Below are 288358 nucleotides of genomic sequence, written 5' to 3'. Positions count from 1 at the left end.
AAAAGTTAAATGTACTAGAAAATTTTATATGGGTTTTTTTGGTATTAGTTTCAGGTATGCAGCATAGTGATTCAGTATTTTTGCAGATTTTATTCCAGTATATGTTATTACAAGATATTAGGTATAATTCCCCATGTTATACAGTAAATCCTTACTGCTTATCTATTTTATATATTATAATTTGCATTTGCTCATTCCATATTTTCTTAAGATTGACAATAAGACCAGATCACCCACTATCACTACCCAAACCATCATAACTTCAGTGAAGTTTAAATTATAATTCCTGACAAATTATTTTTAGTAAATACTCAGCATACATACACAAGAGCATCTATTTAATAATAGTTCAATCATTTCAAAAAAAAAAAAAAGAACCTGGAAGACTTTTCCTACCCAATAAGATGTCATATTTTAAAGAAACAAAACAATGTAGTATAAACATCACAGTAAACAAATCAGCTTCTTGGAATAAAATGGAAATTTTTAAAATAGAAATAAAACACATATGAATGATCTATTCTGTGATAAAATTATCACAAAAATTGGACAAAATGCAGCTTGTTTAAAGGAAGGTATTGGAAAAACTGAATCATGGAGAATATTATAACTTTGGATCTCTACATATCAATATACACAAAGAACTATATGGGAATAGTAAAATTGTAAAGGTAATAGAATAAAACCAAGGAAACTATATTCACCATTGTGTTCAGTAAGGGATTTTAATAAAGCATTTGAAAACACATATACAAGGCCAAAAATTAAAAATTCTGGTTCAGTATTGGCAAATTTAATATTGTTGTTCAATCAAAGGCACAACTGAAAAATAAGCTGAGATAATAGAGATATGAAGGTATTTGCAGAATTAGTATCTGAAAAATATTTCACATCTACACTATACAAGTTTATATCAACATAATAAAAAACAGTAGAGACCAAATGCTAAGAGGAAAAAGCTCACTAATAAGCAAAGGAAAGAGGGGCCTCTGTACATGATATGTCCTTTAGTGTATATTTTCAAGATGTTTATTACAGCATTCTATGTGGAAGCAAACAATTGGAACCATCCTTGTTACTGATTACTAAAAATAACAATGTAAATGTAGGATATGTGTAATTCATACGATGCCATAATAGGTAGCAAAACAAATATGTATAAACTAGAGGCCCTCAGAGCATTTTGATGGATCTTAAAACATGAAGTTGAGCACAAACAAGAATAAAAATAAAATGTCATTGTATTATCATTTCTCAATCACATTTATGCATGTAAACAATGAAGATATGCAAGAAAAATACATTATACTTAAAAGCATACATATATATTCAACATATGTGTGTAGACACATATATTCAATTTTTCATGCCCAAAGCATTAGAATATCTCTGTTGGAGGAACTGGGGTTATTGAAAGCATGTATAAAGTAGAATGGGGAAATATGTACTTAATTCTTGTACTACAAGTCTGCAATAGTGAGAGGAAAAACAAAAATAGAGCTATTCTAACCTAATGGGTGAAACTTAAATCTTAACCTGTGATACACTGGTTTTATACTTTACCTCCTACAATCTCTTTTCACAATCAACCTATTATTTATATAATAAATAAACGTTAATATTCCTGGATGCTGATGCCCAATATCTTGGATGTGTTTTCCTATAATACAAGATAATAAAGAAACCTAATTCATGGTGTTGTTTTAAAGATTACATGATTTAATATGTGAAAATATTTAGAACAATGTTTGAGACATATTAAACGCTCAGCAAAATTGCCTTCTTGAAATATTTGATTGTTTATATATATATAAACAAAATTTTAAAATAAATGAAAATATATGTATGCTATAATATGTACAATTTTTAGAATAAATGACATTGCAATGTTATTTCTTCATTATTAAGTGATTAGAAATCTGAATTCAGTATTGTTTCACTTACTTCTAAGGCTTATTGGTAGTCTCAATTTTGAACTTGGTCTTTGAAAAATTTGAGTTTTATAATTAAATATAACTATATACATAATATATTTAATATATGAAATATTTGTAAATGTATATATACTCATTTAAATAAAAAGGTAACTGTTTAGATCACAGAGCAGAAAAGCTTAAAAGAGCCCTGGATTCTTTTGAATGTTAATTTCCACACTCACACATCCTCAGAAATTTTGCTTTATTTCTGTGTATTCTGTGATGTTTTGGGCATTTTTCTCCTTTGTGAGCCACTTTCACCATTAGGACAGCTTGTCTGATGAGTAAAATATATATAGGAGTTCCTAAAATCCCTATGCTACTCCAACCAGTCCAATATTCTGTTGTTCTCAAGGAGTTAGAAAAAGCTTCTTTCCTTACTGCCTTAGCTAAGTGTTCTCAATGTCACATGACCTGGATTAGGTCTTGTGGTCATCTCAGAAGTGAATTCTGTGGCTAGGAGAATAGGAGTCCTTCACGGAGCTTAAGATTAATCATTACCATCGAACTCAAGGAGAGAGTGGAATGGGAATGGCATTTCACAAAAGAAAAACTGAGTGCTCTAGTTAGAATTCTAGGGAGTGAGCCTTAAGCAAAGAACCAAAAAATAGAACCTTTAAAATGAATACACAATAGTTCCATGCATTCCCTCTAGAGTCTTTTTTTTTCTTATTATAAAGGATTATTCAAGATGTGTGTCTCCATTTAATTTGTTTTCCTCATGTTTTTAAAGACTTTCCCAATATATCTAAGTTCTTGGCTTCTCCTTATGACAACATTTCAGATATTGACAAATCCATTGGTTTCAATTGTTCATATTGTTTGTGGAGTATTTAGAGGCTCTGCTGTAAAAGGCAAAAAAAGAAGAAGCAGCACATATATTTTCCTGAAAAAAAAATTGTCCTACAAAGATATTCAATGTTGTATTTCTTTGTTATTCTTTAGCTTTAGACGAACAAAACCAAGTGCATATAGTTTGATGAAGTCTAACTGAAATTATCATGGTCAAGCTAAAGAATATAGGTTGGTTGCATCATCTAACTACATATTCAGTTTTCCCTACAGTGCAAGCATAAAATCACAGATGCTGACACTCTGAAAAGGCCCATCAACATGATGCTGAAGATGTGTCTGGTGAGGGAACCAGGATAATTTCAGAGGATGTATTATGCTTTTCTTTAGAGGCATGATATATATTTGAGAATGCTTTCAGAGAATATGTATAAAGAAAGAAATGGGTGTAGGGCTTTTCTCTCTCACCTATAGGTGTCAGATTGCAGAAAAAACACAAGCAAAAGACCTCACATTTGGGGGATTGAAAGATTGTTTAGATAAAATAAAACATAACAACATAAATAACCATAATAAATTTATCTCTGACCACTGAATGGCAAGGATTATATTTTATCCAAGAAACTTGGATTTTTTTTCATGATTAGTCTAAGCTGCAAGTGAATATTTTACTTGATGTTGCAACGTGTAGCATGAAAATCACTAATTCAGCTTGTTTTGCTCCTTTCACTAAGTATTTAATAAATAAAGAAGGTACAAAAATTAGAGGAGCATTTCTCAGTACTGAAAATTTTGCTGTTTGAAAATAAAAGTTAGAATATATTAAGGTACAGATTTTAAGCCTTAGGCCATAGTTTATAAAATTCAAGTGTTAGATACAAACCTTCTACATCCCAGAAACAATGTTGTAAGGCAATAAAGTCCATCAGGAAATTTTCTAGAGAATCAAGCACAACAGGCCAGTACATATTGTTAGATTTCAAATAACAGAAGACTCCAAAACAATTTGCATTTAACTGTATGTATATTGTTTGAATACAAGACATTTAGAGGCAGGACATCATGAAACTGTATTTGTTGACATGCAGTGACATCAACAAAGACCCAGTTCTTCTCATCTTTCTTCTCTGCCATCCTGAGGGTGTTTGATTTGTCCAGCCCTCAGATGAGGCTAATGGCTGATGAACAGGAAGGAAGTTGCTGCATACTGATGTAGCCAAGGTGGGTAAATTCATCCTGCTGTAAAAATTTCTTTTTCTGAAGACAAAGTCATTGAATGTATCTAGAACAAAGTCCACAAGCTGGGATTAATAGCCCAGTGGCCTGCATTATCAAAAACTCATGAAAATGATCCCATAGTGCCTTGCACAGCCAAATAAGCATATGAAAGACTGGGCTAGACTAACAATTTCAATGAGATTTGTGTCCTGAATGGATGTATTTTTTTTCTGCACCCAGCAGGGATTCCTACAGAAGTGAGAATTTTCTTAATAAATCTGAATAAGAATAATAAGCTTTCTCATCTAGTGTGATACTGGAGGCCAGGAATGTGGTCATTCTTTGATCCCTATTTGTTCAATTCTGCTTTACAGATTTTTTGCTTGGCAAATTTTTGAAGCTGGCTTTATTTGTTTTTGTCTGGGAATAATTTTTCAAATGTCAAATCTGTGAGTAAATTTTAATCTATTTTGCTGATAGAAAATTTTAATTATTTTATATGTCTTGATGATTTCATTAGAAATGTAGGAGACTAATCTTGTGGGGGGAAAAAATCCAAATTCAATTTGTTTTACTCTTTACATTATACCATGTGAGCGTTTCTATTTTATGCATATGGACATTAATACATTAAAAATATTTTGCATCAATATGAACATTTTGATCAGCTGTTTTATCTTAAATTACTTTATAGAAAAAAAGAACTGTCATTGATGGTAGTACTATAGGATATGTAATTACTGCTATTCATATAATTCATTAAGAGGAATCGATAACAAATTATTTTAATGAGTCTCCCAGACATAAATTTGTTTCAATCTACAAACTCACTTATGTTTTTGTGGTATATCCAAGTTAAATAGTCACTCTCTGATATTCTCAGAATTGTTCTTTCTTATAAAGTAATAAATATAGCACATAGATCAAAACAATTTCTTTACTCAAGTGTTATAGCACTTTCAGGAAATTATTAACACTTCAGGCAAGCCTTCTACTTATGATTTTAAAAAACAATATTATTAGTTTCCATTCAATATGGTAAACTCAGACATCACTTTATGATGATGTGCAGTAGAACCATGAAAAGCCACTTATCTAAAGAGTCTTATTTAAAATATTTCATAATTATTTTACCCAAACAATTGCAGCTATCACTACATAAATGTACAAATGTTTAAACTAGTAAACTCTAGAGTAAACTGCGTGGATTGGAATTCTGGCTCAGGTATGTTCTAGATAAAATCAAGTAACTTAAAGCCTTTATGTTTTAGTTTCCTTATCTGTAAAACTAAGGATTAAAATAGTACTTTCCAAGTGAGTGATAATGGCAATTGATATTACAATATAGGTAAAATGCTCATTTAAGGCATATTATTTTAATTATTAAATATATTTCCTTATCTTGAATATATGAATATATGTGAAACATAGGATATATATTTGGTCTTTGCTGCCAATTTCTGACACAGAGCTTCTAAGTCTCTTGTAACTTCCTGGATGATGAGAATATCTTTTGTTCTAATGGGTAAATTCTTGGTGGGCTTTTGGATAGCTTCAGCATCAGAGCTGGTCATGAGAAAGAACAAGCCATTATCAGAAGTTTGGAACTTTCTGCCTCATCCCCTGTTCTCCAGGGAGGAGAGATAGGCCAAAATTGAGTTAATAATCAGTCATTTCTACCTGTATCTCAGCAACTCCCTGTGTCTCAGGGCTGACAGCTTTTCCTTTTCTATGTGAAAAGAAGTGTTTCCTATGTTCTGTGCATTCTCTGAAAGGCAGAGAAGGGCTCCTTGTTTCCTTTTTTCTGGACCACTACATATTTTCTGCTTCTAAGCGAAGATCACTCATGCTATTTAAACTTGAAAAGATTCAGTGCCACTATCTTTAAGGTGTTAATAAGAAAGAAAAAAAAAGAGAAAAGACAAAGATGGAGAGGACAAAAGAGAAATAAGCAAAGAGAAAAAAAGGAAGGAAAGGAAAGGAAGGAAGGAAGAATGATATAGGGAAAATAATAGGCAACAAAAATAACACTTAACATTGTTTTGTTAGCTAAACTATAGAATATAGGATGCAACAGAAACATCAGAATTCTTTTATATGACCCTTTAACATCAGATGAGAAAACTGAAGAACTGCTGTGCTTGTATCCTTGAGTTCATTCATCAGTGTTTATTTAGTGCTAATGAAAGTCAGGCTTTGGTCTAGATGCTAGAACACAGCAGTAAATAAAAGAAAGTCCCTATTCTGGTGATCTTCTTAGCAGAATTAAAATTCTTGTTCTGATTTCCCAATTCCCAATTACTCTGCCTACCTCATTACACTCATGCCCTAGTGAAAGTGACCTCAATGATGCCATGAGCCTGGTGTGTATTTTTGGAAGAAGTGGCTACAGTTAGCATTTTAACATGCTAGGAATCTCTGGTCCTAAAAGTAATTATTAAAAACACCAAATTATTAATTAGAAAATTATTTCCATAACATGTATTCTACTGAATGTGTGCTGGCCTCACTAAAAAAAGAATAAATGACTTGTGGTTGGTAGATAAAAGCAGCAAAGGGATCATTCTTAGAAAGTTACATTATTCTTTGTTTATGTTTCCAGTCTTTTAGTGTGCCACTTATTCTGGCAAACAAACAAGCAGCCCTTAAATACTGTTACAACACAGAAAACTTGCTTAGGAAAAGATAAAGTCTATATTAGAGAGGATTTTAAAATACTTGGAAATATTGCATATGCAAAACAGATAGAGGAGTTGCAGAAAATGCTACATTTTTACTTGTCTTGATTGGCATAGGTAGGGGAATGTAAATTGCTTGGCGTCCATCAAAACATGGCAAGTGACTCAAAGATGCCCAATGTGACATTGTACAAGCTAGACAATTTGTGACTAGAAACCTCTCCATTTTTGAGTGTGTCTTTGTTTGGAATCATATTGTTGAATTATCACATTTTATAGTGCATTCAGTATGCATTTATGTAAAAAATAAACATTATTCTGCAAAAAATGTTTTCTGAGAAGAGATTAAAAAAATATTTAAGAGCTTTGTAGCAGGAAAGCATAAACTGAACGGTCCTATGTCAGGGAGGTCTACAACCTTCTCCTGGTTTTACCTTCTTTTCTTCTTATCAGAGTCTCTGCCTTTTCTTTTCATTATTTACCCCCATGGGGAAATGTCTGTCTCTTTATCAAGGTCAAATTTAAATGTCAGCACATTGTGAGGCTGGTCTCACCTCCAATTCTGTCTTTCTTTTATCAATCTCTTCCTTTTCTGCCATTCTGAATCCTTCATATTTACTTCGTTTATAGTAGTTTAGAAAGATCATTCCTGCAGTGTTGAAAGGATTAGAGTAATGAGATGAGGAGGCAGGAACACTAGTTAAGAGTCTGATTGCATGATCCAAGTAAGAATTGATGCTGACCTGATATAAAGTAATGTGGTGGAGATGAACAGAAAACAATAAGACAGGTATTAGGAAATATAAAATAAAAATATGAAATTAAACAAAGTAAAGCACAAAACCTAAAAACAAAATAAAGGCAAAAACAGAAAACCAGGTGAACTAAACTAACAAAAAACCCTTGATTCATCAGACTAAAGAAAAACAGTAGAATAATTTGGGTGAATATATAATATATCATCTGAATCAGGAAACAGTTTAGGGTGAAAAGGAACACTGTTGATAATTAAATCAAACAAGAAGCTTCTAACTAGAGCAGGCTTGTGAAAACCTGGGCATCTGGTCACCCTGAGGATAATGGCATCATTGCTGAATTATACATTGAAATGTATTTAAATCCTAATCTTAATTAATCACTAATTTTCTGGGAAAATTTTTGAAAATTAGCTAAATGATTTGAGGGTTAGTTTTATCTTGCCAAAATTGGTCTAGATGTACTGAAAATGGTGGGTGAAAAGGACTGAAATCTAAGCATCTAGCTATTTTTCTAAGATTGTATGAAAACAAAGAGGATAAAAGCTCTCCTTCCTCTCCCTTCCTTTCCCACCCATCCTCCAACTCCTGAACACAAATAAGCAAACCAGACCTCCTCTGAAGAAGCCAGGTGCTCACCATGATCACATTGTCAACCCATGGGAAGATGTTACTCCTTGCTAACCACACTCTTTAATCAAATGATTAAGTTCCAAAGCTTCAACACTGTGTTTTTACTGATGCTTTCAAAATATGTATCTCCAATCTCAATGTCTCCAACGAATGGAAGACAATATATTTTATGGGGTACTCACCTCAAATTTTTGAAAACTAGCATGTATTTTACACTTAAAAGATCCCAATTCAGATACTAGATTTTCATAAATTACTTGATCTGTATTTGAATTTTATAAAATTTGCAGTTCAGAAAGTACAGTCACAACGTAAGTTGATCCAAATACAAGGAAAATTTTTCAGTGAGTTGAGTAGCAGCTTTAAATTTAAGTTTAACTTCAGTAGATTAAATAAAATGTAAAATTTGGTCTCTGCTAAGTACCAGAGGCTACCACACAAAACAATGTAGGAAAAACAGGTGTCTCAAAGTTACAGATTCACAAATTGCATGTTTACCCTACCCTCAATTCTGCTTCTCTCCTAGGCTTCCCGACTACAGTACCTGGCACTGTCATTTGCCTGTGGGCTAAGGTCAAAAAACTTGAAGTCAGACTTAACTCTAGGCTATTTCCACCCCTCATATCCAGTGTCCAGGAAATTGTGATACAAATGTAAAAAAAAAAAAAAATACTGACCACCATTCACCACCTCTGCTGTTAAAGCTCAAATATTTATTGATTCTTCTTCTTTCACTTTTAGTGCCTATATGGTATTTCCCAGGCTAACTAATCCTTTTCATCTGAATGTGCTACTTAGTTGCTCAGAGTTCCTCAAAATATTTTCATTACTCATAAAAAAACATACTGCAATCAAAAGCCTGACATGATCTGGTCTTTTCTCGCTCTGTTGACTCATCCGCCATCTGCAGATCATCCAAGGTGTTTTCTTGATTATGCCCTGAACACAGGAAGCACTTCCCACAGTAAGGCTTTACCTTTGCAGACCCCTTTGAAGTTCTTTCTCATCTAGTTACTTGGCTAACTCCCTTATCTTCTCATTGAGGCTCTCCCATTTTTTTTTATTTTATTTCATTTTTTTAATTGAAGTATAGTCAGTTACAATGTATCAGTTTCTGGTGTAAAGCATCATGTCCCAGTCATGCATATATATATACCTATATTCATTTTCATATTCTTTTCCATTAAATGTTATTGCAAAATATTGAATATAGTTCCTTGTGCTATATAAAAGAAATATGTTTTAATCTATTTTTATATATAATTGTTAACATTTGCAAATCTCAAACTTCCAAATTTATCCCTTCCTAACCCATTTCCCCCAGTAATCATAAGATTGTTTACTATGTCTGAGAATCTGTTTCTATTTTGTAGATGAGTCCATTAGTGCCCTCTTTTTCCTTTTTCTTTTCTTTTTTCTTTTCTTTTCTTTTCTTTTTTTTTTTTTTTTTTAGATTCCTCATAAGAGTAATATCATATGGTATTTTTCTTTCTCTTTCTGGCTTACTTTACTTAGAATGACAATCTCCATATCCATCCATGTTGCTGCAAATGGTATTATTTTATTCTTTTTTTTTTTAATGACTGAGTAGCATTCAATTGTATAAATATACCACAACTTCTTTACCCAGTCATCTATCAATGGACATTTAGGTTGCTTCCATGTCTTGGCTGTTGTATATATTGCTGCTATGAACATTGGGGTGCATGCATCTACTTCCTTAAATAAAAACTCTATCACCTTTCACACATTAATTCTATTTTCTCTTAACAAGTTACACTCTAATTTGTTTTCAGAACTCTTCTTAAATGGAGAACTGTCATAGCATAGTGGTTAGGATTACAGACTTTTTGGAGCCATATTTTCTGGGTTTTACTTCTTAGTAGTTATGTGACCTTGAGCAATTTTACCTTACCACTCTGTGCTCTGGTTTCCATAACCCTAAAAATGAGGCTAATATTAGTGCCTTGATAGTGATAATGTTACTTTATCTAAGGGGCTTAAAACAGTGCCTGGCACATGGAAATTACCCAATGTTAGGTTATATATTTATTTGTTATTATTTATTTCACACATTAGAGTGAAAGATACATGAGAAGGGGCAATTTGTCAGTTTATTTACACAATCTTCCTAGATCCTAGAAAAAATGCCTGGCCTATACATGAATAGAAAGACCAGAGTTAAAAAATATACATACAGATGCAAGAAGATATCAACAAATAATTATAATTAAATAAGATAATGTCCAGAAGAAATTTTCAAACAGGGAATTGGGAGAAGAGAGGATTAAAAAGAAAATCTATCTGTACTCTTTTGAATTAAATTAAATTGTTCTTTTAGCCTCATTCTTTTGTTAGCTCATTTCTGCATCCATCCTTCATTTAATATTTTACATAGGTAAGGCTACCTTGCCTTGGCTTATCAACAGGGCAAATCATGTGACATCCAAGATGCTCCATTTGAAAGCATGCCATGTAATGCAATTAAGAGAGGACCATGTCAGTAAATAGGAACCTGGAATCATTTCTTGACAATACCACCACAAGGGATTGATACTGCTTTGTGTCTCTCATCTTAGTTTTCTTATTAATGGAACTGGATAAAGTAGTTACTATTAACCTTCTAGCTTTCTAATTTGTTGCACTTTTGTGGTATGCTCTGACTTTTTCCTGAATGTTTTCTATCTTTGTCCTCTTTCTGTCCTCAATTGGCACCAGTAGAAGGCATCAAAGTAATTTTAATATCATGGTAAACAGAGCATAATTGCAAAGATAAACATAAGGCACAAAATTATATGCTATACATGTGTACTCACTGATAGTTGAATGTTATGATATTTGGATTAGCATGGGTAATATTTCTTATCTTGCCCAACCAAATATGGTAATATGAATTGATGTTAATTGATAGGATAAAGCACATGAAAATGAAGCAGTAAAAGTAAGTGAAATAGAGAAAAGAAGGGTACCAGATAAAATTACAAGTGGACAAAATGAGGGCAAGCAGATACTATAGCCATCATAATTTATATATTTCCTATGGCTTCAAATTCTTTCTGGTTTCACAAATTAACCAAAACTGCTTCCTAGTGGAATAAGAGAATGGAGAAAATCAACAAATATGTGTAGTCCTGAATCTGATTTCCAAATGGGCATCTGATTCAGTGAGGATGTGTTGTCTTCAAGTTGCAGAAAATCTGAATAATTTTGGCTTCTACTGTAGGCACATGTATGCTTTCCTTTAATAGAGATTCTAGAAATAGAGAATCTCACAAAGGGTGCTCCAGTGATGGAATGATGGAATCCTTTTCAAGCATTCTGCTGAATATTCAGGCTATTCCTCCATTCATCAGATGGTGCTGGGGTTTCAGTATCACATCCTCAGTTAACAACATCTGAAAGCAGCAAGGAAGGAGTGTGTAGAGGAGATCTTTCTTACTACTCTCCCTTTTCATCAGGAAGAAATAATGTTCCCTGAAACACCAAGTATTTTCTATTATGTTCTCTTTGAAGACAATCCCTGGCAAACTAAGCCAATTGGGCTGAATATTGGTCATTTCCTGAGTTTAAGGTGTCATCTGAAAACACTGATAACCTTATTAAGTTTATTTGTGGTTTTTAACACAGAAGTGGGAAGGAAAGACAGGCTGTTGGGATCAAAGTGTGTTTGTGTATTTGTAGTTGTTCTTGCTTTTCACACGTCCTTTAGTAGGTAATAGTTCTAAAGAAGGTCTATATTATTTTTGGCCTTGTATAGATTGTGCTCCATTTCTTTACCTTTTATTTTAATATGATTTTCCCCTCAGGCTGAATATCCCCACCGCCTTCCCAGGAGCAGGAGGTGAAAAGATGGAGTCCTTCTTTGGAGTTTTGCTGTAGGTTTTTGTATAAGTAAAGCTGATAAACACACATGGGAACATTTCTGGACCTACTATGTGGTGGTGCACTTAATGCTTTTTAGATTTTTAAGTATCATAACTGCTGACTTCCATTGATATTCACAAAATGAAAAATAGAAATAAGTTGTGAACAAATCACTCATAAACTCTTTAGCCACAGTTGAATCAATCATTTCCTTGTGATGGCATTTTGGGAAAAGAGGGTTACCAATAAAGCAAAGTCCCTACTGGGAGAGTTTCAACCACCAAAACAACAAAACAAGTGTTAGATATGACACTGTCTTCTTAAGAAGGAGCCCTTAACATTGGCCAGTATAAGAATTTTTGTGTTAGTGTGTGAGTGTATGTGTGTCTGCATGTGTGTGTATGGAGTAAATTATTCAATATCAGGGCTGCTGTTAATTCTTAGAATTATTTGTATTATTAGGAATAAAGAAGTATTCCATAAGGGCAAAGCATTTGCCATAATTTTTTGTGTCCTTTATTATAGTATTTTAATAATTTGTCAGAAAACTATATACCTATATATTTTTATTAATTATATAATTTATTGTAACTTCATAAAGAGTAACTATATAATTTATTACAATAATATTTATCATAACTTATTAGAACATTTTAAGGTGCTCAAATGTTTTATTATTTTGATATATAACAGAAATATGTGAGAAATTAATATATTAAAAAATCAAATAAGGATAAAAATTAAAATAAATTCTTAAATGCTAATTAGTACACAAATTTCATGTTGTCATGGTAACCTAAATATCAGCTATCAACTGGAGCATCAGACAGAATGGCAGGCAGCTTTAATGCGTTTGTTTTAGAATTTTTGCCTCATGTAGTGATATTTTATGCATTTAACTACAATTTCATTCATGTATTATCATCTAATGAGTAGTATAAATGACTCTCAATGAACCAGATATGTTACTGTAGAAAATATATTTTTAAAAGTCATGAAATCAAAGTGAATATTGTACAAGTACCATAATTGCAGACTTCCTTCTCATCACACATTAATTAAAATATTATTATTAAAATTCTCTCAGTACAATGATTTTCAAACAGAATAACATATATTCAGCTCTTAAAATCATCTTTATATGAGTGTCCTGTTTTCCTGTGGAGTTTCAAGTTAAGTGACCATTTCTTCCACTTTTGCTGTCGTCAATCAGGCGCATATTCAAAACATAGAGCTTACACAGTCATTGTCAATTGAAGGGCCAATCCGAAGGAAAATAAAGAAAAATAATTATCATGGACATCCTTTGAAAGCAGAATCTACATAGCCAAAACTAATGCCAAGTAAATGCAAGGGTTTTTTTTTTTTTTTTTTTTTTCTCTCTCTCATTACTGCTGTGTTTCCTCTGAGAGTAAAATTCTTTTTAAAACTACTATATAATTTTAGTTTTATTGAAAAGTCTCCAATTGATTCTAAATACATGAGAATTTACATCAACCTATCTGAGACTGGCCTTTGGGGGTAGGAAAATGGATATTTCTGCCTCTTGAGGTCTTCAGGGTTTTTACGAGTGACAAGATGACAAATGCTAATGTCATTGTCCTGGATGAGCATATTAGTGATTTGATATATGACATTCTGTTTTGAACCACTTGTTTGGGATATTGAGATTGAATGCTATTGCATCTATGTGATTGAAATATTATTAAGCTTTATTCTCCACCCCCCATATTCACAATCAAATATCAGGGGAAATATTAAATCCGTGGTTATAGACTATTTCATTATGTTTCATTGATGGATTTCAGACAAACACATAATCCTTATACTTATCACAATTAAGTCTCGATAAATGCTCTATCCTTGGTCACACTTTGGGGAAAAAATACCAAAGTATTGTGAGAGAAGTCCTTAGTGTTTATGAATACTAGCTTTACAATTGGTAGCCTCCACTCCAGTGTTTGTGCTTTAGTGCCAGTCTAGCAGTTGTACATTCTTAAATAATGTCCTAGGATTTAAATATCCTAATGTCCAAAATTACTAATTTTTTGGCTTCAATCACCAAATATGTACTGATGCATCTCTCATCTTTATTTCCAGATTAAAGAATCTTTGCATTCATCTTAATTTAATGTTGTTAAAATAAATAGCAAGGTGAGTTTTTAGATTTACCAAATTCTCTGTAACTTACAGGTTAATATTTTAGTGGGTCATTTTAGGATAAAGAATAAGAGACTTTGTTCCATTCTAAAGAATGTGTAACTAACCCTTTAAAATAATAGAAAAATTTCAGTCTTTTCTCTTTAGAGCTTGAACTGAATGTAGGCATTAAGAAATAAAGAAATTGTGGTAACAATAGAAGTTACATATAGAAAAGTAAAGAAAATGATCACTTTTAATTCCTAATTTTAATGACTTTGATAATGATAATAACATAAAACTATAGTATAAAAGTCTAGATGTTCTAATAATTTAATGTATTATATCCTTTAAAGCCTCCCTGATAATTCCATGAGCTAGGTTTCATTATTAATCCAATTTTACAATCAAGAAAACAGATATTAAGAATTTAAGTTACTTGTCCAAGATCACACTACTTAGAAATGACAAACTTAGTATTAGAGCCAAAGGAGACCCAGCTTTTTACACTAGGTTGATACTTCTTTCTCTTAAATTTCAGACATCTTTGGTGTCCAAGCATCACAAATTTCTCCCTGCTTCTTCTTAGTCTATACATTGCTTTTATCCTGCTACCTTTTGAATATATATGAACCAGAGTTTAGTTCTAAGATTTTATATTCTCACCTTGTACCTAGTTAACTTGTTAATGTAACTAGAGTAATTTATTTCACAAGGCAGCAATCTTTTGGAGATTAAGACATTTTTACTCCATATTATTCAGTGGCTGCTGGAGGCATCTTGCCAATGATATTAAATCTTAAATGCGATTGAGCTCTGCAGTCATCACATAATGTAATACAGGCAGACTTCCAAGTTTTCATGCTGTTGGGTGTAAGCCTCCTGGGAACCATGTGATAGCTCTGCCCTGTTTGCCATCAGGTAGAATCTCATACAAATCAAACCCTTCTTGCATTTCATCCAAGAAAAATTGCAAAGACTTGTATACAAAAATTCTTCCCTTTAATGCATCAAGCTTGCAAATATCTTGTGAACATGTTTGATGGCAAGCTGTTTTCCAAGGCAGGGCAAACTTCTTCCATGAGGAAAATTCATTTTTCAAAAAAAAAAAAAAGCATAAAGCAATAAAAAAGATCAACTTATATCACCTTTAACAAACGGAACTAGGGGACTTAAAGTTTTTCCTGAATGTTTTTCCTTTGATGAATGTGGTTAAATTGTATGTCACATATCTAAGGACAAAATGATGAGTTTTCATTCTTTGATTTACAAAGGCCTCTCATCTACTTCTGCTCTTCAACACACATGCCACTTTCCCCTTCATAGGACAGTAGGGAAGAGATTTCTGGATTTAGAAATAAGAGATCATGGAGTAATAGTCCTATTTAAAAAAAAAGATCAACAATCGCTTAGGTTCCTACATATGGATATGTGTAATGCAGTCTTTCTTATACGCATAATGTGTTTTAAAAATAAGATACCACGTGCATAGTTCACACATAAAAAAGGAAGTCCTCTATTAGGTTTACAAATATATATAATGGATATTTTGTATGTTTGTTGTGGGTGTGTGGATGTGAAACTAAGTAAATGTATTCATATACACACATATATATATATATACACATACATATATATACACATATACATATATATATTTATATACACACATAAACATATATATGTTCAATGCTGTTCCAGAAGGTAGATTATTACCTACATTTTTCAGACATACTGGAGGCACAAATACACTAATAAACATTTTTCAAAGACATTAATCCATGCATAAAGTCTCTACCAGTTTAGCTATTTGCTTAGTTTCATCATTTATATTATAGTGGGCCTCAGGATGTTAGATATGAATGCAATATGGTCTATTATGTCAGGCCCCAGGTTGTTAAACACTCCCAGTGAGCTGGTAACCTTTTCAGAAAATTGCATTGTCATAATACTTGTCAACCGCAAGCAAATATTAAGAACTTACTTCTTCATTGTGCATTGCTAATTTCAGGATAATTAGTTGAAGGGTTTTGTGACTTACAGAAGCAAAGTCCGTGATCTCTCTGGTATCATAGACACAGTTACATAACAGCCTTAGGAAATAGAGATAGGAAATGTTAATTAAAAATGAATATTTGGATAAGTGCTAGAACAATATAAAACAGACATCCAGGAAGCTTTTCATATAGAAACACCAGAGAAGAATGCCATAGAGGTTTGAAAGATTTGGAAAAATTTGTAAAGTGAGCTGGAAATTTGACATATATTTTTAAAGAAGGAAGGGATATTGATTTGGAATTGGATCAAACATCTACCTTCTTCATGTGATTTAAAGGACTTTTCAAACATTTCTTCTTCAATGATTTGATGAACTTAACAACCACAAGACAAGTGTTCAGTAATTCCTGTTAATCCACTGAAGAACTTCATTCTAACTCAACTATCCACATATATATGAGTTTTATGTTGTTATTAGCTTGTACTAGCAACCATCACCCATAGCTGAATAAATAATTGTACAACTATTTCGATGTCACAATTTACAATATTCTCACTCTTACATTTGAACCTCAGTATAATGTGAGTTAAGGAGGACATGGTATATATTTTTTCAATTTTTCAGATGAGAAAAATGAGCATGGCATCTTGAATCAGATATACTTGATTTCAAATTCTGGCTTTATAACTTACCATCAATTTGCATTCCCATGCATTCTTCAGTATTTTTTAAATAAAATTGTTTTGAACAGTTAAATTAAATAGGGGAGGTAAAGCTGTTAGTACAGTCTAATAGATTAAGAAATGGTAGTTATTTTGTTTTAAATTTAAAGCGAACATTTTCTCACTCTGTCAAGTTGAATGCTAAATCTCAATCATTGAGGTATTTTAGAATTTTTGTATTCTAGACAGTGTATTCATAAATATTCATGCAATTTAACTTTTAAACCCTGAGCTGTATGTTTTGGCACATATTCTATTCCCTATGTAATGACAAAGACATGCGAGTCCCAGTCATTAAGTGGAGTTAGGTGAGGCAGAAAGGAGAAATGACACTGATAAATAATTCCAGGCCATTTCTGTGAACCACAGATGTTTACATCAAGCTTATTAATATTTTCATAATTCACAACAGATTAATTTATTGTGGGTTGCCATCTCCAGCTCTTTTATAAATCAAATTATTAAAATTGTATTTAATAAATCATTTTCATTTTCTAAAAATATGTAAAAAATTTAGCTGTCATATTAACATATATTGTGAGTCCACAAAGGAAGATTTTTTGAACTCTAACTCCCATAATACAGAAAGAGATTTCATATATTGAAATACAGACAGCCTTTGAAAACATTTGTACATCATTATTAGATAATAAGTTTAAGGCAGGTGTCATCTCTTCATCTTTATCAATCTGATCAAGTTTGTCCAAATATTGGTCAAAAGAAGAATCTGAGTCTATAATCTTATTCCTGTCTCCTGCCCTGACAAAGTTTTAGTTTAGTTTCTTTAGAGACCTCTGTTGGAGGTACATATTTCTTGTTAACAACCTTCTTTCATCTCTCTATATATTTTCTTCTCTCACATTTTATGATTATAGTTTTCATATTATCTTTAAAAATATGAGCAGATTATTCAGAATGATTTTGTAATCAAGTAAGTTAATTATTCATACTTGACCCTAACTAGAAGCAAATCTATAAACTATAAATGCTATTAAATAATTGATTTCCTGTCTTGTTTTAAGAGACCTGTTCAAACTGTGATTGTTAATTTTGCTGGAAATTTCAATTTAATCTCCTCTAAGATAGTATGCAGTTATTTTACTAGTTTCTTCTCTCCCCATCATAAGTTTTTAAAACAATTTTCTAAATGTATTATTGATGAACTTTACCTACCTATCTATCCACCTATCCCTTCCCTTCCTCAGGATTTAACTCATTTCTCATTTCCACCCTTCTGCTTATCTGTTGTGGACTGAATTGTGTCTTTCTAAAATTCATATGATGTCATATGATGTCCTAACCCCCAATGTGATTGTGGCCATACATAGGACACTTATGAGGTAATTAGTTATATTAAGTCATTAGGGTAGGGCCCTAATCCCACAGGAGATCTGTCTTTATCAAAAGAGGAAAAGATACCGGTTCTCTCTCCATGTACATACAGAAAAGGGGACATATGAAGACACAGAGAGCAGATCATCATCTACAAGGCAGAAAGAGAGGTCTCCCAGAGACCAACCTGTTGGCAAGTAGATATCAGACTGCCAGCCTCCAGAATGGTATGGAAAGAAGTGTGCCTGTTGTTTAATCCACCCAGTCTGTGATATCTTGTTATAGCAGCCTGAGCAGTCTCAACCTAAGCAACCAATTTCTAACACCCTTTCAGATTTCTGTGTAAATATCACCTTTTCCAAAGCCCTTTCTATCACATCCATTTTCATCAACACCACATTACTAGACTTGCTGAATTTTTATATGCTCTAGCTAATAATGTTTTGGATTTCTGTCACCTGTGACTGATTTAGAAGCTTCTTCAGTTTAGAGACCGTTTCCCACCAATTAAACATCCTTAAGACCTATCACAGTGAGTGGTGAATGTTAGGCTACAAGAAATATTTGTTGAAGTGCATTTTTGGAGACATATCAGTACCTGGAAGGCTAGCTATCATAAAGTTGTCAAACAATTGCACATGTTCAATTTAATTTGAACTGAAATTCTAAAGACCTTTTTTATGTGATAAAATCATGGGGTTCTTCTCTCCAGTGAAGTAAAATAGCTACCAATGAGAGTATTAATTATATTATGCTATATCAACTCAATATACATTTAAGTGGACTCTAAAAATAATGATTATGAACTCTGTGTAGCATTGTGGAAATATTATAATAAACTGTATGTGAATTGCATGTAACATAATAGAAACATTATAATAAAATGGAAAAAACAGGAGGTGAAATTGCTCATGAACTATGATTCCAAGGGTTAACAGATTGAAACATGAGAATATTTAGAGAATAATAGTTATAACATGTTGTCAATATGAATATTTTCTCCATTTTCCAAATTTCTGTGTTGTTTTCTATTTTCACCATTAAAATATTAAATTTACTTAAAAATGCAAGTAAACATGTGAGTAGCATAGATAATAAGTATTAGAAGAACATGTGTTAAAAAGGTGAAATAGCATGGCAGCTGGACTCGTGGGCATGGGCAAACTGGATGGAGTTAAATCTCATATTTAATGCTTACTAGCTTGATGATCTTGAAGAAGTGATTTGCATGCACTGAGACTTCATCTCCTTGTCCTTTCAATAAGAAATGATATTAACATAATGCCCGCCAAAGAACTAAGAATGCTGGAGTATCAGGAGTGCTCTTAAATGCCAGCTAATAATTTCCAATACAGTGTAAACTCTGTGAGGCTAGGGACCTGTGAATTCACTACTATAGATTAGTGCCTGGCATTTGGTAATTTTATAATACAACTTTACTTATAGATAAATGAATAAAAGGGTGAATGTAATGAAGCTAATAGAAAAGACTTCATAGAAAGTCTAGGAATTTTGAAGAAAAGAAGAGCAGGACTTTATATACATATACGTGCATATCTATCTATAATTTCATTATATGCCTGATGTCTAAGCAGATAACTAAATAAACAAACACTTTCTGCTTCCAGAAGAGAATTAATCCAATTTTCCTTTAAGTTGTTTCCTGAGTAAGATAGTTTTTTTCATAAACTGCTTTAACCCATAAATTGTGATAATTTACTGTGTCTCTGTTCAGAATGATTTCCTTGTGATAGGTTAACTCAGGTTCTAGTAGAATCAGCCATGGTTAATATGTAAAATAAAATTACTGTAAGAAAGATGAATAACATTGGTAAGGTCATTTAATATTTTTGGAAGAGAAAAAAAGGAGAAACTGCCTAAAACTTAGAATGCCTCTAGGAACAAGCTGCATTCCCTGCTTTCAAAATCCTTCTTGCTACTTCTGCTCAGTGATGGCACTGAAATTCACTGATGCCTCTGCACACAGTTTTCTTTTTTCAACTTCAGGTCATATCACAATTACAGTTTACTGTCTTAAAAACACATCTGGAATGCACCCAGTGTATTGATTATCTCTCATATTTAAATTGAAAAATATAATGGACTTGGAAGGGAATAAACCAAGTGGTGGGCAGCTTTCTCTATCACTTTTTCTGTGTGTAGCACAGCAGATATATCTAAACGTTTTCAGGATAAAAGGAGATTTGAGTGAGCCACTCAGTGATGTCATAATAAACTTCCTCCCCACGCACACATAGGAGTGTAACACTGACTTACATGTGTTCCAGGAGATAAACCACTCACCCATTCTTTAGGAAATAATTATGAATGGAGTAAGTCAAAGTGTGTCTCCCTGTCCCCTCTCCAGCCCTTAATAATATATTCATACATCTATTGATTCAAAAGGTTAGTCATTCAAATATATATACTATGTATTCATCACACATTTTCTCTATACTAAAGGGCTGTGGAATTTTTGCATTCCAAGAACTTACATTCTAACTGGGAGAGAGACACTGTAAATGAAAAAAATAAGTAAAATAATTTCAGAATGCAAAAAAAAAAATTAAAGAAGAAATAAGGGGCAGAGGTATAGAGTGAGGATGTTTTCATGGCTATTTTAGAGCTAGTGTTCTGAATGTCTTCTCTTAGGGAGTTACATTTCAAGCTGGGGTGTGACAAATGGACACTCAGCCACAACAGGATATTGGGAGAAGAGAATGTCAGGCTTAATTTCCAAAGAGGATAGTGGCTTGAGGTTTCCAAAGAATTGAAGAAAAAAGGGAAGGAAGGAAGAGGGAGAGAGAGAGAGAAAGAGAGAAAAAGATGAGAAAATGTTAGTGGGATTGAAGAAAACCATGGCAAGTTTTATGGGGTGGATGTGAAGGAATAATATGGGTTCAATTTGGCCATGAAAAAGTCTTAGGTATTCTTCTAATTTCAATTGATCTTCAGTGGAGCATTTTCTCTAAGGCAGTGATATTCTCTATTAGATAATTTCTTAAAAAATTACACACACACACACACACACACACACACACACACACACTACTCCATCATCTTTTGTCTTATGAAAAAGTTGTCTAGACACAGAGATAGGACACCATGTACTGAAAGATGTCCAAAGGAATAATGTGAGAACTGAATTGTGAAAGCTTTGAGTTCCAGTCCAGATGAACAAGAGGAAAAAAGCACTTTTTAAGTATTTAATTATTGGTGAATCAACTTTACACTAACATTTTTTAAACCCTTGATTTTGTCAAAAAACATAAATATCAGCAAGATGCAACTGAAATTTTTTGACATCCCTGAAGTTTTAAACAGTCTAGACGTGTTTGCTTAAAGGTTGAGCAAAGGTTGAGAGGTTGACTTCTCAAGTATCTGCATATATTTTATTTACTACAAATATGAAAATATCTTGTATAACAGAAACAGAATAGAAAGTGGTTCCTCAAAAATATGTTGGTGTATATTTGTAAAATGTCTACCATTTATTGGACTATTACACTGTTCTGCACATATTTTTATTTTTCAAGAATTCAAATTTGAGGAGGAGGGTAGAGTTCAGTGGTAGAGTGCATGCCTAGCATGCACGAGGTCCTACATTCAATCCCGGACCTCCATTATACAAACAAACAGACCAAATTACCTTGGTCCCCACTCACCTCAAAAAAAGATTGTGTTAAAAAAAATTCAAAATTTACATTGACACTAACAGGGAACTATTATCATGTTCAATTGCCTGTTGAAGAAAATGAGTTTCAGGGAGGCTTCCCCAGCTCATTTCAGATGGCAAATGTCAGGGTAGGACTAGATCTGAGCTCAGGTCCACCGAATTATTCTGCTGTCCCACACAGTTTAAACCATGGATTCTTTCAAAGCATGCTTGAGTATTCAGCAGTAGAATGTGGGTTTCTTTTACTGTGTGGCTTACTCTGAAAACAGTAAAAGCACATAAAATTATGAAAAAGAGGAAAGAAAATATATACATTGCTTTTTTGTAATTTTTTAAACTACTCTATATCATTCTTCTCCTCATCCTCTTTTCTATTGTCCTTTCTTACTTAATGGCTTCAAACTTTCTTATGTCCCTTCTTCATGTCCTTTTTCGTACTGTGCTTTGTTTCTTTGTGGCATAAGCCTTTATTCTTAGATCTACAGTCTTATAGTACATTTGTGAATATATCTTATCTTTTTAAGAGAAAAATATGTAATATATATATGATCATAGAATAGCAAAGTTTATACGACTCCTAAATCTATAATTTTATACAAATATTTTTGTCATTTTTAAGCTTATAAGCAAAATCTCCATGTGAATAGTATGTTTGCAAATACACAGACACCAAATATAAAATGATATAATTTAGAATTTTTATATATTAAAAGCTATGGAAATAAGCCAGAAGCAAAGTGCTTATAATTATTGTCATGGCAGAGAGAAAGTTATGCAGTTTACATAGCCTCAGAGCATCTGTTATCTGAATATGAACCAAAAACACTCTTTAAAAGATCCTGGGCACATTAATGGAATCATGATTTCCCCTAAAATTAAATAAACCTATAGATTAATATTACAGGAAACTGTGTAAGAGGATATAGTAAAATATTTATTCAATGTTATTTAAAAAAAAATACTACTTCTGTTCTACCACGTGAGGACATCCAAGTATCAAGAATTTGAGTGGAAAGAACAAAGGAAGAAAAAGAAATAAGTAGAAAAAAGGCTTGCAGTCAATTTTCCTAGAAGCAGTACCTTTTTCCTGGGCTTGGAACTTTATAAAATACAATTGTCTATGCCTGCTCTTCAAATAGGATCATTTATAAACATTGTGCAAAACTATATTATAAATTTCATAGCTCCTGCCAAAATTAAGGATATTTTCTTACTTTGAAAAACACCTCATTTAATTGTTTTAACTGCAAAATTAATGAAATTCAGAACATCTAAGAAAAATTACAAAACAAATGACTAACATATTTTATAGCACCTCCTATTCAAGAGATGGAATCTGCATCTCAGTTCTGTGAATCTGGGCTTGTCTATGACTTGCTTTGACCCAGAGAACCTGACAGAAGTAATGGTTATCTTTTTAAGTTGTTAAGTTTCCAGGTGTTTCTTTCATTCAACACAAAATAACTGATACAACACTGACCAACATGAATTGGACAAAATTATTTCAATAAATTTTCCCTGACAAATTAAATATCAAGTGATATCTAGATATTAAGTTCACTATTCATGCCCCCTGCCAGAATGTGGCTTTCTTCACCTGTCTAGAAATTCTAGAGACCCTGAGCTGCGGTTGCTTCTTTCTTAGAGAGGATGGATGAGAGTGGACTAGCCTGCTTATTGACCTTGTACTCTGTCAGCCACATCTGAAGGTAGCTGCTCATCTAAAGGTGGGATTCTGCACTGTTCCTATTTATTATTTTCTCCAGAGCAGAAAATGTGGACCTATGGTTACATGTGATCACAGTCCATGGAAGGACACATCACCATGGTCTTTTAAATAGATATAAAATGTCAACAGGCCTGGCTTATTAACACATTCAGGTCCTTAATAAAGGCTTAGGTAAAGATTGATCTTTGAGCTTCAAAAAAGAAACAAAGAGCTATTGGAGGTCATCAATGAGAGGATGTGACTTCAGCTGACTCATGAGCTGGACCCACCAATCAGAGCTCCTCAACCCCTCCACTGCCCTTTCCATGTACCTTCTGACCACCTTTCCCACAGCTGGAGCTGTTTTCAAGGACACAGCCTTGAGAGAGCATTGTATGATGGAGACCAACTGGAAAGTACATGTGACTGAATCCAGTAAAGGCCTCCAAATAAACTTTTAAGATTCTGCTGAGCAGGTTCAGAAGTCTATTTGTCTCACAGCCACCAAAGACAAACCTCATATGTAACTTCCCATGCTTATTAAACCTGCCACATACCAGTCTGGAGTGGTTTGCCTCTTTCTTCAGTCTCTCTTTGCACTCTATGTATGGGGTCCATTTTTGAACCAACAAGAGCATCTTCATTTCTCTAATGTGGCTATTGGCAGAAACCATAGATTGAATAAAGCACATCTGGTTACTACCTCCATCTACCTTAGAGGGTGGAGGAAGAGGGTAAAGGATAAAGGGCTCCTGAGTTGAGTCCATGATGTTTGTAGAGAGGAGATTGCTCACTGCTTGGTAGTGAGTTCTTGAGTGCAGTATCTCAGCTTTACTACTTCAGACAAAGGCAGTGATTTTCGTAGAGAATGGGTGACAGCTGCAGCACTGATTCCACCAGGTTTCCAAGGAAGAGAGGCTGAAGGATTATGCTTTTAAGTGGCTAGGTGGGTTGCTCAGAGTTTTTTATGTATTTATTTATTTTTTTAAGCAGTAGGTCTCCACGTGGAGTAATTCTTCCCTGGGACATTTGGTAAGATCTGGAAAGATTTTTGATTGTCATTCTAGGAGTGCATTGTTATTGCAATCTTGTCTAAGATGCTGCTAAAGGTCATAAAATGTACAAGTCAGCATCCCTCCTCACTCCCCCCCTACCACAGACACACACATAAGCACAATCCTGTCCAAAATGGCAATAATGCCAAAGTCCAGAAACCCTGGTCTGGAGGAGCCAGGCCTTCCTTCCCAGATCAGGAGCACGCAGGTAGTTTTTGCTCTCAGTCTTTCAAATTGTGTAATTAAATCCCAATGACACTACTATAATTGAAACAGAATGGTTGTGCTTAAATTTAACCTACTGTATTATAGCAAAATAATGTTATCCTATTTAAAATTTACAGGGAACAGATTTCAAATGATTTAGGGAAGAATCTGTTATTCAAAGGGAAACAATAGGCCCAGGTCCCCAGTGTGGGATTCCATGAAACAATTTACATAATACATTTACCATTTACTAAATGGTATTATTTATTATTATTATACAATTTTAGTTTTATAAAGAAGCTTTCATGTACCTTGTTATTAACAATAGCCCCAAATCACTGCTTAAAAAACTCACCTGTTACCCAAGTTGTAAATGAATCATTTCCTTGTGATGTCAGGGATCTTGGGGCCCATAAAAGGAATTTTTTTAGTGTCTATCAGAGTACACTACAAAACAAATATCATTAAGCATATGAAAAGCAATATAATGCACTTATTTTTTGAGAAGACTTAAAAGAAAACACTTATTTAATGAGATCCTCACACTGAACATCATACAAAGATATGTGCAGCTTAATTAGGATTAAATTTAAGCCTTTTTTAAGTTGTAATTTAAATTATGCTTTTATGTTAACTTTTTAAAAATCTATTTACATGTATTTCTGAAATTTATTTGGATGGACATTTAGTTATATCATATTTACTCCTCTCATTCTTTCTAAAATAGAATCTAAAATAGGTTGAAGGTTGTTTATCATCTGAAAGTTAAAACTCAAACTATAGATGATTTTTAGCTCCTTACGCTGTTCATTATTTCCTCCATTGTGAACTGGCCAAATGCTGTAGTTATTTAGAAGTCTTTTCCATTGTCTCCTGGAGAGAGTGAAAAGAAAAAGAAATGGGATAGGAGAAATTAGCCTAATGCATTGACTTTAAGAAGAAATAAATGTGAAATCTGTTATTGTACACTTTTGCAGTTGGATAACTATTGTATGAAGTGACAGAAAACCAATTTTTATAGTTTTATACCATTAAAAGTATACTCAATTTTTTTGAAATTCTTGTTTTTGCCTTTGTTACTTACAGATCAAAATTTAAAATGAGTGCTTTTTGTTATTTTTTCTTCTCCATGAAAGTCATTTTGATAATTAGTCCGTTTATTAATGTGTTCCTTGATTTTAAGTTATTTCTGCTTCTTCATTATCTTGATTACATTATCTTATACAGTGACCCAAAAAACTGCTGTTAACCCTTTTATTTACTGGTTGATAAGGCAGTGAATATAGTTAGCAGAAATTTTGTAAAAACTGTAGTGTCTCATGTATGTGGAAGAATTTAATTTTATTTTTCTTGAATCTATATCCTGACATTGATGTTGTCATTCAAAACTGCTTTAAGCATTACTTTCTAAATTCTTACATTTATTCAACAAATATTGAATACATATAACACATCAGAATATCCTTAGACATAGGGATATAATGATTAAAACAAAATATGCTTGCCTCCATGAAGCTTGCATTATAGCATCCTCTATCCTTCTGATTATGGTGTTTCTCTTGATTCTTTCTCAATCTATACATTCATCTTTTTAACAAATATTTATGGTGTTCTTATGTGCTTGGCTTTGTTCTACATGTTTGGTACATAATGGTGAGATGATTACTATCTTCGTGGTTTTTAAATTAGAATGGGGAAATGAATATTATATAATAAAGGCAGACATGAATACAAAATAATGAGAATTTAAGTACTAAGAAAGAGACAAATGCTCTGTAAGAAAACAATCTGGGTAGCAGATTCTTGTATAGAATATGCAGCCCAGTATTGTCCTTAAAGAAGTAAGTCAACATGAGAGCTGAGTGAAGAGAAGGAAATAGTCATGCCCAAGAATTCAAATTCATGCTTTTCTGATAGAATATCATCACATTTAAGTACTGAGATGGGTAAAAGTCACAGTCTTCAGTACACCAGAGTCCAGTGCAACTGAAATTCAGTGAATAAAAGGAAAGAAAGATATTAGAAGATGCTGGGTGGTGGCCATGATGCTGAAGATCAAGAAGGTGTATTTTGGAAATATAATTATCAGGAATTGGTGATATTTTTTATGTGAGGACTAAGGAATACAGAAGTATCAAGGATGACCCCTAAAATCTGAGCTTAAGCAGCAAAACAGGGGACATAGTTTATGGAAGGAGTGAGATGAGTTTGAAAAATGTGTTAGAGACACCTTTTCTGGCACTAAAGCAGAGATGTCAGGTGGAAAGCTGAGTATAGGTCAAACTTCAGAGGAGGTGATCAGATTGAAGTTAGAGGTACAATGAGAGGTGTCTTGGGCTGCAATTACAAGTCATAAAAACAGGTTCCCCAAAGAGTGTCTAGAGAAGATACTTCCAGTATAGATTCAATAGTAAGGTTTGAGTAGAGGAATAAAATCTTGGAGCATGCACTAGGAAATGGAGATACAGAAAAAATAGAACAAAGCTTTGACTTCTAGGGGATTAAGGTCAAGCTGAAGAGATATACATGTATCTGAATAGTTATATGATAAAGATATGTACTAGCTACTAATGGAGCACAATGGAGGAAACATTTAATTCTACTGAGGGTAGTTCTGAGGAGAGTTACAGAAGGATAATATGGAGCAATTCTGAAAAATCTTCAAAATAAATAACAAGCTAATAGGACACAGGGAAGAACATTCTGAGCAAAGGATTTGAGATTAAAAAATTCAAAGCATTTGAACAATTGTAAATAGTTCAGCTTAATTACACGGTTATAGCTTGTTTCACAATTCAAGATTTAGGTTAACCTTCACTGATGTACCTTTCCACCTTTATTTTACATTCCTGTAGTAATTAACAAATCATATTGCTTTTGCCCTCTCATTGTCTGCATTAACATTTTCTCTCCTGACTTGTCTTCAATCTGCACACTAAAAAGAGGAGCATAATTCCTTTTTATAAGCAAATGCTCATGCAGTTCTATGCAAAGAGCAGATGGTCTACAAATGTATCATTTTCTAAACAACTGTATTCTTGTCCCTTTGTCCTTGGTGGAGATGGAAGTAAAACTTTTGAATAGTGTGAAAACCAAAATAACAGTATCCAAAATATTACAACATATTCTATCCTATCTGTGATGCCCTGATGTAAGTAAAACAATTCAGTGATCTGAAATTAACCTGTAATTAAAGTGTTGAGAATCAATCAGTACAATTTAAGTTTCATTAAATTCAAACACACTCAAAATTGAATCAATTTATTAAGCTTACTTATTTCCCAGTCCCCAACAGACACAATAATACCAACATGTAACAAGTTCAGACATAAACAGCTTCACTGTTCCACTTACAGAAGTGAGACTACAACTTCCCAATTAGAATAAGGTACACTCTAAATACACATTAAAAGCAAGACAAGACACTCTAAATTGAAGATCTGCTTGCTGTTGGTGAGAATGCCTTGAAGTATTGTTCTTGATCTATATGCAAAAGTATAGGGGAACACACTTCTCAAAAGAGAATACAAAGTTCCATCTAACCAATCCATCTTGTGCAGATTTTCCCTTCATTCAGTGCAAGTTTAGAATGTATAAATTATTTTGATCAGAATTCAGCAATAAAATCTTAACTCAAAAACAAAAACAACAGAAGTGTCTTGTTCACACAATGCCTGTGTGTCTTTGAAAAAAGAAAACTACCTGGAAGCAGTCCTTTCTGTAGCTTTCTGTGAATTTTGATTAACAGATTCCCTCATCTTGACTTGGAGCAACTCTCTTAGAATCATAAATTGTGAAAATTAATTGCACATTAAAGGTTCTGGCACCCAAGAAACTTGAGTTTTCCAAATAATGTTTTTCAAGACATTTAACTAAATGCAACTATAGTGTAAGGAGAAGGTAGTTGTCAATATGAACACTTCAATAGAGTAGAAGTAGTCATGCTGAATTTTTTGCATTCAATTATTCATTCTATGTTATGTGATAACACATAATCTATCAATTATTTGTTAACTATCACAATTAAATTTGTCAGATTCTTTTGGTAAAACCACTACCAAAAATAGCAATGACTAAACATGCTTTTATATGGATCAAGCAACCAATGCAGTTTAACACATGATCCATTAGAACCTCACATTTCAAAGCCTGGAGTTCTTTGACAGGTGGAAAAAATGTACACACTGTATACATTACAGAAGAGATCTTACAAACTTCTATCAATAAATATCCACAAAACTATTGCATGTCACTTCTAAAATTCAATTTCACAATTCAGTTGAAAAAATTCCATTGGTTACATATCTCATTTAAGTGTTGGAACGAATACTCAGTGACTTCTAAGAAATGATGGACAATCTGAATTAAATAGCTAATTAAATTAAAATCAAAACTATAATAAGCTACATATTTGATAAAAGTAATCTATATGTGTGTTTATCACACTAATATAATGTAGAATAAGATGGCTATAATTGTGCATGACTAGATATACAGAGGTAGTAAAATGGTCCTGCTAGCTAGCAAATCTGATTATTAAAATCAGGACAGAATAAGAAGAAAGTAGGGAAGAGAGGGAGAGAGGAAGATGAGAGGGAGTGAAAGAGAAAAAGGAGGGAAGGAAGGAAGGATTTGTAGTCAAACTGTTACATGTCAGGCCCTAAAATAAATTATTTCCTTAATTCTCCAGCACTGGTTCTGTTATCCCCAGAATTTAGTTTAGCTTTTTTTTTTTTTTTCCCAAGGTGAAAACATCAAGGTTTAGGAAGATTAAATAAACTTTCTGTGAACACATAAATAATGAAGGAAGAAACAGGATTTTAAACTATTGACTTTTTATTAAATCTGGACAACACAATTTACTTAAACATAGACTGATTAAACAAATATTTACTACTATTTGTTTTTATCATTTATGTACTTTCCTATAACTGATAATCACCAGCAAAAACTTTGGATGTAATGTCTCTTTATTTCACCATTGTAACAGGAGAAATAGAAAACATATTTTCTATACAAAACATTTGATTTTAAGATTTTTTTACTCAGCATGCTGAAGATAAATTCAATTAATGGTAGTTAAAATTAATCAGCAAGTAACTGAATGGGACAAAGGGCCTAATTGTTCCTTAAAACATTTATTTCACAGTCTGTTCTAGATGTCATTTTTTATGACATCTTGTTGGGACATCTCTTAATAATAAAAATAGTTACTTTTTTGAGATACACTTTTGAAAGGTTGTGATAATATAATACAAATAGAATAATACTGTTTTACTAAACTTGTGTAAATGCAAATTCCAAAACACAAGCATAAGTTCAGCTTTGTTTCTCAGTACAAAATTAAACTATACTAAATTAAACTATGCTAAAGGGAAGTGCTTGGCTAAGGGAGTTTGGCCATCTCAGTAAATAACCATCATTTATGCAGTTTGCTCATTTCCCTGCAATTCTTTTGCATGTTAAATAAATATTGATATGAGTGAAAGGATATGAAATCTCTACTAACAAAGTATAAAGAAAAAATAACACACTAACTTAAAATATACTTCAGCTACCTGTCATGAGCAAATTTTAAAAAGCCTTTAATGAAAAGAAGTGCAGTACTTGGCAATATCAGTACTTGCTTCTATAGATGATTCAGCTTATTTGAGTCTTAAAAAGGACTCAGATATATTCGTGTCTTCATATCTGAATGCTATGTGGTTTTCCTGTGGGATAAGGTGAATTATTTCCTTTTAATAACTTTAGAAACAAAAGATAGGATATTTCCATATTAAATTTTAGATGTTGGTATTTAAAATAGCACCTTTGGCCATAGCTTGACCTCATATTTTGTTTCTCTTTATTTGATATTAATCTTGAGTCATCATTTGCAAAATTTTGTGCATCGTACTTCTTGTGAATAATTAAAATGGGTCAAACCAAGGAATTGTATTTGACTTCTTTAGGGCAGAAAACTGGGAGAAAAAAGTTAAGAAATTCTACCAATTTACCAGGGATTGCTCAGCAAGGCTGACTGCAGGAGACTTTCAACTGCTTACCCATGCAAGGGTTCATCAGTAAACTGGCAATTTCAACTGTCTGTATTTACAAGTTCCTGCTGTTCAACATCAATAAACTCACTGACTGAATTCATGCAATTCAGCCACACAGCCAAGCACTGAGTGCAACTGCAAGGAATGCCTTCGAAAAATTGAGATCAAAGATTGAATACTTGCACTTTTAAGTGTAGATCCATTCACATTCTTTATGACTCTTTAGGGAAGCACAGCAGTGGACAGTCATATAACTGCTATGCACTTACAGTTGGTGTTATTTGTTAAGAAAATGTATGGCAGTTTGAAGACCAGAAAAGGGATTGCCAAGATGACAGAGTAGAAGGACACATAGCTCACCCTGTCCCATGAACACACCAAAAATTATATACAAATACAGAACAATTCACACAGAATAACTCCTGAAATTTGACATAACTTCTCTTACTTTGGAAATACAAGGAAAGCCCCACAAAACCAGGTAGAGGAAAAAAAGAAAGAAAAAGGAAATTGGTGCATGATATGCTTCACAGAGAGAGAGCAGCATAGAAAGAAAAGTGCCCTCACCCTGGGAAGCTCCCTCTCCAGCAAAGAGATCCACAGGGACAGAACAGGAGCTTCAGAGGTTTAGAGGAGGCAGCAACAGCAGCTTAGCAGAAAGAACTAAGAGAAACCAGCAATGAGAGTATCTGTGAACCCTAGCCTAAGATGCATGCCAGTGGGGACAGGCTGGGCTGAACTGCTGGAACTCAGGCTTCCATGGATGAGCCTGGGGAGGGGACTGGGGTTGACTGCACACAGGCAGCCTCAGGAGCCTGGAGTGTGGTGTGGGCTGTGGCTAGAAGAGAGTGCAAATCAATCTGGGTCCCTCCATAGAAAGCACCATTGCATGTGGGATGAGGGGTGCATTGCAACCTTCATAGCTGCCATCTCCACTAGTGCACAGGGTATTGCTCTGCACCAATGTTGATGAGCATTCTTGTGAGAAGAGAGGTGGGGTTCAGTCACAGCCATCTTCTCAGCTTGCTCTGGAGGGGTACAACTGCTGGTGCTTGTCTTCTGGGCAAAGGAGGGGCTGAAACATGAACTGTTACCCAGGGGCCCTGCAACATCACAGGCAAGACTGTCATTCTGGTCCCAGGCAGAGGTGGTTGATTTGCTCTTCTGGTGCATTTGTGGACCTGTGCCTCTAAGACAAATGAGTGGAGATTTGGTGCACATTGGGGATGGGTTTGGCATCAACCGTGGGTCTGTGTACCCTGCTTTTGATTTGTGGTTACCCTGTTTTTTAATTATGTTAGCCCATTAGTATATCTATTTGCTTTAGAATGGTAGTCATATAGGCTTTAACACATCCTATGACGAATGCAAAGAAAATTTACATTTGGTTTCACTGGGGAATTCTACCAAACATACAGAGAAGAACACATATTGATCCTTCTCAAACTCTTCCAAAAGATTGAAGAGGAGGAAATACTACCAAACTCATTCTACAAAGTCACCATCACCCCAATATCAAAACCAGGTAAATATACTACCAAAAAAGAAAACTATAGGCCAATATCATTGATAAACATAGATGCAAAAATCCCTCACAAAATATTAGCAAACAGACTCCAACAACACATAAAAAAGATCATACACAATGATCAATTTGGATTCATCCCAGGGATGGTTCAATATACACAAATCAAACAATGTGATACACCACATCAACAAAAGAAAGGACAAAAATCACATGATCATCTCAATAGATGCAGACAAAGCATTTGATAAAATTCAAAACTCATTTATGATAAAAATTCTTACCTAAGTGGGCATAGAAGGAACATATCTCAACATAATGAAAGCTATTTATAACAAACCCACAGCCAGCATAATACTCAACAGTGAAAAGGTGAAAACCTTCCCTCTAAAATCTGGAACAAGACAAAGATGCCCATTCTCATCACTTCTATTCAACAGAGTAGTGGAAGTCCTGGCCACAGCAATCAGACAAAAAAAAGAAATAAAAGGAATCTAAATTCAAAGAGAAGAAGTAAAATTGTCACTAAATGTGGATTACATGATACTATATATTGAAAACCTTAAAGGCTCCACACAAAACTAATAAATCTGATAAAAAAAATTTGGCAAGATAGCAGGATACAAGATTAGCATTGACAATTCAGTTGCATTTCTTCACACTAACAATGAAATATCAGAAAAGGAAAATAAAGAAACAATCTCTTAAAATCTCATCCAATTAAAAAAAAATTCTTAGGAATAAATCTGACCAAGGAGGAGAAAGATTTGTATCAGGAGGACTACAAAACATTAATTAAGGAAATTAAAGATAACTCAAAGAAATAGAAAGATATCCCATGGTCTTGGATTGGAGACATTAATATTGTTAAAATGGCCATACTACCAAAAGCAATCATTAAAAAGTCCATGAATGATAAACGGAAGAGAGAGTGTGGAGAAAAGGGAGCCTTCACACACTGCTGGTGAGAATGTAGTTTGGTACAGCTATTATGGAAAACAATATGGAGATTCCTTAACAAAAACTAAAAATAAACTTACAATATTATCCAGCAATCCCACTCCTGGGCATATATCTGGAGATAACTCTAATTCAAAAAGATACATGCACCCCAATATTCATAGCAGCACTATATACAATAGCCAAGATATGGAAGCAGCCTAAGTGTCCATTGACAGATGGCTGGATAAAGAAACTGGAATATTTATACAATGGAATGCTACTCAGCCATAAAAAGAATAAAAGAATGTCATTTGCAGCAATATGGATGGACCTGGAGGTTATCATTCTAAGTGAAGTAAGCCAGAAAGAAAAAGAAAATTATATATGATATCACTCATATGTGGAATCTAAAACAAATTAAAAATAAAGACACAAATGAACTTCTTTACAAAGCAGAAATAGACTCACAGACATAGAAAAAACTTATGGTTACTAGGGTGAAAGGAGGTGGGAATGAATAAATTAGGAGTTTGTAGATATATGTACTATTATATATATAATATATAAGCAACAAGTTTCTTCTGTATAGCACAGGGAAGTATGTTCAGTATTTTGTAGTAATCTATAATGAAGAATAATATGAAAACAAATATATGTATGAATACATATATGACAGAAACATTATGCTGTGCACCAGAAATTGACACAACTTTGTAAACTGACTTTACTTCAATTGAAAGATAAGAAAGAAAGAAAGAAAGAAAGAAAGAAAGAAAGAAAGAAAGAAAGAAAGAAAGAAAGAAAGAAACTAAAAAATTTAAAAAAGAAAAAGATGGCCAACAAATATAATAAACAAAAAGAGGAAAATTGGATTGGATTGTTTCAAAGTACCCCTTTATCTTATTATTTATAATTTAGTCAGTCCTCTATTCAACCATATATCAGTTGGTTATTGCCCCTGACATTCACTGACCTACTTTCTGTCTCTATCATCCTACTTATTCTAAACATTTCATATAAATTGTATCCAATATGTGGCTTTTTGTGTATGACTCCTTTCACTTAGCATAATCAGAACTACATTCTTTTTATGGCCAAATAATATTGTATTCTATGGATGTACCATATTTTATTTACACAATTACTTGTTGATAGACTTTGGCTTGTTTCCATTTTGGGGCTATCATGAATACTGATGCTGTGAAAATTTGTGTACAAATTTTTGAATGTATTTTTAAAATTTTCTTGGGCATGACAGTGGAGTTGCTGGATCATATGATAATTCTTTCTTTAACTTTTTGAAGAACTAGCTGCCTTACAAATTGGCTTCACCATTTTACATCTCCCCCGACTCCAAGCAATGTATGAATTTTCCAATTTCTCCACATTCTTTTCTGTTATTGCCTGTCTTTTTTTTTTTTTTAATGATAGCCATCCTGGTAGGTGTGAAGTGGTACCTCAAATTGTATTAACTTTCTTAGCATTTACAAACTAAGTGATATATGTGTAGATATGAAAGTAGATTCATAGGGACATAATTAGATACATGATAGAAAGAGGTATACAGGCATATCTCAAAGATATTGCATGTTCAATTCCAGACAACTACGATAAAGCACATATCACAGTAAAATGAGCCACATAATGTTTTTGGTTTCCAAGTGCATATAAAATTTATGTTATACTACATTGTAGACTATTTAGCTTGCAATACTATTATATCTAAAAAAACAATACACATACCTCAATTAAAAATACTTTAAAAACTGTTAGCCATCATCTGAGCCTTCAGTGAGTCATAATTTTTTTACTTGTGAAGGGTCTTGCCTCGATGCTGACAGATCAGGCTAACAGTTGCTGAAAGTCGAGATGTCTGGCAATTTCTTAAAATAACAGTAAATAATAATTGATAGCAAAATATTGATTGATTCCTCTTTAACTTGAACACTTAGAGGCCATTGTAGGGTTATCAACTCATCTAATTTAAATATTATTGTGTCTCAGGGAATAGTGAGGCCCAAGGAAAGAAAGAGAGATGGGGGAACAGTCAAGTCAATGGAGCAGTCAGAACACACACAGCATCTGTGAATCTGGTTTTCATCTCATGTGAGTGGGGTTCATGGCACTCTGAAACAATTACAATATTAACATCAAAGATCACAGGTCACCATAACAAATATAATAATAATGAAAAAGTTTGAAATACTGGGAAAATTACCAAAGTGTGACAGAGAGATACAATGTGGAAAAATGGCAGTGATAGACTTGCCAGAGACCAGGTTGCCACAAACTTTCAATTTGTAAAGAAAAAACTCAGTATCTGCAAAGTACAGTTAAGTGAAGCACAATAAAATAAGATATACCTGCATATAGAAACTGCCAAACAAATTATGCAAATTCATGATTCTTTTTTTCTGAGAAAAAGCATACTCACAAGGTCAGATACACTTTTGTGAGAGGAATGACCCTTTTGAAGTCACTGGCATTGACTGGTTTTTGAAGGATGAACACTATTCACACAGAGTGAGAAGAGAGAGAAAACTCTTCAAATAGAATATTTAAAGTGACATTTTGGGAAGGCAAAATGTACAGGGTATCATTGTGAAACATTGGGTAGATCTACTTTGCTTGAGCACAGTTTTACAAGAGAAGAAAATAAACCTGGAAAAATATATAACCATCACAACTAAAATAAGGCAACATAAATAATTAGAGTAATTACATACATTCAATATTTTGAAACAATGCAAGATGATGATAAGTTTAAGTGGCATCATGAGTGAAACATCATAATTAACATGATGTGCACTGAAATTTTCATAAGAGTTTCAGAAAGGGATAGTATTTGAATGGACATCGACACATCCCAGGTTGGTCCAATAGCAGAAGGAACTATTGAGAATTAGATAAGAGATGGGCAAAGCTGTGCCTGCTATTCATTTCTCCCCACAAGCCTTGTGCTGTACCATGATATCCCACTGAATCTGGGCTTTCTGAGGACCCTAGAGCTAAGGTTGCTTCTGATCTCCATGTATTTCCATTCTTTTGAACCCAATTTGGCTACTAGTTACATTATGTTTATATAAACAAAGTGTTTTATGTGAGGGTATTAATTAGCTATGTCAGCACTGGACTGCACCCTGCAGGTCTACAAGCCCTGTACTTGCCCAGCTTCAAGACCTGAGAAAGATCCCAGAGTCAGCAACAGAGATAATCAATAGTTTAATGATTAGGGTGATCTTACACATCTGAAGCAAAGTCCTGGAGCAACATCCTGCCATGTGTGGGAGCTGGAGGGCAGGACATGATGGCAGTCTTTGCTCCTGGTGGGGAAGAAGTGGTTACCAGTCATAGGGGAGTTGATGTCAGGTTGGCTCATTGGTTACGAGGGTAATCAGCACAGGGTCATGCCTCTCACCACCCCTTGGATAAGCATAGTGGTGAGTTCTGATCTAAATTTAGAACAGTCATTAGCTGGGGCCTGGGGTGAATATGAAGGGAGATCAGTCTTATGAGTTGTGTGTAGGTGAAGCAGGCACCAGTCAAGCAGGAGATGTATAGAGAGAAGCCATTTTGAGTTGCCTGACCATACAGCCATCATCAGAGGTACATGTTATTTATTGACTGAAAATAAAGAATCACGGAGTAGTGACATCAGAATTCCCATACTCTCTTAAGGTTATAATTGCTTGTTCTCACTGTATGGGCAGAACCCTTGCCCCCAAGTTTCTGTTGAAAGTCAGGTTTCAGGGAAGTGTCTTCCAGAATAATGTTCCTTGTATACAGGAGGTGGAACTGGAAATTAAGAGAATGGTTAGGATATCAGAAAACTAGACAAAATGATGACAAAGGGATGGATATCCATTCAGAGGAGAACATGAGAAAAGAGAGGGGAGAATGGCAATCTGATAGGGGACACTTAAAATAACCAACGTCAGAAAACAACCTTTGGGAGGACATTTTACTTTTCAACAGGAGGAGATCACCAAAAAGTAAATCATAAAGTTGGCTTGGAATGTGTGCCATCATCCTAAATAGTCTTAAGATGTGTGATGTGATATGTCGAGTTCTCTGGTGAGTGGAGTGATTAAGCTGTAATGACAGCTCCACAGGGCACAATGTCAGGAACCAGTCCCATTGCTTTTCTGTTGAAGAGGGCAGTAGGGTGGAGGTGGTCTTCCATTTTCAAGTTCCTTCAATATGCTGGTCCTCAAGCCAGTGCATATGTATCTGGGGCAGCTGAAAAGAAGAAGGATGAAGAAGGGCATTGAAACCCTTTAAAATTGTACTCAAAGAACAAGTGACACTTACTTTTATATGTGACTGACTACAATTTATTCACTAAATCTAGCTACAAGTCATGCTGGGAAATGTTCCCAGATAAGTACAAGTATCATTTCTACCCAGGAAAGGAGCAGTGGACATTGAATGATAGATAACTGGCAGTCTGGCCCACATCTCCTTTAATAAAGAATCAGTGTAAATCCTCTTATAAACCTGTAGTTTTATGACTCTCAACCCTTGTCTCACAGAAAAGAAAAGTGAGTTTCAGAATCAAGATTAAGCATTTGTGTCCTGCCTTCCTCTGGTCTAACGTCACTTGCTCTCAGTAAGTCAGCTGCTCATTCAGAGGAGAAAATATTTCTCAGATGCCAAAAGCAAAATTGATCTATTGTGAAAGAGTTGAAGTGTGTTCTAAAGAAACTTTAGACACTGCTCAGTCCTCGACACTGAAGGCCTTCAGGATGTTTTGTGATTGTTATAATTATTTTTGGTTCCTTTAAGTTTGTGCTTAGAGCATGGGACAGGTAGCTTTATTTCATTTTAAATATATTTGGATGATGCTATTCATTGAGTAAATGTTGGTCGGACTTAATGCATATCAAGATCTGTGTTAGTCCTGATAATTCCTTTAGAAGAGAACAAAATATAGATCAAATTGTGATGTGTTACAGACCCCCAGACACTCATAGTATAATGAGAAGATGACAAGTATTTCAACAACCAGCATGAACAACTTTACCACACATACACATGCCACATATAGAATATGTTATGTTATACATGCTACAACATATATGCTACATATTATATTATACTATAGTGTACTATACTATACACTTTACTGTAGAGGTGAGTAATACATTCTTCCCATTTTCCAGGAGATAAATCCTTAGTAATTTGCATTCAAAGGGAAAGTAGAAGAAGAAATGTTTCCACTTGTTTTGGGAAAGAGACAAGGTGTAAATATACTCAATCAATAAGACAAATGATTTGAGGGTACTTCCTTTTTTTATGTGTTCCTCAATACATGTACTTTCTTGCAGAAGTGTACTTGAGCATTTTGATCACTAACATATACATATCATGAAGATGCTGGGTGAAGATAAGTGTTTCAATAGGAAACTCCATAGCATACTCAAATGGAGAATTCTGCCACTGGCTAGAATGACAGATTCAGTGTAAATGTCTAAGCACAGCACTAAGACGATTTAAGTTTCCCTTTTGTATGTGAAACACTGAGGTCATGCTTCTTACATGCAGCATGCTTGCGAGGTAATTGGAGTAGGTGATCAGGGTAATCACACTACCTGTGGATGGCTGGAGGGGATGGCACAGAATGCTCTGGAATATGACACGATAGATTACTACTCCTCTTACAATGTGTACCCCCCCAAAATAAGCTACTTTTTAGTATTATATATATAATAGTATTATAGATATATATAATATATCTCCTTAGGTATTTAGTTTAATTCAATTAAACTTTTGGACAAATTATGCAGTGTTATAGTCTGTCAGAAAACCTGATGTTACAGGTAAATAGAATACAAATTTAACACATTTTAATTCCCTGTGTAGAAAAAATAGAACACTTTAACATGAGAAAATTCACAATTTCAAAATTTTCATATCAATCTTTAAAGGCCACTATCTGCTTTTAGCTTGGGGAAGCAAACAATGAGGGCTTTTGTGATTGAAACAACGTTGTTTCCCATTTTCTCTATGACATATTGTCATTGTTCAAATCTAATTTAATCAATCCATCTTATTAGTGTTTTCTGATATTAAAAAGGATATAAAATTACATTTTATTGAATTATAAATGTGAGTAAAATAGCTATTAATATTTCCTGTGGGTTGATGTCCATGCACCAGAATGCAATTGTACTATTTTATTAAATTCAAAAATGTTTCTGTTTCTGCTGCCATTTGGTTTGCACATTCTGTGTCTTGAGTGATGTTCATAAAGTTTTCTTAAGATTTGTTTCTGCCATTGCCACAATACAACACATTTATATAGTAATACATTCCTTTCGTATTTTAAGACAAAAAGATGTAGTATTTTGGAAATATGGTTATGTTTCTAACAATCCTTCCTATGCTCTGGCAATCAGAGGAAGTCAAATTCTGCATTTTCTAAATGTTTATAAAAGCTTTATAGCTACCACAAATAATTTTAATATGAGGGAAAATAAGACAGAATAAAATGATGCTGACAATATAAAAAATAGTATACACATATAATATTTTGATAAAAAGTGCATTTAGACAACATAATAATATTTAATTTTCATAACATTCTGGTGCAGGAATGCTATTATCTACAATTGAAGAGAAGTGAGTCCGAGAGTTCAGTAAACATGTTCAAAGTTGCACATTTTAGATTTCAGATTCAGAACCACACAGTGAATCTTGTGACTCCAAATCTCTTACTCGTTCTGCTAGACCATGTTACTTCCAGAAATAGATCCAGGCAGCCCAGATCTATCTCCACAGTTTACTTTCTCAAAAGAAATTTCAGGTAGGCCAAATTAAATAAAAAATTGAACATCTATTTTTTTCTCATATTTAATTCAAGATCAAACTCCCTCTTCTAAATGTGTCTTTATATTTGACATTCACTAAAAATCCAAGTGCCTTTTTAAATGAGTTTAAATTTATTGTCTCTAGTTTATCTTTTAAACTAAGTAAATAATTTTCAACATCAGCCTCTACTACCAATTGAAACTGGTTAGTAAAAATGACTTTCCTTGTGGTCATATTTTTTAAATTTTGTTTTGATGGGGAGGTATCTATCTATCTATCTATCTATCTATCTATCTATCTATCTATCTATCTATTTATTATTTGTTTGTTTGTTTGTTTATTTAAATGAAGATACTGGGGATTGAACCCAGGATCCTCTGTATACTAAGCATGCACTCTACCATTGATCTAGAATTTTGTTATAGAATGAACTGTGTCCCTGTATAATTTGTATGCTGAAGTCTAAAACTTGGCTGCCTCAGAATGTGACCTTATATGGAATAGAGCTGTTGAAGGTGTGATTAGTGAAGATGAAATCATGGTGGGCTAGTGTGGGTCTGTAACCTAATACGAACGGAGTCCCTGTGAAAAGGGAATATTAGAGCAAGGATACACATGGACACAGGGAGAATGCCACGTGGAAATGAAGGTAGAGATCAGGGCAATGCTTCTTCACACCAAGGAACGCTAAGGACTGCCAGAAAAGCACCAGAAACTAGGGGAGAAACCCTAGAAGGAATCAGCCCCACTAACACCTAGATCTCAGACTTTTAGCATCCTAATCAATAAATCGCTGCTTAAGCCATCTAGTTTGTGGTATTATACAGGCCTCATCGTTTAATACATAGCCTTTTCCTTTCTTTATCAAATCCAGTATTCTTGTCAGGCTCTTTCATCTTTATTATGTCTCTAAAAAATTTGGATTTACCATCCCCTATAATGCCTAAAATGCTGGTCTTCTTAAGGATCGTCCTTTATATACAGTTTTGGAATAATATCAAAAGCTGTGGTTTAAACTAGTACTCATTTATATACCAAAATTGCATATGTCTTCTAAAATCAGGCACAGACTACCCAACATATCTAAAACTGAATTCAGTACACTTGGTGCATTTCCCTATCTTCTTATCTCTTCCCCACTCTCTATTGCTGTAAGTCACTCCTTTGACTCAGTTACTCCAGCAAGAATCTTGAATGAAGGTCAATCTATATTTGCCAACTTCATGTCCTACTTTTAAATAGTACATAAGCCCATCAGTTCTATCTCCTTAATAATTCTTGAATAAATCCACCTTTTTATAACCCTTTACATTCTCTCCTGGTCAACTTCAGTACTTTCTTAGCTAGCCTTTCTGACTTCTGCCTTGTGTACTTCCCCCAACTCATTGCTGTTCTGTTTAAAGACCCATTCTGTTCTGTAAGATATAATACAGTGTATTGTGACTTTTTAATTTTATTTTTCATTTAACTCAGGAATAATTGACAAATAAATTGAAATTGTGATTCTTTTTTTTATTTATTTATTTTTTATTTTTACCAGTGTTCAGCACAATTTTTCAGTTATTCATGGACATATACACACTCATTGTCACATTTTTTTTCTCTGTGAGTTATCATAACATTTTGTGTATATTTCCCTGTGCTATACAGTGTTGTCTATTCTACAATTTTGAAATCCCAGTCTATCCCTTCCCACCCTCCACCCCCCTGGTAACCACAAGTCTGTATTCTCTGTCTGTGAGTCTATTTCTGTCCTTTACTTACGCTTTGTTTTTGTTTGTTTGTTTGTTGTTGTTTAAAGCATTACTGAAGAGAAAGAAAGAGGCTGGAGGAATAACTCTCCCAGACTTCAGACAATACTATAGAGCTACAGTCATCAAGACACATGGTATTGGTACCAAAACAGACATATAGACCAATGGAACAGAATAGAGAGCCCAGAAATGAACCCACAAACTTTTGGTCAACTCATCTTTGACAAAGGAGGCAAGAATATACATTGGAATAAAGACAGTCTCTTCAGCAAATGGTGTTGGGAAAACTGGACAGCAGCATGTAAAACAATGAAGCTAGAATACTCCCTTACACCATATACAAAAATCAACTCAAAATGGATTAAAGACTGAATCATGAGACAAGATACAATAAACCTCCTAGAGGAAAACATAGGCAAAATATTATCTGACATACATTTAAAAAATTTTCTCTTAGAAGAAATCAAAGCAAGAATAAACAAATGGGACCTAATGAAACTTACAAGCTTCTGCACAGCAAAGGAAACCAAAAATAAAACAAGAAGAAAACCTATGGAATGGGAGAAAATTTTTGCAAGTGAAACCGACAAAGGCTTGATCTCCAGGATATATAAGCAGCTCATATGACTCAATAAGAAAAAAAATAAACAACCCAATCCAAAAATGGGCAGAATACCTAGACAAGCAATTCTCGAAGGAAGACATACAAATGATCAATATGCACATGAAAAAATGCTCAATATCACTAATTATCAGAGAAATGCAAATCAAAACTACAATGAGGTATCACCTCACACCAGTCAGAATGGCCGTCATTCACAAATTGTGATTCTTAATACACATTAATGAGAATAACAGTTTTTAGATGCAGTTCATTTATGCAACACATCTTTCTATTTTTAGCATCTAGGTTTCTTTAACCTTAATGCATTTTGATTTCCATTCTTTGTAATGATGAAACATTGCAGATTTAAATAAATTTACATCAGTGTTTTTATTATCTGTTAAGTTTAAAACACCATAAACAAAGCCTCTTTTTTCCCTGTCTACTTCACCTTCAAACCTCCTGCCCCTCCCCAAAAACATGCATACACATACACACACACACACACACACACACACACACACACACACAGAGTCATCACTCTCTCTTTTTTTCTCAATTGTGTCAGCAACATGCCATGGATATAGCAAACATATTTCTTGGTTGGTCTTTTTGTGAGTCTGAATGAGGTTCTTATGCATCTGTAAGTGATTGATTAAAAAGAAATTTTTGATTTCATAGAAAAAGTGGTAAAATGCTTTGGAAAGTCTTTCAAAATAGCATTCCTAAACTTGAAGTGGAATTTTGACATTTTGGCATTTAACATTTTAAGTTTTATCCATTTATTAAGCAATTTAATGTGTTTTTGTCACCTGGCCTTTTCTGTCTTATTCATATATTTCTAGATGGTACAGATTTCTTCCCCAAAGAAAGTTCATAATGGCAAGAATCTTAGTTATATTCTTGACTTTGTGTTCTGTAAGTTTTTATTGAACCATACAATTCTAATAGCATCTTTTTTCTTTTTTGGTGGAAATGGGAGAATAAAAAATCATTTGTATCATTATAAGTCAAATACTACTTTCTTTCAATAATTAAATATTTTAAGTAAACTGACCTATTAACAGTTTAACTTTTTAATTTTTTCTTGTTCATTTCCCACCATGAAAATCCCTAATTTTTAGCACAGTAAGCAAAATTTCCTTGGGTGACTAGATCTTAGAAATTGGAAAATGCATTTGCTCAGGCAATAAGGGCTTTACTATATCAACATATTTCTGCCATGCTTATAAAATCATTAAGCTGACACCTTTGGGAAGATTTTAATTAATTACAAAATGTCAATTAATTGATGGAGTAAAATGAACAAAGGTAACATGGAACAGATTTAGCAGTATACGAAAGAGTTGGATATCTTCAGTCTATGCTTGATAGAAAGTTCTAATTTCCCTATCTTGAGAACAAAGGACACTGGACTTAGACATCTGTTTCCAATTTTGCTGTTAAGGAGATTTGGGCCCAGGTAGGTCACTTAACTGATGGACATCTCTTTTCTCATAAATGAAAGGACAGGATCAGAGTAGGTAATTTCTAAAATTATTTCCAGCTCTAATATTTTTTTTTGTCAAAATCTATCAGCCTCAGTGATACACGTTGTCAAAGACTAGAGATATAGAGAATGATGAAGATGATAATGATGATTTTGATAATGTCTAATATTATTGAGTGTTATATGCCTGCATTTGATTCCCTAATTGTTCTAATAGGGGAATATTACTGCCTTCCATTTTATTAATGAGAAAATTGAGGAAAAGATAATTTAACTAATATGACCAATATCATAAAGCCCTATGCCAAAGTCAATTATTTCAAATATTAAGCTTTATGGAAAGAATATTATCAGTGTTCATCAGTATCCTTTCTGTGCACCAGCAAGACTACATTATTTATCCACTTGAAGATCATTAAGGTCATGTGATTAGCTTTGTCCAATGGCCATGAGTCAAATTTACATGTATAAGTTTTGGCACAAAGCATGGAAAAACCAGCAATGTCTCTGCAGGTGCCTCTTTTTCTGAGATGCCCATCAGGAGGCAGTAAGCTCCATATGATGTTGCTTCAAGATGGTGGTACTTTCCTTTTATTCTGAATCACTGAGTTGCTGGTTTTGGGACAGTTCATCTTGCTTCTTATCTGGATACAGACTTTGCTAGAGTAAATTCTAAATCTTTGTTGTTTAATCCACTGAAATTTGGATTAAATCCACACACACACATATATGAGGACATTTAGCCTATATACAAAATCAGGACAGTTTCATCTTCAATGAAAGTTAAGGGCATGAAGCTTTGAAAGTTTTCCATGTTATCAATTATACCAGTATTTCCTGATATAACCAGCCACCTGGTAGTTAGCTATGGCTACCATGAAAATATTCTTAAGCATGAATCATTCTCTCCTGCTAGATTATCTCCTTTTTTCTCACTTCTATCTCTCTTAAAACCTCTTATTTCTTGCTCCCAACTTCTTTTTTCAGTAAATACATACCTTAACAACTCCTCTTTTTTTTTTTTTTTTTGGAAATACTCTTTCTTTCAAGATTGAGAAATAGTATGAAATATTTGATTTTCAATACTGATGTTTAATAGCAGTGTGATCTCATCGAAGTTATGTCTCAGTCAGATTCAATCTGAAAATGAAAACAAATATGAGTATTATGTGAAAAGGGGTTAGATATGTGATAGCACTTCCCCAAATTGTGTGTATTGCTGGGGTCATAAATTTCTAAAAGGGAGAATTGGAGGCTCATGGAAAAGACAATAACCAACCCTTTGAAGTAAAGCAGTTTGGGCTGCCCAAGTGGGTCTGCAAAGGAGACCTGGTGCAAAAGATTATGGAAAGCTGCTGTCTCCACATATCTGTTGGGTCTCAGTGGCTCTTGGTCAGCAAGATTTTCATTTGGGAAGATGATGTGGGTGTGGAGCCAAAGACAGCAAGAACTAGCTAGAATCCACATGTATCTCTTTGTTACTCGTACCTCTAAATTAACAGATTTCAGATGAGCTGCTTTATTTTCCCCTTCCAAAATTTGTAAAAAGAATTTCTTATTTGGGCCAGTTAACAAACTATCATACAGGATAGGGGATTCTTGTAAACTATTCTAGCTTAGCCAAGATGACAGTATAAAAAAATTGCTGCAAGTCAATTAATTTTCCTGTCCTTTAATTTCTTTATTTCTAAAATGTTTGATTTTGCTTCAGCAACTCAGTGTCATAGTTGTTGGAATCACATGTGAATATACACTGAAAATTACAATAATGATAAAAATTATTGTTGTTTCAAAGTAATTGTGACAACATATTTTAAAATGATTTGCTTAAACACATCAATCTGTGAAAATAAATATTTCATACATTTTAAAAATAGAAGCCTCTTGAAACAGTGTGGGCTTAACTTGTCTTGTGTATATCTGCTTGTTCTATAGTCTATGATTGTAGATTTCAAATTTTTACAGTGCAGTATGCACAATTTACATAAAAAATTCAATAATCATCTGTTAACTAAATCCTTACTTGTGACTTATAAGATAATACATTAATAATTTAATGTTCATGACACATACAGACAAAGAGGTGGATAGCTTACAAAATCTATTACATGGAATTCTGAAGTTCTTGTACTACCAAGAAAATTATAAATATAGATTTGAATTTTATGTAACTGCTGCTCTGATAAAATTAGTTGGGAGGAAATTCAGTGCTTTGAGTTTTTAATAGTTATGATTTTTAATACTTATTTACTTCAATTTTAGCTAATGAACAGTGGAGACCAACACACATTTAAGCTGGTAATTTCTACTTCTGGCCAGAAACACATAGGAACTGTGTATAAATAAATGCAAATGCCATTAATGTATAGATTTTTAAAGTTCTACTATATTTTTCTTGGAAATGAAGAGAACTTTCAAAATTATCTTTCTTAATCCTATCATTTGATAGATAAAAAAAGAAAATTACCCAGATAAAGTAAGAAAAATTATATAGATCATAAATAAACTTTTTGTATAAGTTACTAAACTTTTCATGTGCCTGCTTTATTTTATTATTGCTTTTTGTAATACAACTGACTACTTACACCAACCACCAATTGGTATATATTTTACCAATTGTGCACATATTTCTATGATTCAGTCATACAAATGTTGATTATGGTTTGTTCCAAATTCATTTGGATTTGCAAACCTAATCATAACTAAAACAACTGAGGAATTAGAAATTCATTTTAAACAAAAATCAAAGGAGACCTTGCAGGATACTATCCCAATCAAACCTATGGCCCTATTGCAGAAAACAGATTTTAACAAATCTGGGCTAGGCCTTGTTATGTACATGGTATATAGACTGAGGTTCAAACCACAGTGGCTGATGTTGGGAGTATGTGGTCTTATTAAGATAGTGAAAGACATGTAGTCAGTAGTTACAGAGCAGTGCAAGTATTTGACAATGACTGTTTCATAGGAGAGGCAGTGAAGAATTCATTTCTGTGTTTTCATCAGAGACATAGAGTTCAAAACAATGACTTTGGTCCTAAACTTAGGAGATTTTATACTACAATAAATAGTAGTAAGGAGGATGTGTGGATACATTGTGTTGTGCATGTGGGGGCACACACACACATGCCTGTTGTGGGCAAAGGTATGTGTTATTGGCAGGGTTAGCTCGTTTAGCCAATACTAAAAACAAGGGGTGGGACATAGATCCCAAGTGACTTTGTGATTTTTACTATTAATAATTCTAAAGAAAAACACTGGCAAAATAAGTAAAAATTACAGAGTTTTTCTAGTTTTTAAATCCAAAATCTGTTTATTTTTTCAAGCTACTGTTATTCTTAGTGAAGGGGAATGACAGTTCCTGCCTTTTACAGTGAAGGAATAAAGAGTATTCATGATGTGACTTTTCATTAAAATATGAAATTTTCCATCCTAAGGTCCTCAAAAATGAGTTATTCTACCCTGATCAGAAATGGTCCTCTGGGCATTGGCTCATATGGGATAATTTAATGGAATTTCACATTCTGTAATTGAGACTATATGTTCATCTAATGATGCCAAGCATATTTTAAAAACCCTTCAATGCTGAAGTTTCAGTCTCCTGCCATGATTGTTCATACCTCTCAGTTGATTAGTAATTCTAAGTGACAATGCAAATCAAAGTGAATTTTCATATTGTGTTTACACCATTAGTGAAAATCTAATTAAATATCTAATAATTAATGCAACTCCTTCCAGGAGAGTTAATACATTAGAGAATGTCAATGGGGAATATCCAGTGGGAATATTACCTTCATTGTTGTGTTTCATATTGTGAATTGAGTGAATTATAGTGTATATTATATTTTATATGCATATTTTTTAAAAACTGTGTGGGCAAGACAATCTAGTTCTTGGTACAGTAATGTAATTTTCTTTTAGTTTGACATTATTATATTGATGTCTTACACCAGGTCACCCAGTCAGCTTAGCCAGTAAACATTTAGAGAGTGCCTAATATGTGACCAGCACTGTGTTAAATGTTAGTGATATAGAAAGTGTTAATATAGAGACCTTTTTCTCAAAAGGCTCTTTTCTTAAATTACTAACCATTATAATTAACTTAAGCTTCTAATTTTCAGTGGGGAATTTTTGAGTGGAATTCAGAGAAGGTTATGGTGTGTATTAGAATATCCTTTGGCATTCTATTTCCACATGAGGAGTATTTATCTTCTCCTACTTTTGGGCTTGAACTTGTAACTTGCTTTGGCCCGTAGGCTATCAGCAGATATGATGTGATGCAAGCCAAGGCTTGAAATGTGCTTATGCACTGGGCTTTATATCTTGTACTCTACCTCTACCATGAGGACATGCTGAGTAGACTGATTGGCCTCAAACAATTCAAAGGCACTTAAGATTAAACCTGAACTGAACCCATGTCCTGGAACTAAACCTAAGTGAGGGCATCAGAGTTCTCAGCAGAGCTGGCCCAGTGGGTCAGCAGTTTGAGGTAGAACCCCAGATGAACAATTAGTCAGTGCATAAGAATACTTAGCTTTATAAGCCTCTAAGCTTTGGGATGTTTTGTTGCAGACCCGTAGCTGACAGACACAAATGAATCTGTGGTTTATAGTGATTGCAATAACAGATCTGTTTTTCTTTTTAGATCTTGTATTTAAAAATATTTACAAGAGTATAAATATGTGTTCTCTGTTTTAAGGAAACAGAGGCTTCATCATTATTTAACTACAATTTAAGAACCAAGCAACAAAGGCAGAAACAGTGAAAACATCAATGGTATAAATGTAATAATATGAATGATTCTATTCTGCCAAATGTATCCATGACAATTTCTTAAGTGATCATCAAAGTATGGGCAAATTATTCTCCTCAGAAGGCCCTGTAAGCTCCCTGTGTAGTTAACCAGCTTACATAAACATGGAAGACAGTGATGGAGTTGCTTCTTGATTTAAAAAAAAAGTTCTGTCAGCGTGTTTAGGTAATTTTTTAGAGTTGTGTTTGTGTTTCATCTGAGTTGGCTCAAAAAATGACAAATAGGCAACATAAATATAAAAATTCAAGGACACTAAGAGAAAGAAATATGTGCTAGACTTAAAGCCATTAATATGCAATTGTTAACTCCTTAAAATAAAGCACACTCTTATTTTATATTATACACCTCTAGTCCTTAGAGCTATGTCTTTCATGATGTTGGTATATCATGTATGAGCAATAAATAGTATTATGTGACTCAATGATCACACATAAATATATTACTAATGAAAAGTTAAATGTTTAGGGACCTTTGTATTGTTAGTCCTTGTATAAGTTACTAAATTTACTAAAACAACCTTTTCATGTACATATGTACATTAATAATAGAAAGTCATCTGGCATAAATTAACTGTATTTTCAGTGATTATAGTCACACCTCAAATCTCTGGAAGCAGTTATTTGGTACACTTTGACATGGACCTTTTAAAAACTAGATTAAATTATTATTAGCTGTAAAATCTCTGACAAGAAAATGCTTCTTTCAGCACATTATATATAAATATAAAATTGAAAGAAGGACGTACCCTCCTGTGAGAAAAGCAAATGTAAACATCCAGTTGTGTGGATTAGGTGAAGCAAGGCCCTAGCGTTCACTCTACATACTTTTATAGTGGGCGTTTTTTCACCGTGACTCTTTCACCTCAGGTTGACTAAATGTGACTTGTTCACAACTCAAAATTTAAATAGTTTGAGCTCATGTACGCCTTATGAAAAAAGCGAGATTCAGCATTGCATATTTAACTCTTAAAGTGTAAACTGTCTCATATTTACTATCACACAAAATAACAGAACAAAAATAGGTAAATACAGTAGAAAAATATAAATCTGTAGGCAAAATTGACCTGTAAAAATAAATGGGATTATTCCAACAATGCAAATTAGTTTGCCTGTATACAATAAATTAATGTAGTATGGCACATTAATAGATTACAAAACTACAAGGGGAAAAGCAATTGATCATTTCAGAAGATGCAGAGAAAATACGTGATTAAAGTCCAATACTGGTCCTAATAAAAAGCTCTTAGAAAACAAGAAATGAAAGAACTTCTTTATTCTGACAAAGAATACCTGAAAAAAAAAAAAACAACAAAGTAAACTATTGTGATGAATACAAAAAAGGTAAAAATATTAACTGCAAAATTAGAAACAAGTTAACAATAACCTCTATGACCTCTTCCATTCATCATTGTAAGGGAGGTACTTAAGACCTTAGTAAGAAATAGAATCAAGTGTATTATTTACTAGAATCTGAATGAAGTAATCTAAACTGTTTATGTTAAAAAAACCAAAAAGATAGGTATAAAAAGAGTAGTTTTCAGAGACTAAGTATCAGGTGTATTTCTATGCCTAGAAACAAAATGTTAGAAATGCAATAAACACATACAATTTTAAACACAGAAAAATATGAAGAAAAGAAATTCACCAAATAAAAGTCTTGCATGCCATCCGAAAAAAAAAATATGACTGTGTGGAAATGCATTAAAGATACAAAAGTAACTGGATAAATATAGCTTCTTCATGAATATGGAAAGCCAATATCTTAACCATATAAAATCTTACCAAAGTGATTCAGATTTAATCTCTATGATTAAATTCTGGCAGAGGTTTGAATGGTACTCAACAAACTTACTCTAAAATTTATATGGAAAAAGACACAGCCAATAATAGTCAAGTTATTCTTGAAGAAAATTAGGTGAGTGTAAATTCCAGCCATAAATATTAGCCAGTAACACAGCAGAAAAGATAGAAAAACACACAAATGTGAAACTTTAAGTTTAAACTTTAAACTTTAAGTACAAGTGATGTGGTGTTGGGGCAAGGAATAGCGACTTTATTTGGAAAGCTGGCAGACCGAGAGGATGGCTGACTAATGTCTTGGAGAACCATCCAGATCCAGTCACAATACAGGCTTCTTTTATACAAAACAAAAACAAAAACAAAAAACAAACAACAAAAACAAGGGAGGGTGTATGGTTGGTTGTTGCAAACTTCTTGCTGTAGAAATTCTTTGTTCTTACAGCTGTCCATGTGGGTCAGTTCATGGTGTCCCTGTAAACCTCCAACAAACAAGTGTTATTCTCTATTCTGCAGCTTCTTATCTTTATGTGAGTGCAGAGCTAGCAAGACTAAGCCTAGGAAACAGGGCACAGTGGTCAAAACTAAAGGAACAGATCTAATAAAGAGTCAGATTTGTTCTCCTCTATTACATTAACTTCAGAAAATTATAATATCCTTATAAACTAAAGGTGTACACACACGAACTCCAGCAATTTTTTTCCTAAGTTACCTTCAACCTTCTGCATGTGTTCTGTGTTCACCAAGATAAATATACAAGTATGTTCATAACATCATTGCTTATAGTAATCAAACATTGTAAATAACTCAAATATCCACTTTTTGGAAAATGGATTAATGGAGTAATTTCTAAGTTGCATTCTAAAAATTTCAGTTTTATAAAAACTAATAATTCTAAATATAAAAATTGTAGTAAAGTGAATGTTTCGGGGGAAATTGAACAAAAATATAACATTTAATAAATATAAATGGCAACTTAAACTAAATGATATCATTTTATTGATATATATGTGTGTTCAAGAAATTATAAAGAAAAGCAGGAGAATGCATTTTAAAATCTCAGGATACCTCCATAGTGAAGAAAGAGAGGTAAATAGGATAAAAATAAAAGCACATTAGGGGCTTTAATAATAAAGTACATGCTTTAGTTAATTTCAAAAAGAAGGTTCATAAATTTCAGTTAGCCAGACAATTATCCACTTTTGTTGTTTAAATTTTATCTTACTTATTTTTGTGAAAATAGTACAACTTTAGCCTTAGGAAATTTGTGGACACTTCCTTTCTGACTTACTACATAGTTACTTTTTGTCATTTTTATATGTACCTTTAAAAATATATATTCTGTGAGGTGTACAAATTGTTAGACAAAAGTTGGAAACTCTATAAGAAAATCCTCTCTATACTTTTTTTTGTCTAATTAATCTAGAAAGTTTCAAGGGATTTGTTTGTTTTTATTACTGTAAATCCTCTCACTTTAATTTTGAGTTTCTCAATATCCCGACATCCTTTTTTTTCAGTCTACCCTATATCTACATATATGAGAGGACCAAGACCCTGATGCCACAATCATTCTTCCCAGAGGAAGCCAATGTCCTGGGATCTATAGGACCCAGCAGCATATATAAATATATATTTATCTACACTGGCACATTATAATCACTCATAATTACCTTTGGACTCACTTTTGGTTTTGAATACTCTATATGTCTGGACAAGTGTACAATGGTATTTATCCATTATTACAGTACCACACACAATTGTTTCACTGCCCTAAAAATCCTCTGTGCTTTACCTAATCAATCTTCCCTTTCTCATAACACTTAGCAATTTTTCATCTTTTTATTATCTCCATAGTATTGTTTTTTCCAGAATATCATGAGGTTGGAACCATATAATACATAGCCTTTGTAGATTGGCTTCTTTCACTTATCATTATACATTTAAGGATCTATATTATCTTTCTATGGCTTAATAGCTCATTTCTTTTCAGCACTGAATAATAATCCATTGTCTGATTGTACTATGGTTTATCCATTCTCCTACTGAAGGATATTTTTGTTGCTTCCATGTTTTGATAATTACAAACAAACCTGATGTAAATATCCTTGTGTAGGTTTTCATGTGGACATAGTTTTCAGCTCCTTTATGTAAACTGCAAAGAGTTGACTTGAAGGATTTTATGGTAAGAGCACATTTAGTTCTGTAAGAAACTGCCAAACTATCTTCCAAACTGTTTTAATCATTTTGTATTTCCATCAGCAATAAATAAGAGTTCCTGTTGCTCTACATCTTGGCAGGATGTTTGGTGTTGTCAGTGTTCTAGATTTGGTTAGTCTAATAGGTATGTAGTAGTAACTTCTTGTTTTAATTTGTAGTTTCCTAATGACATATAATGCTGAACATATTTTCATATGTTTGCTTGCTATCTGTTATCTTCTTTGGTGAGGTGTCTGCTCAAGTAAATTGCTCATTTTTTAAATCAGGTTGTTTAATGTTCTATTGTTGAGCTTTTTAGAATTCTTTGTATATTTTGGCTAATAGTCTTTTATCAGATATATTTTTTGCAAATACATCCTCCCAATCTGTTTCATGTCTTATCATCCTTTTGACAATGTCTTTTGCAAAGAAAACAAATTGTGATTTTTTTAAAAGTTCAGCTTTGAAATTATTCCTTTCGTTGATCATGCCTTTGGTGCTTTATCAAAAAGAAAAGTGAACAAAGTCAAAATATGGACTAGATAATCCTTTAAATAACAGAACCAAATTTCCAAAGATGGAGCAAAATACCATAATGTACCTATAATATAAAAACCAGTTAAAATGACTAGTTTCTTGATATAAAGTAGAAAATATATAAAAATATATAATCAGAAAAAATTTAACTACAGAATAATAACTATCAGGAAAAAACAACAAACAGGTTGTTTTTTATATAATATTGGCAAAACTGGATTAAAGAAGACAGCTTCTTGAAATTTATGTTTTGTAGAAAAGTCATCCTGAATTTTATATTCTAGAAATAGCCAAAATATTATACAAGTATGAAATAAATGAAGTTATCTTCAGTGATATAAAGAATGAGGGGTTTAATGCCTGAAAAACACATCTGAAGGAAAAACAAAAGAAAGTCACACAAAAAAATGAAAATAAATGAACAAAGTTTTATGAGGAAAACAAAATAGACAGTCATAAATAAATTAGTCAATAATACATATGGATAAGCCTAAATTGAGTCAATTTTCCTATTAAAAGACATTAAAATGCATAGATTCTCAGATATTTGGGGGGAATCTCTATGATATTTGGAAGAGGAACACTTAAACATGCTACAAAAATTATTGAAAATAAAATATGGAAAAAGAAACACCAGAAAGAAATACCTATTACTATAAAAAGTAGTTATATCAGTTTTAGATTTAAGCAACATAAAAGAGCAAGGGTAAATATATTGGAAATGTCGTGTTTTATTTCTCAGTTTGGGTGGTAGAGTAATGGATATATATTTTATAATCATAACCTGTATGTATCAAATGTTTCATAATTTAGAAATGCAAATAAAAAAATATAATCAAATCTTACTGTAATGTAACAAATAATTAAACATTTTTTTGCATGTAATTCCTGGGTATTAGTTATGTGTGTGTATGTTATATATATGAATGTTTTTGTCCTAGAATCAAATTATGCACACAATTTTGCTCTATGAACATTAGACATTCTATATTGAGAATCCCTTATGGTTTTAAAAGACTTTAAATATAATTAATAACAAAGTAAATTTTTATTTGTTAAAACCATAAGAAATATAATTACTCAGCTTTACTGATGCTGTTACATTGTTTTTAATGCTTCACACTGGCATTTTTCTATTAAAATAACCATTCTAATATCTCTTTATTTATGCATTTGAAACGACTTTAACTTTGTAATTAAATTCTCAAAAATCTTTAGTGAATAATATAGGTTATGAAATTTAGAGACAGAAAAAATATTACTCACAAGCCCATAATTAACTAAATTTAATCTTTGATATAGAGACTTCCAGAACGGAATCATTAAAAATGTACTCAATATTGTAATCATAAATTTTGCACAGAAATTTTAAAATGTTTTACATATCCAAGAAGTCATTAACTCTGTTTTCCTTTTCTTCTTTTTCCCCACTACTTATACCTGATATGGATCAGTCTTGAAGGGATCATCAAGAGGACATGACTGCTGGAATGTGTTTCACTTGCCTTCTCTGAAGAAGCCCCACCAAGTACTCAGCCTTGTGACAGTAATGTGCTTGTTGCCAAGACTACCTGGACAGTTTTTTAAGGCTTTTATATAAACTTTTAAGATTCTGGTGGGGTTGCGAGGAGACTCTTGTGGCTGCTCAAGACAAGTCTCATAAGTAAGTTATCTTGCTGAAAAGACCTGCCACCCACTAAACTGCAGTGCTCTGCTTCTTCCTATGGTCTCTCCTTCCTCTCTGTGTTGGACCAGTTCGTGGATCATCAAGCAGACTGGGCTGAAGTACATCCTCCAGCAATTCTCTCTGTGAAGATGTCTGGGTGTAAATTTTTTGGCATCCTTTTTATTTCTAGAAGTATATTTGGTTATCACTCTCACAACTGCTAATTTGTCCAGATGCATAGTTTTAAGCTTAGAGTGATTTATCTTCCATTCATCATGATGAAAATGTCTCTCCTTACACAGATTCATTATCACGGTGGCCCAGTTTTTTTTTTTTTATTTCAATTCGAAATTATATAGGCAGAGGTATCTTTTCATCAATTGTGACATCAATGTTTTGGACAATTTTAATATACATGCTGTTTACTGAAATAAAATTGTATAACGTAAGAGTTGTGGGTTAAGTTTTATTTGGGGCTAAATGAGGACTATAATCTAGGAGACAGCACCTCAGGTGGCTCTGAGGAACTTTTCTGAAGAGGCAGGGGGAAACTCAGTATTATATATGTAATTTTAGTGAAGGGGAGTATGTGCAGTCAAACACACATTGAGTTCTTTTGCCAGTTATGAGGAGCAGACATCACTGTTAATGAATTTAGTGCTCTTCTAGATATAAGGAGATGCAAGAATTGGGGCTCATAAAATTTTCTCCTGAAAACATCTATCTGAATCTCTATTTTGTCAGTTTTCCCACAGCACAAAGTGCCCCATTCCTAATCTCCACCGTGAACTTTCAGGGAGTGTTGGAGGTCAGCGGCTACAGTGGCTCGTGATTGGTTACAGTACCAAGCAGAGGTAGATGGCAAATGGTATAAATGATTATTCTCCTTAACATTTTTATTTGAATTATTTTTGATTACTTTTTTCTCCATTATAATTTTATATTTTACTTGAAAATATAAAGACTTATGATTGATAAAAATTCACTGTTAAATCTTTTATTTGTAAATATTAGAAAAGAAAGTTATTTTTGCTATCTCAAGTTTTTTATACATTTTCTTTTAATTGTATCTGTGTTATGAACCATAAAATAATCAATAATGCAAATTGATATAAAGTAACATGCATTTACAAAATCAAACAAGTTAGACTGAAATATCATTTTAAGAATTATTTTTATTTATTGGCATTTATTTTGAAATATTTTCAAAATAGACGTGATCCTCACTTTGTCTACCTGTAGATTCAATACCCTTTAACATAGCATTTATATAATCTTGTCTTACTTCTTACATTTTAAAAAATGTATCCTTTTCTTAGTACTTACTATTATTTTTTTAGGATAAATATATAGTTACCATTCCTTCTGATTCTTTGAATGTCTTAGTATTACTTTGGCTTAACTACAAACATAACAACCTTAGTGGTAACACAATTATAGAATTATAATATTTTCCTCAAAGCTTTATAGCTATTTCCATAATATATTGTGGCTAGTCAGTCTTTAATAGAAGAACACAAGGCTATTCTTTGTTTTCTCTAGAGAAGTAATTTTGTTTATATTTTTTTGTGGTCCACTTTTAAATTTAACATTTTGAAATAGATATAGATAAATATCTATTTTGCATTATAATTAAGCTTTAAACGTGGTATATTCTTTTACTTATGTTGATATGCCTATTTCCCTGCCCTGGGAACAGATCTGGGTATCCAACAGTTTGGCACATTTTCTTGGTTGTTCTCTGATTGCTAAGAGTCAGGTCATACCCATACTTTAGCAACTGCACTGGATGACTGAATTTCTAATGTTATTTCCTTCTTTTGAGCTGCAGTTTCATTAAATTTATGTATTATTTATTGTAGAAGCAAATAAAAGCTTATATTTATAGGTAAATGGCATAAGTTTTAGTGGAATGTGGAGGTCACAATACACATGTTTAGTTGATATAGATCTTTACTCTAAATAATGATGAAATTTTTTGATGTTAAATTGCCTTCCTGCTTTCCTTCCCTCTTCTTTTCTTTCTTTTTGATTGGTACTTTTTGCTCTAAAGTTTATTTTTTTGGCAAAATCTTATTTGAATTGATACAGAGATGAAGGATACACACACACACATAAATGTCTATATAAACTCTACTAAATAAATAATCATAAAATCCCTGTTTCTCAAATCAATTCAAAATATTTTAAGAATGCTGCTTTCCTTGAATTAAACTTAATTCTTCTCCTCACTTATTTATTAAGCAGCATTCCTTTGTCATGCAGTGACTATAGCCTTGTTCTTCCTGTAAGTAATTGTGTTTTATAAATTTGTAAGCAACCAGAGTGATTTCAGAATTTGTTAAAGATTTACAAAAAATTGACATGATCTTAACCACATGCTGCTATTGCCAATGTGCCCTTTAGAGTGATGTTTTTACTAAAAGCAATGTCTGACTCCTTCACATTCCTACAATAATGGCCTTATTATTATACTACAAAAGATGACATCTTCAAACAAAAAATGTCTAACTCTATAACAATATTCCATGAATTCACTTATTACACAATATTAACAAACTGCTTAAAGAATGAATCAAAACCATATAAGATATTATTTCTCATGTATTGGAAAAAAATTATACGATGAAGTAAATTAAATCTAGTAGTGTGAAAACATTCTAAGCCTTTCTAATGATAAAAACTTTAAACATAAAATATTCTACTTCAAAAATGCTTTCAGAGATGTTATAAATGGTGAGAGGATGTATATATCATATATAGTTTTCTGTTTATGAATTTGATTATATTATAGCAATGGAACAGTGTAATATTAAATTTTAAAAAATGCATATCAATTGAAGATATAAATTAACCTCAAATTTGGGTTGTAAATAATTTTATATTTAGCTTTCAGTTTTCTTTATGTGTTTTTATATAATTTCAGGAAAATAATTATCATATATAAATGTACACATCTGAGTCTGTATCTAATATGTCTCAATCTCAAGAGTTCTAAAACCCCTCAATTTCCTTCTTTCCTTCCTTCCTCTTTCCTTCTTTCCTTTCTTTTTTTCTCCCTTCTTTCCTATTCCTTTATTGGTAATTTGGGGTATAAAAGTTAATTGTTGGCAATATTTTATCAGAATTTTTAATGTGAATGAAGGATGAGAGATATATACATATATACACACACACATATAGTGATGATCCAACTTGGAATAAATATTCCCATATTTCTATGAAAAATTATGAATGCATTTAACTATAGTATGTTATTCCTTAACATTTTTCATAATATACAGTATATGTACTTACAACTTTATACTGTGAACTTAATTGTTTAATATCTACCTTCATGCATGGAAGAGTTTTTATGTTATTATAACGTATACTTTAATAATGTGATAAAGGAGAATGACATGGTGTTAAGAAATTATGTTAATGTAATGGGCTTTATGAATTCACAAATTAGCTGAGCACTGAGAGAGATTGGAATTAGATAGGCAAATCTCTTGAGGGGAGTAGGGCATTGATGTGTAAAAGATTATTTCTGAGAGTGAGAATAGCATGTGTATGGCCCTGTAGCATGAGGGAACATAGTAAGTACGAGGATTGTAAGACGTATATCTATGGTAATGATCATGAAGGTGAACAAGGAGTGATTTGAGGCAACTAACAAGGGTAAGGCCAAATATATAACAGTCAGCATATTACAGCAGGCTGTCCGGCGAGCCGGCCCTCCGCCCGCGCCGCGGGGTGGGCTAGCGCCCCGCGGGGGTCTCGGGCTCCCAGCCCACTGCCCCGCCTCCCCGCCACCCGCTAGGCGTCGTCCGGGGACGCCCCTTGCCGAGAGAGACCCTCAATCACAAGTCACCCCGCCCTCCCCACCCTCCTCGCCGTGCCACGCAACCCCGCCCCCGAACCGCCCTCCCGATCTCCGTGCAGTACCCCTCGCCCCTCGCCGGGAAGAAGTGACTCCAGCAGCCGTGGCGGCTCTTTGGGCCCAAGGGGCGGGCGCGGCAGCCATTGGCGGAGGCCGCTGCCTCCGGCTGTCAATCCCGCGGCCCGGCCCCGCCCCACCGGCGGAGCGTGGCAGGACGCAGGGCCGCGGGGGCTGTCGGGATGGCTCCAAGATGGCCGCGCGCTTGGGGTCCGCACCTGCTGGCGGCCTCGAGCCCCGTTAACTGCCACCGCTGCTGACCGGAGCCGCCAGTCGGCCTGGCGACTCCGTGGGCTGTCCCCGCGGGGCGGGAGGCCGCCATGGCGACCCTGGAAAAGCTGGCGAAGGCCTTCGAGTCCCTCAAGTCCTTCCAGCGGCCACCGCCTCAGCCCCCTCAGCCGGCACCGCAGCCGCCGCCGCCTCACCCGGTACCGCCGCCGCCTCAGGCCCCTCAGCCGGTACCGCCGCCGCCTCAGCCCCGTCAGCCAGCACCACAGCCGCCGTCGCCTCAGCCGGCACCGCAGCCGCCGCCCCCTCAGCCGGTACCGCCGCCGCCGCAGCCTCAGCCCCCTCAGCCGGCACCGCAGCTGCCGCCGCCTCAGCCCCCTCAGCCGGTACCGCCGCCGCCGCCGCCTCAGCCGGCAACGCAGCCTCCACCGCCGCCGCCGCCGCCTCAGCCCCCTCAGCCGGCACCGCAGCCGCCGCCGCTTCAGCCGGTACCGCCGCCGCCTCAGCCCCCTCAGCCGGTACCGCCGCCGCCTCAGCCCCCTCAGCCGGCACCGCAGCCTCAACCACCGCCGCCGCCGCCGCTCAGCCCACTCAGCCGGCACCGCAGCCTCAACCGCCACCGCCGCCCGTCCACCGTGGGTCAGGAGCCGCTGCACAGACGGTGAGTCCCTGCTGGCCCCTCCCCAGCCCTGCGCGGGTCTCCGTCCCTCCCTCGGCCTCCCCCGAAGGCCCCGAGGCGGTCCGGGCCCCAGGCCTCTGCTTTCCCGGCTGCGAAACTCGGGAAGGAACGGGGCTGTGTTGTGATCCGAGGCCGCGCGTCCCGTTCGGCTTCCTCTGGGCCACTCCCCACCCCTCTCCTTCTCCGGGCCAGGTGTAACATTTTGTCTTCCCTTTTCAACTGAGGGTTTAAAACAGTGTTTCAGATAACTGTCAAAACGCTATGCATGCAAAGCCCTAGGTTAACTTAAGGGAAGGAGTAGGAGAGAAGAGGGGAAGGAGCGAAGTTCACTGGTCACTTCTGTGGGGGTGGGTTAGATGGTCACAGTGGTGAACGCTTAACTGCTACATGGCCCCGTGCGCTTACCAGCATAGTCGTTACTGTTACTAACCCCGGACAGCACTGGTGTTAAGGAGGCATGACCACGGACCGTGTGCTCATTGAGCTTAATTTTACACAAACTAAGATTTCCACAGAATCAAGACAGGCAGTAAACGACAGCTGCAGAGGACAGCTTGTGCAGGTTTGGGGAACAGCATGGCATGATCAGAACTTTAGTTTGACTGGCTTGAAATGTAGAGGGAAAGGGAAACTTCACACTGATGAATCAGAGAGGAGATAGCTGTTTTTATTAAACTAAAATGGTTAAATGAGCCTTGTTGGTTAATGATTTGCCTTAGCAATGTGAATTTGGATTCTGCAAGTATTGTATAAGTTCTGTAAGAAGCTTGTTTTAAAATTTCAAAACTCTTAAGATATTAGAAGTTCAGTTTTATTTTATAAGAATTTTTTAAAAAGTGTTTATTTAACTCAATTAGAACTGAGTTCCTTTAACATAGACTTTATTATCTCATGTATTAATACCCTCTAGAGGTACAGAATGAAAAATGTGATTTATAAACAGACACATACAGACACAAGGAAAACAGAGTATGTAGCTTCAGTAACAGTTTAAGAGAAAAGTCAGAAACAGAAATTTTCCCTGGTCAAAATATCAAAAAAAGCATCTGGGGCTTATATCCTTTAATTGATTTGAGCTCTAAATGGACAAATACACAATTTTTTTTTTTAATTGCTAAGAACAAGATTCTTTTTCACGTTGAATAATGATTTTGGAGTTTAAATAAATACCAACAATAGAGCTATGAGGGAGGAAAAATATAAAATACTGATTTTTTTTTTTAATCTCACCGTAAGGTGCATTCTTAAATACATAGGAGAGAACTGTCATGATTTGCACAACTCGCTTGCAAATAGTTCAACAGTATTAACAATGATTGAATTTAGATGGTGGGCATATGGGAATTTATCATCCTATTAAACAGTTTTCTGTACTTCTGAGACTTAGAATAAAACATTGGAAGGAACCTGTTAGACATAATGCTCTATGTGAAGTAATTTGTTCCCTTTGTGAAATTCTAGGAAGGTTAAATTGCATGTTCATAACATCAAGAAAATCACAAGCATTTACGATGTAATCAGAACTACCTGAGGATCTGTGAAACTTGGTGAGTTGGTGGATTTTTTAAAATGTCTTAAAACATTTTGTTTTTACAAAGATTACAGGAGTAAGAGAAGATAAATTTTAATCAACTCTTAATATTTTTTTCCTGGTTGATGTGATATAATTAAATGTGGGGAAAAAAAGGTAAATTCTAAAAGGAGACACTACCTTGATGGTTTTCTATGGAGGAAACTCAAGCAGGAGGAAGTTTAATTTAAAAACATAAATTACTGCTCTTTATAATACATTCTAAGTTGTCATTCTTTTGAATGCCTTCCTTTCCAAACAGGTGTGTTATTCTGGGAGATCATCAGGACTTCTGGGTATTTGGAGGTACTGACCTAACCAGTGGAACTGCTGATTTATAAGAAGTTGTCCAGAATTTTGGAAAACTGATTAGTAGAGGTAAATAATATTTCCTTGGCAAGTGATGACAGAAAGTGACTTGAGTGAATTTTCCTTTGTTTTTAGGCAGATGTACCTAACCATGTATGTTAACAATGATTACAGGCTGGAGACCGAGAAGAACTACCATTTTTGCCAGCTGGGATGCAGAAAAATTTGGACTTCTGGGTTCCACAAATGGGCTGAGGTAACTAAGACAGAAAACGTATCTTCTTGGTCAACATGTATCTCAGGGTAATCACAGATGTGTTCCATTACCTGATATTGTTTTAATTTGGATAAATACTCAAGAAAATTTAAGAAATAGAGTTTGCTTTTGCTTTTACATCAGTTTGGTAAAACAGAACAACCTCTTAATTACTAAGTACAAACCAAGTTTTTCATTATTTTTAAAATATTTTAGTTTCTATTTGTATTTGTTTTGTGATAAGTAAGTAAAATCTGTAAGCTCAGAAAATAGTCAAACCTAGGAAGCTGCTTCTGACAAGTGAATTAGCTTATTGAAAATCTGATATAGATCCTTGGCATTAATTTTCAAGTTTTTACAGTTTCCTTGGATTTCTTCTATCTAGGAAAACAACATGCTCTTTTAAGATGACTATACTCTGATTATAGTCTCTCCTTTATGGATTCCGTACTAAATTGTAACCATAGGTATATTTTACCATTTACAAAAGTGCCTGATTGGGAAGTATAATACAATCATTTTGTAAATTGAATTACTCTAAAATTTCAAGGATTTATTTTTAATTCAATTATGATTAATTTTCATTTGTCACTGGCTCTTAATGCTTTATTTTAAAGTGTCTTTCATAGGCCCCCTTCTTTCATCTTCTTCCCTTAGGCTCTCTGTCCAGTAACTCTAAGTTCTTACATGTTCATGGTAGGCTTGTGTGTTTTTTTTTAAAGGCAGGTGCACCAAAAAGCACTTTCCTGTGACTATCCTCTGTTTTGTTCATCATTTATGAGTCCAAATTTTATAGAATTGATTTGAAGGATGTCATATCTTTCTTATCATTGTGTCTGGTTTTTAAAATGCTTTCCTTCTGACTCATTTCTGCATACTTTAAAATAATAATATGAATCAAATAAGTATGGGAATAAAATCACAGTTACTTGTATCACATTTGATTCCATTTATATTGCAAAGTCTTATTATTATGTTGGTGTTATGAACATGCATTTCATAATACACTTATTTAGATGAATCAGATCTTATTCATTAAGGTCATTTACTTTTAGAAATATGTAATTTCTTGTGAATACATGTATATAGAAATACATGTGTCTTTCTATAATTTAAGCAGCTTAGAATACAGATAAAATAAATCCAAGATACAAGATAATATGCCTTGCATTAATTTAAATTCATGTGAGTTAAAAGACAATTTGAATATTGTTTCCCATTTTCTACTAGCTTCTTGATCATATTCAGCAGCACATTTACCTTTACATATATTTAAGGAATCTTTTTTATTTCTACTGTAGCTCTGTCATAATGGAAACTCTGCAGCAGAATCAGCTGTCATCTATCCCGTGTGGCCAAGTGCAGAGGTGAGAATTCTCATTTGTGGGATGACCACTCACAGCTTTAAATGTTTTTACTGTAACTGCTCTTATAAGGTAGCAAGCTAGAGAGAGAGAGAGAGAGAAACAGAGAGAAGAAAAGAGTTCTCTCTGCATATTCCCATGTGTGTGATGGCATTAGTCTTCTTCTGCTGTATTTTTCTAGAATGTGTGTGCGTGTGTGCATGTATGTGTGAGAGAGAAATGTCTTGTCTTTGTCCTAATAGCCACTCTTCTCTCCCTCTAGTTTTTTCTCTATCCTCCCCTCCTTTCTTTTTCTTTTTCATCAATACCTTCTCTTTCAAAAAATTCTTGATAAATCAAATTTCCAACTTCCTCACTTTTAATATGGTAAAGTTACTTGGATCCCCAATGTCAAGGGATCTCATACTTTAATGTCTGTAAGGATTGCCAGGGACACCTTTTAAAAGTACAGATTTCCAGGCCTTACTTTGAGCAGTTCTCTTCCAGTAGATCCAGGGTGAGGCTGAGCATCTCCGAGCCTTCTCCCTTCATATTATGGTGCAGGGGATCAGGGGCAGTTTTCCTCTGGGTCTCCGTGCTGTTGCTATGAAAAGTGGCTACAGCATCACTAATATTTTTCTTTCTTGTTTTAATTGCATTAATATTATCAAGCAGTTAATAGCATTTTCTTAAAATTATGGTCAAAGGCATAGGCGTTTGATTTATAATGGTATCTGCAAACCACTCTTTTACTGAATTAATTTGTTTGTTTTGCTTGTATTTCCACAATTGTAAATGCTGTGAGTTAAGTGACTGCTTTGCTTCAACTACAGGAAAATGTGAAAACACTCCAGGAGAGAGAGGTTGCATATATCAATGCAGACTCATACACAGAAGGTAAATTTTATTTCAGATTGTCATTAAATAGTATACCAGTATTTAAGTCTATCAACTCCAACTCATAAACTAGGATTATCCTCTTTCTATGAGATGCCTCAATAATACCTCCATTTCTCCATTTTACCAGAGAGAACATTATTATGATTCAAATGAATCAATATGATTCATAACTAAGCTATTGATCCTAATTTCTTTAGAATATTTACCATTTGCCTATCTTGGATTACTACTTAAAACTTTAGTACTTTTGACATTCTTCCTGTGGAGCTATTTTTAAAAGTTGGGGTAAAATATTTCATACAGAAATAGTTCCTGTATGTATTGGACCAACTCTGAAATAAGCACCCACTACAGACTTCCTTTTGACCCTGACATGTGGCATGTGCATCTGTAGGCTTTCATCATATTATGGTTATTTCTAGGTAAGTGTCACAGGACACATGTTAGTTACTGACATGCTCTAGTCTAAAGTCTTGATATTGAATTGAATGAATGAATAAAAACATGAACATTATGGCCTTACCACTTCCTTTGCCAAAGACCCCTAGGTACTGCTGCCGTAATGAGCAATGGCCCTTACTGTTACTGCAGGAGCTGCGGCCTTAGCAGCAGAGTCCGCCTCTGCAGTCTCCTATCCCGAGTGTGTGCTGCAGCCTCTCTGGCTCCTGAAGAGTTATTTCCACCTTGTGTTTTAGTTTTAGCCAGACGGTTTGTCTGTCTGTCTATTTATCTACCTACCTATCTATCTATTCTAAAATCTTATTTATTTGTTTTTACTGAAGTACATTTGATTTATAATATTAGTTTCAGGTGTACAGCAAAGTTACACAGTTATATACATATACATATACATATACATATACATTTTTAGATTCTTTTCCATTATAGGTTATAATAAGATACTGAATATAATTCCCTGTGCTATACAGTAGGTCCTTGTTGTTTATCTGTTTCATATATAATAGTGTATATCTGTTAATCCTGAACTCCTAACATCTCTCTTCCCTTCCCCCTTTCTCCTTGGGTAACCATAGTTTCTTTTCTATGTCGTGAATCTATTTCTGGTTTGTAAATAAGTTCATTTGTATCATTTTTTTGTTTGTTTACATTCCACATATAAGTGATATAATTTGATATTTGCCTTTCTCTGTCTGACATACTTCACTGAATATGATAATCTGTAGGGTCCACCCTATTTTTAATTCTCCAGGAATGATGCCTTCAATTTGAAATCTGTTATATCTTGTTTATAATTAGAAAATAAAGTTAGAATTAAATACAGGTTTGAAGTCCATTTGGAGGTATTAAAATACTCTCTTATTTATTTTGCAGGCAATTTTACCCTCAGAGTTGACTGTACACCTCTTCTTTTCCAGTTGGTATATAAACTGACAAAAGAGGTATGTAAATAGATCTGTCTTAATGTTTTCTGATGAGTAGATAAGTCAATAACTTTTGTTTTCTAAATTACTAATATTTAAAATGGTGACAGACATAGCTGATTTGTATAAATAACAAATCAGAACGAGCTTTAATACACTTCTTATGTGACATAACTATGAGAACAGTAGTGCTAGTCTCTGTTCTAATAATAGTTCCTAATAATTGTATACATTTGTTAAAATGTGCAGGGTCTGTTGTTTCATGGGGCAGAGTCCCTTTGATGTAACAGAAAGAATACTGAGCTGGGATGGGGAAGCCTTGGCTGTGAAGATTGCCTTGGCTATTCATTCATTCATTCATTCAGCAAGTATTTATTGTGTGGTTACTATGTATCAGGTCCTATGAAATGAATTCTAGCAGCAACAGTGATAAAAGGACAAGGTTACTGAATCCAAATACTTTGTAATCTAGAGAGGCCACAGACCTGTAAATGAGGACTCATACTTCACTTGAATATTGGATACTATATACAGTGGAGGACAATTGCGGAAGAGAGAAGCTAAGACCCTGGGGTAGCTGGTGAGGTTGGAAAGCATTAGAAGGTGTTTACAGAAGGATTAGTGGTTAGGCTGTAAAATGGAAGGATGTGAAAGTGGGGAGAAGGTTTCTCCTCAGAGGACACAAGAGCTAATAAAGACATGGATTTGTGAAAGAACATTTCCTGACCTCTGGGTAATGCAATATAACCTAAATATAAGGTGTTGGTGAAAAAGCTGGTAAGAAACGGGGCCTGACACATAGGCCTAAATGTTCATAAATCTGGTGATGGAGAAATTAAAGAATCTTTAACAAGTTTGTACATTATCATTTTTATTCATTAGAAAAATTACTCTGTATCAGTGCAGTGAATAGGTTAAGCTGTAGTAAGTCTAAAAGCAAAATGGAAATAATTCCACATACTTATTTAGCGCACAGGAATTTATAAATACTAGTTATTGATGTAAAAAGTACTCTGAAAATGCTAATGCACTCTGAATCTCTAAAGGTTGTGTGATCTACTCTTTGAGAATATGTGTGCTTCATTTAAATAACCCCCCATTATAGAATTTAATTGTAGAAATATTTCTTTCAAGTAGGTATCACTTAGATGACAGTGGGAAGTATCTGTCACATTTCTGTGGTCCTGTTTCCCAATTGCCCTTCATCTTGCCCTGTCCTTTTCACTGTTAGTGTCTTTAACATCTCATCCCAAGTGAGCATCCTCCCATGCCCATCACAACTCCCACCATAATGGGAAGCTTAGGTCCTTGATCCTTTTATTGAAATGTCCCATAAAAACATCTTATCTAAAAGCACGCTGTAAAGACAGCCCTTGTTGGGGAATCCTTCTCAGGAGATACATTTACACTCTGTCCTACAGAGGAGGCTCCTGCCTTTATAGGAGGGGTAGTAAGAATTTTAGGACCAAGAAGGAGAAGCTTAGGTCTATCCCCTTTGTACATTTATTTAATAAGTATTAAATGTGTAAGTGGTTACCATAATGACAGGATAAATCAAACAGAGATCCTGCTATTAGTGTGTTACCTGTGTAGCCAGGAGAGACTATGATCAAGAATTTTCAAATCCAAGATAGAGATTAAAATCACCAAAGTGAATACAGATAAAAGTGTGGGAAGCAAAAAATAAATATCTTAGTTTATTATTTTACATGTTGGAATTAAACAGCCTGCTTAATGGGAAATTGCAAATTTTTTTCCAATTTTAAAGCCTCTTTTATGTTAATTTGAATTTAATTTGCATGCCACTTGTATTAGATACAATATATTTGTCTTTCAGAGTTTTTGTTTTAGGTAGTTTTTTAACAGTTTAACTGGGAAATTAAAATGTATCTTTAGAAGTTACATTATCAGGATGAACTAATTAATTGTCCAGAAGAGAAGAGTGAGATTTTATAATCTTTTTTGATTTGATTGTCAGTGGAGGAATCAGACATCATTCATCTGGAGAAATGCTGTTGGTTGCTGAGGGCTCAATCCCGAACTGGATGATTTGACTTAGAGACATTTGGCCCATTGGCTTCACCACCAATTTGTCCATCTCTGAGTGAAGGTGGGAATCCTTCTATTTTCTACAAATGTTCTTTGGTAAACACGTGAGCCTTGTTCCACCTTTGGAGCCTTGTGTAAGTCGGTTTACCTTTCTGCACCTGAATATTCTCATATATAAAATCAGTTTGACCAAGACAATCATTATGAAACTGTGCTCCAGTGCGGTGCCTCAGCATCTGGTGCAAGGTCAGGGTGGTGGACACTGAATAGGCAAAGCTCTAGCTTCCACACGTGACCTCACCTCTTCCTCAGCTGAGTAGTGTCTATTGTATTTCTTTTATATAGAAGAAGGTTCCACTGCTGTATCCTTCCCCCACCCTTAAAAAATTAAGAAACCACTGGACTAGACCATCTCTAAGGTCCCCACTTAGCTCTAAACTTTTCACTACTATATATATATATATATATATATATATATATATTAAATGAGGTTTACAAGGAGTAGTTGTGGCTGATAATCACAAAAACTGTATTTGAAATCTGAAAGCTTGGGTTCTGCTTGTGATTCAGACCTTTTTAAAAAAATTTCTTACTTTTAGCAAGTCATTTAACTACTTCTTAGCTTCAATTTTCTGCTCTTTGAGGGCACAGAATTAGATTCTTGAAATAGACAGTCTGTATTCTCCAGGTTTCTAGTGTGTTTTAGTAATATTTGTTAGGGGAGCTAGAACAGACAGGGCTTCCACTACAGCAGTGCAGTTATGTTTTTACCTTTTTAGAATTAGAGATTGAGAAATCATTTCATTTGAAAACAAAATGGTTCTATTTATTTTTTATGAAAAGTTTAAAAACCACAAGATTAGATTATAAATTGCCCTTTATTTCTGAAATTTAATATATTTATTTATACAGATTAAGTGGTACAATGAAGACTGCAGTACAGAATTTCTTTCTCTTATAATATAGTGTGTTAGTTTTCTTTGCTTCATGAAGGAGTTGTATGAAGCTAGTTAATAACAACACAGTATATCTTTGATAGAGTTCAACTTTTCTTCTTCTTTTTTCTTTTTTCTTCTTAGTCTTTCCAAATTAGGATAATTGTGGTCTCTGACTTTTTTCCAGTTAAATTTTTAAAATATATTTTAATTTTTTACATTCTACAATCACTTTTGACTTTTGGAATTAATATAAGATAGAGACAGGTAGGCAGACAAAACCAAACACTAAATGATAGTATTTTCTTCTAGGAAGTTAAATTTTGGTTATAATTATTCCAGGGGGAAAAAAAAAACTTCCTAAGACAGTGGAAACTACTGATAACTTTTAAAAACTAAGTCAGTTTATGCGAGTCATGCCTCCTTTCATAAACATGTCATTATTAACAGGAAGTTTGTTGGCTGTGATTTATTCTGTGTTCCTATTTTACAGGTTTATTTAATGCTTTTGGTGAAAATCATGACAGCCACATAGATTTTAAGGAGATATCCTGTGGGTTATCAGCTTGTTGCAGAGGACCTCTGGCTGAAAGACAGAAATGTAAGTGTGTTAAACATCACAAAATTTGGAAGCTATACAGAGAAAAAAATTAGCATCCATTCATGTAAAAAATCATCTGATTAAGGCTTGAATTTTCATCCCTTTGGCAAATAGCAATCTCTTGCTGAGGTTTTACTGAGGTCAGCGTAAAGGTTCAATCATGTATTCTTTTTTACTGTGGAGTAATTTAAGATCTTTGTTATTAATAATGGTTGATTTTCCAGATGAATGTACAATTCATGATAAATGAACTACATCATTCATGATGTGTTTGAAAATGTTAAGCATATAGAAAATATTTTCTGGTAGTCTATATAGAAAATTTGTCTTGCTTAACTTGAATTCCAACTTATTTTCTAGCACTGTGTATATTGATATTAGCAAAATTAAATTTATGATAAAACAATTTTATTAAATACTAAATTTATCTTTTAAACCTAGCTAAAATATTATAGTGTAATTTATAAGCATATTACATTAATAAATCTTAACCATATTTGGTTAGGAAAATGCAGCAGTTTACATTTAATTGGAACCTAATTCTTATATATTCACTAGGGTCATTATCTCTGCATATTTCTAAAATACAGCTTCACAAATACTGCGTATTTTGGGTATGATACTTATTAGTTCAATATTCTTTAGTAATGTTGTACTGTGATGTACTCAGTTAATTTAATAGCATAATTAATACATAATTATTACACACACGGGTGTGTGAAGTAGATAATTATTTAATCTTAAAAATTTAGATTTCTTTTATCTTCCCTGATAGTATACCATTACTCTAACCTGGCTTTGTGATAGATTATTTGTTCACATTAAAGTTCTGGTATTAAAGAGGCTGAAGTCTTTGTTTCTCAATTGAGGTTAATTATTGTCTTAAATTTTTTTTTAATTTATTTTTTGCCAGTGGACTAGTGGAAGTTAACCAACTAGACTAACTAGCAATTTTGCTGATATTGATGTTAATTAGCAAAGTGTTGATATTTCGGATTTTTAGCTTGTATATAAACTTCATTGAAGATTTGAGATTGTTCTTAGGCAAAAATATTGGGTGCACATTAATTACACTGGAGAGGCAAAATCTTTATACAGTCATCTCTCATTATCTGCTGAGGATTGGTTCTGAGACCCCCTCAGATACCAAATCCATGGATGCTCAAGTCCTTACGTAAAATGGCATAGTGTTTGCATATAACCTATGCACATCCTCCTGTATACTTTCAATCATCTCTAGGTTACTTGTAATACCTAATACGATGTAATTATTTGTAAATAAAATGTAAATGATATGTAAATAGTTGTCAGTGAATAGCAAATTCAAGTTTTGCTTTTGAGAACTTTCTGGGAAAATTTATATATATATATTTATATAATTTCTGACCTATTGTTTATACCTGTGAATGCAGAACCAATGGATACAGGGGGCTGACTGTACCAGCTTTTTGTTGATTCTTAATGTAGATGGAATATTTTCAACATTGTAAGAATCAACTCTGAAGTGATCAGTTTTAAATATTAGAAATTAATTTAAAAGCTTGAATTACCTTCTCAAAATCTGTGAGATATTGTATAGTAACTTGGCTCTTCTTTTTCAGTTTGCAAGAAATTTAACTTTAGATTTAGGTGAAGGATAGAGTTCTCTAAGCTGGCTAATGATATAAGGAGAGAGACTTGTGAAGTGTACAGGAATTCCTACAAGTTCAAAGGACTTTAATGACACAATCTCCTCCAAATAAGAACTTAATCCAGAATGTAATTGTTTGAGGAACTAAGTAATTTTACTAGGGCGGCTTGTAATAAAATGTATTATACTTCAGAATATGAAAGTAATTTCCCTCCATAAGAGTTTCTTTTCTTTAGTTTGCTTCAAGGTATTTGATGTTGACGGTGATGGAGTTCTCTCTAGGGTTGAACTGAGAGACACGTGGTTGCACATTTAGAGGTCTGGAAGGACAACTGCACCGATGATACCCTGGTAAACTCTGATTGTATACATCTTCTTGAATGTAAACTTCCAACAGGAACATAGAGTGAAGAATTTTTTAAAACAGGTTGAGAAAAAGATTTCTTACTACTTCTAGGTTCTATATTATGCTACTCAAAATATTCATAGCCAAAGATGCAAAATTGGGAAGAGAATTTGCCTTAGAAAATTTAATAAGCTGAATGTATTATATTAAAAAAATGAAACCACTGGAAAATTGTCATAAATTTTTAAGGCAAACAAGCAATCTATTTCTGTAATTAAAAAAAGAAAAAAAAAGTTGACCGAAAATACTTTATACTTCAGCTACCGGCTAATAAAAATGATACCTTCTCTATCCTAACTACTGATTTGGGTTTCTGGTTTTAAAGGAATTACATGTTGATGTATCCAACATTGTAGAAGACACATAGAATGCACATGACACCACAAAGGTGAGTCTAGCAGAGACTAATTTATTCTTTTCTAAAAATACATTATATTCTGAATTGCTATACATACCTTACGTATACATACTTGAATCTCTTCTACATCATCCCTGCTAAATGCTTATTTGGACCTGTGGTTACAATACCTCCAAGTTGTCCCTAAGGAAAGCCCATTCCACCTTTAAACAACTCCATTAAGTGTTATTTACATAAAAACATTATATTTTATAAGCTAGGCATTTTATAAAAATTAAGTAGAGACAGCCCTTGACATCTGTAGTTTATAATCTTTACTTCTCCCATTTTAATACATTATGGCAAAACAAAGCTTATATTGAGCAAAAGAAGCCACAGAATAAAAGAACACATTGTACAATTCAATTTATATGAAGTTCTAGAACAGAGACAACTCATGTTAATAATTGTTACAATAGTGATTTTGGAGATGCGTCATTTAACTGGGAAGGACCATAGGATATCTGGGATGATGGAAATTATTTTTTATCTCAATCTGGGTGGTGTATATAGTTTTAAAATTTTTTTTTTCAATAATATTGGTGAGGGTCTGTTCTAAGTTTTTTAATAGCAGCCAGAATAAGTGTATAATAGCAGAAACAACCATGTACTTTACAAAGAATAAAGCCTTGAATTTTTTTTAGTTTCACAACATTTATTAAAGATATTATAATAGGTTTGCCTTAATGTCTATGTATCCCTGTGAAACTGAAGATAATCCATATATGTGAGACACATATGAGTTAATTTGACCCTTTGTATTCAAATGTTGACATGTACCAAGTAGCAGATGGTAGGATGTAGACCATAGTGGTCTTATACAGGCTTAGAAAAATAAGTAACTTTTTTTTTTCAATCACAAATCCAGAAGAAATCATCATAGTCTTATTAACTGACACTCAACAGAAATAAATAATAGAAATGAATTTTTCAGGGCTTGATCTTTGGCAACTCAGATAACCATCTTCATTTACTTTTCTGCCCAAAACTAAGGTAGCCATTTCTATTTGGTATATATGAAAACAGAAACATAGGAAAGTTTCTGTTAGGAAATACCTTATGTACAGATACAATTTCCATTGCCTTTTTTCTGGGTGTTTGATAAGTATGGAGGTTATCATCGCTGTCTATTTTTATGTAAGACCGTGTTTCTTCTTATGGCTGTACTTTTGAACATTAAAAAAAAAGATCATTTAGCTGCTCCATCTCCGTGTAACCATATAATGAAATGGTAAAAATTTAGAATAGAATTTGGACCTTTCAACCAAACCTATTACCCATATTCACTGGTGACTAGACTGTGACAGTATTACCCATTATTTTGTACCATTACATTGGTATTAATATACTTTTATGGAAGTTGCATCATGAAAGCCAATAATTACCATCATAGTGCTTTAAAATCTTTTCTTATAATACATGGTATTATATATTGAATGAATACATGAATATCATTAATAATAATTATTAAATATCATTAAATAATAAATCATTAGATAATAAAAATATAATTAAGTAATAAAAGCTAAGAACATTATTATTCATCTAGGATTGTTAAGGTGATTGTTCAAAACATGAAGTAAGAAGCATTTGGTTATATTTTTGCCTGCCAAGAAATATTGTCTACTGTATATAAATGTAATTTTTGGTACACTTTGACACCAAAAAAAAAAAAATACTGCTTTATTCAACTTGTGAAAGTAATGTTAAATTTTATTTTGAGGAAATGTTAATATAGATACTCATTTATTATATATATTTAGTTTTTTAAAATCTCTTAAGAAGTCTATTAATATTGCCAGATGTTTTAAAGAAGATCTTAGAAAATTGTTAGGGTCAAAGGGCATAATCCAGAGAGTTTGGAAAGATGCTTTCAAAGTTAGTAAATAGTCCTTTTTCTCTAACCAGAACCTTTTGTGGGTTCTGTTAGTAAACTTCACCTTGAACCAGAAGATACTGTGAGTTATTTCCCAGGTCTTACTGGAGGAAGAAGATTTTTGGTGATAAATTGCCCACGTTGTGACTGACTACTTCAGAGTTTGGTTACTTTTGAACTTATTCTTGCTGGCCTACTTTCAGATGAACACATAGCATCTACGTTAAATCATTAGTTTTCTTTCAGACAAATGACCATTGCAAGTTTAATAAAACAGATTTTATTCAAATAATATAAGAAGATGAAGATTTAAGATATTCTTAAATATTGTTTCTCTTTCAGAATGGCCATCTTAACTCTAGAGGAATATCATATCTGGAGTGTGAAAAATGTTCTTGCCAATGAGTTTTTGAATCTACTTTTCCAGGTATGTTTAAGGTAAATGACAGAGACCGAGGGCAGTGGTACCAGTAGTTCTACATCTTTTCCATTATGTAGTAGTTAGACAACTAGACTACAAAACCATATATTGTCAAAAGAACTGCATTAACCTGTACACCACCTGCAGATGGTAAGTTAGAGCGTGCATGCTTCTCAGAGTCACAATGTGCATGATAGGAAAGTAGAGTATAGCTGATAATGTTTATCTTAATAACTCATGATAGAGCAGATTGTAGACACATAGAAAATAATTTAAAATGTAAAAGCCATTATAATTTGCTATTTTTCTTTACCTTTTTTTTTTTTTTAAGACCCTTCCTAACAAGTAAGGCAGTGTGGACAGAGACATAGATCATAAGTCGGCAGCTGTAAATTTTTCACAAAGTATACAATCTTTCCAGTTAGGAGGTTATTTTAGATGCAAATCTGTTTCTTAATTTTCTTTTATTCTTTCTTTCTTTCTTTTTTTTTTCTTTTTTTTAATTTAATTCTTTAGAAGGTCCAAAAAAGATTGAAGGAGAAAGGAGGAAATAAAGCTGTCAGGGGTGAACATGAAATCATAAAACTTGCCAGATTTTAACTATTTTCCAGTTAAAGTAGTTCTCTTTGCTCCAATTTAAAGAAACAACTTATAGTTTCCCATTTTTCATAGTTCTTCATAAATATATGTTGATTTAATAGTATTTTACAGGGTGTGAGTAGGGACAGACTGGAAGTTCAAGATTTGTAAATACTGACAGGTATATATAGAATAGATAAACAAGTTTATACTGTATAGCACAGGGAATTATATTCAAAATTTTGTAGTAGCTCATGGGAAAAAATATGAAAACAAATATACGTATATTCGTATAGTACTGAAAAATTGTGCTGTACACCAGAAATTGACACAACATTGTAAACGGACTATAACTCAGTAAAAAAATAAAAATAAGATAAAACTGTTAGAACACTATAAAAAAAATAGTATTTTAGATTCTTCTTATTTTATTCTCCTTTTCTTATAAAAGCACCCCTATGAAGATCAATAAGACTTGATATCTTTATATCTATCATGATTCTCCATTGTAAATAGAGTAACCTGCCTGTGACACAGCTATGTTAGAAGAAATGAAAATTGGACTCTTCCTGACAGCTAATAATTAATGTATATTTAAAGCATATGAAATCTGATAAGTCTATGATACCCATTTAAATCAATCAGTTGCTCCACTGTCAGTTATCAGCCAGGATCTAAGTTGATGTCTTTATAAAATATAAATACATATAAAAATAATATAAACATACTATAAACAGAAATGACTTGCTTAGTAATATGAAAATTGAGCAGCTATTTTTATCTCATTTAAAATGATGTCCTCAATTACTTTGTTATCATTAATTATATAAACATTTTGACCACTTAAGTTTGTGTCTGAGTCACCTTGCAGTTCTTACATAGCAAAGCATTTTGAACTTTTATATTGCCTTTCCTATTTTCTCATGTTTATCAGGGACTTGCATAGGCACTATTTTTTCTAGGACTCTATAAACAGATGTATGCCTGAGATTTTCTTTTGTGTCTGTGTTTCTAGCATTATATTACTGACAGATTTTTTGTTGGTTATCAATCTAATTTTTTTCTTGGTATATATAGTCCTTTCAGCCCTTTCAAATATATATGTAGTCAGTTTACAATGTGTCAATTTCTGGTATACAGCACAATGCTTCAGTCATACATGAACATACATATATTAATTTTCATACTCTTTTTCACCATAAGTTACTACAAAACAGTATTGGATATAGTTCCTTGTGCTATACAGTATGAACTTGTTTATAAATTGGGAGTTTGAGATTTGCAGGTACTAAATATTAACATTACATTTTATGATGCTTAGTTTATCCCATATTCAGACATGCTTTTAAAACTTAATTTTCACTTAATATATAAGTAATCAGACTTACTCTAAATTGTTTTATTTTCTGTCTGTTTCTAAAATAGAATTAGCTAGTAAATTCAGTGATAAAAGCTTGAATTATACTTTTATTTTATTTGCCAAGATCCCACTCCTGGCTGACCATTTTGGGTATTTAAGTATAAAGTAAGTAAATGTCAGTAGAATTAGGAAACCATTCCTGTGGTAATATTATTTTCAGTCTTTTCAAATAAACTCAGTGCCCAATATTTTGCAGAGGAAGCATTCTAAACATGATCAGGATCTTCTATCTTGTATGTTTGTCAGAAAGCGTCAAATGTTAAACAGTTTGATAAACAGAATAGTGCACCACACTGACCCCTACCTATATCCATGCTCTAATCCTGAAATCTGTGAATATGTTATTTTACATGGCAAAGGGGATTTTGCAGATGTATCAGGTTAAGGACTCTGAGACAGGGAGATTAGCCTGGATTATCTACATGGGCCTAGTCTAACAACAGGAGTCCTTAATAATTGAAAATCTTTCCCAGCTGTGGTCAGAAAGATATGACTTTGGAAGAAGGATTAGAAAGCTGTAAAGCTGTTAGCTTTGAAGATAGAGGAAGGGCCATGGGTAAAGAAATGTGGGTGAACTCTAGAAGCTGGAAAAGATAAGGAAATATATTCTTCCTTTGACCTACAGAAGGGCATACAGCCCTGCTGACATCTTGATTTTTAGCCAAATGATACCTGTTCCTGACTTGACCTACAGAACCATAAAATAATAAGTTTGTGTTGCTTTAAGCTGCAAAATTTGTGATAATTTGTTACAGCAGTGATAAAAATAAATATAGGGGAGGTAATCCAACTTTATGGATTGGAGGGCTCAGCATTTTAAAGATGTCAGTTCCCCTTCAACTGATTCAAAGATTTATATGTGCACATCAAAATCCCCAACAGTTAATTGTTGTTACTGTTTTTTTGTAGAACTTGACAAGCTGATTCTAAATACATAGAGAAGCGTGAAGGGCCAACAATAGCCAAGATGATATTAAAGAACAATGTTAAAGGACTTATAAAACAATATTAAGTCTATGTGATAACTACCAAAAGTTAGACATATAGACCAATGGAACAGCATTGAATTAAACCCTGTACCATACATGAACAGTAACTTTAGATAGGTTATAAATCTAATATATTTGAAACATAAAGCAAAGCATCTGGGGGAGGGTAAAGCTCAGGTGGAATATGTGCTTAGCATGCATAAGGTCTTGGGTTCAACTCCCAGTACCTCCATTAAAATAAATAACCTAATCCCCCACCAAAATAAAGCATCTAGAAAATAGTGTAGGAGATATTTTAATGACTTTGAAGTGGCAAAGAGTTCTTAAACCGGACAAAGCATGAAACATAAAAGAAGAGTTTTAAGTTGGACTTCAGTAAAATTAAGAATTATTTTTATCAAGAGATACCATTAAGAAAGTGAAAAGCTAAGCCACACGGTGGGAAAATATATTTGCTATACCTATATCCAACAAAAGACTTGTATCTAGGGCATATAAAGAACAAAAACCAGTGGAGAAAAAGGCAGAACCTCAATATTAAAATATGCAAAATAATTGAACAGGTGCTTCACACACACACAAAAAATTCCACATAAGCTATGAAAAGGGGCTGGCCTCTTTAGTAATAATGGAAATACGTACTAAAACCACACTTGGAACACCATTAGACATCCACTAGAATAGTTAGTTGTTAAGTGATATGAAGCATTGGTGAGGGCAACAAGCAATGGGGACACTTACACATGGCCAGTGGGAATATAAATTCTTACAAATACTTTGGAAATAGGCTTTTTGAATGAAAGTTATATATGTGTGTGTGTGTGTGTGTGTGTATATGTACACACACACACATACACATACACACACACCCACACCCTATTACCAAGGGTAAGCCATGTGTGTACCCTTCAGAAACTTCTACATCTGAGCACCAAAGGACATCCAGAAAATTCTCATAATCACTATTTGTTATACCCCCAAATAGAAAATGACCCAAACACTTGTCAACAATAAATACATAACCATAAGTGGTGGCACATGCATACAAGTTGTATACTTTAAAGCAATAAAAAATATACTAGTTTACAGAAAACACTAGTGGATGAATCTTACATAATGTTGAGTGGAAAGTACGGGACCAAAAATTTCAAAAGCAAATAAACCAATCCATGGTGGCTGAATTTAGGATGGTGAGTCCATCAAAGGGGTGCCGTAGTAACTGGGAAGAAACCCAAAGTGGAACAGCAATGTCCTGTTTCTTGACTGGATGAAGGTTACATAGATGTGTTTACTTTGTGAAAAATCACTGAGCTGTATACTTAAGATGTGTTCACATTTAAGCATGTATACTATATTTGCATTTTTTAAAAAAAAGTTTGCTTGCAAAAAAAGATATCCAAAGCCCAAGTATTTATCAGTAGGAGAATGGATAAAACAAATGATAGTATATTCAAACAATGGAATACTACTCAACAATAAAAAAGAACCAACTACTGATAGAAGGATGAACCTCAAAAGGCTAATTTATACATTTCATTGTTAGGTAAATTTTAACTCAGAAGGTAAACAAAACTGTAAACAGGCATGTGCCCTGGGGGGAGGGGTGCTGTAGCCTGTGTCTCCTCAGACCTGTGCCATTACTGGCACATCTCGCAAGAAGAGAGGCAGGGCTCAGCCACAGCTACCATCTCCTCCTGTGCATAGTGCCTGGGCGGGGGCGGGCCTGAGGCCTGAATCTGCACGTGGGGGCTCCACAACCTCCTAGGCAGGACTGAGACTTGTTTATAGCCCGAGGCAGAGAGGATCTTTCTACCCTGAACACCTCAGAGAACTTGTGCTGCCAAGAGAAACAAGGAGCTCAGATTTGGCACAGAGCATAGGTGGGGCTGTTCCGCAGTCTTCCCCGAGCCCACCTACAGACCGCCTACCCGAGGCAGAGCAGGCAGCTGCACAGAGCAGCAGAGTGACCAGCACGAGGAGAGAGCAGGTGGGCAGCCACCCACCTTCCTGGCAGGAACACAGCACCTGACCACGGTGCTGGGACAGGGTGTGATCTGCCCACCTGCCTCCCCCTGATCACAGCATCTGACTGTGGCATCAGGAGGGGGAGTGACCTGCCCGCCCACCGGGTAAGAGCTCAGCTCCTGACCTAGTGTTAGGAGGGGACACAATCTGCTAGCCAACAGCCACTGAGAGCAGCACAGATGAGGGCGCCAACAGAAGGCCTATGAAACAGCAAGCTGAGTTCGCGAAGCAGGGTGAAGATACAAAGTCCTGTCGATCAAATCATTAAGGGCACACCATCTCCAGGTTAAGTAGGTAACTGATACTCCTTAAGCCACGGTGCCAGAGAGATATGAGCAATGTGAAGAAGCAGAGAAACCACTCCCAATTAAAAGATCATGAGAAATCCCCTGAAAGCATGATCAAGGAAATAGACATTGATGGCCTACTAGATCAAGGTTTCAAAAAAAGAGTGATCAAAGTACTGAAGGAACTAAAAAAAATAGTGTTTAGGGATATAAAATATGTCAAAAATGAAATAGAAACTATAGAGAAGAACCAAGTAGAATTAGTAAACTCATTGTCTGAGATGAGAGCTGACCTAAAGGCTGTGCAAAGCAGACTAGAAAATACAGAAGAACAAGTATGTGATCTAGAAGACAGGACAACAGGAAGCACCCAATCAGAACAGCTGAGAGAAAAACAAATAAAAAACAATGAAAACAATATACGGGACCTATGGGGTAATATAAAGTGTGCCAATCTATGCATAATAGGAGTTCCAGAAGGGGAAAAAGAACAAAGGGGATTGAAAAGGTATGGGAAGGACTCATGACTGAAAACTTCCCAAACCTAAAGAAGGAATCATATCCAAGCACAGGAGGCTCAGAGGGTCCCAAACAGGAAGAACCCAAACAGACCCACACCAAGGCACATCCTAATCAAGATAGCCAGGGTCAAAGATAAAGAAATGATCCTAAAGGAAGCAAGAGAAAAACAGAGTGAGTTACAAGGGAACCCCCATAAGGTTTTCAGCTGATTTCTCTACACTATTTACAACAGCTAAGACATGGAAACGACCTAAAATGTCCATCAACAGATGACTGGATAAAGATGTGGGATATTTATATGATGGGATACTATTCAGCCACGAAAACTGACAACATAACGCCATTTGCAGAGACATGGATGCTCCTGGAGAATGTTATTCTAGGTGGAGCAGAACAGAAAGAGAAAGAGGAATACCATATGAGATCACTCATGTGTGGAATCTTAAATATATGCAATGTCTTGTGGTAACTCACAGCAAAAAAAAAAGTGACAATGAATGTATGTACGTTCATGTATAAATGAAAAATTGTGCTCTACACTGGAATTTGTCATAACATTGTAAAATGACTATTACTCAATAAAAAATGTTTAAAAATAAGTAAAATAAAATATAACCTTTAAAATACTGTATAATGAGAGGTGTGATGTTCTAGTATCTGTTCTAAGAAGTACGTTAGACACACATAAGAATAACCAATGGTCAGAAAGATCACATGTTACCAGCTACCACCTCATGCAAATTAATGGCATTTAGGAGATATTCATATATGTGTGTACATATGTAAAATATGTATTAGTATATATGTAAATCAAATAAAATATAATCTAATGTAAAATCATATCAGCAAAAGCACTGTGCTGACATAAGTATCTTGGTGTAAATAGATTACAATTTTTTATTGAGTTGTCATAATGGGAATATTGTGAACCAAGTGGAAGTTGTAAAAAAAAAGTCATCCAAAAAAAAAAAAATCCTGACTACATGAAAAGATGCACAGTTACTATAAGGCCTCTCCCCTTATTTACTATCAATGTGAGAAAGTCTCTTGGAATAAGTTAGGAGAATTAAAAACTCTTAACAAGACACAAAAATGCACTCTCTGTTAAAGAAAATAAACCAAAAGAAAAAACAAATGAATGGACAATTAAGATCCTACAGATAAAAATACCTATTTTTATGGGAAATATAGCCTTAAAATAAAAAATGAGATTATATTCTAATTTCACCTTTTGAATAAAGATATACAAAATTTAGCTGAATACCTTCGTATTTTGCACTTACGAAGAAAAAATATATTTGCAATGAAAAAACAGCCATTATCCTGCCTTTTGAGTATTCTAAAGTTTTAGGTTTGAATATATTTCATCTTAAATGGTCTTAAGCACTATGCAGTGGTTGATGTTTTAAAAATACCACTGTGTGTGGAACTTCTAAAAGTGATTCAAAAATTTATATTTTTGTAATAATTTAGTAATGGCCCGGATATTATTTTTAACAAGACTACTCACCATGGAATGGTGCAAGATTTTTTCGATGAGTTTATATTCACACATGTTGAAGATTGTCACTATATTATGAGAAAATGTCAACCATGGCAGTATTTTGACTTGAAAACGAGATAAGCTGAGAAGCATATTTTAAGTATAAAATAAATGATTGCATGCCTTTAAAGACAAGAAAGTAAAAGCACGATAAAGTCTGACTTTGACACACTTAAAATATAAAAATGAACATAATGTGATTTACACACTTCTCTTTAACTCTTTCAGTACTTTCTCAGCCCCTTTCCCATTACACCTGCGTCCCCGATCCTGACCCGCGCGGTGTACACACCCCTGTTCACACGGGGGAGGGGGACCCGGGCGGTGAGGACCAGGGACGCGGACACTCACCTGCTCCCTGCGGGCGAGAATAGTCGAAGCGGGCCCGCCGGAGCACCCGTCCCCTCCTGCCCAGCCGGCCGGGGCCCCAGCTCGGTCAGGTCCACACACACCCCGGCAGGAAGCGGGCGCAGGCAGTGGGAAACCTGCGAAACTTCAGACAGCGGGCGGGGAGCGTCCTCCTCCCGCGGACACGCAGGCAGCGCTGTCCTGGAGCCTCCATGGCGCCGCCCGCTCAGTCCTGAGGAAAACAAGCTCCGCCCCCAGGGAAGACGCTGGCTGCTTACGCGATCTGCGCATGCGCACCGCCACCTAAGACACGCTGGCTTCGCGCGCCCCCTGCAGGTCCTCGAGGGCGGTGCAGGATACTCAGAACTCACTGTAGAACACATGACCCCTCCCAGCCAGGATGCTAAATCACTGGAAATCTCAGTGCCCTGGCCTCTTTGTTGATGGCACTGGCGATGCACTCATCCAGCCATGCCTGCTCTCTTGCCTGGCACATGCCTCAGTCTTTGGAATCCCGCCTGAATCAGATTCTGTTCTGGAGGAAGGACAGGTGCAGAAGAATCTCAAAATTCCAGACTTAGAAGATGATCAGGAACCCAAACTCAACTCTGTCAATTCCCTGGGGTCCCCTGAGGAGTGTGGTTTTCTCAGAACCATCTGCCCTTTGTCAGGAGCAGACCAAGCCTCAGGTAGCTTAGAGAAGCTATCATGCAGCACATGCTTTGGACGGTTCTCAGTTCTGACCTGCATGATCTTGAGACCCTTTTGTAACTCCTAACACTGTTTTCTCATACCTATAGTGATGGTTATTGACGACTGAGTTAATCCTCTTACAATGCTGAGGTGCTATTGTTCCTTGGAAAACAGAATATTTTGAAGGGATCAACTGTTTATCACTTCCCCCTAATTAAGTATGTTTTTAAAATTAGAAATGTTTCAGGGGGCACTCAGGTCCTCCTCTTGCACCAGTTCCTGGTGTTGGCAGTTTCTGCTCTGAGCTCCAGATCCTGATCCTGCCGGTGGTCTATGGTGATGCCAGTGTGTGCATGCTCTTCCTTGTGCACCGGTGTGGAAAGGAGGCAGCCCTTCCCCTACATGAGGCTGCAACATGCTGACACTCAAAGCAGGCACAATGAAGAATCAGCTAGAGCCCCCGGTACCAGCTGTCCCAGGTAGAAACATCACCTTCACCACAGTGTTCCTGTGCTCCTATCAGGCCTTCACTACTCCCAGCAGGCCATGCAGGAGCAGTGTGACAGGTGACTGCCTGTCCCAGCACAGCATGGTGGTGATGATCCCACCTTATCTGTTTGTCTTTGGAGTGTCCCCACACCTCTCTGAGCTTCACTTTGCTCTTCTCACAGGCAGGGTTGTACAGGCATGAACCTCACAGTGTTATGATAGGTAGTCATGGTAGCTGCTCACCCAGTGGCAGGCTCTGCCGAGAAGGCTGCTGGGAGTGCTGTGTGTCTTCACACTTGTCCTTCACTCTCCCCAATGAAAACACTCTTGGCCTTATCCTTCCCTGGCCTGTGGCCTTTCTGTGTTTGCAAAAGAACATGGAAACAATCTGTTTGCAAAGATGTTTTGAGGTTCTGTCCATCTGGTCCAGGAAATGCTGACTGCTAGATGTGCTGTTGGGTGGGCTCTCATGGGAGAGGCTTGGGCAGGACTTCCCTTGGCAATAAGCTGCCCCACCCAGGCCTTTCCATGATCCAGACTCCTGGGACCAGGGTGCAAATCCCCAGCTCCCCACTTGTCAACAATGTGACCTGGGCAACTTTCTCAAACCCAAGCTTTGTCCACCCAAGGTCATCAGAGATGGGGGATAACAGGATGTCCTGCACAGAGTGTCTGTGCAGATTAAGTGAGGTAGAACAGACAGAACAGTGGTGGGGCCTGGCCCATTGGTTGGCAGAAGGGAGCTCACCATGTGCAGCAATTTCCACGGGTCACCCAGCAATCTGCCCAGAGGTTTAGCCACTCCATCACTATCATGTGTCTGAAGTCCACTTAACCACATGGGAGAGAAACAAACACATATTCTGAGTGTAGCTGCCACAGGGAAAAGTGTATCTGAGCTGGGAGTAATACCAGAGGGTGATCAGGATGGTGGAAGATGCCCCCTGAGGTTGAGCAGACTGGAGCTGCCCTCCAGAGCCTGGGGTTAGTGAGGATGGGCTTGTAGAAATGCCTCTCTCCTTTAACCATCAATGCTAGGTCCTGTGGGTACTGAGTCCCACAATCGGTGTGCTGCTAGTGCCCTCAGCACAGAGAAAAACCCAGGGGTTCCCACAAGGCTTCGGCCATGTCCTCTGCTTCCTGAACTCCCATTCTGGTGACCCCACCTGGGATGCAGAGATGAGGTGAGGCAGGGGCTTGTGCTGTCAACACCACTGCTCTACCCTGGGAATCTGACACACAGTAGGTGCTCGGTAAGTCATTGTTGAATGAACAGCAATACTGGGCCAAGTTTCTGTGGGTGTCTGTGCCCCCAGATCAGGGACCCCTCAGGGCCCACCTCACAAGTGACATGAAAATAATAATGCCACCAGGAGCAATAACAGTTCCTCAGAATAAGTGGGCTTTTCCAAGCACTCTCCACCTTTTGCAAAGGCCTCCCAGCAGGGAAGTGGGCTGTCAGGGGCAACACTGCACTCTCCAGTGTAACAAGGAGAAAGCCAAGGGCCACAGAGAGGAGTGCCTTTCCAGTGTCACTGCTCACTTTCCCACCTTTTGGGAGACTGGGAGGCTTTTCTACTACATTCTGGCTCTGAAGCCCCAATACTGTTTGGACATGCCTCCCTCCCTGGAGCAGGGAACCACTAAGTGACCTGTCACTTGTCACCAAGCAGACAGTCTCATTTCAGCTCATTGTGCCACCTGCAGGTTGTACTAGTAGCAGGATCCTCTGGGAGACATCACACTATCCCAACCTGAAAACAGGTGAACAGCTCACAGGTTTCCTGGAGAGGATGGTCACATGGCCTTGATCTGGCCAATCAGCATTTTCCATCCTCCCTGGCCACTGTGATTGGCTCAGGGCTGGGCACCAGCCCAATCAGGCTCCACGGAGGTCAGGCCTAGTTACTGGAATCCTGGGAGCAGAGAAGTTCTATTTCAGTTGGGAGTTGAGGGGTGATGATATCAGCCTGTGGCAGTTGGTGACTATCTTGCTCTCATAAAGGCAGAGCCATGTGAAGATGACACCAGTGGCAGAGCCCAGAGGTGGGGAAGGATGACTTCTGCTGATGTCACTGAGCACCAGGTACAGCCCTGCCTGAAGCTATCTCCCTGTGGATGTCTCAGTTAGGTAAGTCATTCTCTCCTGCCCTGTTTGCTTCTTTAAGCCACTTTGGTTTTCTGTCACTGGTTTTAAGAAAAAGATTGACTATTCCTTCAAGCTGGCTAAATGGAGACCCTGGAACTGCAACAGTGTGGTGACAGGCAACAATGTGGCTAGTAGACTCCAGAGGCCTCTGTTCAAACAGGGGATTGTAAATGACAAGGGAGAGTACACATGGCCTCAGTGAACAGATTTGCTAGTGGTAGCTCGCAGTTCCTGGATATTAGAGTGCATGCACTCAGCCAAGTCTCAGCTCTGCTCTCACACCTGCTAACTCATACATCTCCTCTCCCACCTGCCCGGCCTAGGGGGGCTGGACACCCCCGGGCACCTGAAACAGCCCAGGGCTTTGTGTTTTAATTTACACAGGCTGCCCCCACTTCTGAGGGTGAGGGTGACTGTGTTCCAGTTTACAGAGAAAACAGACTAGACGGTCTCACTGGTGAGCTGTGGGGGTGGGACCCCAATCTACCATCTGACCTATGACTTCAGAGTGGACAGCCTCCCCACCCTCAGCCAGGATGCTTGCTAAGCCTAGGGGCTCAGGAGTCCTGCTCCCTCCAGCACCCCTCCTGGAGGTGAGAGTGGGGGGTGGCTCTTCCCTATACAACATTCACCCCTGCAGGGGCACACGTGTGACCTCACAGTCTGTCATCCCTTCCTTATGACCTGGACCTCCTTGGCAGGGCATGAGAGGTGCCTTGATGTGTGAGAACTGCAGTTCATGGGTGCATACGTGGGCAGGTGCACCATGACTGAGAGGACAGCACCCCAATTTAAGCCCCCTCCATGCTCAGATGATTACATCCTGGAATTGAGGGATTCCCAGGTGTCAGGTGGCCAATTCTGGCCTTAGGTGCAAATTCTTATCACCCAGGGGGCTAATTTTTAAATTAAATTACACATTTACAATTCAATAGTCAAGCCCCTTTCTCAGCAGCCTTGTAGCCTCTCAGCTTTTACCCCTCGCTGTGACCATGTTCTTAGCTTCAAATTGAGTGCCATTATGGACATGAATATGTCCCTGTCATGTGTCACCTTCAGAGTAAGGGGCCACCAAAAACTCCCCTCCCTTCCCCTTGTCGATACCTCCACACTGTGAGTAGGGTCCTTTCGATGCAGTTGTGCAAATGTGTGAGCTAAGGGTTTAGAATGACCAGGCTAGGAGTGGTCTGCCCCACATGGCAGGGCAGGTGGGCTGGCAGGGGGTGATGGTTCACTTGTAAAACTCAGCTGGTGTCAGGCAGCGACAACAGACTGGCAGCCAAGGGCTCAGCTGGTGCAGAGTAAGCGGATTAAATGTGTTCACCCAGACACCTCGGGGATGGCAGCCCTAGAGTAAGACTACAAATGAGGAAGGTGGAGGGTCCCCAGTGCCTGGACCTCCACCTTCTAAAAATCAGGACTGAGATGTGGCTTTGAAATCAGAACACTGGGGTTCAAAGCTTCCCCCACCACTTGGTCAATAATTCAAAGCAAATGAGCCTCAGTTTTCTCATGTGTAAAATCGGAACATTGAAGCCTCTCCCTCTGAGGGTGTGGAGGGAAGTAAATGCGGTGACAGCAGAGCACAGGAGTTGTCTGGGCTGAGCCTGCACACAGGCAGGCCGTTGTTGCTTCCATGACCACCATCTTCCAGGGCAGGGTCTGCACACTCTCCCTGTGAAGGTCCAGACAGTAAACATTCTAGGCTTTGAGGGACCTACAGTCCCTGTCACAACTACCACCCTCTGCTGTTGGAGGGCAAAGGCAGCTCCTGCAGTAGGTAATCCAGGCTCGCACCCCCACTTCCTGGGATAAGTATTCCTGAGATACAATTGTCACATAACTTTGTTGGCTTTAGGTGTGCAGCATAATGACTTGTTACATGTGCATATTGTGAAATGATCACTGCATTAAGTTTACTTGACGTCTGTCATCACCCATAGTCACACACTATTTTCCTTGTGATCAGAAATTTTAAGAGGTACTCTCTTAACAACTATCAAATGCACAGCGCAGTATTGTTAACTACAGTCACCTTGCAGTACATTATGTCCCCAGGACTTGTTTATCTTCTAACTGGAAGTTTGTACATTTTGATTATCTTCCCGAATTTCAATCACCCCCTGACTCACCTCTGGCAACCACCAACCTGATCTCTGTTTCTATGGGTTTTGGTTTATTTTGTAGATTCCACATATAAATGAGATCATAGGTATTTGTCTTTCTCTGTCTTATTTATTTCACTTAGCATAATACCCTGAAGGTCCATCCAAGTTGTCACAAATGGCAGGATTTCATTTTTTTAAAGTCTGAATAAGATTCCATTATATATACATATATATGCGTCACGTTTTCTGTATCCATTCATCTGTTGATGGACACTTAGGTTGTTTACATATCTTGGTTATTGTAAATAATGATACAGTGAACGTGAGGGTGCAGTTGTCTCATTGACATAGTGATTTCATTTCCTTTGGATATATTCCCAGCAGTGGACTTGCTGGATCATACAGAAGTTCTAATTTTAAATTTTGGGGGAGTCTTCTTACTCTTTTCCAGAGTGATGGCACCAATTTACATTCCCACCAACATTGCAGAAGTTTCCCTTTTCTTCACACCACCACCATCACTTGTTATCTCTTGTATTTTGATGACACCCACCCTGACAGGTGGGAGGGGATATCTCATTGTGGTTTTGATTTGCATTTCCCTGATGGTGAGTGATGTTGAGCACCTTTTCATGTACCTGTTAGACATCTGTGTGTCTTCTTTGGAAAAATGTCTATTCAGTTCCTCTGCCCACTTTTTAAATCAGATTGCTTGTTTTTTTGCTGTTGAATTGTAAGAGTTATTTATATGTTTTTGGTGTTAACCCCTTATCAGATACATAGTATGAAAGTACTTTCTCCCCTTCTGTCTGTTACCCTAACCTCTGCTTTCTGGATGACAGGGGTCCAGGCACTTGGGAATCTCTGCTTCTCACATGTTTCCAATGGTGGGTGGGTGAGGGCTGTGTTGTGATAAAACTGCACAACCGTGGGTCACTACCCCTTCTTTTAGAAGGTGGGCTCTGAAGAGTGCAGTGTGGGCAGGGATGTTTCCCTGAAGTCATCATTTGGATGGTCATGTGCCCTGGAACTCACATCTTCTAGCCCGGATGTGATGGGGGAATTTGCAAAGGGAGGACCTTGCAGCTAAGAGACTTACCAGGTGCTCTTGTGTCTTGTTGGAAGGACCTGGAAACAAAGTTGTGTGGAACAGGGACTCCTCCAGGTCACAAGGCTCAGTTCAGACTTCTGGGATGCAGAGACCTGCTCTGAGCCACTGTCACTGAGGAGGGAAGGGCCTCAGGCAGGAGGGAGGGGTTGCTGGATTTCACTTGCCCTGTTTGTCAAGTATCAGCTCTGGTGATGTGTGGCACATGGGCTTAGCTTTGGGCATGTAAGAGGAGAGGTTCCTGGGGAAGGGCTGGCTTTTTCCTCTGATTGAGGTCCTACTGTGTGCCAAGCACAGCAGTCCTCTTAGTCAGAGCTGGAAAGCCAGGCACAGAGAGGTCAGGGAGTTTCCAGGTCACACAACATTAGGGGCATCATTAGGGTCTGATGCAGACCTGACGCCCAGCCTACATTCTCTCTCCTTTCCCAGGACCATCATGATCCCACATGTCAGCATCACCCAGAGAGGCCCAGGTATGGGCACTGGGACCTTTCCTGCCTAACATGCCAGGAGCCTTAAGAGGGAGGACAAGACACTTCCTGAGTCCATGATGCCCAGAGGCTGCTCTCAGCGAGAGGCCCAGCACACACTCTTGGATGAATCCTAGCTCTGTCCTGAGTCACTCTGTCCTCCCTGCCTCAGTCCTTCTGCCCACATGGGGCTGGAAACAGCAGCCACTTCACAAAGGTCTAAGGAAACTCCAGGATCCTGGAAGCAGGCCCTCACACAGGAAGCACGGTGGGGTCAGCCTCCATTGTCTCCTTAACTTTTCCTCACCTCTTTGCTGGATGAGGAGTCCTAGAGGGGCCCTGGCTTGTCCCAATTCTCACCCCAGATCAGGGTCCAACAGGGGGTGGTGTCCAGTCTAGACTCTGTCCTCTGCCCCTTCTGGGCACCCTCATTCCCTACACCTTGGCTGCCTGGACACTGTCTTCCAGGGGCCACTCTGTGCCTCCCACACCTACCTAGCATCCACCCACCCTGGGTTACTCCATCGCCCTCTGGCCCTTGGACACACACCTACTCCGTGTTGAGTGGAAATGAGGTGACGGACATGCTGGGCCTCCTGGACAGTCTGGGGGAGCCTGATATCCCCATCCTGCCCACCGCCCCAAGAGCCCAAGTTGGGGAGAGGGTGTGCCTCCATTCATACTCTGATTTGCTCAGATTCTCAGCACCTACCTTGCTGGGTGGATATGGGGGCAGAGGGATGATGTAAAAGCAGGAGACCTGGACAGCAGAGCATGAGAAGGGGGCTAGCCCAGGCTGGTCTCATAACCCCCTTAGCCTTGGCTTTCTCATCTTTAAAGTGGGACAGACTATTGTGAGGTGAGCAGGATCCTGACCCATAGCCAGGCACTGTCCTACACGCATAAGAGAAGATCACTGACTCCTCATGAAAATCTGTGGGGCAGGGACAGGCGTTATCAACCATTTCTGCAGAAGAAGTAACTGAGGCACAGAGAGAACAGGGGAGGTGACCACCCCAGATTACAGAGCCCAGGCCATCTGGTTCCAGTGTCCAGGCTCATGGTCAGTGCCCACTCTGGGTTTCCTTCCTCCCTTCACCCTCCACTGGGACCCATGGCTGCAGCCTCATCTCAGTGTGATTGTTCAAGGGGATCAGGATGGGGGCACTGAGGGCCCGTTTCTCTGAGCACTGCTTTCCCAGAAGGCTCAAGGGGTTGACTGTATTCACTATTGGACAACCAGGCCTGGGCCCAGGCCAGCCACACAGCAAGGCCTGAATCAATGATTGTTGAGTGAATACCTGGACCTCTGCATGTACCTGCATGTTGCTCCCATTTCCTCATCTCCACAGCTGGCTACCCGGCCAACACCTTATGTCATCAGGCCTCTGCCAGGGACAGTCAAGGGGACCAGAGCTGCTCATCTGGGGACAGGGAGCCTCAGGGGCCCTGTGTCTGTCCCAAGCATCTCCTGGGCCAATTCACAGGGAAGCCCAGCCAGCTTCCAGGAACAGCAATCAGGTCCCAATCCCAGGGGTGTAGAGTAGGTCTTGAGGGGTGTTTCCTGAGACTGACTTTGTGTATGAAGGGGTCCTGGGGGTCAGGCTGCTTTCAACCTCCATTCCAGGCCCATACCCCTGCTGGCAGCATGGAGCTAGTCATAAAGGACACAGGCTGTGGGGCCAAGGCTATAGCAGGGCTCTGCTCCCTCTCTGTGGCTCAGTGTCCTCATTTGTAACAGAGAACTAGTAACAGGGCAATGGGAGGGCTTACTGAGACCCTCCTCTGTGGCTTTGTTTGGACACTGCCCTCTCTCTGCTCAGTGCCCTTCTCTGTAATAGAGAACTAGTAACATTTTTCTTAGCCCCTTTTGGCCCCATTTTTCTGAGTCTCTTTCCACATTGAGCCCAGGGCTTTCACAGAGATCACAGACTTGGGATGTAATCAGAGTGTGGTCTCAGCCCTAGTGGTCCCAACTGAGGCCAGAGGAACTTCAGGAGGGGTGGGAATCCAGAAGTGCTTCATGGAGGAAGTGAGATCTGAGCTGTGTCCCCAAGGATGAGCTGTCATCCAGCTGAGGCCTGGCACTGAGCAGGACCCATGTACATGGTGAATGAGGGTGTGAATGAATGAATGGGCACCCCTCTAACAGAGAGTGAGGGGGGAAGTCCCCCAGGCCAAAGCAGGAAACACAGGGAACCCTGGGGGAACAGAGGGCGGGGCTGCAGTGTGATGCCTGCCTCACCCTTTATGGGTGTCTTGCCCCCACTTTAGCCTGTGTTCTGGTGGATTGGGAGCCCTTGCCTCTCCTCTGCTTCAGGATCCTGCTCTTCATTCCCAGCAACACCCACCTGTGTCACCTCAGTGTCCCCAAGTGGACCTGGACCTGTCTTGTGGGAGATTGTGAAGAGGGATTTGGTGTGCAGCCCAAGACTGAAGTGGGAGGGAGAGGATAATAGGGACCTCCAGAGGGGATCATGGGCTGGGGGAAATTGGAGGGGTGGGGAAGGCAGAGACTCAGGGCTGAAGGATCCTGCTAGTGGTGGCTCCTTCTCAAGGGGCTTCACAGGGAGGAAGCATTCATGGGGTAAAGGCAGAGCTCAGTTTGGGGCTCGCTGACATGGAACAGCTCATCACAGAGACGTCCAGAGGAGCTGGATATAGGGAACAAAGGTGCCACTGATAGGGTCAGAGCCTGAGACCCAGATGAGGTGGGGCGGTGGTGCAGGGTAAGGGGCTTGAGGATGTCAAGATGTTAATTCATTGGGGTCCTCAGGGTGGGGACCTTCATGTTCATTTCACATGGTGCCTGACAGAGCTAGACTTAGGGAGCTCACTGAGTAGACACGTGCTGACAACCTAGAGTCTCCTGTTTCCACATAAAGTCACTGGTGTGAAACCAGCTGTCACTCTTTAGAGTCATACACCCTCACCCCTGGGCTCTCTGTGTGCCTAGAGCCCAGTGGCACCTTACCTCCCACTCCCCACTGCAGGACCCTTTGCACACCTGCATTTCCACAAGCTATAAAACATCTTCTCTTGCTGTGTGTTTACCCTATGAAAACTCATTGCCCTAGGAAGAGGCCTCACATCCTGCCCTTATTAAAGTGGTAAAGCCTGTTGTTCAGAGAAGCCCCTGTCAGATCTCACAACCAACCAGGTACCTGTGCAAGAATTGATCATGCAGCCCCCTCCTCCTTGTGTGCACAGCACCCCCCCAATAACAGACTCCACACACTCAATCTTGGCCCTCGTGTAGGCACCTCTTGCCTGTGTGGCCTGATGTTGCCTATAGCAGTGTCCCTATTAAACTTTCCTAAACCCTTCTCAGACGCTGGTAATTCTTTACCAACCCAAGTAACTAGCCCGCCATTGTGCCCACAACACCTGAAACAGAATTGGCTAAATTATGCAGATTTATGATGCAGGTTAATTTGCTATAAAGGTGAAATCAAGGTTTACAAATAAAAGCAACATACATACTCACGGCAGGACTAAGAACTCACACGGATAACTAAGACCCTCCATGCGCATCCCACTGTGGCCTCAGGGCCTTTGCGCTGGCTGCTCTTTCAGCCAGGATCTCTCTCTGCCTGCTTCTTAAACACCTCCAGGAATCTGCTCAAATGTCCTCCCTGACCTTATTTTTCTCCATGGAACATATCACCTCCGGACACTGTGCATATTTTACTTAATTTTCTCTGTGTCCCCCACCAGGCTGTCTGCTGCATGAGAATGGAGACCTGCCTGCTTCACTACCTGCTGTGCCCGGTATCTGGAACCCGCACAACACACAGTAGGACGTCAGCGAATGTGTGACGGGTGTGTGATCACTGTAAGCCACAGACAAAAGTCTTCCCAGCAGTGATGGTAAGAGTCATTCATTCTCTACTTACTGAGCCCTACTGTGCACTGGATACTGACCTGGGTGGGAGGCATGCAGTGGATGAGACACAGTGAGCACACACTGCATGTTAGGAGGGACACGTGCTCTGGAGAGCACACAGGGCTGGGGGAAGTCAGGAGTGCAGGAGTGGAGGAGAAGAGGGCCAGGTGGAGACAGTGGTGGCAGAAGAGACAGAGAGGTGGGGCCCAGGTCTTGCAGGGCTTGATGGCTCCTGTGAGGGCTTTTCCTCAGGGCAGCGGAACCATGGCTGGGCGTGGAGCAGGGGCCCGGGTCCTGAATGCTATGCAGGAAATGGAGAAGGTGTCTGCTGGGGAGATGTGCGTGGAGGAGGCTGTCCCTGTAGACTGTGCAGGCAGGGAAGGCTCCTCTGAGGGGGTGACATCTGAGCTGAGCCCTTGTATGGACCGTGTTTCCACCTTCTGTAGACTGGATGCTTTTGTCTGCCCTGCAGGCCTATGCAAGACACACCCTTTTCTCAGTCACCTGGACTTGGCCTCCTGCCTCCCTTGTGGGCCCTCCCACCCCAGAAGGAGTCCTTCTAGATCTAACGCACTACCTCCTCCACTGGACTTGGACTCACACTGAGCCACTGTCCACCTGCCCAACTCACCCAGAGTCAAGTCCAGACACTTGGGGGAGCCCCTCCACCCTAGAGCCCATGAACTTACTCAAATGGCCAGTCCTCAGCCTGCTCACATGCCTCACCCTCCCCTCCTGCAGAAACCCTGTGACAGATCCTGTCCACAGCACCCTGCTTCTCCAATCCTGACCCCAGGCTTTCCCATGGTGTGTGACCCTGCATGGGGTGCAGTCCCCTCCTCCAGTCTGGTGAGTAGAAACTACCTTTTTTTTTTCTTTTGTTAATATATTTATTTTTTAATGTTTATTTTATTGAGTTATAGTCAGTTTGCATTGTTGTGTCAATTTCCAGCATACAGCATAATTTTGTCAATTGTGTTCACTTTTTCAAGAAACCATCTCTTGGCTTGATTTTTTCAAATGTTTCTAATATCTCTATTTTATTTATTTCCTCCCTGATCTTTATTATTTCCTTCCTTCTGCTTACTTTTGTTATTTTTTGCTCTTCTTTTTCTAATTCTTTTAGGTGGTAAGTTTGATTGTTTATTGCAGTTTTTCCTCTTTTTTGAGGTAGACCTGATTCTCTCGCTATAAACTTCCCTCTAAGCACTGCCTTTTCTGGATCCCATAGGTTCTGTGTGGTTGTGTTTTCATCATCATTTGTCTCACTGTGTTTTTTTATTTCTTCTTTGATTTCATCATCCACCCATTTTTTTTTAAAGTAGTATGTTGTTTAATCTCCATGGTGTCATTTATTTCTCCTTTATTTTTCTGTAGTTAATTTCTAGTTTTATGGTATTGTGTTCAGAAAAAGTTGCTTCAAATATTTTCTATCTTCTTCAAATTGTTAATGCTTCTTTTGTGCCAAAGTATATGATCTATCCTAGAAAATGTGGTACGTGCGCTTGGGAAGAATGTATATTCTATTTTAGGGAAATATAATGTTCTGAAAATATTAACCAAGACAAATTGTTCTATTTTATCATTTAATTTCTATGTTGTCTTATTAATTTTATGTATGGAAGATCTGTCCAGTGATGTTAATGGATAGTTAAAGTCTTCTACCATGACTGTATTCCGATCAAATTTTCCCCTTTTATCTGTTATGTATTTAGGTGCTCCTATGTTGGGTTCATATATGTTAATGAGTGTAATATCTTCATCTATGACTCCTTTAATCATTATAAAATGTCCTTCTTAATCTTTCTTTATAATCTTTGTTTTAAAGTGTATTTTATTTGAAATCACTGTTGATATTCCTGCTTTCTTGTCATTTCCATTTTTGTGGAATATCTTTTTCAATCCTCTCACTTTCAATCTATGTGTGTCCTTCTCCCCAACGTGGGTCTCTTGTATACAGTGTATTGTAGATACTTGCTTTATTATCCACTCTACACTCTATATCCTTTGATTAAAGCATTTAGTCCATTGACATTTATAATAATTATTGATAGATATGTGTTTATTATATTTTGAACTTTGTTTCGCAGTTGATTTTGTATTTCCTCTTTGTTCCTTTCATTTTCTTTTTGTGGTTTGATAATTTTCCTTTTTATTATCTTGGTGTCTTCTTAGTTTTGTGACTCTATTGTAACTTTTTGGCTTGTGGTTACCCTACTTTGTACATATATTAACCCATTACTATATCTGTTTGTTTTAAACAGATAGTAATATAAGCTCAAACTCATCCTACCAAGAACAAAAGAGAGAGAGAGAGAGAGAAAGAAACCTGTACATTTTCTTGTTCGCCTCCCCCACCCTTAATGATTTAGATGTCCTCTTTTATGATTTCATGTTTATTCTGTTGTAATTCATTGTAGCAATCACCTTTCCAATCATGGTTTTCTCCTTTTTGTACCATCCTGCTTCTTTTCTGTTTAGAGTAGGTCTTTCAATATTTCCTTTAGCATAGGTTTAGTGTTGCTAAATTCTTTTAGTTTTTACTTGTCTGTGAAGTTCTTTATCTCTCCTTCTATTCTAAAGGATAGCCTTGCTTGATAAAGTATCGTAGGCTGCATCATTTTTTCATTCAGGACTTTGAATATTCCTTGCCCCTCCCTTCTGGCCTGTACTGTTTGTGTAGAGAAATCAGCTGAAAATCTTATGGGGGTTCCCTTGTATCTCATTCTTTGTTTTTCTCTTGCTGCCTTTAGAATCATTTCCTATTCTCAACCCTGGTCATCCTAAATGTAATATGTCTTGGTGTGGGTCTGTTTGGGACCTCCTTGTTTGGGACGCTCTGTGCTTCCTGTACTTGGATATCTGATTCCTTCTTTAGGTTTGGGAAGTTTTCAGTCATGATTTCTTCAAATACCTTTTCAATCCCCTTTGTTCTTTCTTCTCCTTCTGGGACCCCCATTATGAGTAGGTTGGCATGATTTATGTTATTCCATAGGTCCCTTATATTGCTTTCATTGGTTTTTATTTGTTTTCTCTCAGCTGTTCTGTTGTCCTGTCTTCTAAGTCACATATTCATTCCTCTCAATTATCTAGCCTACATTTTACAGCCTTTAGCTCAACTCTCATCTCAGCAAATGAGTTTTCCAATTTTCACTGGCTCCTCTTTAGAGTTTCAATTTCGTTTTTTGACATATTCTCTGTCTCTATAGACAATCTCTTTTAGTTTCTTCAGTACTTTGATCACTCCTTTCTTGAAATCATCTAGTAGACTATCAATGTCTATTTCATTGATTGTTCTTTCAGGGGATTTATCTTGTTCTTTTAATTGAGAGAGGTGGCTCTGCTTCTTCATCTTGCTTATATCTCTCTGGCACTATGGCTTATGGAGTATCAGTTATCTACTGTCGTCCTTTAGGAGTTTATTTATTTATATAAAGTGGATGCAGAAATAAAACTAAGCACAAAGAAATTAGTTTTAAAAGCAGTATAATCAATAACAGAAGAACATATTGAAACAAGATAACAATTGAGTTGGGATGAATTTTTAAAACATTAAAGGAAGAAAAATATTTGAGAACAGAGTATCATCATAACAGAAGAACAAAACAAAGATAAAAATGAAATTGGACAAATTGAAAGATAATAATATTAGTATTTTAAAAGAAAATTTTAAAAGGGATTAAAAATAGAAATATAAAAATTATTTAAGAAGTAACATTTAAAAAGTAAAAGAAAATGGAACAGAAAAAGAAGAGAGGATGTTCCCGTGGAGATTGTGTGCCCTTAATAATTTTATCAAGAGGTCTTTCTTAAATAAGTGTGGTTGCCAAGTCTTACTTCTGTGCCTTTTGTCTGTTACCCCTTTGGTTACGGATGTGGCCGTTAACCTGTTAACCAGAGCCTACCCTGGCTATTGAATGGGGACTCCTATTTGTTTTGTGGTTGTCACAGCTCCTGCCCCTGCCTTGTTTCATGAACTCAGCTCATTGGTTCCAGAGACCCTCTGGTCACACCCTTGGTCTGTGCTGCTCCCAGTGCCTGTAGGTAGACATGTCACATCTCCTCCCAATGCTGCATCTTGGTGCTGCTCTCCTGCATGGTAGGTGGGCAGGGTGTGCCCCTTCCCAATGCCGTGTCCAGGTGCAGCAGTCCTGCACAGTAGTTGGGTTGGTTGCTCCCCTGTTCAGTGCTACTCCCCACTCCACATCTGTTCCACACTCTGTAGGTGGGCTTGAGGCAAATGGCCACACCAGCCCTAGTCCCTGCTCTTTGCCAGAACTCTGCTCCTTGTTCATTTGTCTTAGAGGTGGGAGTTCATAGACGCACCAGGACAGAACCTTCCTATATGTCTGGGGATGTAAACAAGTCTCAGTCCCACCTATGAGGCTGCAGAACTGCCGGGTACATATTCAGGTTTCAACCCTGCCTCTGCCTGGGTGGGTATGATGGCTGTGGCTGAGCCTCATCTCTCTTCTTCTGAGAAATCACCAGTTATGTTGCTGTGGGTCAGCAGAGACAAAGGACAAATCTCCCCTTCCCTCAGGCAAGCCAGCAGTGTTGCTTTGCTTTATTTTTTTTCTTATTTTATGGGGGGCCCAGGCTGTTCTGATCTGTATACAATCCAAGCAGTTGTCCACAGCACACTGTAGTCCCCCAGGGTTACCTCTGTACAGTCAACCAGAGTCTGCCTGGATCCAGCAGCCTGTCCCTTCCCATCCCTGATTCACTTCTAGGTTTGGGGGTTGTTGACACACTTTGTGCCCATGTAACTTAATTCTGTCAGTCAAGGGCGGTTCTGTACACATCTGAGCCTCAGAGGTTCCCTGTCCATCCTGCTGACCTCTCCGTTGGAAAGGGGGAGACCCAGTCAACCAGCACTATCCCTCCTTTGCTGCTCCCTCTTCAAAGGACCAACCCCAAGCCATTTTGCATTTCTTCCTTCTTTTTTCCGTTTCTCCTACCAGATTGGTGGCACATTTTGTCTCTTGAAAATGGCAATGTTTTATCAAAGTTCAGCAGATGTTCTGAGTGGATGGGTGTGTCTGTGAATGTCAGTCTTGGTGTATTTATTGGAGAGGATAAGAAACAAGTATCCTTCTACTCCACTATCTTGGCCTTTCTCCAAGAATATGCACTCTTAATAATTTTGTCATAAGGTTGTTTTTAATTATGGGTGGTTGCCAAGTCTTCCTTCCATGCCTTTTGCCTGTTATCCCCTTTGTTGGTGGTGTGGCTGGTGTTCTGGTGGCCTGAGTCTGCCCTGGCTATTGAGCAGGAGCTTCTTTTTTTCCTGTGGTTGTCACATTCCTGCCCATATCCTGCTGTGAAAACTCCACTTGCTGGTTCCAGAGGCCCTCCAGTCGTGCTCCTGGTCTGTGTCCCAGCATCAGTTTGTGGGTGGTCTGCACCCCCACCAGATGCCTGGTCCCAGCACCACACTTGTGCAAGGTAGTTGGCAGGTAGCTCCCCTGCCGCATTAGGTCCATGCTTCATAGGTGGAAGCATGTTTCAGAGAAAACAGCTGCCCTAGCCCTCACCCCTGCTCTGTTCCAGAACACTGCTTCTTGTCCATTTGTCTTAGAAAAGCCAATTCAGAGAGGCATCGGTGTGTAATGGTCCCCTCTGCTTGGGACTGTAAACAAATCTCAGTCCCACCTATGAGGTTGTGGAGCCCCTAGGTAGGGATTCGGCTTTTGACCCCTCCTTCACCTGGGAACGATGAACCAGAAAATATGGTGGCTATGGCTGAGCCTTGACTCTCTTCTCCCAAGAAGTCTCCAATAATGGCACTGTGGGTCTGTGGACACAAAGGCTACGGATCCCCTTCCCCCCAGGGCACACTAGCAGTGTTGCTTTGCCTTTTTTTTTTTTTTTTTTTTTGGATTTTATGGGGGACCCAGGCTGTTCTAATCTGTATACTCTCCCAGCCATGGCACACAGAACATTGCAGTCCCCCAAGGTTTCCTCTGTACAGTCAGCCCGAATCCTCTGCTTGACTCAGACAGCCTGTCCCATCCCACCTCTGCTGGTTCACGTCTAGGTCTGGGGATCATTGGGACTCTTTGTGCCCAATTAACATAGTTCTGTCAGTCAAAGGCTATTCTGTACAGATCCGAGCCGCAGATGTTCCCTCTCCATCTTGCTGAACTCGCCATTGGAGTTGGGTAGACCCAGTGTATTAATGCTATTACTCCTTTGCAGCTCCCTCCTCATTGGAATGGTCCTGAACTATTTTCCTTTTTCTTCTTTTCTCCTTTTCTCCTACCATATTTGTGGAAAATTTTATCTTTTGAGGAAGGCAATATTCTGTCAAAGTTCAGCAGGTTTTCTTGGTGGTGGGTGTGTCTGTGGATGTCACTTTTGGTGAATTTGTGGGAGAGGGGTGAGCTCTGAGCATCTTTTTTACTCCACCATCTTTCCTCCTCCTTCACTTTTTCTTTTGATTGGAACACTTAGTCCATTGACATTTATAGTAGTTATTTTATAGATGTGGTTTTATTGCCATTTTGAAATTTGTTTTCCAGTTGATTTGGTATTTCTTATTTGTTTCTTTCTTTTATTTTTTTTTATTTTTGTCATTTGATAAATTTCTTTTCTATAAGCTTGGTTTCTTTTTGGGTTTTATGACTCTTTATATACTTCTGATTTGTGGTTATCTTGTCTTTCAAGTATGGTAACCCCTTACTTCATCTGTTTGGTTTTAGTTGATAGTCATGTAGGCCCAAGTGCATCCTAAAAAGAAAGAAGACAAAAAGAAAGAAGAAAAAAAAAAAAAAAAGAAAGGGAACAAAATCTATATTCTCTTGCTCTCCTCTTTCACCTTTTATGATTTTGCTATTCTCTCTTTCTCTCTTTCTTTCTTGCTTTCTTTATTGACTTACTGACTTATTTATATCTTCATGTTTTCCCTTGCAATTCACTGTATTTATTGCATTTCCAATTATGGTTTCCTAATTTCTATAGCTTCCTGTTTATGTTTTATTTAGATTAGAACTTTCAATTTTTTTTAGCATAGATTTAGTACTGCTGAATTCTTTTAGTTTTGCTTGTCTGTGAAATTCTTTCTCTCTCTTTCTGTTCTAAAGGAGAGTCTTTCTAGATAGAATATCCTAGTTTGCAGCCTTTTCTCATTCAGGACTTTGAATATATCTTTCCACTCCCTTCTGGCCAGAAGTTTTTATGTAGAGAAATCTGCTGAATGCTTATGGGGCTCCCTTGTAACTAACATTTTGTTTTTCTCTCACTGCCTTTAGAATATTTTCTTTATCTTTAACTTTAACCATTTCAATTATAATATGTCTTGGTGTAGGTCTGTTTGGTTTCTTCTTGTTTGGGACCCTCTGTGCCTCCTGTACTTGGATAATTCTTTCCTTCTTAAGGTTTGGAAAGTTTTCAGTCATGATTTCTTTAACTATATTTTCAATCCCCTTTTCTCTTTCTTCTCCTTCTGGGACCCACTATTATGCATAGGCTGGCGCACTTTATATTATCTTGCTTTAATTGGTTTTTATTGGCTTTTATGTCTGCTGTATTGCGTTATTTCTTTTATCTTGTCTCCTAAGTCATTTATTCATTCCTCTGCATTATCTAGTCTGTTTTTGATTGCCTGTAGTTGAATTTTCTATTTTTAACTAGCTCTTCTTTATAGTTTAAATTTTCTTTTCAAAGTTTTCTGTCTCTATTGATAGTCTCTTTTAGTTCTTTCAGTGTGTTGATCATTCCCTTTTTGAAGTCTAGTAGACTATCAGTCTATTTTACTGTTTGTTCTTTCAGGGGATTTCTCTTGTTCTTTTAATTGAAAGTGGTTCCTCGGCTTCTTTATTTACTCATATTTCTCTGGCTCTATGTATTTCTTCTAGACCCGTTTCTGAGCTGTGGTGTGTAGTAGGCAGGGTGGGAGCACTTCAGTTGTGAAGAAAAATAGGCAGGAGATTTCCACTGGGGAGTTCCCTCTGTGGTGTTGTCTGTCACTTGTTATGCAGACTTACAAAGTACTATTTGTTGATGTTGGCTTTATCCCTGCTTTAGCTTTGGGAATGTCAGCCACCTACTCTGGTGCCCCTCAGGTTCTGAGCCCCAGGAAACATCAGTGCAGATCCAGCAGTGTCAGTCCCTTGGACCTGCCTTAGCAAGTGTGTAGTCACACACATGAATTTGTGGTCCACTATAGGTTCAGCTCAAACCCCAATCCCGCATCCACATATGGAACCATACACCACCCCGTTGTAAATACCCTCACTGGCCACCCTTCTTTAGTCAGAACTCCACTCACTGCCTGTAAGTCCCAGAGGTGTGGATCCACAAAGTGACCAGAGAGAGCAAATCCACCCTCTCTGCCTGGGGCTGTAAACAAATCTCAGTCCCGCCTGTGAAGTTGCAATGGCACAGGATATGGATTCAACATTCAGCTCTGCCTTTGTGCAGCAGTGTTGGCTATGACCAAGCCCCATTTCTCTTCTCATGAGAACACACCAACAATGGAGCCAAGTGGAGAAAGTGACTTTGGCCCAGCCATGCGTCATTCCTCCCCCATTATACCAACATTGGTGCTTTTTTATGAGAGTTTCAGTCTGTTCTGTTCCACACACACACACACACAGCCAGAGCTCACACTGACCTCTAGTTTCCTGATGCTGCCTCTCTGCAGTGTGACCCAGCCCTCTGCCTGGGCTTTTCACTGACTCCAGTAGCCAGTCCTGGCTCATCCCTGCTAGTTCATGTCTAGGGCTGGTCATCACAGGGACCCTCTGTGTCAGTATTCCCCAGTTCTGCCTGCCATGCAGTTGCCACTGTCTCCTCCAAACCTTGGAAGCTCTGCTTCTTTCCTAGCTGATCTCCCAGCTAGAGAGGTTGTGTCCCAGTGTGAGGGTGCCTTTCTTCCTATGCTACTTTTTCCCTGCAGGATCAGTCCTGCACTGAATTTGTCTTTCTTCTTTTTATTCCTTACCATATTTTGTGAGAATCTTCCTGTATTTCAAAATGAGAGACACTGTGCCAGAGTTCAGGAGGTTTCTGTGCAATTCAATGTTTTTGTAGATGTAATTCTTTGTGTATTTGTGGGAGAGGTCAAGCTGTGAGTCTGTCTACTCTGTCACTTTGGCTCCTTCAAATTTTAAAATAGGGCTAGGTCTTTCTTAATTACTCTCAACAAGCTGTTGTAGTTTCCAGTGTACATGTCTTGTAATTTTTCCTTGCCTCTATTGGATGCTGATTCAGAACATACACAACCTTCTAGAGAAACCTGTCCCACCCTGCCATTTGCTGCCAACTAGCTGGCCTGTGTCTGAGTCACCAAAAGGTTTTGTTCTTTATCTGATTCTTCATTCTTTAGAATTTATCATTTTACTCTCATAAATGCTGATTGTACTTGTAACAAATACTTTAAAATAAAAATAATAAACTTTATGCTGTGGATTCAATATGAATGAATCTCAAGTAACATATGCTTTAAATACCTTAGAATTAGTAAAGCAATATAGATACATTATGAACACTTGAAATGTTGCCTAAAGGAAAAGTGCAGAGATTTGCAAATCCCACCCCCAGAAGTGACCGTCATGAATGGCTTGGTGAACATCTCTCAGTCTCTATCTCTCTTATTCTCTCTGCCTCTGTCTCTCACACACCACAAGATTCATTTACATCTATGATGATTTGACACATATGTGGTCATAGATGGCATCTGGGATGTAGATGATGGATTAACAAGCATCCAAACTGAGGGCTTCCTTGACATCAGGTAAAGACCTAGCACTCATTTTTCCAGCTGCCCACAATCATTCCTCCATGTGAACCAGAACTGATGAATCCCACCCCGTCTCCATGAACATTAGTGTTGCTTCCAGTCTCCTACTAGTTAAACCAGAACTGTGATCAACATCCTTGAAAAGACGTCTTTGAAAAATTGTGCAAGAATTTTAGTATGATCAACACTAAGCATCAGCACTACTCGGAAAGGGGTGAACTTGTGGAACTGTAATTCATCCTGCATACTGTTCTCCCAGAGAGGAGTGTCTGCTCACTCTTCCCTCCAGGGGATCTACTGTGGCCTCTGCCTCCTCATGTTGTCACTAGAGCTGGTTGTCACCAGGCTAAATTCCTGCCAGTGTGATGGTGACCAATGCTGTCTCCAAAGTGTGTACATCTGTGTGCATCCTCACTTGAGAGGTCAAGCACCTCTAATATACACTGGCCACCTGCATTGCCTCTTGTTGGAATTGCATGTGTTTGTTCTGTTTCTGTTTAGAACACAGTGTTTCAAGAAGTTTTTGGACCACAGGGATGTGAAACCTTTCTCTGACTTTAGGTTATGAAAAATGATTTTTCCAGGTTGTGGTTTGTCTTTCATGGCTTTTGAATATTATTATTTTTTATTTTGTAGGTTATGTTTTGCCACAGGAAGAGCTAAGCATCTCCCTTCTGGCTCTGGTTTCACATATAGAATAGCAGTTCCTATCTCGAGATTATGCACATAGTTACTAAAAATTTTCATTTTGTACATCTCATGTTTAATCCACCTGGGTTTCCATTTCAAATAACCAAAATGCTACTTCAAGTAAAAAAAAAAAAAAAACCAGTCCCTTGTTAAAATATGAGAGCAGACACAAACAGCCACCTTTTGTATGATTTCATTGATAGGGAACATCCAGGGTAGGGAAAGACACACAGAAAGAAATAGGATTAGGGCTTGTCAGGGGCTGGGGGAGGGAGAAAAGAGAATGTGTGCTTTGGATACAGGGTTTTATTATGAGGAAAGAAACAGTCTGAAACTACACAGTGATGATGGTTACACAGCATTGTGAATGCACTTAATGCTCCTGAATTGCACAATTTAAAATGGAAAAACATCTAAATTTTATTATTGTAAACTTAAAACATAAAAATAGATGATACTCTAAATGACATGAAAGAAAACAAGGAAATTACAGAAAAAACAAACAAAAATGATGCCAGGAGAAGGGAAGTAAAGTTTGGGTCTGGGAGTGGGTTGATTCTGAGAATTAGATGACAGTGTTGGTGTTTGCAGAGGCATCTCAGCCCGTAGGGGTGGTGATGCCTGAATTGGCTCTGGGTCTCATAGAAGTGTGTGTTTAGGTGCAGGAGGAGCTACAAGATCAGGCTCAGGGTCTCCCTGCAGGACTGGTAAAGTAACCTGTCTCTAGGTCTCCTGTAGGGCTAGTCTTACAGTCTCCCTGCAGAGCTGGTGGGATGTGACACGGTTCTGTGTTTTTTGCAGGTGCAGGTTCGGGTTCCCCTGCAGAGTTGGTAGAATGGGACCCAGTCCTGTGTCTCATGCAGGATCCAGCTCAGGATCTCATGCAAGACCAGGCTCAGGGTCTCCTTGTAAGACTTGTGGAATGAGACCCCATCCTTTTTCTCCTGCAGCAGCAGATTCATGGTGTCCCTGCAAGGTTTTGCAATTTCACCCTACTCTGTATCACCTGCAGGCACAGGCTCAGACTGTCCCTGCTGGGTTGATGGAATATGACAAATCTCTGATTCTCTTGCAGAAGCAGGCTCAGGGTCCCTCTACAGGGCTAGTCAATTTTGTTCCAGTCCTAGGTCCCTTGCAGGTGCAGGATTGGGGTCTTCTTTCAGGGCTGGTGAAATGTGACTCAGCTGTTGGTCTCCTGCAGAAACAGGCAGAGTTTCTCCCTGCAAGCCTTGTGGAATGAGACCCAGTGCTGGGTCTCCTACAGGAGCATGCTCGGGGTCTCTATGCAGGTCTAGTGGAATTGGACCTGGCTAATGGTCTCCCTGCAGTGCTGTTGGAATTGGTCCAATCCTTGGGTGTCTTGAAGGTGCAGGCTCTAAGTCTCCCTGCATTGCTGGTGAAATGTGAGCCAGTTGTGGTTCTCCTGAAGGAACAGTCTCAGGGTTTCCCTGCAGGGCTGGTGGATGGGACTTAGTCCTGGGTCTCCTGGAGGAGCAGGCTCTGGGTCATTTTAGAGCTGTTGCAATATGACCAATCTCAGGTTCTCCTGCAGGAGTAGGCTCGGGGCCTTCCTGCAGGGCTAGTGGAATTGGACACGGCTCATGGTCTCCCTGCAGTGCCATTGGAATTGGTCCAATTCTTGGGTCTTTTGAAGGTGTAGGTTCTAAGTCTCCCTGCATTGCTCATGGAATGTGACCTGGCTCTGGGTCTTCTGCAGGAGCAGGCTGATAAATTACCTGTAGGGCTGGTGGAATGTGACATGGCTCTTAGTCTCCTGCCAGAGCTGATTCAGTGTCTTTCCACAGGGCTGGTAGAATTGGCCCCAGGCCTGGGTCTCCTGCATGTGCAGGCTCAGGTATCCCTGCAGGGCTTGTGGAATGTGACTGGGTTTCTGTTTCCTTCAGTGGCAGGCTCAGACTCTCCTTGCAGTGTTGCTGGAATGGCACATGGCTCTGAGTTTCCTGTAACAGCAGTCTTATGTTCTTCCTAAAGGGCTAGTGGAATATGACTCAGACCTTGGTCACTTGCAGGAGCAGGCTAGTTTTCTCCCTGCTGGGATGGTGGAATCAGACCCTGTCCTGGGTCTTCTGCAGAAGCAGGCTCCAGGTCTTCCTGCAGGGCTGTTGGAACATGACCCCATCACTTGTTCTGCTTCAGGAATAGGCACAGGGTCTTCTTGCAAGGATAGTGTAATTGGACCCAGCTCAGAGGTCACTACAGTGCTGATGGAATGTGACCTGGCTCTGTGGTTCCTGCAAGTGTAGGTTCTGTGTCTCCCTTCAGGGTTGGTTTAATGGGACCCATTCCTTGGTCTCCTGTAGAAGTAGGCTCAGAGTCTCCCTGCAGGGCTGATGGAATGGGACCCATCTCTGGGTCACCTGCCAGAACAGATTTGGACTCTACCTTCAGGCTGGAGGAATTGGGCCTGTTCTTGCATTTCCTGCAGGAACAGGCCTTGGGTCTTCCTGGAAGAATACTGTAATATGACCCATCTCTGGTTCTCTTGCAGGAGAGGCTCATGGTCTCCCTAGAAGGTTAGCAGAATTTGTCCCATTCCTTGGTCCAAGGCTCAGGGTATCCCTGCAAGGTTGGTGGAATGGGACCTAGTCCTGTGTCTCCTGCAGCAGCAGGTTCTGTTCTCTTTGCAGGGCTGGTGGAATGTGACTCCACTCTGTAGTATTTTTTGCAGATGCAGGCTTAGGGACCCCACCAGAACTGATGGCTCTTAGTCTCCTATGGGAGCAGGTGAGGGATTCCCTGCAGAGCTGGTGGAATTCGTCCCAGTACTCAGTCTCTTGCAATTGCAGGCTCAGTGTCTCCCTGCAGGGTTTGTGGAATATGACTTGGCTGTGGGTATCCTGCAGGAGCAAGCTCAGTGTTTCCGTGCAGGGTTGGTGGAATGAGATCTAGTTCTGGCTCTTCTACAGGAGGAAGCTGGGGTTCTCCCTGGAAAGGCTGATGGAATTGGACTGGGATGTCTGTCTCCTGCAGGAGCAAGCCTAGGGATTACCTGCAGAGCTGGTAGAATGTCACACAACTCTTGTTCTTCTGCAGGAGCTGGCTCATGTTCTCTGTGAAGGGCTTGGTCTCCCCCAGGAGCAGGTTTGTAGTCTCACTACAGGGCTGGGGTTATGTGACCCGCTCTGTGTTTTCTGCAGATGCAGTCTCAGTGTTTGACTGCAGGTTTGGTGGAATGGGACGAAGTCCTGGGTTTCCTGGAGTAGCAGGCTCACAGTCTCCCTTCTGGGGTATTGGAATGTGACCCAGTCATGTGTTTCCTGCTGAAGTGGTCTCAGGATATCCCTGCAGGGCTGTTGGAATTGTACCTTGCTCTGTATCACCTGCAGGATCAGGTTTGTGCTCTCCCAGCAAGGCTGGTGGATTTGGACCTATTCCTGGGTCTCCTGCAGGAGCAGGTTTTCAGTCTTCCTGCAGGGCTTCTGGAATATGACATATCTCTAATTTTCCTGCAGGATCAGGCTTGTGGGTCACCCAGCAAGGCTAGTGGAATTGGACCCACTTCAAGGTCTTAGTGCATGGTTGATGGAATGGGACCCAGTCCGGGGTCTCCTGCAGGAATTGGCTCAGAGTCTCCCTGCAGGACTGGTGAAATTGGACCCATTCCTGAGTCTCCTGCAGGAGGAGGCCCTGCATCTTCCTGGAGGGATGGTGGAATATGACAGAGATCTGGTTCTCCTGCAGGAATAGGCTCAAGGTCTCCCTACAAGGCTAGTGGAATTGGACACATTCCTGGATCCATTGCAAGTGAAGGCTTGGGGGTCTTCCTACACAGCTGGTGGAATGTGATTTGGCTCTGAGTCTCCTGCAGGAATAGGCTCAGGGTCTCCTTGAAAGATTGGTGAAATGGGACACAGTGCTGTGTCTCTTGCAGTAGCAGGCTCAGGTTCTCCCTACAGTGTTGGTAAAATTGGACGTGGCTCTAATTCAACTGCAGTAGCAGACTGAGGGTATACCTGCATGGCTGGTTTAGTGTGAAGGAACAGCAAGTCTTAATACATTGGCCCACTACTGGGAAAAGTATAAACAGGGCTTGGTGCATGGTCTCTTGTATTGTCTGAAGAAGCCCCTTGAGATGTGTTGATTCTGATGACCTCTTCCAAGAACTTGAACACTTTTAGAATCTCTGCCATCTCATCTTGTTTAGACTGAAGGAATCTGCCTTTCATCAGTTCTTGGAATAGAGATCAACACAAAATGAAAGAGGGAAGAAAAAATTACCAATCTATCTATTGAGAAATCAGCTGAAGACATTAGAAAGTTCTCTTGCAATGCACTTGTTTCTATTTTGGTGCATTTAGAATCATTTCTTTATTATCAACTTTGGCCATTTAAATTAGAATATATATTGTTGTAGGCCTACTGGGGTTCATTATGCTTGGACCCTCTGTGCTTCCTGTGTTGAGATAGCTGGTTCTATCTTTGGTTTAAGAAAATTTCAGTCTGATTTCTTCAAATATCTTTTCAAACCATTTGTCTTTCTTCTTTTCCATGTGGGATCCCTATGAGTCATAGACTGGTATGTTTTCTCTTATCCCAGGTTTCAGTTGCATTGCTTACATTGGTTTTCACTTGCTTTTCTATGTCGTGTCCTGACTGAGTGATTGCGGTTATCCTGCTTTCGAAGTCACTTATTTGTTCCTCTGCATTATCTAGTCCGATTTGGACTGTCTTTAGCTTAGCTATTCTCACCGTTGAGTTTTCTGATTCTATTTGGCTCATCTAAAGTGTTTCTCTTTCCATTTATACTAGCCTGCATTTGTATTCATAGACTCAAGATTTCCTTCAGTGTTTTTATGTCCTCCCTTTTCAAGTCATGTTCTAGTAAATTTTGGTCTAATACATTGGATGTTCTTTCAGGAGACTCCTGTCTTTTGAAAATTTGCAATGGTTCTTTTAACTTTATTATATCTCTCTATCGCTATGGGTTAAGGATTATCAGTTATCTATTATAGACTTGAACAGCTTTTGTAAGTGAAATCATTTCTGTGCACATTTAGTATTAATGCTGTGAGGATTGTTTTTGGTATGTAATGATGCCATGCATTCCTTCTGTGTCTGTTGCCTGTTATATCTATGATTGATAGTGTGGTTTTTGTTGTGGTGAATACAACCTATTCTAGTAAAGTTAGCAGAGTGTCATTTTGGTTAAATGCTTATCATAGCTCTGACAGTGCTGGGACTAGTAATTTTTGCTGGAATAGAGGCTTCCAAATGGTTTCTGGGCTGCCGGCTGGATATGTGGATAGGGAATGGTTCCAATACACTCTCATGGAAGTGCATTCGTCCTTACTATTGTCACGGAAAAGTCAAAATTTTATAATGGTTCCCTCAGGTTCTCTGCAAACAAAAACAAAAGTGGAAACAAATCTAATGATGTCACACATTAGAACCTGTTGAAGCATGCAGTGCCACAGTTGGATCCTTAGTGTAGTACTGGGTCAGCACCACAACTATTGTTGCATTAGCATGTGGTAGTCAAGGCTGATGGAAAGGCTTCAAATTCACCTATTGTTCAGCAGATCTCTGCTCCAAGAACTCTTGCAATAAGGCATTGGAACTCAAAGGCAAGCATGAGGCATTTCAAAACCTCTGCTTTGGACAATAAGAAATTTCAATCCTGCCTATGAAAGTTGCAGATCCTTGGGCTATAGAATCTGATTTCAACAATAAATTGCCCTGGATTCTAGAAACTAGATGAAGATGGCTCTGAATGAGACCCATTTCTCCTTTATGGAGAAAATGAGCAATTATACCGTGGATGTGGAAAGACTGTGACTAAGGCCCTGGGTTACTAAGCTAATCCACAACACATATGCCAGCAGATTTAATATTAAGAGAGGACCCAGGCAGATATGTTCTCTAGATAGTACGAACCACAGCCCAAAACAATCTCCAAACCCCTGGGAATAAATTTGTGACATCAGCCACAGCCCTAACACACAGATTCCACAGGCAGTCCTAGCTCAAAATTAACAGGTGGAGCATTGGTCTGGGAATGAATTGCAGAGAAATTTTGTGATTATTGCTTTTAGATATGTCAACAAAACGTCCACTATGCACTCTTTTAACCCTCAGCACATTGTTTTCCATCTCAAATGGCCTGTCCACTTTAGAGTGTGCATTCCAGTAAAACACAGTTTCCCCTTTACTTTAGCAGATCCTAAAGCTTTTAATACTGATTTCAAACCCAAGGGCCACTGAATCCCTCAGACCAGATGCACGGCTTCTCTAGTTGAGCCCCACACGTGCTCTATTGGCAAAATGCAAAATTGATCCTGGGCCTGCAAGATGCAGTGAATGTGGCCATGGCACATATCGAAAAACTCAACCTCACACGCCAATGTGGTTGCTTTCTTACTGGGGTAACAGGTCGGATTGCTCGCTTGATAGAACCCACCACAACCCACAACGCACTCCAGATCCCTGAGACTCAGCGTGTGCCATTATATGTAGCTCTATAACTCATTTTCCGCTGCCTCGGTTAGCTCAAATTTGGCAGATCGGATCTTGGACTCAGAAGCTATTGTGGGGATATTTTGTGATGATTTCTATGAGTTATGTCAGCCAAGCATCTGCTGTGCACTCTTCTAACACTCAGCACATTACCTACAGTCCCATGTGTGCTGTCCGCTTGAGAGTGTGCGTCCAAGTAAAACAGAAATTCACCTTTGCTGCTCCATCAGCAGAGGTCAGATCCTGCACAGATTTCCATTTTCTACTTTGCCTTCTCCTGCTTCCAGGTTTCCTGAGGCCTCAGCCTGTCTTTGGAAGTAACAGACCACTCTTCAGAAAGTGTCCTGTGCCAAGGGCTGGGTGAGAGGAAGTATACAATGCTGTGTATATGGGAGGGAGTGAGCGCAGGTTGCACTGGTTCTCTGCCAACTGGGCATCGATAAATCAACACTTTCCAGTTGTAATTCACAGAAATGTGATGTTTGTATAGCTCTGTTTTCTAAAAAGCCATGGTTGGAGGGATTGTCCAAAGACTCCATTTTTGACATTGTGTTGATAACACAGTTGCAGTTTTTAAGAAGGTTAATAGAATTGATTTACATGTTTTGGGATTTATATGAAAATGAAGTTAGTGTTTGAAACGTACTAAATTTACCTAGAAGTCCGACTTGTCAATTTTTGTAACATTATGTCAGCTCTAAGAAAAATGTAGACAGATAGAAAGTAAAATCGCAGTCCAAATTGTTGAAGGGGACATGTCAACTCTTTACTGTTGAAGCCTCCAACACCAACAGGAACCATGAAGTACCTATTGAAACCATGAAATAACCGAGAACCTGGGTTTCCGTTGTGCATGTGGTGCCCTAAACTCCCAATGACAAATACTGGCCAATGTTGGCAATTCAAGGGGTAATATTCCTCTCTAGGAAAGTACAAGAAAAACCAAACAAAATATATACATTTAGGCTTGATTCCAATAGCACTTACAGGCATTTTAGCTATGAGAACCCTGCTGCAGGTATGCTAGGCTATTGAAAAGGAGGTGTTCTTCTATCAGTGATGAGAACGCTTAATCATCCGAACATTTTGGGTAAAGCAATTTAACACAACCAAGTCTGCACCCCCAATATATCGTGCACCCGGTGCTTGACTGAAGAGAAAGACGGTCCACAATACATGTGTCTTTAAATGCTTTCATGAATTTACAGTTCAGGTCACTATCTGACATAATATTTACCTATATATACTGTGTAGAAAAACTGAGGCCTAGTACATATTCAAGTTCAGTCAAAGATTCCTCTCACTTACCACACTCCCTTCACCCCAGACAAGACATAAACCCAGCATTTGCTGAATCTAGGGGAAGGTCATCATTTCTTGGTGTGAGCTAAGTATTCAATTCCCAACTAATTAAGGCGAGAGTATTTGACCTTTCAGGAGTTCACTGTTGTTCACAGAGTGTGAAGATGGAGGAACTCTGATTCTAGGAGGGGCTTGCTCTTCTCCTACTGGCTTCATTGCAGCTCAGGTTCTGTTCATTTAAAATGGATGCCTGAGTGGAAGGGAGGGAAGAGCATGTGCTTGATAGCAAGGACCAAACCTGGGAAAAGGCTTACCTGGGCTTGGTGCATTTTGGTCTGAATGGTTTGTAAATGCCCCTTGGGACCTGTGGATTCTCATGACCTCTCCAAGAACATGAGTGCTTTTATCATCTCTGCCATCTCTTCTCTTTTAGACGTCAGGAATCATGGAGCCGTTCTTGGAGCAGAGAATGGAGTAACTTTCTCAAGTGCACGTTGACACTCCGAATGTTTCTGCCAGTATCACAGAGGTTCAGTATGTCTCATGAATGTCTTTCGAGCCTGGTATTCCCTAGAGATGTCTCCATGCCGGTATTCTCCATTGTAGCGGAACAACTCTCATCAATATGTTCGCATCTCTCCTCAATCCGTGCAGCCAGCTTTTCTGCCAGCTTCTCTTCGTGTCTCCCATAAAGTCGACTTCAACAGAACTGGGCAAGTCTTAAAGTACCTCGGAGCCTCACCAGTAAGCTGATGACAGGCAGATCTTCCACTGTCTGCCCTCTCAGGTTCTGGAAACTTACCCGTGAACTTAGGTCTTTGGGCAGCAGCATTATCTCGAACTTACACAGCGTCCAGAACAAAAGACTTAAGCCAATCTCCACAAAGGGCGGCAGCCCCTCCATCACACTGATCCACCCACAGAATTCTGCCCAATTACCTTGGATCCACCAGCCACAACAAGCCTCGCAGTACACACCAATATTCCACCTAGAATCCAACCGGTAACTGCCATCCCCAATGGTTGCTGAATAGTGTCAGTGTTGGGGGATGGGCTGCATCAAACAAGAGGTTCCTAAGTTAAATGTGATTCTATCCACTAGCGTTCCATTGTCCTTTTGTCTTCCCTCTATCCTTTGGTTCAGATCTGTTTATACAGTACAAACGGTGGGAAGTGTGTCCATTTTTAGTTTATGGTTTCACACTTCTTGAAACTTTCTAACAGCTCACAGTACAGAGAGACCCCACTAAAGGAAACTCATGTTTGTGAAATATCCATTCACCCAGAATACATATCGGTCTGTTGCTTTCTGCTGAAACACCCATGCTCTCAGAAAATGGATCCACTTGTTTCATGGGGGCTGAAATTCCGAGAAATGAAACCAATCCCAATGTGCACTTTACTGTCTGTCTCGTTTGCTCTTTGTACAAATTTGCAGAGCTACTTGTCTTTGTTATAGGCTTATGCCGTTTCTTCTCTACTTAGAGTAGAATATGGCATTCATTCTTGCTGTTGGAAAAATTGTAAGTCTATATCACGGACTATGACCAAATCTTATTCAAAATCGGCATTTGGGTTAGGTCACGATATGCTCTTTTGAATCAATATTTATGAATATAAATGCAAGTGTCTGTGTTCTGAGTACAAGTGTTTTGATTACATTTAAGCTGCGATCCTGGGTCGATTCGTGCTGAATGATCCTTGACATCAATTTGAGTATTTTGTTTTGAACACTGATGGTTTCTTTGGTATATGTCAGCCAACCATACCCTTTAGGTTTCTCTCTGTTTGTTTGTTTGTTTGTTTGCTTGTTGTTGGATTTGCAGACACATTAGGCCATGCATCACTCCGTTTGCTTCAATCAGAGAGTCAAATATGTGAATCACTTAAGATAGTGCTTAAAATCACCTATGATTTCCTGCTACCCTCTCCCATCTTATGGCTTTGATGTCCTCCTTGCCTTCTTCTTGTTTCTTGTTTGTAACTCACGCTCTTCTTGCATTTCCAATAATGGTTTTTCTTATTTCCATTTCATCTTGCTACTTTACTATTCAGGGTAGAATTCTCAATCTTTCTTTTAGGATAAGTTTTGAACTGCTGAATTCTTTTAAGATTTGCTGGTCTGTGAATTTCCCTAGCTCTGCCGTTATTAGAAATGGCAGTCATGTGGCATAGGCTACCCATGATTACAGCTGTATCTCATTCAGGATATGGCCTATGTCCTTGCACTCCTGCCTGTTCTGCAATATTTCTGCCGAGATATGGGCTGAAACCCCCCTGGAGGTTCTGTTGTGACTAAATTGCTTTCCTCTAGATGCATTTTCAATCACTGGGGTTATCATGAACTTTGTTGATTTGAATTGTACAGCTGCAATTAGGTCTATTGGGATTCCACCTCTTTTGGACGCTGTGTAGTTCCTGAATTCGTATAGATGATTCTTTCTTGTCTTTCAGCAAGTTTCAGTCTGACTTTTCTACAATTATCTTTTCAGGCTTTTTTTGTTAATCTTGCTTTTCCATCTGGGACTCTTACGAATCATACTCTTTCATGATTTGTCTTACACCAGGCTTCAACAGCAATGTTTGCTTTGGTTTGCACTTCTTTTTCTATGTCTTCTTCTGATCGAGGGATTTCTGTTCCCCTGTCTTCACAGTCTTTCACGAGTCCATTTGTATTATTAAGTCTGCTTTGGACTGACTTTAGCCCTGGTATTGTCTCATCCTTGGGTTTTCTGATATTGTTTGTCTCTTTTTTAGAATTTCTTTTCCCCTTTCCTGGTATACTGCCTTTGTGATTCTGAGACACTGTTGTACTTCATGTTTTCCTCACCTCAGTTTTCAATACTTGCTCTGGTAGCGTTTTGCAGTCTAGATGTTTGAAAGCTTATTTTTTGGGGCTTCAAACTCTATGGAACTGAAAATTGTACTTCCTGTTTCTTTTTCTATACTTCTTTAACTCTTCTTGTTAAGTAATATCAGGTATCTAATATAGATTTATAGGGCTTGGTTAAGTGAAAATTTTAGACCATTGGGTGTAAAACGATCCATGATATTTCTGTGAGGACAATTTTCCCTAGGCATTGATGCCATGTCCTTTTCCTGTGTGTGTTGTCTTTTATATATCTAATTGCTGGTGTTGCCTTTGTTGTGATGAGCACATCATATTATTTCAATTAGTAAAACTTCGTTTTATTGCACTTACCTCACAATTCTGAAAGTGCAGAGTACACTTCCTCTTCTGGAAATGAAGCTTAAATGTTTTCAGCTTGGCATTCGTCTGTACGTCATATTGGAGTCTTTCCAAAACAGAAAACTGAGAGTGCGCTTGTGCTTTCTCTTGCCATGGGAATGTCCCAATGTTACCAGTACTTCCCAGAGCTTCTCTGTCTACAGAAACACCAGTGGAAACTTATGTATGGATGTCATACATCAGGGCCTGCTGGAATGATCCCGCAGACCGATCTTTGTGTCCTCTGGGCATTACCATGTCAGTGCCATCCAAAATGTAGCATCTGCATTTGCGAGACAATGCTGAAGGAAATTCTTCAACTTCTCACGTTGTGGACTTTGACCACTCTTCCTTGATCCCTCATCCTGGGGTCATGGGTGCACGAAAGCAACCACAGAGCTTTACTGAATTCTCTTCCTCAAACCAATCCGTAATCCCTGTCCAGGTTACGACTGTAGCAGATCCTGAAGTTTTTAATACTGATTTCAAACCCAAGGGACACTGAATCCCTGAGACCAGATGAACGACTTCTCTAGTTGAGCCCCACACGTGCTCTATTAGCAAAATGCCAAATTGATCCTGGGCCTGCAAGATGCAGTTAATGTGGCCATGGCACATATCGAAAAACTCAACCTCACACGCCAATGTGGTTGCTTTCTTACTGGTGAAACAGGTCGGTTTGCTCCCTTGATAGAACACACCACAAACCACAGCACACTCCAGATCCCTGAGACACAGCGTGTGCCATTATCTGTAGCTCTATACCTCATTTTCCGCTGCCTCTGCTAGCTCAAATTTGGCAGAACGGATATTGGTCTCAGAATCAATTGTGGGGATATTTTGTGCTGATTTCTAGGAGTTATGTCAGCCAAGCATCTGCTGTGCACTCTTCTAACACTCAGCGCATTACCTACAGTCCCATGTGTGCTGTCCGCTTGAGAGTGTGCGTCCAAGTAAAACAGAAATTCACCTTTGCTGCTCCATCAGCAGAGGTCAGATCCTGCACAGATTTCCATTTTCTACTTTGCCTTCTCCTGCTTCCAGGTTTCCTGAGGCCTCAGCCTGTCTTTGGAAGTAACAGACCACTCTTCAGAAAGTGTCCTGTGCCAAGGGCTGGGTGAGAGGAAGTTTACAATGCTGTGTATATGGGAGGGAGTGAGCGCAGGTTGCACTGGTTCTCTGCCAACTGGGCATCGATAAATCAACACTTTCCAGTTGTAATTCACAGAAATGTGATGTTTGTATAGCTCTGTTTTCTAAAAAGCCATGGTTGGAGGGATTGTCCAAAGACTCCATTTTTGACATTGTGTTGATAAAACAGTTGCAGTTTTTAAGAAGGTTAATAGAATTGATTTACATGTTTTGGGATTTATATGAAAATGAAGTTAGTGTTTGAAACGTACTAAATTTACCTAGAAGTCCGACTTGTCAATTTTTGTAACATTATGTCAGCTCTAAGAAAAATGTAGACAGATAGAAAGTAAAATCGCAGTCCAAATTGTTGAAGGGGACATGTCAACTCTTTACTGTTGAAGCCTCCAACACCAACAGGAACCATGAATTACCTATTGAAACCATGAAATAACCGAGAACCTGGGTTTCCGTTGTGCATGTGGTGCCCTAAACTCCCAATGACAAATACTGGCCAATGTTGGCATTTCAAGGGGTAATATTCCTCTCTAGGAAAGTACAAGAAAAACCAAACAAAATATATACATTTAGGCTTGATTCCAATAGCACATACAGGCATTTTAGCTATGAGAACCCTGCTGCAGGTATGCTAGGCTATTGAAAAGGAGGTGTTCTTCTATCAGTGATGAGAACGCTTAATCATCCGAACATTTTGGGTAAAGCAATTTAACACAACCAAGTCTGCACCCCCAATATATCGTGCACCCGGTGCTTGACTGAAGAGAAAGACGGTCCACAATACATGTGTCTTTAAATGCTTTCATGAATTTACAGTTCAGGTCACTATCTGACATAATATTTACCTATATATACTGTGTAGAAAAACTGAGGCCTAGTACATATTCAAGTTCAGTCAAAGTTTCCTCTCACTTACCACACTCCCTTCACCCCAGACAAGACATAAACCCAGCATTTGCTGAATCTAGGGGAAGGTCATCATTTCTTGGTGTGAGCTAAGTATTCAATTCCCAACTAATTAAGGCGAGAGTATTTGACCTTTCAGGAGTTCACTGTTGTTCACAGAGTGTGAAGATGGAGGAACTCTGATTCTAGGAGGGGCTTGCTCTTCTCCTACTGGCTTCATTGCAGCTCAGGTTCTGTTCATTTAAAATGGATGCCTGAGTGGAAGGGAGGGAAGAGCATGTGCTTGATAGCAAGGACCAAACCTGGGAAAAGGCTTACCTGGGCTTGGTGCATTTTGGTCTGAATGGTTTGTAAATGCCCCTTGGGACCTGTGGATTCTCATGACCTCTCCAAGAACATGAGCGCTTTTATCATCTCTGCCATCTCTTCTCTTTTAGACGTCAGGAATCATGGAGCCGTTCTTGGAGCAGAGAATGGAGTAACTTTCTCAAGTGCACGTTGACACTCCGAATGTTTCTGCCAGTATCACAGAGGTTCAGTATGTCTCATGAATGTCTTTCGAGCCTGGTATTCCCTAGAGATGTCTCCATGCCGGTATTCTCCATTGTAGCGGAACAACTCTCATCAATATGTTCGCATCTCTCCTCAATCCGTGCAGCCAGCTTTTCTGCCAGCTTCTCTTCGTGTCTCCCATAAAGTCGACTTCAACAGAACTGGGCAAGTCTGAAAGTACCTCGGAGCCTCACCAGTAAGCTGATGACAGGCAGATCTTCCACTGTCTGCCCTCTCAGGTTCTGGAAACTTACCCGTGAACTTAGGTCTTTGGGCAGCAGCATTATCTCGAACTTACACAGCGTCCAGAACAAAAGACTTAAGCCAATCTCCACAAAGGGCGGCAGCCCCTCCATCACACTGATCCACCCACAGAATTCTGCCCAATTACCTTGGATCCACCAGCCACAACAAGCCTCGCAGTACACACCAAGATTCCACCTAGAATCCAACCGGTAACTGCCATCCCCAATGGTTGCTGAATAGTGTCAGTGTTGGGGGATGGGCTGCATCAAACAAGAGGTTCCTAAGTTAAATGTGATTCTATCCACTAGCGTTCCATTGTCCTTTTGTCTTCCCTCTTTCCTTTGGTTCAGATCTGTTTATACAGTACAAACGGTGGGAAGTGTGTCCATTTTTAGTTTATGGTTTCACACGTCTTGAAACTTTCTAACAGCTCACAGTACAGAGAGACCCCACTAAAGGAAACTCATGTTTGTGAAATATCCATTCACCCAGAATACATATCGGTCTGTTGCTTTCTGCTGAAACACCCATGCTCTCAGAAAATGGATCCACTTGTTTCATGGGGGCTGAAATTCCGAGAAATGAAACCAATCCCAATGTGCACTTTACTGTCTGTCTCGTTTGCTCTTTGTACAAATTTGCAGAGCTACATGGCTTTGTTACAGGCTTATGCCGTTTCTTCTCTACTTAGAGTAGAATATGGCATTCATTCTTGCTGTTGGAAAAAATTGTAAGTCTATATCACGGACTATGACCAAATCTTATTCAAAATCGGCATTTGGGTTAGGTCACGATATGCTCTTTTGAATCAATATTTATGAATATAAATGCAAGTGTCTGTGTTCTGAGTACAAGTGTTTTGATTACATTTAAGCTGCGATCCTGGGTCGATTCGTGCTGAATGATCCTTGACATCAATTTGAGTATTTTGTTTTGAACACTGATGGTTTCTTTGGTATATGTCAGCCAACCATACCCTTTAGGTTTCTCTCTGTTTGTTTGTTTGTTTGTTTGCTTGTTGTTGGTTTTGCAGACACATTAGGCCATGCATCACTCCGTTTGCTTCAATCAGAGAGTCAAATATGTGAATCAATTAAGATAGTGCTTAAAATCACCTATGATTTCCTGCTACCCTCTCCCATCTTATGGCTTTGATGTCCTCCTTGCCTTCTTCTTGTTTCTTGTTTGTAACTCACGCTTTTCTTGCATTTCCAATAATGGTTTTTCTTATTTCCATTTCATCTTGCTACTTTACTATTCAGGGTAGAATTCTCAATCTTTCTTTTAGGATAAGTTTTGAACTGCTGAATTCTTTTAAGATTTGCTGGTCTGTGAATTTCCCTAGCTCTGCCGTTATTAGAAATGGCAGTCATGTGGCATAGGCTACCCATGATTACAGCTGTATCTCATTCAGGATATGGCCTATGTCCTTGCACTCCTGCCTGTTCTGCAATATTTCTGCCGAGATATGGGCTGAAACCCCCCTGGAGGTTCTGTTGTGACTAAATTGCTTTCCTCTAGATGCATTTTCAATCACTGGGGTTATCATGAACTTTGTTGATTTGAATTATACAGCTGCAATTAGGTCTATTGGGATTCCACCTCTTTTGGACGCTGTGTAGTTCCTGAATTCGTATAGATGATTCTTTCTTGTCTTTCAGCAAGTTTCAGTCTGACTTTTCTACAATTATCTTTTCAGGCTTTTTTTGTTAATCTTGCTTTTCCATCTGGGACTCTTACGAATCATACTCTTTCATGATTTGTCTTACACCAGGCTTCAACAGCAATGTTTGCATTGGTTTGCACTTCTTTTTCTATGTCTTCTTATGATCGAGGGATTTCTGTTCCCCTGTCTTCACAGTCTTTCACGAGTCCGTTTGTATTATTAAGTCTTCTTTGGACTGACTTTAGCCCTGGTATTGTCTCATCCTTGGGTTTTCTGATATTGTTTGTCTCTTTTTTAGAATTTCTTTTCCCCTTTCCTGGTATACTGCCTTTGTGACTCTGAGACACTGTTGTACTTCATGTTTTCCTCACCTCAGTTTTCAATACTTGCTCTGGTAGCGTTTTGCAGTGTAGATGTTTGAAAGCTTATTTTTTGGGGCTTCAAACTCTATGGAACTGAAAATTGTACTTCCTGTTTCTTTTTCTATACTTCTTTAACTCTTCTTGTTAAGTAATATCAGGTATCTAATATAGATTTATAGGGCTTTGTTAAGTGAAAATTTTAGACCATTGGGTGTAAAACGATCCATGATATTTCTGTGAGGACAATTTTCCCTAGGCATTGATGCCATGTCCTTTTCCTGTGTGTGTTGTCTGGTATATATCTAATTGCTGGTGTTGCCTTTGTTGTGATGAGCACATCATATTATTTCAATTAGTAAAACTTCGTTTTATTGCACTTACCTCACAATTCTGAAAGTGCAGAGTACACTTCCTCTTCTGGAAATGAAGCTTAAATGTTTTCAGCTTGGCATTCGTCTGTACGTCATATTGGAGTCTTTCCAAAACAGAAAACTGAGAGTGCGCTTGTGCTTTCTATTGCCAGGGGAATGTCCCAATGTTACCATTACTTCCCAGAGCTTCTCTGTCTACAGAAACACCAGTGGAAACTTATGTATGGATGTCATACATCAGGGCCTGCTGGAATGATCCCGCAGACCGATCTTTGTGTCCTCTGGGCAGTACCATGTCAGTGCCATCCAAAATGTAGCATCTGCATTTGCGAGACAATGCTGAAGGAAATTCTTCAACTTCTCACGTTGTGGACTTTGACCACTCTTCCTTGATCCCTCATCCTGGGGTCATGGGTGCACGAAAGCAACCACAGAGCTTTACTGAATTCTCTTCCTCAAACCAATCCGTAATCCCTGTCCAGGTTACGACTGTAGCAGATCCTGAAGTTTTTAATACTGATTTCAAACCCAAGGGACACTGAATCCCTGAGACCAGATGAACGACTTCTCTAGTTGAGCCCCACACGTGCTCTATTAGCAAAATGCCAAATTGATCCTGGGCCTGCAAGATGCAGTTAATGTGGCCATGGCACATATCGAAAAACTCAACCTCACACGCCAATGTGGTTGCTTTCTTACTGGTGAAACAGGTCGGTTTGCTCCCTTGATAGAACACACCACAAACCACAGCACACTCCAGATCCCTGAGACACAGCGTGTGCCATTATCTGTAGCTCTATACCTCATTTTCCGCTGCCTCTGCTAGCTCAAATTTGGCAGAACGGATATTGGTCTCAGAATCAATTGTGGGGATATTTTGTGCTGATTTCTAGGAGTTATGTCAGCCAAGCATCTGCTGTGCACTCTTCTAACACTCAGCGCATTACCTACAGTCCCATGTGTGCTGTCCGCTTGAGAGTGTGCGTCCAAGTAAAACAGAAATTCACCTTTGCTGCTCCATCAGCAGAGGTCAGATCCTGCACAGATTTCCATTTTCTACTTTGCCTTCTCCTGCTTCCAGGTTTCCTGAGGCCTCAGCCTGTCTTTGGAAGTAACAGACCACTCTTCAGAAAGTGTCCTGTGCCAAGGGCTGGGTGAGAGGAAGTTTACAATGCTGTGTATATGGGAGGGAGTGAGCGCAGGTTGCACTGGTTCTCTGCCAACTGGGCATCGATAAATCAACACTTTCCAGTTGTAATTCACAGAAATGTGATGTTTGTATAGCTCTGTTTTCTAAAAAGCCATGGTTGGAGGGATTGTCCAAAGACTCCATTTTTGACATTGTGTTGATAACACAGTTGCAGTTTTTAAGAAGGTTAATAGAATTGATTTACATGTTTTGGGATTTATATGAAAATGAAGTTAGTGTTTGAAACGTACTAAATTTACCTAGAAGTCCGACTTGTCAATTTTTGTAACAATATGTCAGCTCTAAGAAAAATGTAGACAGATAGAAAGTAAAATCGCAGTCCAAATTGTTGAAGGGGACATGTCAACTCTTTACTGTTGAAGCCTCCAACACCAACAGGAACCATGAAGTACCTATTGAAACCATGAAATAACCGAGAACCTGGGTTTCCGTTGTGCATGTGGTGCCCTAAACTCCCAATGACAAATACTGGCCAATGTTGGCATTTCAAGGGGTAATATTCCTCTCTAGGAAAGTACAAGAAAAACCAAACAAAATATATACATTTAGGCTTGATTCCAATAGCACATACAGGCATTTTAGCTATGAGAACCCTGCTGCAGGTATGCTAGGCTATTGAAAAGGAGGTGTTCTTCTATCAGTGATGAGAACGCTTAATCATCCGAACATTTTGGGTAAAGCAATTTAACACAACCAAGTCTGCACCCCCAATATATCGTGCACCCGGTGCTTGACTGAAGAGAAAGACGGTCCACAATACATGTGTCTTTAAATGCTTTCATGAATTTACAGTTCAGGTCACTATCTGACATAATATTTACCTATATATACTGTGTAGAAAAACTGAGGCCTAGTACATATTCAAGATCAGTCAAACATTCCTCTCACTTACCACACTCCCTTCACCCCAGACAAGATATAAACCCAGCATTTGCTGAATCTAGGGGAAGGTCATCATTTCTTGGTGTGAGCTAAGTATTCAATTCCCAACTAATTAAGGCGAGAGTATTTGACCTTTCAGGAGTTCACTGTTGTTCACAGAGTGTGAAGATGGAGGAACTCTGATTCTAGGAGGGGCTTGCCCTTCTCCTACTGGCTTCATTGCAGCTCAGGTTCTGTTCATTTAAAATGGATGCCTGAGTGGAAGGGAGGGAAGAGCATGTGCTTGATAGCAAGGACCAAACCTGGGAAAAGGCTTACCTGGGCTTGGTGCATTTTGGTCTGAATGGTTTGTAAATGCCCCTTGGGACCTGTGGATTCTCATGACCTCTCCAAGAACATGAGCGCTTTTATCATCTCTGCCATCTCTTCTCTTTTAGACGTCAGGGATCATGGAGCCGTTCTTGGAGCAGAGAATGGAGTAACTTTCTCAAGTGCACGTTGACACTCCGAATGTTTCTGCCAGTATCACAGAGGTTCAGTATGTCTCATGAATGTCTTTCGAGCCTGGTATTCCCTAGAGATGTCTCCATGCCGGTATTCTCCATTGTAGCGGAACAACTCTCATCAATATGTTCGCATCTCTCCTCAATCCGTGCAGCCAGCTTTTCTGCCAGCTTCTCTTCGTGTCTCCCATAAAGTCGACTTCAACAGAACTGGGCAAGTCTGAAAGTACCTCGGAGCCTCACCAGTAAGCTGATGACAGGCAGATCTTCCACTGTCTGCCCTCTCAGGTTCTGGAAACTTACCCGTGAACTTAGGTCTTTGGGCAGCAGCATTATCTCGAACTTACACAGCGTCCAGAACAAAAGACTTAAGCCAATCTCCACAAAGGGCGGCAGCCCCTCCATCACACTGATCCACCCACAGAATTCTGCCCAATTACATTGGATCCACCAGCCACAACAAGCCTCGCAGTACACACCAAGTTTCCACCTAGAATCCAACCGGTAACTGCCATCCCCAATGGTTGCTGAATAGTGTCAGTGTTGGGGGATGGGCTGCATCAAACAAGAGGTTCCTAAGTTAAATGTGATTCTATCCACTAGCGTTCCATTGTCCTTTTGTCTTCCCTCTTTCCTTTGGTTCAGATCTGTTTATACAGTACAAACGGTGGGAAGTGTGTCCATTTTTAGTTTATGGTTTTACACGTCTTGAAACTTTCTAACAGCTCACAGTACAGAGAGACCCCACTAAAGGAAACTCATGTTTGTGAAATATCCATTCACCCAGAATACATATCGGTCTGTTGCTTTCTGCTGAAACACCCACGCTCTCAGGAAATGGATCCAATTTTTTCATGGGGGCTGAAATTCCGAGAAATGAAACCAATCCCAATGTGCACTTTACTGTCTGTCTCGTTTGCTCTTTGTACAGTTTTGCAGAGCTAATTGTCTTTGTTATAGTCTTATGCCGTTTCTTCTCTACTTAGGGTAGAATATGGCATTCATTCTTGCTGTTGGAAAAATTGTAAGTCTATATCACGGACTATGACCAAATCTTATTCAAAATCGGCATTTGGGTTAGGTCACGATATGCTCTTTTGAATCAATATTTATGAATATAAATGCAAGTGTCTGTGTTCTGAGTACAAGTGTTTTGATTACATTTAAGCTGCGATCCTGGGTCGATTCGTGCTGAATGATCCTTGACATCAATTTGAGTATTTTGTTTTGAACAGTGATGGTTTCTTTGGTATATGTCAGCCAACAATACCCTTTAGGTTTCTCTCTGTTTGTTTGTTTGTTTGTTTGATTGTTGTTGGTTTTGCAGACACATTAGGCCATGCATCACTCCGTTTGCTTCAATCAGAGAGTCAAATATGTGAATCACTTAAGATAGTGCTTAAAATCACCTATGATTTCCTGCTACCCTCTCCCATCTTATGGCTTTGTTGTCCTCCTTACCTTCTTCTTGTTTCTTGTTTGTAACTCACGCTCTTCTTGCATTTCCAATAATGGTTTTTCTTATTTCCATTTCATCTAGCTACTTTACTATTCAGGGTAGAATTCTCAATCTTTCTTTTAGGATAAGTTTTGAACTGCTGAATTCTTTTAAGATTTGCTGGTCTGTGAATTTCCCTAGCTCTGCCGTTATTAGAAATGGCAGTCATGTGGCATAGGCTACCCATGATTACAGCTGTATCTCATTCAGGATATGGCCTATGTCCTTGCACTCCTGCCTGTTCTGCAATATTTCTGCCGAGATATGGGCTGAAACCCCCCTGGGGGTTCTTTTGTGACTAAATTGCTTTCCTCTAGATGCATTTTCAATCACTGGGGTTATCATGAACTTTGTTGATTTGAATTATACAGCTGCAATTAGGTCTATTGGGATTCCACCTCTTTTGGACGCTGTGTAGTTCCTGAATTCTTATAGATGATTCTTTCTTGTCTTTCAGCAAGTTTCAGTCTGACTTTTCTACAATTATCTTTTCAGGCTTTTTTTGTTAATCTTGCTTTTCCATCTGGGACTCTTACGAATCATACTCTTTCATGATTTGTCTTACCCCAGGCTTCAACAGCAATGTTTGCATTGGTTTGCACTTCTTTTTCTATGTCTTCTTCTGATCGAGGGATTTCTGTTCCCCTGTCTTCACAGTCTTTCACGAGTCCGTTTGTATTATTAAGTCTTCTTTGGACTGACTTTAGCCCTGGTATTGTCTCATCCTTGGGTTTTCTGATATTGTTTGTCTCGTTTTTAGTATTTCTTTTCCCCTTTCCTTGTATACTGCCTTTGTGATTCTGAGACACTGTTGTACTTCATGTTTTCCTCACCTCCGTTTTCAATACTTGCTCTGGTAGCGTTTTGCAGTCTAGATGTTTGAAAGCTTATTTTTTGGGGCTTCAAACTCTATGGAACTGAAAATTGTACTTCCTGTTTCTTTTTCTATACTTTTTTACCTCTTCTTGTCAAGTAATATCATGTATCTAATATAGATTTATAGGGCTTTGTTAAGTGAAAATTTTAGACCATTGGGTGTAAAAAGATCCATGATATTTCTGTGAGGACAAATTTTCCTAGGCATTGATGCCATGTCCTGTTACTGTGTGTGTTGTCTGAGATATTTCTAATTGCTGGTGTTGCCTTTGTTGTGATGAGCACATCATATTATTTCAATTAGTAAAACTTCGTTTTATTGCACTTACCTCACAATTCTGAAAGTGCATAGTACACTTCCTCTTCTGGAAATGAAGCTTAAATGTTTTCAGCTAGGCATTCTGCTGTACGTCATATTGGAGTCTTTCCAAAACAGCAAACTGAGAGTCCGCTTGTGCTTTCTATTGCCAGGGGAATGTCCCAATGTTACCAGATCTTCCCAGAGTTTCTCTGTCTACAGAAACACCTGTGGAAACATATGTATGGATGTCATATATCAGGGCCTGCTAGAATGATCCCGCAGACCGATCTTTGTTTCCTCTGGGCAGTACCATGTCAGTGCCATCCAAATTGTAGCATCTGCATTTGGGAGATAATTCTGAAGGAAATGCTTGAACTTCTCACGTTGTGGACTTTGACCACTCTTCCGTGATCCCTCATCCTTGGGTCATGGGTGCACGAATGCAACCCCAGAGCTGTACCGATTTCTCTTCCTCAAACCAATTCGTAATCCCTGTCCAGGTTACGACTGTAGCACATCCTGAATCTTTTAATACTGAATCAATCCAAAGGGCCACTGAATCCCTGAGACCAGATGCACGACTTCTCTAGTTGAGCCTCACACGTGCTCTATTGGCAAAATTCCAAATTGATCCTGGGCCTGCAAATTCAGTGAATGTGGCCATGGCACATATCGAAAATCTCAAACTCACACGCCAATGTGGTTGCTTTCTTACTGTGGTAACAAGTCTCTTTGCTCTCTTGATAAAACCCACCACAACACACAACGCACTCCAGATCCCTGAGACTCTGCGTGTGCCATTATCTGTAGCTCTATACCTCATTTTCCGCTGCCTCTGCTAGCTCAAATTTGGCAGAACGTATCTTGGTCTCAGAATCAATTGTGGGGAGAGTTTTTGCTGATTTCTATGAGTTATGTCAGCCAAGCATCTGCTGTGCACCCTTCTAACACTCAGCGCATTACCTACATTCCCATGTGTGCTGTTCGCTTCAGAGTGTGCGTCCAAGTAAAACAGAGTTTCACCTTAGTTTCTCCATCAGCAGAGGTCAGATCCTGCACAGATTTCCATTTCCTACTTTGCCTTCTCCTGCTTCCAGGTTTCCTGAGGCCTCAGCCTGTCTTTGGAAGTAACAGACCACTCTTCAGAAAGTGTCCTGTGCCAAGGGATTGGTGAGTGGAAGTTTACATTTCTGTGTACATGTGAAGGAGTGAGCGCAGGTTGAAATGGTTCTCTGCCAACTGGGCATCGATAAATCAACACTTTCCAGAAGTAATTCACAGAAATGTGATGATTGTTTAGCTCTGATTTCTATAAAGCCATGGTTGGAGGGATTGTCCGAAGACTCCAATTTTGACATTGTTTGATAACAGAGTTGCAGTTTTTAAGAATGTTAATAAAATTGATTTACATGTTTTGGGATTTATATGAAAATGAAGTTAGTGTTTGAAACTTACTAAATTTTCCTAGAAGTCTGACTTCTCAATTTTTCTAACATTATGTCAGCTCTAAGAAAAATGTAGACAGATAGAAAGTAAAATCGCTGTCCAAATTGTTGAAGGGGACATGTCAACTCTTTACTTTTGAAGCCTCCAACACCAACAGGAACCATGAAGTACCTATTGAAACCATGAAATAACCGAGAACCTGGATTTCCGTTGTGCATGTGGTGCGCTATACTCCCAATGACACATACTGGCCAATGTTGGCATTTCAAGGGGTAACATTCCTCTCTAGGAAAGTACAAGAAAAACCAAACAAAATATATACATTTAGGCTTGATTCCAAAAGCACATACAGGCATTTTAGCTATGAGAACCCTGCTGCAGGTATGCTAGGCTATTTAAAAGCAGGTGTTCTTCTATCAGTGATGAGAACGCTTAATCATCCGATCATGTTGTGTAAAGCAATTTAACACAACCAAATCTGCACCCCCAATATATCGTGCAACCGTTGCTTGACTGAAGACAAAGACGGTCCATAATACCTGTGTCTTTAAAGGCTTTCATGTCTTTTACAGTTCAGGTCACAATCTGATATAATATTTACCTATATATACTGTCTTGAAAAACTGAGGCCTAGTACATATTCAAGTTCAAAGTTTCCTCTCGCTAACCACACTTCCTTCACCCCAGACAAGACATAAACCCAGCATTTGCTGAATCTAGGGGAAGGTCATCATTTCTTGGTGTGAGATAAGTATTAAATCCCCAACTATTTTAAGCGAGAGTATATGACCTTTCAGGATTTCACAGTTGTTCACAGAGTGTGAAGATGGAGGAACTCTGATTCTAGGAGGGGCTTGCTCTTCTCCTACTGGCTTCATTGCAGCTCAGGTTCTGATCCTTTAAAATGGATGCCTGAGTGGTGGGGAGGGAAGAGCAAGTGCTTGATAGCAAGACCCAAACCTGGGAAAAGGCTTACCTGGGCTTGGTGCATTTTGGTATGAATGGATTGTAAATGCCCCTTGGGACCTGTGGATTCTCATGACCTCTTCCAAGAACATGAGCGCTTTTATCATCTCTGCCATCTCTTCTCTTTTAGACGTCAGGAATCTTGGAGCCATTCTTGGAGCAGAGAATTGAGTGACTTTCTCAAGTGCACGTTGACACTCCGAAAGTTTCTGCCAGTATCACAGAGGTTCAGTAAGTTTCATGAATGACTTTCGAGCCTGGTATTCTCTAGAGATGTCTCCATGCCGGTATTCTCCATTGTAGCGGAACAACTCTCATCAATATGTTCGCATCTCTCCTCAATCCGTGCAGCCAGCTTTTCTGCCAGCTTCTCTTCGTGTCTCCCATAAAGTCGACTTCAACAGGACTGGGCAAGTCTGAAAGTACCTCGGAGCCTCACCAGTAAGCTGATGACAGGCAGATCTTCCACTGTCTGCCCTCTCAGGTTCTGGAAACTTACCCGTGAACTTAGGTATTTGGGCAGCAGCATTATCTCGAACTTACACAGCGTCCCGTACAAAAGACCTAAGCCAATCTCCACAGAGGGCGGCAGCCCCTCCATCACACTGATCCACCCACAGAATTCTGCCCAGTTACCTTGGATCCACCAGCCACAACAAGCCTCGCGGTACACACCAAGATTCCTCCTAGAATCCAACCGGTAACTGCCATCCCCAATGGTTCCTTAATATTGTCATTGTTGGGGGAGGGGCTGCATTAAACGAGAGGTTCCTAGGTTAAATGTGATTCTATCCACTAGCGTGCCACTGTCCTTTTATCTTCCCTCTTTCCTTAGTTTCAGATCTGTGTATACAGTACAAACGGTGGGAAGTGTGTCAATTTTTAGTTTATGGTTTCACACGTCTTGAAACTTTCTAACAGCTCACATTACACAGAGACCCCACTAAAGGAAAGTCATGTTTTTGTAATATCCATTCACCCAGAAAACATATTCGTCTGTTGCTTTCTGCTGAAACACCCACGCTCTCAGAAAATGGATCCACTTGTTTCATGGGGGCTGAAATTCCGAGAAATGAAACCAATCCCAATGTGCACTTTACTGTCTGTCTCGTTTGCTCTTAGAACTGTTTTACAGATCTACTTGTATTTGTTATAGGCTTATGCCGTTTCTTCTCTACTTAGGGTAGAATATGGCATTCATTCTTGCTTTTGGAAGAATTGTAATTCTATATCACGGACTATGACCAAATGTTATTCATAATCGGCATTTGGGTTAGGTCACGATATGCTCTTTTGAATCAATATTTATGAATAATATTGCACGCGTCTGTGTTCTGAATACAAGTGTGTTGAGTACATTTAAGCTGCGATACTGTGTCGGTGCGTGCTGAATAATCTGTGACATCAATTTGAGTATTTTGTTTTGAATACTCATGGTTTCTTTGGTATATGTCAGCCAACCGTACCCTTTTGATGTCTCTCTGTTTGTTTGATTTTTTGTTTGTTTGCTTGTTGTTGGGTTTGCAAACACTTTAGGTCATGCATCACTCCGTTTGCTTCAATCAGAGAGTCATATAAGTGAATCACATAAGATAGTGCTTAAAATCACCTATGATTTCCTACTACCCTCTCCCATCTTATGGCTTTGATGTCCTCCTTGCCTTCTTCTTGTTTCTTGTTTGTAACTCACGCTCTTCTTGCATTTCCAATAATGGTTTTTCTTATTTCCATTTCATCTTGCTACTTTTCTATTCAGGGTAGAATTGTCAATCTTTCTTTTAGGATAAGTTTTGAACTGCTGAATTCTTTTAAGCTTTGCTGGTCTGTGAATTTCCCTAGCTCTGCCGTTATTAGAAATGGCAGTCATGTGGCATAGGCTACCCATGATTACAGCTTTTTCTCATTCAGGATATGGCCTATGTCCTTGCACTCCTCCCTTTTCTGCAATATTTCGGCTGTGATATGAGCTGAAACCCCTCTGGAGGTTCTGTTGTGACTAAATGCTTTCCTGTAGATGCATTTTAAATCACTGGGGTGATCATGAACTTTGTTGATTTGAATTATACAGCTGCAAGTAGGTCTATTGGGATTCCAACTCCTTTGGACGCTGTGTAGATACTGAATTCTTATAGATGTTACTTTCTTGTTTTTCAGAAAGTATCAGTCTGAATGTTATACAATTATCATTTCAGGCTTTTTTTTAATCTTGCTTTTCCATCTGGGACTCTTAAGAATCTTACTCTTTCATGCTTTGTCTTACCCCAGGCTTCAACAGCATTGTTTGCATAGGTTTGCAATTCATTTTCCTATATCTTTTCTGATCGAGGAATTTCTGTTCCCCTGTCTTCACAGACTTTCACGAGTCCATCTGCATTATCAAGTCTGCTTTGGACTGAATTTAGCCATGTTATTGTCTCATCCTTGGGTTTTCTGATGCTGTTTGGCTCATTTTTAGAGTTTCTCTTCCCTTTCCGGGTATACTGCCTTTTGTGATTCTGAGACACTGTTGTACTTCATGTTTTCCTCACCTCAGGTTTCAATACTTCCTCTGGTAGCGTTTTGCAGTCTAGATGTTTGAAAGCTTATTTTTCAGGCCTTCAAAATCTTTGGAACTGAAAATGGTACTTCCTGTTTCTTATACTATAGTTCATTATCTCTACTGGTCAAGTAATATCAGGTATCTAATATAGAATTATAGGGCTTTGATAAGTGAAAATTTTAGACAATTGGGTGTACAAAGTTCCATGATATTTCTGTGAGGACAATTTTCCCTAGGCATTGATGCCATGTCCTGTTCCTGTGTGTGTTGTCTGGTATATCTCTAATTGCTTGTGTTGCCTTTGTTGTGATGAGCACACCATATTATTTCAATTAGTAAAACTTCGTTTTATTGCACTTACCTCACAATTCTGAAAGTGCAGGGTACACTTCCTCTTCTGGAAATGAAGCTTAAAGGTTTTCAGCTCGTCGTTCTGCTTTACATAATATTGGAGTCTTTCCAGAACAGCAAACTGAGAGTGCGCTTGGGCTTTCTCTTGCCATGGGAATGTCCAAATGTTACCAGTTCTTCCCAGAGCTTCTCTGTCTACAGAAACAACAGTGGAAACATATGTATGGATGTCATATATCAGGGCCTGCTGGAATGATGCCGCAGACCGATCTTTGTGTCCTCTGGGCAGTACCATGCCAGTGCCATCCAAATTGTAGCATCTGCATTTGGGAGATAATGCTGAAGGTAATGCTTCAACTTCTCACGTTGTGGACTTTGACCACTCTTCCTTGATCCCTCATCTTTGGGTCATGGGTGCATGTATGCAACCACAGAGCTGTACCGAATTCTCTTCCTCAAACCAATCCGTAATCCCTGTCCAGATTACGACTGTAGCAAATCCTGAAGCTTTTAATACTGATTTCATACACAAGGGCCACTGAATCCTTCAGACCAGATTCACGGCTTCTCTATTTGAGAACCACACGTGCTCTATTGGCAAAATGCCAAATTGATCCAGGGCCGGAAAGATGCACTGGATGTGGCCATGGCACATATCGAAAACTCAACTTCACATGCCAATGTGGTTGTTTCTTACTGGGGTAACAGGTCAGTTTGCTCTCTTGATAGAACCCACCAGAACCCACAACACACTCCAGAGCCCTGAGACTCAGCGTGTGCCATTATCTGTAGATCTATATCTCATTTTCCGCTGCCTCTGCTAGCTAAACTTTGCAGGTCGGATCTTGGTCTCAGAATCATTTATGGGGATATTTTGTGCTGATTTCTATGAGTTATGTCAGCCAAGAATCTGCTGTGCACTCTTCTAACACTCAGCGCATTACCTACAGTCCCATGTGTTCTGTCCGCTTGAGAGTGTGCGTCCAAGTAAAACAGAGTTTCACCTTTGCAGCTACATCAGCAGAGGTCAGATCCTGCACAGATTTCCATTCTCTACTTTGCCTTCTCCTGATTCCAGGGTTCCTGAAGCCTCATCCTGTCATTGGAAGTAACAGGCCACTCTTCATATAGTGTCCTGTGACATGGGCTGGGTGAGTGGATGTTTACATTGCTGTGTACATGCGAGGGAGTGAGCGCAGGTTGCACTGGTTCTCTGCCAACTGGGCATCGATAAATCAACACTTTCCAGATGTAATTCACAGAAATGTGATATTTGTTTAGCTCTGTTTTCTATAAATCCATGGTTGGAGGGATTGTCCGAAGACTCCAATTTTGACATTGTGTTGATAACACAGTTGCAGTTTTTAAGAAGGTTAATAGAATTGATTTACATGTTTTGGGATTTATATGAAAATGAAGTTAGTGTTTAAAACGTACTAAATTTACCTAGAAGTCCGACTTGTCAATTTTTGTAACAATATTTCAGCTCTAAGAATAATGTAGACAGTTAGAAAGTAAGATCGCAGTCCAAAATGTTGAAGGGGACATGTCAACTCCTTACTGTTGAAGCCTCCAACACCAACAGGAAACATGAAGTACCTATTGAAACCATGAAATAACCGAGAACCTGGGTTTCCGTTGTGCATGTGGTGTCCTATACTCCCAATGACACATACTGGCCAATGTTGGCATTTCAAGGGGTAATATTCCTCTCTAGGAAAGTACATGAAAAACCAAACAAAATATATACATTTAGGCTTGATTCCAAAAGCACATACAGGCATTTTAGCTATGAGAACCCTGCTGCAGCTATGCTAGGCTATTGAAAACAGGTGTTCTTCTATCAGTGATGAGAACGCTTAATCATCCGGTCATGTTGTGTAAAGCAATTTAACACACCCGTGTGCACTTCCAAGATTTCGTGTACCCGGGGCTTGATTGAAAAGTTAGATGTTCCAAATAACATGAGTCTTTAATGTCTTTCACTACTTTTACAGTTGAGTTCACTATCTGACTTATAATATTTGATTATACTCTCTTGAAATACTGAGGCATAATACATATTCAAGTTCAGTAAAAGAGTTCCCTCACTTACAACACTCCCTTCACCCCAAAGAAGACATAAAAAAAGCATTTGCTCAGTCTAGGGAAAGGTCATCATTTCTTTGTGTGAGATGATTACTCAATTCCTATCTATCTTAGTCAAAAATATTTGACCTTTAAAGATTTCACTGTAGTTCACAGAGTGTGAAGATGGAGGAACTCTGATTCTAGGAGGGGCTTGCTCTTCTCCTACTGTCTTCATTGCAGCTCAGGATCTGATCCTTTAAAATGGATGCCTGAGTGGAGGGGAGGGAAGAGCAAGTGCTTGATAGCAAGGCCCAAACCTGGGAAAAGGCTTACCTGGGCTTGGTGCATTTTGGTCTGAATGGTTTTTAAATGCCCCTTGGGACCTGTGGATTCTCATGACCTCTTCCAAGAACATGAGCACTTTATCATGTCTGCCATCTCTTCTCTTTTAGACGTCAGGAATCTTGGAGCCGTTCTTGGAGCAGAGAATGGAGTGACATTCTCAAGTGCACGTTGACACTCCGAATGTTTCTGCCAGTATCACAGAAGTTCAGAAGGTCTCATGAATGTCTTTCGAGCCTGGTATTCTCTAGAGATGTCTCCATGCCGGTATTCTCCATTGTAGCGGAACAACTCTCATCAATATGTTCGCATCTCTCCTCAATCCATGCAGCCAGCTTTTCTGCCAGCTTCTCTTCGTGTCTCCCATAAAGGCGACTTCAACAGGACTGGGCAAGACTGAAAGTACCTCGGAGCCTCACCAGTAAGCTGATGAAAGGCAGTTCTTCCACTGTCTGCCCTTTCAGCTTCTGGAAACTTACCCGTGAACTTAGGTCTTTGGACAGCAGCATTATCTCGAACTTACACAGCTTCCTGATCAAAAGAATTAAGCCAATCTCCACAAAGGGCGGCAGCACCCCCATCACACTGATCCACCCACAGAATTCTGCCCAGTTACCTTGGATCCACCCGCCACAAGAAGCCTCCCTGTACACACCAAGATTCCACCTGGAATCCAACCGGTAACTGCCATCCCCAATGGTTGCTGAATAGTGTCAGTGTTGGGGGAGGGGCTGCATCAAACGAGAGGTTCCTAATTTAAATGTGATTCTATCCACTAGCGTGCCATTGTCCTTTTAACTTCCCTCTTTCCTTTGGTACATATCTGTATATACAGTACAAACGGAGGGAAGTGTGCCCATTTTTAGTTTATGGTTTAACACGTCTTGAAACTTTCTAACATTTCACAGTTCACAGACACCCCACTAAAGAAACTCATGTTTGTGTAATATCCATTCACCCAGAATACATATCCGTCTGTTGCTTTCTGCTGAAAAACCCACGCTCTCAGAAAATGGATCCATTTGTTTCATGGGGGCTGAAATTCCGAGAAAAGAAACCAGTCCCATTGTGCACTTTATTGTCTGTCTCGTTTGCTCTTAGTACAGTTTTGAAGAGCTATTTGCTTTGTTGTAGGCTTATGCCGTTTCTTCTCTACGTAGTGTAGAATATGGCATTCATTCTTGCTTTTGGAAGAATTGTAAGTCTATATCACGGACTATGACCAAATCTTATTCAAAATCGTCATTTGGGTTAGGTCACTATATGCTCTTTTGAATCAATATTTATGAATATTAATGCACACGTCTGTGTTCTGAATACAAGTGTGTTGAGTACATTTAAGCTGCGATACTGTGTCGGTGCGTGCTGAAAGATCCTTGACACCCTTTTTAGTATTTTGTTTTGAATACTCATGGTTTCTTTGGTATATGTCAGCCAACCGTACCCTTTTGGTGTCTCTCTGTTTGTTTGATTGTTTGTTTGTTTGCTTGTTGTTGGTTTTGCAAACACATTAGGCCATGCATCACTCCGTTTGCTTCAATCAGAGAGTCATATATGTGAATCACTTAAGATAGTTCTTAAAATCACCTATGATTTCCTGCTACCCTCTCCCATCTTACGGCTTTGATGTCCTCCTAGCCTTCTTCTTGTTTCTTGTTTGTAACTCACGCTCTTCTTGCATTTCCAATAATGGTTTTTCTTATTTCCATTTCATCTTGCTACTTTTCTATTCAGGGTAGAATTGTCAATCTTTCTTTTATGATATGTTTGGAACTGCTGAATTCTTTTAAGATTTGCTGGTCTGTGAATTTCCCTAGCTCTGCCGTTATTAGAAATGGCAGTCATGTGGCATAGGCTACCCATGATTACAGCTTTTTCTCATTCAGGATATGGCCTATGTCCTTGCACTCCTCCCTGTTCTGAAATATTTCGGCCGAAATATGAGCTGAAACCCCTCTGGAGGTTCTGTTTTGGCTAAATTACTTTCCTGTGGATGCATTTTAAATCACTGGGGTGATCATGAACTTTGTTGATTTGAATTATACAGCTGCAAATAGGTGTATTGGGATTCCAACTCCTTTGGACGCTGTGTAGTTCCTGAAATCGTATAGATGAACCTTTCTTGGCTTTCAGCATGTTTCATTGTGATTTTTCTTCAAATACCTTTTCAGAATTTTTTTTTTATCTCTTGCTTTTCCATTTATGACACTTGTGAATACTGTTCTTTCATTCTTTGTCTTACCCCAGGATTCAACCTCGATGTTTGCATTGGTTTGCACTTGCTTTTCTATGTCTTCTTCTGATGAGGGATTTCTGTTCCCCTGTCTTCACAGTCATTCACGAGTCCCTCTGCATTATCTAGTCTGCTTCGGACTGACTTTAGCCCAGTTATTATCTCATCCATTGAGTTTTCTTATATTATTTGGTTCTTCTTTAGAGTTTCCCTTCCCCTTTTCATGTATTCTGCCTTTTGTGATTCTGAGACACTGTTGTTCTTCAGTGTTTTCCTCACCTCCGTTTTCAATGCTTGCTCTGGTAGCATTTTTCCGTCTAGTTGCTTGAAACTTATTGTTTTGGCCTTCAAACTCTCTGGAACTGAAATGGTACTTCTGGTTTCTTTTCCTATACTTCTTTTTCTCTACATGTCAAGTACTATGTGTTAACTAATATACACTTACAAGGCTTGGTTAAGTGAAAACTTTAGACTTTGGTGTACGCAATTCCATGATATTTATGTGAAGACAATTTTCCCTAGACATTGATGCCATGTCCTGTTCCTGTGTGTGTTGTCTGTTATATCTCTAATAGCTGGTGATGCCTTTGTTGTGATGAACACAGTGTAATATTTCAATTAGTATATCCTCATTTGTATTATGCTAATCTCACATCTGAATGTGCACAGGGCACTTCCTCTATTGGAAATGAAACTTCTGGAGGGTTTCAGCTCTGCATTCTTCTGTATGTCATATTGGTGTGTTTCAAACCCAGCCAACAGACAGTGTGCTTGTAATTTTTATTTTCATGGGATTGTCCCAATGTTACCAGTTCTTCCCAGAGCTTCCCTGTCTTCAGAAAAACAAGTGGAAACATATGTATGGATGTCATACTTCAGGGCCTGCTGGAATGATCCCGCAGACTGACCTATGTGCCCTCTGTGCAGTACCATGTCAGTGCCATCCAAAATGTAGCTTCTTCATTTTTAGATAATGCTGAAGGATATGCTTCATCTTCTCACTCTGTGGAATTAGACCACTCTTCCTTGTTCTCTCATCCTTGTGTCATGGGTTCACGAAGGCAACCACAGAGCTTTTCCACATACTCTGCCTCAAACCAGACCATAATCCCAGTCCAGGTTACGAATGTAGCATATCCTAAATCTTTTAACAGTGATTTCAACCCCAACGCCTCTGTAAACCTCAGACTAGATGCATGATAATGCTGATTGAGCTGCACACGTTCTCTATTTGAAAAATGCCAAATTGGTCCCTTATACTGTGGATGCAGTGGATGAGGCTATAGGACATATTGATAAACTCAACCTCACACGCCAGTGTGGTTGATTTCTCACTGAGGTCACAGTTCTGTTTGCTGTCTTGATAGGACCCACCATAACCCACAACGCACTCTAGATCCCTGAGTTCTCCGTGTGAAGTCATCCATAGCCCTATCCCCCTTTTTCCGCTGCGTCTGCTAGCTCAAATTTGGCAGTTCGGATCTTGGTCTCAGATTCAATTGTGGGGATATATTGTGCTGATTGCTTTGAGTTCTGTCAGCCAAGCATCTGCTGTGCACTCTTCTAACACTCAGCGCATCACCTTCAATCCCATGTGTGCTGCCCGCTTGAGAGTGTGCGTCCAAGTAAAACAAAGTTTCACCACTGATGCTCCATTACCAGAGGTCAGATCCTGCACTGGTTTCCATTCTCTACATTGCCTTTTCCTGCTTCCAGGTTTTCTGAGGCTTCATCCTGTCTTTCGATATAACAGACCATCCTTCAGCAAGTTTCCTGTGCCAAGGGCTGGGTGAGTGGATGTTTACATTTCTGTGTACATGGGACGGAGTGAGCACAGGTTACACTTATTCTCTGCTAACTGAGCATTGATAAATCAACACATTCCTGATATAATTCAAAGAAATGTGATGTTTGATTAGCTCTGTTTTCTTTACAGCCATGGTGGGTGGGTTTGTTCGTAGACTTCAATTTTGACAAGTGTTGATAACTCAGTTGCTGTTTTTAAGAATGTTAATAGAATTGATTTACATGTTTTGGGATTTATAAGAAAATGAAGTTAGAATTTGAAACATACTAAATCCACCTAGATGCCAGACATGTCAATTTTGTAAGATTATGTCAACTCTAAGAAAAATATAGAAAGATATAAAGTAAAAATGCTGTCCAATATGTTGAAGGGGATATGTCAACTCTTTATGTTGAAGCCTCCAACACCAACCGGAACCATGAAGTGTCTATTGGAACCATGAAATAACCGAGAACCTGGGTTTCCCTTGTACATGTGGTTCCCTATACTCCCAATGACACATACTGGCCAATGTTGGAATTTCAAGGGTAACATTATTCTTTAGGGAAATACAACAAAAACCAAACAATATATATACATTTAGGCTTGATTCCAAAAGCACCTACAGGCATTTTAGCTATGAGAATCCTGATGCACCTATGCTAGGCAATTGAGAACCAGGTGTTCTTGTATCATTGATGAGAACGTTTAATCATCCCATCATATTGCGTACAACAATTTAACTAAACCAAGTGTGGACCCCCATGATATCGTGCACCCGCGTCTTGACAGAAGTCTAAGACGCTCTACAATAACTGTGTCTTTAATGTCTTTCAAAACTTTTACAATTCAGTTCACTATCTGTCTTATAATATTCCTCTATACTTTATAAAAACATGAGGCCGAATACATATTCAAGTTCAGTCAAAGTTTCCCCTCACTTACCACACTCCCTTCACCCCAAAGAATACATAACCCCAGCATTTGCTGAATCTAGGTGTAGGTCATCATTTCTTTGTGTGAGCTAAGTATTCAATTCCTATCTATTTAATCGAGAGTATTTGACCTTTAAGGAGTTCACCGTTGTTCAAAGAGTGTGAATTTGGAGGAACTCTGATTCTAGGAGGGGCTTGCTCTTCTCCTACTGGCTTCATTGCATCTCAGGTTCTGATCCTTTAAAATGGATGCCTGAGTGGAGGGGAGGGAAGAGCAAGTGCTTGATAGCAAGGCCCAAACCTGGGAAAAGGCTTACCTGGGCTTGGTGCATTTTGGTCTGAATGGTTTGTAAATGCCCCTTGGGACCTGTGGATTCTCATGACCTCTTCCAAGAACATGAGCGCTTTTATCAACTCTGCCATCTCTTCTCTTTTAACCTTCAGGAATCTTGGACCCGTTCTTGGAGCAGGGAATTGAATAAATTTCTCTAGTGCACGTTGACACTCCGTACATTTCTACCAGTATCACTGAGGTTCAGTAGGTCTCATGAAAGGCTTTTGAGCCTGTATTCTCTAGAGATGTCTCCATGCCGGTATTCTCCATTGTAGCAGAACAACTCTCATCAATATGTTCTCATCTCAGCTCAATCAGTCCAGCCAGCTTTTCTGCCAGGTTCTCTTCGTGTCTTCCATAAAGTTGACTTCAACAGGACTGGGAAGACTGAAAGTAACTCGGAGCCTCACCAGTAATCTGATGATAGGCAGATCTTTCACTGTCTGCAATTTCAGTTTCTGGAAACTTACCCTTGAACTCCGGTCTTAGGGCAGCAGCAGTAACTCGAACTAACACAGTTTCCTGAGAAAAAGACAAAAGCCAATCTCCACAGAGGGCAGCAACCCATTCATCACACTGATCCACCGACCGAATTCTGCCCAGTTACCTTGGATCCACCAGCCACAAAAAGCCTCGCTGTACACACCAACATTCCATCTGGAATTCCATCCGATAAATGCCTTCCCCAATGTTTGCTGCACATTTACAGTGATGGGGGAGGGGCTGCATTAAAATAGAGGTTCCTAAGTGATATGTGATTCAATCCACTAGCGTCCCATGGTCCTTTTTTCTTCCCTCTTTCCTTTTTCCCAATCTTTTTACTCTGTACAACCTGAAGGAATTGTGTTCATTTACAGTTTACGGTTTCACACATCTTGAAACATTCTAACAGTTCACAGTACAAAGAGACCCACTAAAGAAAACTCATGTTTGTGTAAAATCCATTCACTCAGAATACATATCCTTCTGTTGCTTTCTGCTGAAACACCCACACTCTCAGAACATGGATCCATTTTTTTCATGGGTGTGAAATTCCAAGAAGTGAAACCAATCCCAATGTGCACTTTACTGTCTGTCTCGTTTGCTCTTAGTACAGTTTTGCAGAGCTACTTGTCTTTGCTATACTCTTATGCCATTTCTTCTTTAAGTAGGGTAGAATATGGCCTTCGTTCATTCTGTTGGAAGACTTGTAAGCCTTTATCATGTTCTATGACCCAATATTATTCAAAACCGTCATTTGATTTGGGTCATGATGTGCACTTATGAATCAATATTTATGAATATTAATGCACGCATCTGTTTTTGAATACAAGTGTGTTGAGTACATGCTAGCCGCCATACTGGGTTGATGCATGCTGAATGATCCTTGACATCACTTTGAGTATTTTGTATTGAATATCTATGGTTATTTGGTATATGTCAGCAAACTTTAACCTTTTGGTGTTTGTTTGTTTGTTTGATTGTTTGTTTTGCAAACACATTAGGCCATGCCTCTCTCCTTTTGCTTCAGACAGTCATATAAGATGATTCACTTAAGATAGTGCTTAAAATCACCTATGATTTCCTGCTAAAATCTCCCATGTTTAGGATTGTGATGTCTTCTTTGCCTTCTTCCTGTATCTTCTTTGCAACTCATGCTCTTCTTGCGTTTCCAATAATGGTTTTCTTATTTCAATTTCATCTTGCTACTTTTTTTTTCAGGGAAGGATTCTCAACTTGTTTTTTAGGATCAGTTTCAAACTGCTGAATTCTTTTAAGGTTTGCCAGTCAGTGAAATTCCCTAGCTCTGCCGTTCTTAGTAATGGCGATCATTTGGCATTGGCTACCCTAGATTGCAGCTTTTTCTCATTCAGGATATGGCCTATGTCCTGGCACTCCTCCCTGTTTTGCAAAATTTCTGCCGAGATATGAGCTGAAATGCCTCTGGTGGTTCTGTTGTGACTAAGTTGCTTTCCTCAAGGTGCATTTTAGATCACTGGGATGATCATGAACTTTGTTTATTTGAATTCTACAGCTGATTGTTTGTCTATTGCTATTTCACCTACTTTGGATAATTTGTAATTCCTGAATTCGTATAGATGATCCTTTCTTGGCTTTCAGCATGTTTCATTGTGATTTTTGTACAAATACCTTTTCAGAATTTTTTATTTCATCTATTTCTTTTCCACTTGGGACTCTTATGAATCCTATTCTTCCATTCATTTTCTTACCCCAGGATTCAACAGCGATGTTAGCGTTGGTTTGCACTTGGTTTTCTATGCCTTCTTCTGATCGAAGGATTTCTTTTCCCCTGTCTTCACAGTCATTCACGAGTCCCTCTGCATTATCTAGTCTGCTTAGGACTGAATTTAGCCCAGTTATTATCTCATCCATTGAGTTTTCTGATATTATTTGGTTCTTCTTTAGAGTTTCCCTTCCCCTTTTCGTGTATTCTGCCTTTTGTGATTCTGAGACACAGTTTTTTCTACTGTGTTTTCCTCACCTCCATTTTCAATGCTTGATCTGGTAGCATTTTGCCATCCAGATGCTTGAAAGCTTATTGTTTGGGCCTTCAGTCTCTTTGGAACTGAAATTGTACTTCCTGTTTCTTTTACTATACTTCTATTTCTCTACTGGTCAAGTACTATCAGGTATCCAATATAGACTTAAAAGGCTTGGATAAGTGAAAACTTTAGACTCTTTGGTGTACACAATTCCATGATATTTCTGTGAGGACAATTTTCCCTAGATATTGATGCCATGTCCTATTCCTCTGTGTGTTGTCTGGTATATCTCTAATTCCTGGTGTTGCATTTGTTGTGATGAACACACCATACTATTTCAATTAGTATAACCTCAGTTTTATTATGCTAATCTCACAGTTCAGAAAGTGCACATGGCACTTCCTCTAGTGGAAATGAAGCTTCTAAAGAGTTTCAGCTCTGCATTCTTCTGTATGTCATATTGGTGTGTTTCCAACACAGCCAACAGATATTGCGCTTGTAAGTTTTATTTCCATGGGAATGTCCCAATGTTACCAGTTCTTCCCAGAGCTTCCCTGTCTTCAGAAACACCAGTGGAAACATATGTATGGATGTCATACTTCAGGACCTGCTGGAATGATCCCACAGACCGACCTATGTTTCCTCTGTGCAGTACCATGTCAGTGCCATCCAAAATGTAGCTTCTGCATTTGGGAGATAATGCTGAAGGAAATGCTTCATCTTCTCACTCTGTGGAATTTGAACACACTTCCTTGTTCTCTCATCCTTGTGTCTTGGGTTCTCAAAGGCAACCACGGAGCTGTTCAGCATCGTCTGCCTGAAACCAGAACGTAATCCCAGTCCACGTTACGAATGTAGCTTATCCTAAATTATTTAATACTGATTTCAGTCCCAACGCCCCCTGGAACACTCAGATCAGATGCATGATATCTCTGATTGATCCCCACATGTGCTCTATTTGCAAAATGCAAAATTGGTCCCTGGTCATGCAGATGCAGTGGATGAGGCAATAGGACATATTGATAAACTCAACCTCATACGCCAGTGTGGTTGATTTGTCACTGAGGTCATAGTTCTGTTTGCTCTTTTTATAGGACCCACCATAAACCACAGTGCACTCTAGATCCCTGAGTTCTGCGTGTGCCATCATCCGTAGCCCTATCCCTCTTTTTCTGCTGCCTCTGCTAGCTCAAATTTGGCAGCTCGAATCTTGGTCTCAGATTCAATTGTGGGGATATTTTGTGTTGATTTCTTTGAGTTCTGTCAGCCAAGCATCTGCTGTGCACGCTTCTAACACTCAGGGCATCACCTTCAATCCCAAGTTTGCTGCCGGCTTGAGAGTGTGCGTCCGAGTAATACTGAGTATCACCTTTTATGCTCCATTACCAGAGGTCAGATCCTGCACTGGTTTGCATTCTCTACTTTGCCGTCTCCTGCTTCAATGTTTTCTCAGGCCTCATCCTGTCTTTGGATGTAACAGACCAATCATCGGCAAGTTTCCTGTGCCAAGGGCTTGGTGAGTGGATGTTTACATTGCTGTGTACATGGGAGTGAGAGTGCACAGGTTACACTGGTACTCTGCCAAATGAGCATTGATAAATCAACACTTTCCTGATATAATTCACAGAAATGTGATGTTTGTTTAGCTCTGTTTTCTATACACCCATCATGGGAGGGTTTGTCCGTAGACCACAGTTTTGATATTGTGTTGATAACTCAGTTGCAGTTTTTAAGAAGGTTAATAGAATTGATTTACATGTTTTGGGATTTATAAGAAAATGAAGTTAGTTTTTGTAACATACTAAATCCACCTAGATTCCAGACTTGTCAATTTGTAATATTTTGTCAACTCTAAGAAAAATATAGACAGTTAGAAAGTAAAATCGCAGTCCAAAATGTTGAAGGGGAAATGTTAACTCTTTACTGTTGAAACCTCCAACACCAACAGGAACCATGAAGTTCCTATAGGAACCATGAAATAGCCGAGAACCTGTGTTTCCCTTGTGCATGTGGTTCCCTTTATTCCCAATGACACATACTGGCCAACGTTGGCATTTCAAGGGGTAACATACCTCTTTAGGAAAATACAAGTAAAACCAACAAAATATATACATTTAGGCTTGATTCCAAAAGCACATACAGGCATTTTAGCTATGAGAACCCTGATGCAGCTATGCTAGGCAATTGAGAACCAGGTGTTCTTCTATCATTGGTGAGAATGCTTAATCATCCGATCATATTGGGTAAAGCAATTTCACACAACCAAGTGTGCACCCCCATGATATCGTGCACCAGGGGATTGACAGAAGCATAAGACTCTCTATATAACCTGTGTCTTTAAAGTATTTCATGAATTTTACAGTTCAGTTCACTATCTGACTTATAATATTTGACTATACTGTCGTGAAAAACTGAAGGCCGAATACATATTCAAGTTCAGTCAAATATTCCCCTCACTTATCACACTCCCTTCACCCCAAACTAGAAATAACCCCAGCATTTGCTGAATCTAGGGGAAGGTCATCATTTCTTTGTGTGAGCTAAGTATTCAATTCCTATCTATTTTAGTCGAGAGTATTTGACTTTAAGGAGTTCTCCGTTGTTCACACAGTGTGAATTTGGAGGAACTCTGATTCTAGGAGGGGCTTGTTCTTCTCCTACTGGCTTCATTGCAGCTCAGGTTCTGATCCTTTAAAATGGATGCCTGAGTGGAGGGGAGGGAAGAGCAAGTGCTTGATAGCAAGGCCCAAACCTGGGAAAAGGCTTACCTGGGCTTGGTGCATTTTGGTCTGAATGGTTTGTAAATGCCCCTTGGGACCTGTGGATTCTCATGACCTCTTCCAAGAACATGAGCGCTTTTATCATCTCTGCCATCTCTTCTCTTTTAGACGTCAGGAATCTTGGAGCCGTTCTTGGAGCAGAGAATGGAGTGACTTTCTCAAGTGCACGTTGACACTCCGAATGTTTCTGCCAGTATCACAGAGGTTCAGTAGGTCTCATGAATGTCTTTCGAGCCTGGTATTATCTAGAGATGTCTCCATGCCGGTATTCTCCATTGTAGCGGAACAACTCTCATCAATATGTTCGCATCTCTCCTCAATCAGTGCAGCCAGCTTTTCTGCCAGCTTCTCTTCGTGTCTCCCATAAAGTCGACTTCAACAGGACTGGGCAAGTCTGAAAGTACCTCGGAGCCTCACCAGTAAGCTGATGACAGGCAGTTCTTCCACTGTCTGCCCTCTCAGATTCTGGAAATTTACCCGTGAACTTAGGTCTTTGGGCAGCAGCATTATCTCGAACTTACACAGCGTCCCGAACAAAAGACCTAAGCCAATCTCCACAAAGGGCGGCAGCCCCTCCATCACACTGATCCACCCACAGAATTCTGCCCAGTTACCTTGGATCCACCAGCCACAACAAGCCTCGTGGTACACACCAAGATTCCACCTAGAATCCATCCGGTAACTGCCATCCCCAATGGTTGCTGAATATTGTCAGTGTTGGGGGAGGGGCTGCATCAAATGAGAGGTTCCTAAGTTAAATGTGACTCTATCCACTAGCGTGCCATTGTCCTTTTATCTTCCCTCTTTCCTTTGGTTCAGATCTGTATATACAGTACAAACGGAGGGAAGTGTGTCCATTTTTAGTTTATGGTTTCACACGTCTTGAAACTTTCTAACAGCTCACAGTACACAGAGACCCCACTAAAGGAAACTCATGTTTGTGTAATATCCATTCACCCAGAATACATATCCGTCTGTTGCTTTCTGCTGAAACACCCACGCTCTCAGAAAATGGATCCATTTGTTTCATGGGGGCTGAAATTCCGAGAAATGAAACCAATCCCAATGTGCACTTTACTGTCTGTCTCGTTTGCTCTTAGTACAGTTTTGCAGAGCTACTTGTCTTTGTTGTAGGCTTATGCCGTTTCTTCTCTACTTAGGGTAGAATATGGCATTCATTCTTGCTTTTGGAAGAATTGTAATTCTATATCACGGACTATGACCAAATCTTATTCAAAATCGGCATTTGGGTTAGGTCACAATATGCTCTTTTGAATCAATATTTATGAAGATTAATGCACGCGTCTGTGTTCTGAATACAAGTGTGTTGAGTACATTTAAGCTGCGATACTGGGTCGATGCATGCTGAATGATACTTGACATCAATTTGAGTATTTTGTTTTGAATACTCATGGTTTCTTTGGTATATGTCAGGCAACCGTACCCTTTTGGTGTCTGTCTGTTTGTTTGATTGTTTGTTTGTTTGCTTGTTGTTGATTTTGCAAACACATTAGGCCATGCATCACTCCGTTTGCTTCAATCAGAGAGTCATATATGTGAATCACTTAAGATAGTGCTTAAAATCACCTATGATTTCCTGCTACCCTCTCCCATCTTATGGCTTTGATGTCCTCCTTGCCTTCTTCTTGTTTCTTGTTTGTAACACACGCTCTTCTTGCATTTCCAGTAATGGTTTTTCTTATTTCCATTTCATCTTGCTACTTTTCTATTCAGGGTAGAATTCTCAATCTTTCTTTTAGGATAAGTTTTGAACTGCTGAATTCTTTTAAGCTTTGCTGGTCTGTGAATTTCCCTAGCTCTGCCATTATTAGAAATGGCAGTCATGTGGCATAGGCTACCCATGATTACAGCTTTATCTCATTCAGGATATGGCCTATGTCCTTGCCCTCCTCCCTGTTCTGCAATATTTCGGCCGAGATACGAGCTGAAACCCCTCTGGAGGTTCTGTTGTGACTAAATTGCTTTCCTCTAGATGCATTTTAAATCACTGGGGTGATCATGAACTTTGTTGATTTGAATTATACAGCTGCAAGTAGGTCTATTGGGATTCCACCTCCTTTGGATGCTGTGTAGTTCCTGAATTCGTATAGATGATTCTTTCTTGTCTTTCAGCAAGTTTCAGTCTGACTTTTCTACAATTACATTTTCAGGCATTTTTTTTTTTGTTAATCTTGCTTTTCCATCTGGGGCTCTTACCAATCATACTCTTTCATGATTTGTCTTAGCCCAGGCTTCAACAGCAATGTTTGCATTGGTTTGCACTTCTTTTTCTATGTCTTCTTCTGATCGAGGGATTTCTGTTCCCCTGTCTTCACAGTCTTTCACGAGTCCGTCTGAATTTTCAAGACTGCTTTGGACTGACTTTAACCCTGGTATTGTCTCATCCTTGGGTTTTCTGATATTGTTTGGCTCGTTTTTAGAGTTTCTCTTCCCCTTTCCTGGTATACTGCCTTTTGTGATTCTGAGACACTGTTGTACTTCATGTTTTCCTCACCTCAGTTTTCAATACTTGCTCTGGTAGTGTTTTGCAGTCTAGATGTTTGAAAGCTTATTTTTTGGGCCTTCTAATTCTTTGGAACTGAAAATGGTACTTCCTGTTTCTTTTACTATACTTCTTTATCTCTACTGGTTAAGTAATATCAGGTATCTAATATAGATTTATAGGGCTTTGTTAAGTGAAAATTTTAGACCATTGGGTGTACAAAGTTCCATGATATTTCTGTGAGGACAATTTTCCCTAGGCATTGATGCCATGTCCTGTTCCTGTGTGTGTTGTCTGGTATATCTCTAATTGCTGGTGTTGCCTTTGTTGTGATGAGCACACCATATTATTTCAATTAGTAAAACTTCGTTTTATTGCACTTACCTCACCATTCTGAAAGTGCAGAGTACACTTCCTCTTCTGGAAATGAAGCTTAAAGGTTTTCAGCTCGGCATTCTGCTGTACGTCATATTGGAGTCTTTCCAAAGCAGAAAACTGAGAGTGCGCTTGTGCTTTCTATTGCCATGGGAATGTCCCAATGTTACCAGTTCTTCCCAGAGCTTCTCTGTCTACAGAAACACCAGTGGAAACATATGTATGGATGTCATACATCAGGGCCTGCTGGAATGATCCCGCAGACCGATCTTTGTTTCCTCTGGGCAGTACCATGTCAGTGCCATCCAAAATGTAGCATCTGCATTTGGGAGATAATGCTGAAGGGAATGCTTCAACTTCTCACGTCGTGGACTTTGACCACTCTTCCTTGATCCCTCATCCTTGGGTCATGGGTGCACGAATGCAACCACAGAGCTGTACCGAATTCTCTTCCTCAAACCAATCCGTAATCCCTGTCCAGGTTATGACTGTATCAGATCCTGAAGCTTTTAATACTGATTTCAAACCCAAGGGCCACTGAATCCCTCAGACCAGATGCACGGCTTCTGTAGTTGAGCCCCACACGTGCTCTATTGGCAAAATGCCAAATTGATCCTGGGCCTGCAAGATGCAGTGGATGTGGCCATGGCACATATCGAAAAACTCAACCTCACACGCCAATGTGGTTGCTTTCTTACTGGGGTAACAGGTCGGTTTGCTCTCTTGATAGAACCCACCACAACCCACAACACACTCCAGATCCCTGAGACTGAGCGTGTGCCATTATCTGTAGCTCTATACCTCATTTTCCGCTGCCTCTGCTAGCTCAAATTTGGCAGATCGGATCTTGGTCTCAGAATCAATTGTGGGGATATTTTGTGCTGATTTCTATGAGTTATGTCAGCCAAGCATCTGCTGTGCACTCTTCTAACACTCAGCGCATTACCTACAGTCCCATGTGTGCTGTCCGCTTGAGAGTGTGCGTCCAACTAAAACAGAGTTTCACCTTTGCTGCTCCATCAGCAGAGGTCAGATCCTGCACAGATTTCCATTCTCTACTTTGCCTTCTCCTGCTTCCAGGTTTCCTGAGGCCTCATCCTGTCTTTGGAAGTAACAGACCACTCTTCGGAAAGTGTCCTGTGCCAAGGGTTGGGTGAGTGGAAGTTTACATTGCTGTGTACATGGGAGGGAGTGAGCGCAATTTGCGCTGGTTCTCTGCCAACTGGGCATCGATAAATCAACACTTTCCAGATGTAATTCACAGAAATGTGATGTTTGTTTAGCTCTGTTTTCTATAAAGCCATGGTTGGAGGGATTGTCCGAAGACTCCAATTTTGACATTGTGTTGATAACACAGTTGCAGTTTTTAAGAAGGTTAATAGAATTGATTTACATGTTTTGGGATTTATATGAGAATGAAGTTAGTGTTTGAAACGTACTAAATTTACCTAGAAGTCAGACTTGTCAATTTTTGTAACATTATGTCAGCTCTAAGAAAAATGTAGACAGATAGAAAGTAAAATCGCAGTCCAAAATGTTGAAGGGGACATGTCAACTCTTTACTGTTGAAGCCTCCAACACCAACAGGAACCATGAAGTACCTATTGAAACCATGAAATAACCGAGAACCTGGGTTTCCGTTGTGCATGTGGTGCCCTATACTCCCAAAGACACATACTGGCCAATGTTGGCATTTCAAGGGGTAACATTCCTCTCTAGGAAAGTACAAGAAAAACCAAACAAAATATATACATTTAGGCTTGATTCCAAAAGCACATACAGGCATTTTAGCTATGAGAACCCTGCTGCAGCTATGCTAGGCTATTGAAAAGCAGGTGTTCTTCTATCAGTGATGAGAACGCTTAATCATCCGATCATGTTGGGTAAAGCAATTTAACACAACCAAGTCTGCACCCCCAATATATCGTGCACCCGGTGCTTGACTGAAGAGAAAGACGGTCCACCAAACCTGTGTCTTTAAAGCCTTTCACGACTTTTACAGTTCAGGTCACTATCTGACATAATATTTACCTATATATACTGTCTTGAAAAACTGAGGCCTAGTACATATTCAAGTTCAGTCAAAGATTCCTCTCACTTACCACACTCCCTTCACCCCAGACAAGACATAAACCCAGCATTTGCTGAATCTAGGGGAAGGTCATCATTTCTTTGTGTGAGCTAAGTATTCAATTCCTAACTATTTTAGGCGAGAGTATTTGACCTTTAAGGAGTTCACAGTTGTTCACAGAGTGTGAAGATGGAGGAACTCTGATTCTAGGAGGGGCTTGCTCTTCTCCTACTGGCTTCATTGCAGCTCAGGTTCTGATCATTTAAAATGGATGCCTGAGTGGAGGGGAGGGAAGAGCAAGTGCTTGATAGCAAGGCCCAAACCTGGGAAAAGGCTTACCTGGGCTTGGTGCATTTTGGTCTGAATGGTTTGTAAATGCCCCTTGGGACCTGTGGATTCTCATGACCTCTTCCAAGAACATGAGCGCTTTTATCATCTCTGCCATCTCTTCTCTTTTAGACGTCAGGAATCTTGGAGCCGTTCTTGGAGCAGAGAATGGAGTGACTTTCTCAAGTGCACGTTGACACTCCGAAAGTTTCTGCCAGTATCACAGAGGTTCAGTATGTCTCATGAATGTCTTTCGAGCCTGGTATTATCTAGAGATGTCTCCATGCCGGTATTCTCCATTGTAGCGGAACAACTCTCATCAATATGTTCGCATCTCTCCTCAATCAGTGCAGCCAGCTTTTCTGCCAGCTTCTCTTCATGTCTCCCATAAAGTCGACTTCAACAGGACTGGGCAAGTCTGAAAGTACCTCGGAGCCTCACCAGTAAGCTGATGACAGGCAGTTCTTCCACTGTCTGCCCTCTCAGATTCTGGAAATTTACCCGTGAACTTAGGTCTTTGGGCAGCAGCATTATCTCGAACTTACACAGCGTCCCGAACAAAAGACCTAAGCCAATCTCCACAAAGGGCGGCAGCCCCTCCATCACACTGATCCACCCACAGAATTCTGCCCAGTTACCTTGGATCCACCAGCCACAACAAGCCTCGTGGTACACACCAAGATTCCACCTAGAATCCAACCGGTAACTGCCATCCCCAATGGTTGCTGAATATTGTCAGTGTTGGGGGAGGGGCTGCATCAAATGAGAGGTTCCTAAGTTAAATGTGACTCTATCCACTAGCGTGCCATTGTCCTTTTATCTTCCCTCTTTCCTTTGGTTCAGATCTGTATATACAGTACAAACGGAGGGAAGTGTGTCCATTTTTAGTTTATGGTTTCACACGTCTTGAAACTTTCTAACAGCTCACAGTACACAGAGACCCCACTAAAGGAAACTCATGTTTGTGTAATATCCATTCACCCAGAATACATATCCGTCTGTTGCTTTCTGCTGAAACACCCACGCTCTCAGAAAATGGATCCATTTGTTTCATGGGGGCTGAAATTCCGAGAAATGAAACCAATCCCAATGTGCACTTTACTGTCTGTCTCGTTTGCTCTTAGTACAGTTTTGCAGAGCTACTTGTCTTTGTTGTAGGCTTATGCCGTTTCTTCTCTACTTAGGGTAGAATATGGCATTCATTCTTGCTTTTGGAAGAATTGTAATTCTATATCACGGACTATGACCAAATCTTATTCAAAATCGGCATTTGGGTTAGGTCACAATATGCTCTTTTGAATCAATATTTATGAAGATTAATGCACGCGTCTGTGTTCTGAATACAAGTGTGTTGAGTACATTTAAGCTGCGATACTGGGTCGATGCGTGCTGAATGATACTTGACATCAATTTGAGTATTTTGTTTTGAATACTCATGGTTTCTTTGGTATATGTCAGGCAACCGTACCCTTTTGGTGTCTGTCTGTTTGTTTGATTGTTTGTTTGCTTGTTGTTGGTTTTGCAAACACATTAGGCCATGCATCACTCCGTTTGCTTCAATCAGATAGTCATATATGTGAATCACTTAAGATAGTGCTTAAAATCACCTATGATTTCCTGCTACCCTCTCCCATCTTATGGCTTTGATGTCCTCCTTGCCTTCTTCTTGTTTCTTGTTTGTAACTCACGCTCTTCTTGCATTTCCAGTAATGGTTTTTCTTATTTCCATTTCATCTTGCTACTTTTCTATTCAGGGTAGAATTCTCAATCTTTCTTTTAGGATAAGTTTTGAACTGCTGAATTCTTTTAAGCTTTGCTGGTCTGTGAATTTCCCTAGCTCTGCCGTTATTAGAAATGGCAGTCATGTGGCATAGGCTACCCATGATTACAGCTTTATCTCATTCAGGATATGGCCTATGTCCTTGCACTCCTCCCTTTTCTGCAATATTTCGGCCGAGATACGAGCTGAAACCCCTCTGGAGGTTCTGTTGTGACTAAATTGCTTTCCTCTAGATGCATTTTAAATCACTGGGGTGATCATGAACTTTGTTGATTTGAATTATACAGCTGCAAGTAGGTCTATTGGGATTCCACCTCCTTTGGATGCTGTGTAGTTCCTGAATTCGTATAGATGATTCTTTCTTGTCTTTCAGCAAGTTTCAGTCTGACTTTTCTACAATTACATTTTCAGGCATTTTTTTTTTTGTTAATCTTGCTTTTCCATCTGGGGCTCTTACCAATCATACTCTTTCATGATTTGTCTTAGCCCAGGCTTCAACAGCAATGTTTGCATTGGTTTGCACTTCTTTTTCTATGTCTTCTTCTGATCGAGGGATTTCTGTTCCCCTGTCTTCACAGTCTTTCACGAGTCCGTCTGAATTTTCAAGTCTGCTTTGGACTGACTTTAACCCTGGTATTGTCTCATCCTTGGGTTTTCTGATATTGTTTGGCTGGTTTTTAGAGTTTCTCTTCCCCTTTCCTGGTATACTGCCTTTTGTGATTCTGAGACACTGTTGTACTTCATGTTTTCCTCACCTCAGTTTTCAATACTTGCTCTGGTAGTGTTTTGCAGTCTAGATGTTTGAAAGCTTATTTTTTGGGCCTTCTAATTCTTTGGAACTGAAAATGGTACTTCCTGTTTCTTTTACTATACTTCTTTATCTCTACTGGTTAAGTAATATCAGGTATCTAATATAGATTTATAGGGCTTTGTTAAGTGAAAATTTTTGACCATTGGGTGTACAAAGTTCCATGATATTTCTGTGAGGACAATTTTCCCTAGGCATTGATGCCATGTCCTGTTCCTGTGTGTGTTGTCTGGTATATCTCTAATTGCTGGTGTTGCCTTTGTTGTGATGAGCTCACCATATTATTTCAATTAGTAAAACTTCGTTTTATTGCACTTACCTCACCATTCTGAAAGTGCAGAGTACACTTCCTCTTCTGGAAATGAAGCTTAAAGGTTTTCAGCTCGGCATTCTGCTGTACGTCATATTGGAGTCTTTCCAAAACTGCAAACTGAGAGTGCGCTTATGCTTTCTATTGCCATGGGAATGTCCCAATGTTACCAGTTCTTCCCAGAGCTTCTCTGTCTACAGAAACACCAGTGGAAACATATGTATGGATGTCATACATCAGGGCCTGCTGGAATGATCCCGCAGACCGATCTTTGTTTCCTCTGGGCAGTACCATGTCAGTGCCATCCAAAATGTAGCATCTGCATTTGGGAGATAATGCTGAAGGGAATGCTTCAACTTCTCACGTCGTGGACTTTGACCACTCTTCCTTGATCCCTCATCCTTGGGTCATGGGTGCACGAATGCAACCACAGAGCTGTACCGAATTCTCTTCCTCAAACCAATCCGTAATCCCTGTCCAGGTTATGACTGTATCAGATCCTGAAGCTTTTAATACTGATTTCAAACCCAAGGGCCACTGAATCCCTCAGACCAGATGCACGGCTTCTGTAGTTGAGCCCCACACGTGCTCTATTGGCAAAATGCCAAATTGATCCTGGGCCTGCAAGATGCAGTGGATGTGGCCATGGCACATATCGAAAAACTCAACCTCACACGCCAATGTGGTTGCTTTCTTACTGGGGTAACAGGTCGGTTTGCTCTCTTGATAGAACCCACCACAACCCACAACACACTCCAGATCCCTGAGACTGAGCGTGTGCCATTATCTGTAGCTCTATACCTCATTTTCCGCTGCCTCTGCTAGCTCAAATTTGGCAGATCGGATCTTGGTCTCAGAATCAATTGTGGGGATATTTTGTGCTGATTTCTATGAGTTATGTCAGCCAAGCATCTGCTGTGCACTCTTCTAACACTCAGCGCATTACCTACAGTCCCATGTGTGCTGTCCGCTTGAGAGTGTGCGTCCAACTAAAACAGAGTTTCACCTTTGCTGCTCCATCAGCAGAGGTCAGATCCTGCACAGATTTCCATTCTCTACTTTGCCTTCTCCTGCTTCCAGGTTTCCTGAGGCCTCATCCTGTCTTTGGAAGTAACAGACCACTCTTCGGAAAGTGTCCTGTGCCAAGGGTTGGGTGAGTGGAAGTTTACATTGCTGTGTACATGGGAGGGAGTGAGCGCAATTTGCGCTGGTTCTCTGCCAACTGGGCATCGATAAATCAACACTTTCCAGATGTAATTCACAGAAATGTGATGTTTGTTTAGCTCTGTTTTCTATAAAGCCATGGTTGGAGGGATTGTCCGAAGACTCCAATTTTGACATTGTGTTGATAACACAGTTGCAGTTTTTAAGAAGGTTAATAGAATTGATTTACATGTTTTGGGATTTATATGAGAATGAAGTTAGTGTTTGAAACGTACTAAATTTACCTAGAAGTCAGACTTGTCAATTTTTGTAACATTATGTCAGCTCTAAGAAAAATGTAGACAGATAGAAAGTAAAATCGCAGTCCAAAATGTTGAAGGGGACATGTCAACTCTTTACTGTTGAAGCCTCCAACACCAACAGGAACCATGAAGTACCTATTGAAACCATGAAATAACCGAGAACCTGGGTTTCCGTTGTGCATGTGGTGCCCTATACTCCCAAAGACACATACTGGCCAATGTTGGCATTTCAAGGGGTAACATTCCTCTCTAGGAAAGTACAAGAAAAACCAAACAAAATATATACATTTAGGCTTGATTCCAAAAGCACATACAGGCATTTTAGCTATGAGAACCCTGCTGCAGCTATGCTAGGCTATTGAAAAGCAGGTGTTCTTCTATCAGTGATGAGAACGCTTAATCATCCGATCATGTTGGGTAAAGCAATTTAACACAACCAAGTCTGCACCCCCAATATATCGTGCACCCGGTGCTTGACTGAAGAGAAAGACGGTCCACCAAACCTGTGTCTTTAAAGCCTTTCACGACTTTTACAGTTCAGGTCACTATCTGACATAATATTTACCTATATATACTGTCTTGAAAAACTGAGGCCTAGTACATATTCAAGTTCAGTCAAAGATTCCTCTCACTTACCACACTCCCTTCACCCCAGACAAGACATAAACCCAGCATTTGCTGAATCTAGGGGAAGGTCATCATTTCTTTGTGTGAGCTAAGTATTCAATTCCTAACTATTTTAGGCGAGAGTATTTGACCTTTAAGGAGTTCACAGTTGTTCACAGAGTGTGAAGATGGAGGAACTCTGATTCTAGGAGGGGCTTGCTCTTCTCCTACTGGCTTCATTGCAGCTCAGGTTCTGATCATTTAAAATGGATGCCTGAGTGGAGGGGAGGGAAGAGCAAGTGCTTGATAGCAAGGCCCAAACCTGGGAAAAGGCTTACCTGGGCTTGGTGCATTTTGGTCTGAATGGTTTGTAAATGCCCCTTGGGACCTGTGGATTCTCATGACCTCTTCCAAGAACATGAGCGCTTTTATCATCTCTGCCATCTCTTCTCTTTTAGACGTCAGGAATCTTGGAGCCGTTCTTGGAGCAGAGAATGGAGTGACTTTCTCAAGTGCACGTTGACACTCCGAAAGTTTCTGCCAGTATCACAGAGGTTCAGTATGTCTCATGAATGTCTTTCGAGCCTGGTATTATCTAGAGATGTCTCCATGCCGGTATTCTCCATTGTAGCGGAACAACTCTCATCAATATGTTCGCATCTCTCCTCAATCAGTGCAGCCAGCTTTTCTGCCAGCTTCTCTTCATGTCTCCCATAAAGTCGACTTCAACAGGACTGGGCAAGTCTGAAAGTACCTCGGAGCCTCACCAGTAAGCTGATGACAGGCAGTTCTTCCACTGTCTGCCCTCTCAGATTCTGGAAATTTACCCGTGAACTTAGGTCTTTGGGCAGCAGCATTATCTCGAACTTACACAGCGTCCCGAACAAAAGACCTAAGCCAATCTCCACAAAGGGCGGCAGCCCCTCCATCACACTGATCCACCCACAGAATTCTGCCCAGTTACCTTGGATCCACCAGCCACAACAAGCCTCGTGGTACACACCAAGATTCCACCTAGAATCCAACCGGTAACTGCCATCCCCAATGGTTGCTGAATATTGTCAGTGTTGGGGGAGGGGCTGCATCAAATGAGAGGTTCCTAAGTTAAATGTGACTCTATCCACTAGCGTGCCATTGTCCTTTTATCTTCCCTCTTTCCTTTGGTTCAGATCTGTATATACAGTACAAACGGAGGGAAGTGTGTCCATTTTTAGTTTATGGTTTCACACGTCTTGAAACTTTCTAACAGCTCACAGTACACAGAGACCCCACTAAAGGAAACTCATGTTTGTGTAATATCCATTCACCCAGAATACATATCCGTCTGTTGCTTTCTGCTGAAACACCCACGCTCTCAGAAAATGGATCCATTTGTTTCATGGGGGCTGAAATTCCGAGAAATGAAACCAATCCCAATGTGCACTTTACTGTCTGTCTCGTTTGCTCTTAGTACAGTTTTGCAGAGCTACTTGTCTTTGTTGTAGGCTTATGCCGTTTCTTCTCTACTTAGGGTAGAATATGGCATTCATTCTTGCTTTTGGAAGAATTGTAATTCTATATCACGGACTATGACCAAATCTTATTCAAAATCGGCATTTGGGTTAGGTCACAATATGCTCTTTTGAATCAATATTTATGAAGATTAATGCACGCGTCTGTGTTCTGAATACAAGTGTGTTGAGTACATTTAAGCTGCGATACTGGGTCGATGCGTGCTGAATGATACTTGACATCAATTTGAGTATTTTGTTTTGAATACTCATGGTTTCTTTGGTATATGTCAGGCAACCGTACCCTTTTGGTGTCTGTCTGTTTGTTTGATTGTTTGTTTGCTTGTTGTTGGTTTTGCAAACACATTAGGCCATGCATCACTCCGTTTGCTTCAATCAGATAGTCATATATGTGAATCACTTAAGATAGTGCTTAAAATCACCTATGATTTCCTGCTACCCTCTCCCATCTTATGGCTTTGATGTCCTCCTTGCCTTCTTCTTGTTTCTTGTTTGTAACTCACGCTCTTCTTGCATTTCCAGTAATGGTTTTTCTTATTTCCATTTCATCTTGCTACTTTTCTATTCAGGGTAGAATTCTCAATCTTTCTTTTAGGATAAGTTTTGAACTGCTGAATTCTTTTAAGCTTTGCTGGTCTGTGAATTTCCCTAGCTCTGCCGTTATTAGAAATGGCAGTCATGTGGCATAGGCTACCCATGATTACAGCTTTATCTCATTCAGGATATGGCCTATGTCCTTGCACTCCTCCCTTTTCTGCAATATTTCGGCCGAGATACGAGCTGAAACCCCTCTGGAGGTTCTGTTGTGACTAAATTGCTTTCCTCTAGATGCATTTTAAATCACTGGGGTGATCATGAACTTTGTTGATTTGAATTATACAGCTGCAAGTAGGTCTATTGGGATTCCACCTCCTTTGGATGCTGTGTAGTTCCTGAATTCGTATAGATGATTCTTTCTTGTCTTTCAGCAAGTTTCAGTCTGACTTTTCTACAATTACATTTTCAGGCATTTTTTTTTTTGTTAATCTTGCTTTTCCATCTGGGGCTCTTACCAATCATACTCTTTCATGATTTGTCTTAGCCCAGGCTTCAACAGCAATGTTTGCATTGGTTTGCACTTCTTTTTCTATGTCTTCTTCTGATCGAGGGATTTCTGTTCCCCTGTCTTCACAGTCTTTCACGAGTCCGTCTGAATTTTCAAGTCTGCTTTGGACTGACTTTAACCCTGGTATTGTCTCATCCTTGGGTTTTCTGATATTGTTTGGCTGGTTTTTAGAGTTTCTCTTCCCCTTTCCTGGTATACTGCCTTTTGTGATTCTGAGACACTGTTGTACTTCATGTTTTCCTCACCTCAGTTTTCAATACTTGCTCTGGTAGTGTTTTGCAGTCTAGATGTTTGAAAGCTTATTTTTTGGGCCTTCTAATTCTTTGGAACTGAAAATGGTACTTCCTGTTTCTTTTACTATACTTCTTTATCTCTACTGGTTAAGTAATATCAGGTATCTAATATAGATTTATAGGGCTTTGTTAAGTGAAAATTTTTGACCATTGGGTGTACAAAGTTCCATGATATTTCTGTGAGGACAATTTTCCCTAGGCATTGATGCCATGTCCTGTTCCTGTGTGTGTTGTCTGGTATATCTCTAATTGCTGGTGTTGCCTTTGTTGTGATGAGCTCACCATATTATTTCAATTAGTAAAACTTCGTTTTATTGCACTTACCTCACCATTCTGAAAGTGCAGAGTACACTTCCTCTTCTGGAAATGAAGCTTAAAGGTTTTCAGCTCGGCATTCTGCTGTACGTCATATTGGAGTCTTTCCAAAACTGCAAACTGAGAGTGCGCTTATGCTTTCTATTGCCATGGGAATGTCCCAATGTTACCAGTTCTTCCCAGAGCTTCTCTGTCTACAGAAACACCAGTGGAAACATATGTATGGATGTCATACATCAGGGCCTGCTGGAATGATCCCGCAGACCGATCTTTGTTTCCTCTGGGCAGTACCATGTCAGTGCCATCCAAAATGTAGCATCTGCATTTGGGAGATAATGCTGAAGGGAATGCTTCAACTTCTCACGTCGTGGACTTTGACCACTCTTCCTTGATCCCTCATCCTTGGGTCATGGGTGCACGAATGCAACCACAGAGCTGTACCGAATTCTCTTCCTCAAACCAATCCGTAATCCCTGTCCAGGTTATGACTGTATCAGATCCTGAAGCTTTTAATACTGATTTCAAACCCAAGGGCCACTGAATCCCTCAGACCAGATGCACGGCTTCTGTAGTTGAGCCCCACACGTGCTCTATTGGCAAAATGCCAAATTGATCCTGGGCCTGCAAGATGCAGTGGATGTGGCCATGGCACATATCGAAAAACTCAACCTCACACGCCAATGTGGTTGCTTTCTTACTGGGGTAACAGGTCGGTTTGCTCTCTTGATAGAACCCACCACAACCCACAACACACTCCAGATCCCTGAGACTGAGCGTGTGCCATTATCTGTAGCTCTATACCTCATTTTCCGCTGCCTCTGCTAGCTCAAATTTGGCAGATCGGATCTTGGTCTCAGAATCAATTGTGGGGATATTTTGTGCTGATTTCTATGAGTTATGTCAGCCAAGCATCTGCTGTGCACTCTTCTAACACTCAGCGCATTACCTACAGTCCCATGTGTGCTGTCCGCTTGAGAGTGTGCGTCCAACTAAAACAGAGTTTCACCTTTGCTGCTCCATCAGCAGAGGTCAGATCCTGCACAGATTTCCATTCTCTACTTTGCCTTCTCCTGCTTCCAGGTTTCCTGAGGCCTCATCCTGTCTTTGGAAGTAACAGACCACTCTTCGGAAAGTGTCCTGTGCCAAGGGTTGGGTGAGTGGAAGTTTACATTGCTGTGTACATGGGAGGGAGTGAGCGCAATTTGCGCTGGTTCTCTGCCAACTGGGCATCGATAAATCAACACTTTCCAGATGTAATTCACAGAAATGTGATGTTTGTTTAGCTCTGTTTTCTATAAAGCCATGGTTGGAGGGATTGTCCGAAGACTCCAATTTTGACATTGTGTTGATAACACAGTTGCAGTTTTTAAGAAGGTTAATAGAATTGATTTACATGTTTTGGGATTTATATGAGAATGAAGTTAGTGTTTGAAACGTACTAAATTTACCTAGAAGTCAGACTTGTCAATTTTTGTAACATTATGTCAGCTCTAAGAAAAATGTAGACAGATAGAAAGTAAAATCGCAGTCCAAAATGTTGAAGGGGACATGTCAACTCTTTACTGTTGAAGCCTCCAACACCAACAGGAACCATGAAGTACCTATTGAAACCATGAAATAACCGAGAACCTGGGTTTCCGTTGTGCATGTGGTGCCCTATACTCCCAAAGACACATACTGGCCAATGTTGGCATTTCAAGGGGTAACATTCCTCTCTAGGAAAGTACAAGAAAAACCAAACAAAATATATACATTTAGGCTTGATTCCAAAAGCACATACAGGCATTTTAGCTATGAGAACCCTGCTGCAGCTATGCTAGGCTATTGAAAAGCAGGTGTTCTTCTATCAGTGATGAGAACGCTTAATCATCCGATCATGTTGGGTAAAGCAATTTAACACAACCAAGTCTGCACCCCCAATATATCGTGCACCCGGTGCTTGACTGAAGAGAAAGACGGTCCACCAAACCTGTGTCTTTAAAGCCTTTCACGACTTTTACAGTTCAGGTCACTATCTGACATAATATTTACCTATATATACTGTCTTGAAAAACTGAGGCCTAGTACATATTCAAGTTCAGTCAAAGATTCCTCTCACTTACCACACTCCCTTCACCCCAGACAAGACATAAACCCAGCATTTGCTGAATCTAAGGGAAGGTCATCATTTCTTTGTGTGAGCTAAGTATTCAATTCCTAACTATTTTAGGCGAGAGTATTTGACCTTTAAGGAGTTCACAGTTGTTCACAGAGTGTGAAGATGGAGGAACTCTGATTCTAGGAGGGGCTTGCTCTTCTCCTACTGGCTTCATTGCAGCTCAGGTTCTGATCCTTTAAAATGGATGCCTGAGTGGAGGGGAGGGAAGAGCAAGTGCTTGATAGCAAGGCCCAAACCTGGGAAAAGGCTTACCTGGGCTTGGTGCATTTTGGTCTGAATGGTTTGTAAATGCCCCTTGGGACCTGTGGATTCTCATGACCTCTTCCAAGAACATGAGCGTTTTCATCATCTCTGCCATCTCTTCTCTTTTAGACGTCAGGAATCTTGGAGCCGTTCTTGGAGCAGAGAAAGGAGTGACTTTCTCAAGTGCACGTTGACACTCCGAATGTTTCTGCCAGTATCACAGAGGTTCAGTAGGTCTCATGAATGTCTTTCGAGCCTGGTATTCTCTAGAGATGTCTCCATGCCGGTATTCGCCATTGTAGCGGAACAACTCTCATCAATATGTTCGCATCTCTCCTCAATCCGTGCAGCCAGCTTTTCTGCCAGCTTCTCTTCGTGTCTCCCATAAAGTCGACTTCAACAGGACTGGGCAAGTCTCAAAGTACCTCGGAGCCTCACCAGTAAGCTGATGACAGGCAGTTCTTCCACTGTCTGCCCTCTCAGTTTCTGGAAACTTACCCGTGAACTTAGGTCTTTGGGCAGCAGCATTATCTCGAACTTACACAGCGTCCCGAACAAAAGACCTAAGCCAATCTCCACAAAGGGTGGCAGCCCCTCCATCACACTGATCCACCTACAGAATTCTGCCCAGTTACCTTGGATCCACCAGCCACAACAAGCCTCGTGGTACACACCAAGATTCCACCTAGAATCCAACCGGTAACTGCCATCCCCAATGGTTGCTGAATATTGTCAGTGTTGGGGGAGGGGCTGCATCAAATGAGAGGTTCCTAAGTTAAATGTGACTCTATCCACTAGCGTGCCATTGTCCTTTTATCTTCCCTCTTTCCTTTGGTTCAGATCTGTATATACAGTACAAACGGAGGGAAGTGTGTCCATTTTTAGTTTATGGTTTCACACGTCTTGAAACTTTCTAACAGCTCACAGTACACAGAGACCCCACTAAAGGAAACTCATGTTTGTGTAATATCCATTCACCCAGAATACATATCCGTCTGTTGCTTTCTGCTGAAACACCCACGCTCTCAGAAAATGGATCCATTTGTTTCATGGGGGCTGAAATTCCGAGAAATGAAACCAATCCCAATGTGCACTTTACTGTCTGTCTCGTTTGCTCTTAGTACAGTTTTGCAGAGCTACTTGTCTTTGTTGTAGGCTTATGCCGTTTCTTCTCTACTTAGGGTAGAATATGGCATTCATTCTTGCTGTTGGAAGAATTGTAATTCTATATCACGGACTATGACCAAATCTTATTCAAAATCGGCATTTGGGTTAGGTCACAATATGCTCTTTTGAATCAATATTTATGAAGATTAATGCACGCGTCTGTGTTCTGAATACAAGTGTGTTGAGTACATTTAAGCTGCGATACTGGGTCGATGCGTGCTGAATGATCCTTGACATCAATTTGAGTATTTTGTTTTGAATACTCATGGTTTCTTTGGTATATGTCAGCCAACCGTACCCTTTTGGTGTCTGTCTGTTTGTTTGATTGTTTGTTTGTTTGCTTGTTGTTGGTTTTGGAAACACATTAGGCCAGGCATCACTCCGTTTGCTTCAATCAGAGAGTCATATATGTGAATCACTTAAGATAGTGCTTAAAATCACCTATGATTTCCTGCTACCCTCTCCCATCTTATGGCTTTGATGTCCTCCTTGCCTTCTTCTTGTTTCTTGTTTGTAACTCACGCTCTTCTTGCATTTCCAGTAATGGTTTTTCTTATTTCCATTTCATCTTGCTACTTTTCTATTCAGGGTAGAATTCTCAATCTTTCTTTTAGGATAAGTTTTGAACTGCTGAATTCTTTTAAGCTTTGCTGGTCTGTGAATTTCCCTAGCTCTGCCGTTATTAGAAATGGCAGTCAGGTGGCATAGGCTACCCATGATTACAGCTTTATCTCATTCAGGATATGGCCTATGTCCTTGCACTCCTCCCTGTTCTGCAATATTTCGGCCGAGATACGAGCTGAAACCCCTCTGGAGGTTCTGTTGTGACTAAATTGCTTTCCTCTAGATGCATTTTAAATCACTGGGGTGATCATGAACTTTGTTGATTTGAATTATACAGCTGCAAGTAGGTCTATTGGGATTCCACCTCCTTTGGACGCTGTGTAGTTCCTGAATTCGTATAGATGATTCTTTCTTGTCTTTCAGCAAGTTTCAGTCTGACTTTTCTGCAATTACATTTTCAGGCATTTTTTTTTTTTGTTAATCTTGCTTTTCCATCTGGGGCTCTTACCAATCATACTCTTTCATGATTTGTCTTACCCCAGGCTTCAACAGCAATGTTTGCATTGGTTTACACTTCTTTTTCTATGTCTTCTTCTGATCGAGGGATTTCTGTTCCCCTGTCTTCACAGTCTTTCACGAGTCCGTCTGAATTATCAAGTCTGCTTTGGACTGACTTTAACCCTGGTATTGTCTCATCCTTGGGTTTTCTGATATTGTTTGGCTCGTTTTTAGAGTTTCTCTTCCCCTTTCCTGGTATAATGCCTTTTGTGTTTCTGAGACACTGTTGTACTTCATGTTTTCCTCACCTCAGTTTTCAATACTTGCTCTGGTAGTGTTTTGCAGTCTAGATGTTTGAAAGCTTATTTTTTGGGCCTTCTAATTCTTTGGAACTGAAAATGGTACTTCCTGTTTCTTTTACTATACTTCTTTATCTCTACTGGTTAAGTAATATCAGGTATCTAATATAGATTTATAGGGCTTTGTTAAGTGAAAATTTTAGACCATTGGGTGTACAAAGTTCCATGATATTTCTGTGAGGACAATTTTCCCTAGGCATTGATGCCATGTCCTGTTCCTGTGTGTGTTGTCTGGTATATCTCTAATTGCTGGTGTTGCCTTTGTTGTGATGAGCACACCATATTATTTCAATTAGTAAAACTTCGTTTTATTGCACTTACCTCACCATTCTGAAAGTGCAGAGTACACTTCCTCTTCTGGAAATGAAGCTTAAAGGTTTTCAGCTCGGCATTCTGCTGTACGTCATATTGGAGTCTTTCCAAAACAGCAAACTGAGAGTGCGCTTGTGCTTTCTATTGCCATGGGAATGTCCCAATGTTACCAGTTCTTCCCAGAGCTTCTCTGTCTACAGAAACACCAGTGGAAACATATGTATGGATGTCATACATCAGGGCCTGCTGGAATGATCCCGCAGACCGATCTTTGTTTCCTCTGGGCAGTACCATGTCAGTGCCATCCAAAATGTAGCATCTGCATTTGGGAGATAATGCTGAAGGGAATGCTTCAACTTCTCACGTCGTGGACTTTGACCACTCTTCCTTGATCCCTCATCCTTGGGTCATGGGTGCACGAATGCAACCACAGAGCTGTACCGAATTCTCTTCCTCAAACCAATCCGTAATCCCTGTCCAGGTTATGACTGTATCAGATCCTGAAGCTTTTAATACTGATTTCAAACCCAAGGGCCACTGAATCCCTCAGACCAGATGCACGGCTTCTGTAGTTGAGCCCCACACGTGCTCTATTGGCAAAATGCCAAATTGATCCTGGGCCTGCAAGATGCAGTGGATGTGGCCATGGCACATATCGAAAAACTCAACCTCACACGCCAATGTGGTTGCTTTCTTACTGGGGTAACAGGTCGGTTTGCTCTCTTGATAGAACCCACCACAACCCACAACACACTCCAGATCCCTGAGACTGAGCGTGTGCCATTATCTGTAGCTCTATACCTCATTTTCCGCTGCCTCTGCTAGCTCAAATTTGGCAGATCGGATCTTGGTCTCAGAATCAATTGTGGGGATATTTTGTGCTGATTTCTATGAGTTATGTCAGCCAAGCATCTGCTGTGCACTCTTCTAACACTCAGCGCATTACCTACAGTCCCATGTGTGCTGTCCGCTTGAGAGTGTGCGTCCAACTAAAACAGAGTTTCACCTTTGCTGCTCCATCAGCAGAGGTCAGATCCTGCACAGATTTCCATTCTCTACTTTGCCTTCTCCTGCTTCCAGGTTTCCTGAGGCCTCATCCTGTCTTTGGAAGTAACAGACCACTCTTCGGAAAGTGTCCTGTGCCAAGGGTTGGGTGAGTGGAAGTTTACATTGCTGTGTACATGGGAGGGAGTGAGCGCAATTTGCGCTGGTTCTCTGCCAACTGGGCATCGATAAATCAACACTTTCCAGATGTAATTCACAGAAATGTGATGTTTGTATAGCTCTGTTTTCTATAAAGCCATGGTTGGAGGGATTGTCCGAAGACTCCAATTTTGACATTGTGTTGATAACACAGTTGCAGTTTTTAAGAAGGTTAATAGAATTGATTTACATGTTTTGGGATTTATATGAGAATGAAGTTAGTGTTTGAAACGTACTAAATTTACCTAGAAGTCAGACTTGTCAATTTTTGTAACATTATGTCAGCTCTAAGAAAAATGTAGACAGATAGAAAGTAAAATCGCAGTCCAAAATGTTGAAGGGGACATGTCAACTCTTTACTGTTGAAGCCTCCAACACCAACAGGAACCATGAAGTACCTATTGAAACCATGAAATAACCGAGAACCTGGGTTTCCGTTGTGCATGTGGTGCCCTATACTCCCAAAGACACATACTGGCCAATGTTGGCATTTCAAGGGGTAACATTCCACTCTAGGAAAGTACAAGAAAAACCAAACAAAATATATACATTTAGGCTTGATTCCAAAAGCACATACAGGCATTTTAGCTATGAGAACCCTGCTGCAGCTATGCTAGGCTATTGAAAAGCAGGTGTTCTTCTATCAGTGATGAGAACGCTTAATCATCCGATCATGTTGGGTAAAGCAATTTAACACAACCAAGTCTGCAACCCCAATATATCGTGCACCCGGTGCTTGACTGAAGAGAAAGACGGTCCACCAAACCTGTGTCTTTAAAGCCTTTCACGACTTTTACAGTTCAGGTCACTATCTGACATAATATTTACCTATATATACTGTCTTGAAAAACTGAGGCCTAGTACATATTCAAGTTCAGTCAAAGATTCCTCTCACTTACCACACTCCCTTCACCCCAGACAAGACATAAACCCAGCATTTGCTGAATCTAGGGGAAGGTCATCATTTCTTTGTGTGAGCTAAGTATTCAATTCCTAACTATTTTAGGCGAGAGTATTTGACCTTTAAGGAGTTCACAGTTGTTCACAGAGTGTGAAGATGGAGGAACTCTGATTCTAGGAGGGGCTTGCTCTTCTCCTACTGGCTTCATTGCAGCTCAGGTTCTGATCCTTTAAAATGGATGCCTGAGTGGAGGGGAGGGAAGAGCAAGTGCTTGATAGCAAGGCCCAAACCTGGGAAAAGGCTTACCTGGGCTTGGTGCATTTTGGTCTGAATGGTTTGTAAATGCCCCTTGGGACCTGTGGATTCTCATGACCTCTTCCAAGAACATGAGCGCTTTCATCATCTCTGCCATCTCTTCTCTTTTAGACGTCAGGAATCTTGGAGCCGTTCTTGGAGCAGAGAATGGAGTGACTTTCTCAAGTGCACGTTGACACTCCGAATGTTTCTGCCAGTATCACAGAGGTTCAGTAGGTCTCATGAATGTCTTTCGAGCCTGGTATTCTCTAGAGATGTCTCCATGCCGGTATTCTCCATTGTAGCGGAACAACTCTCATCAATATGTTCGCATCTCTCCTCAATCCGTGCAGCCAGCTTTTCTGCCAGCTTCTCTTCGTGTCTCCCATAAAGTCGACTTCAACAGGACTGGGCAATTCTCAAAGTACCTCGGAGCCTCACCAGTAAGCTGATGACAGGCAGTTCTTCCACTGTCTGCCCTCTCAGATTCTGGAAACTTACCCGTGAACTTAGGTCTTTGGGCAGCAGCATTATCTCGAACTTACACAGCGTCCCGAACAAAAGACCTAAGCCAATCTCCACAAAGGGCGGCAGCCCCTCCATCACACTGATCCACCCACAGAATTCTGCCCAGTTACCTTGGATCCACCAGCCACAACAAGCCTCGTGGTACACACCAAGATTCCACCTAGAATCCAACCGGTAACTGCCATCCCCAATGGTTGCTGAATATTGTCAGTGTTGGGGGAGGGGCTGCATCAAATGAGAGGTTCCTAAGTTAAATGTGACTCTATCCACTAGCGTGCCATTGTCCTTTTATCTTCCCTCTTTCCTTTGGTTCAGATCTGTATATACAGTACAAACGGAGGGAAGTGTGTCCATTTTTAGTTTATGGTTTCATACGTCTTGAAACTTTCTAACAGCTCACAGTACACAGAGACCCCACTAAAGGAAACTCATGTTTGTGTAATATCCATTCACCCAGAATACATATCCGTCTGTTGCTTTCTGCTGAAACACCCACGCTCTCAGAAAATGGATCCATTTGTTTCATGGGGGCTGAAATTCCGAGAAATGAAACCAATCCCAATGTGCACTTTACTGTCTGTCTCGTTTGCTCTTAGTACAGTTTTGCAGAGCTACTTGTCTTTGTTGTAGGCTTATGCCGTTTCTTCTCTACTTAGGGTAGAATATGGCATTCATTCTTGCTGTTGGAAGAATTGTAATTCTATATCACGGACTATGACCAAATCTTATTCAAAATCGGCATTTGGGTTAGGTCACAATATGCTCTTTTGAATCAATATTTATGAAGATTAATGCACGCGTCTGTGTTCTGAATACAAGTGTGTTGAGTACATTTAAGCTGCGATACTGTGTCGATGCGTGCTGAATGATCCTTGACATCAATTTGAGTATTTTGTTTTGAATACTCATGGTTTCTTTGGTATATGTCAGCCAACCGTACCCTTTTGGTGTCTGTCTGTTTGTTTGATTGTTTGTTTGTTTGCTTGTTGTTGGTTTTGGAAACACATTAGGCCAGGCATCACTCCGTTTGCTTCAATCAGAGAGTCATATATGTGAATCACTTAAGATAGTGCTTAAAATCACCTATGATTTCCTGCTACCCTCTCCCATCTTATGGCTTTGATGTCCTCCTTGCCTTCTTCTTGTTTCTTGTTTGTAACTCACGCTCTTCTTGCATTTCCAGTAATGGTTTTTCTTATTTCCATTTCATCTTGCTACTTTTCTATTCAGGGTAGAATTCTCAATCTTTCTTTTAGGATAAGTTTTGAACTGCTGAATTCTTTTAAGCTTTGCTGGTCTGTGAATTTCCCTAGCTCTGCCGTTATTAGAAATGGGAGTCAGGTGGCATAGGCTACCCATGATTACAGCTTTATCTCATTCAGGATATGGCCTATGTCCTTGCACTCCTCCCTGTTCTGCAATATTTCGGCCGAGATACGAGCTGAAACCCCTCTGGAGGTTCTGTTGTGACTAAATTGCTTTCCTCTAGATGCATTTTAAATCACTGGGGTGATCATGAACTTTGTTGATTTGAATTATACAGCTGCAAGTAGGTCTATTGGGATTCCACCTCCTTTGGACGCTGTGTAGTTCCTGAATTCGTATAGATGATTCTTTCTTGTCTTTCAGCAAGTTTCAGTCTGACTTTTCTACAATTACATTTTCAGGCATTTTTTTTTTGTTAATCTTGCTTTTCCATCTGGGGCTCTTACCAATCATACTCTTTCATGATTTGTCTTACCCCAGGCTTCAACAGCAATGTTTGCATTGGTTTGCACTTCTTTTTCTATGTCTTCTTCTGATCGAGGGATTTCTGTTCCCCTGTCTTCACAGTCTTTCACGAGTCCGTCTGAATTATCAAGTCTGCTTTGGACTGACTTTAGCCCTGGTATTGTCTCATCCTTGGGTTTTCTGATATTGTTTGGCTCGTTTTTAGAGTTTCTCTTCCCCTTTCCTGGTATACTGCCTTTTGTGATTCTGAGACACTGTTTTACTTCATGTTTTCCTCACCTCAGTTTTCAATACTTGCTCTGGTAGTGTTTTGCAGTCTAGATGTTTGAAAGCTTATTTTTTGGGCCTTCTAATTCTTTGGAACTGAAAATGGTACTTCCTGTTTCTTTTACTATACTTCTTTATCTCTACTGGTTAAGTAATATCAGGTATCTAATATAGATTTATAGGGCTTTGTTAAGTGAAAATTTTAGACCATTGGGTGTACAAAGTTCCATGATATTTCTGTGAGGACAATTTTCCCTAGGCATTGATGCCATGTCCTGTTCCTGTGTGTGTTGTCTGGTATATCTCTAATTGCTGGTGTTGCCTTTGTTGTGATGAGCACACCATAATATTTCAATTAGTAAAACTTCGTTTTATTGCACTTACCTCACCATTCTGAAAGTGCAGAGTACACTTCCTCTTCTGGAAATGAAGCTTAAAGGTTTTCAGCTCGGCATTCTGCTGTACGTCATATTGGAGTCTTTCCAAAACAGCAAACTGAGAGTGCGCTTGTGCTTTCTATTGCCATGGGAATGTCCCAATGTTACCAGTTCTTCCCAGAGCTTCTCTGTCTACAGAAACACCAGTGGAAGCATATGTATTGATGTCATACATCAGGGCCTGCTGGAATGATCCCGCAGACCGATCTTTGTTTCCTCTGGGCAGTACCATGTCAGTGCCATCCAAAATGTAGCATCTGCATTTGGGAGACAATGCTGAAGGAAATGCTTCAACTTCTCACGTTGTTGACTCTGACCACTTTCACTTAATCTTTCATCTTTTTTGTCATGGGTGCACGAATGCAAACACAGAGCTGTACCGAATTCTCTACCTCAAACCAATCCGTAATCCCTGTCCAGATTATGACTGTAGCAGATCCAAAAGCTTTTAATACTGATTTCAAACCCAAGGTCCACTGAATAGCTCAGACCAGATGCATGGCTTCTCTATTTGAGCCCCACACGTGCTCTATTGGCAAATTACCAATTTGATCCTGGGCCTGCAAGATGCAGTGGATGTGGCCATGGCACATATCAAAAAACTCAACCTCACACGCCAATGTGGTTGAATTCTTACTGGGGTAACAGGTCGGGTTGCTCTCTTGATAGAACACACCACAACCCACAACGCACCCCAGATCCCTGAGACCCAGAATGTGCCATTATCTGTAGCTCTATACCTCATTTCCAAATGCCTCTGCTAGCTCAAATTTGGCACATCGGATATTGGTTTCAGAATCTATTGTGGGGATATTTTGTGCTGATTTCTAGGACTTATGTCAGCCAAGAATCTGCTGTGCACTCTTCTAACACTCAGCACATTACCTACACTCCCATGTGTGCTGTCCGCTTGAGAGTGTGCGTCCAAGTAAAACAGAGTTTCACCTTTGCTGCTCCATCAGCAGAGGTCAGGTCCTGCACTGATATCAATTCTCTACTTTGCCTTCTCCTGCTTCCAGGTTTTCTGAGGCCTCAGCCAGCCTTTGGAAGTAACAGACCACTCTTGAGAAAGTGTCCTGTGCCAAGGGCTGGGTGAGTGGAAGTTTACATTGCTGTGTACATGGGAGTGAGTGAGCGCAGTTTGCACTGGTTCTCTGCCAACTGGGTATCGATAAATCAACACTTTCCAGATGTAATTCACAGAAATGTATTGTTTGTTAGCTCTGTTTTCAATAAAGCCATGGTTGGAGGTAATCTCCGAAGACTACAATTTTGACATTGTGTTGATAACACAGTTGCAGTTTTTAAGAAGGTCAATAAAATTGATTTACATGTTTTGGGATTTATATGAAAATGAAGTTAGTGTTTGAAACGTACTAAATTTACCTAGAAGTCACACTTGTCAATTTTTGTAACATTATGTCAGCTCTAAGTAAAATGTAGACAGATAGAAAGTAAAATCACAGTCCAAATTGTTGAAGGGGACATGTCAACTCTTTACTGTTGAAGCCTCCAACACCAACAGGAACCATGAAGTACCTATTGAAACCATGAAATAACCGAGAACCTGGATTTCCATTGTGCATGTGGTACCCTATAGTCCCAATGAAACATACTGGTCAATGTTGGCATTTCAAGGGGTAACATTCCTCTCTAGGAAAGTACAAGAAAAAACAAACAAAATATATACATTTAGACTTGATTCCAAAAGCACATACAGGCATTTTAGCTATGAGAACCCTGCTGCAGCTATGCTAGGCTATTGAAAAGCAGGTGTTCTTCTATCAGTGATGAGAACGCTTAATCATCCGATCATGTTGGGTAAAGCAATTTAACACAACCAAGTCTGCACCCCCAATATATCGTGCACCCGGTGCTTGGCTGAAGACAAAGACTGTCCACCAAAACTGTGTCTTTAAAGGCTTTCACGACTTTTACAGTTCAGGTCACTATCTGGTATAATATTTACTTATACTGTCTTGAAACACTGAGCCCTAGTACATATTCAAGTTCAGTCAAAATTCCTCTCACTTACCACACTCCCTTCACCCCAGACAAGACATAAACCCAGCATTTGCTGAATCTAAGGGAAGGTCATCATTTCTTGGTGTGAGCTAAGTATTCAATTCCCAACTATTTTAGGCGAGAGTATTTGACCTTTCAGGAATTCACTGTTGTTCACAGAGTGTGAAGATGGAGAAACTCTGATTCTAGGAGGGGCTTGCTCTTCTCCTACTGGCTTCATTGCAGCTCAGGTTCTGATCCTTTAAAATGGATGCCTGAGTGGAGGGGTGGGAAGAGCAAGTGCTTGATAGCAAGGCCCAAACCTGGGAAAAGGCTTACCTGGGCTTGGTGCATTTTGGTCTGAATGGTTTGTAAATGCCCCTTGGGACCTGTGGATTCTCATGACCTCTTCCAAGAACATGAGCGCTTTTATCATCTCTGCCATCTCTTCTCTTTTAGACGTCAGGAATCTTGGAGCCGTTCTTGGAGAAGAGAATGGAGTGACTTTCTCAAGTTCACGTTGAAACTCTGAATGTTTCTGCCAGTATCACAGAAGTTCAGTAGGTCTCATAAATGTCTTTCGAGCCTGGTATTCTCTAGAGATGACTCCATGCCGGTATTCTCCATTGTAGCGGAACAACTCTCATCAATATGTTCGCATCTCTCCTCAATCCGTGCAGCCAGCTTTTCTGCCAGCTTCTCTTCGTGTCTCCCATAAAGTCGACTTCAACAGGCCTGGGCAAGTCTGAAGGTACCTCGGAGCCTCACCAGTAAGATGATGACAGGCCAATCTTCCACTGTCTGCCCTCTCAGTTTCTGGAAACTTACCCGTGAACTTAGGTCTTTGGGCAGCAACATAATCTCGAAATTATATAGCGTCCCGAACAAAATAATTAAGCCAATCTCCACAAAGGGCGGCAGCCCCTCCATCACACTGATCCACCCACAGAATTCTGCCCAGTTACCTTGGATCCACCAGCCACAACAAGCCTCGTGGTACACACCAAGATTCCAACTAGAATCCAACCGGTAACTGCCACCCCAATGGTTGCTGAATATTGTCATTGTTGGGGGAGGGGCTGCATCAAACGAGAGGTTCCTAAGTTAAATGTGATTCTATCCACTAGCGTGCCACTGTCCTTTTATCTTCCCTCTTCCCTTTGGTTCAGATCTGTATATACAATACAAAAGGAGGGAAGTGTGTCCATTTTTAGTTTATGGTTTCACACGTCTTGAAACTGTCTAACAGCTCACAGTACACAGAGACCCCACTAAATGAAACTCATGTTTGTGTAATATCCGTTCACTCAGAATACATATCCGTCTGTTGCTTTCTGCTGAAACACCCACGCTCTCAGTAAATGGATCCACTTTTTTCATGGGGGCTGAAATTCCGAGAAATGAAACCAATCCCAATGTGCACTTTACTGTTTGTCTCGTTTGCAGTTAGTACACTTTTGCAGAGCTACATGTCTTTGTTATATGCTTATGTCGTTTCTTCTCTACTTAGGGTAGAATATGGCATTCATTCTTGCTATTAGAAGAATTGTACGTCTTTATCAAGGACTATGATCAAATCTTATTCAAAATCGGCATTTGGGTTAGATCACGATATGCTCTTTTGAATCAATATTTATGAATATTAATGCACGCGTCTGTGTTTTGAATACAAGCGTGTTGAGTATATTTAAGTTGCTATAGTGGGTCGGTGACTGCTGAATGATCCTTGACATCACTTTGAGAAATTTGTTTTGAATACTCATGGTTTCTTTGGTATATGTCAGCCAACCGTACCCTTTTGGTGTCTGTTTGTTTGTTTGATTGTTTGTTTGTTTGCTTGTTGTTGGTTTTGCAATCACATTAGTCCATGCATCACTCCGTTTGCTTCAATCAGAGGGTCATATATGTGAATCACTTAAGATAGTGCTTAAAATCACCTATGATTTCCTGCTACCCTCTCCCATCTTATGGCTTTGATTTCCTCCTGGCCTTCTTCTTCTTTCTTGTTTGTAACTCACACTCTTCTTGCATTACCAATGATGTTTTTTCTTATTTCCATATCATCTTGCTACTTTTGTATTCAGGGTAGAATTCTCAATCTTATTTTAGGATAAGTTTTGCACTGCTGAATTCTTTTAAGCTTTGATGGTCTGTGAATTTCCCTAGCTCTGCCGTTATTAGAAATGGCAGTCATGAGGCAAAGGCTACCCATGATTACAGCTTTTTCCCATTCAGGATATGGCCTATGTCCTTGCACTCCTCCCTGTTCTGCAATATTTCTGCCGAGATATGAGCTGAAACCCCTCTGGAGGTTCTGTTGTGACTAAATTGTTTCCTCTAGATGCATTTTAAATCACTGGGGTGATCATGAACTTTGTTGATTTGAATTATAGAGCTGCAAGTAGGTCTATTGGGATTCCACCTCCTTTGGACGCTGTGTAGTTCCTGAAATCGTATAGATGATACTTTCTTCACTTTCAGCAAGTTTCAGTCTGACTTTTCTACAATTATCTTTTCAGACTTTTTTTTGTTAATCTTGCTTTTCCATCTGGGACACTTATTAATCATACTCTTTCATGATTTGTCTTATCCCAGGCTTCAACAGCAATGTTTGCATTGGTTTGCACTTCTTCTTCTATGACTTCTTCAGATCGAGGGATTTCTGTTCCCCTGTCTTCACAGTTTTTCAATAGTCCATCTGCATTATCAAGTCTGCTTTGGACTGACTTTAGTCCTGGTATTGTCTCATCCTTGTGTTTTCTGTTATTATTTGGCTCGTTTGTCGAGTTTCTCTTCCCATTTCCCGGTATACTGCCTTTTGTGATTCTGAGACACTGTTGTACTTCATGTTTCCCTCACCTCAGTTTTCAATACATGCTCTGGTAGCGTTTTGCAGTCTAGATGTTTGAAAGCTTATTTTTTGGGCCTTCAAACTCTTTGGAAGTGAAAATGGTACTTAATGTTTCTTTTACTATACTTCTTTATTTCTACTTGTCAAGTAATAGCAGGTATCTAATATAGATTTATAGGGGTTTGTAAAGTGAAAATTTTAGGCCATTTGGTGTACAAAGTTCCATGATATTTCTGTGAGGACAATTTTCCCTAGGCATTGATGCCATCTCCATTTCCTGTGTGTGTTGTCTGGTACATCTCTAATTGCTGGTGTTGCCTTTGTTGTGATGATCACACCATATTATTTCAATTAGTAAAACTTCGTTTTATTGCACTTAACTCACAATTCTGAAAGTGTAGAGTATACTTCGTCTTCTGGAAATGAAGCTTAAAGCTTTTCAGCTCGGCATTCTGCTGTATGTCATCTAGGAGTCTTTCCAAAACAGCAAACTGAGAGTGCGCTTGTGCTTTCTATTGCCATGGGAATGTCCCAATGTTACCAGTTCTTCCCAGAGCTTCTCTGTCTACAGAAACAGCAGTTGAAATATACGTATGGATGTCATACATCAGGGCCTACTGGAATGATCCCGCAGACCAATCTTTGTGTCCTCTGGGCAGTACCATGCCAGTACCAACCAAAATGTAGCATCTGCATTTGGGAGATAATGCTGAAGGAAATGCTTCAACTTCTCACATTGTGGACTTTGAACACTCTCCCTTGATCCCTCATCCTTGGGTCATGGGTGCACCAATGCAACCACAGAGCTGTAACGAATTCTCCTCCTCAAACCAATACGTAATCCCTGTCCAGGTTATGACATTAGCAGATCCTAAATCGTTTAATACAGATTTCAAACCCAATGGCCACTGAATCCCTCAGACCAGATGCAAGGCTTCTTCTAGTTGAGCCCCACATGTGCTATAATGGCAATTTGCCAAATTGATCCTGAGCCTGCAAGATGCAGTTGATGTGGCCATGGCACATATCGAAATACTCAACCTCACACGGCAATGTGTTTGCTTTCTTACTGGGGTATCAGGTCGGTTTGTTCTATTGATAGAACCCACCACAACCCACAACGCACTCCAGATCCCTGAGACCCAGCGTGTGCCATTTTCTGTAGCTCTATACCTAATTTTCCGCTGCCTCTGCTAGCTCAAATTTGGCAGATCGGATCTTGGTCTCAGAATCAATTGTGGGGATATTTTGTGCTGATTTCTAGGAGTTATGTCAGCCAAGCATCTGCTGTGCACTCTTCTAACACCCAGGGCAAAACCTACAGTCCCATGTGTGCTGTCCGCTTGAGAGTGTGCGTCCAAGTAAAACAGAGTTTCACCTTTGCTGCTCCATCAGCAGAGGTCAGATCCTGCACAGATTTCCATTCTCTACTTTGCCTTCTCCTGCTTCCAGGTTTTCTGAGGCCTCAGCCTGTCTTTGGAATTAACAGACCACACTTCGGAAAGTGTCGTGTTCCAAGGGCTGGGGGAGTGGAAGTTTACATTCCTGTGTACATGGGAGGGAGTGAGCGCAGGTTGCACTGGTTCTCTGCCAACTGGGCATCGATAAGTCATCACTTTCCAGATGTAATTTGCAGAAATGTGATGTTTGTTTAGCTCTGTTTTCTATAAAGCCATGGTTGGAGGGATTGTCCGAAGACTCAAATTTTGACATTGTGTTGATAACACAGTTCCAGTTTTTAAGAAGGTCAATAGAATAGATTTACATGTTTTGGGATTTATATGAAAATGAAGTTAGTGTTTGAAACGTACTATATTTACCTAGAAGTCAGACTTGTCAATTCTTGGAAAATTATGTCAGCTCTAAGAATAATGTAGACAGATAGAAAGTAAAATCGCAGTCCAAAATGTTGAAGGGGACATGTCAACTCTTTACGGTTGAAGCCTCCATCACCAACAGGAACCATGAAGTACATATTGAAACCATGAAATAACCGAGATCCTGGGTTTCCGTTGTGCCTGTGGTGCTCTATAGTCCCAATGACACATACTGGCTAATGTTGGCATTTCCAGGGGTAACATTCCTCTCTAGGAAAGTACAAGAAAAACCAAACAAAATATATACATTTAGGCTTGATTCCAAAAGCACATACAGGCATTTTAGCTATGAGAACCCTGCTGCATCTATGCTAGGCTATTGAAAAGCAGGTGTTCTTCTATCAGAGATGAGAACGCTTAATCATCAGATCATGTTGGGTAAAGCAATTTAACACAACCAATTCTGCACCCCCAATATATCGTGCACCCAGTGCTTGGCTGAAGAGAAAGACTGTCCACCAAAACTGTGTCTTTAAAGGCTTTCACGACTTTTACAGTTCAGGTCACTATCTGACATAATATTTACCTATACTGTCTTGAAAAACTGAGGCCTAGTACATATTCAAGTTCAGTCAAAGTTTCCTCTCACTTACCATACTCCCTTCACCCCAGACAAGACATAAACCCAGCATTTGATGAATCTAGGGGAAGGTCATCATTTCTTGGTGTGAGCTAAGTATTCAATACCCAACTATTTTAGGCGAGAGTATTTGACCTTTCAGGGTTCACTGTTGTTCACAGAGTGTGAATATGGAGTAAATCTGATTCTAGGATGGGCTTGCTCTTCTCCTATTGGCTTCATTGCAGCTCAGGTTCTGATCTTTTAAAATGGATGCCTGAGTGGAGGGGAGGGATTAGCAAGTGCTTGATAGCAAGGCCCAAACCAGGGAAAAGGCTTACCTGGGCTTGGTGCATTTTGGTCTGAATAGTTTGTAAATGCCCCTTGGGACCTGTGGATTCTCATGACCTCTTCCAAGAACATGAGTTCTTTTATCATTTCTGCCATCTCTTCTCTTTTAGACGTCAGGAATCTTGGAGCCGTTCTTGGAGCAGAGAATGGAGTGACTTTCTCAAGTGCATGTTGACACTCCGAATGTTTCTGCCAGTATCACAGAGGTTCAGTAGGTCTCATGAATGTCTTTCGAGCCTGGTATTCTCTAGAGATGTCTCCATGCCGGTATTCTCCATTGTAGTGGAACAACTCTCATCAATATGTTCGCATCTCTCCTCAATCCGTGCAGCCAGCTTTTCTGCCAGCTTCTCTTCGTGTCTCCCATAAAGTCGACTTCAACAGGACTGGGCAAGTCTGAAGGTACCTCGGTGCCTCACCAGTAAGCTGATGACAGGCAGATCTTCCACTGTCTGCCATCTCAGGTTCTGGAAACTTACCCGTGAACTTAGGTCTTTGGGCAGCAGCATTATCTCGAAATTACACAGCGTCCCGAAAAAAAGAATTAAGCCAATCTCCACAAAGGGCGGCAGCCACTCCATCACACTGATCCACCCACAGAATTCTGCCCAGTTACCTTGGATCCACCAGCCACAACAAGCCTCGCGGTACACACCAAGTTTCCACCTAGAATTCAACCGGTATCTGCCATCCCCTATGGTTGCTGAATATTGTCTGTGTTGGGGAGGGGCTGCATCAAACGAGAGGTTCCTAAGTTAAACGTGATTCTATCCACTAGCGTGCCACTGTCCTTTTATCTTCCCTCTTACCTTTGGTTCAGATCTGTTTATACAGTACAAACGAAGGGAAGTGTGTCCATTTTTAGTTTATGGTTTCACACGTTTTGAAACTTTCTAACAGCTCAAAGTACACAGAGACCCCACTAAATGAAACTCATGTTTGTGTAATATCCATTCACCCAGAATACATATCCGTCTGTTGATTTCTGCTGAAAAACCCACGCTCTCAGTAAATGGATCCACTTTTTTCATAGGGTCTGAAATTCCTAGAAATGAAACCAATAACAATGTGCACTTTACTGTCTGTCTCGTTTGCTCTTAGTACAGTTTTGCAGAGCTACGTGTCTTTGTTATAAGCTTATGCTGTTTCTTCTCTACTTAGGGTAGGATATGGCATTCATTCTTGCTGTTGGAAGAATTGAAAGTCTATATCACGGACTATGACTAAATCTTATTCAAATTCGGCATTTGGGTTAGGTCACGATATGCTTTTTTGAATCAATATTTATGAATATTAATGCACACGTCTGTGTTCTGAATACAAGTTTGTTGAGAATATTTAAGCTGCGATACTGGTTCGGTGCATGCTGAATGATCCTTGACATCAATTTGTGTATTTTGTTTTGAAAAATCATGGAATCTTTGGTATATGTCAGCCAACTGTACCCTTCTGGTGTCTCTCTGTTTGTTTGATTGTTTGTTTGTTTGCTTGTTGTTGGTTTTGCCAACACATTAGGCCATGCATCCCTCCGTTTGCTTCAATCAGAGAGTCATATATGTGAATCACTTAAGATAGTGCTTTAATTCACCTATGATTTCCAGCTAACCTCTCCCATCTTTTGGCTTTGATGTCCTCCTTGCCTTCTTCTTGTTTCTTTTTTGTAACTCACGCTTTTCTTGCATTTCAAATGATGGTTTTTCTTATTTCCATTTCATCTTGCTACTTTTCTCTTCAGGGTATAATTCTCAATCTTTCTTTTAGGATAAGTTTTGAAATGCTGAATTCTTTTAAGCTTTGCTGCTCTGTGAATTTCCCTAGCTCTGCTGTTATTAGAAATGGCAGTCATGTGGCATAGGCTACCCATGATTACAGCGTTTTCTGATTCAGGATATGGCCTATATCCTTGCACTCCTTCCAGTTCTGCAATATTTCTGCCGAGATATGAGCAGAAACCCCTCTGGAGGTTCTGTTGTGACTAAGTTGCTTTCCTCTAGATGCATTTTAAATCACTGGGGTGATCATGAAATTTGTTGATTTGAATTATACAGCTGCAAGTAGGTCTATTGGGATTCCAACTCCTTTGGACACTGTGTAGTCCCTGAAATCGTATAGATGATTCTTTCTTGTCTTTCAGCATGTTTCAGTGTGACTTTTCTACAATTATCTTTGCAGGCTTTTTTTTGTTAATCTTGCATTTCCATCTGGGACACTTACGAATCATACTCTTTCATGTTTTGTCTTACCCCAGGCTTCAACAGCAATGTTTGCATTGGTTTGCACTTCTTTTTCTATGTCTTCTTCTAATCGACGGATTTCTGTTCCCCTGTCTTCACAGTCTTTCACGAGTCCGTCTGCATTATCAAGTCTGCTTTGGACTGACTTTAGCCCTGGTATTGTCTCATCCTTGTGTTTTCTGATAACATTTGGCTCGTTTTTAGAGTTTCTCTTCACCTTTCCCTGTTTAATGCCTTATGTAATTCTGAGACACTGTTGTACTTCATGTTTTCCTCACCTCAGTTTTCAATACTTGCTCTGGTAGATTTTTCTGTCTAGATGTTTGAAAGCTTATTTTATGGGCCTTCAAACTCTTTGGAAGTGAAAATGGTACTTCCTGTTTCTTTTTCTATACTTCTTTTTCTCTACTGGTCAAGTAATATCAGGTATCTAATATAGATGTATACGGCTTTGTTAAGTGAAAATTTTAGACCATTCGGTGTACAAAGTTCCATGATATTTCTGTGAGGACAATTTTCCCTAGGCATTGAAGCCAAGTCCTCTTCCTGTGTGTGTTGTCTGGTATATCTCTAATTGCTGGTGTTGCCTTTGTTGTGATGAGCACACAATATTATTTCAATTAGTAAAACTTCGTTTTATTGCACTTACCTCACAATTCTGAAAGTGCAGTGTACTCTTCCTCTTCTGGAAATGAAGCTTAAAGGTTTTCAGGTCGGCATTCTGCTGTACGTCACCTTGGAGTCTTTCCAAAACAGCAAACTGGGAGTGCGCTTGTGCTTTCTATTGCCATGGGAATGTCCCAATGTTACCAGTTCTTCCCAGAGATTCTCTGTATACAGGAACACCAGTGGAAAAATATGTATGGATGTCATACATCAGGGCCTGCTGGAATGATGCCGCAGACCGATCTTTGTGTCCTCTGGGCAGTACCATGTCAGTGCCATCCAAAATGAAGCATGTGCATTTGGGGGATAATGCTGAAGGAAATGCTTCAACTTCTCACGTTGTGGACTTTGAACACTCTCCCTTGATCCCTCATCCTTGGGTCATGGGTGCACCAATGCAACCACAGAGCTGTACCCAATTTTCCTCCTCAAACCAATCCGTAATCCCTGTCCAGGTTATGATGGTAGCAGATCCTAAAACTTTTAATACTGATTTCAAACCCAAGGGCCACTGAATCCCTCAGACCAGATGCACGGCTTCTCTAGTTGAGCCTCACACGTGATCTATTGGCAAAATGCCAAATTGATCCTGGGCCTGCAAGATGCAGTGGAAGTGACCATGGCAGATATCGAAAAACTCAATCTCAGACGCCAATGTGGTTGCTTGCTTACTGGGGTTACAGGTCGGTTTGCTCTCTTGATAGAACCCACCAGAACCCACAACGCACTCCAGATACCTGAGATTCAGCGTGTGCCATTTTCTGTAGCTCTATACCTCATTTTCCACTGCCTCTGCTAGCTCAAATTTTGCAGATCGGATCTTGGTCTCAGAATCAATTGTGGGGATATTTTGTGCTGATTTCTAGGAGTTATGTCAGCAAAGCATCTGCTGTGCACTCTTCTAACACTCAGCGCATTACCTACAGTCCCATGTGTGCTGTCCGCTTCAGAGTGTGCGTCCAAGTAAAACAGAGTTTCACCTTTGCTGCTCCAACAGCAGAGGTCAGATCCTGCACAGATTTCCATTCTCTACTTTGCCTTCTCCTGCTTCCAGGTTTTCTGAGGCCTCAGCCTGTCTTTGGAAGTAACAGACCACTCTTCGGAAATTGTCCTGTGGCAAGGACTGGGTGAGTGGAAGTTTACATTGCTGTGTACATGGAAGGGAGTGAGCGCAGGTTGCACTTGTTCTCTGCCAACTGGGCATCGATAAATCAACACTTTCCTGATGTAATTCACAGAAATGTGATGTTTGTTTAGCTCTGTTTTCTATAAAGCCATGGTTGGAGGGATTGTCCGAAGACTCCAATTTTGACATTGTGTTTATAACACAGTTGCAGATTTTAAGAACGTCAATAAAATTGATTTACACGTTTTGGGATTTATGTGAAAATGAAGTTAGTGTTTGAAACGTACTAAATTTACCTAAAAGTAAGACTTGTCAATTTATGTAACATTAAGTCAGCTTTAAGAAAAATGTAGACTGATAGAAACTAAAATCTCAGTCCAAAATGTTGAAGGGGACATTTCAAATCTTTACGGTTGAAGCCTCCAACACCAACAGGAACCATGAAGTACATATTGAAATCAAGAAATAACCGAGAACCTGGATTTCCGTTGTGCATGGTGCCCTATAATCCCAATGACACATACTGGCCTATGTTGGCATTTCAAGGGGAAACAATTCTCTCTAGGAAAGTACAAGAAAAACCAAACAAAATATATACATTTAGGCTTGATTCCAAAAGCACATAAAGGCATTTTAGCTATGAGAACCCAGCTGCAGCTATGTTAGGCAATTGAAAACAGGTGTTCTTCTATCAGAGATGAGAACGCTTAATCATCCGATCATGTTGGGTAAAGCAATTTAACACAACCAATTGTGAACCCCCAATATATCGTGCACCCGGTGCTTGGCTGAAATGAAATAGGGTCCACCAAACGTGTGTCTTTAAAGGCTTTCACGAATTTTACAGTTCAGGTGACTATCTGACATAATAATTGCCTATACTGTATTGAAACACTGAGGCCTAGTACATATTCAAGTTCACTCAAAGATACCTCTCACTTACCAAAATCCCTTCACCCCAGACAAGACATAAACCCAGCATTTGCTGAATCTAGGGGAAGGTCATCATTTCTTGGTGTGAGCTAAGTAATCAATTCCCAACTATTTTAGGCGAGAGTATTTGACCTTTCAGGGGTTGACTGTTGTTCATAGAGTGTGAAGATGGAGGAACTCTGATTCTAGGAGGGGCTTGCTCTTCTCCTACTGGCTTCATTTCAGCTCAGGTTCTGATCTTTTAAAATGGATGCCTGAGTGGAGGGTAAGGAAGAGCATGTGCTTGATAGCAAGGCCCAAACATGGGAAAAGGCTAACCTGGGCTTGGTGCATTTTGGTCTGAATGGATTGTAAATGCCCCTTGGGACCTGTGGATTCTCATGACCTCTTCCAAGAACATGAGCGCTTTTAACATCTCTGCCATCTCTTCTCTTTTAGACGTCAGGAATCTTGGAGCCGTTCTTGGAGCAGAGAATGGAGTGAATTTCTCAAGTGCACGTTTACACTCCGAATGTTTCTGCCAGTATCACAGAGGTTCAGTAAGTCTCATGAATGTCTTTCGAGCCTGGTATTCTCTAGAGATGTCTCCGTGCCGGTATTCTCCATTGTAGCAGAACAACACTCATCAATATATTCGCATCTCTCCTCAATACGTGCAGCCAGCTTTTCTGCCAGCTTCTCTTCGTGTCTCCCATAAAGTCGACTTCAACAGGACTGGGCAAATCTGAAAGTACCTCGGAGCCTCACCAGTAAGCTGATGACAGGCATATCGTCCACTGTCTGCCCTCTCAGGTTCTGGAAACTTACCCGTGAACTTAGGTCTTTGGGCAGCAGCATTATCTCGAACTTAAACAGCGTCCCGAACAAAAGACATAAGCCAATCTCCACAAAGGGCGGCAGCCCCTCCATCACACTGATCCACCCACAGAATTCTGCCCAATTACCTTGGATCCACCAGCCACAACAAGCCTCGCGGTACACACCAAGATTCCACCTAGAATCCAACCGGTAACTGCCATCCCCAAAGGTTGCTGAATATTGTCAGTTTTGGGGGAGGGGCTGCATCAAACGAGAGATTCCTAAGTTAAATGTGATTCTATCCACTAGCGTTCCATTGTCCTTTTGTCTTCCCTCTTTCCTTTGGTTCAGATCTGTGTATACTGTACAAACGGTGGGAAGTGTGTCCATTTTTATTTTATGGTTTCACACGTCTTGAAACTTTCTAACAGCACACAGTACACAGAGACCCCACTAAAGGAAACTCATGTTTGTGTAATATCCATTCACCCAGAATACATATCGGTCTGTTGGTTTCTGCTGAAACACCCACGCTCTCAGAAAATGGATCCACTTGTTTCATGGGGGCTGAAATTCCGAGAAATGAAACCAATCCCAGTGTGCACTTTACTGTCTGTCTCTTTTGCTCTTAGTACACTTTTGCAGAACTACTTGTTTTGTTATAGGCTTATGCAATTTCTTCTCTACTTAGGGTAGAATATGGCATTCATTCTTGCTGTTGGAAGAATTGTAAATCTATATCACGGACTATGACCAAATCTTATTCAAAATCGACAATTGGGTTAGGTCACGATATGCTCTTTTGGATCAATATTTATGAATATTAATGCACGTGTCTGTGTTCTGAATACAAGTGTGTTGAGTACATTTAAGCTGTGATACTGGGTCGGTGGGTGCTGAATGACCCTTGACATCACTTTGAGTATTTTGTTTTGAATACTCATGGTTTCTTTGGTATATGTCAGCCAACCGTAACCTTTTGGTGTCTCTCTGTTTGTTTGATTGTTTGTTTGTTTGCTTGTTTTTGTTTTTGCAAACACAATAGGACATTCATCAGTCCGTTTGCATCAATCAGAGAGTCATATATGTGAATCAGTTAAGATAGTGCTTAAAATCACCTATGATTTCCTGCTACCCTCTCCCATTTTATGGCTTTGATGTCCTCCTTGACTTCTTCTTGTTTCTTGTTTGTAACTCACGCTCTTTTTGCATTTCCAACAATGGTTTTTCTTATTTCCATTTCAGCCTGCTACTATTCTATTCAGGGTAGAATTCTCAATCTTTCTTTTAGGATCTGTTTTGTACTGCTGAATTCTTTAAGTTTTGTTGGTCTGTGAATTTCCCTAGCTCTACCGTTATTAGAAATTGCAGTCATGTGGCAAAGGCTACCCATGATTACAGCTGTTTCTCATTCAGGATATGGCCTATGTCCTTGCACTCCTCCCTGTTCTGCAACATTTCTGCCGAGATATGGGCTGAAACCCCTCTGGAGGTTCTGTTGTGACTAAATTGCTTTCTTCTCGATGCATTTTAAATCACTGGGGTGATCATGAACTTTGTTGATTTGAATTATACAGCTGCAAGTAGGTCTATTGGGATTCCAAATTTTTGGATGCTGTGTAGTTCCTGAATTCGTATAGATGATTCTTTCTTGTTTTTCAGCAAGTTTCAGTCTGACTTTTATACAATTATCTTTACAGGCTTTTCTTGTTAATCTTGCTTTTCCATCTGGGAATCTTAAGAATCATACTCTTTCATGCTTTGCCTTACCCCAGGCTTCAACATCAATGTTTGCATTGTTTTGCACTTCTTTTTCTATGTCTTCTTCTGATCGAGGGATTTCTGTTCCCTTGTCTTCACAGTCTTTCACGAGTCCGTCTGCATTATCAAGTCTGCTTTGGACTGACTTTAGCCCTGGTATTGTCCCATCCTTGGGTTTTCTGATATTGTATGGCTAGTTTTTACAGTTTCTCTTCCCCTTTCCTGGTATACTGCCTTTTGTGTTTCTGAGACAATGTTGTACTTCATGTTTTCCTCACCTCAGTTTTCAATACTTGCTCTGGTAGCGTTTTGCAGTCTAGATGTTTGAAAGCTTATTTTTTGTGTCTTCAAACTCTTTGGAACTGAAAATGGTGCTTCCTGTTTCTTTTACTATACTTCTTTATCTCTACTGGTCAAGTAATATCAGGTATCAAATATAGATTTATAGGGCTTAGTTAAGTGAATATTTTAGACCATTGGGTGTACAAAGTTCCATGATATTTCTGTGAGGACAATTTTCCCTAGGCATTGATGCCATGTCCTGTTCCTGTGTGTGTTGTCTGGTATATCTCTAATTGCTGGTGTTACCTTTGTTGTGATGAGCACACCATATTATTTCAATTAGTAAAACTTCGTTTTATTGCACTTACCTCACCATTCTGAAAGTGCAGAGTACACTTGCTCTTCTGGAAATGAAACTTAAAAGTTTTCAGCTCGGCATTCGGATGTACGTCTTATTGGAGTCTTTCCAAAACAGCAAACTGAGAGTGCACTTGTGCTTTCTATTGCCATGTGAATGTCCCAATGTTACCAGTTCTTCCCAGAGTTTCTCTGTATACAGAAACACCAGTGGAAACATATGTATGGATGTCATACATCAGGGCCTGCTGGAATGATCCCGTGGACCGATCTTTGTGTCCTCAAGGCAGTACCAAGTCAGTGCCATCCAAAATGTAGCATCTGTATTTGGGAGATAATGCTGAAGGAAATGCTTGAACTTCTCACGTTGTGGACTTTGACCACTCTTCCTTGATCCCTCATCCTTGGGTCATGGTTGCACGAATGCAACCACAGAGCTCTTCCTCAAACCAATCCATAATCCCTGTCCAGGTTACGACTGTAGCAAATCCTGAAGCTTTTAATACTGAATTCAAACCCAAGGGCCACTGAATCCCTCAGACCAGATGCACAACTTCTCTAGTTGAGCCCCACACGTGCTCTATTGGCAAAATGCCAAATTGATCCTGGGCCTGCAAGATGCAGTGAATGTGGCCATGGCAAATATCGAAATACTCAACCTCACACGCCAATGTGGTTGCTTTCTTACTGGGGTATCAGGTCGGTTTGCTCTCTTGATTGAACCCACCACAAACGACAACACACTCCAGATCACTGAGACACAGCGTGTGCCATTATCTGTATCTCTATACCTCATTTTCCGCTGCCTCTGCTTGCTCAAATTTGGCCGATCGGATATTGGTCACAGAATCAATTGTGGGGATATTTTGTGCTGATTTCTAGGAGTTATGTCAGCCAAGCATCTGCTGTGCACTCTTCTAACACTCAGCGCATTACCTACAGTCCCATGTGTGCTGTCCGCTTGAGAGTGTGCGTCCAAGTAAAACAGAATTACACATTTGCTGCTCCATCAGCAGAGGTCAGATCCTGCACAGATTTCCATTCTCTAATTTGCCTTCTCCTGCTTCCAGGTTTCCTGAGGCCTCAGCCTGTCTTTGGAAGTAACAGACCTCTCTTCAGATATTGTCCTGTGCCAAGGGCTGGGTGATTGGAAGTTTACATTGCTGTGAACATTGTAGGGAGTGAGCGCACTTTGCACTGGTTCTCTGCCAACTGGGCATCGATAAATCAACACTTTCCAGTTGTAATTCACAGAAATGTGATGTTTGTTTAGCTCTGTATTCTATAAAGCTATGGTTGGAGGGATTGTCCGAAGACTACAATTTTTACATTGTGTTAATAACAGAGTTGAAGTTTTTAAGAAGGTTAATAGAATTGATTTACATGTTTTGGGATTTATATGAAAATGAAGTTAGTGCTTGAAACGTACTAAATTTACCTAGAAGACCAACTTGTCAATTTTTGTAACATTATGTCAGCTCTAAGAAAAATGTACACTGATAGATAGTAAGATCGCAGCCCAAAATTTTGAAGGGGACATGTCAACTCCATACTTTTGAAGCCTCCAACACCAACAGGAACCATGAAGTACCTATTGAAACCATGAAATAACCGAGAACCTGGATTCCCGTTGTGCATATGGTGCCCTATTGTCCCAGTGACACATACTGGCCAATGTTGGCATTTCAAGGGGTAACATTCCTCTCTAGGAAAGTACAAGAAAAACCAAACAAAATATATACATTTAGGCTTGATTCCAAAAGCACATACAGGCATTTTAGCTATGAGAACCCTGCTGCAGCTATGCTAGGCTATTGAAAAGCAGGTGTTTTTCTATCAGTGATGAGAACGCTTAATCATCCGATCATGTTGGGTAAAGCAATTTAACACAACCAAGTCTGCACCCCCAATATATCGTGCACCCGGTGCTTGAATGAAGAGGAGCACGGTACTCAAAAACTGTGTCTTTAAAGGCTTTCACGACTTTTACAGTTCAGGTCACTATCTGACATGATATTTACCTATATATACTGTCTTGAAAAACTGAGGCCTAGTACATATTCAAGTTCAGTCAAAGATTCCTCTCACTTACCACACTCCCTTCACCCCAGACAAGACATAAACCCAGCATTTGCTGAATCTAGGGGAAGGTCATCATTTCTTATTGTGAGATTAGTATTCAATTCCCAACTATTTTAGGGGAGAGTATTTGACCTTTCAGGGTTTCACTGTTTTTCACAGAGTGTGAAGATGGAGGAACTCTGATTCTAGTAGGGACTTGCACTTCTCCTACCAGCTTCATTGCAGCTCAGGTTCTGATCCTTTAAAATGGCTGCCTGAGTGGTGGGGAGGGAAGAGCAAGTGCTTGATAGCAAGGCCCAAACCTGGGAAAAGGCTTACCTGGGCTTGGTGCATTTTGGTCTGAATGGTTTGTAAATGCCCCTTGGGACCTGTGGATTCTCATGACCTCTTCCAAGAACATGAGCGCTTTCATCATCTCTGCCATCTCTTCTCTTTTAGACGTCAGGAATCTTGGAGCCGTTCTTGGAGCAGAGAATTGAGTGACTTTCTCAAGTGCACGTTGACACTCCGAATGTTTCTGCCAGTATCACAGAGGTTCAGTAGGTCTCATGAATGTATTTCGAGCCTGGTATTCTCTAGAGATGTCTCCATGCCGGTATTCTCCATTGTAGCAGAACAAATCTCATCAATATGTTCGCATCTCCCCTCAATCCGTGCAGCCAGCTTTTCTGCCAGCTTCTCTTCGTGTCTCCCATAAAGTCGACTTCAACAGGACTGGGCAAGTCTGAAAGTACCTTGGAGCATCACCAGTAAAATGATGTCAGGCAGATCTTCCACTGTCTGCCCTCTCAGGTTCTGGAAACATACCCGTGAACTTAGGTCTTTGGGCAGCAGCATTATCTCGAAATTACACAGCGTCCTGAACAAAAGACCTAAGCCAATCTCCAAAAAGGGCGGAAGTCCCTCCATCACACTGATCCACCCACAGAATTCTGCCCAATTACCTTGGATCCACCAGCCACAACAAGCCTCACGGTACACACCAAGATTCCTCCTAGAATCCAACCGGTAACTGCCATCCCCAATGGTTGCTGAATAGTGTCACTGTTGGGGGAGGGGCTGCATCAATCAAGAGGTACCTAAGTTAAATGTGATTCTATCCACTAGCGTTCCATTGTCCTTTTGTCTTCCCTCTTTCCTTTGGTTCAGATCTGTTTATACAGTACAAACGGTGGGAAGTGTGTCCATTTTTATTTTATGGTTTCGCACGTCTTGAAACTTTCTAACAGCTCACAGTACAGAGAGACCCCACTAAAGGAAACTCATGTTTTTGAAATAACCATTCACCCAGAATACATATCGGTCTGTTGCTTTCTGCTGAAACACCCACGCTCTCAGAAAATGGATCCACTTTTTTCATGGGGGCTGAAATTCCGAGAAATGAAACCAATCCCAATGTGCACTTTACTGTCTGTCTCGTTTGCACTTTGTACAGTTTTGCAGAGCTACTTGTCTTTGTTATAGGCTTATGCCGTTTCTTCTTTACTTAGGGTAGAATATGGCATTCATTCTTGCTGTTGAAAGAATTGTAAGTCTATATCACGGACTATGACCAAATCTTATTCAAAATCGGCATTTGGGTTAGGTCACGATATGCACTTTTGAATCAATATTTATGAATTTTAATGCACGCGTCTGTGGTCTGAATACATGTTTGTTGAGTACATTTAAGCTGCGATTGTGGGTCGATTAGTGCTGAATGACCCTTGACATCTATTTGAGTATTTTGCTTTGAATACTCATGGTTTCTTTGGTATATGTCAGCCAACCATACACTTTAGGTTTCTCAGTGTTTGTTTGTTTGTTTGTTTGCTTGTTGTTGGTTTGCAGACACATTAGGCCATGCATCACTCCGTTTGCTTCAATCAGAGAGTCATATATGTGAATCACTTTAGATAGTGCTTAAAATCACCTATGATTTCCTGCTACCCTCTCCCATCTTATGGCTTTGATGTCCTCCTTGCCTTCTTCTTGTTTCTTGTTTGTAACTCACGCTCTTCTTGCATTTCCAATAATGGTTTTTCTTATTTCAATTTCATCTTGGTACTTTACTATTCAGGGTAGAATTCTCAATCTGTCTTTTAGGATAAGTTTTGAACTGCTGAATTCTTTTAAGATTTGCTGGTCTGTGAATTTCCCTAGCTCTGCCGTTATTAGAAATGGCAGTCATGTGGCATAGGCTACCCATGATTACAGCTGTATCTCATACAGGATATGGCCTATGTCCTTGCACTCCTGCCTGTTCTGCAATATTTCTGCCGAGATATGGGCTGAAACCCCTCTGGAGGTTCTGTTGTGACTAAATTGCTTTCCTCTAGATGCATTTTAAATCACTGGGGTTATCATGAACTTTGTTGATTTGAATTATACACCAGCAAGTAGGTCTATTTGGATTCCACCTCTTTTGGACGCTGTGTAGTTCCTGAATTCGTATAGATGATTCTTTCTTGTCTTTCAGCAAGTTTCAGTCTGACTTTTCTACAATTATCTTTTCAGGCTTTTTTTGTTAATCTTGCTTTTCCATCTGGGACTCTTACGATTCATACTCTTTCATGATTTATCTTACACCAGGCTTCATCAGCAAAGTTTGCATTGGTTTGCACTTCTTTTTCAATGTCTTCTTCTCATAGAGGGATTTCTGTTCCCCTGTCTTCACAGTCTTTCACGAGTCCGTTTGCATTATCAAGTCTGCTTTGGATTGACTTTAGCCCTGGTATTGTCTCATCCTTAAGTTTTTTGATATTGTTTGTCTCGTTTATAGAATTTCTCTTCCCCTTTCCTGGTATACTGCCTTTGTGATTCTGAGACACTCTTGTACTTCATGTTTTCCTCACCTCAGTTTTCAATACTTGCTCTTTAACGTTTTAAATTCTAGATGTTTGAAAGCTTATTTTTTGGGGCTTCAAACTCTTTGGAACTGAAAATTGTTCTTCCTGTTTCTTTTTCTATACTTCTTTACCTCTTCTTGTTAAGTAATATCAGGTATCTAATATAGATATATAGGGCTTTGTTAAGTGAAAATTTTAGACCATTGGGTGTAAAAAGATCCATGATATTTCTGTGAGGACAATTTTCCCTAGGAATTGATGCCATGTCCTCTTCCTGTGTTTGTTGTCTGGTATATCTCTAATTGCAGGTGTTGCCTTTGTTGTGATGAGCACAACATATTATTTCAATTAGTAAAACTTCGTTTTATTGCACTTACCTCACAATTCTGAAAGTGCAGAGTACACTTCCTCTTCTGGAAATGAAACTTAAAAGTTTTCAGCTCGGCATTCGGCTGTACGTCATATTGGAGTCTTTCCAAAACAGCAAACTGAGAGTGCGCTTGTGCTTTCTCTTGCCATGGGAATGTCCCAATGTTACCAGTACTTCCCAGAGATTCTCTGTCTACAGAAACACCACTGGAAACTTATGTATGGATGTCATACATCAGGGCCTGCTGGAATGATCCCGCAGACCGATCTTTGTGTCCTCTGGGCAGTACCATGTCAGTGCCATCCAAAATGTAGCATCTGCATTTGGGAGATAATGCTGAAGGAAATTCTTCAACTTCTCACGTTGTGGACTTTGACCACTCTTCCTTGATCCCTCATCCTGGGGTCATGGGTGCATGAAAGCAACCACAGAGCTGTACTGAATTCTCTTCCTCAAACCAATCCGTAATCCCTGTCCAGGTTATGACTGTATCAGATCCTGAAGCTTTTAATACTGATTTCAAACCCAAGGGACACTGAATCCCTGAGACCAGATGCACGACTTCTCTAGTTGAGCCCCACACGTGCTCTAATGTCAAAATGCCAAATTGATCCTGGGCCTGCAAGATGCAGTTAATGTGGCCATGGCACATATCGAAAATCTCAACCTCACACGCCAATGTGGTTGCTTTCTTACTGGGGAAACAGGTCGGTTTGCTCTCTTGATAGAACACACCACAAACCACAGCACACTCCAGATCCCTGAGACACAGCGTGTGCCATTATCTGTAGCTCTATACCTCATTTTCCGCTGCCTCTGCTAGCTCAAATTTGGCGGAACGGATATTGGTCTCAGAATCAATTGTGGGGATATTTTGTGCTGATTTCTAGGAGTTATGTCAGCCAAGCATCTGCTCTGCACTCTTCAAACACTCAGCGCATTACCTACAGTCCCATGTGTGCTGTCCGCTTGAGAGTGTGCGTCCAAGTAAAACAGAAATTCACCTTTGCTGCTCCATCAGCAGAGGTCAGATCCTGCACAGATTTCCATTTTCTACTTTGCCTTCTCCTGCTTCCAGGTTTCCTGAGGCCTCAGCCTGTCTTTGGAAGTAACAGACCACTCTTCAGAAATTGTCCTGTGCCAAGGGCTGGGTGAGAGGAAGTTTACAATGCTGTGTTCATGGGAGGGAGTGAGCGCAGGTTGCACTGGTTCTCTGCCAACTGGGCATCGATAAATCAACACATTCCAGTTGTAATTCACAGAAATGTGATGTTTGTTTAGCTCTGTTTTCTATAAAGCCATGGTTGGAGGGATTGTCCGAAGACTCCATTTTTGACATTGTGTTGATAACACAGTTGCAGTTTTTAAGAAGGTTAATAGAATTGGTTTACATGTTTTGGGATTTATATGTAAATGAAGTTAGTGTTTGAAACGTACTAAATTTACCTAGAAGTCCGACTTGTCAATTTTTGTAACATTATGTCAGCCCTAAGAAAAATGTAGAGAGATAGAAAGTAAAATCGCAGTCCAAATTGTTGAAGGGGACATGTCAACTCTTTACTGTTGAAGCCTCCAACACCAACAGGAACCATGAAGTACCTATTGAAACCATGAAATAACCAAGAACCTGGGTTTCCGTTGTGCATGTGCAGCCCTAAACTCCCAATGACACATACTGGACAATGTTGGCATTTCCAGGGGTAACATTCCTCTCTAGGAAAGTACAAGAAAAACCAAACAAAATATATACATTTAGGCTTGATTCCAAAAGCACATACAGGCATTTTAGCTATGAGAACCCTGCTGCATCTATGCTAGGCTATTGAAAAGCAGGTGTTCTTCTATCAGAGATGAGAACGCTTAATCATCCGATCATGTTGGGTAAAGCAATTTAACACAACCAATTCTGCACCCCCAATATATCGTGCACCCAGTGCTTGGCTGAAGAGAAAGACTGTCCACCAAAACTGTGTCTTTAAAGGCTTTCACGACTTTTACAGTTCAGGTCACTATCTGACATAATATTTACCTATACTGTCTTGAAAAACTGAGGCCTAGTACATATTCAAGTTCAGTCAAAGATTCCTCTCACTTACCATACTCCCTTCACCCCAGACAAGACATAAACCCAGCATTTGATGAATCTAGGGGAAGGTCATCATTTCTTGGTGTGAGCTAAGTATTCAATACCCAACTATTTTAGGCGAGAGTATTTGACCTTTCAGGGTTCACTGTTGTTCACAGAGTGTGAATATGGAGTAAATCTGATTCTAGGATGGGCTTGGTCTTCTCCTATTGGCTTCATTGCAGCTCAGGTTCTGATCTTTTAAAATGGATGCCTGAGTGGAGGGGAGGGATTAGCAAGTGCTTGATAGCAAGGCCCAAACCAGGGAAAAGGCTTACCTGGGCTTGGTGCATTTTGGTCTGAATAGTTTGTAAATGCCCCTTGGGACCTGTGGATTCTCATGACCTCTTCCAAGAACATGAGTTCTTTTATCATTTCTGCCATCTCTTCTCTTTTAGACGTCAGGAATCTTGGAGCCGTTCTTGGAGCAGAGAATGGAGTGACTTTCTCAAGTGCATGTTGACACTCCGAATGTTTCTGCCAGTATCACAGAGGTTCAGTAGGTCTCATGAATGTCTTTCGAGCCTGGTATTCTCTAGAGATGTCTCCATGCCGGTATTCTCCATTGTAGTGGAACAACTCTCATCAATATGTTCGCATCTCTCCTCAATCCGTGCAGCCAGCTTTTCTGCCAGCTTCTCTTCGTGTCTCCCATAAAGTCGACTTCAACAGGACTGGGCAAGTCTGAAGGTACCTCGGTGCCTCACCAGTAAGCTGATGACAGGCAGATCTTCCACTGTCTGCCATCTCAGGTTCTGGAAACTTACCCGTGAACTTAGGTCTTTGGGCAGCAGCATTATCTCGAAATTACACAGCGTCCCGAAAAAAAGAATTAAGCCAATCTCCACAAAGGGCGGCAGCCACTCCATCACACTGATCCACCCACAGAATTCTGCCCAGTTACCTTGGATCCACCAGCCACAACAAGCCTCGCGGTACACACCAAGTTTCCACCTAGAATTCAACCGGTATCTGCCATCCCCTATGGTTGCTGAATATTGTCTGTGTTGGGGAGGGGCTGCATCAAACGAGAGGTTCCTAAGTTAAACGTGATTCTATCCACTAGCGTGCCACTGTCCTTTTATCTTCCCTCTTACCTTTGGTTCAGATCTGTTTATACAGTACAAACGAAGGGAAGTGTGTCCATTTTTAGTTTATGGTTTCACACGTTTTGAAACTTTCTAACAGCTCAAAGTACACAGAGACCCCACTAAATGAAACTCATGTTTGTGTAATATCCATTCACCCAGAATACATATCCGTCTGTTGATTTCTGCTGAAAAACCCACGCTCTCAGTAAATGGATCCACTTTTTTCATAGGGTCTGAAATTCCTAGAAATGAAACCAATAACAATGTGCACTTTACTGTCTGTCTCGTTTGCTCTTAGTACAGTTTTGCAGAGCTACGTGTCTTTGTTATAAGCTTATGCTGTTTCTTCTCTACTTAGGGTAGGATATGGCATTCATTCTTGCTGTTGGAAGAATTGAAAGTCTATATCACGGACTATGACTAAATCTTATTCAAATTCGGCATTTGGGTTAGGTCACGATATGCTTTTTTGAATCAATATTTATGAATATTAATGCACACGTCTGTGTTCTGAATACAAGTTTGTTGAGAATATTTAAGCTGCGATACTGTTTCGGTGCATGCTGAATGATCCTTGACATCAATTTGTGTATTTTGTTTTGAAAAATCATGGAATCTTTGGTATATGTCAGCCAACTGTACCCTTCTGGTGTCTCTCTGTTTGTTTGATTGTTTGTTTGTTTGCTTGTTGTTGGTTTTGCCAACACATTAGGCCATGCATCCCTCCGTTTGCTTCAATCAGAGAGTCATATATGTGAATCACTTAAGATAGTGCTTTAATTCACCTATGATTTCCAGCTAACCTCTCCCATCTTTTGGCTTTGATGTCCTCCTTGCCTTCTTCTTGTTTCTTTTTTGTAACTCACGCTTTTCTTGCATTTCAAATGATGGTTTTTCTTATTTCCATTTCATCTTGCTACTTTTCTCTTCAGGGTATAATTCTCAATCTTTCTTTTAGGATAAGTTTTGAACTGCTGAATTCTTTTAAGCTTTGCTGCTCTGTGAATTTCCCTAGCTCTGCTGTTATTAGAAATGGCAGTCATGTGGCATAGGCTACCCATGATTACAGCGTTTTCTGATTCAGGATATGGCCTATATCCTTGCACTCCTTCCAGTTCTGCAATATTTCTGCCGAGATATGAGCAGAAACCCCTCTGGAGGTTCTGTTGTGACTAAGTTGCTTTCCTCTAGATGCATTTTAAATCACTGGGGTGATCATGAAATTTGTTGATTTGAATTATACAGCTGCAAGTAGGTCTATTGGGATTCCAACTCCTTTGGACACTGTGTAGTCCCTGAAATCGTATAGATGATTCTTTCTTGTCTTTCAGCATGTTTCAGTGTGACTTTTCTACAATTATCTTTGCAGGCTTTTTTTTGTTAATCTTGCATTTCCATCTGGGACACTTACGAATCATACTCTTTCATGTTTTGTCTTACCCCAGGCTTCAACAGCAATGTTTGCATTGGTTTGCACTTCTTTTTCTATGTCTTCTTCTAATCGACGGATTTCTGTTCCCCTGTCTTCACAGTCTTTCACGAGTCCGTCTGCATTATCAAGTCTGCTTTGGACTGACTTTAGCCCTGGTATTGTCTCATCCTTGTGTTTTCTGATAATATTTGGCTCGTTTTTAGAGTTTCTCTTCACCTTTCCCTGTTTAATGCCTTATGTAATTCTGAGACACTGTTGTACTTCATGTTTTCCTCACCTCAGTTTTCAATACTTGCTCTGGTAGATTTTTCTGTCTAGATGTTTGAAAGCTTATTTTATGGGCCTTCAAACTCTTTGGAAGTGAAAATGGTACTTCCTGTTTCTTTTTCTATACTTCTTTTTCTCTACTGGTCAAGTAATATCAGGTATCTAATATAGATGTATACGGCTTTGTTAAGTGAAAATTTTAGACCATTCGGTGTACAAAGTTCCATGATATTTCTGTGAGGACAATTTTCCCTAGGCATTGAAGCCAAGTCCTCTTCCTGTGTGTGTTGTCTGGTATATCTCTAATTGCTGGTGTTGCCTTTGTTGTGATGAGCACACAATATTATTTCAATTAGTAAAACTTCGTTTTATTGCACTTACCTCACAATTCTGAAAGTGCAGTGTACTCTTCCTCTTCTGGAAATGAAGCTTAAAGGTTTTCAGGTCGGCATTCTGCTGTACGTCACCTTGGAGTCTTTCCAAAACAGCAAACTGGGAGTGCGCTTGTGCTTTCTATTGCCATGGGAATGTCCCAATGTTACCAGTTCTTCCCAGAGATTCTCTGTATACAGGAACACCAGTGGAAAAATATGTATGGATGTCATACATCAGGGCCTGCTGGAATGATGCCGCAGACCGATCTTTGTGTCCTCTGGGCAGTACCATGTCAGTGCCATCCAAAATGAAGCATGTGCATTTGGGGGATAATGCTGAAGGAAATGCTTCAACTTCTCACGTTGTGGACTTTGAACACTCTCCCTTGATCCCTCATCCTTGGGTCATGGGTGCACCAATGCAACCACAGAGCTGTACCCAATTTTCCTCCTCAAACCAATCCGTAATCCCTGTCCAGGTTATGATGGTAGCAGATCCTAAAACTTTTAATACTGATTTCAAACCCAAGGGCCACTGAATCCCTCAGACCAGATGCACGGCTTCTCTAGTTGAGCCTCACACGTGATCTATTGGCAAAATGCCAAATTGATCCTGGGCCTGCAAGATGCAGTGGAAGTGACCATGGCAGATATCGAAAAACTCAATCTCAGACGCCAATGTGGTTGCTTGCTTACTGGGGTTACAGGTCGGTTTGCTCTCTTGATAGAACCCACCAGAACCCACAACGCACTCCAGATACCTGAGATTCAGCGTGTGCCTTTTTCTGTAGCTCTATACCTCATTTTCCACTGCCTCTGCTAGCTCAAATTTTGCAGATCGGATCTTGGTCTCAGAATCAATTGTGGGGATATTTTGTGCTGATTTCTAGGAGTTATGTCAGCAAAGCATCTGCTGTGCACTCTTCTAACACTCAGCGCATTACCTACAGTCCCATGTGTGCTGTCCGCTTCAGAGTGTGCGTCCAAGTAAAACAGAGTTTCACCTTTGCTGCTCCAACAGCAGAGGTCAGATCCTGCACAGATTTCCATTCTCTACTTTGCCTTCTCCTGCTTCCAGGTTTTCTGAGGCCTCAGCCTGTCTTTGGAAGTAACAGACCACTCTTCGGAAATTGTCCTGTGGCAAGGACTGGGTGAGTGGAAGTTTACATTGCTGTGTACATGGAAGGGAGTGAGCGCAGGTTGCACTTGTTCTCTGCCAACTGGGCATCGATAAATCAACACTTTCCTGATGTAATTCACAGAAATGTGATGTTTGTTTAGCTCTGTTTTCTATAAAGCCATGGTTGGAGGGATTGTCCGAAGACTCCAATTTTGACATTGTGTTGATAACACAGTTGCAGATTTTAAGAACGTCAATAAAATTGATTTACACGTTTTGGGATTTATGTGAAAATGAAGTTAGTGTTTGAAACGTACTAAATTTACCTAAAAGTAAGACTTGTCAATTTATGTAACATTAAGTCAGCTTTAAGAAAAATGTAGACTGATAGAAACTAAAATCTCAGTCCAAAATGTTGAAGGGGACATTTCAAATCTTTACGGTTGAAGCCTCCAACACCAACAGGAACCATGAAGTACATATTGAAATCAAGAAATAACCGAGAACCTGGATTTCCGTTGTGCATGGTGCCCTATAATCCCAATGACACATACTGGCCAATGTTGGCATTTCAAGGGGAAACAATTCTCTCTAGGAAAGTACAAGAAAAACCAAACAAAATATATACATTTAGGCTTGATTCCAAAAGCACATAAAGGAATTTTAGCTATGAGAACCCTGCTGCAGCTATGTTAGGCAATTGAAAACAGGTGTTCTTCTATCAGAAATGAGAACGCTTAATCATCCGATCATGTTGGGTAAAGCAATTTAACACAACCAATTGTGAACCCCCAATATATCGTGCACCCGGTGCTTGGCTGAAATGAAATAGGGTCCACCAAACGTGTGTCTTTAAAGGCTTTCACGAATTTTACAGTTCAGGTGACTATCTGACATAATAATTGCCTATACTGTATTGAAACACTGAGGCCCAGTACATATTCAAGTTCACTCAAAGATACCTCTCACTTACCAAAATCCCTTCACCCCAGACAAGACATAAACCCAGCATTTGCTGAATCTAGGGGAAGGTCATCATTTCTTGGTGTGAGCTAAGTAATCAATTCCCAACTATTTTAGGCGAGAGTATTTGACCTTTCAGGGGTTGACTGTTGTTCATAGAGTGTGAAGATGGAGGAACTCTGATTCTAGGAGGGGCTTGCTCTTCTCCTACTGGCTTCATTTCAGCTCAGGTTCTGATCTTTTAAAATGGATGCCTGAGTGGAGGGTAAGGAAGAGCATGTGCTTGATAGCAAGGCCCAAACATGGGAAAAGGCTAACCTGGGCTTGGTGCATTTTGGTCTGAATGGATTGTAAATGCCCCTTGGGACCTGTGGATTCTCATGACCTCTTCCAAGAACATGAGCGCTTTTAACATCTCTGCCATCTCTTCTCTTTTAGACGTCAGGAATCTTGGAGCCGTTCTTGGAGCAGAGAATGGAGTGAATTTCTCAAGTGCACGTTTACACTCCGAATGTTTCTGCCAGTATCACAGAGGTTCAGTAAGTCTCATGAATGTCTTTCGAGCCTGGTATTCTCTAGAGATGTCTCCGTGCCGGTATTCTCCATTGTAGCAGAACAACACTCATCAATATATTCGCATCTCTCCTCAATACGTGCAGCCAGCTTTTCTGCCAGCTTCTCTTCGTGTCTCCCATAAAGTCGACTTCAACAGGACTGGGCAAATCTGAAAGTACCTCGGAGCCTCACCAGTAAGCTGATGACAGGCATATCGTCCACTGTCTGCCCTCTCAGGTTCTGGAAACTTACCCGTGAACTTAGGTCTTTGGGCAGCAGCATTATCTCGAACTTAAACAGCGTCCCGAACAAAAGACATAAGCCAATCTCCACAAAGGGCGGCAGCCCCTCCATCACACTGATCCACCCACAGAATTCTGCCCAATTACCTTGGATCCACCAGCCACAACAAGCCTCGCGGTACACACCAAGATTCCACCTAGAATCCAACCGGTAACTGCCATCCCCAAAGGTTGCTGAATATTGTCAGTTTTGGGGGAGGGGCTGCATCAAACGAGAGATTCCTAAGTTAAATGTGATTCTATCCACTAGCGTTCCATTGTCCTTTTGTCTTCCCTCTTTCCTTTGGTTCAGATCTGTGTATACTGTACAAACGGTGGGAAGTGTGTCCATTTTTATTTTATGGTTTCACACGTCTTGAAACTTTCTAACAGCACACAGTACACAGAGACCCCACTAAAGGAAACTCATGTTTGTGTAATATCCATTCACCCAGAATACATATCGGTCTGTTGGTTTCTGCTGAAACACCCACGCTCTCAGAAAATGGATCCACTTGTTTCATGGGGGCTGAAATTCCGAGAAATGAAACCAATCCCAGTGTGCACTTTACTGTCTGTCTCTTTTGCTCTTAGTACACTTTTGCAGAACTACTTGTTTTGTTATAGGCTTATGCAATTTCTTCTCTACTTAGGGTAGAATATGGCATTCATTCTTGCTGTTGGAAGAATTGTAAATCTATATCACGGACTATGACCAAATGTTATTCAAAATCGACAATTGGGTTAGGTCACGATATGCTCTTTTGGATCAATATTTATGAATATTAATGCACGTGTCTGTGTTCTGAATACAAGTGTGTTGAGTACATTTAAGCTGTGATACTGGGTCGGTGGGTGCTGAATGACCCTTGACATCACTTTGAGTATTTTGTTTTGAATACTCATGGTTTCTTTGGTATATGTCAGCCAACCGTAACCTTTTGGTGTCTCTCTGTTTGTTTGATTGTTTGTTTGTTTGCTTGTTTTTGTTTTTGCAAACACAATAGGACATTCATCAGTCCGTTTGCATCAATCAGAGAGTCATATATGTGAATCAGTTAAGATAGTGCTTAAAATCACCTATGATTTCCTGCTACCCTCTCCCATTTTATGGCTTTGATGTCCTCCTTGACTTCTTCTTGTTTCTTGTTTGTAACTCACGCTCTTTTTGCATTTCCAACAATGGTTTTTCTTATTTCCATTTCAGCCTGCTACTATTCTATTCAGGGTAGAATTCTCAATCTTTCTTTTAGGATCTGTTTTGTACTGCTGAATTCTTTAAGTTTTGTTGGTCTGTGAATTTCCCTAGCTCTACCGTTATTAGAAATTGCAGTCATGTGGCAAAGGCTACCCATGATTACAGCTGTTTCTCATTCAGGATATGGCCTATGTCCTTGCACTCCTCCCTGTTCTGCAACATTTCTGCCGAGATATGGGCTGAAACCCCTCTGGAGGTTCTGTTGTGACTAAATTGCTTTCTTCTCGATGCATTTTAAATCACTGGGGTGATCATGAACTTTGTTGATTTGAATTATACAGCTGCAAGTAGGTCTATTGGGATTCCAAATTTTTGGATGCTGTGTAGTTCCTGAATTCGTATAGATGATTCTTTCTTGTTTTTCAGCAAGTTTCAGTCTGACTTTTATACAATTATCTTTACAGGCTTTTCTTGTTAATCTTGCTTTTCCATCTGGGAATCTTAAGAATCATACTCTTTCATGCTTTGCCTTACCCCAGGCTTCAACATCAATGTTTGCATTGTTTTGCACTTCTTTTTCTATGTCTTCTTCTGATCGAGGGATTTCTGTTCCCTTGTCTTCACAGTCTTTCACGAGTCCGTCTGCATTATCAAGTCTGCTTTGGACTGACTTTAGCCCTGGTATTGTCCCATCCTTGGGTTTTCTGATATTGTATGGCTAGTTTTTACAGTTTCTCTTCCTCTTTCCTGGTATACTGCCTTTTGTGTTTCTGAGACAATGTTGTACTTCATGTTTTCCTCACCTCAGTTTTCAATACTTGCTCTGGTAGCGTTTTGCAGTCTAGATGTTTGAAAGCTTATTTTTTGTGTCTTCAAACTCTTTGGAACTGAAAATGGTGCTTCCTGTTTCTTTTACTATACTTCTTTATCTCTACTGGTCAAGTAATATCAGGTATCAAATATAGATTTATAGGGCTTAGTTAAGTGAATATTTTAGACCATTGGGTGTACAAAGTTCCATGATATTTCTGTGAGGACAATTTTCCCTAGGCATTGATACCATGTCCTGTTCCTGTGTGTGTTGTCTGGTATATCTCTAATTGCTGGTGTTACCTTTGTTGTGATGAGCACACCATATTATTTCAATTAGTAAAACTTCGTTTTATTGCACTTACCTCACCATTCTGAAAGTGCAGAGTACACTTGCTCTTCTGGAAATGAAACTTAAAAGTTTTCAGCTCGGCATTCGGATGTACGTCTTATTGGAGTCTTTCCAAAACAGCAAACTGAGAGTGCGCTTGTGCTTTCTATTGCCATGTGAATGTCCCAATGTTACCAGTTCTTCCCAGAGTTTCTCTGTATACAGAAACACCAGTGGAAACATATGTATGGATGTCATACATCAGGGCCTGCTGGAATGATCCCGTGGACCGATCTTTGTGTCCTCAAGGCAGTACCAAGTCAGTGCCATCCAAAATGTAGCATCTGTATTTGGGAGATAATGCTGAAGGAAATGCTTGAACTTCTCACGTTGTGGACTTTGACCACTCTTCCTTGATCCCTCATCCTTGGGTCATGGTTGCACGAATGCAACCACAGAGCTCTTCATCAAACCAATCCATAATCCCTGTCCAGGTTACGACTGTAGCAAATCCTGAAGCTTTTAATACTGAATTCAAACCCAAGGGCCACTGAATCCCTCAGACCAGATGCACAACTTCTCTAGTTGAGCCCCACACGTGCTCTATTGGCAAAATGCCAAATTGATCCTGGGCCTGCAAGATGCAGTGAATGTGGCCATGGCAAATATCGAAATACTCAACCTCACACGCCAATGTGGTTGCTTTCTTACTGGGGTATCAGGTCGGTTTGCTCTCTTGATTGAACCCACCACAAACGACAACACACTCCAGATCACTGAGACACAGCGTGTGCCATTATCTGTAGCTCTATACCTCATTTTCCGCTGCCTCTGCTTGCTCAAATTTGGCCGATCGGATATTGGTCACAGAATCAATTGTGGGGATATTTTGTGCTGATTTCTAGGAGTTATGTCAGCCAAGCATCTGCTGTGCACTCTTCTAACACTCAGCGCATTACCTACAGTCCCATGTGTGCTGTCCGCTTGAGAGTGTGCGTCCAAGTAAAACAGAATTACACATTTGCTGCTCCATCAGCAGAGGTCAGATCCTGCACAGATTTCCATTCTCTAATTTGCCTTCTCCTGCTTCCAGGTTTCCTGAGGCCTCAGCCTGTCTTTGGAAGTAACAGACCTCTCTTCAGATATTGTCCTGTGCCAAGGGCTGGGTGATTGGAAGTTTACATTGCTGTGAACATTGTAGGGAGTGAGCGCACTTTGCACTGGTTCTCTGCCAACTGGGCATCGATAAATCAACACTTTCCAGTTGTAATTCACAGAAATGTGATGTTTGTTTAGCTCTGTATTCTATAAAGCTATGGTTGGAGGGATTGTCCGAAGACTACAATTTTTACATTGTGTTAATAACAGAGTTGAAGTTTTTAAGAAGGTTAATAGAATTGATTTACATGTTTTGGGATTTATATGAAAATGAAGTTAGTGCTTGAAACGTACTAAATTTACCTAGAAGAACAACTTGTCAATTTTTGTAACATTATGTCAGCTCTAAGAAAAATGTACACTGATAGATAGTAAGATCGCAGCCCAAAATTTTGAAGGGGACATGTCAACTCCATACTTTTGAAGCCTCCAACACCAACAGGAACCATGAAGTACCTATTGAAACCATGAAATAACCGAGAACCTGGATTCCCGTTGTGCATATGGTGCCCTATTGTCCCAGTGAAACATACTGGCCAATGTTGGCATTTCAAGGGGTAACATTCCTCTCTAGGAAAGTACAAGAAAAACCAAACAAAATATATACATTTAGGCTTGATTCCAAAAGCACATACAGGCATTTTACCTATGAGAACACTGCTGCAGTTACGCTAGGCTATTGAAAATCAGGTGTTCTTCTATCAGTGATGAGAACGCTTAATCATCCGATCATGTTGGGTAAAGCAATTTAACACAACCAAGTCTGCACCCCCAATATATCGTGCACACGGTGCTTGACTGAATATAAAGACGGTCCACAAAACTGTGTCTTTAAAGGCTTTCACGACTTTACAGTTCAGTTCACTATCTGACATAATATTTACCTATATATACTGTCTTGAAAAACTGAGGCCTAGTACATATTCAAGTTCAGTCAAAGATTCCTCTCACTTACCACACTCCCTTCACCCCAGACAAGACATAAACCCAGCATTTGCTGAATCTTAGGGAAGGTCATCATTTCTTTGTGTGAGATATATATTCAAATCCCAACTATTAATGGCGAGAGTATTTGACCTTTCAGGAGTTCACTGTTGTTCACAGAGTGTGAAGATGGAGGAAATCTGATTCTAGGAGGGGCTTGCTCTTCTCCTACTGGATTCATTGCAGCTCAGGTTCTGATCCTTTAAAATGGATGCCTGAGTGGAGGGGAGGGAAGAGCAAGTGCTTGATAGCAAGGCCCAAACCTGGGAAAAGGCTTACCTGGGCTTGGTGCATTTTGGTCTGAATGGTTTGTAAATGCCCCTTGGGACCTGTGGATTCTCATGACCTCTTCCAAGAACATGAGCATTTTGTCATCTCTGCCATCTCTTCTATTTTAGACATCAGGAATCTTGGAGCCGTTCTTGGAGCAGAGAATTGAGTGACTTTCTCAAGTGCATGTTGACACTCCGAAAGTCTCTGCCAGTATCACAGAGGTTCAGTAGGTCCCATGAATGTCTTTCGAGCCTGGTATTCTCTAGAGATGTCTCCGTGCCGGTATTCTCCATTGTAGCGGAACAACTCTCATCAATATGTTCGCATCTCTCCTCAATCCGTGCAGCCAGCTTTTCTGCCAGCTTCTCTTCGTGTCTCCCATAAAGTCGACTTCAACAGGACTGGGCAAGTCTGAAAGTACCTCGGAGCCTCACCAGTAAGCTGATGACAGGCAGATCTTCCACTGCCTGCCCTCTCAGGTTCTGGAAAATTACCCGTGAACTTAGGTCTTTGGGCAGCTGCATTGTCTCGAAATTACACAACGTCCTGAACAAAAGACTTAAGCCAATCTCCACAGAGGGCGGCAGCCCCCCCATCACACTGATCCACCCACAGAATTCTGCCCAGTTACCTTGGATCCACCAGCCACAACAAGCCTCGTGGTACACACCAAGATTCCACCTAGAATCCAACCGGTATCTGACATCCCCAACGGTTGCTGAATATTGTCAGTTTTGGGGGAGGGGCTGCATCAAACGAGAGGTTCCTAAGTTAAATATGATTCTATCCACTAGCGTGCCACTCTCCTTTTATCTTCCCTCTTTCCTTTGGTTCAGATCTGTCTATACAGTACAAACGGTGGGAAGTATGTCCATTTTTAGTTAATGGTTTCACACGTCTTGATACTTTCTAACAGCTCACAGTACACAGAGACCCCTCTAAATGAAACTCATGTTTGTGTAATATCCATTCACCCAGAATACATATCGGTCTGTTGCTTTCTGCTGAAACACCCACGCTCTCAGAAATGGATCCATTTGTTTCATGGGGGCTGAAATTCCGAGAAATGAAACCAATCCCAATGTGCACTTTACTGTCTGTCTCGTTTGCTCTTAGTACAGTTTTGCAGAGCTACTTGTTTTTGTTATAGGCTTATGCCGTTTCTTCTCTACTTACGGTAGAATATGGCAGTCATTCTTGCTGTTGGAAAAATTGTAAGTCTATATCACGGACTATGACCAAACCTTATTCAAAATCGGCATTTGGGTTAGGTCACGATATGCTCTTTTGAATCAATATTTATGAATATTAATGCACACGTCTGTGTTCTGAATACAAGTGTGTTGAGTATATTTAAGCTGCGATTGTGGGTCGATTCGTGCTGAATGATACTTGACATCACTTTGAGTATTTTGTTTTGAATACTCATGGTTTCTTGGGTATATGTCAGCCAACCGTACCCTTTTGTTGTATCTCTGTTTGTTTGTTTGTTTGTTTGTTTGCTTGTTGTTGGTTTTGCAAACACATTAGGCCATGCATCACTCCGTTTGCTTCAATCAGAGATTCATATATGTGAATCACTTAAGATTGTGCTTAAAATCACCTATGATTTCCTGCTAACCTCTCCCATCTTATGGCTTTGATGTCCTCCTTGCCTTCTTCTTGTTTCTTGTTTGTAACTCACGCTCTTCTTGCATTTCCAATAATGGTTTTTCTTATTTCCAATTCATCTTGCTACTTTTCTATTCAGGGTAGAATTCTCAATCTTTCTTTTAGGATAAGTTTTGAACTGCTGAATTCTTTTAAGTTTTGCTGGTCTGTGAATTTCCCTAGCTCTGCCGTTATTAGAAATGGCAGTCATGTGGCATAGGCTACCCATGATTACAGCTTTTTCTCATTAAGGATATGGCCTATGTCCTTGCAGTCCTCCCTGTCCTGCAATATTTCTGCCGAGATATGAGCTGAAACCCCTCTGGAGGTTCTGTTGTGACTAAATTGCTTTCCTCTGGATGCATTTTAAATCACTGGGGTGATCTTGAAATTTGTTGATTTCAATTATATAGCTGCAAGTAGGTCTATTGGGTTTCCACCTCTTTTGGACACTGTGTAGTTCATGAATTCGTATAGATGATTCTTTCTTGTCTTTCAGCAAGTTTCAGTCAGACTTTTCTACAATTATCTTTTCAGGCTTTTTCTGTTAATCTTTCATTTCCATCTGGGACTCTTACGAATCATACTCTTTCATGCTTCGAATTACCCCAGGCTTCAACAGCAATGTTTGCATTGTTTTTCACTTCTTTTCCTATGCCTTCTTCTGATCGAGGGATTTCTGTTCCCCTGACTTCACAGACTTTCACGAGTCTGTCTGCATTATTAAGTTAGCTTTGGATTGACTTTAGCACTGGTATTGTCTCATCCTTGGGTTTTCTAATATTTTTTGGCTCGTGTTTAGGGTTTCTCTACAACTTTCCTGGTATACTGCCTTTTGTGATTCTGAGACATTGTTGTACTTCATGTTTTCCTCACCTCAGTTTTCAATACATGCTCTGTTAGCGTTTTGCAGTCTAGATGTTTGAAAGCTTAATTTTTGGGGCTTCAAACTCTTTGGAACTAAAAATGGTGCTTCCTGTTTCTTTTACTATACTTCTTTAAATCTACTCATCAAGTAATATCAGGTATCTAATATAGATTTATAGGGCTTTGTTAAGTGAAAATTTTAGACCATTATGTGTACAAAGTTCCATGATATATCTGTGAGGACAATTATCCCTTGGCATTGATGCCATGTCCTTTTCCTGTGAGTGTTGTCTGGTATATATCTAATTGCTGGTGTTGCCTTTGTTGTGATGAGCACATCATATTATTTCAATTAGTAAAACTTCGTTTTATTGCACTTACCTCACAATTCTGAAAGTGCAGAGTACACTTCCTCTTCTGGAAATGAAGCTTAAAGCTTTTCAGCTCGGCATTCGGCTGTACGTCAGATTGGAGTCTTTCCAAAACAGCAAACTGAGAGTGCGCTTGTGCTTTCTATTGCCATGGGAATATCCCAATGTTACCAGTTCTTCCCAGAGTTCTCTGTCTACAGAAACACCAGTGGAAACATATGTATGGATGTCATACATCAGGGCCTGCTGGAATGATCCCGCAGACCGATCTTTGTGTCCTCTGGGCAGTACCATGCCAGTACCAAACAAAATGTAGCATCTGCATTTGGGAGATAATGCTGAAGGAAATGCTTCAACTTCTCACGTTGCGGACTTTGACCACTCTTCCTTGATCCCTCATACTTGGGTCTTGGGTACACGAATGCAACCACAGAGCTGTACCGAATTCTCTTCCTCAAACCAATCCATAATCCCTGTCCAGGTTATGACTGTAGAAGATCCTGAAACTTTTAATACTGATTTTTAACGCAAGGGCCACTGGATCCATCAGACCAGATGCAAGGCGTCTCTAGTTGAGCCCCACACGTGCTCTATTGGCAAAATGCCAAATTGATCCTGGGCCTGCAAGATGCAGTTAATGTGGCCATGGCACATATCGAAAAACTCAACCTCACACGCCAATGTGGTTGCTTTCTTACTGGGGAAACAGGTCGGTTTGCTCTCTTGATAGAACACACCACAAACCACAGCACACTCCAGATCCCTGAGATACAGCGTGTGCCATTATCTGTAGCTCTATACCTCATTTTCCGCTGCCTCTGCTAGCTCAAATTTGGCGGAACAGATATTGGTCTCAGAATCAATTGTGGGGATATTTTGTGCTGATTTCTAGGAGTTATGTCAGCCAAGCATCTGCTGTGCACTCTTCTAACACTCAGCGCATTACCTACAGTCCCATGTGTGCTGTCCGCTTGAGAGTGTGCGTCCAAGTAAAACAGAAATTCACCTTTGCTGCTCCATCAGCAGAGGTCAGATCCTGCACAGATTTCCATTTTCTACTTTGCCTTCTCCTGCTTCCAGGTTTCCTGAGGCCTCAGCCTGTCTTTGGAAGTAACAGACCACTCTTCAGAAATTGTCCTGTGCCAAGGGCTGGGTGAGAGGAAGTTTACAATGCTGTGTACATGGGAGGGAGTGAGCGCAGGTTGCACTGGTTCTCTGCCAACTGGGCATCGATAAATCATCACTTTCCAGTTGTAATTCACAGAAATGTGATGTTTGTTTAGCTCTGTTTTCTAAAAAGCCATGGTTGGAGGGATTGTCCGAAGACTCCATTTTTGACATTGTGTTGATAACACAGTTGCAGTTTTTAAGAAGGTTAATAGAATTGATTTACATGTTTTGGGATTTATATGAAAATGAAGTTAGTGTTTGAAACGTACTAAATTTACCTAGAAGTCCGACTTGTCAATTTTTGTAACATTATGTCAGCTCTAAGAAAAATGTAGACAGATAGAAAGTAAAATCGCAGTCCAAATTGTTGAAGGGGACATGTCAACTCTTTACTGTTGAAGCCTCCAACACCAACAGGAACCATGAAATACCTATTGAAACCATGAAATAACTGAGAACCTGGGTTTCCGTTGTGCATGTGGTGCCCTAAACTCCCAATGAGACATACTGGCCAATGTTGGCATTTCCAGGGGTAATATTCCTCTCTAGGAAAGTGCAAGAAAAACCAAACAAAATATATACATTTAGGATTGATTCCAATAGCACATACAGGCATATTAGCTATGAGAACCCTGCTGCAGGTATGCTAGGCTATTGAAAAGGAGGTGTTCTTCTATCAGTGATGAGAACGCTTAACCTTCCGAACATTTTGGGTAAAGCAATTTAACACAACCAAGTCTGCACCCCCAATATATCGTGCACCCGGTGCTTGGCTGAAGAGGAAGACGGTCCAACAAAACTTTGTCTTTAAAGGCTTTCACGACATTTACATTTCAGGTCACTATCTGACATATTATTTACCAATACTGTCTTGAAACACTGAGGCCTAGTACATATTCAAGTTCAGTTAAAGATTCCTCTCACTTACCACACTCCCTTCACCCCAGACAAGACATAAACCCAGCATTTGCTGAATCTAGGGGAAGGTCATCATTTCTAGGTGTGAGCTAAGTATTCAATTCCCAAATATTTTAGGCGAGAGTGTTTGACCTTTCAGGATTTCACTGTTTTTTACAGAGTGTGAAAATGGAGGAACTCTGATTCTAGGAGGGGCTTGCTCTTCTCCTACTGGCTTCATTGCAGCTCAGGTTCTGATCCTTTAAAATGGATTCAAGAGTGGAGGGGAGGGAAGAGCAAGTGATTGATAGCAAGGCCCAAACCTGGGAAAAGGCTTACCTGGGCTTGGTGCATTTTGGTCTGAATGGTTTGTAAATGTCCCTTGGGACCTGTGGATTCTCATGACCTCTTCCAAGAACATGAGCGCTTTTATCATCTCTGCCATCTCTTCTCTTTTAGACGTCAGGAATCGTGGAGCCGTTCTGGGAGCAGAGAATTGAGTGACTTTCTCAAGTGCACGTTGACACTCCGAATGTTTCTGCCAGTATCACAGAGGTTCAGTAGGTCTCATGAATGTCTTTTGAGCCTGGTATTCTCTAGAGATGTCTCCATGCCGGTATTCTCCATTGTAGCGGAACAACTCTCATCAATATGTTCGCATCTCTCCTCAATCCGTGCAGCCAGCTTTTCTGCCAGCTTCTCTTCGTGTCTCCCATAATGTCGACTTCAACAAGACTGGGCAAGTCTGAAAGTACCTCGGAGCCTCACCAGTAAGCTGATGACAGACAGATATTCCACTGTCTGCCCTTTCAGATTTTGGAAACTTACCCGTGAACTTAGGTCTTTGGGCAGCAGCATTATCTCGAACTTACAAAGCGTCACGAACAAAAGACTTAAGCCAATCTCCACAAAGGGCAGCAGCCCCTCCATCACACTGATCCACCCACAGAATTCTGCCCAGTTACCTTGGATACACCAGCCACAACAAGCCTCGCGGTACACACCAAGATTCCACCTAGAATTCAACCGGTAACTGCCATCCCCAATGGTTGCTGAATATTGTCATTGTTGGGGGAGGGGCTGCATCAAACGAGAGTTTCCTAAGTTAATGTGATTCTATCTACTAGCGTTCCCCTGTCCCTTTATCTACCCTCTTCCCTTTGGTTCAGATCTGTATATACAGTACAAACGGAGGGAAGTGTGTCCATTTTTAGTTTAAGGTTTCACAGGTCTTGAAACTTTCTAACAGCTCACAGTACACAGAGACCCCACTAAAGGAAACTCATGTTTGTGTAATATCCATTCACTCAGAATACATATCAGTCTGTTGCTATCTGCTGTAACACCCACGCTCTCAGAAAATGGATCCAATTATTTCATGGGGGCTGAAATTCCGAGAAATGAAACCAATCCCAATGTGCACTTTACTATCTGTCTCGTTTGCTCTTACTACAGTTTTGCAGAGCTACTTGTCTTTGTTATAGGCTTATGCCGTTTCTTCTCTACTTAGGGTCGTATATGGCATTCATTCTTGCTGTTGGAAGAATTGTAAGACTATATCACGGACTGTGACCAAATCTTATTCAAAATCGGCATTTGGGTTAGGTCACGATATGCTCTTTTGAATCAATATTTATGAATATTAATGCACGCGTCTGTGTTCTGAATGCAAGTGTGTTTAGTACATTTAAGATGCGATACTGGGTTTGTGCGTGCTGAATGATCCTTGACATCACTTTGAGTATTTTGTTTTGAATACTCATGGTTTCTTTGGTATATGTCAGCCAACCGTAACATTTTGGTGTCTGTTTGTTTGTTTGATTGTTTGTTTGTTTGCTTGTTGTTGGTATTGCAAACACTTTAGGCCATGCATCACTCCGTTTGCTTCATTCAGAGAGTCATATATGTGAATCACTAAAGATAGTGCTTAAAATCACCTATGATTTCCTGCTACCCTCTCCCATATTATTGCTTTGATGTCCTCCTTGCCTTCTTCTTTTTTCTTGTTTGTAACTCACGCTCTTCTTGCATTTCCAATAATGGTTTTTCTTATTTCCATTTCATCTTGCTACTTTTCTATTCAGGGTAGAATTCTCAATATTTCCTTTAGGATAAGTTTTGAAGTGCTGAATTCTTTTAAGCTTTGCTGGTCTGTGAATTTCCCTTGCTCTGCCGTTATTAGAAATGGCAGTCATGTGGCATAGGCTACCCATGATTACAGCTTTTTCTCTTTCAGGATATGGCCTATGTCCTTGCACTCCTCCCTGTTCTGCAATATTTCTGCCAAGATATGAGCTGAAACCCCTCTGGAGGTTCTGTTGTGACTAAATTGCTTTCCTCTAGATGTATTTTAAATCACTGGGGTGATCATGAACTTTGTTGATTTGAATTATACAGCTGCAAGTAGGTCTATTGGAATTCCACCTCCTTTGGACGCTGTGTAGATCCTGAATTCGTATGGATGATTCTTTCTTGTCTTTCAGAAAGTTTCAGTATGACATTTCTACAAATATCTTTTCAGGCTTTTTTGTGTTAATCTTGCTTTCCATCTGGGACTCTTAAGAATCATACTCTTTCATGCTTTCTCTTACCCGAGGCTTCAACAGCAATGTTTGCATTGGTTTGCACTTCTTTTTCTACGTCTTCTTCTGATCGAGGGATTTCTGTTCCCCTGTCTTCACAGTCTTTCACGAGTCCGTCTGCATTATCAAGTCTGCTTTGGACTGACTTTAGCCCTGGTATTGTCTCATCCTTGGGTTTTCTGGTATTATTTGGCTCATTTTTAGAGTTTCTCTTCCCCTTTCCCTGTATACTGCCTTTTGTGATTCTAAGACACTCTTGTACTTCATGTTTTCCTCACCTCAGTTTTCAATAATTGCTCTGGTAGCGTTTTACAGTCTAGATATATGAAAGCTTATATTTCAGACCTTCAAACTCTTTGGAAGTGAAAATGGTACTTCCTGTTTCTTTTACTATACTTCTTTACATCTACTGGTCAAGTAATATCAGGTATCTAATATAGATTTCTAGGGCTTTGTTAAGTGAAAATTTTAGACCATTTTTTGTATAAAGTTCCATGATATTTCTGTGAGGACAATTTTCCCTAGGAATTGATGCCATCTCCTGATCCTGTGTGTGTTGTCTGGTACATCTCTAATTGCTGGTGTTGCCTTTGTTGTGATGAGCACACCATATTATTTCAATTAGTAAAACTTCGTTTTTTTGCACTTACCTCACAATTCTGAAAGTGCAGTGTACACTTCCTCTTCTGGAAATGAAGCTTAAATGTTTTCAGCTTGGCATTCTGCTGTACGTCATCTTGGAGTCTTTCCAAAACAGCAAACTGAGAGTGCGCTTGTGCTTTCTATTGCCATGGGAATGTCCCAATGTTACCAGTTCCTCCCAGAGCTTCTCTGTCTTCAGAAACAGCAGTGGAAACATATGTATGGATGTCATACATCAGGGCCTGCTGGAATGATCCCGCAGACCGATCTTTGTGTCCTCTGGGCAGTACCATGGCAGTGCCATCCAAAATGTAGCATCTGCATTTGGGAGATAATGCTGAAGGAAATGCTTCAACTTCTCACGTTGTGGACTTTGACCACTCTTCCTTGATCCCTCATCCTTGGGTCATGGGTGCACGAATGCAACCACAGAGCTGTACCGAATTCTCCTCCTCAAACCAAACGTTAATCCCTGTACAGGTTATGACTGTAGCAGATCCTAAACCTTTTAATACTGATTTCAAAACCAAGGGCCACTGAATCCCTCAGACCAGATGCACGGTATCTCTGTTTGAGACCCACACGTGCTCTATTGGCAAAATGCCAAATTGATCCTGGGCCTGCAAGATGCAGTGGATGTGGCCATGGCATATATCAAAAAACTCAACCTCACACGCCAATGTGGTTGCTTTATTACTGGGGTAACAGGTCGGTTTGCTCTCTTGATAGAACCCACCACAACCCACAACACACTCTAGAGCCCTGAGACTCAGCGTGTGCCATTATCTGTAGCTCTATACCTCATATTCCGCTGCATATGTTAGCTCAAATTTGGCAGATCGGATCTTGGTCTCAGAATCAATTGTGGGGATAATTTGTGCTGATTTCTAGGAGTTATGTCAGCCAAGCATCTGCTGTGCACTCTTCTAACACTCAGCGCATTACCTACAGTCCCATGTGTGCTGTCCGCTTGAGAGTGTGCGTCCAAGTAAAACAGAGTTTCACCTTTGCTGCTCCATCAGCAGAGGTCAGATTCTGCACAGATTTCCATTCTCTAATTTGCCTTCTCCTGATCCAGGTTTTCTGAAGCCTCAGGCTGTCTTTGGATGTAACAGACCACTCTTCGGATAGTGTCCTTTGCCAAGGGCTGGGTGAGTGGAAGTTTACATTGCTGTGTACATGGGAGGGAGTGAGCGCAGGTTGCACTGGTTCTCTGCCAACTGGGCATCGATAAATAAACACTTTCCAGATGTAATTCACAGAAATGTGATGTTTGTTTAGCTCTGTTTTCTATAAAGCCATGGTTGGAGGGATTGTCCGAAGACTCCAATTTTGACATTGTGTTGATAACACAGTTGCAGTTTTTAAGAAGGTCAATAGAATTGATTTACATGTTTTGGGATTTATATGAAAATGAAGTTAGTGTTTGAAAAGTAGTAAATTTACCTAGAATCCGACTTGTCAATTTTTGTAACTTTATGTCAGCTGTAAGAAAAATGTAGACAGATAGAAAGTAAAATTGCAGTCCAAAATATTGAAGGGGACATGTCAAATCTTTACTATTGAAGCCTCAAACACCAACAGGAACCATGAAGCACCTATTGAAAACATGAAATAACCGAGAACCTGGGTTTCCGTTGTGCATGTGGTGCCCTATACTCCCAATGACACATACTGGCCAATGTTGGCATTTCAAGGGGTAACATTCCTCTCTAGGAAAGTACAAGAAAAACCAAAAAAATATATACATTTAGGCTTGATTCCAATAGCACATACAGGCATTTTAGCTATGAGAACCCTGCTGCAGGTATGCTAGGCTATTGAAAAGGAGGTGTTCTTCTATCAGTGATGAGAACGCTTAATCATCCGAACATTTTGGGTAAAGCAATTTAACACAACCAAGTCTGCACCCCCAATATATCGTGCACCCGGTGCTTGGCTGAAGAGAAAGACTGTCCACCAAATCTGTGTCTTTAAAGGCTTTCACGACTTTCACAGTTAAGGTCACTATCTGACATAATATATACTTATACTGATTTGAAACACTGAGGCCTAGTACATATTCAAGTTCAGTCAAGATTCCTCTCACTTACCACACTCCCTTCACCCCAGACAAGACATAAACACAGCATTTGCTGAATCTAGGGGAAGGTCATCATTTCTTTGTGTGAGCTAAGTATTCAATTCCCAACTATTTTAGGCGAGAGTATTTGACCTTTCAGGAGTTCACTGTTGTTCACAGAGTGTGAAGATGGAGGAACTCTGATTCTAGGAGGGGCTTGCTCTTCTCCTACTGGCTTCATTGCAGCTCAGGTTCTGTTCATTTAAAATGGATGCCTGAGTGGAAGGGAGGGAAGAGCATGTGCTTGATACCAAGGCCCAAACCTGGGAAAAGGCTTACCTGGGCTTGGTGCATATTGGTCTGAATGGTTTGTAAATGCCCCTTGGGACCTGTGGATTCTCATGACCTCTCCAAGAACATGAGCGCTTTTATCATCTCTGCCATCTCTTCTCTTTTAGACGTCAGGAATCTTGGAGCCGTTCTTGGAGCAGAGAATTGAGTGACTTTCTCAAGTGCACGTTTACACTCCGAATGGTTCTGCCAGTATCAAAGAGTTTCAGTAGGTATCATGAATGTCTTTCGAGCATGGTATTCTCTAGAGATGTCTCCATGCCGGTATTCTCCATTGTAGCGGAACAACTCTCATTAATATGTTCGCATCTCTCCTCAATCTTTGCAGCCAGCTTTTCTGCCAGCTTCTCTTCGTGTCTCCCATAAAGTTGACTTCAATAGAACTGGGCAAGTCTGAAGGTACCTCGGAGCCTCACCAGTAAGCTGATGACAGGCAGATCTTCCACTGTCTGCCCTCTCAGGTTCTGGAAACTTACCCGTGAACTTAGGTCTTTGGGCAGCAAGATTATCTCGAACTTACACAGCGTCCCGAACAAAAGACCTAGCCAATCTCCACAAAGGGCGGCAGCCCATCCATCACACTGATCCACCCACAGAATTCTGCCCAGTTACCTTGGATCCACCAGCCAAAATAAGCCTCGTGGTACACACCAAGATTCCACCTAGAATCCAACCGGTAACTGCCATCCCCCATGGTTGCTGAATATTGTCAGTTTTGGGGGAGGGGCTGCATCAAACGAGAGTTTCCTAAGTTAAATGTGATTCTATCCACTAGCGTACCACTCTCCTTTTATCTTCCCTCTTCCCTTTGGTTCAGATCTGTATATACAGTACAAACGGAGGGAAGTGTGTCCATTTTAATTTATGGTTTCACACGTCTTGAAACTTTCTAACAGCTCAAAGTACACAGAGACCCCACTAAAGGAAACTCATGTTTGTGTAATATCCATTCACTCAGAATACATATCCGTCTGTTGATTTCTGCTGAAACACCCACGCTCTCAATAAATGGATCCACTTGTTTCATGGGGGCTGAAATTCCGAGAAATGAAACCAATCCCAATGTGCACTTTAATGTCTGTCTCGTTTGCTCTTACTACAGTTTTGCAGAACTACTTGTCTTTGTTATAGGCTTATGCCATTTCTTCTCTACTTAGAGTAGAATATGGCATTCATTCTTGCTGTTGGAAGAATTGTAAGTCTCTGGCACGGACTATGACCAAATCTTATTCAAAATTGGCATTTGGGTTAGGTCACGATATGCTCTTTTGAATCAATATTTATGAATATTTATGCACACGTCTGTGTTCTGAATACAAGTGTGTTGAGTATATTTAAGCTGCGATACTGGGTCGGTGCGTGCTGAATGATCCTTGATATCACTTTGAGTATTTTGTTTTGAACACTGATGGTTTCTTTGGTATATGTCAGCCAACCGTACCCTTTTGGTGTCTGTTTGTTTGTTTGATTGTTTGTTTCCTTGTTGTTGCTTTTGCAAACACTTTAGGCCATGCATCACTCCGTTTGCTTCAATCAGAGTCATATATGTGAATCACTTAAGATAGTGCTTGAAATCACCTATGATTTCCTGCTACCCTCTCCCATCTTATGGCTTTGATGTCCTCCTTGCATTCTTCTTGTTTCTTGTTTGTAACTCACGCTCTTCTTGCATTTCCAATAATGGTTTTTCTTATTTCCATTTCATCTTGCTACTTTTCTATTCAGGGTAGAATTCTCAATCTTTCTTTTAGGATATGTTTTGAACTGCTGAATTCTTTTAAGCTTTGCTGGTCTGTGAATTTCCCTAGCTCTGCCGTTATTAGAAATGGCAGTCATGTGGCATAGGCTACCCATGATTACAGCTTTTTCTCATTCAGGATATGGACTATGTCCTTGCACTCCTCCGTGTTCTGCAATATTTCTGCCAAGATATGAGCTGAAACCCCTCTGGAGGTTGTGTTGTGACTAAATTGCTTTCCTTTAGATGCATTTTAAATCACTGGGGTTATCATGAACTTTGTTGATTTGAATTATACAGCTGCAAGTAGGTCTATTGGGATTCCACCTCCTTTGGACGCTGTGTAGTTCCTGAATTCGTATAGATGATTCTTTCTTGTCTTTCAGCAAGTTTCAGTCTGACTTTTCTACAAATATCTTTTCAGGCTTTTTTTTGTTAATCTTGCTTTTCCATCTGGGACTCTTACGAATCATAGTCTTCCATGCTTTGTCTTACCCCAGGCTTCAACAGCAATGTTTGCATTGGTTTGCACTTCTTTTTCTATGTCTTCTTCTGATCGAGGGATTTCTGTAACCCTGTCTTCACAGTATTTCACGAGTCCGTCTGCATTATCAAGTCAGCTTTGGACTGAATTTAGCCGTGGTATTGTCCCATCCTTGGGTTTTCTGGTATTATTTGGCTCGTTTATAGAGTTTGTCTTCCCCTTTCCTGGTATACTGCCTTTTGTGATTCTTAGACACTGTTGTACTTCATGTTTTCCTCACCTCAGTTTTCAATAATTGCTCTGGTAGCGTTTTACTGTCTAGATATGTGAAAGCATATTTTTCAGACCTTCAAACTCTTTGGAAGTGAAAATGGTACTTCCTGTTTCTTTTACTTATTTACATCTACTGGTCAAGTAATATCAGTTATCAAATATAGATTTCTAGGGCTTTGTTAAGTGAAAATTTTAGAACATTGTGTGTACAAAGTTCCATGATATTTCTGTGAGGACAATTTTCCCTAGGCATTGATGCCATCTCCTGATCCTGTGTGTGTTGTCTGGTACATCTCTAATTGCTGGTGTTGCCTTTGTTGTGATGAGCACACCATACTACTTCAATTAGTAAATCTTCGTTTTATTGCACTTACCTCACTATTCTGAAAGTGCAGAGTACACTTCCTCTCTGGAAATGAAGTTTAAAGCTTTTCAGCTCGGTATTCTGCTGTACGTCAGATTGGAGTCCTTCCAAAACAACAAACAGAGAGTGCGCTTGTGCTTTCTATTGCCATGGGATTGTCCCAATGTTACCAGTATTTCCCAGAGTTTCTCTGTCTACAGAAACAGCAGTGGAAACATATGTATGGATGTCATACATCAGGGCCTGCTGGAATGATCCCGCAGACCGAACTTTGTGTCCTCTGGGCAGTACCATGTCAGTGCCATCCAAAATGTAGCATCTGCATTTGGGAGATAATGCTGAAGGAAATGCTTCAACTTCTCACGTTGTGGACTTTGACCACTCTTCCTTGATCCCTCATCCTTGGGTCATGGGTGCACGAATGCAACCACAGTGCTGTACCGAATTCTCCTCCTCAAACCAATCCGTAATCCCTGTCCAGGTTATGACCGTAGCAGATCCTAAAGCTTTTAATACTGATTTCAAACCCAAGGGCCACTGAATCCCTCACACCAGATGAACGGCTTCTTCTAGTTGAACCCCACACGTGCTCTAATGGCAAATTGCCAAATTGATCCTGGGCCTGCAAGATGCATTGGATGTGGCCATGGCACATATCGAAAACTCAACCTCACACGCCAATGTTGTTGCTTTATTACTGGCGTAACAGGTCGGTTTGCTCTCTTCATAGAACCCACCACAACCCACAACGCACTCCAGATCCCTGAGACTCAGCGTGTGCCATTATCTGTATCTCTATACCACATTTTCCGCTGCCTCTGCTAACTCAAATTTGGCAGATAGGATCTTAGTCTCAGAAGCAATTGTGGGATATTTTGTGCTGATTTCTAGGAGTTATGTCAGCCAAGAATCTGCTGTGCAATCTTCTAACACTCAGCGCATTACCTACAGTCCCATGTGTGCTTTCCGCTTGAGAGTGTGCGTCCAAGTAAAACAGAGTTTCACCTTTGCTGCTCCATCAGCAGAGGTCAGATCCTGCACATATTTCCATTCTCTACTTTGCCTTCTCCTGCTTCCAGGTTTTCTGAGGCCTCAGCCTTTCTGACCACTATTCGGAAAGTGTCCTGTGCCAAGGGCTGGGTGAGTGGAAGTTTACATTGCTTTGAACATGGGAGGGAGTGAGCGCAGGTTGCACTGGTACTCTGCCAACTGGGCATCGATAAATCAACACTTTCCAGATGTAATTCACAGAAATGTGATGTTTGATTAGCACTGTTTTCTATAAAGCCATGGTTGGAGGGATTGTCCGAAGACTCCAATTTTGACATTGTGTTGATAACACAGTTGCAGTTTTTAAGAAGGTCAATAGAATTGATTTACATGCTTTGGGATTTATATGAAAATGAAGTTAGTGTTTGAAACGTAGTAAATTTACCTAGAATCCGACTTGTCAATTTTTATAACTTTATGTTAGCTCTAAGAAAATGTAGACAGATAGAAAGTAAAATTGCAGTCCAAAATGTTGAAGGGGACATGTCAACATTTTACTATTGAAGCCTCAAACTCCAACAGGAACCATGAAGTACCTATTGAAACCATGAAATAACCGAGAACCTGGGTTTCCGTTGTGCATGTGGTGCACTATACTCCCAATGACACATACTGGCCAATGTTGGCATTTCAATGGGTAATATTCCTCTCTAGGAAAGTACAAGACAAACCAAACAAAATATATACATTTAGGCTTGATTCCAAAAGCACATACAGGCATTTTACCTGTGAGAACCCTGCTGCAGCTATGCTAGGCTATTGAAAAGCAGGTGTTATTCTATCAGTGATGAGAACGCTTAATCATTCGATCATGTTGGGTAAAGCAATTTAACACAACCAAGTCTGCACCCCCAATATATCGTGCACCTGGTGCTTGGCTGATGAGACTGTGGGTCCACCAAACCTGTGTTTTTAAAGGCTTTCACGACTTTTACTGTCCAGGTCACTATCTGACATAATATTTACATATACTGTCTTAAAACACTGAGGCCTAGTACAAATTCAAGTTCAGTCAAGATTCCTCTCACTTACCACACTCCCTTCACCCCAGACAAGACATAAACCCAGCATTTGCTGAATCTAGGGGAATGTCATCATTTCCTTGTGTGAGCTAAGTATTCAATTCCCAACTATTTTAGGCGATAGTATTTGACCTTTCAGGAGTTCACTGTTGTTCACAGAGTGTGAAGTTGGAGGAACTCTGATTCTAGGATGGGCTTGCTCTTCTCCTACTGGCTTCATTGCAGCTCAGGTTCTGATCCTTTAAAATGGATGACTGAGTGGAGGGGAGGTAAGAGCAAGTGCTTGATAGCAAGGCCCAAACCTGGGAAAAGGCTTACCTGGGCTTGGTGCATTTTGGTCTGAATGGTTTGTAAATGCCCCTTGGGACCTGTGGATTCTCATGACCTCTTCCAAGAACATGAGCACTATTATCATCTCTGCCATCTCTTCTCTTTTAGACGTCAGGAATCTTGGAGCCGTTCTTGGAGCAGAGAATTGAGTGACTTTCTCAAGTTCACGTTGACAATCCGAATGGTTCTGCCAGTATCACAGAGGTTCTGTAGGTCTCATGAATGTCTTTCGAGCCTGGTATTCTCCAGAGATGTCTCCATGCCGGTATTCTCCATTGTAGTGGATCAACTCTCATCAATATGTTCGCATCTCTCCTCAATCTGTGCAGCCAGCTTTTCTGAAAGCTTCTCTTCTTGTCTCCCATAAAGTCGAATTCAACAGGACTGGGCAAGTCTGAAAGTACCTCGGAGCCTCACCAGTAAGCTGATGACAGGCAGATCTTCCACTGTCTGCCCTCTCAGGTTCTGGAAACTTACCCGTGAAGTTAGGTCTTTAGGCAGCAGCATTATCTCGAACTTACACAGCATCCCGAACAAAAGACATAAGCCAATATCCACAAAGGGCGGCAGCCCCTCCATCACACTGATCCACCCACAGAATTCTGCCCAGTTACTTTGGATCCACAAGCCACAACAAGCCTCGCGGTACACACCAAGATTCCACCTAGAATCCAACCGGTAACTGCCATCCCAAATGGTTGCTGAATATTTTCAGTGTTGGGGGAGGGGATGCATCAAACGAGAGGTTCCTAAGTTAAATGTGATTCTGTCCACTAGCGTGCCACTGCCCTTTTTTCTTCCTTCTTCCCTTTGGTTCCGATCTGTATAAACAGTTCAAACAGAGGGAATTGTGTCAATTTTTATTTTATGTTTTCACACGTCTTGAAACTTTCTAGCAGCTCACAGTACACAGAGACCCCACTAAAGGAAACTCATGTTTGTGTAATATCCATTCACTCAGAATACATATCCGTCTGTTGATTTCTGCTGAAACACCCACGCTCTCAGAAAATGGATCCACTTGTTTCATGGGGGCTGAAATTCCGAGAAATGAAACCAATCCCAATGTGACTTTAATGTCTGTCTCGTTTGCTCTTAGTACAATTTTGCAGAGCTACTTGTCTTTGTTATAGGCTTATGCCGTTTCTTCTCTACTTAGGGAAGAATATGGCATTGATTCTTGCTTTTGGAAGAATTGTAAGTCTATATCACGGACTATGACCAAATCTTATTCAAAATCGACATTTGGGTTAGGTCAAGATATGCTCTTTTGAATCAATATTTATGAATATTAATGCACACGTCTGTGTTCTGAATACAAGTGTGTTGAGTACATTTAAGCTGCGATACTGGGTCGGTGCGTGCTGAAAGATCCTTGACATCACTTTGAGTATTTTGTTTTGAATACTCATGGTTTCTTTGGTATATGTCAGCCAACCGTACCCTTTTGGTGTCTGTTTGTTTGTTTGATTGTTTGTTTGCTTGTTGTTGGTTTTGCAAACACATTAGTCCATGCATCACTCCGTTTGCTTCATTCAGAGAGTCATATATGTGAATCACTTAAGATAGTGCTTAAAATCACCTATGATTTCCTGCTACCCTCTCCCATCTTATGGCTTTGATGTCCTCCTTGCCTTCTTCTTGTTTCTTGTTTGTAACTCACGCTCTTCTTGCATTTCCAATAATGGTTTTTCTTATTTCCATTTCATCTTGCTAGTTTTCTATTCAGGGTAGAATTCTCAATCTTTCTTTTAGGATAAGTTTTGCACTGCTGAATTCTTTTAAGCTTTGCTGGTCTGTGAATTTCCCTAGCTCTGCCGTTATTAGAAATGGCAGTCATGTGGCATAGGCTACCCATTGTTACAGCTTTTTCTCATTCAGGATATGGCCTATGTCCTTGCACTCCTCCCTGTTCTGCCATATTTCTGCCGAGAAATGAGCTGAAAACCCTCTGGATGTTCTGTTGTGACTAAGTTGCTTTCCTCTAGATGCATTTTAAATCACTGGGGTGATCATGAACTTTGTTGATTTGAATTATAGAGCTGCAAATAGGTCTATTGGGATTCCACCTCCTTTGGACGCTGTGTAGTCCTTGAAATCTTATAGATGATCCTTTCTTGTCTTTCAGCAAGTTTCAGTCTGAATTTTCTACAATTATCTTTTCAGGCTTTTTTGTGTTAATCTTGCTTTTCCATCTGGGACTCTTAGGAATCATACTCTTCCATGCTATGTCTTAACCCAGGCTTCAACAGCAATGTTTGCTTTTGTTTGCACTTCTTTTTCTATGTCTTCTTCTGATTGAGGGATTTCTGTTCCCCTGTCTTCACAGTATTTCACGAGTCCGTCTGCATTATCAAGTCAGCTTTGGACTGACTTTAGCCCTGGTATTGTCTCATCCTTGGGTTTTCTGGTATTATTTGTTTCGTTTTTAGAGTTTCTCTTCCCCTTTCCTGGTATAATGCCTTTTGTGATTCTGAGACACTTTTGTACTTCATGTTTTCCTCACCTCAGTTTTCAATACTTGCTCTGGTAGCTTTTTGCAGTCTAGATGTTGGAAAGCTTATTTTTTGGGCCTTCAATCTCTTTGGAAGTGAAAATGTTACTTCCTGTTTCTTTTACTATACTTCTTTATCTCTACATGTCAAGTAATATCAGGTATCTAATATAGATTTATAGGGCTTTTTTAAGTGAAAATTTTAGAACATTGGGTGTACAAAGTTCCATGATATTTCTGTGAGGACAATTTTCCCTAGGCATTGATGCCATGTCCTGTTCCTAAGTGTGTTGTCTTGTATATCTCTAATTGCTGGTGTTGCCTTTGTTGTGATGAGCACACCATATTATTTCAATTAGTAAAACTTCGTTTTATTGCACTTACCTCATAATTCCGAAAGTGCAGATTACACTTCCTCTTCTGGAAATGAAGCTTAAAGATTTTCAGCTCGGCATTCTGCTGTACTTCATCTTGGACTCTTTCCAAATAGCAAACTGAGAGTGCGCTTGTGCTTTCTATTGCCATGGGAATGTCCCAATGTTACCAGTTCTTCCCAGAGCTTCTCTGTCTACAGAAAGACCAGTGGAAACATATGTATGGGTGTCATACATCAGGGCCTGCTTGAATGATCCTGCAGACCGATGTTTGTGTGCTCTGGGCATTACCATGTCAGTGCCATCCAAAATGTAGCATCTGCATTTGGGAGACAATGCTGAAGGAAATGCTTCAACTTCTCACGTTGTTGACTCTGACCACTTTCACTTAATCTTTCATCGTTTTTGTCATGGGTGCACGAATGCAAACACAGAGCTGTACCGAATTCTCTACCTCAAACCAATCCGTAATCCCTGTCCAGATTATGACTGTAGCAGATCTAAAAGCTTTTAATACTGATTTCAAACCCAAGTTCCACTGAATAGCTCAGACCAGATGCATGGCTTCTCTATTTGAGCCCCACACGTGCTCTATTGGCAAATTACCAATTTGATCCTGGGCCTGCAAGATGCAGTGGATGTGGCCATGGCACATATCAAAAAACTCAACCTCACACGCCAATGTGGTTGAATTCTTACTGGGGTAACAGGTCGGGTTGCTCTCTTGATAGAACACACCACAACCCACAACGCACCCCAGATCCCTGAGACCCAGAATGTGCCATTATCTGTAGCTCTATACCTCATTTCCAAATGCCTCTGCTAGCTCAAATTTGGCACATCGGATATTGGTTTCAGAATCTATTGTGGGGATATTTTGTGCTGATTTCTAGGACTTATGTCAGCCAAGAATCTGCTGTGCACTCTTCTAACACTCAGCACATTACCTACACTCCCATGTGTGCTGTCCGCTTGAGAGTGTGCGTCCAAGTAAAACAGAGTTTCACCTTTGCTGCTCCATCAGCAGAGGTCAGGTCCTGCACTGATATCAATTCTCTACTTTGCCTTCTCCTGCTTCCAGGTTTTCTGAGGCCTCAGCCTGCCTTTGGAAGTAACAGACCACTCTTCAGAAAGTGTCCTGTGCCAAGGGCTGGGTGAGTGGAAGTTTACATTGCTGTGTACATGGGAGTGAGTGAGCGCAGTTTGCACTGGTTCTCTGCCAACTGGGTATCGATAAATCAACACTTTCCAGATGTAATTCACAGAAATGTATTGTTTGTTAGCTCTGTTTTCAATAAAGCCATGGTTGGAGGTAATCTCCGAAGACTACAATTTTGACATTGTGTTGATAACACAGTTGCAGTTTTTAAGAAGGTCAATAAAATTGATTTACATGTTTTGGGATTTATATGAAAATGAAGTTAGTGTTTGAAACGTACTAAATTTACCTAGAAGTCACACTTGTCAATTTTTGTAACATTATGTCAGCTCTAAGTAAAATGTAGACAGATAGAAAGTAAAATCACAGTCCAAATTGTTGAAGGGGACATGTCAACTCTTTACTGTTGAAGCCTCCAACACCAACAGGAACCATGAAGTACCTATTGAAACCATGAAATAACCGAGAACCTGGATTTCCATTGTGCATGTGGTACCCTATAGTCCCAATGAAACATACTGGTCAATGTTGGCATTTCAAGGGGTAACATTCCTCTCTAGGAAATTACAAGAAAAAACAAACAAAATATATACATTTAGGCTTGATTCCAAAAGCACATACAGGCATTTTAGCTATGAGAACCCTGCTGCAGCTATGCTAGGCTATTGAAAAGCAGGTGTTCTTCTATCAGTGATGAGAACGCTTAATCATCTGATCATGTTGGGTAAAGCAATTTAACACAACCAAGTCTGCACCCCCAATATATCGTGCACCCGGTGCTTGGCTGAAGACAAAGACTGTCCACCAAAACTGTGTCTTTAAAGGCTTTCACGACTTTTACAGTTCAGGTCACTATCTGGTATAATATTTACTTATACTGTCTTGAAACACTGAGCCCTAGTACATATTCAAGTTCAGTCAAAATTCCTCTCACTTACCACACCCCCTTCACCCCAGACAAGACATAAACCCAGCATTTGCTGAATCTAAGGGAAGGTCATCATTTCTTGGTGTGAGCTAAGTATTCAATTCCCAACTATTTTAGGCGAGAGTATTTGACCTTTCAGGAATTCACTGTTGTTCACAGAGTATGAAGATGGAGAAACTCTGATTCTAGGAGGGGCTTGCTCTTCTCCTACTGGCTTCATTGCAGCTCAGGTTCTGATCCTTTAAAATGGATGCCTGAGTGGAGGGGTGGGAAGAGCAAGTGCTTGATAGCAAGGCCCAAACCTGGGAAAAGGCTTACCTGGGCTTGGTGCATTTTGGTCTGAATGGTTTGTAAATGCCCCTTGGGACCTGTGGATTCTCATGACCTCTTCCAAGAACATGAGCGCTTTTATCATCTCTGCCATCTCTTCTCTTTTAGACGTCAGGAATCTTGGAGCCGTTCTTGGAGAAGAGAATGGAGTGACTTTCTCAAGTGCACGTTGAAACTCTGAATGTTTCTGCCAGTATCACAGAAGTTCAGTAGGTCTCATAAATGTCTTTCGAGCCTGGTATTCTCTAGAGATGACTCCATGCCGGTATTCTCCATTGTAGCGGAACAACTCTCATCAATATGTTCGCATCTCTCCTCAATCCGTGCAGCCAGCTTTTCTGCCAGCTTCTCTTCGTGTCTCCCATAAAGTCGACTTCAACAGGCCTGGGCAAGTCTGAAGGTACCTCGGAGCCTCACCAGTAAGATGATGACAGGCCAATCTTCCACTGTCTGCCCTCTCAGTTTCTGGAAACTTACCCGTGAACTTAGGTCTTTGGGCAGCAACATAATCTCGAAATTATATAGCGTCCCGAACAAAATAATTAAGCCAATCTCCACAAAGGGCGGCAGCCCCTCCATCACACTGATCCACCCACAGAATTCTGCCCAGTTACCTTGGATCCAGCAGCCACAACAAGCCTGTGGTACACACCAAGATTCCAACTAGAATCCAACCGGTAACTGCCACCCCAATGGTTGCTGAATATTGTCATTGTTGGGGGAGGGGCTGCATCAAACGAGAGGTTCCTAAGTTAAATGTGATTCTATCCACTAGCGTGCCACTGTCCTTTTATCTTCCCTCTTCCCTTTGGTTCAGATCTGTATATACAATACAAAAGGAGGGAAGTGTGTCCATTTTTAGTTTATGGTTTCACACGTCTTGAAACTGTCTAACAGCTCACAGTACACAGAGACCCCACTAAATGAAACTCATGTTTGTGTAATATCCGTTCACTCAGAATACATATCCGTCTGTTGCTTTCTGCTGAAACACCCACGCTCTCAGTAAATGGATCCACTTTTTTCATGGGGGCTGAAATTCCGAGAAATGAAACCAATCCCAATGTGCACTTTACTGTTTGTCTCGTTTGCAGTTAGTACACTTTTGCAGAGCTACATGTCTTTGTTATATGCTTATGTCGTTTCTTCTCTACTTAGGGTAGAATATGGCATTCATTCTTGCTATTAGAAGAATTGTACGTCTTTATCAAGGACTATGATCAAATCTTATTCAAAATCGGCATTTGGGTTAGATCACGATATGCTCTTTTGAATCAATATTTATGAATATTAATGCACGCGTCTGTGTTTTGAATACAAGCGTGTTGAGTATATTTAAGTTGCTATAGTGGGTCGGTGACTGCTGAATGATCCTTGACATCACTTTGAGAAATTTGTTTTGAATACTCATGGTTTCTTTGGTATATGTCAGCCAACCGTACCCTTTTGGTGTCTGTTTGTTTGTTTGATTGTTTGTTTGTTTGCTTGTTGTTGGTTTTGCAATCACATTAGTCCATGCATCACTCCGTTTGCTTCAATCAGAGGGTCATATATGTGAATCACTTAAGATAGTGCTTAAAATCACCTATGATTTCCTGCTACCCTCTCCCATCTTATGGCTTTGATTTCCTCCTGGCCTTCTTCTTCTTTCTTGTTTGTAACTCACACACTTCTTGCATTACCAATGATGTTTTTTCTTATTTCCATATCATCTTGCTACTTTTGTATTCAGGGTAGAATTCTCAATCTTATTTTAGGATAAGTTTTGCAATGCTGAATTCTTTTAAGCTTTGATGGTCTGTGAATTTCCCTAGCTCTGCCGTTATTAGAAATGGCAGTCATGAGGCAAAGGCTACCCATGATTACAGCTTTTTCCCATTCAGGATATGGCCTATGTCCTTGCACTCCTCCCTGTTCTGCAATATTTCTGCCGAGATATGAGCTGAAACCCCTCTGGAGGTTCTGTTGTGACTAAATTGTTTCCTCTAGATGCATTTTAAATCACTGGGGTGATCATGAACTTTGTTGATTTGAATTATAGAGCTGCAAGTAGGTCTATTGGGATTCCACCTCCTTTGGACGCTGTGTAGTTCCTGAAATCGTATAGATGATACTTTCTTCACTTTCAGCAAGTTTCAGTCTGACTTTTCTACAATTATCTTTTCAGACTTTTTTTTGTTAATCTTGCTTTTCCATCTGGGACACTTATTAATCATACTCTTTCATGATTTGTCTTATCCCAGGCTTCAACAGCAATGTTTGCATTGGTTTGCACTTCTTCTTCTATGACTTCTTCAGATCGAGGGATTTCTGTTCCCCTGTCTTCACAGTTTTTCAATAGTCCATCTGCATTATCAAGTCTGCTTTGGACTGACTTTAGTCCTGGTATTGTCTCATCCTTGTGTTTTCTGTTATTATTTGGCTCGTTTGTCGAGTTTCTCTTCCCATTTCCCGGTATACTGCCTTTTGTGATTCTGAGACACTGTTGTACTTCATGTTTCCCTCACCTCAGTTTTCAATACATGCTCTGGTAGCGTTTTGCAGTCTAGATGTTTGAAAGCTTATTTTTTGGGCCTTCAAACTCTTTGGAAGTGAAAATGGTACTTAATGTTTCTTTTACTATACTTCTTTATTTCTACTTGTCAAGTAATAGCAGGTATCTAATATAGATTTATAGGGGTTTGTAAAGTGAAAATTTTAGGCCATTTGGTGTACAAAGTTCCATGATATTTCTGTGAGGACAATTTTCCCTAGGCATTGATGCCATCTCCATTTCCTGTGTGTGTTGTCTGGTACATCTCTAATTGCTGGTGTTGCCTTTGTTGTGATGATCACACCATATTATTTCAATTAGTAAAACTTCGTTTTATTGCACTTAACTCACAATTCTGAAAGTGTAGAGTATACTTCGTCTTCTGGAAATGAAGCTTAAAGCTTTTCAGCTCGGCATTCTGCTGTATGTCATCTAGGAGTCTTTCCAAAACAGCAAACTGAGAGTGCGCTTGTGCTTTCTATTGCCATGGGAATGTCCCAATGTTACCAGTTCTTCCCAGAGCTTCTCTGTCTACAGAAACAGCAGTTGAAACATACGTATGGATGTCATACATCAGGGCCTGCTGGAATGATCCCGCAGACCGATCTTTGTGTCCTCTGGGCAGTACCATGCCAGTACCAACCAAAATGTAGCATCTGCATTTGGGAGATAATGCTGAAGGAAATGCTTCAACTTCTCACATTGTGGACTTTGAACACTCTCCCTTGATCCCTCATCCTTGGGTCATGGGTGCACCAATGCAACCACAGAGCTGTAACGAATTCTCCTCCTCAAACCAATACGTAATCCCTGTCCAGGTTATGACATTAGCAGATCCTAAATCGTTTAATACAGATTTCAAACCCAATGGCCACTGAATCCCTCAGACCAGATGCAAGGCTTCTTCTAGTTGAGCCCCACATGTGCTATAATGGCAATTTGCCAAATTGATCCTGAGCCTGCAAGATGCAGTTGATGTGGCCATGGCACATATCGAAATACTCAACCTCACACGCCAATGTGTTTGCTTTCTTACTGGGGTATCAGGTCGGTTTGTTCTATTGATAGAACCCTCCACAACCCACAATGCACTCCAGATCCCTGAGACCCAGCGTGTGCCATTTTCTGTAGCTCTATACCTAATTTTCCGCTGCCTCTGCTAGCTCAAATTTGGCAGATCGGATCTTGGTCTCAGAATCAATTGTGGGGATATTTTGTGCTGATTTCTAGGAGTTATGTCAGCCAAGCATCTGCTGTGCACTCTTCTAACACCCAGGGCAAAACCTACAGTCCCATGTGTGCTGTCCGCTTGAGAGTGTGCGTCCAAGTAAAACAGAGTTTCACCTTTGCTGCTCCATCAGCAGAGGTCAGATCCTGCACAGATTTCCATTCTCTACTTTGCCTTCTCTTGCTTCCAGGTTTTCTGAGGCCTCAGCCTGTCTTTGGAATTAACAGACCACACTTCGGAAAGTGTCGTGTTCCAAGGGCTGGGGGAGTGGAAGTTTACATTGCTGTGTACATGGGAGGGAGTGAGCGCAGGTTGCACTGGTTCTCTGCCAACTGGGCATCGATAAGTCATCACTTTCCAGATGTAATTTGCAGAAATGTGATGTTTGTTTAGCTCTGTTTTCTATAAAGCCATGGTTGGAGGGATTGTCCGAAGACTCCAATTTTGACATTGTGTTGATAACACAGTTGCAGTTTTTAAGAAGGTCAATAGAATAGATTTACATGTTTTGGGATTTATATGAAAATGAAGTTAGTGTTTGAAACGTACTATATTTACCTAGAAGTCAGACTTGTCAATTCTTGGAAAATTATGTCAGCTCTAAGAATAATGTAGACAGATAGAAAGTAAAATCGCAGTCCAAAATGTTGAAGGGGACATGTCAACTCTTTACGGTTGAAGCCTCCATCACCAACAGGAACCATGAAGTACATATTGAAACCATGAAATAACCGAGATCCTGGGTTTCCGTTGTGCCTGTGGTGCCCTATAGTCCCAATGACACATACTGGCTAATGTTGGCATTTCCAGGGGTAACATTCCTCTCTAGGAAAGTACAAGAAAAACCAAACAAAATATATACATTTAGGCTTGATTCCAAAAGCACATACAGGCATTTTAGCTATGAGAACCCTGCTGCATCTATGCTAGGCTATTGAAAAGCAGGTGTTCTTCTATCAGAGATGAGAACGCTTAATCATCCGATCATGTTGGGTAAAGCAATTTAACACAACCAATTCTGCACCCCCAATATATCGTGCACCCAGTGCTTGGCTGAAGAGAAAGACTGTCCACCAAAACTGTGTCTTTAAAGGCTTTCACGACTTTTACAGTTCAGGTCACTATCTGACATAATATTTACCTATACTGTCTTGAAAAACTGAGGCCTAGTACATATTCAAGTTCAGTCAAAGATTCCTCTCACTTACCATACTCCCTTCACCCCAGACAAGACATAAACCCAGCATTTGATGAATCTAGGGGAAGGTCATCATTTCTTGGTGTGAGCTAAGTATTCAATACCCAACTATTTTAGGCGAGAGTATTTGACCTTTCAGGGTTCACTGTTGTTCACAGAGTGTGAATATGGAGTAAATCTGATTCTAGGATGGGCTTGCTCTTCTCCTATTGGCTTCATTGCAGCTCAGGTTCTGATCTTTTAAAATGGATGCCTGAGTGGAGGGGAGGGATTAGCAAGTGCTTGATAGCAAGGCCCAAACCAGGGAAAAGGCTTACCTGGGCTTGGTGCATTTTGGTCTGAATAGTTTGTAAATGCCCCTTGGGACCTGTGGATTCTCATGACCTCTTCCAAGAACATGAGTTCTTTTATCATTTCTGCCATCTCTTCTCTTTTAGACGTCAGGAATCTTGGAGCCGTTCTTGGAGCAGAGAATGGAGTGACTTTCTCAAGTGCATGTTGACACTCCGAATGTTTCTGCCAGTATCACAGAGGTTCAGTAGGTCTCATGAATGTCTTTCGAGCCTGGTATTCTCTAGAGATGTCTCCATGCCGGTATTCTCCATTGTAGTGGAACAACTCTCATCAATATGTTCGCATCTCTCCTCAATCCGTGCAGCCAGCTTTTCTGCCAGCTTCTCTTCGTGTCTCCCATAAAGTCGACTTCAACAGGACTGGGCAAGTCTGAAGGTACCTCGGTGCCTCACCAGTAAGCTGATGACAGGCAGATCTTCCACTGTCTGCCATCTCAGGTTCTGGAAACTTACCCGTGAACTTAGGTCTTTGGGCAGCAGCATTATCTCGAAATTACACAGCGTCCCGAAAAAAAGAATTAAGCCAATCTCCACAAAGGGCGGCAGCCACTCCATCACACTGATCCACCCACAGAATTCTGCCCAGTTACCTTGGATCCACCAGCCACAACAAGCCTCGCGGTACACACCAAGTTTCCACCTAGAATTCAACCGGTATCTGCCATCCCCTATGGTTGCTGAATATTGTCTGTGTTGGGGAGGGGCTGCATCAAACGAGAGGTTCCTAAGTTAAACGTGATTCTATCCACTAGCGTGCCACTGTCCTTTTATCTTCCCTCTTACCTTTGGTTCAGATCTGTTTATACAGTACAAACGAAGGGAAGTGTGTCCATTTTTAGTTTATGGTTTCACACGTTTTGAAACTTTCTAACAGCTCAAAGTACACAGAGACCCCACTAAATGAAACTCATGTTTGTGTAATATCCATTCACCCAGAATACATATCCGTCTGTTGATTTCTGCTGAAAAACCCACGCTCTCAGTAAATGGATCCACTTTTTTCATAGGGTCTGAAATTCCTAGAAATGAAACCAATAACAATGTGCACTTTACTGTCTGTCTCGTTTGCTCTTAGTACAGTTTTGCAGAGCTACGTGTCTTTGTTATAAGCTTATGCTGTTTCTTCTCTACTTAGGGTAGGATATGGCATTCATTCTTGCTGTTGGAAGAATTGAAAGTCTATATCACGGACTATGACTAAATCTTATTCAAATTCGGCATTTGGGTTAGGTCACGATATGCTTTTTTGAATCAATATTTATGAATATTAATGCACACGTCTGTGTTCTGAATACAAGTTTGTTGAGAATATTTAAGCTGCGATACTGTTTCGGTGCATGCTGAATGATCCTTGACATCAATTTGTGTATTTTGTTTTGAAAAATCATGGAATCTTTGGTATATGTCAGCCAACTGTACCCTTCTGGTGTCTCTCTGTTTGTTTGATTGTTTGTTTGTTTGCTTGTTGTTGGTTTTGCCAACACATTAGGCCATGCATCCCTCCGTTTGCTTCAATCAGAGAGTCATATATGTGAATCACTTAAGATAGTGCTTTAATTCACCTATGATTTCCAGCTAACCTCTCCCATCTTTTGGCTTTGATGTCCTCCTTGCCTTCTTCTTGTTTCTTTTTTGTAACTCACGCTTTTCTTGCATTTCAAATGATGGTTTTTCTTATTTCCATTTCATCTTGCTACTTTTCTCTTCAGGGTATAATTCTCAATCTTTCTTTTAGGATAAGTTTTGAACTGCTGAATTCTTTTAAGCTTTGCTGCTCTGTAAATTTCCCTAGCTCTGCTGTTATTAGAAATGGCAGTCATGTGGCATAGGCTACCCATGATTACAGCGTTTTCTGATTCAGGATATGGCCTATATCCTTGCACTCCTTCCAGTTCTGCAATATTTCTGCCGAGATATGAGCAGAAACCCCTCTGGAGGTTCTGTTGTGACTAAGTTGCTTTCCTCTAGATGCATTTTAAATCACTGGGGTGATCATGAAATTTGTTGATTTGAATTATACAGCTGCAAGTAGGTCTATTGGGATTCCAACTCCTTTGGACACTGTGTAGTCCCTGAAATCGTATAGATGATTCTTTCTTGTCTTTCAGCATGTTTCAGTGTGACTTTTCTACAATTATCTTTGCAGGCTTTTTTTTGTTAATCTTGCATTTCCATCTGGGACACTTACGAATCATACTCTTTCATGTTTTGTCTTACCCCAGGCTTCAACAGCAATGTTTGCATTGGTTTGCACTTCTTTTTCTATGTCTTCTTCTAATCGACGGATTTCTGTTCCCCTGTCTTCACAGTCTTTCAGGAGTCCGTCTGCATTATCAAGTCTGCTTTGGACTGACTTTAGCCCTGGTATTGTCTCATCCTTGTGTTTTCTGATAACATTTGGCTCGTTTTTAGAGTTTCTCTTCACCTTTCCCTGTTTAATGCCTTATGTAATTCTGAGACACTGTTGTACTTCATGTTTTCCTCACCTCAGTTTTCAATACTTGCTCTGGTAGATTTTTCTGTCTAGATGTTTGAAAGCTTATTTTATGGGCCTTCAAACTCTTTGGAAGTGAAAATGGTACTTCCTGTTTCTTTTTCTATACTTCTTTTTCTCTACTGGTCAAGTAATATCAGGTATCTAATACAGATGTATACGGCTTTGTTAAGTGAAAATTTTAGACCGTTCGGTGTACAAAGTTCCACGATATTTCTGTGAGGACAATTTTCCCTAGGCATTGATGCCAAGTCCTCTTCCTGTGTGTGTTGTCTGGTATATCTCTAATTGCTGGTGTTGCCTTTGTTGTGATGAGCACACAATATTATTTCAATTAGTAAAACTTCGTTTTATTGCACTTACCTCACAATTCTGAAAGTGCAGTGTACTCTTCCTCTTCTGGAAATGAAGCTTAAAGGTTTTCAGGTCGGCATTCTGCTGTAAGTCACCTTGGAGTCTTTCCAAAACAGCAAACTGGGAGTGCGCTTGTGCTTTCTATTGCCATGGGAATGTCCCAATGTTACCAGTTCTTCCCAGAGATTCTCTGTATACAGGAACACCAGTGGAAAAATATGTATGGATGTCATACATCAGGGCCTGCTGGAATGATGCCGCAGACCGATCTTTGTGTCCTCTGGGCAGTACCATGTCAGTGCCATCCAAAATGAAGCATGTGCATTTGGGGGATAATGCTGAAGGAAATGCTTCAACTTCTCACGTTGTGGACATTGAACACTCTCCCTTGATCCCTCATCCTTGGGTCATGGGTGCACCAATGCAACCACAGAGCTGTACCCAATTTTCCTCCTCAAACCAATCCGTAATCCCTGTCCAGGTTATGATGGTAGCAGATCCTAAAACTTTTAATACTGATTTCAAACCCAAAGGCCACTGAATCCCTCAGACCAGATGCACGGCTTCTCTAGTTGAGCCTCACACGTGATCTATTGGCAAAATGCCAAATTGATCCTGGGCCTGCAAGATGCAGTGGAAGTGACCATGGCAGATATCGAAAAACTCAATCTCAGACGCCAATGTGGTTGCTTGCTTACTGGGGTTACAGGTCGGTTTGCTCTCTTGATAGAACCCACCAGAACCCACAACGCACTCCAGATACCTGAGATTCAGCGTGTGCCATTTTCTGTAGCTCTATACCTCATTTTCCACTGCCTCTGCTAGCTCAAATTTTGCAGATCGGATCTTGGTCTCAGAATCAATTGTGGGGATATTTTGTGCTGATTTCTAGGAGTTATGTCAGCAAAGCATCTGCTGTGCACTCTTCTAACACTCAGCGCATTACCTACAGTCCCATGTGTGCTGTCCGCTTGAGAGTGTGCGTCCAAGTAAAACAGAGTTTCACCTTTGCTGCTCCAACAGCAGAGGTCAGATCCTGCACAGATTTCCATTCTCTACTTTGCCTTCTCCTGCTTCCAGGTTTTCTGAGGCCTCAGCCTGTCTTTGGAAGTAACAGACCACTCTTCGGAAATTGTCCTGTGGCAAGGACTGGGTGAGTGGAAGTTTACATTGCTGTGTACATGGAAGGGAGTGAGCGCAGGTTGCACTTGTTCTCTGCCAACTGGGCATCGATAAATCAACACTTTCCTGATGTAATTCACAGAAATGTGATGTTTGTTTAGCTCTGTTTTCTATAAAGCCATGGTTGGAGGGATTGTCCGAAGACTCCAATTTTGACATTGTGTTGATAACACAGTTGCAGATTTTAAGAACGTCAATAAAATTGATTTACACGTTTTGGGATTTATGCGAAAGTGAAGTTAGTGTTTGAAACGTACTAAATTTACCTAAAAGTAAGACTTGTCAATTTATGTAACATTAAGTCAGCTTTAAGAAAAATGTAGACTGATAGAAACTAAAATCTCAGTCCAAAATGTTGAAGGGGACATTTCAAATCTTTACGGTTGAAGCCTCCAACACCAACAGGAACCATGAAGTACATATTGAAATCAAGAAATAACCGAGAACCTGGATTTCCGTTGTGCATGGTGCCCTATAATCCCAATGACACATACTGGCCAATGTTGGCATTTCAAGGGGAAACAATTCTCTCTAGGAAAGTACAAGAAAAACCAAACAAAATATATACATTTAGGCTTGATTCCAAAAGCACATAAAGGAATTTTAGCTATGAGAACCCTGCTGCAGCTATGTTAGGCAATTGAAAACAGGTGTTCTTCTATCAGAAATGAGAACGCTTAATCATCCGATCATGTTGGGTAAAGCAATTTAACACAACCAATTGTGAACCCCCAATATATCGTGCACCCGGTGCTTGGCTGAAATGAAATAGGGTCCACCAAACGTGTGTCTTTAAAGGCTTTCACGAATTTTACAGTTCAGGTGACTATCTGACATAATAATTGCCTATACTGTATTGAAACACTGAGGCCCAGTACATATTCAAGTTCACTCAAAGATACCTCTCACTTACCAAAATCCCTTCACCCCAGACAAGACATAAACCCAGCATTTGCTGAATCTAGGGGAAGGTCATCATTTCTTGGTGTGAGCTAAGTAATCAATTCCCAACTATTTTAGGCGAGAGTATTTGACCTTTCAGGGGTTGACTGTTGTTCATAGAGTGTGAAGATGGAGGAACTCTGATTCTAGGAGGGGCTTGCTCTTCTCCTACTGGCTTCATTTCAGCTCAGGTTCTGATCTTTTAAAATGGATGCCTGAGTGGAGGGTAAGGAAGAGCATGTGCTTGATAGCAAGGCCCAAACATGGGAAAAGGCTAACCTGGGCTTGGTGCATTTTGGTCTGAATGGATTGTAAATGCCCCTTGGGACCTGTGGATTCTCATGACCTCTTCCAAGAACATGAGCGCTTTTAACATCTCTGCCATCTCTTCTCTTTTAGACGTCAGGAATCTTGGAGCCGTTCTTGGAGCAGAGAATGGAGTGAATTTCTCAAGTGCACGTTTACACTCCGAATGTTTCTGCCAGTATCACAGAGGTTCAGTAAGTCTCATGAATGTCTTTCGAGCCTGGTATTCTCTAGAGATGTCTCCGTGCCGGTATTCTCCATTGTAGCAGAACAACACTCATCAATATATTCGCATCTCTCCTCAATACGTGCAGCCAGCTTTTCTGCCAGCTTCTCTTCGTGTCTCCCATAAAGTCGACTTCAACAGGACTGGGCAAATCTGAAAGTACCTCGGAGCCTCACCAGTAAGCTGATGACAGGCATATCGTCCACTGTCTGCCCTCTCAGGTTCTGGAAACTTACCCGTGAACTTAGGTCTTTGGGCAGCAGCATTATCTCGAACTTAAACAGCGTCCCGAACAAAAGACATAAGCCAATCTCCACAAAGGGCGGCAGCCCCTCCATCACACTGATCCACCCACAGAATTCTGCCCAATTACCTTGGATCCACCAGCCACAACAAGCCTCGCGGTACACACCAAGATTCCACCTAGAATCCAACCGGTAACTGCCATCCCCAAAGGTTGCTGAATATTGTCAGTTTTGGGGGAGGGGCTGCATCAAACGAGAGATTCCTAAGTTAAATGTGATTCTATCCACTAGCGTTCCATTGTCCTTTTGTCTTCCCTCTTTCCTTTGGTTCAGATCTGTGTATACTGTACAAACGGTGGGAAGTGTGTCCATTTTTATTTTATGGTTTCACACGTCTTGAAACTTTCTAACAGCACACAGTACACAGAGACCCCACTAAAGGAAACTCATGTTTGTGTAATATCCATTCACCCAGAATACATATCGGTCTGTTGGTTTCTGCTGAAACACCCACGCTCTCAGAAAATGGATCCACTTGTTTCATGGGGGCTGAAATTCCGAGAAATGAAACCAATCCCAGTGTGCACTTTACTGTCTGTCTCTTTTGCTCTTAGTACACTTTTGCAGAACTACTTGTTTTGTTATAGGCTTATGCAATTTCTTCTCTACTTAGGGTAGAATATGGCATTCATTCTTGCTGTTGGAAGAATTGTAAATCTATATCACGGACTATGACCAAATCTTATTCAAAATCGACAATTGGGTTAGGTCACGATATGCTCTTTTGGATCAATATTTATGAATATTAATGCACGTGTCTGTGTTCTGAATACAAGTGTGTTGAGTACATTTAAGCTGTGATACTGGGTCGGTGGGTGCTGAATGACCCTTGACATCACTTTGAGTATTTTGTTTTGAATACTCATGGTTTCTTTGGTATATGTCAGCCAACCGTAACCTTTTGGTGTCTCTCTGTTTGTTTGATTGTTTGTTTGTTTGCTTGTTTTTGTTTTTGCAAACACAATAGGACATTCATCAGTCCGTTTGCATCAATCAGAGAGTCATATATGTGAATCAGTTAAGATAGTGCTTAAAATCACCTATGATTTCCTGCTACCCTCTCCCATTTTATGGCTTTGATGTCCTCCTTGACTTCTTCTTGTTTCTTGTTTGTAACTCACGCTCTTTTTGCATTTCCAACAATGGTTTTTCTTATTTCCATTTCAGCCTGCTACTATTCTATTCAGGGTAGAATTCTCAATCTTTCTTTTAGGATCTGTTTTGTACTGCTGAATTCTTTAAGTTTTGTTGGTCTGTGAATTTCCCTAGCTCTACCGTTATTAGAAATTGCAGTCATGTGGCAAAGGCTACCCATGATTACAGCTGTTTCTCATTCAGGATATGGCCTATGTCCTTGCACTCCTCCCTGTTCTGCAACATTTCTGCCGAGATATGGGCTGAAACCCCTCTGGAGGTTCTGTTGTGACTAAATTGCTTTCTTCTCGATGCATTTTAAATCACTGGGGTGATCATGAACTTTGTTGATTTGAATTATACAGCTGCAAGTAGGTCTATTGGGATTCCAAATTTTTGGATGCTGTGTAGTTCCTGAATTCGTATAGATGATTCTTTCTTGTTTTTCAGCAAGTTTCAGTCTGACTTTTATACAATTATCTTTACAGGCTTTTCTTGTTAATCTTGCTTTTCCATCTGGGAATCTTAAGAATCATACTCTTTCATGCTTTGCCTTACCCCAGGCTTCAACATCAATGTTTGCATTGTTTTGCACTTCTTTTTCTATGTCTTCTTCTGATCGAGGGATTTCTGTTCCCTTGTCTTCACAGTCTTTCACGAGTCCGTCTGCATTATCAAGTCTGCTTTGGACTGACTTTAGCCCTGGTATTGTCCCATCCTTGGGTTTTCTGATATTGTATGGCTAGTTTTTACAGTTTCTCTTCCCCTTTCCTGGTATACTGCCTTTTGTGTTTCTGAGACAATGTTGTACTTCATGTTTTCCTCACCTCAGTTTTCAATACTTGCTCTGGTAGCGTTTTGCAGTCTAGATGTTTGAAAGCTTATTTTTTGTGTCTTCAAACTCTTTGGAACTGAAAATGGTGCTTCCTGTTTCTTTTACTATACTTCTTTATCTCTACTGGTCAAGTAATATCAGGTATCAAATATAGATTTATAGGGCTTAGTTAAGTGAATATTTTAGACCATTGGGTGTACAAAGTTCCATGATATTTCTGTGAGGACAATTTTCCCTAGGCATTGATGCCATGTCCTGTTCCTGTGTGTGTTGTCTGGTATATCTCTAATTGCTGGTGTTACCTTTGTTGTGATGAGCACACCATATTATTTCAATTAGTAAAACTTCGTTTTATTGCACTTACCTCACCATTCTGAAAGTGCAGAGTACACTTGCTCTTCTGGAAATGAAACTTAAAAGTTTTCAGCTCGGCATTCGGATGTACGTCTTATTGGAGTCTTTCCAAAACAGCAAACTGAGAGTGCGCTTGTGCTTTCTATTGCCATGTGAATGTCCCAATGTTACCAGTTCTTCCCAGAGTTTCTCTGTATACAGAAACACCAGTGGAAACATATGTATGGATGTCATACATCAGGGCCTGCTGGAATGATCCCGTGGACCGATCTTTGTGTCCTCAAGGCAGTACCAAGTCAGTGCCATCCAAAATGTAGCATCTGTATTTGGGAGATAATGCTGAAGGAAATGCTTGAACTTCTCACGTTGTGGACTTTGACCACTCTTCCTTGATCCCTCATCCTTGGGTCATGGTTGCACGAATGCAACCACAGAGCTCTTCCTCAAACCAATCCATAATCCCTGTCCAGGTTACGACTGTAGCAAATCCTGAAGCTTTTAATACTGAATTCAAACCCAAGAGCCACTGAATCCCTCAGACCAGATGCACAACTTCTCTAGTTGAGCCCCACACGTGCTCTATTGGCAAAATGCCAAATTGATCCTGGGCCTGCAAGATGCAGTGAATGTGGCCATGGCAAATATCGAAATACTCAACCTCACACGCCAATGTGGTTGCTTTCTTACTGGGGTATCAGGTCGGTTTGCTCTCTTGATTGAACCCACCACAAACCACAACACACTCCAGATCACTGAGACACAGCGTGTGCCATTATCTGTAGCTCTATACCTCATTTTCCACTGCCTCTGCTTGCTCAAATTTGGCCGATCGGATATTGGTCACAGAATCAATTGTGGGGATATTTTGTGCTGATTTCTAGGAGTTATGTCAGCCAAGCATCTGCTGTGCACTCTTCTAACACTCAGCGCATTACCTACAGTCCCATGTGTGCTGTCCGCTTGAGAGAGTGCGTCCAAGTAAAACAGAGTTTCACATTTGCTGCTCCATCAGCAGAGGTCAGATCCTGCACTGATATCAATTCTCTACTTTGCCTTCTCCTGCTTCCAGGTTTTCTGAGGCCTCAGCCTGTCTTTGGAAGTAACCGACCACTCTTCGGAAATTGTCCTGTGCCAAGGGCTGGGTGAGTGGAAGTTTACATTGCTGTGTACATGGGAGTGAGTGAGCGCAGGTTGCACTGGTTCTCTGCCAACTGGGTATCGATAAATCAACACTTTCCAGATGTAATTCACAGAAATGTATTGTTTGTTAGCTCTGTTTTCAATAAAGCCATTGTTGGAGGTAATCTCCGAAGACTACAATTTTGACATTGTGTTGATAACACAGTTGCAGTTTTTAAGAAGGTCAATAAAATTGATTTACATGTTTTGGGATTTATATGAAAATGAAGTTAGTGTTTGAAACGTACTAAATTTACCTAGAAGTCACACTTGTCAATTTTTGTAACATTATGTCAGCTCTAAGTAAAATGTAGACAGATAGAAAGTAAAATCACAGTCCAAATTGTTGAAGGGGACATGTCAACTCTTTACTGTTGAAGCCTCCAACACCAACAGGAACCATGAAGTACCTATTGAAACCATGAAATAACCGAGAACCTGGATTTCCATTGTGCATGTGGTGCCCTATAGTCCCAATGTAACATACTGGCCAATGTTGGCATTTCAAGGGGTAACATTCCTCTCTAGGAAATTACAAGAAAAAACAAACAAAATATATACATTTAGACTTGATTCCAAAAGCACATACAGGCATTTTAGCTATGAGAACCCTGCTGCAGCTATGCTAGGCTATTGAAAAGCAGGTGTTCTTCTATCAGTGATGAGAACGCTTAATCATCCGATCATGTTGGGTAAAGCAATTAAACACAACCAAGTCTGCACCCCCAATATATCGTGCACCCGGTGCTTGGCTGAAGACAAAGACTGTCCACCAAAACTGTGTCTTTAAAGGCTTTCACGACTTTTACAGTTCAGGTCACTATCTGGTATAATATTTACTTATTCTGTCTTGAAACACTGAGCCCTAGTACATATTCAAGTTCAGTCAAAATTCCTCTCACTTACCACACTCCCTTCACCCCAGACAAGACATAAACCCAGCATTTGCTGAATCTAAGGGAAGGTCATCATTTCTTGGTGTGAGCTAAGTATTCAATTCCCAACTATTTTAGGCGAGAGTATTTGACCTTTCAGGAATTCACTGTTGTTCACAGAGTGTGAAGATGGAGAAACTCTGATTCTAGGAGGGGCTTGCTCTTCTCCTACTGGCTTCATTGCAGCTCAGGTTCTGATCCTTTAAAATGGATGCCTGAGTGGAGGGGTGGGAAGAGCAAGTGCTTGATAGCAAGGCCCAAACCTGGGAAAAGGCTTACCTGGGCTTGGTGCATTTTGGTCTGAATGGTTTGTAAATGCCCCTTGGGACCTGTGGATTCTCATGACCTCTTCCAAGAACATGAGCGCTTTTATCATCTCTGCCATCTCTTCTCTTTTAGACGTCAGGAATCTTGGAGGCGTTCTTGGAGAAGAGAATGGAGTGACTTTCTCAAGTGCACGTTGAAACTCTGAATGTTTCTGACAGTATCACAGAGGTTCAGTAGGTCTCATAAATGTCTTTCGAGCCTGGTATTCTCTAGAGATGACTCCATGCCGGTATTCTCCATTGTAGAGGAACAACTCTCATGAATATGTTCGCATCTCTCCTCAATCCTTGCAGCCAGCTTTTCTGCCAGCTTCTCTTCGTGTCTCCCATAAAGTCGACTTCAACAGGCCTGGGCAAGACTGAAGGTACCTCGGAGCCTCACCAGTAAGATGATGACAGGCCAATCTTCCACTGTCTGCCCTCTCAGTTTCTGGAAACTTACCCGTGAACTTAGGTCTTTGGGCAGCAACATAATCTCGAAATTATATAGCGTCCCGAACAAAATAATTAAGCCAATCTCCACAAAGTGCGGCAGCCCCTCCATCACAATGATCCACCCACAGAATTCTGCCCAGTTACCTTGGATCCACCAGCCACAACAAGCCTCGTGGTATAGACCAAGATTCCAACTAGAATCCAACCGGTAACTGCCACCCCAATGGTTGCTGAATATTGTCATTGTTGGGGGAGGGGCTGCAACAAACGAGAGGTTCCTAAGTTAAATGTGATTCTATCCACTAGCGTGCCACTGTCCTTTTATCTTCCCTCTTCCCTTTGGTTCAGATCTGTATATACAATACAAAAGGAGGGAAGTGTGTCCATTTTTAGTTTATGGTTTCACACGTCTTGAAACTGTCTAACAGCTCACAGTACATAGAGACCCCACTAAATGAAACTCATGTTTGTGTAATATCCGTTCACTCAGAATACATATCCGTCTGTTGCTTTCTGCTGAAACACCCACGCTCTCAGTAAATGGATCCACTTTTTTCATGGGGGCTGAAATTCCGAGAAATGAAACCAATCCCAATGTGCACTTTACTGTTTGTCTCGTTTGCAGTTAGTACACTTTTGCAGAGCTACATGTCTTTGTTATATGCTTATGTCGTTTCTTCTCTACTTAGGGTAGAATATGGCATTCATTCTTGCTGTTGGAAGAATTGTAAATCTATATCACGGACTATGACCAAATCTTATTCAAAATCGACAATTGGGTTAGGTCACGATATGCTCTTTTGGATCAATATTTATGAATATTAATGCACGTGTCTGTGTTCTGAATACAAGTGTGTTGAGTACATTTAAGCTGTGATACTGGGTCGGTGGGTGCTGAATGACCCTTGACATCACTTTGAGTATTTTGTTTTGAATACTCATGGTTTCTTTGGTATATGTCAGCCAACCGTAACCTTTTGGTGTCTCTCTGTTTGTTTGATTGTTTGTTTGTTTGCTTGTTTTTGTTTTTGCAAACACAATAGGACATTCATCAGTCCGTTTGCATCAATCAGAGAGTCATATATGTGAATCAGTTAAGATAGTGCTTAAAATCACCTATGATTTCCTGCTACCCTCTCCCATTTTATGGCTTTGATGTCCTCCTTGACTTCTTCTTGTTTCTTGTTTGTAACTCACGCTCTTTTTGCATTTCCAACAATGGTTTTTCTTATTTCCATTTCAGCCTGCTACTATTCTATTCAGGGTAGAATTCTCAATCTTTCTTTTAGGATCTGTTTTGTACTGCTGAATTCTTTAAGTTTTGTTGGTCTGTGAATTTCCCTAGCTCTACCGTTATTAGAAATTGCAGTCATGTGGCAAAGGCTACCCATGATTACAGCTGTTTCTCATTCAGGATATGGCCTATGTCCTTGCACTCCTCCCTGTTCTGCAACATTTCTGCCGAGATATGGGCTGAAACCCCTCTGGAGGTTCTGTTGTGACTAAATTGCTTTCTTCTCGATGCATTTTAAATCACTGGGGTGATCATGAACTTTGTTGATTTGAATTATACAGCTGCAAGTAGGTCTATTGGGATTCCAAATTTTTGGATGCTGTGTAGTTCCTGAATTCGTATAGATGATTCTTTCTTGTTTTTCAGCAAGTTTCAGTCTGACTTTTATACAATTATCTTTACAGGCTTTTCTTGTTAATCTTGCTTTTCCATCTGGGAATCTTAAGAATCATACTCTTTCATGCTTTGCCTTACCCCAGGCTTCAACATCAATGTTTGCATTGTTTTGCACTTCTTTTTCTATGTCTTCTTCTGATCGAGGGATTTCTGTTCCCTTGTCTTCACAGTCTTTCACGAGTCCGTCTGCATTATCAAGTCTGCTTTGGACTGACTTTAGCCCTGGTATTGTCCCATCCTTGGGTTTTCTGATATTGTATGGCTAGTTTTTACAGTTTCTCTTCCCCTTTCCTGGTATACTGCCTTTTGTGTTTCTGAGACAATGTTGTACTTCATGTTTTCCTCACCTCAGTTTTCAATACTTGCTCTGGTAGCGTTTTGCAGTCTAGATGTTTGAAAGCTTATTTTTTGTGTCTTCAAACTCTTTGGAACTGAAAATGGTGCTTCCTGTTTCTTTTACTATACTTCTTTATCTCTACTGGTCAAGTAATATCAGGTATCAAATATAGATTTATAGGGCTTAGTTAAGTGAATATTTTAGACCATTGGGTGTACAAAGTTCCATGATATTTCTGTGAGGACAATTTTCCCTAGGCATTGATGCCATGTCCTGTTCCTGTGTGTGTTGTCTGGTATATCTCTAATTGCTGGTGTTACCTTTGTTGTGATGAGCACACCATATTATTTCAATTAGTAAAACTTCGTTTTATTGCACTTACCTCACCATTCTGAAAGTGCAGAGTACACTTGCTCTTCTGGAAATGAAACTTAAAAGTTTTCAGCTCGGCATTCGGATGTACGTCTTATTGGAGTCTTTCCAAAACAGCAAACTGAGAGTGCGCTTGTGCTTTCTATTGCCATGTGAATGTCCCAATGTTACCAGTTCTTCCCAGAGTTTCTCTGTATACAGAAACACCAGTGGAAACATATGTATGGATGTCATACATCAGGGCCTGCTGGAATGATCCCGTGGACCGATCTTTGTGTCCTCAAGGCAGTACCAAGTCAGTGCCATCCAAAATGTAGCATCTGTATTTGGGAGATAATGCTGAAGGAAATGCTTGAACTTCTCACGTTGTGGACTTTGACCACTCTTCCTTGATCCCTCATCCTTGGGTCATGGTTGCACGAATGCAACCACAGAGCTCTTCCTCAAACCAATCCATAATCCCTGTCCAGGTTACGACTGTAGCAAATCCTGAAGCTTTTAATACTGAATTCAAACCCAAGAGCCACTGAATCCCTCAGACCAGATGCACAACTTCTCTAGTTGAGCCCCACACGTGCTCTATTGGCAAAATGCCAAATTGATCCTGGGCCTGCAAGATGCAGTGAATGTGGCCATGGCAAATATCGAAATACTCAACCTCACACGCCAATGTGGTTGCTTTCTTACTGGGGTATCAGGTCGGTTTGCTCTCTTGATTGAACCCACCACAAACCACAACACACTCCAGATCACTGAGACACAGCGTGTGCCATTATCTGTAGCTCTATACCTCATTTTCCACTGCCTCTGCTTGCTCAAATTTGGCCGATCGGATATTGGTCACAGAATCAATTGTGGGGATATTTTGTGCTGATTTCTAGGAGTTATGTCAGCCAAGCATCTGCTGTGCACTCTTCTAACACTCAGCGCATTACCTACAGTCCCATGTGTGCTGTCCGCTTGAGAGAGTGCGTCCAAGTAAAACAGAGTTTCACATTTGCTGCTCCATCAGCAGAGGTCAGATCCTGCACTGATATCAATTCTCTACTTTGCCTTCTCCTGCTTCCAGGTTTTCTGAGGCCTCAGCCTGTCTTTGGAAGTAACCGACCACTCTTCGGAAATTGTCCTGTGCCAAGGGCTGGGTGAGTGGAAGTTTACATTGCTGTGTACATGGGAGTGAGTGAGCGCAGGTTGCACTGGTTCTCTGCCAACTGGGTATCGATAAATCAACACTTTCCAGATGTAATTCACAGAAATGTATTGTTTGTTAGCTCTGTTTTCAATAAAGCCATTGTTGGAGGTAATCTCCGAAGACTACAATTTTGACATTGTGTTGATAACACAGTTGCAGTTTTTAAGAAGGTCAATAAAATTGATTTACATGTTTTGGGATTTATATGAAAATGAAGTTAGTGTTTGAAACGTACTAAATTTACCTAGAAGTCACACTTGTCAATTTTTGTAACATTATGTCAGCTCTAAGTAAAATGTAGACAGATAGAAAGTAAAATCACAGTCCAAATTGTTGAAGGGGACATGTCAACTCTTTACTGTTGAAGCCTCCAACACCAACAGGAACCATGAAGTACCTATTGAAACCATGAAATAACCGAGAACCTGGATTTCCATTGTGCATGTGGTGCCCTATAGTCCCAATGTAACATACTGGCCAATGTTGGCATTTCAAGGGGTAACATTCCTCTCTAGGAAATTACAAGAAAAAACAAACAAAATATATACATTTAGACTTGATTCCAAAAGCACATACAGGCATTTTAGCTATGAGAACCCTGCTGCAGCTATGCTAGGCTATTGAAAAGCAGGTGTTCTTCTATCAGTGATGAGAACGCTTAATCATCCGATCATGTTGGGTAAAGCAATTAAACACAACCAAGTCTGCACCCCCAATATATCGTGCACCCGGTGCTTGGCTGAAGACAAAGACTGTCCACCAAAACTGTGTCTTTAAAGGCTTTCACGACTTTTACAGTTCAGGTCACTATCTGGTATAATATTTACTTATTCTGTCTTGAAACACTGAGCCCTAGTACATATTCAAGTTCAGTCAAAATTCCTCTCACTTACCACACTCCCTTCACCCCAGACAAGACATAAACCCAGCATTTGCTGAATCTAAGGGAAGGTCATCATTTCTTGGTGTGAGCTAAGTATTCAATTCCCAACTATTTTAGGCGAGAGTATTTGACCTTTCAGGAATTCACTGTTGTTCACAGAGTGTGAAGATGGAGAAACTCTGATTCTAGGAGGGGCTTGCTCTTCTCCTACTGGCTTCATTGCAGCTCAGGTTCTGATCCTTTAAAATGGATGCCTGAGTGGAGGGGTGGGAAGAGCAAGTGCTTGATAGCAAGGCCCAAACCTGGGAAAAGGCTTACCTGGGCTTGGTGCATTTTGGTCTGAATGGTTTGTAAATGCCCCTTGGGACCTGTGGATTCTCATGACCTCTTCCAAGAACATGAGCGCTTTTATCATCTCTGCCATCTCTTCTCTTTTAGACGTCAGGAATCTTGGAGGCGTTCTTGGAGAAGAGAATGGAGTGACTTTCTCAAGTGCACGTTGAAACTCTGAATGTTTCTGACAGTATCACAGAGGTTCAGTAGGTCTCATAAATGTCTTTCGAGCCTGGTATTCTCTAGAGATGACTCCATGCCGGTATTCTCCATTGTAGAGGAACAACTCTCATGAATATGTTCGCATCTCTCCTCAATCCTTGCAGCCAGCTTTTCTGCCAGCTTCTCTTCGTGTCTCCCATAAAGTCGACTTCAACAGGCCTGGGCAAGACTGAAGGTACCTCGGAGCCTCACCAGTAAGATGATGACAGGCCAATCTTCCACTGTCTGCCCTCTCAGTTTCTGGAAACTTACCCGTGAACTTAGGTCTTTGGGCAGCAACATAATCTCGAAATTATATAGCGTCCCGAACAAAATAATTAAGCCAATCTCCACAAAGTGCGGCAGCCCCTCCATCACAATGATCCACCCACAGAATTCTGCCCAGTTACCTTGGATCCACCAGCCACAACAAGCCTCGTGGTATAGACCAAGATTCCAACTAGAATCCAACCGGTAACTGCCACCCCAATGGTTGCTGAATATTGTCATTGTTGGGGGAGGGGCTGCAACAAACGAGAGGTTCCTAAGTTAAATGTGATTCTATCCACTAGCGTGCCACTGTCCTTTTATCTTCCCTCTTCCCTTTGGTTCAGATCTGTATATACAATACAAAAGGAGGGAAGTGTGTCCATTTTTAGTTTATGGTTTCACACGTCTTGAAACTGTCTAACAGCTCACAGTACATAGAGACCCCACTAAATGAAACTCATGTTTGTGTAATATCCGTTCACTCAGAATACATATCCGTCTGTTGCTTTCTGCTGAAACACCCACGCTCTCAGTAAATGGATCCACTTTTTTCATGGGGGCTGAAATTCCGAGAAATGAAACCAATCCCAATGTGCACTTTACTGTTTGTCTCGTTTGCAGTTAGTACACTTTTGCAGAGCTACATGTCTTTGTTATATGCTTATGTCGTTTCTTCTCTACTTAGGGTAGAATATGGCATTCATTCTTGCTATTAGAAGAATTGTACGTCTTTATCAAGGACTATGATCAAATCTTATTCAAAATCGGCATTTGGGTTAGATCACGATATGCTCTTTTGAATCAATATTTATGAATATTAATGCACGCGTCTGTGTTTTGAATACAAGTGTGTTGAGTATATTTAAGTTGCTATAGTGGGTCGGTGACTGCTGAATGATCCTTGACATCACTTTGAGAAATTTGTTTTGAATACTCATGGTTTCTTTGGTATATGTCAGCCAACCGTACCATTTTGGTGTCTGTTTGTTTGTTTGATTGTTTGTTTGTTTGCTTGTTGTTGGTTTTGCAATCACATTAGTCCATGCATCACTCCGTTTGCTTCAATCAGAGGGTCATATATGTGAATCACTTAAGATAGTGCTTAAAATCACCTATGATTTCCTGCTACCCTCTCCCATCTTATGGCTTTGATTTCCTCCTGGCCTTCTTCTTCTTTCTTGTTTGTAACTCACACTCTTCTTGCATTACCAATGATGTTTTTTCTTATTTCCATATCATCTTGCTACTTTTGTATTCAGGGTAGAATTCTCAATCTTATTTTAGGATAAGATTTGCACTGCTGAATTCTTTTAAGCTTTGATGGTCTGTGAATTTCCCTAGCTCTGCCGTTATTAGAAATGGCAGTCATGAGGCAAAGGCTACCCATGATTACAGCTTTTTCCCATTCAGGATATGGCCTATGTCCTTGCACTCCTCCCTGTTCTGCAATATTTCTGCCGAGATATGAGCTGAAACCCCTCTGGAGGTTCTGTTGTGACTAAATTGTTTCCTCTAGATGCATTTTAAATCACTGGGGTGATCATGAACTTTGTTGATTTGAATTATACAGCTGCAAGTAGGTCTATTGGGATTCCACCTCCTTTGGACGCTGTGTAGTTCCTGAAATCGTATAGATGATACTTTCTTCACTTTCAGCAAGTTTCAGTCTGACTTTTCTACAATTATCTTTTCAGACTTTTTTTTGTTAATCTTGCTTTTCCATCTGGGACACTTATTAATCATACTCTTTCATGATTTGTCTTATCCCAGGCTTCAACAGCAATGTTTGCATTGGTTTGCACTTCTTCTTCTATGACTTCTTCAGATCGAGGGATTTCTGTTCCCCTGTCTTCACAGTTTTTCAATAGTCCATCTGCATTATCAAGTCTGCTTTGGACTGACTTTAGTCCTGGTATTGTCTCATCCTTGTGTTTTCTGTTATTATTTGGCTCGTTTGTCGAGTTTCTCTTCCCATTTCCCGGTATAATGCCTTTTGTGATTCTGAGACACTGTTGTACTTCATGTTTCCCTCACCTCAGTTTTCAATACATGCTCTGGTAGCGTTTTGCAGTCTAGATGTTTGAAAGCTTATTTTTTGGGCCTTCAAACTCTTTGGAAGTGAAAATGGTACTTAATGTTTCTTTTACTATACTTCTTTATTTCTACTTGTCAAGTAATAGCAGGTATCTAATATAGATTTATAGGGGTTTGTAAAGTGAAAATTTTAGGCCATTTGGTGTACAAAGTTCCATGATATTTCTGTGAGGACAATTTTCCCTAGGCATTGATGCCATCTCCATTTCCTGTGTGTGTTGTCTGGTACATCTCTAATTGCTGGTGTTGCCTTTGTTGTGATGATCACACCATATTATTTCAATTAGTAAAACTTCGTTTTATTGCACTTAACTCACAATTCTGAAAGTGTAGAGTATACTTCGTCTTCTGGAAATGAAGCTTAAAGCTTTTCAGCTCGGCATTCTGCTGTATGTCATCTAGGAGTCTTTCCAAAACAGCAAACTGAGAGTGCGCTTGTGCTTTCTATTGCCATGGGAATGTCCCAATGTTACCAGTTCTTCCCAGAGCTTCTCTGTCTACAGAAACAGCAGTTGAAACATACGTATGGATGTCATACATCAGGGCCTGCTGGAATGATCCCGCAGACCGATCTTTGTGTCCTCTGGGCAGTACCATGCCAGTACCAACCAAAATGTAGCATCTGCATTTGGGAGATAATGCTGAAGGAAATGCTTCAACTTCTCACGTTGTGGACTTTGAACACTCTCCCTTGATCCCTCATCCTTGGGTCATGGGTGCACCAATGCAACCACAGAGCTGTACCGAATTCTCCTCCTCAAACCAATACGTAATCCCTGTCCAGGTTATGACATTAGCAGATCCTAAATCGTTTAATACAGATTTCAAACCCAATGGCCACTGAATCCCTCAGACCAGATGCAAGGCTTCTTCTAGTTGAGCCCCACACGTGCTCTAATGGCAAATTGCCAAATTGATCCTGAGCCTGCAAGATGCAGTTGATGTGGCCATGGCACATATCGAAATACTCAACCTCACACGCCAATGTGTTTGCTTTCTTACTGGGGTATCAGGTCGGTTTGTTCTATTGATAGAACCCACCACAACCCACAACGCACTCCAGATCCCTGAGACTCAGCGTGTGCCATTTTCTGTAGCTCTATACATAATTTTCCGCTGCCTCTGCTAGCTCAAATTTGGCAGATCGGATCTTGGTCTCAGAATCAATTGTGGGGATATTTTGTGCTGATTTCTAGGAGTTATGTCAGCCAAGCATCTGCTGTGCACTCTTCTAACACCCAGGGCAAAACCTACAGTCCCATGTGTGCTGTCCGCTTGAGAGTGTGCGTCCAACTAAAACAGAGTTTCACCTTTGCTGCTCCATCAGCAGAGGTCAGATCCTGCACAGATTTCCATTCTCTACTTTGCCTTCTCCTGCTTCCAGGTTTTCTGAGGCCTCAGCCTGTCTTTGGAATTAACAGACCACACTTCGGAAAGTGTCGTGTTCCAAGGGCTGGGGGAGTGTAAGTTTACATTGCTGTGTACATGGGAGGGAGTGAGCGCAGGTTGCACTGGTTCTCTGCCAACTGGGCATCGATAAGTCATCACTTTCCAGATGTAATTTGCAGAAATGTGATGTTTGTTTAGCTCTGTTTTCTATAAAGCCATGGTTGGAGGGATTGTCCGAAGACTCCAATTTTGACATTGTGTTGATAACACAGTTGCAGTTTTTAAGAAGGTCAATAGAATAGATTTACATGTTTTGGGATTTATATGAAAATGAAGTTAGTGTTTGAAACGTACTATATTTACCTAGAAGTCAGACTTGTCAATTCTTGGAAAATTATGTCAGCTCTAAGAATAATGTAGACAGATAGAAAGTAAAATCGCAGTACAAAATGTTGAAGGGGACATGTCAACTCTTTACGGTTGAAGCCTCCATCACCAACAGGAACCATGAAGTACATATTGAAACCATGAAATAACCGAGATCCTGGGTTTCCGTTGTGCCTGTGATGCCCTATAGTCCCAATGACACATACTGGCTAATGTTGGCATTTCCAGGGGTAACATTCCTCTCTAGGAAAGTACAAGAAAAACCAAACAAAATATATACATTTAGGCTTGATTCCAAAAGCACATACAGGCATTTTAGCTATGAGAACCCTGCTGCATCTATGCTAGGCTATTGAAAAGCAGGTGTTCTTCTATCAGAGATGAGAACGCTTAATCATCCGATCATGTTGGGTAAAGCAATTTAACACAACCAATTCTGCACCCCCAATATATCGTGCACCCAGTGCTTGGCTGAAGAGAAAGACTGTCCACCAAAACTGTGTCTTTAAAGGCTTTCACGACTTTTACAGTTCAGGTCACTATCTGACATAATATTTACCTATACTGTCTTGAAAAACTGAGGCCTAGTACATATTCAAGTTCAGTCAAAGATTCCTCTCACTTACCATACTCCCTTCACCCCAGACAAGACATAAACCCAGCATTTGATGAATCTAGGGGAAGGTCATCATTTCTTGGTGTGAGCTAAGTATTCAATACCCAACTATTTTAGGCGAGAGTATTTGACCTTTCAGGGTTCACTGTTGTTCACAGAGTGTGAATATGGAGTAAATCTGATTCTAGGATGGGCTTGCTCTTCTCCTATTGGCTTCATTGCAGCTCAGGTTCTGATCTTTTAAAATGGATGCCTGAGTGGAGGGGAGGGATTAGCAAGTGCTTGATAGCAAGGCCCAAACCAGGGAAAAGGCTTACCTGGGCTTGGTGCATTTTGGTCTGAATAGTTTGTAAATGCCCCTTGGGACCTGTGGATTCTCATGACCTCTTCCAAGAACATGAGTTCTTTTATCATTTCTGCCATCTCTTCTCTTTTAGACGTCAGGAATCTTGGAGCCGTTCTTGGAGCAGAGAATGGAGTGACTTTCTCAAGTGCATGTTGACACTCCGAATGTTTCTGCCAGTATCACAGAGGTTCAGTAGGTCTCATGAATGTCTTTCGAGCCTGGTATTCTCTAGAGATGTCTCCATGCCGGTATTCTCCATTGTAGTGGAACAACTCTCATCAATATGTTCGCATCTCTCCTCAATCCGTGCAGCCAGCTTTTCTGCCAGCTTCTCTTCGTGTCTCCCATAAAGTCGACTTCAACAGGACTGGGCAAGTCTGAAGGTACCTCGGTGCCTCACCAGTAAGCTGATGACAGGCAGATCTTCCACTGTCTGCCATCTCAGGTTCTGGAAACTTACCCGTGAACTTAGGTCTTTGGGCAGCAGCATTATCTCGAAATTACACAGCGTCCCGAAAAAAAGAATTAAGCCAATCTCCACAAAGGGCGGCAGCCACTCCATCACACTGATCCACCCACAGAATTCTGCCCAGTTACCTTGGATCCACCAGCCACAACAAGCCTCGCGGTACACACCAAGTTTCCACCTAGAATTCAACCGGTATCTGCCATCCCCTATGGTTGCTGAATATTGTCTGTGTTGGGGAGGGGCTGCATCAAACGAGAGGTTCCTAAGTTAAACGTGATTCTATCCACTAGCGTGCCACTGTCCTTTTATCTTCCCTCTTACCTTTGGTTCAGATCTGTTTATACAGTACAAACGAAGGGAAGTGTGTCCATTTTTAGTTTATGGTTTCACACGTTTTGAAACTTTCTAACAGCTCAAAGTACACAGAGACCCCACTAAATGAAACTCATGTTTGTGTAATATCCATTCACCCAGAATACATATCCGTCTGTTGATTTCTGCTGAAAAACCCACGCTCTCAGTAAATGGATCCACTTTTTTCATAGGGTCTGAAATTCCTAGAAATGAAACCAATAACAATGTGCACTTTACTGTCTGTCTCGTTTGCTCTTAGTACAGTTTTGCAGAGCTACGTGTCTTTGTTATAAGCTTATGCTGTTTCTTCTCTACTTAGGGTAGGATATGGCATTCATTCTTGCTGTTGGAAGAATTGAAAGTCTATATCACGGACTATGACTAAATCTTATTCAAATTCGGCATTTGGGTTAGGTCACGATATGCTTTTTTGAATCAATATTTATGAATATTAATGCACACGTCTGTGTTCTGAATACAAGTTTGTTGAGAATATTTAAGCTGCGATACTGGTTCGGTGCATGCTGAATGATCCTTGACATCAATTTGTGTATTTTGTTTTGAAAAATCATGGAATCTTTGGTATATGTCAGCCAACTGTACCCTTCTGGTGTCTCTCTGTTTGTTTGATTGTTTGTTTGTTTGCTTGTTGTTGGTTTTGCCAACACATTAGGCCATGCATCCCTCCGTTTGCTTCAATCAGAGAGTCATATATGTGAATCACTTAAGATAGTGCTTTAATTCACCTATGATTTCCAGCTAACCTCTCCCATTTTTGGCTTTGATGTCCTCCTTGCCTTCTTCTTGTTTCTTTTTTGTAACTCACGCTTTTCTTGCATTTCAAATGATGGTTTTTCTTATTTCCATTTCATCTTGCTACTTTTCTCTTCAGGGTATAATTCTCAATCTTTCTTTTAGGATAAGTTTTGAACTGCTGAATTCTTTTAAGCTTTGCTGCTCTGTGAATTTCCCTAGCTCTGCTGTTATTAGAAATGGCAGTCATGTGGCATAGGCTACCCATGATTACAGCGTTTTCTGATTCAGGATATGGCCTATATCCTTGCACTCCTTCCAGTTCTGCAATATTTCTGCCGAGATATGAGCAGAAACCCCTCTGGAGGTTCTGTTGTGACTAAGTTGCTTTCCTCTAGATGCATTTTAAATCACTGGGGTGATCATGAAATTTGTTGATTTGAATTATACAGCTGCAAGTAGGTCTATTGGGATTCCAACTCCTTTGGACACTGTGTAGTCCCTGAAATCGTATAGATGATTCTTTCTTGTCTTTCAGCATGTTTCAGTGTGACTTTTCTACAATTATCTTTGCAGGCTTTTTTTTGTTAATCTTGCATTTCCATCTGGGACACTTACGAATCATACTCTTTCATGTTTTGTCTTACCCCAGGCTTCAACAGCAATGTTTGCATTGGTTTGCACTTCTTTTTCTATGTCTTCTTCTAATCGACGGATTTCTGTTCCCCTGTCTTCACAGTCTTTCACGAGTCCGTCTGCATTATCAAGTCTGCTTTGGACTGACTTTAGCCCTGGTATTGTCTCATCCTTGTGTTTTCTGATAATATTTGGCTCGTTTTTAGAGTTTCTCTTCACCTTTCCCTGTTTAATGCCTTATGTAATTCTGAGACACTGTTGTACTTCATGTTTTCCTCACCTCAGTTTTCAATACTTGCTCTGGTAGATTTTTCTGTCTAGATGTTTGAAAGCTTATTTTATGGGCCTTCAAACTCTTTGGAAGTGAAAATGGTACTTCCTGTTTCTTTTTCTATACTTCTTTTTCTCTACTGGTCAAGTAATATCAGGTATCTAATATAGATGTATACGGCTTTGTTAAGTGAAAATTTTAGACCATTCGGTGTACAAAGCTCCATGATATTTCTGTGAGGACAATTTTCCCTAGGCATTGAAGCCAAGTCCTCTTCCTGTGTGTGTTGTCTGGTATATCTCTAATTGCTGGTGTTGCCTTTGTTGTGATGAGCACACAATATTATTTCAATTAGTAAAACTTCGTTTTATTGCACTTACCTCACAATTCTGAAAGTGCAGTGTACTCTTCCTCTTCTGGAAATGAAGCTTAAAGGTTTTCAGGTCGGCATTCTGCTGTACGTCACCTTGGAGTCTTTCCAAAACAGCAAACTGGGAGTGCGCTTGTGCTTTCTATTGCCATGGGAATGTCCCAATGTTACCAGTTCTTCCCAGAGATTCTCTGTATACAGGAACACCAGTGGAAAAATATGTATGGATGTCATACATCAGGGCCTGCTGGAATGATGCCGCAGACCGATCTTTGTGTCCTCTGGGCAGTACCATGTCAGTGCCATCCAAAATGAAGCATGTGCATTTGGGGGATAATGCTGAAGGAAATGCTTCAACTTCTCACGTTGTGGACTTTGAACACTCTCCCTTGATCCCTCATCCTTGGGTCATGGGTGCACCAATGCAACCACAGAGCTGTACCCAATTTTCCTCCTCAAACCAATCCGTAATCCCTGTCCAGGTTATGATGGTAGCAGATCCTAAAACTTTTAATACTGATTTCAAACCCAAGGGCCACTGAATCCCTCAGACCAGATGCACGGCTTCTCTAGTTGAGCCTCACACGTGATCTATTGGCAAAATGCCAAATTGATCCTGGGCCTGCAAGATGCAGTGGAAGTGACCATGGCAGATATCGAAAAACTCAATCTCAGACGCCAATGTGGTTGCTTGCTTACTGGGGTTACAGGTCGGTTTGCTCTCTTGATAGAACCCACCAGAACCCACAACGCACTCCAGATACCTGAGATTCAGCGTGTGCCATTTTCTGTAGCTCTATACCTCATTTTCCACTGCCTCTGCTAGCTCAAATTTTGCAGATCGGATCTTGGTCTCAGAATCAATTGTGGGGATATTTTGTGCTGATTTCTAGGAGTTATGTCAGCAAAGCATCTGCTGTGCACTCTTCTAACACTCAGCGCATTACCTACAGTCCCATGTGTGCTGTCCGCTTCAGAGTGTGCGTCCAAGTAAAACAGAGTTTCACCTTTGCTGCTCCAACAGCAGAGGTCAGATCCTGCACAGATTTCCATTCTCTACTTTGCCTTCTCCTGCTTCCAGGTTTTCTGAGGCCTCAGCCTGTCTTTGGAAGTAACAGACCACTCTTCGGAAATTGTCCTGTGGCAAGGACTGGGTGAGTGGAAGTTTACATTGCTGTGTACATGGAAGGGAGTGAGCGCAGGTTGCACTTGTTCTCTGCCAACTGGGCATCGATAAATCAACACTTTCCTGATGTAATTCACAGAAATGTGATGTTTGTTTAGCTCTGTTTTCTATAAAGCCATGGTTGGAGGGATTGTCCGAAGACTCCAATTTTGACATTGTGTTGATAACACAGTTGCAGATTTTAAGAACGTCAATAAAATTGATTTACACGTTTTGGGATTTATGTGAAAATGAAGTTAGTGTTTGAAACGTACTAAATTTACCTAAAAGTAAGACTTGTCAATTTATGTAACATTAAGTCAGCTTTAAGAAAAATGTAGACTGATAGAAACTAAAATCTCAGTCCAAAATGTTGAAGGGGACATTTCAAATCTTTACGGTTGAAGCCTCCAACACCAACAGGAACCATGAAGTACATATTGAAATCAAGAAATAACCGAGAACCTGGATTTCCGTTGTGCATGGTGCCCTATAATCCCAATGACACATACTGGCCAATGTTGGCATTTCAAGGGGAAACAATTCTCTCTAGGAAAGTACAAGAAAAACCAAACAAAATATATACATTTAGGCTTGATTCCAAAAGCACATAAAGGCATTTTAGCTATGAGAACCCAGCTGCAGCTATGTTAGGCAATTGAAAACAGGTGTTCTTCTATCAGAGATGAGAACGCTTAATCATCCGATCATGTTGGGTAAAGCAATTTAACACAACCAATTGTGAACCCCCAATATATCGTGCACCCGGTGCTTGGCTGAAATGAAATAGGGTCAACCAAACGTGTGTCTTTAAAGGCTTTCACGAATTTTACAGTTCAGGTGACTATCTGACATAATAATTGCCTATACTGTATTGAAACACTGAGGCCTAGTACATATTCAAGTTCACTCAAAGATACCTCTCACTTACCACACTCCCTTCACCCCAGACAAGACATAAACCCAGCATTTGCTGAATCTAGGGGAAGGTCATCATTTCTTGGTGTGAGCTAAGTAATCAATTCCCAACTATTTTAGGCGAGAGTATTTGACCTTTCAGGGGTTGACTGTTGTTCATAGAGTGTGAAGATGGAGGAACTCTGATTCTAGGAGGGGCTTGCTCTTCTCCTACTGGCTTCATTTCAGCTCAGGTTCTGATCTTTTAAAATGGATGCCTGAGTGGAGGGTAAGGAAGAGCATGTGCTTGATAGCAAGGCCCAAACATGGGAAAAGGCTAACCTGGGCTTGGTGCATTTTGGTCTGAATGGATTGTAAATGCCCCTTGGGACCTGTGGATTCTCATGACCTCTTCCAAGAACATGAGCGCTTTTAACATCTCTGCCATCTCTTCTCTTTTAGACGTCAGGAATCTTGGAGCCGTTCTTGGAGCAGAGAATGGAGTGAATTTCTCAAGTGCACGTTTACACTCCGAATGTTTCTGCCAGTATCACAGAGGTTCAGTAAGTCTCATGAATGTCTTTCGAGCCTGGTATTCTCTAGAGATGTCTCCGTGCCGGTATTCTCCATTGTAGCAGAACAACACTCATCAATATATTCGCATCTCTCCTCAATACGTGCAGCCAGCTTTTCTGCCAGCTTCTCTTCGTGTCTCCCATAAAGTCGACTTCAACAGGACTGGGCAAATCTGAAAGTACCTCGGAGCCTCACCAGTAAGCTGATGACAGGCATATCGTCCACTGTCTGCCCTCTCAGGTTCTGGAAACTTACCCGTGAACTTAGGTCTTTGGGCAGCAGCATTATCTCGAACTTAAACAGCGTCCCGAACAAAAGACATAAGCCAATCTCCACAAAGGGCGGCAGCCCCTCCATCACACTGATCCACCCACAGAATTCTGCCCAATTACCTTGGATCCACCAGCCACAACAAGCCTCGCGGTACACACCAAGATTCCACCTAGAATCCAACCGGTAACTGCCATCCCCAAAGGTTGCTGAATATTGTCAGTTTTGGGGGAGGGGCTGCATCAAACGAGAGATTCCTAAGTTAAATGTGATTCTATCCACTAGCGTTCCATTGTCCTTTTGTCTTCCCTCTTTCCTTTGGTTCAGATCTGTGTATACTGTACAAACGGTGGGAAGTGTGTCCATTTTTATTTTATGGTTTCACACGTCTTGAAACTTTCTAACAGCACACAGTACACAGAGACCCCACTAAAGGAAACTCATGTTTGTGTAATATCCATTCACCCAGAATACATATCGGTCTGTTGGTTTCTGCTGAAACACCCACGCTCTCAGAAAATGGATCCACTTGTTTCATGGGGGCTGAAATTCCGAGAAATGAAACCAATCCCAGTGTGCACTTTACTGTCTGTCTCTTTTGCTCTTAGTACACTTTTGCAGAACTACTTGTTTTGTTATAGGCTTATGCAATTTCTTCTCTACTTAGGGTAGAATATGGCATTCATTCTTGCTGTTGGAAGAATTGTAAATCTATATCACGGACTATGACCAAATGTTATTCAAAATCGACAATTGGGTTAGGTCACGATATGCTCTTTTGGATCAATATTTATGAATATTAATGCACGTGTCTGTGTTCTGAATACAAGTGTGTTGAGTACATTTAAGCTGTGATACTGGGTCGGTGGGTGCTGAATGACCCTTGACATCACTTTGAGTATTTTGTTTTGAATACTCATGGTTTCTTTGGTATATGTCAGCCAACCGTAACCTTTTGGTGTCTCTCTGTTTGTTTGATTGTTTGTTTGTTTGCTTGTTTTTGTTTTTGCAAACACAATAGGACATTCATCAGTCCGTTTGCATCAATCAGAGAGTCATATATGTGAATCAGTTAAGATAGTGCTTAAAATCACCTATGATTTCCTGCTACCCTCTCCCATTTTATGGCTTTGATGTCCTCCTTGACTTCTTCTTGTTTCTTGTTTGTAACTCACGCTCTTTTTGCATTTCCAACAATGGTTTTTCTTATTTCCATTTCAGCCTGCTACTATTCTATTCAGGGTAGAATTCTCAATCTTTCTTTTAGGATCTGTTTTGTACTGCTGAATTCTTTAAGTTTTGTTGGTCTGTGAATTTCCCTAGCTCTACCGTTATTAGAAATTGCAGTCATGTGGCAAAGGCTACCCATGATTACAGCTGTTTCTCATTCAGGATATGGCCTATGTCCTTGCACTCCTCCCTGTTCTGCAACATTTCTGCCGAGATATGGGCTGAAACCCCTCTGGAGGTTCTGTTGTGACTAAATTGCTTTCTTCTCGATGCATTTTAAATCACTGGGGTGATCATGAACTTTGTTGATTTGAATTATACAGCTGCAAGTAGGTCTATTGGGATTCCAAATTTTTGGATGCTGTGTAGTTCCTGAATTCGTATAGATGATTCTTTCTTGTTTTTCAGCAAGTTTCAGTCTGACTTTTATACAATTATCTTTACAGGCTTTTCTTGTTAATCTTGCTTTTCCATCTGGGAATCTTAAGAATCATACTCTTTCATGCTTTGCCTTACCCCAGGCTTCAACATCAATGTTTGCATTGTTTTGCACTTCTTTTTCTATGTCTTCTTCTGATCGAGGGATTTCTGTTCCCTTGTCTTCACAGTCTTTCACGAGTCCGTCTGCATTATCAAGTCTGCTTTGGACTGACTTTAGCCCTGGTATTGTCCCATCCTTGGGTTTTCTGATATTGTATGGCTAGTTTTTACAGTTTCTCTTCCTCTTTCCTGGTATACTGCCTTTTGTGTTTCTGAGACAATGTTGTACTTCATGTTTTCCTCACCTCAGTTTTCAATACTTGCTCTGGTAGCGTTTTGCAGTCTAGATGTTTGAAAGCTTATTTTTTGTGTCTTCAAACTCTTTGGAACTGAAAATGGTGCTTCCTGTTTCTTTTACTATACTTCTTTATCTCTACTGGTCAAGTAATATCAGGTATCAAATATAGATTTATAGGGCTTAGTTAAGTGAATATTTTAGACCATTGGGTGTACAAAGTTCCATGATATTTCTGTGAGGACAATTTTCCCTAGGCATTGATACCATGTCCTGTTCCTGTGTGTGTTGTCTGGTATATCTCTAATTGCTGGTGTTACCTTTGTTGTGATGAGCACACCATATTATTTCAATTAGTAAAACTTCGTTTTATTGCACTTACCTCACCATTCTGAAAGTGCAGAGTACACTTGCTCTTCTGGAAATGAAACTTAAAAGTTTTCAGCTCGGCATTCGGATGTACGTCTTATTGGAGTCTTTCCAAAACAGCAAACTGAGAGTGCGCTTGTGCTTTCTATTGCCATGTGAATGTCCCAATGTTACCAGTTCTTCCCAGAGTTTCTCTGTATACAGAAACACCAGTGGAAACATATGTATGGATGTCATACATCAGGGCCTGCTGGAATGATCCCGTGGACCGATCTTTGTGTCCTCAAGGCAGTACCAAGTCAGTGCCATCCAAAATGTAGCATCTGTATTTGGGAGATAATGCTGAAGGAAATGCTTGAACTTCTCACGTTGTGGACTTTGACCACTCTTCCTTGATCCCTCATCCTTGGGTCATGGTTGCACGAATGCAACCACAGAGCTCTTCATCAAACCAATCCATAATCCCTGTCCAGGTTACGACTGTAGCAAATCCTGAAGCTTTTAATACTGAATTCAAACCCAAGGGCCACTGAATCCCTCAGACCAGATGCACAACTTCTCTAGTTGAGCCCCACACGTGCTCTATTGGCAAAATGCCAAATTGATCCTGGGCCTGCAAGATGCAGTGAATGTGGCCATGGCAAATATCGAAATACTCAACCTCACACGCCAATGTGGTTGCTTTCTTACTGGGGTATCAGGTCGGTTTGCTCTCTTGATTGAACCCACCACAAACCACAACACACTCCAGATCACTGAGACACAGCGTGTGCCATTATCTGTAGCTCTATACCTCATTTTCCGCTGCCTCTGCTTGCTCAAATTTGGCCGATCGGATATTGGTCACAGAATCAATTGTGGGGATATTTTGTGCTGATTTCTAGGAGTTATGTCAGCCAAGCATCTGCTGTGCACTCTTCTAACACTCAGCGCATTACCTACAGTCCCATGTGTGCTGTCCGCTTGAGAGTGTGCGTCCAAGTAAAACAGAATTACACATTTGCTGCTCCATCAGCAGAGGTCAGATCCTGCACAGATTTCCATTCTCTAATTTGCCTTCTCCTGCTTCCAGGTTTCCTGAGGCCTCAGCCTGTCTTTGGAAGTAACAGACCTCTCTTCAGATATTGTCCTCTGCCAAGGGCTGGGTGATTGGAAGTTTACATTGCTGTGAACATTGTAGGGAGTGAGCGCACTTTGCACTGGTTCTCTGCCAACTGGGCATCGATAAATCAACACTTTCCAGTTGTAATTCACAGAAATGTGATGTTTGTTTAGCTCTGTATTCTATAAAGCTATGGTTGGAGGGATTGTCCGAAGACTACAATTTTTACATTGTGTTAATAACAGAGTTGAAGTTTTTAAGAAGGTTAATAGAATTGATTTACATGTTTTGGGATTTATATGAAAATGAAGTTAGTGCTTGAAACGTACTAAATTTACCTAGAAGAACAACTTGTCAATTTTTGTAACATTATGTCAGCTCTAAGAAAAATGTACACTGATAGATAGTAAGATCGCAGCCCAAAATTTTGAAGGGGACATGTCAACTCCATACTTTTGAAGCCTCCAACACCAACAGGAACCATGAAGTACCTATTGAAACCATGAAATAACCGAGAACCTGGATTCCCGTTGTGCATATGGTGCCCTATTGTCCCAGTGAAACATACTGGCCAATGTTGGCATTTCAAGGGGTAACATTCCTCTCTAGGAAAGTACAAGAAAAACCAAACAAAATATATACATTTAGGCTTGATTCCAAAAGCACATACAGGCATTTTACCTATGAGAACACTGCTGCAGTTACGCTAGGCTATTGAAAATCAGGTGTTCTTCTATCAGTGATGAGAACGCTTAATCATCCGATCATGTTGGGTAAAGCAATTTAACACAACCAAGTCTGCACCCCCAATATATCGTGCACACGGTGCTTGACTGAATATAAAGACGGTCCACAAAACTGTGTCTTTAAAGGCTTTCACGACTTTACAGTTCAGTTCACTATCTGACATAATATTTACCTATATATACTGTCTTGAAAAACTGAGGCCTAGTACATATTCAAGTTCAGTCAAAGATTCCTCTCACTTACCACACTCCCTTCACCCCAGACAAGACATAAACCCAGCATTTGCTGAATCTTAGGGAAGGTCATCATTTCTTTGTGTGAGATATATATTCAAATCCCAACTATTAATGGCGAGAGTATTTGACCTTTCAGGAGTTCACTGTTGTTCACAGAGTGTGAAGATGGAGGAAATCTGATTCTAGGAGGGGCTTGCTCTTCTCCTACTGGCTTCATTGCAGCTCAGGTTCTGATCCTTTAAAATGGATGCCTGAGTGGAGGGGAGGGAAGAGCAAGTGCTTGATAGCAAGGCCCAAACCTGGGAAAAGGCTTACCTGGGCTTGGTGCATTTTGGTCTGAATGGTTTGTAAATGCCCCTTGGGACCTGTGGATTCTCATGACCTCTTCCAAGAACATGAGCATTTTGTCATCTCTGCCATCTCTTCTATTTTAGACATCAGGAATCTTGGAGCCGTTCTTGGAGCAGAGAATTGAGTGACTTTCTCAAGTGCATGTTGACACTCCGAAAGTCTCTGCCAGTATCACAGAGGTTCAGTAGGTCCCATGAATGTCTTTCGAGCCTGGTATTCTCTAGAGATGTCTCCGTGCCGGTATTCTCCATTGTAGCGGAACAACTCTCATCAATATGTTCGCATCTCTCCTCAATCCGTGCAGCCAGCTTTTCTGCCAGCTTCTCTTCGTGTCTCCCATAAAGTCGACTTCAACAGGACTGGGCAAGTCTGAAAGTACCTCGGAGCCTCACCAGTAAGCTGATGACAGGCAGATCTTCCACTGCCTGCCCTCTCAGGTTCTGGAAAATTACCCGTGAACTTAGGTCTTTGGGCAGCTGCATTGTCTCGAAATTACACAACGTCCTGAACAAAAGACTTAAGCCAATCTCCACAGAGGGCGGCAGCCCCCCCATCACACTGATCCACCCACAGAATTCTGCCCAGTTACCTTGGATCCACCAGCCACAACAAGCCTCGTGGTACACACCAAGATTCCACCTAGAATCCAACCGGTATCTGACATCCCCAACGGTTGCTGAATATTGTCAGTTTTGGGGGAGGGGCTGCATCAAACGAGAGGTTCCTAAGTTAAATATGATTCTATCCACTAGCGTGCCACTCTCCTTTTATCTTCCCTCTTTCCTTTGGTTCAGATCTGTCTATACAGTACAAACGGTGGGAAGTATGTCCATTTTTAGTTAATGGTTTCACACGTCTTGATACTTTCTAACAGCTCACAGTACACAGAGACCCCTCTAAATGAAACTCATGTTTGTGTAATATCCATTCACCCAGAATACATATCGGTCTGTTGCTTTCTGCTGAAACACCCACGCTCTCAGAAATGGATCCATTTGTTTCATGGGGGCTGAAATTCCGAGAAATGAAACCAATCCCAATGTGCACTTTACTGTCTGTCTCGTTTGCTCTTAGTACAGTTTTGCAGAGCTACTTGTTTTTGTTATAGGCTTATGCCGTTTCTTCTCTACTTACGGTAGAATATGGCAGTCATTCTTGCTGTTGGAAAAATTGTAAGTCTATATCACGGACTATGACCAAACCTTATTCAAAATCGGCATTTGGGTTAGGTCACGATATGCTCTTTTGAATCAATATTTATGAATATTAATGCACACGTCTGTGTTCTGAATACAAGTGTGTTGAGTATATTTAAGCTGCGATTGTGGGTCGATTCGTGCTGAATGATACTTGACATCACTTTGAGTATTTTGTTTTGAATACTCATGGTTTCTTGGGTATATGTCAGCCAACCGTACCCTTTTGTTGTATCTCTGTTTGTTTGTTTGTTTGTTTGTTTGCTTGTTGTTGGTTTTGCAAACACATTAGGCCATGCATCACTCCGTTTGCTTCAATCAGAGATTCATATATGTGAATCACTTAAGATTGTGCTTAAAATCACCTATGATTTCCTGCTACCCTCTCCCATCTTATGGCTTTGATGTCCTCCTTGCCTTCTTCTTGTTTCTTGTTTGTAACTCACGCTCTTCTTGCATTTCCAATAATGGTTTTTCTTATTTCCAATTCATCTTGCTACTTTTCTATTCAGGGTAGAATTCTCAATCTTTCTTTTAGGATAAGTTTTGAACTGCTGAATTCTTTTAAGTTTTGCTGGTCTGTGAATTTCCCTAGCTCTGCCGTTATTAGAAATGGCAGTCATGTGGCATAGGCTACCCATGATTACAGCTTTTTCTCATTAAGGATATGGCCTATGTCCTTGCAGTCCTCCCTGTCCTGCAATATTTCTGCCGAGATATGAGCTGAAACCCCTCTGGAGGTTCTGTTGTGACTAAATTGCTTTCCTCTGGATGCATTTTAAATCACTGGGGTGATCTTGAAATTTGTTGATTTCAATTATATAGCTGCAAGTAGGTCTATTGGGTTTCCACCTCTTTTGGACACTGTGTAGTTCATGAATTCGTATAGATGATTCTTTCTTGTCTTTCAGCAAGTTTCAGTCAGACTTTTCTACAATTATCTTTTCAGGCTTTTTTTGTTAATCTTTCATTTCCATCTGGGACTCTTACGAATCATACTCTTTCATGCTTCGAATTACCCCAGGCTTCAACAGCAATGTTTGCATTGTTTTTCACTTCTTTTCCTATGCCTTCTTCTGATCGAGGGATTTCTGTTCCCCTGACTTCACAGACTTTCACGAGTCTGTCTGCATTATTAAGTTAGCTTTGGATTGACTTTAGCACTGGTATTGTCTCATCCTTGGGTTTTCTAATATTTTTTGGCTCGTGTTTAGGGTTTCTCTACAACTTTCCTGGTATACTGCCTTTTGTGATTCTGAGACATTGTTGTACTTCATGTTTTCCTCACCTCAGTTTTCAATACATGCTCTGTTAGCGTTTTGCAGTCTAGATGTTTGAAAGCTTAATTTTTGGGGCTTCAAACTCTTTGGAACTAAAAATGGTGCTTCCTGTTTCTTTTACTATACTTCTTTAAATCTACTCATCAAGTAATATCAGGTATCTAATATAGATTTATAGGGCTTTGTTAAGTGAAAATTTTAGACCATTATGTGTACAAAGTTCCATGATATATCTGTGAGGACAATTATCCCTTGGCATTGATGCCATGTCCTTTTCCTGTGAGTGTTGTCTGGTATATATCTAATTGCTGGTGTTGCCTTTGTTGTGATGAGCACATCATATTATTTCAATTAGTAAAACTTCGTTTTATTGCACTTACCTCACAATTCTGAAAGTGCAGAGTACACTTCCTCTTCTGGAAATGAAGCTTAAAGCTTTTCAGCTCGGCATTCGGCTGTACGTCAGATTGGAGTCTTTCCAAAACAGCAAACTGAGAGTGCGCTTGTGCTTTCTATTGCCATGGGAATATCCCAATGTTACCAGTTCTTCCCAGAGTTCTCTGTCTACAGAAACACCAGTGGAAACATATGTATGGATGTCATACATCAGGGCCTGCTGGAATGATCCCGCAGACCGATCTTTGTGTCCTCTGGGCAGTACCATGCCAGTACCAAACAAAATGTAGCATCTGCATTTGGGAGATAATGCTGAAGGAAATGCTTCAACTTCTCACGTTGCGGACTTTGACCACTCTTCCTTGATCCCTCATACTTGGGTCTTGGGTACACGAATGCAACCACAGAGCTGTACCGAATTCTCTTCCTCAAACCAATCCATAATCCCTGTCCAGGTTATGACTGTAGAAGATCCTGAAACTTTTAATACTGATTTTTAACGCAAGGGCCACTGGATCCATCAGACCAGATGCAAGGCGTCTCTAGTTGAGCCCCACACGTGCTCTATTGGCAAAATGCCAAATTGATCCTGGGCCTGCAAGATGCAGTTAATGTGGCCATGGCACATATCGAAAAACTCAACCTCACACGCCAATGTGGTTGCTTTCTTACTGGGGAAACAGGTCGGTTTGCTCTCTTGATAGAACACACCACAAACCACAGCACACTCCAGATCCCTGAGATACAGCGTGTGCCATTATCTGTAGCTCTATACCTCATTTTCCGCTGCCTCTGCTAGCTCAAATTTGGCGGAACAGATATTGGTCTCAGAATCAATTGTGGGGATATTTTGTGCTGATTTCTAGGAGTTATGTCAGCCAAGCATCTGCTGTGCACTCTTCTAACACTCAGCGCATTACCTACAGTCCCATGTGTGCTGTCCGCTTGAGAGTGTGCGTCCAAGTAAAACAGAAATTCACCTTTGCTGCTCCATCAGCAGAGGTCAGATCCTGCACAGATTTCCATTCTCTAATTTGCCTTCTCCTGCTTCCAGGTTTCCTGAGGCCTCAGCCTGTCTTTGGAAGCAACAGACCACTCTTCAGAAATTGTCCTGTGCCAAGGGCTGGGTGAGAGGAAGTTTACAATGCTGTGTACATGGGAGGGAGTGAGCGCAGGTTGCACTGGTTCTCTGCCAACTGGGCATCGATAAATCAACACTTTCCAGTTGTAATTCACAGAAATGTGATGTTTGTTTAGCTCTGTTTTCTAAAAAGCCATGGTTGGAGGGATTGTCCGAAGACTCCATTTTTGACATTGTGTTGATAACACAGTTGCAGTTTTTAAGAAGGTTAATAGAATTGATTTACATGTTTTGGGATTTATATGAAAATGAAGTTAGTGTTTGAAACGTACTAAATTTACCTAGAAGTCCGACTTGTCAATTTTTGTAACATTATGTCAGCTCTAAGAAAAATGTAGACAGATAGAAAGTAAAATCGCAGTCCAAATTGTTGAAGGGGACATGTCAACTCTTTACTGTTGAAGCCTCCAACACCAACAGGAACCATGAAATACCTATTGAAACCATGAAATAACCGAGAACCTGGGTTTCCGTTGTGCATGTGGTGCCCTAAACTCCCAATGAGACATACTGGCCAATGTTGGCATTTCCAGGGGTAATATTCCTCTCTAGGAAAGTGCAAGAAAAACCAAACAAAATATATACATTTAGGATTGATTCCAATAGCACATACAGGCATATTAGCTATGAGAACCCTGCTGCAGGTATGCTGGGCTATTGAAAAGGAGGTGTTCTTCTATCAGTGATGAGAACGCTTAACCTTCCGAAAATTTTGGGTAAAGCAATTTAACACAACCAAGTCTGCACCCCCAATATATCGTGCACCCGGTGCTTGACTGACGAGAAAGACGGTCCACAATACCTGTGTCTTTAAATGCTTTCATGAATTTACAATTCAGGTCACTATCTGACATAATATTTACCTATATATACTGTCTAGAAAAACTGAGGCCTAGTACATATTCAAGTTCAGTCAAAGATTCCTCTCACTTACCACACCCCCTTCACCCCAGACAAGACATAAACCCAGCATTTGCAGAATCTAGGGGAAGGTCATCATTTCTTGGTTTGAGCTAAGTATTCAATCCCCAACTATTTAAGGCGAGAGTATTTGACCTTTCAGGAGTTCACTGTTGTTCACAGAGTGTGAAGATGGAGGAACTCTGATTCTAGGAGGGGCTTGCTCTTCTCCTACTGGCTTCATTGCAGCTCAGGTTCTGTTCATTTAAAATGGATGCCTGAGTGGAGGGGAGGGATTAGCAAGTGCTTGATAGCAAGGACCAAACCTGGGAAAAGGCTTACCTGGGCTTGGTGCATTTTGGTCTGAATGGTTTGTAAATGCCCCTTGGGACCTGTGGATTCTCATGACCTCTTCCAAGAACATGAGCGCTTTTATCATCTCTGCCATCTCTTCTCTTTTAGACGTCAGGAATCATGGAGCCGTTCTTGGAGCAGAGAATGGAGTAACATTCTCAAGTGCACGTTGACACTCCGAATGTTTCTGCCAGTATCACAGAGGTTCAGTATGTCTCATGAATGTCTTTCGTGCCTGGTATTCTCTAGAGATGTCTCCATGCCGGTATTCTCCATTGTAGCGGAACAACTCTCATCAATATGTTCGCATCTCTCCTCAATCCGTGCAGCCAGCTTTTCTGCCAGCTTCTCTTCGTGTCTCCCATAAAGTCGACTTCAACAGAACTGGGCAAGTCTGAAAGTACCTCGGAGCCTCACCAGTAAGCTGATGACAGGCAGATCTTCCACTGTCTGCCCTCTCAGGTTCTGGAAACTTACCCGTGAACTTAGGTCTTTGGGCAGCAGCATTATCTCGAACTTACACAGCGTCCAGAACAAAAGACTTAAGCCAATCTCCACAAAGGGCGGCAGCCCCTCCATCACACTGATCCACCCACAGAATTCTGCCCAATTACCTTGGATCCACCAGCCACAACAAGCCTCGCAGTACACACCAAGATTCCACCTAGAATCCAACCGGTAACTGCCATCCCCAGTGGTTGCTGAATAGTGTCAGTGTTGGGGGAGGGGCTGCATCAAACAAGAGGTTCCTAAGTTAAATGTGATTCTATCCACTAGCGTTCCATTGTCCTTTTGTCTTCCCTCTATCCTTTGGTTCAGATCTGTTTATACAGTACAAACGGTGGGAAGTGTGTCCATTTTTAGTTTATGGTTTCACACGTCTTGAAACTTTCTAACAGCTCACAGTACAGAGAGACCCCACTAAAGGAAACTCATGTTTGTGAAATATCCATTCACCCAGAATACATATCGGTCTGTTGCTTTCTGCTGAAACACCCACGCTCTCAGAAAATGGATCCACTTGTTTCATGGGGGCTGAAATTCTGAGAAATGAAACCAATCCCAATGTGCACTTTACTGTCTGTCTCGTTTGCTCTTAGTACAGTTTTGCAGAGCTACTTGTCTTTGTTGTAGGCTTATGCCGTTTCTTCTCTACTTAGGGTAGAATATGGCATTCATTCTTGCTGTTGGAAGAATTGTAATTCTATATCACGGACTATGACCAAATCTTATTCAAAATCGGCATTTGGGTTAGGTCACAATATGCTCTTTTGAATCAATATTTATGAAGATTAATGCACGCGTCTGTGTTCTGAATACAAGTGTGTTGAGTACATTTAAGCTGCGATACTGGGTCGATGCGTGCTGAATGATCCTTGACATCAATTTGAGTATTTTGTTTTGAATACTCATGGTTTCTTTGGTATATGTCAGCCAACCGTACCCTTTTGGTGTCTGTCTGTTTGTTTGATTGTTTGTTTGTTTGCTTGTTGTTGGTTTTGGAAACACATTAGGCCAGGCATCACTCCGTTTGCTTCAATCAGAGAGTCATATATGTGAATCACTTAAGATAGTGCTTAAAATCACCTATGATTTCCTGCTACCCTCTCCCATCTTATGGCTTTGATGTCCTCCTTGCCTTCTTCTTGTTTCTTGTTTGTAACTCACGCTCTTCTTGCATTTCCAGTAATGGTTTTTCTTATTTCCATTTCATCTTGCTACTTTTCTATTCAGGGTAGAATTCTCAATCTTTCTTTTAGGATAAGTTTTGAACTGCTGAATTCTTTTAAGCTTTGCTGGTCTGTGAATTTCCCTAGCTCTGCCGTTATTAGAAATGGCAGTCAGGTGGCATAGGCTACCCATGATTACAGCTTTATCTCATTCAGGATATGGCCTATGTCCTTGCACTCCTCCCTGTTCTGCAATATTTCGGCCGAGATACGAGCTGAAACCCCTCTGGAGGTTCTGTTGTGACTAAATTGCTTTCCTCTAGATGCATTTTAAATCACTGGGGTGATCATGAACTTTGTTGATTTGAATTATACAGCTGCAAGTAGGTCTATTGGGATTCCACCTCCTTTGGACGCTGTGTAGTTCCTGAATTCGTATAGATGATTCTTTCTTGTCTTTCAGCAAGTTTCAGTCTGACTTTTCTGCAATTACATTTTCAGGCATTTTTTTTTTTTGTTAATCTTGCTTTTCCATCTGGGGCTCTTACCAATCATACTCTTTCATGATTTGTCTTACCCCAGGCTTCAACAGCAATGTTTGCATTGGTTTACACTTCTTTTTCTATGTCTTCTTCTGATCGAGGGATTTCTGTTCCCCTGTCTTCACAGTCTTTCACGAGTCCGTCTGAATTATCAAGTCTGCTTTGGACTGACTTTAACCCTGGTATTGTCTCATCCTTGGGTTTTCTGATATTGTTTGGCTCGTTTTTAGAGTTTCTCTTCCCCTTTCCTGGTATAATGCCTTTTGTGTTTCTGAGACACTGTTGTACTTCATGTTTTCCTCACCTCAGTTTTCAATACTTGCTCTGGTAGTGTTTTGCAGTCTAGATGTTTGAAAGCTTATTTTTTGGGCCTTCTAATTCTTTGGAACTGAAAATGGTACTTCCTGTTTCTTTTACTATACTTCTTTATCTCTACTGGTTAAGTAATATCAGGTATCTAATATAGATTTATAGGGCTTTGTTAAGTGAAAATTTTAGACCATTGGGTGTACAAAGTTCCATGATATTTCTGTGAGGACAAATTTCCCTAGGCATTGATGCCATGTCCTGTTCCTGTGTGTGTTGTCTGGTATATCTCTAATTGCTGGTGTTGCCTTTGTTGTGATGAGCACACCATATTATTTCAATTAGTAAAACTTCGTTTTATTGCACTTACCTCACCATTCTGAAAGTGCAGAGTACACTTCCTCTTCTGGAAATGAAGCTTAAAGGTTTTCAGCTCGGCATTCTGCTGTACGTCATATTGGAGTCTTTCCAAAACAGCAAACTGAGAGTGCGCTTGTGCTTTCTATTGCCATGGGAATGTCCCAATGTTACCAGTTCTTCCCAGAGCTTCTCTGTCTACAGAAACACCAGTGGAAACATATGTATGGATGTCATACATCAGGGCCTGCTGGAATGATCCCGCAGACCGATCTTTGTTTCCTCTGGGCAGTACCATGTCAGTGCCATCCAAAATGTAGCATCTGCATTTGGGAGATAATGCTGAAGGGAATGCTTCAACTTCTCACGTCGTGGACTTTGACCACTCTTCCTTGATCCCTCATCCTTGGGTCATGGGTGCACGAATGCAACCACAGAGCTGTACCGAATTCTCTTCCTCAAACCAATCCGTAATCCCTGTCCAGGTTATGACTGTATCAGATCCTGAAGCTTTTAATACTGATTTCAAACCCAAGGGCCACTGAATCCCTCAGACCAGATGCACGGCTTCTGTAGTTGAGCCCCACACGTGCTCTATTGGCAAAATGCCAAATTGATCCTGGGCCTGCAAGATGCAGTGGATGTGGCCATGGCACATATCGAAAAACTCAACCTCACACGCCAATGTGGTTGCTTTCTTACTGGGGTAACAGGTCGGTTTGCTCTCTTGATAGAACCCACCACAACCCACAACACACTCCAGATCCCTGAGACTGAGCGTGTGCCATTATCTGTAGCTCTATACCTCATTTTCCGCTGCCTCTGCTAGCTCAAATTTGGCAGATCGGATCTAGGTCTCAGAATCAATTGTGGGGATATTTTGTGCTGATTTCTAGGAGTTATGTCAGCCAAGCATCTGCTGTGCACTCTTCTAACACTCAGCGCATTACCTACAGTCCCATGTGTGCTGTCCGCTTGAGAGTGTGCGTCCAACTAAAACAGAGTTTCACCTTTGCTGCTCCATCAGCAGAGGTCAGATCCTGCACAGATTTCCATTCTCTACTTTGCCTTCTCCTGCTTCCAGGTTTCCTGAGGCCTCATCCTGTCTTTGGAAGTAACAGACCACTCTTCGGAAAGTGTCCTGTGCCAAGGGTTGGGTGAGTGGAAGTTTACATTGCTGTGTACATGGGAGGGAGTGAGCGCAATTTGCGCTGGTTCTCTGCCAACTGGGCATCGATAAATCAACACTTTCCAGATGTAATTCACAGAAATGTGATGTTTGTATAGCTCTGTTTTCTATAAAGCCATGGTTGGAGGGATTGTCCGAAGACTCCAATTTTGACATTGTGTTGATAACACAGTTGCAGTTTTTAAGAAGGTTAATAGAATTGATTTACATGTTTTGGGATTTATATGAGAATGAAGTTAGTGTTTGAAACGTACTAAATTTACCTAGAAGTCAGACTTGTCAATTTTTGTAACATTATGTCAGCTCTAAGAAAAATGTAGACAGATAGAAAGTAAAATCGCAGTCCAAAATGTTGAAGGGGACATGTCAACTCTTTACTGTTGAAGCCTCCAACACCAACAGGAACCATGAAGTACCTATTGAAACCATGAAATAACCGAGAACCTGGGTTTCCGTTGTGCATGTGGTGCCCTATACTCCCAAAGACACATACTGGCCAATGTTGGCATTTCAAGGGGTAACATTCCACTCTAGGAAAGTACAAGAAAAACCAAACAAAATATATACATTTAGGCTTGATTCCAAAAGCACATACAGGCATTTTAGCTATGAGAACCCTGCTGCAGCTATGCTAGGCTATTGAAAAGCAGGTGTTCTTCTATCAGTGATGAGAACGCTTAATCATCCGATCATGTTGGGTAAAGCAATTTAACACAACCAAGTCTGCAACCCCAATATATCGTGCACCCGGTGCTTGACTGAAGAGAAAGACGGTCCACCAAACCTGTGTCTTTAAAGCCTTTCACGACTTTTACAGTTCAGGTCACTATCTGACATAATATTTACCTATATATACTGTCTTGAAAAACTGAGGCCTAGTACATATTCAAGTTCAGTCAAAGATTCCTCTCACTTACCACACTCCCTTCACCCCAGACAAGACATAAACCCAGCATTTGCTGAATCTAGGGGAAGGTCATCATTTCTTTGTGTGAGCTAAGTATTCAATTCCTAACTATTTTAGGCGAGAGTATTTGACCTTTAAGGAGTTCACAGTTGTTCACAGAGTGTGAAGATGGAGGAACTCTGATTCTAGGAGGGGCTTGCTCTTCTCCTACTGGCTTCATTGCAGCTCAGGTTCTGATCCTTTAAAATGGATGCCTGAGTGGAGGGGAGGGAAGAGCAAGTGCTTGATAGCAAGGCCCAAACCTGGGAAAAGGCTTACCTGGGCTTGGTGCATTTTGGTCTGAATGGTTTGTAAATGCCCCTTGGGACCTGTGGATTCTCATGACCTCTTCCAAGAACATGAGCGCTTTCATCATCTCTGCCATCTCTTCTCTTTTAGACGTCAGGAATCTTGGAGCCGTTCTTGGATCAGAGAATGGAGTGACTTTCTCAAGTGCACGTTGACACTCTGAATGTTTCTGCCAGTATCACAGAGGTTCAGTAGGTCTCATGAATGTCTTTCGAGCCTGGTATTCTCTAGAGATGTCTCCATGCCGGTATTCGCCATTGTAGCGGAACAACTCTCATCAATATGTTCGCATCTCTCCTCAATCCGTGCAGCCAGCTTTTCTGCCAGCTTCTCTTCGTGTCTCCCATAAAGTCGACTTCAACAGGACTGGGCAAGTCTCAAAGTACCTCGGAGCCTCACCAGTAAGCTGATGACAGGCAGTTCTTCCACTGTCTGCCCTCTCAGATTCTGGAAACTTACCCGTGAACTTAGGTCTTTGGGCAGCAGCATTATCTCGAACTTACACAGCGTCCCGAACAAAAGACCTAAGCCAATCTCCACAAAGGGCGGCAGCCCCTCCATCACACTGATCCACCCACAGAATTCTGCCCAGTTACCTTGGATCCACCAGCCACAACAAGCCTCGTGGTACACACCAAGATTCCACCTAGAATCCAACCGGTAACTGCCATCCCCAATGGTTGCTGAATATTGTCAGTGTTGGGGGAGGGGCTGCATCAAATGAGAGGTTCCTAAGTTAAATGTGACTCTATCCACTAGCGTGCCATTGTCCTTTTATCTTCCCTCTTTCCTTTGGTTCAGATCTGTATATACAGTACAAACGGAGGGAAGTGTGTCCATTTTTAGTTTATGGTTTCACACGTCTTGAAACTTTCTAACAGCTCACAGTACACAGAGACCCCACTAAAGGAAACTCATGTTTGTGTAATATCCATTCACCCAGAATACATATCCGTCTGTTGCTTTCTGCTGAAACACCCACGCTCTCAGAAAATGGATCCATTTGTTTCATGGGGGCTGAAATTCCGAGAAATGAAACCAATCCCAATGTGCACTTTACTGTCTGTCTCGTTTGCTCTTAGTACAGTTTTGCAGAGCTACTTGTCTTTGTTGTAGGCTTATGCCGTTTCTTCTCTACTTAGGGTAGAATATGGCATTCATTCTTGCTGTTGGAAGAATTGTAATTCTATATCACGGACTATGACCAAATCTTATTCAAAATCGGCATTTGGGTTAGGTCACAATATGCTCTTTTGAATCAATATTTATGAAGATTAATGCACGCGTCTGTGTTCTGAATACAAGTGTGTTGAGTACATTTAAGCTGCGATACTGGGTCGATGCGTGCTGAATGATCCTTGACATCAATTTGAGTATTTTGTTTTGAATACTCATGGTTTCTTTGGTATATGTCAGGCAACCGTACCATTTTGGTGTCTGTCTGTTTGTTTGATTCTTTGTTTGTTTGCTTGTTGTTGGTTTTGGAAACACATTAGGCCAGGCATCACTCCGTTTGCTTCAATCAGAGAGTCATATATGTGAATCACTTAAGATAGTGCTTAAAATCACCTATGATTTCCTGCTACCCTCTCCCATCTTATGGCTTTGATGTCCTCCTTGCCTTCTTCTTGTTTCTTGTTTGTAACTCACGCTCTTCTTGCATTTCCAGTAATGGTTTTTCTTATTTCCATTTCATCTTGCTACTTTTCTATTCAGGGTAGAATTCTCAATCTTTCTTTTAGGATAAGTTTTGAACTGCTGAATTCTTTTAAGCTTTGCTGGTCTGTGAATTTCCCTAGCTCTGCCGTTATTAGAAATGGCAGTCATGTGGCATAGGCTACCCATGATTACAGCTTTATCTCATTCAGGATATGGCCTATGTCCTTGCACTCCTCCCTGTTCTGTAATATTTCGGCCGAGATACGAGCTGAAACCCCTCTGGAGGTTCTGTTGTGACTAAATTGCTTTCCTCTAGATGCATTTTAAATCACTGGGGTGATCATGAACTTTGTTGATTTGAATTATACAGCTGCAAGTAGGTCTATTGGGATTCCACCTCCTTTGGACGCTGTGTAGTTCCTGAATTCGTATAGATGATTCTTTCTTGTCTTTCAGCAAGTTTCAGTCTGACTTTTCTACAATTACATTTTCAGGCATTTTTTTTTTTGTTAATCTTGCTTTTCCATCTGGGGCTCTTACCAATCATACTCTTTCATGATTTGTCTTACCCCAGGCTTCAACAGCAATGTTTGCATTGGTTTGCACTTCTTTTTCTATGTCTTCTTCTGATCGAGGGATTTCTGTTCCCCTGTCTTCACAGTCTTTCACGAGTCCGTCTGAATTATCAAGTCTGCTTTGGACTGACTTTAGCCCTGGTATTGTCTCATCCTTGGGTTTTCTGATATTTTTTGGCTCGTTTTTAGAGTTTCTCTTCCCCTTTCCTGGTATACTGCCTTTTGTGATTCTGAGACACTGTTTTACTTCATGTTTTCCTCACCTCAGTTTTCAATACTTGCTCTGGTAGTGTTTTGCAGTCTAGATGTTTGAAAGCTTATTTTTTGGGCCTTCTAATTCTTTGGAACTGAAAATGGTACTTCCTGTTTCTTTTACTATACTTCTTTATCTCTACTGGTTAAGTAATATCAGGTATCTAATATAGATTTATAGGGCTTTGTTAAGTGAAAATTTTAGACCATTGGGTGTACAAAGTTCCATGATATTTCTGTGAGGACAATTTTCCCTAGGCATTGATGCCATGTCCTGTTCCTGTGTGTGTTGTCTGGTATATCTCTAATTGCTGGTGTTGCCTTTGTTGTGATGAGCACACCATAATATTTCAATTAGTAAAACTTCGTTTTATTGCACTTACCTCACCATTCTGAAAGTGCAGAGTACACTTCCTCTTCTGGAAATGAAGCTTAAAGGTTTTCAGCTCGGCATTCTGCTGTACGTCATATTGGAGTCTTTCCAAAACAGCAAACTGAGAGTGCGCTTGTGCTTTCTATTGCCATGGGAATGTCCCAATGTTACCAGTTCTTCCCAGAGCTTCTCTGTCTACAGAAACACCAGTGGAAACATATGTATGGATGTCATACATCAGGGCCTGCTGGAATGATCCCGCAGAGCGATCTTTGTTTCCTCTGGGCAGTACCATGTCAGTGCCATCCAAAATGTAGCATCTGCATTTGGGAGATAATGCTGAAGGGAATGCTTCAACTTCTCACGTCGTGGACTTTGACCACTCTTCCTTGATCCCTCATCCTTGGGTCATGGGTGCACGAATGCAACCACAGAGCTGTACCGAATTCTCTTCCTCAAACCAATCCGTAATCCCTGTCCAGGTTATGACTGTATCAGATCCTGAAGCTTTTAATACTGATTTCAAACCCAAGGGCCACTGAATCCCTCAGACCAGATGCACGGCTTCTCTAGTTGAGCCCCACACGTGCTCTATTGGCAAAATGCCAAATTGATCCTGGGCCTGCAAGATGCAGTGGATGTGGCCATGGCACATATCGAAAAACTCAACCTCACACGCCAATGTGGTTGCTTTCTTACTGGGGTAACAGGTCGGTTTGCTCTCTTGATAGAACCCACCACAACCCACAACACACTCCAGATCCCTGAGACTGAGCGTGTGCCATTATCTGTAGCTCTATACCTCATTTTCCGCTGCCTCTGCTAGCTCAAATTTGGCAGATCGGATCTTGGTCTCAGAATCAATTGTGGGGATATTTTGTGCTGATTTCTATGAGTTATGTCAGCCAAGCATCTGCTGTGCACTCTTCTAACACTCAGCGCATTACCTACAGTCCCATGTGTGCTGTCCGCTTGAGAGTGTGCGTCCAACTAAAACAGAGTTTCACCTTTGCTGCTCCATCAGCAGAGGTCAGATCCTGCACAGATTTCCATTCTCTACTTTGCCTTCTCCTGCTTCCAGGTTTCCTGAGGCCTCATCCTGTCTTTGGAAGTAACAGACCACTCTTCGGAAAGTGTCCTGTGCCAAGAGTTGGGTGAGTGGAAGTTTACATTGCTGTGTACATGGGAGGGAGTGAGCGCAATTTGCGCTGGTTCTCTGCCAACTGGGCATCGATAAATCAACACTTTCCAGATGTAATTCACAGAAATGTGATGTTTGTTTAGCTCTGTTTTCTATAAAGCCATGGTTGGAGGGATTGTCCGAAGACTCCAATTTTGACATTGTGTTGATAACACAGTTGCAGTTTTTAAGAAGGTTAATAGAATTGATTTACATGTTTTGGGATTTATATGAGAATGAAGTTAGTGTTTGAAACGTACTAAATTTACCTAGAAGTCAGACTTGTCAATTTTTGTAACATTATGTCAGCTCTAAGAAAAATGTAGACAGATAGAAAGTAAAATCGCAGTCCAAAATGTTGAAGGGGACATGTCAACTCTTTACTTTTGAAGCCTCCAACACCAACAGGAACCATGAAGTACCTATTGAAACCATGAAATAACCGAGAACCTGGGTTTCCGTTGTGCATGTGGTGCCCTATACTCCCAAAGACACATACTGGCCAATGTTGGCATTTCAAGGGGTAACATTCCTCTCTAGGAAAGTACAAGAAAAACCAAACAAAATATATACATTTAGGCTTGATTCCAAAAGCACATACAGGCATTTTAGCTATGAGAACCCTGCTGCAGCTATGCTAGGCTATTGAAAAGCAGGTGTTCTTCTATCAGTGATGAGAACGCTTAATCATCCGATCATGTTGGGTAAAGCAATTTAACACAACCAAGTCTGCACCCCCAATATATCGTGCACCCGGTGCTTGACTGAAGAGAAAGACGGTCCACCAAACCTGTGTCTTTAAAGTCTTTCACGACTTTTACAGTTCAGGTCACTATCTGACATAATATTTACCTATATATACTGTCTTGAAAAACTGAGGCCTAGTACATATTCAAGTTCAGTCAAAGATTCCTCTCACTTACCACACTCCCTTCACCCCAGACAAGACATAAACCCAGCATTTGCTGAATCTAGGGGAAGGTCATCATTTCTTGGTGTGAGCTAAGTATTCAATTCCTAACTATTTTAGGCGAGAGTATTTGACCTTTCAGGAGTTCTCTGTTGTTCACAGAGTGTGAAGATGGAGGAACTCTGATTCTAGGAGGGGCTTGCTCTTCTCTTACTGGCTTCATTGCAGCTCAGGTTCTGATCCTTTAAAATGGATGCCTGAGTGGAGGGGAGGGAAGAGCAAGTGCTTGATAGCAAGGCCCAAACCTGGGAAAAGGCTTACCTGGTCTTGGTGCATTTTGGTCTGAATGGTTTGTAAATGCCCCTTGGGACCTGTGGATTCTCATGACCTCTTCCAAGAACATGAGCGCTTTCATCATCTCTGCCATCTCTTCTCTTTTAGACGTCAGGAATCTTGGAGCCGTTCTTGGAGCAGAGAATTGAGTGACTTTCTCAAGTGCACGTTGACACTCCGAATGTTTCTGCCAGTATCACAGAGGTTCAGTATGTCTCATGAATGTCTTTCGAGCCTGGTATTCTCTAGAGATGTCTCCATGCCGGTATTCGCCATTGTAGCGGAACAACTCTCATCAATATGTTCGCATCTCTCCTCAATCCGTGCAGCCAGCTTTTCTGCCAGCTTCTCTTCGTGTCTCCCATAAAGTCGACTTCAACAGGACTGGGCAAGTCTGAAAGTACCTCGGAGCCTCACCAGTAAGCTGATGACAGGCAGTTCTTCCACTGTCTGCCCTCTGAGATTCTGGAAACTTACCCGTGAACTTAGGTCTTTGGGCAGCAGCATTATCTCGAACTTACACAGCGTCCCGAACAAAAGACCTAAGCCAATCTCCACAAAGGGCGGCAGCCCCTCCATCACACTGATCCACCCACAGAATTCTGCCCAGTTACCTTGGATCCACCAGCCACAACAAGCCTCGTGGTACACACCAAGATTCCACCTAGAATCCAACCGGTAACTGCCATCCCCAATGGTTGCTGAATATTGTCAGTGTTGGGGGAGGGGCTGCATCAAATGAGAGGTTCCTAAGTTAAATGTGACTCTATCCACTAGCGTGCCATTGTCCTTTTATCTTCCCTCTTTCCTTTGGTTCAGATCTGTATATACAGTACAAACGGAGGGAAGTGTGTCCATTTTTAGTTTATGGTTTCACACGTCTTGAAACTTTCTAACAGCTCACAGTACACAGAGACCCCACTAAAGGAAACTCATGTTTGTGTAATATCCATTCACCCAGAATACATATCCGTCTGTTGCTTTCTGCTGAAACACCCACGCTCTCAGAAAATGGATCCATTTGTTTCATGGGGGCTGAAATTCCGAGAAATGAAACCAATCCCAATGTGCACTTTACAGTCTGTCTCGTTTGCTCTTAGTACAGTTTTGCAGAGCTACTTGTCTTTGTTGTAGGCTTATGCCGTTTCTTCTCTACTTAGGGTAGAATATGGCATTCATTCATGCTGTTGGAATAATTGTAATTCTATATCACGGACTATGACCAAATCTTATTCAAAATCGGCATTTGGGTTAGGTCACAATATGCTCTTTTGAATCAATATTTATGAAGATTAATGCACGCGTCTGTGTTCTGAATACAAGTGTGTTGAGTACATTTAAGCTGCGATACTGGGTCGATGCGTGCTGAATGATCCTTGACATCAATTTGAGTATTTTGTTTTGAATACTCATGGTTTCTTTGGTATATGTCAGGCAACCGTACCCTTTTGGTGTCTGTCTGTTTGTTTGATTGTTTGTTTGTTTGCTTGTTGTTGGTTTTGGAAACACATTAGGCCAGGCATCACTCCGTTTGCTTCAATCAGAGAGTCATATATGTGAATCACTTAAGATAGTGCTTAAAATCACCTATGATTTCCTGCTACCATCTCCCATCTTATGGCTTTGATGTCCTCCTTGCCTTCTTCTTGTTTCTTGTTTGTAACTCACGCTCTTCTTACATTTCCAGTAATGGTTTTTCTTATTTCCATTTCATCTTGCTACTTTTCTATTCAGGGTAGAATTCTCAATCTTTCTTTTAGGATAAGTTTTGAACTGCTGAATTCTTTTAAGCTTTGCTGGTCTGTGAATTTCCCTAGCTCTGCCGTTATTAGAAATGGCAGTCATGTGGCATAGGCTACCCATGATTACAGCTTTATCTCATTCAGGATATGGCCTATGTCATTGCACTCCTCCCTGTTCTGCAATATTTCGGCCGAGATACGAGCTGAAACCCCTCTGGAGGTTCTGTTGTGACTAAATTGCTTTCCTCTAGATGCATTTTAAATCACTGGGGTGATCATGAACTTTGTTGATTTGAATTATACAGCTGCAAGTAGGTCTATTGGGATTCCACCTCCTTTGGACGCTGTGTAGTTCCTGAATTCGTATAGATGATTCTTTCTTGTCTTTCAGCAAGTTTCAGTCTGACTTTTCTACAATTACATTTTCAGGCATTTTTTTTTGTTAATCATGCTTTTCCATCTGGGGCTCTTACCAATCATTCTCTTTCATGATTTGTCTTACCCCAGGCTTCAACAGCAATGTTTGCATTGGTTTACACTTCTTTTTCTATGTCTTCTTCTGATCGAGGGATTTCTGTTCCCCTGTCTTCACAGTCTTTCACGAGTCCGTCTGAATTATCAAGTCTGCTTTGGACTGACTTTAACCCTGGTATTGTCTCATCCTTGGGTTTTCTGATATTGTTTGTCTCGTTTTTAGAGTTTCTCTTCCCCTTTCCTGGTATACTGCCTTTTGTGATTCTGAGACACTGTTGTACTTCATGTTTTCCTCACCTCAGTTTTCAATACTTGCTCTGGTAGTGTTTTGCAGTCTAGATGTTTGAAAGCTTATTTTTTGGGCCTTCTAATTCTTTGGAACTGAAAATGGTACTTCCTGTTTCTTTTACTATACTTCTTTATCTCTACTGGTTAAGTAATATCAGGTATCTAATATAGATTTATAGGGCTTTGTTAAGTGAAAATTTTAGACCATTGGGTGTACAAAGTTCCATGATATTTCTGTGAGGACAATTTTCCCTAGGCATTGATGCCATGTCCTGTTCCTGTGTGTGTTGTCTGGTATATCTCTAATTGCTGGTGTTGCCTTTGTTGTGATGAGCTCACCATATTATTTCAATTAGTAAAACTTCGTTTTATTGCACTTACCTCACCATTCTGAAAGTGCAGAGTACACTTCCTCTTCTGGAAATGAAGCTTAAAGGTTTTCAGCTCGGCATTCTGCTGTACGTCATATTGGAGTCTTTCCAAAACAGCAAACTGAGAGTGCGCTTGTGCTTTCTATTGCCATGGGAATGTCCCAATGTTACCAGTTCTTCCCAGAGCTTCTCTGTCTACAGAAACACCAGTGGAAACATATGTATGGATGTCATATATCAGGGCCTGCTGGAATGATCCCGCAGAGCGATCTTTGTTTCCTCTGGGCAGTACCATGTCAGTGCCATCCAAAATGTAGCAACTGCATTTGGGAGATAATGCTGAAGGGAATGCTTCAACTTCTCACGTCGTGGACTTTGACCACTCTTCCTTGATCCCTCATCCTTGGGTCATGGGTGCACGAATGCAACCACAGAGCTGTACCGAATTCTCTTCCTCAAACCAATCCGTAATCCCTGTCCAGGTTATGACTGTATCAGATCCTGAAGCTTTTAATACTGATTTCAAACCCAAGGGCCACTGAATCCCTCAGACCAGATGCACGGCTTCTCTAGTTGAGCCCCACACGTGCTCTATTGGCAAAATGCCAAATTGATCCTGGGCCTGCAAGATGCAGTGGATGTGGCCATGGCACATATCGAAAAACTCAACCTCACACGCCAATGTGGTTGCTTTCTTACTGGGGTAACAGGTCGGTTTGCTCTCTTGATAGAACCCACCACAACCCACAACACACTCCAGATCCCTGAGACTGAGCGTGTGCCATTATCTGTAGCTCTATACCTCATTTTCCGCTGCCTCTGCTAGCTCAAATTTGGCAGATCGGATCTTGGTCTCAGAATCAATTGTGGGGATATTTTGTGCTGATTTCTAGGAGTTATGTCAGCCAAGCATCTGCTGTGCACTCTTCTAACACTCAGCGCATTACCTACAGTCCCATGTGTGCTGTCCGCTTGAGAGTGTGCGTCCAACTAAAACAGAGTTTCACCTTTGCTGCTCCATCAGCAGAGGTCAGATCCTGCACAGATTTCCATTCTCTACTTTGCCTTCTCCTGCTTCCAGGTTTCCTGAGGCCTCATCCTGTCTTTGGAAGTAACAGACCACTCTTCGGAAAGTGTCCTGTGCCAAGGGTTGGGTGAGTGGAAGTTTACATTGCTGTGTACATGGGAGGGAGTGAGCGCAATTTGCGCTGGTTCTCTGCCAACTGGGCATCGATAAATCAACACTTTCCAGATGTAATTCACAGAAATGTGATGTTTGTTTAGCTCTGTTTTCTATAAAGCCATGGTTGGAGGGATTGTCCGAAGACTCCAATTTTGACATTGTGTTGATAACACAGTTGCAGTTTTTAAGAAGGTTAATAGAATTGATTTACATGTTTTGGGATTTATATGAGAATGAAGTTAGTGTTTGAAACGTACTAAATTTACCTAGAAGTCAGACTTGTCAATTTTTGTAACATTATGTCAGCTCTAAGAAAAATGTAGACAGATAGAAAGTAAAATCGCAGTCCAAAATGTTGAAGGGGACATGTCAACTCTTTACTGTTGAAGCCTCCAACACCAACAGGAACCATGAAGTACCTATTGAAACCATGAAATAACCGAGAACCTGGGTTTCCGTTGTGCATGTGGTGCCCTATACTCCCAAAGACACATACTGGCCAATGTTGGCATTTCAAGGGGTAACATTCCTCTCTAGGAAAGTACAAGAAAAACCAAACAAAATATATACATTTAGGCTTGATTCCAAAAGCACATACAGGCATTTTAGCTATGAGAACCCTGCTGCAGCTATGCTAGGCTATTGAAAAGGAGGTGTTCTTCTATCAGTGATGAGAACGCTTAATCATCCGATCATGTGGGGTAAAGCAATTTAACACAACCAAGTCTGCACCCCCAATATATCGTGCACCCGGTGCTTGACTGAAGAGAAAGACGGTCCACCAAACCTGTGTCTTTAAAGTCTTTCACGACTTTTACAGTTCAGGTCACTATCTGACATAATATTTACCTATATATACTGTCTTGAAAAACTGAGGCCTAGTCCATATTCAAGTTCAGTCAAAGATTCCTCTCACTTACCACACTCCCTTCACCCCAGACAAGACATAAACCCAGCATTTGCTGAATCTAGGGGAAGGTCATCATTTCTTTGTGTGAGCTAAGTATTCAATTCCTAACTATTTTAGGCGAGAGTATTTGACCTTTAAGGAGTTCACAGTGGTTCACAGAGAGTGAAGATGGAGGAACTCTGATTCTAGGAGGGGCTTGCTCTTCTCCTACTGGCTTCATTGCAGCTCAGGTTCTGATCCTTTAAAATGGATGCCTGAGTGGAGGGGAGGGAAGAGCAAGTGCTTGATAGCAAGGCCCAAACCTGGGAAAAGGCTTACCTGGGCTTGGTGCATTTTGGTCTGAATGGTTTGTAAATGCCCCTTGGGACCTTTGGATTCTCATGACCTCTTCCAAGAACATGAGCGCTTTCATCATCTCTGCCATCTCTTCTCTTTTAGACGTCAGGAATCTTGGAGCCGTTCTTGGAGCAGAGAATGGAGTGACTTTCTCAAGTGCACGTTGACACTCCGAATGTTTCTGCCAGTATCACAGAGGTTCAGTAGGTCTCATGAATGTCTTTCGAGCCTGGTATTCTCTAGAGATGTCTCCATGCCGGTATTCGCCATTGTAGCGGAACAACTCTCATCAATATGTTCGCATCTCTCCTCAATCCGTGCAGCCAGCTTTTCTGCCAGCTTCTCTTCGTGTCTCCCATAAAGTCGACTTCAACAGGACTGGGCAAGTCTCAAAGTACCTCGGAGCCTCACCAGTAAGCTGATGACAGGCAGTTCTTCCACTGTCTGCCCTCTCAGATTCTGGAAACTTACCCGTGAACTTAGGTCTTAGGGCAGCAGCATTATCTCGAACTTACACAGCGTCCCGAACAAAAGACCTAAGCCAATCTCCACAAAGGGCGGCAGCCCCTCCATCACACTGATCCACCCACAGAATTCTGCCCAGTTACCTTGGATCCACCAGCCACAACAAGCCTCGTGGTACACACCAAGATTCCACCTAGAATCCAACCGGTAACTGCCATCCCCAATGGTTGCTGAATATTGTCAGTGTTGGGGGAGGGGCTGCATCAAATGAGAGGTTCCTAAGTTAAATGTGACTCTATCCACTAGCGTGCCATTGTCCTTTTATCTTCCCTCTTTCCTTTGGTTCAGATCTGTATATACAGTACAAACGGAGGGAAGTGTGTCCATTTTTAGTTTATGGTTTCACACGTCTTGAAACTTTCTAACAGCTCACAGTACACAGAGACCCCACTAAAGGAAACTCATGTTTGTGTAATATCCATTCACCCAGAATACATATCCGTCTGTTGCTTTCTGCTGAAACACCCACGCTCTCAGAAAATGGATCCATTTGTTTCATGGGGGCTGAAATTCCGAGAAATGAAACCAATCCCAATGTGCACTTTACTGTCTGTCTCGTTTGCTCTTAGTACAGTTTTGCAGAGCTACTTGTCTTTGTTGTAGGCTTATGCCGTTTCTTCTCTACTTAGGGTAGAATATGGCATTCATTCTTGCTGTTGGAATAATTGTAATTCTATATCACGGACTATGACCAAATCTTATTCAAAATCGGCATTTGGGTTAGGTCACAATATGCTCTTTTGAATCAATATTTATGAAGATTAATGCACGCGTCTGTGTTCTGAATACAAGTGTGTTGAGTACATTTAAGCTGCGATACTGGGTCGATGCGTGCTGAATGATCCTTGACATCAATTTGAGTATTTTGTTTTGAATACTCATGGTTTCTTTGGTATATGTCAGGCAACCGTACCCTTTTGGTGTCTGTCTGTTTGTTTGATTGTTTGTTTGTTTGCTTGTTGTTGGTTTTGGAAACACATTAGGCCAGGCATCACTCCGTTTGCTTCAATCAGAGAGTCATATATGTGAATCACTTAAGATAGTGCTTAAAATCACCTATGATTTCCTGCTAACCTCTCCCATCTTATGGCTTTGATGTCCTCCTTGCCTTCTTCTTGTTTCTTGTTTGTAACTCACGCTCTTCTTGCATTTCCATTAATGGTTTTTCTTATTTCCATTTCATCTTGCTACTTTTCTATTCAGGGTAGAATTCTCAATCTTTCTTTTAGGATAAGTTTTGAACTGCTGAATTCTTTTAAGCTTTGCTGGTCTGTGAATTTCCCTAGCTCTGCCGTTATTAGAAATGGCAGTCATGTGGCATAGGCTACCCATGATTACAGCTTTATCTCATTCAGGTTATGGCCTATGACCTTGCTCTCCTCCCTGTTCTGCAATATTTCGGCCGAGATATGAGCTGAAACCCCTCTGGAGGTTCTGTTGTGACTAAATTGCTTTCCTCTAGATGCATTTTAAATCACTGGGGTGATCATGAACTTTGTTGATTTGAATTATACAGCTGCAAGTAGGTCTATTGGGATTCCACCTCCTTTGGACGCTGTGTAGTTCCTGAATTCGTATAGATGATTCTTTCTTGTCTTTCAGCAAGTTTCAGTCTGACTTTTCTACAATTACATTTTCAGGCATTTTTTTTTTTTGTTAATCTTGCTTTTCCATCTGGGGCTCTTACCAATCATACTCTTTCATGATTTGTCTTATCCCAGGCTTCAACAGCAATGTTTGCATTGGTTTGCACTTCTTTTACTATGTCTTCTTCTGATCGAGGGATTTCTGTTCCCCTGTCTTCACAGTCTTTCACGAGTCCGTCTGAATTATCAAGTCTTCTTTGGACTGACTTTAGCCCTGGTATTGTCTCATCCTTGGGTTTTCTGATATTGTTTGGCTCGTTTTTAGAGTTTCTCTTCCCCTTTCCTGGTATACTGCCTTTTGTGATTCTGAGACACTGTTGTACTTCATGTTTTCCTCACCTCAGTTTTCAATACTTGCTCTGGTACTGTTTTGCAGTCTTGATGTTTGAAAGCTTATTTTTTGGGCCTTCTAATTCTTTGGAACTGAAAATGGTACTTCCTGTTTCTTTTACTATACTTCTTTATCTCTACTGGTTAAGTAATATTAGGTATCTAATATAGATTTATAGGGCTTTGTTAAGTGAAAATTTTAGGCCATTTTGTGTACTAAGTTCCATGATTTTTCTGTGAGGACAATTTTCCCTAGGCATTGATGCCATGTCCTGTTCCTGTGTGTGTTGTCTGGTATATCTCTAATTGCTGGTGTTGCCTTTGTTGTGATGAGCACACCATATTATTTCAATTAGTAAAACTTCGTTTTATTGCACTTACCTCACCATTCTGAAAGTGCAGAGTACACTTCCTCTTCTGGAAATGAAGCTTAAAGGTTTTCAGCTCGGCATTCTGCTGTACGTCATATTGGAGTCTTTCCAAAACAGCAAACTGAGAGTGCGCTTGTGCTTTCTATTGCCATGGGAATGTCCCAATGTTACCAGTTCTTCCCAGAGCTTCTCTGTCTACAGAAACACCAGTGGAAACATATGTATGGATGTCATACATCAGGGCCTGCTGGAATGATCCCGCAGACCGTTCTTTGTTTCCTCTGGGCAGTACCATGTCAGTGCCATCCAAAATGTAGCATCTGCATTTGGGAGATAATGCTGAAGGGAATGCTTCAACTTCTCACGTCGTGGACTTTGACCACTCTTCCTTGATCCCTCATCCTTGGGTCATGGGTGCACGAATGCAACGACAGAGCTGTACCGAATTCTCTTCCTCAAACCAATCCGTAATCCCTGTCCAGGTTATGACTGTATCAGATCCTGAAGCTTTTAATACTGATTTCAAACCCAAGGGCCACTGAATCCCTCAGACCAGATGCACGGCTTCTCTAGTTGAGCCCCACACGTGCTCTATTGGCAAAATGCCAAATTGATCCTGGGCCTGCAAGATGCAGTGGATGTGGCCATGGCACATATCGAAAAACTCAACCTCACACGCCAATGTGGTTGCTTTCTTACTGGGGTAACAGTTCGGTTTGCTCTCTTGATAGAACCCACCACAACCCACAACACACTCCAGATCCCTGAGACTGAGCGTGTGCCATAATCTGTAGCTCTATACCTCATTTTCCGCTGCCTCTGCTAGCTCAAATTTGGCAGATCGGATCTTGGTCTCAGAATCAATTGTGGGGATATTTTGTGCTGATTTCTAGGAGTTATGTCAGCCAAGCATCTGCTGTGCACTCTTCTAACACTCAGCGCATTACCTACAGTCCCATGTGTGCTGTCCGCTTGAGAGTGTGCGTCCAACTAAAACAGAGTTTCACCTTTGCTGCTCCATCAGCAGAGGTCAGATCCTGCACAGATTTCCATTCTCTACTTTGCCTTCTCCTGCTTCCAGGTTTCCTGAGGCCTCATCCTGTCTTTGGAAGTAACAGACCACTCTTCGGAAAGTGTCCTGTGCCAAGGGTTGGGTGAGTGGAAGTTTACATTGCTGTGTACATGGGAGGGAGTGAGCGCAATTTGCGCTGGTTCTCTGCCAACTGGGCATCGATAAATCAACACTTTCCAGATGTAATTCACAGAAATGTGATGTTTGTTTAGCTCTGTTTTCTATAAAGCCATGGTTGGAGGGATTGTCTGAAGACTCCAATTTTGACATTGTGTTGATAACACAGTTGCAGTTTTTAAGAAGGTTAATAGAATTGATTTACATGTTTTGGGATTTATATGAGAATGAAGTTAGTGTTTGAAACGTACTAAATTTACCTAGAAGTCAGACTTGTCAATTTTTGTAACATTATGTCAGCTCTAAGAAAAATGTAGACAGATAGAAAGTAAAATCGCAGTCCAAAATGTTGAAGGGGACATGTCAACTCTTTACTGTTGAAGCCTCCAACACCAACAGGAACCATGAAGTACCTATTGAAACCATGAAATAACCGAGAACCTGGGTTTCCGTTGTGCATGTGGTGCCCTATACTCCCAAAGACACATACTGGCCAATGTTGGCATTTCAAGGGGTAACATTCCTCTCTAGGAAAGTACAAGAAAAACCAAACAAAATATATACATTTAGGCTTGATTCCAAAAGCACATACAGGCATTTTAGCTATGAGAACCCTGCTGCAGCTATGCTAGGCTATTGAAAAGCAGGTGTTCTTCTATCAGTGATGAGAACGCTTAATCATCCGATCATGTGGGGTAAAGCAATTTAACACAACCAAGTCTGCACCCCCAATATATCGTGCACCCGGTGCTTGACTGAAGAGAAAGACGGTCCACCAAACCTGTGTCTTTAAAGTCTTTCACGACTTTTACAGTTCAGGTCACTATCTGACATAATATTTACCTATATATACTGTCTTGAAAAACTGAGGCCTAGTCCATATTCAAGTTCAGTCAAAGATTCCTCTCACTTACCACACTCCCTTCACCCCAGACAAGACATAAACCCAGCATTTGCTGAATCTAGGGGAAGGTCATCATTTCTTTGTGTGAGCTAAGTATTCAATTCCTAACTATTTTAGGCGAGAGTATTTGACCTTTAAGGAGTTCACAGTTGTTCACAGAGTGTGAAGATGGAGGAACTCTGATTCTAGGAGGGGCTTGCTCTTCTCCTACTGGCTTCATTGCAGCTCAGGTTCTGATCCTTTAAAATGGATGCCTGAGTGGAGGGGAGGGAAGAGCAAGTGCTTGATAGCAAGGCCCAAACCTGGGAAAAGGCTTACCTGGGCTTGGTGCATTTTGGTCTGAATGGTTTGTAAATGCCCCTTGGGACCTGTGGATTCTCATGACCTCTTCCAAGAACATGAGCGCTTTCATCATCTCTGCCATCTCTTCTCTTTTAGACGTCAGGAATCTTGGAGCCGTTCTTGGAGCAGAGAATGGAGTGACTTTCTCAAGTGCACGTTGACACTCCGAATGTTTCTGCCAGTATCACAGAGGTTCAGTAGGTCTCATGAATGTCTTTCGAGCCTGGTATTCTCTAGAGATGTCTCCATGCCGGTATTCGCCATTGTAGCGGAACAACTCTCATCAATATGTTCGCATCTCTCCTCAATCCGTGCAGCCAGCTTTTCTGCCAGCTTCTCTTCGTGTCTCCCATAAAGTCGACTTCAACAGGACTGGGCAAGTCTGAAAGTACCTCGGAGCCTCACCAGTAAGCTGATGACAGGCAGTTCTTCCACTGTCTGCCCTCTCAGATTCTGGAAACTTACCCGTGAACTTAGGTCTTTGGGCAGCAGCATTATCTCGAACTTACACAGCGTCCCGAACAAAAGACCTAAGCCAATCACCACAAAGGGCGGCAGCCCCTCCATCACACTGATCCACCCACAGAATTCTGCCCAGTTACCTTGGATCCACCAGCCACAACAAGCCTCGTGGTACACACCAAGATTCCACCTAGAATCCAACCGGTAACTGCCATCCCCAATGGTTGCTGAATATTGTCAGTGTTGGGGGAGGGGCTGCATCAAATGAGAGGTTCCTAAGTTAAATGTGACTCTATCCACTAGCGTGCCATTGTCCTTTTATCTTCCCTCTTTCCTTTGGTTCAGATCTGTATATACAGTACAAACGGAGGGAAGTGTGTCCATTTTTAGTTTATGGTTTCACACGTCTTGAAACTTTCTAACAGCTCACAGTACACAGAGACCCCACTAAAGGAAACTCATGTTTGTGTAATATCCATTCACCCAGAATACATATCCGTCTGTTGCTTTCTGCTGAAACACCCACGCTCTCAGAAAATGGATCCATTTGTTTCATGGGGGCTGAAATTCCGAGAAATGAAACCAATCCCAATGTGCACTTTACTGTCTGTCTCGTTTGCTCTTAGTACAGTTTTGCAGAGCTACTTGTCTTTGTTGTAGGCTTATGCCGTTTCTTCTCTACTTAGGGTAGAATATGGCATTCATTCTTGCTGTTGGAAGAATTGTAATTCTATATCACGGACTATGACCAAATCTTATTCAAAATCGGCATTTGGGTTAGGTCACAATATGCTCTTTTGAATCAATATTTATGAAGATTAATGCACGCGTCTGTGTTCTGAATACAAGTGTGTTGAGTACATTTAAGCTGCGATACTGGGTCGATGCGTGCTGAATGATCCTTGACATCAATTTGAGTATTTTGTTTTGAATACTCATGGTTTCTTTGGTATATGTCAGGCAACCGTACCATTTTGGTGTCTGTCTGTTTGTTTGATTGTTTGTTTGTTTGCTTGTTGTTGGTTTTGGAAACACATTAGGCCAGGCATCACTCCGTTTGCTTCAATCAGAGAGTCATATATGTGAATCACTTAAGATAGTGCTTAAAATCACCTATGATTTCCTGCTACCCTCTCCCATCTTATGGCTTTGATGTCCTCCTTGCCTTCTTCTTGTTTCTTGTTTGTAACTCACGCTCTTCTTGCATTTCCAGTAATGGTTTTTCTTATTTCCATTTCATCTTGCTACTTTTCTATTCAGGGTAGAATTCTCAATCTTTCTTTTAGGATAAGTTTTGAACTGCTGAATTCTTTTAAGCTTTGCTGGTCTGTGAATTTCCCTAGCTCTGCCGTTATTAGAAATGGCTGTCATGTGGCATAGGCTACCCATGATTACAGCTTTATCTCATTCAGGATATGGCCTATGTCCTTGCACTCCTCCCTGTTCTGCAATATTTCGGCCGAGATACGAGCTGAAACCCCTCTGGAGGTTCTGTTGTGACTAAATTGCTTTCCTCTAGATGCATTTTAAATCACTGGGGTGATCATGAACTTTGTTGATTTGAATTATACAGCTGCAAGTAGGTCTATTGGGATTCCACCTCCTTTGGACGCTGTGTAGTTCCTGAATTCGTATAGATGATTCTTTCTTGTCTTTCAGCAAGTTTCAGTCTGACTTTTCTACAAATATCTTTTCAGGCTTTTATTTTGTTAATCTTGCTTTTCCATCTGGGGCTCTTACCAATCATACTCTTTCATGATTTGTCTTACACCAGGCTTCAACAGCAATGTTTGCATTGGTTTACACTTCTTTTTCTATGTCTTCTTCTGATCGAGGGATTTCTGTTCCCCTGTCTTCACAGTCTTTCACGAGTCCGTCTGAATTATCAAGTCTGCTTTGGACTGACTTTAGCCCTGGTATTGTCTCATCCTTGGGTTTTCTGATATTGTTTGGCTCGTTTTTAGAGTTTCTCTTCCCCTTTCCTGGTATACTGCCTTTTGTGATTCTGAGACACTGTTGTACTTCATGTTTTCCTCACCTCAGTTTTCAATACTTGCTCTGGTACTGTTTTGCAGTCTTGATGTTTGAAAGCTTATTTTTTGGGCCTTCTAATTCTTTGGAACTGAAAATGGTACTTCCTGTTTCTTTTGCTATACTTCTTTATCTCTACTGGTTAAGTAATATTAGGTATCTAATATAGATTTATAGGGCTTTGTTAAGTGAAAATTTTAGGCCATTTTGTGTACTAAGTTCCATGATTTTTCTGTGAGGACAATTTTCCCTAGGCATTGATGCCATGTCCTGTTCCTGTGTGTGTTGTCTGGTATATCTCTAATTGCTGGTGTTGCCTTTGTTGTGATGAGCACACCATATTATTTCAATTAGTAAAACTTCGTTTTATTGCACTTACCTCACCATTCTGAAAGTGCAGAGTA

General features: G+C 40.1%; 2 long non-coding RNA genes across 5 annotated transcripts; both read left to right on the top strand.

Annotated features, from left to right (window-relative positions):
* The first annotated feature begins 59603 nt into the window (after nucleotides 1-59603).
* Nucleotides 59604-63696, top strand: LOC141579533 (uncharacterized). The gene is made up of 5 exons (XR_012511078.1): nucleotides 59604-59735; nucleotides 61215-61300; nucleotides 61586-61701; nucleotides 61807-61888; nucleotides 63190-63696. It is a non-coding gene; the product is annotated as an uncharacterized LOC141579533 (long non-coding RNA).
* A 1765-nt stretch (nucleotides 63697-65461) lies between these two features.
* LOC141579532 (uncharacterized) lies at nucleotides 65462-75460 on the top strand. 4 transcript variants are annotated; one of them, XR_012511075.1, is made up of 5 exons: nucleotides 65462-65531; nucleotides 67492-67623; nucleotides 68991-69098; nucleotides 70965-71079; nucleotides 73750-75460. It is a non-coding gene; the product is annotated as an uncharacterized LOC141579532 (long non-coding RNA). The 4 variants fall into 4 exon arrangements; XR_012511076.1 differs by lacking the exon at nucleotides 65462-65531 and adding an exon at nucleotides 71460-71522 and having other exon boundaries at nucleotides 67093-67623; XR_012511077.1 differs by lacking the exon at nucleotides 65462-65531 and having other exon boundaries at nucleotides 67093-67696.
* Nucleotides 75461-288358: the final 212898 nt, after the last annotated feature.

Source organism: Camelus bactrianus, chromosome 13 (genome assembly GCF_048773025.1).
Source record: "Camelus bactrianus isolate YW-2024 breed Bactrian camel chromosome 13, ASM4877302v1, whole genome shotgun sequence".
In the NCBI taxonomy this organism is placed as follows: Eukaryota; Metazoa; Chordata; class Mammalia; order Artiodactyla; family Camelidae; genus Camelus; species Camelus bactrianus.
Note: the sequence above shows the minus strand (reverse complement) of the source record. Positions and strands in the feature narration are given on the sequence as shown.